This window comes from Catharus ustulatus, chromosome 10, assembly GCF_009819885.2.
Source record: "Catharus ustulatus isolate bCatUst1 chromosome 10, bCatUst1.pri.v2, whole genome shotgun sequence".
NCBI classification, from domain to species: Eukaryota; Metazoa; Chordata; class Aves; order Passeriformes; family Turdidae; genus Catharus; species Catharus ustulatus.
In genome coordinates, this window is record NC_046230.1 from 14,845,084 (window position 1) to 15,133,441 (window position 288,358).

Consider the following 288,358-nt stretch of genomic DNA (forward strand, 5'->3'; position numbering starts at 1 on the left):
TTGCTATTCAAGCCCCCACATGTTTCTCTAAATACTGCACCTTGACTTGCAAAGTGCCTTCATCAGCCAGCCCTTCTTTCCTCTCATGTCCTTACTCTTATCCCTTGGGACGTTACTCCTTGTTCTTCCCTCCCTAGACTGTTATCCACGTAGTTCCTTGGAGGATGCTGTTTTTCCCTTTGGCCTTTTCCAGTCTAAATTTGTTCAAGTGTCCTACATCCCTCTGTCCTTGGGCTCTTTCTCTCCTCCCTTTACATCTTATTTGACTGATCTAATCCAAGCAGTAAATTGCCGTTGTTGTTGCCTTGTGCCCTCTCCTCAATCTGAGAACAGGAGGAGAGAGGAAGATCTGGAAGATCTCTGTGCAGATCCAGGTATTTTCTTCAATCAGAGCTTTTCAGTGTCCCCTCACCTTCAGTCCATTCCTGCTTTTCCATGACAACTGACATTGCTGTAAGGCCCTCAATGTGCATGTCATTTACCTTGAATATGGCACTGGATTCTCAGGTCACAGCTATTTTAATGCATACTTCTCCCACACCACACAAACCTTCACTGGCACCTTTTTCTTTTACTGACGCAGATTTTTGTTCTTGGTGAGAGTGATTCCAGGCTTCCTCTGCCTATGCTGAGTGTGGATTTCAAAGTGATCTCTTCCCCAGCCCAGAAGAAATAACTCTTGGAGTTGGAGTTTTACAAACAAACAAATAAATATTGTAAACATGCCCAAGAGATTGCTGTTTTCTTTTTCTCACCATTCAGTATCTGTGCAGTTGGTCCTCTGACAAAGAGAGGAATATCCTCTTAGCGCTGTTTGCTGAAGCTGGTTCTTGGTTCTGATATTGAAGTTTTAAAGGATAACCACTTTGACTAAGAAACAGAAATGCACTTTCCCCTCATCAGTCAGCTAAGAAATGCTGGGCAGAAAAGGCTAATTTTATGTGTAGTAGAAAATGAGTTTGTGGGGGAGGGCAATAGTGATTCCATTCTGACCCTCCTGGAGCCAAAGATCAGCTTTGGACAGGGATGGGCAGAGGCAGAACAGTGCTCCTGGGCAGCATCTTAGCTGGCTGAGCTGTTATGGCCAGCTCTGGTCTGCATGGCAGGTGTGTAAAAAACACTGCTGAAAGGGCTTCCTTTCACAGCAGGATCTTCAGAGGCAAGGGTGGAAGATGGGTAGAGAAGGAGCCTTTCTGATCTCACCTAGGTGTTGAGTGCTTCCAGGGCTTGGTTCTTGAAAGTGCCTCTCAAACCTAGCTTGGACATTTCTCCTTGATGGGGAAATCAACCTCTCATACTTGACATGTGTTAAGCTCTGTAGAACAAAGGAAGGCTATTCCCAGGAGTATATGACTCTTCCAACTCAGGGCTGCACTTGCTGCAGTCTGTTTGAACATCTAACAGGCTGCAGGTTACAAATGCTGCCCATGATCTCAGTCTTGCTTCATCCTTTGCTGAAAGGTTACAACAGAGCAGAGATGGGGAACTGCTGTACAATGACTGAGACCGAAGTAACTTACTGGCTGCACTCAGTGCAATTCCAGATTCTTTCTTGAGTCTCCACTATTTTATAAATTTGTATTTAGCTGCCACTTTGAAAATGCTGCTGCAATGTTTAGAAAGAAGGAGAGTTGTACTCACTTGCTGAATTCCTTCTAAGCAGCTGTGCTTTGCAAGGCTTGGGTTAGAAACAAGAGGTTCGGTTGTGCAGATGGGTGAGGTGAACTCCCCAGTGAAGAGCTGCACTCCTAAAGACTTTTCTTGCTATTTCAGGTGAGAGCGAGTTCAGTTAGAATTGCCCTCTGCTTTTGTCATTTTCCTTTCTTCACTCCGCTTTGCCTTGTTTTCTATTGTGCATCTCACTTTATTTGAATTTCATTTCTCACTATTTGTCATGACACAGGCCAAGAGGAGTTTAAGCTCTGAACTGGTCCAGCCAAAAGGCTGTCAGTGGTGCTGGTATCAAGCAGCGCTTATCTGTCTCTTGTATTTGAATAAACTGAGTTTCAGCCTGAAATATCACAGTCATCCAAGTCCCTGAGGCATGGAAAAGCTGCACTATGAGTACACTGATGATAATAGTCCTGGCTCTGCGGGTTTTATTGCATTTGTTATTTCCTAACATTCTGGAAAACATAGCATTAAAATGAACAGGGTGAACACAAAGAAATGGAGGAAGATGTTGGAGCTGGGTAGGAGACGACTCTTTGTGCTCAAGGCTCCCTTACATCAGGGTGACTGGAGCAGTCCAACATGTGCTTAGGATTTTGGGGGTTGTCAGTTGGCCCTGAACCCACCTTAGGGGGTATCTCAGGACTGTGGTGTCTGAGGGCGGAGTTCCTTGTTCTAGAAATGGCTCTTATGGGATTGGAAAAAGGTAAAGAAATGGCTTTCTGGGCCTTGGCAGAGGTCAGCTTGCTGTGATTTCTTGAAATAGCAGATAAAGAATGTGAATGCTACACAGCCCTGATGGCTGTAGAATAGCGATGAGCTAATAGATTTTTTTTTTTTTTTTAATTGTAGGAAACAGACATAGGCAAATAGGATTTTAAGGTGAATAGCCTATTGTCTGCAAGCATTCAAGCACCTGGCTCTTAGGAGGGCTGAGCTGTCAGCTGGAAGCTCTTTCCTGCCTCTGCCCTGTAAAGATTTTTTTACCTTGCGTAAATTCCAAATCCATGTAATTACCTTTTCTAATCAAGTAAAAAAGGGACTAGAGCTTAAGGAGCTCCATTCAGCAGCTAATTTTCATGTTTTTTCTACTTACATGAAATTCTTAAGTTTTTATAATGGTAGAACAACCTGATGTCAAACTCCTTCCTCTGTGTCCCATCTGGTTGAGAATCTGACAAACTTATTTGCTATAGGGAGTAACCAGAAGCCTGCAGTGGGGTTCAGAGGGTCTGAGAGTTAGCCCTGAAAACTACAAAGCATTTTGCTGCAAGGACAGAACAGCATCCACATTCCTTAGGTGTTGGTGATCTCAGGGTGCTCAGTATCTCACAGAAAATAAAATTGGGAGTTGAGTTGTCTGTGTCAGATCTAACCACCGTTAAAATCAACATCAATACTCTTGTTAATGTAAATGGGTATATACAAATGTTTATGAAGAATAGCAGCAGAAGAAAGTTGGTGCTCAGAAGGAGCTTCCTCTGTGTCAATAACAGGATGGTTCCCCCATCCATGATTATCTTCCATAGTAATTTTTGACTTAGTAGCAAGTAATTGCAAAACCTCTCACTTGTTTTGGTACCTTTGTGACGTTAGTGATTTTTCCTTTATTGATATAATACTGACTGATAATCTTAACAGCATTTAATCAATAATTTTATGTAATAAAATTCTGAGCTAGCTCAAAGGTTGTGGTTTACTTTGGTCTTTATTTCACACATCAACTCCTAATGCACTTCCTCTGCTTGTAGCAACTGTTTGAGTGATGTAAGGAGGTGACATCAGCTGATGATGTAGTAATCATTTGTGTTTTGTTCATAGTCACATAGTTCATAGTTACGTACGTCATTCTCAGTGAGATTACAACTTGTGAAATTTTTAGTATTTTACCCTACCTATGTTATTAAAAACTTCTGGTCTCTGTTTACTCCTCTTTGCCTCCGCTGTGTTCTTTGCTTTCTCTGTAGTGTTAGAGGTCCTTCCTGCTGCTGCTGTGTCATGCCCTACTTTCCTGGAACCTGCTGCTCTGGCTTGTGCTTATCTGAGCACAGCTCATGGCACGTGGGCATCTTCATGGTGTGGCACAGAGCTGTTTTCTTTTTCTGTCCTTAAGGAATCTGCTCTGCTGGTTAATGACGGCAGTTAGCTAACAATGCCCATTGATGGTTTTGGGTAGATGCTTCAGAGGTCAAAAAAGGACTTGCAGAAGCACTTAGCTGAGTCTTGCTCGCCATTGCAGCTGGCTTTGTGGTTAGACCCACACTGAACCTCCAAGTCAGCAGTTCCTTCTCCCCCTTGGCTAGAACTCAGTGTAGCTCTTTTTTGTTTGAGCTGTTCACTGTCTTTAGGAAACATTGTATCTAAACTTTGTGTCGGACAAATGCTATTCTGTTGCCTGCAGTGACGGCAACTCTGTCTCCGGCTGGGAACTCCGACTTGGGTGCTGAAGTTGGCTTCAGGGCAGTTTGGGAACAGGCTGAGACACTGGCATCTCAATTTGCACTCCTTGAAATGAAAGCGAAGCTGGCTTGTGGCTACTTTTGTGCATAGCTTGGTATAGAAACCAGTAGGTCCCCTGGCGCTTGAGATTGTGCCTTTTTGCCTGACTAACGTGGTCATCACCAGAAAGTGGCACTGGGCAGATGATATCCCACCGCTGGCAATCTGCTCTCTCCTGGCACTTCCAGCCTCATGCAAAAGTGCCCCCTGTAGGCACGGCAGCATGTGTGGCTATCTACACAACCTTGCAGGCTGGCTGGTGTCTCTGCCCTTGTGAATGGAGGCTCCCTCTCAGGGAAGGAGGCTCTGTGCCAGGGTAGCAGATGGGCAGGAGCAGCAGCAGCTGGGAGACCATGTATGATCATCATGTGCACAATCTGCAGCAATGCCAAAATGGCCCTTGGCTTTATCCTGGCTGTGGTCAGGGCTGTTTCTAAGCCAGCAGCTTATGGAAAGGTCCAGGGGCAGGCAGTGGGCTCTGCCCAGCATCCACCATCAAAGTTGGAAGTAGCAGTCTTCTCAAGGGCTGAGAGCCCAGGAAACATTTCTGTCTGGGGCACCCTCCAAGAGCAGTCAAGCTGAGCCCTTGCTGTTCCCTCTCACTGCACAGCCTCCACCAGCAGGACCTTACACACTGTCCTGCCACCCCCGGAAGAGGGGGCAGCTCTCTGCTGTTCAAAGTGAGTCAGCCTGGTGGGGAGGGCAGGTCTTCAGCAGCACAGGCTGAGCAAGAGCCCTGCTGATCAAACAACAGTGCAGGTGACCATAAAGAAGCCCTGTGTTTGCAACCCCACAAAAGCTACTCAGGACCAACATCAAGAGGGAATAACTGCCTTTTACAAATAACCATCTCCTTGCCCTGTCAGGGGCCACAGATATGCTGAGGCATTTTGGGAGAGCAGGGTCTGCACAGGGTGGTTTGTTCTTGGATTAAGCCACTTTCTTAATTGAACCATGATTCCAACTTACTCCCAAAGCTTGAACACACGAAGGAAGCAAGCCTGGCAACCCTGTGGACTTGATACAGCAAAGTGTTTCAAAGGTTTTTCTTTGTCTTGGCTAAAGGGTGTGAGAAAGGATTCCAGGCTCAGCACATCTGCACCTCCTGAGTGCTGCAATGCTTTCTCTTGCTGTGGTTTGGGGAAGAACTTGATGCACTACTGAGATGCCATTATTGTGTGTGGTGTTATTTGATGCTTGATACCTGCAAAGCTGAGCAGGCTCAGGCTTTCCTGAGGGACTAAAGGAGAAACAGTGATCTAACTTGAGCTGGTCCAGCTTGCTTGATACTTTAATGCAGGATGTACTTTAGTGTAGAATAGAGCACAGGCAATATTATATTTCTTCCTACTGATAAGTAATTTGAAAGATGACCTGTAAATGGCAAGGGCAGTAAAATATTCACTGGATTTATTCCCTTGAATTTGGTTTTTTGCATTGAGGAGAGAGTCCTTGAAGGAGCTAAGGAAGGGACTTCTCTCTTCAAGTTGGGCTTTTAAAAACATGAATCTTAAGGCCAGGTGATGATTTCATGATTTGTAAGAGAAATTGTATGTGACCCAGAAAGCTCTAATAAACTGTGATTGAAAATTGAACATGTGGACAAGTGGGTTTGAGTGTTTTGTTTGATCTATGTTTCTACCCTCTGTTACCTCAAAGGAAGAAATGCTTTATATCTCAAAAACAAAACAAAACAAAATGTTAATTTTGCCTTGCTCTCCAAGGGCAAGACCTCTGAACAGCTAATTCATGTTCTCCTCCTTTGACAGGACCTCCACAAAAACCCCAAACCTCAACCTACCTTTGCCAGCAGGGAGTATATTATGGCTGATTCTGTCAGGTCACTGGAAAAATAGATTTCCTGTATTTGGGAAACTTGGTCTTCATGTATTCTCATGGTAGTGGGGCTCAGCTTGAAGCCTTCAGCTAGGAACTGTTTCCCAGCTTTTTCTGTGAAGCTGAGTTATTGATGGCTGTTAGCTTTCCAGGGAGTGCGCAGCTTTGAAATGAGGCTTTTAGTTCATTGGTCCAGTGCCTGCTATTACAAATGGTGCCTCAGATTCTGTTCTTGGTAAACAGCCTGGCTGTACCTTAAATGTTAGAGTGTTTCTTTGCTTCTCTTATTTCTGTTGAAAGTTCTTGAACTTGGATGCCAGGAACTTTAATGTCCTTTGAGATTTTGCCTGATTTTAATCTGTGGGAGTTGATAACTTGAGACCAAGAGTTATAAAAAACTGGCTGAGGAGCCATGGAGCACTCTCATGTATAATCTGATTGTGTTTTGGAACATTAGTGAGGACTAATAGACCTTGAATGAGTCATTGTTTCATTGCTTTTCAGAAAAAGCACACAGATTGACCCTGGAAGTGTGGTTGAGTCAGTTTGGCATTGATGGTGGGTAGAGATATAGCAAGAGGGAAATAGGATCCCACATCAGTCAAAGAAATAATTGATGATTTGACTAGAAGGTCAGAGTAAATGTCTGTTGCTTCTTCAGTTTCTAAGTCTGCTTCATCAGTTCTCTATAGCACAGTTTGACTCACAGCTTGCCTACAGTACCTGACTATTCAGTCCTGAAATTAAAAAAAACCCCTAATGTCATTCTTCACAATAGTGTAGAACCTAATAAATGGATAGGAGCCAGTGAAAACATGAATTTTGTGTGCTGGATCTTCATCCTGGGCTGTTTCTAGTTGAATTTTTTTGCACTAATAGGCCATCTCTAACTTAAGTTCCCTGGCACTTTTTAGGGTGGCAGCTGAGATTGGAGCAGGTGTTGCTCTGAGCTACCTGGGCTGTGTGCTAAGGTGGAATGATGTGTGCAGTTCACCTCCATAACCAAATTCAGGGTTTGGCTTTGGGACGTGAATGCCCACAGGCAGTGGCTGCAGGATGGTTTGCAGTAGCTCAGAATGAAGAGCATGGAAGGGACCATGTCATTACTGAGTGTTTTGCCAGCCCTAGGTAAGAAGGGACGAGATGAACACTGGGATGTATAAAGGAACAGTAAAAGAGAGGAGTTACTGTTCCTGTATTTGGAAACTTACGTCGTGCTGGAGCCATCTATCCTCTATTTGTGCAGCTCCAAGCACTGTAGGTGCTGTGAGCTGCTTTTTCAGTAGCACAAATCATAAAAATAAACACAGAACTGGTTTTTACCATCCCCATTGCACCGAAGTTAAAAATCTGAAAAAAAAAAACCTTAAGCGGTAATTGCAGTGTGAAGAAACTTTTTAACAGGGATGAACTCTTTGTTCTCCAAAAAAGTGACTTGATCCTGGTATGAATGTTTTATCAACTTCTTATTAGCAGGGGACTGCTTATTTTATTAATGAGTTAGAGGATGAGTGAAATCCAGGACTGAGATCCAGTGGCTGGAGGCAAAGGCAGAAAAGCCTAAACTAGCCACGAGGTGGATGTTTTATGAATCAGCATAATTAATCTTGAAACAACATATCCAGAGAAGGCCTGAACCTGAGACTGGGCATCTCCTGAGAGATCCTCTCCGAGTCTGCAGGTGGGCTCGTTGTGGCGCGCAGGATCCGGGGAGGCTGGGGGCGAGCGGAGCGATCTCCCCGAGCCGCCCGGCGCGGGACTCGTGCTCTGGGGTTTGCGGGGCGCACCTGCGGGACCGGCCGCGCTCCTGCAGCGCGGGGCCGTGCGGAGCGAGGCTGCGGGGTCCCGGCCCGGCCCGGCCCGGCGGGCGCTGTCCGTGCTGAGCTGAGCGCTGAGCACCGAGCGCTGCCGCTGGCGGGACGGGGCGGCGCGGCCGGAGCCGAGCCCGGTGCCCGGTGCCGAGCGGATCCCGCACCGGGCCCGGCGGTGCCGCGGTGCGGGGGCGGGGCGCGGGCGGGGCGCGCATGCGGGCGGTGCCAGGCAGCGCGGCGGGCCGCGGAGCCACTCGCCCCCGCAGCACCGCTCGGCCAGGGACAGCTCCCGCCGGCCCCAGGTAACGCCGCTCCCCCCGCGCCGCGCCCCGCTCCGCGCCCCGAGCCGCGGGGCTGCGGGGGGCCCGGCGGCTCACGCCGTCCCCCCCCCCGCCGCTTGCTTGCTTGCAGCTCCGGGGCTGTGACAGCGCCGTCCCCACCGCGGAGCGAGGCAGCGGCCGCCGGCTCTGCCCGCCGGGCTCTCGGCTGAGGAGGGTGCGCGTCTTCCCGCAACTTGCCGGCACTCGCAAGGCTCCGCGATGGAAGGGAAAGGTGGGTCGGGCGCGGGGGGGCGGCGGCGCAAGGACCGCAGTGGCCGGGCTGGTGCGGGGCCGGGCGGCCGAGGCTGCCGCTGTGCTGGGGACATTGCAGCACCGGCGGGGAGCGGGCGGGAGGCGCGTCCCTGCCGAGCCCGCGGGCTGCTCGGCCCGCTGCCGGGGGACTCAGGGGAAGGGTGGCTGCTTTTTTAATTTATTTTCCTTTAGGGTGAGACAGATGTTAGTTGGTGATTTGTTTTCTTAATGCTAAGGATTTGCATAATAAATATGAGGTCTGTCCCGTGTTTTTTAGCCAGTCAGCAATGGGGAGTTTTTTAACAGATGAAAAGCATTTTATGATTAGAATGCGTTTAAAAAGAAAAAAAAATCTCATTTTTCTTTTTTTTTTTCTGAAACAAGATCAGGGCTACAGAGCTCTGCCCTCGTTATATTGCATATTTAATACATCAGAACATCCTGATAGATTGGAAGAAACGCAATGAGTATTGTGCTATTGAACTGTCCACATTAGAAAGAGGAGATAATTAAATCTTGCCTGGCTAGCTTGTGTGTTTGCGTACAGAGATATCTCATCCACGTATATCCCTTCAGGTTGAGCATATACATTTTATTTCCATACATAGCCGTGCGGTCCTGCACACTTATTTATCCATCCACCTTTACAATTGCATTGGCAATTACACATTCAACTGGTACATGAACTCAAAACCTGTACGTGTTAATTGCCAGTGAAATACTGATGGTAAGTCAGTCCATGCAGAGGAAAGGCGAGTTGCCATTCCCACCCAACGTAGCAGCCACTCTCCCGTATAACACAAATCGGCGAGCAGTTTAACTGATAGAGATCGAGGCAGTGGGGCAGTATGGACTATATTAATTCAAGTGAAATTATGGTAGACTTGTATAACACAATACTATATACCTTCCAGGGAGACGAACAAGCTATATTTAAACCCCAGGTTTATTTTTGTAACTATCTTGTCAATCAGGGCTATAGTTCTCCTGTGTGGGAATATCTGATTATATGCTGATTAAGGAAGGAAGCTATTTCGATCATAAGGAGGCAGTATGTCCTATAAAGTACAGTTTCTTGTGGGCAGTGATCAATAGACATACCAGGGCTTGAGGACAGGTAAGTACCTCTTAAGGAGGCGTATCTGCAAAGACTTTACTTAAATTAAAAAGCTCACAGCAATCATGTTAGCCTTAAAGATACTTTTTTACTATCCGTGCTGTTTTTGCAGTTAACCTGAGATGGGCCACCTTTGCCTTTTGAATGTCCTGTTGGTACTTGCCTTGATGTGAAACAAAGGGACTGTGACTTCAGTATAACACACTGTGTGCCTTATCACACCTACACGGGCAGGCAAAGGCTCTCTGTGGAACTTCAGATGGAGCTCGTGCAGCTGGAGGAGTTGTGCAGGGAGCAGGAAGGAAACATCTGCAATAGAACAAGGGTCCAGATAGCTGGTGGCCAAAGCACCTCCAGAAGGAGGTTTGCCCAACTCCTGTCCTGTGCAAAGAGTGACTGGTATGCTGCAGTTGTGCTTGAATTGGCAGAGTGTGTCTGAGGCAGATTTTGGGGCTGCTGGTACTTGTGTTTATTAGTTGCAAGATGAGCTCCACAGCATGTTTCCAAGTGCTTGACTTCGGTGGAAGGGATAGTGGGAATGAGGCAATCCCAAGGGTCCCTACTTGTTTTTATGCAAAAAAATTCTGAGCAGTTTGCTGTTGCTAGATATTTTCCTTCATGGGGTAGAGGAAGAGAACAGCTACTCTTTGGGTTTCCTCTAGCTATGTAAAAAGAAGGGCTGTTGAGAGCAAATCCAGTAGAAATCAAGGTACCAAAATGGGACAGGTCCAAAACAGGGATGACCTTAAAGGAAATACACAAGAGACTTTGGCATCTCAATGAAGAAATGAGAAGGCAAAGGAAGCCTTTTCACAGCAGGGATCCAGCTGTGTTGGCACTGAAGTATTTTTTGTGACTTGGATAGTGTTGGAGTGGCATGAGAAGGCCTGTGGTGCACAGGTCTCGTGGAGCAGTTTTGTGTAGGTGTACAATGAGGCACAGTGCAGGACATATCCTCAGAGTAAGGTATGAGCCAGGCTAAATTCTTCACATCTTCAGCTTTGGAGACTAATCCTGGATGGATTTGCAACTGCATTGCCTGACTAGGCACTGGTTTGCGTTTTGTTTTCATTACTAACCAGGCCTCTGCATTGCGAGTCCTCTGTTAGATTGTTGCTTGCAGATGATGTTTCTCCAAAGTCATCTTTCTTTTTAAATGCTTCCTCCTGCAGCCTTTCTCCCACCCCTCCACTCTTCTTCAGTGCAAATCTCAGAACATCTCCAACTCAGTGTTGTGCAGATACTGGGGAAGAGTGTGTGCTATATTAAGCAACATAAAGTCTGTTTAAGAAAACCTGCCGTCTGGTCCCTGAATTCAGCTATCCCTGATGAATACTGTGGACATTTCTGCATAGGATTTTCCATCACTAGAGCTTGGTTGTCTGAATATGGCTGGAGCTGGTGCTTTGCAAAGCCTGCAGTCTGCTGTAAAAATGGGCTACAGAACAATCTCTGGCTCTGCTCAAAGCAGCCATAGCTGATTTCACTGGTTAGAACTATTCACAAGAATGAGGGGAGAAAGACACATCCTAGTTTTTGTGCAGTGGGATGTGGGACTAAGGACTTTTCTGTTAGGACTGTAGCAGTAAGAGTACAAGCCAGGAGGGTTCTGTTGAGGGTTGAGGAGGTGGTGCAGCCTGTGCCATCTTCCAGCAGACAAAGCTGGCTAGAGCCAAACATCTCTAGCTCCTCACCATGCCGAAAAGATAAATAACACTCTATGGAGCTGCAATGTTACCAACACATCTTGGCGATCTAAAAGTAGCACTTGGCCTCATCTAACTTGCAGCTTCTCTGACTGACTTTGTACTGCACATTCGCTGTCTCCAAACCTTTTGCAGAAGTAAGGAGCTTAAAAGTTGTAGCTGTTCCCAAAGCTCATTAGGCAGTGGGGGGATGGAGGGCACTGTGGGTGAGAACTCTGTGTTGCATCTGCTACCTGATCCCTGTGCTCTGAATCTCTCCACTACAGCAGTTCCTGTGGGCTGCAGCAGTAAGCGATACCACACCAGGCATCCCGGGAGCTGGGCTTTGCCAAAGCTAACAATAGTTAATGTGGAGGTTAAAGAATACTTGGTCACTTGCCAGATTCTTCAGTCTCAGTTAGAAAGATGCTTAGCAGAGGAAGGAACATCATGCAGTGATGTTCAGACTTGGAGGCTGGAAAATAAATCAGCCAAACTAGAGTCAAGCTGCACGATGTGGAATGGATCCCATGGCTTCTGGATAGGGTAGAGAGGGACTGCAGGCTAGCCTTGCTGCAGGGAGAGCTCCCTTCCTCTGAAGGTGTGATATCCTTTTCTGTACTCCTGAAAATAGAGAAATTACTTTTCCCTTCACTGCTAGAAAACAGAGATTACTGCCTATATCTTGCCTGAGGTGGGCACTGGGGTCTTGATGTGTAAATGCTGTAGTGGGGGCAGGGGCAGGCTGCTTGCCTGAACCTTCTTCAGGGGCCCAGCCAGTTTTTGCTATCCCTGGAGCTCAGTGCTGGGCACTGGTGGTTTCACTGCCTGGGTGCAGGGCAGGCTGCTTTCAGCATAGGATGCATGCTGTTAGCTAGGAAATACAGCAGGACTTGTTCTTGTCAGCTGGTCCATGGGGACAGCAAAGCTAGGGCATGTTAGCAGAGATGTGGAGATGCGCTTGTCAGTCCCCTGAGCCATGGTGCTGCCCCGTTGGAGAGACATTCTCCATGCAGCAGGTCTTCCCACAGGACACTCATCCTCATGCTCAGAAGGCTGTGTGGGAGAAGCTGGGGAATCTGGCCTTACAGCTCTCTTCTGCTCAGGGTCCCAAAGCAGTAGGGCTTTGAGGAGGTGTCTGCAGAGGACATCTCTGCAGTGTGACTGTCCTAGGCAGATGCTGCCACAGTAGTGCCACCTGAGTCCTGTTTTCTTCCCAGTTGCAAAGCTGGGAGCAAAATTTTTGCTTTGTAGAAAAGCCACAATACTGCTTTTCATAGACATGGGATGTTCAGGCCTTTAAGTGGAAGGTCTTAAGCAGTAAGGTCCCATTTACTCAGGGCACAGAGTTCCCCTTCCTGGTACTGACAAACAGGTCTGAGGTCTTTGCATTGTGCTGTCTTGTGGATGTGAGAATGGGAAGAGTGGTTTGATCCATCTTGTCCCACCAGAGGTGCTCTGAAGCCTCCTTGGCCAGCCCAGCATTGTGGGGCTGCTTCCTCTGTGCAGCTGCCTGCATGCTACGCCTTAAAGGACAGGATCTTCACCTTGAAGAACTTGTGATCAAAACCCAACAAGAGCTGGTGAATGCTAGGATTGAAGACAGACTTTGTGGACAAGGTGAGAGAGGGTGGCAAGTGAGAACACGCAGTTCTGGAGGTTACTGTGCACTGTTCTCACCTTTGTGGCTTTCTTCAGCAATCAAAGGAAAGATCTTGAAGATCCAAGACATAGTTCATGTCCTGATGCTGTCTGAGATGCTGACGTCAAACTGTACCCCATCATAGACCTCCCTGACACAGCCTGTGTTTGTTAGAGGGGAGTCTGCAGCACATACTGTCACACATGTGCTGGAGTGGTGCAGATGCTTTGGGAAAGTCTGGTCACACAAGCCATCTTAGATGCTCGCTTGTAATGCAACAAAATAGTGGCACAGTTGCTTTTGTTACAAAAGTGTTTTCTTTTTCGGGGAATACTCTATCAAGGTAGTCCCAGGCTTGTTTGAGCAGTACATTTTCTGCAGAGGAGGCAGCTCCATGTTCTCAGCCTTTCACAGTGATGTGGTGTAGGAGATCCAGGGCATGTCACTGAGGCCAGCAGTTCTCAAACTGGCTGCTTGAAGTTTGACACAGGGGAGCATATTTGGGGAGGTAAATAAATGGCCTGATCTTTTTTTTGCTATCTCCTCCATGCCCCAGGCTGTGCATTTCAATGTAGGTACCAGCTTTCTGTATAGTAGGGGAGCACTTTGATTGCCTGACCTTAACACCTTATCCCTGAGGCTGGAGTGGGGTGCTGTGAGAGATCACTTTGGTGCTGTGCTTCACTCAGTCTCCACTAAAAGAGGAGTGTCAGGCACTAAGTTAGCACTGCAGTCTTGCTTTTCTTTAATGCATTTCAGAAAGGGAAAGAAATGTCTGTTCCCATTACTTTAGAAATCACATTAAACTCAGAGCAATATGACTGTCCTGGGAGGGCTCAAAGATAAGAGCTTGGGTTGCTGTGTGGCTCTTGCAAAATGAGCCAACCTTGGCTATTTGCTGCCACCTAGAAGAGCAGGTAGCAGTCCAATGCTTTTATTAACCAATATTTGGTAGCTGCTGAGATACTGTGGGTGGGCATCTGCAACTTCTGTATGAGAAGGGTGATCCAAGCCTTTGTGATGCTGAGAGAAGTTGATGTGATACCCCAGGAAGCATCTGTGTCCTAACAAGACTCAAATGTGCTCAAGCAGGTTATTAAGAGGGAAGAGTAAATGGCCATGCTCACAGTCCTCCATACCATCAAACCCATCATGTTACTAAACAAAGGTTGGGAAGACGATCCTAATAATAGTCTTAAATCTTACAAATGTTGATGCAGGGCTTGGTCATCAGGCTCTTATGAAAATAGCCAAATCCTTCAACCCATTTTCACAAGTTACATGGGAGCTGTGGATGTTGCATTTCGACTGAATGAAATAGGAGAGTTACTGCACATGATTTTTTTAAAATGCATTCAGTTGTTCTGACATACCATTTATACACAGAGTGAGTGGTTGGAGGCATAATCTGTGGATACTTTGTGTAATGACCTGCATACAGCTGTTTTATCCCTAGGTCACATGGGGTCCAGAAATTTAAAAAAAAATTTTTTTTTGCAAGCTTTTTTTTAAGGCTTAGCTTACCACAAGATTTTTCTTATTTGCTTTTATCTTTCCCTCTCTATCTACTCAGCTATTCAAATCTTGTCTGAATTGCACTCATTTCTAATGTGCCATAAAACTTGATATGCAAGAGCTAGTTATTTAGGGAGAATTGCAGAAACTATTTTAGTCTGTGTGTTTTGACCTATAAATGAGGTAACATTATTAATTTTTACATGCAAATCATGGTGTTTATTAGCATGGTAAAAGGCAATTTGACAATGAAAAACATTCCTGATGGGTATAGTAATTAATGCTTTCACTCAAAGTATAAAGACCTTAATAATGCTGTTATGCTTAAAATGATTGAAGAAAAAGTTGACTATTTTCCTGTCAGTGATACAAGGATGTTTCCTTTTAATATAACTCCTATATCCCTACTTTTTCGAAGTGCTCTTTAGAGTCAATAAGACTACAAATCATCAGGCTAATTCATTGAGTTTCTGCTCCCAAGTCTCAGGTTTGGGTGAACCTTATGATTTGATCCTTATGTGGGGATGCACATTGAAAGCCGTGGCTTTTTTCTTCAGATTGAATTAAACCATTTTTGGTGTCGTCATGTTTCAGTAGAGATCTTGTGGCTGGAGATGATGGCTGCTCCGTAAAGCAGTCCTGCGCCGTGGCCGAGGGAGGCTGTGTGTGCAGCAGGATGTGCACTTGGACAAGTAAGGCGTTTCTGCCTGCTATTTTTAATAGCATGTGCAAAGCAAGAAATCAGGGAAGCATGGAACAGCATTTCTAATTTGGAAAACTGGGGTTTTTTTGTTGTTTTTTTCTTCTTTTTTTTTTTTTTTTCCTTGAGCTGTGCTTCTTCCTTCTGTGTTTCAGAACTGGAGGCTGGCTTAAGGCTGGCTTTATCTGCCATCAGCCTTCAATAGGTAAAGTTAATTTGCTGAATGTAGCTACTTGGAATTTCTTTATAAATTCTCCGGAAGTGCTGAATGTCTTATTGGTATAATGAGGGAAAGTTGCCTTCCTTCTCAGACACTGAGAATATATTATTAATGCAAAAACACTTTGCTAGCATTTAATGCTATTTCCAAAAGAGGCTGACAAACAGGAAGGCTTCTTCAGGACGAAGAGGCCCATCTGGTCACTGGGAGTTGCATGCAATGCTCACTTCAATACAAAGTGCTATCATTGTTTATTTTTCTCTCCAAGTCCAGGCAGACAAGTTTATTGCTAGGGTGAGTGTGCTTAAGCGTAGTGATAGTCACTGTGCAAGCAAATGTGGAACTGGAGACCCTGAGGGCCCTTCCAGTTGTTGATGATCTCTGACACAACCCTACTGAGGAGTTTGAGCTCTCTGGTTCCAGATTCTGGACCTCACCTCTTCCTCCCTCCCATTGGCACACTGGTCTCTATTTCCTTCTCACTTCTGTGTTTATCATTACTTGGGGCATTGAAGAGCAGGATCCAGATGTGGTGGTGGTTGTTTGGCTGTGATTTGTGTGGCTGTGATTTGTTTGGGTTGGAGTGGAATTACAGATGTCTGTGCAGTTTGGAAGATCAAACCTGTATGAAATTGAGCAGAGTGAAAGTTCTTCTTTGAAGGACAGTCCTCAGAGCTTCATCTTTTATTGATGTGCAGTTCTGAATGTATATTTTGGGGGAGTACTTCAGTGAGTATGAAACTTGTTAATATTTTGCAGCAGTGGCTTTAGAAAGATAAGAGACAAACACCAAAATATTCTATGTATTCAGAATTATTGTTTCATCATAGATATTATTTTGAGATTCAGTTTAGTTTTCTGAAATTATTGGAGAAGGCATACTGTATGAATTAATGCTCTGCTTGAGAATCTTTGCCCACACTGTGCTAGCTATGATGCAGAAATGTGCATTTCTCTGCCCTTTTAGAGTAGCCCTGAATTTAGTCTTATACATGCTAGTGGCTCTACCATACTGTAAGTGACAGAGGAACAGAAGTAATGCCAACAAAATGAGGAAAAATGTAGAATCCAGCACCTTCTAGTAAATGGAGGGGAAAAAAAGTTAATTATACATGAAGGGAGACTTGGATTTCCTAATTTGATACTAACAAGCCATTGCAGCATAACTGGGTTGACAGTAGAATAAGCCTCCTCAGCAAGACCTGCTTTTTATAATATTTCCAGCTTATCTGATCTCTTTGAAGGCTGAATCTGAGCTTTTGAGATATTTTCTGGTCTTGAATTCATATTCCCTTTTAGTATTGACCAGTGCTCCTGGTATTCTGAGACTGCCTGTTAACCGGTGCCATACATTATCAAATAATTGCATTGACAAAGTCATCTGTTAATTTTTAAACTTTTTATTCCTATCAGTGTGCCCCAGTGGAGAAATATCATATTGCAAATTATAACCATTTTGTTGCAATATGAGAAGTGCTGGGGGAATCAGCAGAGAAGTTTAAAAATTACTGTCTTGAGTCTCCTCTTCCAGCTAGGATTTTAAATTAAGTATGTGGAGCTGCTCTTGATTTGCGCTGGTGTAGGTAAATGCCCCATTTGGTCAGTAGGCAAAGATCAAGTCTCTAATGCCTTACTGAACTGAAAACAAAAAAAAATAATATTGATTATATGGTGTAAGACATATTTAACTACCTTTAGACCTTGGTTATTAACTATTGAAGAAGTAGTAAAGGATTAAAGAAGTCATATTGTAATGGTTCAAGGGGATGGTAAAATAACAAAGTTTTGTGGCTTATATACCTTTCACTTTCTTCCTGCCACTTTGAAGGCAATTTACTTTATTGGTACAAATTATATGGCCTTGAGGGATTTGTGTTAGCAGCTGCTATCAAAATTTCTGTATGGTAACTTCAGATTATCCAACCCATCTTAAAAATGACTATGGATTATACTTACAACAAGTGGCTCTGTGCTGAGACTTGTCTCTGCCATTGCTACTAAACATTGTGCCAGATATCTAGATTTACCTGTCAGTTTTACTTGCAGGATTCATCTCTCAGTTACATGCATTCCAGGCTCTCAGACCTAAATGGTGCTTTTGGTGCATTCCCCTCTCAAAAAATACCAATGTCCTGGAATAGCAAGGCTTTGTGGGACTTTTTTGTTTACTTCTACAAAAAAGGGAAATAAAGGCACTATAGATGAATTTCCCACCTCCTTTGATTAGAAGGTTCCCAGAAATAGTGAGGACAAGCCTGACATACTAAAGCACATAGCTGTGGGCAGTGTACAGAGACAAAGAACAGTGTGTTTAAAATCTCAATTATTTATAGTAAGAAAATACTGGTTTTGGTTAAATTGTCCCCTCTGTGGCACCGCCCTAAGGATGATGACAGCAGATCTGAGTGCAGAATTTAGCCTCATGCTCTGCTATCTGTGAAATTGAGAACAGGGCATTGAGGCTGATGCTGAGCTTTGCATGCAAGGGATCTTCTAGTGCAAGGAGTGCTCTGTGCTGTGCTAGTCAGCCAAACAGTGGGAATTTTTGGATGGATGGCCCATTACAGACATGCTGCTGTATGTATGAAAACACAGGCAGCTCCTTTCTTATTTAAAGGCTTTCAGGAACAGTGAGTCCAGAAGAGTCTCGCTGAATCTCAGCACTCTTATGGCTTGCACCACCACCACTGAAATGCATTTATGCTCATGTGAGGCATGAGTTTTATGCTTAGTAATCTCAAGGGTAGGGCTAGTGCACAGCTGCCTTGCTGCTTTTGTGTTCCTGAAGTCAGCTTTGTTACCCAGAATCTGCCTGGTGATTTGGCAATCCAAACCAAACAGAGCATGTCCTGACTGTGGCTCCAGCTGATCTTGAAAGTAGCTGTGGTGGGCAATTGGCTTGGAGAAGATTAGGACCATGTAGGTGGATATGTCCCACTTCAGTCCCTGCTGGTACCTTCCCATCAGTTCTGGGCTTTGCCTTGGAGCCTGCCCATGGCACTCAGCAGACGTGCTTGGGTCCCATCCTGTCTCCTCACAGGAGTGAGGACTTTGAGCTTTCCCTGCCTATGGACAGTCCCTCTCCTCAGTGTCTGGGATGTCAGCCTTGGGGGGAGTCTGTGTTCTAGCAGAGCTTAAGGCGGGACAGTTTGGGCTGTTGTCTGTCTGTTAGGAACACTGAAGTTAAGCATCTGCCTCTTCTCCCTTCTCTTTGCAATAGAGCTGCCCAAAAATCAGATCTGTTTTGCAGAAAATCCAATTTTCTGAAATTTCAGTGCTGAACTGGATTGAACTGAGTATTTCCCTTCCCACCCAGGCCAGTTGATGGCTTCCTGGATCTGCGCTTTCTGATGGATCCTGCCTTGAATCCACAAGAGTTTGTCAACACCTGTGGTAGTATAAACAGCACAGCTGAGAGTAAACTCATGTTTATAAGCTAAACAGTTTTGCTGTGTGCTGTTTTTGGAAGTAGATATCACAGTAGCCAACTCTTACAGATTTCTGAGGGATTGGGGATTTTGTGGGATGCTTTTAAGGCCTTTCCAGGTGAAGGTACATATGGACCATAAAGCTTTATCACTGTTTTTAGCTTTTGTACTATTTCCCTAATCAACTTTACACATCTTCTATCTGTTGAAGTATGGAACTTAAGTTGTTGGGAAAAATGGTTCTTTCTAGGTTTCCATTTCAACTTCCCTTGTGAAAGAGACACAGTGCTGTTTGCCAGAAAGGAGAGATACATCACAGAAAAGCCTGTTTATTCTTCTATTCAAAAATGCTGAATTTCAGTTCTAAGTAACATCTTAATTTGAAGTTGTTTTGAAATAATTTCCTTTGGGGAAAATATTATTATTTTCTGTTATGTTGTGGTTATTAAGACTATTAATAAACAGCAATGAGTTCTTAAAATCTTTAAAACTTGCTTCTTCCCTAGGATATCTCAGGACAATTCAACAGAACTGATCACTAAATTGCAAGTGTTACAACTGACTATATCACACATTTCTGTGCAGAAGATACCAGCTGCAAATATTCTGCCCATTCCTTGCCAATGGTTATTGGCTCAAATGTCATGCAAGGCCATGTGAAACTGTTTAGTTCCAGGAAGATGTGACCTCTTCTGGATAGATTATCTTGTAGCTTTACCAGAAAAGCACCTTTCAGACCACGTTGTGCTGTCTTTACGAACTATGTGGCTTTCACCCATGTCCCAGCACAGCCCCAGCTGGCACTGGTGGCTATGAACTCCATATATTCATAGTGGTGCTGCTTGGTCCCAGAAATAGTGACCAAGGTGGCTATCAGCCAATGACTGCTGAATGCCCCTAGTGTAATGAATTGAAGAGCTCATGTACCTCCTTGAGGGGAAAATACAATCAGCTCGTCTCTAATTATGACCCCATATAATGATGGAGCAATCCAGAAATATCACAGCATGGGCAGTGAACTCAGTGAACTTCCTTGATATAAGACAAACCTGGATGGGTCTGATATTGGATCCTTCTTTTTTGCTGAAAGACATATTGGACTGTCAGTTCTGTTCCTGGAGGGGCTAATTACAGCTACATGAGGCAATAAATCAGCTCCTGCTCCTCTGGAAAAGAAACCCCTTGGCTCTCAGCTCAACCCATGCTGGCAAAAAAGTGTGAGGATGGAGAGCCAGAGCTTCACACAGCTGTGCCAAGTTCAATACACCAGTTTTTCAATCACCTAGATATAGCCCCTTGTGTCTGTACTCTGTAAAGAAAGAATTCTGCAGAACTCTCTGGTTAGTGGAGTTACTGTGGGTGGGGACTCTGGCTCTGGACTTAAGTGTGAGGCTGTCTGGACAGTAGTGTGCTCATGTTGATGGGTTGAGGTCTTAATTACCTTATGTAGGACTAGTATTAGGAACTCAATGTGGTTTTAGTGCCACATCAGTGCTGATCTGAGACCTTGTCTGGGTAGCATTTCCAATCTGGGAGTGGCTGGATCCAGCTCTTGATGTTGTGTTTTTGGCCAGAGAGCTCGGGGAGCTTTGGGAAAATCATCTTTATGGTGATGAGGAAGAGGACGGTACAGAGCAGCAGGACTCCTGGGTTAAATCCTACCTCTGAATTTTAAGTGCTGAAATTGCTTTCAAATCTTCTGTGCTGCTCAGTGGAATGGAGATTGGTGGATAACGCAACCCTGAAACCAGGGCACGGATGTTTTGTTTTCTCCTGATAATCCAAAAGGTGTTGAGCTATACTAATAAAGCACATGTGCACCCCCAGCCTGGTGGGGTGATGCTAGCTTCCCTCTATGCCTTTCTCTGGAGTTCATAGCTCCCAACTCTTCTCTGGAACATCTCGGATCAGTTTGTACTGGAGAGATGTATCCCATGCCAGCTGCTACCATGACTAGCAGAGGTGAAGTTTACTGGTTGTTTTTTGGATGATGAATCCCAATAGCTTTTCACCATTTCAGCAATGGAGCACCAGTGTTTAGTAACTGTGGGTAAGATCACAGTTTGGGCCTGGAGACATTGCCTCAGTGCTGCAGCAGCCCAAATGGTGGCTGAAGATTGTAGAAGGATTTATGTGCATCTGACCTTTTGACAGGATTGACAAGGACACAAGGAAATATCTGTTCTGTCATTTGTTTCCTTTCAGGTGATCACTGTTGTAACATCTTGTGTTCTGTGGGTTTTTCTCTTAGCTATTGTCAAGACCTGTATGTTTAGGCTGTCCCCTGATGTGGGTCTCATGGGAGTGGTAACGCCCCTGCTGTGCCTCTTGTCCCTGGTAAAGGTGGTGATGCAGAGGCGCTAGGAAACCATGGGGTCTGAGAAGTGTTCCAGTAAGTGTGCTGTGTTCTCTGGGCTCTTCTGGGCTCTCACAGAAGGACACCCTTAGAGAAACACAGATGAAGGGACAGAAGTAGCAGTCTACGTAGTTCTCCCATTTCTGTTACAATTGCTAATCACCTGGTATTTCATAATACCATTTTCTCCTCCTGTGCTGCCAGCTCCAATACCTGCTGTACAGTCTTGCAGTCATTGGGATGGCAGAAGATAGCAATCCCATAATTGCTTTATAGCTGGTTTGCTGCGAGCCTGGTGGATGAAAATTCTCTTGAATGGTAAATGAAGTTCCGAGTGCGTGTGATCAAACGCCTGCGTGCGTCACTGCCCTCTTCACGGTTTGTCCTGCATGGGGGATGTTTCCATTAACCAGCACTGAAGGACTTGTTCATTTGTTTGCACTGCTTTTCAGGATACACGAGACTTCTGTGTGAAAGATATTGCTAATATTTTCCTACTAGAAAGAGCAGATTGATAGGCCCTTCCTGGTGGGACTGAAATCCTTCAGGATAAAAGAGAGTTCTCTTATATAAAACACTACTTTAAAATATCAGACAGTTTTTATAGAACTATGAAAATGTTATGGATTGTGTATATAATCACTCCTTATTTAAAAATCTACATGTTTTATGAAATTATTATAGTGCCAGTATTTTAAGTTTAAAATAGTATAGTTGGTTTGTCTTCATAATCTGTAAAGGTTCCATGCACAGTAAATCTAATTTTTCATGAAGAAAAAGATCTTCAAAGACAAATATTTACAGTAATATAAAAGGTAAAATTATGTGAAAGAACATTCTTCTTTAGATAATTTTTTTCCTTCCTTATGGCTCTTTACTGGAGGTAAATAGTCAGGGCTCTGTGTGGACATGTGTGCTTCTGACAGGTGGCAATTTTTAATCACCTTTCTATGAAGCAAGGGGAAGGAGAGTTGTGCTGCTTTAATTTTGAGGTGTCTCAGGTACTAGTTGGCTGTTTCTGTGGGTGGTGGATATACTTGGGACTGTTCAGAGAGGTCAGTGAGTCCATCTCACCAAACCCTGCCAGGGGCACACCACTAATAGATACAGAGAAGTGTACATTTGCCAGTGAGAGGCCCATCTGTATGAGTGGGTGCTTTTCCTGTATTTGTCTTGTCATGTTCCCTTTGACTTCTGCAGTCACACCTGTCCTGGCACTCCCACCTGTGCCATAGAACTGGCACAGCAATAGAACAACTAGAACAGCAGTAGAAGTGGCACATCTCAAGTCAGCATCTCAGGCTCTTTAGCATTTTATCTTTCAGCATCTTTAGCTGCTGGTGCCTCAGGAAAGGTACTGCAATACTCCATACCTGATGCTGTCTGTTTGAATAATGTTGCTATATCACCAATACAGTGTAGAACCCAAAGAACTCAAAATCTTTTTCTGAAAATAGTCCATTTTGTTCTGTTGCAAAGCCCAGTTAGGAACAAGCAATGACAGCTCTTTATGGTTGTAGTGCAACTCCCCTTGTATACCCACCAACTGTTCTGGGAGTTAATTAGAAATATTGGCAAGGGCAAAGCCCTTCAGCTCTGGTAGAGACTTGAGTAACTTTTGAAATACCTATTTTCTAAAAAGTTCAAATGTTTCAGTACTAGTAAGTTGTCCAAATGAAGAAAAGATGGAATGGGGAATTTGTGGGACTTGAGATCACTTCATCAATATTGAATTGCTTTATTTTGATTCTTCTGTTCAAACCTGGATCAGTATCTCAAGGATGTTCAGGTGACATGTATTCATGTGATGTTTCGTGTCCTGTCCAATGAGCCCAGAAGCTTTATTCTCATCGGTTTCAATATTTTTCCTTATGCCCCATGGCTTCTGGAGCTGAGCCTGGCAGCTGGACTCCATTCTTTCCTCCCCTCAAATCAGTCTGCCGGCTGAAATGCCAGCCTTTGTAACACACAACACTAAATTGTTGCCTCTTTGTATTTGTGGGTATCAGTGCTACAAAAAGGAAGCCCAGAGCTTTATCAATATTGCAAAGGAAAATGAGTCAGAGTAGAGCTGAGCTTACTCAAGGTCGCCCTTGAAAATGCTAGGAAAGCTCTCATTCTAGCACAGTTAGGAGTAAAACACCTTTTCCATGATACTCTGAGCCAGAACATCAGAAAATTCATATCTCTAATGAACAACAGGGAGACTCCTTATTGCAATGTGAAAGATGTAGTTCTCCAGGGACTTTCCCTTAATAAGAGAATGGGAGTGTGAATCACAAGTTTGAAACAGTGTGTTAGTAGGGAAAGGCAGTTGAACTTATTAAAAATATTCTTCAACTATTTTTGGGTTAGTTGAAGATGGCAGAACATTTTTATTTGGCTCTGTATGATAGTTCACTGCAGTCACCCTGATGAGACTTGTCCCATTGTTGAAAAATGCAGACTTGTTCTTGTGTAATAGAAGGGATGGGGGTAGAAATCCAAAAGACAGTCCTCAATAGTGGTAATAAAAAAGTCAGGGGCTTGTTGAGAAAGCATCTGTGGCCCTGGTTCACATGCAGATGACCTCTCTGGGTGAGGATATTATTGCCCTCCTTTGGCATAAAGAAATGGAGCAGCAGTAAGTCAGTGCAGTAATTATGTTTGCTTTTAGCATGTATGATTCTCAGGTTTAGGAGTTTTAAGGAAATGTGATGTTTTTTGCTATTGACTCATATGTAAATATCTCAGTGGATATATGGAGATTAAAGGATGCATTTCTTAGTCTTAAAAGAAGATTTTTGTGGAGTTAAGAGAAAGCTGGATCTCTAGGATGTTCACTTTCTTCCTCCACCTGCCAGTATCCTGAGCATTCCCAGAGTACTGTGGTCCTTATAAACTGGAGTTCAGTACCTGCAAAGGTTTTGACTTCCTCCAAGCGTCAGGCTCCCTGAAGGGGTAACACCAGCTCAGAAGAGGGCTGCTCTGAGGACAGAGCAATGCCTTTGCTCAGGGTGGCAGGCATGGAGCTTGTGCTTTCAGAGGCACAGCCCGTCCTTAAAGCACAGCCTTTGAATTGCAGCATCAAAACCAAAGTTACCTGCTAGAAAACCAGGGAGTACAGGGAAATGGTTACATAATGCAGATTTAAAGGTGTGTTTTTGCCAGAGATTGAGAGTGAGTGCACATTCATTAAGATGTACCTTTCAGTAAGTAGGACCTTGGATCCCAAGAAATTAGTAGAAATGGAAGTATGCAGAAATATCTATGTGTAGGTGATACTTCTACCTGTTATGGAAAAGGAGTTATTAAATCCTAGTGTTTATTTCTGTAGCCTACACACAAGGATACACTTTGTGAAAAGAAAATACAGCTTTGCTGGTTCCCTAGGTTTTATGAACTGTAATTTATTAGAAAGCCTACACTTAATTTAGAAAATAACAGATATATCTGGGCAGATTTAGTTTTTGCTTCTACTCTAAATTGAAACTGTTCACTCTCAGTGATTCAGTATCTCATGGTTGATTGCTCTGTATGGAAGATGGATATTTCTCAAAGATCTATGCACAATGTTCACAACATCAGCTGCTGTCTAATCTCTGCTCAGGTAGTATTGAAAAGAAACAAACAAACAAATACTAAGACACTTCTCAAAACTCGAAGGAAAAGGCTGAAGATAAGAACTATTTTATAGTGTGTGCTTTCTTCACAAAGCAATGTATTCTTTTTGATTTCTTGTATTTGTGTAGATCTGATCTACTGATGGCTAGTTATCTTCAGGGGTTTACCTGACTGACAGGCTGCTTCTTATATAAGCCCGAAAAACCTGGTTTTTTAAAATTTCACCTAGAAACCAATTCAGAATCTCAGGACAGACATGAAAATGTTATTGTAGTACATTGCTGCATGAACTGTAGGTTGGCAGGACCATGGAACATTAGTTTAAACCCTGGATACTTTCTTTTTGATGGTGAATTAAAAGTAAGGAGTTGTGCTCCAGTCTGGGTGTGGGCAGTGGTCCTTGCTCTGTGGGGACAGCTGAAAAGCAAGTTTATTCTGGGCTGCACACTGAGCTACCTGAGTCAGTGCAGAGCTCCTGGGAGCTCCTACTGCTGCAAAACCAATCATCTGCTGCAGTCTCACTTTTTTTTTGGGCTTTTCCTAACCCAGGGTCTGATGGCACAGTGGTCTGCACTGAGCTGCCCTGGAGAAGTGTTACACTGTGGTAGCTCCCCATTGCTTGTGGGAGTACAGTAATTTCACGAATACAAGCCGCACCAATTTGACCAAAATTTTGGTGGAAACCCGGAAGTGCGGCTAATATTCCGGGGCGGCTAATCTATTAACAAAATTCTAAAAGCTGCCAACACGGAAGCGAGAGCCCGCGGCAGCCCCAAGCCAAGCTGGAGCCCGGCCGGCCCCGGCAGAGGTGGGAAAGCCTGGCAGAGGCGGGGCCAGCAGTGTCGGGGGCGGGCGGCAGAGCCTGAGCCAGCAGGGCGGGGGAGCCCGGGAGAACTAGGGCTAGCAGTGCAGGGGAGCATGGCAGAAGCAGGAAGGCCGGCGGGTGGGGCTGCCTGGCAGCGGGGGAAGCCCAGCATAATCGGGGCCAGCAGCGTGGGGGAGCCCGGCGGTGCGGGGGCCTGCAGTGCCGGCCAGGGCGAGGAAACGCGGCGGCGGTGCAGACGGGAGGGGGCGGCCGGCGAGCGTGGTGGCGGCGGCGGCAGCCCTGCCGGCGGGGCGAGCGAAAGCGGCGCTCGCGAAAGCGCCGCCGCTCGCGAAAGCGCCGCCGCGAGCCGCGAAAGCGCCGCTCGCGAAAGCGCCGCCGCTCGCCGCTCGCCGCGAAAGCGCCGCCGCTCGCCGCTCGCCGCGAAAGCGCCGCCGCTCGCCGCTCGCCGCTCGCCGCGAAAGCGCCGCCGCTCGCCGCGAACCGCGAGCCGCGAAAGCGCCACCGCGAGCCGCGAACCGCGAGCCGCGAAAGCGCCGCCGCGAGCCGCGAGCCGTGAAAGCGCCGCCGCGAGCCGCGAACCGCGAACCGCGAGCCGCGAACCGCGAAAGCGCCGCCGCGAGCCGCGAACCGCGAGCCGCGAAAGCGCCGCGGGGCGGGCGCGGCGCGGGCGCGGCGCTCGCGAGGCGCGGCGCGGGGCGAGCGAAAGCGGCAGCGGGGCGAGCGAAAGCGGCAGCGGGGCGGACGGCGAGCCCGGCGGCGGCGGCAGCCCTGCCAGCCGGGCGAGCGAACGCGGCAGCGGGGCGGTGCTGACGGGAGAGGGGAGCCAGCGAGCCCGGCGGCGGCGGCAGCACCACCCGGCCAGCCCCGCCGAGCCGTGGCGCTGAGCTGGGCCACCCGGCCCCGTCGGCAACCATGAGCGGGCCGAGCCTGCCTGGCCCCGCCCCGAGCCAGTAAAGCCCGCTATGCCGCGATCCTGTTACTAATTGGCCAATTTGTGAAAGCTGCGCACGGATTCTCGCGACGAACGAAAGTGCGGCTAATATTCGGGGTGCGGCTTATCTATTGACAAAGACAGCAACATTGTCGAGGCACCGGGGGTGCGGCTTATAATCCGTGCGGCTTGTATTCGTGAAACTACTGTACCTGGCTGGGACCCCTGCAGCAAAGGCTGGGTGTGCAGGTGGGGGTGGGATGCTGCCCTGGTTTGGGTTTTTTCCTCACTCTTGGCTGTGCTGGGAGGGTTTGCCTCCTCCCAGATCTGCAGTCCTGGTGGGACAAACCCTGGCTGCTGCACAGAGCTGTGAGAGAACAGCTATCAGAAGTGTCAGCTCTGTGACATGTGCTGTGGGACAGCAGAGTTTTGCTTCCACTGCTGCCTCGCCCCGTGCCAGCACAACTTCTGGAAATCTGTTTAACCATGTAGACACTGACTTAATGTCTGGCCATATGTGAATGACAGAAAAGCGTGCCAGAGCTCCAAGGCACTGGGCACCAGTCTCACAGATTAGTTTGCATTTGCACTTCATTCTTGTTCTTGTTTTTGAACAGGAAGCACTATGTATAGCCATTTATAGATTTGCCAGGCCTTTTCTGAAGCTCAACCAACAAGACATTAATGGATGTTTCTGTCATCAAGAAATTCCTTCCTCTTTATTGCTTTATTTTGAACTATACTTATTAGCATATTACATGGAAGGATTATATTGAAAAGTATCTGATAGATCTACAGTTTCCTTCCTTTCAGTCTGTGCATGGTTATTTGAGAAAGCAGGTGTGACAACCCAAACCTTCATGCATTTGTAGGCCATCCTGCTTTGCCAGGCAGTAACAGGGATGCCCAGTGAGATATGGACACAGACATTTGGTATCCTTATCTGCCCAGTGCAGGAGAGTTTCTTCCCAATTCTATCTTTATCAAAGTGTGGGGACATCCAGAGCCCTTGGATGGATGTTTGAGAGGGACCTGCAAATCACTGGCCAAAGCCAAGCTGAGTTGAGGGCTGTACTCAGTAGGAGAAGGGACATTTTCTTTTGCTGAGACTCTGCAGCCCCTCAGAGCAGCAGTGCTTTGTGTGTGTGTGGCTTTCCTTCCTATCTCTGCCTAAGAGAGGAAAAGGATCCACAGCAGATGCACCTGAGTGTCCCAAGGCAGCGAGCTGCTGTTAGAATGCACTTGGTTTGAATGTGGAGGGGTCAAGTTTGCTTGCGAGGAGCACAAATTACTGTAATTTTATTGCAAGGATTTAGGGTGAGAAGGTCAAGCAGATGAGACTTAATGGCACCCAAGTCATTGCAGTTAATGGCAAACTGGACAAATTAAAAACCCTCATGCATTTGATGCTGTGTAGCTTGAGCAGCTCACGAGCCAGTCTCAGGTACCTTTGGCCAGCAGAGTTTTACTGGAGAGAGAACAACATCAGATCTCTGCCCTGAGTTTGAATTGCCCATAAGATTTGTACATCTTGGATCCTCCTTGGGTGCCTCAGAGGAGCTAAATGAATAATGTACAGCCTCGAGGAGAGTGGCACTAATTGTTTAGGAATAACCCTTGCTAAGGCAAATATATTTTAAGTAGTCTCAAATGTCTGCCTCAGCAAGCAGTTTGTCTAAGACGCCCTGATGGGCACATGCTGAGCTCCAGCAATTCTTTGTGTGGTTATGATGAGACTGCTTAGGTCTGCTACAATATGCAGTATGGTGTGGTCAGAGAAATTACAAAATCATTGTTTGTCCTCCAGAATATGGATCTGTGAAAGCCTATTTTCCAGCCAGGCATTTTGGAGAAGTTTTAATGTGGATCTAAACACTGTCTTGGCATTGTATGTGTGTTTGTGTTTTTGCACCCCACAGAGTCTCATTTGTCGAACAAATTAGTGTCCCACAGGTGACTCTTTAGAAAGTGAAGTCATCCTTGAGTGGTCAATACCAGCCAAATCTGTCCTGAAATAGTAAAAAAAAAGCCTTCCTTCTTGGATGCTTCTGAGTTTCTTCTCATGCCTTTTGTGCTCTTCTGGAAAGTCCTAGATGCTAGGATACAGCATTATTGATGGTGACAGCTTGTTTCTTGTCAAAGAGAAAATAATTTTTTAATTGATTTGTTAATTGCAGGTAAGGGCCAAACACGGTGGAAGAGTAATTGGCTTATGTTGATCTGATTCCATATGGGATAAGTGTCTCTATTCTGGCATTCATTAGCTCTGGTATCCATGCTGTGCAATGGAGCAGTGGCTTGGGGGTGCTGAAACAAGCTGGGAGTGTGTGTGGCAGTGCCCACTGCTGATGGAGCACGTGGTTCCTGCCCTGGCAGAAGGTCACGAGCTTCAGTCTAGGGTGGCTGCTGCTCAGACAGGCTTTGGCAGCCCAGAGTTCACAGGTTTCCAAGGTGTTGGTGGAGTTTGATTATCAGGCATAGATGTTGCTAAGCCTGGGCTGCTCTGATGTCAGGACAGGCAGTAGCTGTAGAAAGAAATATCAGGGGGATGGGGAAAGGTGATCAACTGATTCCCTAGTCTGAACTCCCAAAATAACCCTGAAATCTATTTTATTCCGCTCTGAAAGAATAATTTCCTTGCCTGGGAATTAACATAGCTGTGATGCTATTCTAGCACCATAAATGGGATTGAGAATGTGATGTTCCCTGCCCTGGAGAGTCACTGCCTCAGAAATTTGCTGGGGCTCTGCAGTTGTCACTTCCACATTGTATCAGCATCCTCAGCCTCATCAGCGTTTCAGTTTGAAGCAGCACGGGCTTTTGATCGTAAACCATTTTACTTTTGGGACAGCATGAAGGAAAGTGTGTTAAGCTTTGCTCAGAGAAGGGGAGGGAGAGGTCTGTGGCTTTCTGTGTGTATTTTTGCAGCACATTGAGCCAGAACCTTCTAATTTAATGGGACAGATTTGCAAATTCACACCTGCAGAGCTTGCCTTCACAGGGTTTTCATGTGCAAGCTTTTTATTCGTGCCCAGAGAGCAGGCTGCACCTGCTTCATCTTGCCTGTGAGACCATCAGCTCAGATCTATTGGCAGTTTACTCTCCCTGGTAATAAATAAATGCCTCATCTTTCAGCATGGACCCCCTTTGGAGGGCAGTAAGGCTCTCCTAGGTGAGCAAGGGCCAGAAACACAGCCCTGCCCGTCTGTGCTGCAGATACTGCCACAGCACAAATGCAGTGGTACATGTATGACACTGCTGCTGTCTAAGCCTGCAGATCTCCAGGCTGTCAAGAAAGTTGTTTTGTTGGTTTTTTTTGTGCTGGTGCCTGCATGTAAAACATCAAGGAGCTGTTCTACACAGCTGCCCAGAAGTCTGGCCTTGTTTCTGCTGCTTCCTAACAGTGGTTCGTGCGTTGCATTTTTTCTCTCTGAGATGAGTAGCTCAGGCTCCCATAACCATGGAAACCTGGTTTGTCTTCCCTAATAGCTTCAGCTGAACTCAACATCTGTCTGCCTGGGAGAAGGAAGGCTGCAATCTGCAGGTTAGTTGTGCACACCTCTGGGGATGCTAAAACCTCGAGCACCTCCAGCAGCTTCCTGGTGCACCAGGATGAAGCAACAATGCTGAGATAATGCTTGAGGGGCTTAAAAAGACAAGATAGGTAGGAGGGGAAAACAGGGAGTGGAAGAAGGCTCTTCTGAGGCTGGAAGGTGCTGTGCAGCTGCCTAAGAAGATACTGCATTATGATTGTCTTGCTCTGTGTGTGTTGGCTTGACATGCTGGGCGTGTGGAGCATTCTGTTGTGACTTTTAAGCTTTAAAAAAGCCATTTTCCATTTTAAGTTAGAAACCCTTCAAACAGCTTGCTTGTAGCAGAGAAGGAAATCTGGGTATAAGCTCATGAGCATAAAATAAGCTTTGAGATGGGGTAAGTGCCTCTCTGTGCTAGCAGCAGGGCTCCATACAGCTTTTCACTTAGTTATTGGAAGAATGGTTGTTGATAAATGTCTAATAGCTCTAACTTGGTGCTGGCAGTGTTGCTGGGCTAGTTAACATGGGAAAAAGTGGGGAGGAGTGTTTTAAAAAAAGCTTAAAAATTAATTCAAGAGGGTTCATTCTGCTGCATTTCTGTATAGATACGCATATATTTCCTATGGGCTCCAGTTTCACCTCTCCTCTTTGAAGCACAGTTGCAGTCCTGAACTTCAGGCTTCCAGAAGAAGCCCTGAAGGTTGCCAGCCTCTCAGAAAAGTCATTGTGGGAGCTGCCAAAGCTGTGATCCTTTCCTGATGTGCAGATCCTGTGTCTGTTAAATTAGAGCAGGCCTGGTGTGAGCTGTTGGGAGAGTGTGGAGAAGTTCTGCCCACACCAGGGATGTGCTTGGTGCAGGGACCTGTGCCAGGATGCTCTGTAAGCTGGAGCCAGAAGCAGAAATAGAAATAACATTGTCCACTGGCAAGTTGCAACCTCAGTATGTCCATCCTGTACAAGAGAGGTTGTAATATTTCACTGTGGATGCCTTAAGGCTTAGTTAGTGTTTATGAAATGTTCTGATCTTTGGGATGGTGCCTGCTGTGGAGGGCACTCATAATGGTCCCAGTTGTTTTTGTTGACACAGCAGGCACATAAAAACACTGGCATCTTCCTAGTCTGTTGAACAAAGAGATGTTGGAATTACTCTCGAGTAAAAACCAGACACTTCCAAACCAAACATTTAGTATTAATCTGACAGTTATCACCTGCAACTGTTGAGAATGAAAAAGAAAATAGCAGGTAATACCTAGTAAAATTCTGGGTTGAGATTAGTGCTTGAATAATAAAACCTGTTTGGGAAATTTTTCATACATAATATAGCTTAATATACTTAATAGATATTCTTAATATAGCTGTTGCTGTTCTACATCTAAGCACAGAGCCATTACACTTTCTTTGTGGACATGACAAGCATAAATCTGTGTTCTCCATAGCAGCCTGGAGGAGGATTTTCATGCCAGTTGCTGCAGTGTTGGAAGACTGGGCCAGATCAGGGAGCCAGTTCTCCAAAGTCTCCCTCTCAGTGGGGACCCTGGCCAGCACAGCCGTGCAAGATGCAGCAATATGCTTCACAGAAACATTTCTTAGATTTCTGGCTCCTTGAGTGTTTGGTGAGCAGGGAATCAAATGCTGGTCTCTTGTCTGCTAAATCCAAGTTAAGTTCATGAGAATTATCTGCCTTTGTTCAATCACATATACAGCAACTGCTGCAGGTTATGTTGCTGGCAGTTTAAATTGAGTATTTTTTTTCCTTGCTGCTTTTTCTTGGTAAATAGATGCTTTCCCACTCCTTATTTGCACAGAGTGAAATGGTCTGGGTACCTGGATAGCCCCATCTGTCCAGAGTTCTAGTCTCTATCTCTAACCTGGACCTGAGAAACCTTTTCCTCAAGTAAATTTGATCAAGATTGCTTCTTCTAATTAAACTTCAATTAAAATATATTTATGACCAAAAAACTTATTTAAGAGCCAGCTGGGAGCACTTTTCCCCCCCTAGGGGCTCCTGGGAGCCAGCAGTTCCAGATGTTGTATGTGTCAAATGTCAGAAGTGCACCAGAAGTACACTGAGCTGTTTCAGTGCTGTTGGATGATACCCTGAACTGGTCCAGGTCTGCAGTTTTGTCCTCTTGTATTAGGATTTTCTCTGGCAGTACCAAGTAGCAGCTCTATTAGGCCAGTGGCTATGGACTTCAACATACACACTCTGCATTTTTATGTTTGTGTCTATAAACAGGTAGAAAAAATATCCATGCTTCTTAACTCTAACAGCAGCTGTTTATCACAGTCTGTGCCACTGATAGGAAGTAGTGATGGCAAATGTTACCTGAACTATGATAGCAAATTAGCTTATTTAGAATAGTGTTGCAAAACTTGGGTTTTGGCTTTTTTCTAAGTTGCTGCTAGCATTTATAAAGTTACCCAAGTAAATTCAAAGCTAATCTCTCTATCAGCATTTCAGAACTGAGAGTGCAGCTCCAACACCATTCAGATGATCTAGCATAGGCATTCTGGAAGCAGAAACAAAGTTAGACCTTCTGAGTTGTGCTAGAAAATAAGTATTCAGTCTATGCTTGAGATATGGACAATGACTGAGTTGGGTCTCAACAATGGAGATGGGAAAATGAATGGAAGTGTGTTCGTGATGAACAAGTGGCATCAGGAACTGGGCTGGTTATTCTTGTGAACTCATTGATTTGAAGTGGCCAGGAGTGACTTTGGTTTGCTGGGGGTAGTGATAGCTGCTGATTCTGGCTGCTGAATTACATTTTCCTGGTGACCTGTTTCTTGCCAACCCAAGTCTATTTTGGGATCAAATGGTGAATGAATGACTACTGTTTGGACTGTTTGTGGAGCTGAGCACCCAAAATGAATGTTGATGCAGAAGTGACAAATCATCCCGTGGCTGCTGAGAAGAATATCTGATGATGACTGCAGCTGTGGTGCAGCTCCACTTGCTGTTAACATTTCTGCACCCATAAGGTCTACAAAGAAGTTACAGCCAAGGGTCAAGTTCAGCAGGTTGTCAGCTGGGCAGGGAAGGAGAACAAGCTGCTGGAAGGGTTTCAGGACATGGTGGTAACAGTCTTGCCTGTCCACTTTTGCTCTGACACTTTGATCAATTTTGTCCCTTTACCATGCTTTTGATGTGCAGTCAGGGTTTTTTTATTTACCAGTTAAACTGCAAATACTTGACAAGTGCTGTCCCTTTTGTGTCTGTCTGATGGTGCTTTCAGTCCAGGTTCCAGTCATTCCTTCCAGGCATTCCTGCTGAAAAAGATCAAGTAGCAGTTACAATGCATAAAGGAACTGAACGTGGCCATCTAGGGAAATGTTTTCCCCTACAGGGAATATATCTTTAGGGAGTTCAAAAATGGTTTATATGTTTCTGCAACGTGTAATAACAAGATCTCTAAAGCTGAGAGAAATCTGGAGGTGGTGGTTTGATTTTATTGATGCATGAAATAGGGGAGCATAGAAAACAATGGGAAAAACTTTGACCTTTAGCTTCCAGAACTGCTGCAAGCTCAGGACTCTTCATCCCTGTAGCCTGAGGTCAGGCAGAGGTGGCTGTGGCTCATTTGAAGCAGAAGTGGTTTGTAAAGCTCTGCCCATGGCTCAGCTCCTTGCAGATGTGCTGCCTCTCTTTGCTGTCCTCAGAGCTGCAGCACACGAGTACACTGTGGCAGCCTCACAGCCTGGACTCACTGGTCAACTATTTCTGAATAACTGCCTCTGAAATCTCACTGAGAACTTACGGTGTAGTTACAGATGCTAAAGCAGTGTCACACCTGAACCCCAGGCAGGCAGATGGAGCCACAGGAGAGGGGGTAACTTGATGCTGTCCACATTAGAGGTGAGGACTGCAGAGAGCTAAGCAGACTTTAGCTTTGCTTGATGAGAAGGTGATGCTGATCTCAGGCTAATGAGATCAAAACACAGCTTTGCTTCAATAGATCCAACTCAGACAGGCAGTGCCATGCTTTGTAGTGCAGGTTAAACCCAAATGCAGCAGTTTCTCCTGGGCTCTCAGGCTAAGAAGTGACTGTGGCTTGGCTTCTAGTGTGTCATGATATGGGTGGTAGAGCAGCATGTGTGCAGGAACTTGCTGCATCAACATGCTGTTTTAAAGGAGCATTTTTGGTTTACCAGGTGACCTTTGGCTGGATTCAGGATCTACGTTTTCAAATGATGATGTAGTCTTGCTTCCAAAAGACACATGGACAGACAGCTCAGCTGGTACAACACACAGGGAGAAGAGGCAAAGAGCTTCTCCACTCTTGCTTTAGGCTTTCTGTTCCCCCAGTTTGGAGCTCAGCTGGGCCTGAAGCTCTGCCTTTCCCAGGAGTGAGATGCCACCACTGATGGGCTGCTTGCCACTGCAGGGGCGTGTGGCTCCTGGCTCTGGCAGCATGGCAAGGTTGCATGTGCTGAGCAGATGCAAAAAAACTGCTTGTCTGAGCAGAGGGAGTCAGGGAGGGAACCAAATGGATCTGAGCTGTAATGCCAAAATTTGGCTCTTCTCAGGTTTGAATTTTGCATGGGTTCCAAATGTAGAGATCCTTTTTTTTAAGGAACAAGTCCGATGTACCCTGTTTTAAAAAGTGTTATGGATGTCCCCGTGGGATTACTTCTGGCTTTGCTGCCCTGGCTGTGAAAATGTACATTGAAAAGGTGGCAAGGTATGGGCAGGAATTTTTTTGGTGGTGGGGAACTGTAGTGCCTCCTTGAAGAAATGAAGCTGGTAAAGTTTTGAAAGGTAATAGATCTGATAAATGATTGCACACTCTTTTAAATTCAATTAAAAGCCGTGTGAAGAGTCTCAAAGTCTCAATTTAAGGCATCCTCAATCACCAATCACTTCTGGAAAGTAAGCAATGTTTAGTTTCTTTATAAGTGCAGACAGAGCTAGAGCTATGTAAGTGAATCTGGAAAAGTCTGATAAAAATCTCTATTACTCCCTCCCCAAATTCAAAAGAGACAGAAAAATATCTCTAATTTAAAAATTAAAAGGTTCCTTGGCTGGCTGGCTGCTCGTGTGCTCTTTAAAATAATAGATTATTTCCATATTCTTTTCTGACAGATCTCTCATTGCATGCTCTGAGTACCTCCCTTGCTTTTTTCTCCAAGATCCTTAATATAGGAGAACCAAAACCTCATTTTCTTGAGAAGGCTTTTGCAGCAGCTGAAGTTAGTAAAAGTGAAGATGATGTAAACCTAAGCCCACAGAGCTTCCACAGCTGGATGAAAGCTTTGAGTCTGTGAATTTTGAAGTCTGTTTTGACCGTGTGTTTTCAGCTTCTAGTAGTTAAACTGCACAAGGCAAAACAGCCACTGCAATCCTGGATGTGCATGGTTGGTGTGGAGGGTTCTGCTCAGAGAAGCATCCCTTGCAGGAAGCGGATCTCTCGTGTTTTATCCAGCCCTGTGGGATGTGATAAGGTGTTGCTGGCCTGCATGGAGCTTGGGGTCAGTTGCAGGTGGGCTGGGCTCCACACTGGAGCTCTGCTCATCAGACCCTCTTTTAATTGGAGTAATTTCTTCAAGTCAGGCTGGGACTAGGAGTTGGTCTTTACTCCAATATAGAGAGGGGAAAGAATTGTCTCCAGCTGATCCAGCATAGCTTTCCTTGTCCATGAAGAGCTGAGGGTTGTGCTGCTTCAGATGACTAAAGGCTCACATGGACTGACTGCAGAAGCCAGAGCTCATGTGAGCATCTAGTGATGATGCTCCAGTTTTGTTTCTGGTTATTTATGTCTGCTTGTGCTTCGGAAACTTCTTTGTGGGTCTCAGCTACTATGGATCCTTATCAAGGAGACCGATTTAAGTCTAAAAATTCAAGGGCTCTAGAGACTGAAATCAACCTCTAAGGGGAAATGCAGTTTTCCTCAGCTTAAAATAACTTTAAAATGTCCTTTACTCTCCAAGGTCTCTTTCAAGGCTCTGCCGGGGTTCGATTTTGACTTGTGCGGAGTCAGGCTCCTGTGAGAAAGGAGGGCCAGGAAATTCAGAAAAGGCAGCTGGGGAGGAGAAGGGAAGGGGGAAATGCTGATAAGGGTGGTGAACAGTTTCACCTTCAGGAGTGATGAACTGTGGGAGAGCTGGCTGCACTGAGGGTCTGGCACAGCTTCAGCACATGCACGTGGGGATGGATCAGCTGAGAGCAATGACTGCATTTATTCAATGAATTTACATGAGGTGCCTGCGCTGCCAGAAAGGGACGGGCTCCCACCCCCTCCAAAACATCAGTGGCTCCATGCAGGAGTGAGGAGTGGAGCAGCAGGCTCAGCAGAGGGACAGGGATGGGAGTTTTTCAGCAGAGCCTTTGCTATGCAGGCTGCTGCACAATTGCACCTGTGTGCACAGAGGAGTTCAACTCTGCCCTGGGCTGTGGCTCTTACGACCTGGATTAATAAATGGTTACACATAGCCAGCCTGCAGCTGGTTGTTATATAGGCTGCCTTTGCCTTTAGCCAAGCTCTCCCCCCTTCTCCCCCAGGCCCTTATTCCTAGAAATCCACCAGCAGCTTTTTGTACTTCTGGTTTGAGGTATTAGGTTCTGTTCTGTGTTGTGTTGTTTTCCTTAAAGTTGTGTCTCCCTTAAAAACAGCACCTGAATGCTGTGTGGAGGCCAGGAAACATTGATTTGTACTTAAATGTAAGGGACAGAAGAGGAGGAATAGGATTGTACCAAAAGGTTGGAGCTCCAAATGCTTTCATAGCATTTGGTGAGGGAACTGAAGCTTGAGATGGGGATTCTAACACCCCTCATCCTTCCTTAGGGCTCCCTCAGAGTGCAGGACATGCAGGACAAGCCCTGAGGAAACAAACCTCTGGCACCCAGGAGTCAAAGAGCTTGTTAAGAAAACACGATGAAGAGCTTAAACTACCAGAGAGGTGCTGGGTTCCCACCCTGGATGTGTTCAAGATCAGGCTGGATGGGGTTCTGAGTAACCTGGTCTGGAGGAAGGTGTTGCTTGGATCATCATCCATGAGCTAGATCATCTTTAAGGCCCCTTACAACCCAAGACCTTCTGTAATTCTACTTATTCCTTAGCCCTGCTGGGTTATTAACTAGGTGACTGTTGAATAGGCTGTCCAGGCCTTTGACTGAGGTGCTTTGTACTAAAGGCTCTTCTCAGTAAAAGCTATTGAAGCAGCAGCACCTGGGGGTCCTGCAGCTGATGCTCTGCTCCCTCAGCTTCTAGAGCCAAAGTGTGTTTGAAAGAATGGCACATCCCCCAATCCTGCCAAAAACAACCCACAGTAAGCAATGAATATTTAATTTCCAAATGAGATTAAATGAGGATTGGATTCTTCACTTTATGCCTGTTGTAGCTGTTATCTTTCTGCATGGCCCAGGGTGCTGTAGGATGTGACCTGGGCTGGAGGTCCATGGAGTTCAGGCTCCATCTGAATGTACATGCTCTATCCCAGTCACATTTTGTGGGAGATGCTGAGGGATGAGATGCTGTGATAAATACCAGCTTGGTGTGGGAATGTTGGCCAGCTCATGGTACAGCAGAGAGGTTTCAGTCTTAAAACTTTATTTCCTGATAGATGGCAGAATGACAGCCTGTCCCTGGCGCACATCACAGCCCCTACCTTGGAGCAATGCTCCTGCTGCAGGGGCCTCATGGGACACACAGGGCTGCTTGTGTAAAGCCTGTGCTGTAAAATTCCCTGGCTGCTCTGAATTAATTCTTTTTTAGCTAGAAAGTTGCCTCTGAGTAGGAGGGGGGAAAATTTGTGCCATCATGTTTTTAATGTGTGATTGAAAATCCATGACAGCTTTTACTGTCCTGCGTGAAGCCTTACTGACAAGTATCCATACTGGTAAACCATTACTGGTAAAGCTAATGTCAACATCAGCTTTAACTGGTAAACCATCATAAGCACATCTTTGTTTGGGCCCGAGTTTGTCTGAATTTTGTATTACCTCTTGTTAGACCAGATTTGCTAAAGGACAGAGCTCTTTGATCGAATTTCTGTTCCTTACGTAGGTACTTGCAAACTGTGATCAGATTGTCCTATTAACCTTCTCCCTTCATTAAGGAGAACAGATGGTGCTTCTGGAGCCTTTCTCTAAGCTGAGCTTTTGGTCCTTTAATCATCCTCTTGGAGGTTCATTGCACTGGATTCAGTTTTTCAATATTCTTCTTGAATTGCAAGCATTAAAACTTACTATAATTTTGACAGTGCTAATCCCACATGCTGATGTATTTTTTATTTTGAGCATCCCACATCCAAAGTTCTCTGAGCTTCCCTTGAGCACAGGACAATTCCAGCACAGTGTGCTCAGCTTCTCTAACTGCATGTTGACCATGAAGTTCCTGCCAAAATCAATGGCTTCAGAGGATGCTGCCCCATTGTTTGTGTTGCTCTGTGTGTGTGGCAGCACTGAAGTCTGTGCTGTGGCTTTTGGTGGAGGTTATTTAGCCATGTGGATCTGTTCCCTTCTCAGTGATTTAGCAGTCCTACACTGTTTGCCATCCTCAGGCTTGATAAGTAATGATTTTTGATTCTCTTCCACTCATTTAAACCACAAGGAGAACCTCTGCCAAGCCCTCAATAGGAACATGCATGTATATCTGTGACTATTCAGTCACCACTGCATGAAATGATGTTCATCCATTAATACATATCACAGTATTTCTTCATCTCAATCAAATCATTGTGTAGCATGAAGCTAAATTCTGTATGGAAAGTCCACAGTGTCATTTTATTGACTAAAATAATGTTAAAGTGTATTATTTTGTACTTTAAAAAAATCTATAATACTAGGTACTGTGGATGCTGGAGAATTTCCAATTTATACAGATTAATTTTATCACACTCATTTATTGGAGATCATTCTTAGGATTTTCTATTTAATTCTTAAAATACTTGGCACATCAGCAGGTTTTTTCCAGCTACTGTGACTTCCATGTACCCAACATATTTAAAATTGATATCAATAATAGAGTGTTTCAGGATGTTCTTTTAAAACTGTGGTGCAAGTCATCCAAACCTGCTGAATTTAGGTTCTGTTTAATTAGCTGCACTTTCAGAATCTGCTTAGTTGGTAGTAGAACAAGGAGTGTGGAACTGATGATGTAACACATGCAGACACCATTTAACTACTGCCACTCTGCAATGAAAAGCGTTAAAAATATCTTGTCATTTTTCTGACCCCTACCATGTGGAACTGATTGAAACAGCAGTGGAATAATCTTCAATTGCCTTAAACCTGCCTATATGGTTCTTAATTTTCCGAGCTAAATTTGCCTCTGAGCCTCCCTTTATTAAACTTATGGTTGCTAGTTTTTGGTCCCTTGTCCTCACCTTTCCCTTTCTCCAGGGTGATGTGTGTTTAATCCTGTGCTTCCAAGAGGCTGCTTGTTGGACACAGCATTTTTAAATTACTGTGTTGTCATCTGGGTGGTGGTGATAATGTTAGGAGGGCATTTTGGTGGCAGCCACGTGGGACATCCAGGATTTTTTTGTGCTGAAATCCCTTGCAGTATCTCAGGTTTTATTCTCTACTCATTCTTGATGATTGTTAAAGAACAAGAGTAAAATCTCAGCTTTATCTTTGAGCTATCACTGACTCAAGGAAATACTGAGTGTTATTCCATTTCTCCTCTATTTGCCATTCACAAAGACATTAAAAGCAATTATTCTCCCACATTCCTTGTTTGCCAGTATGCAGCTCTGTTGAGGAGTGGAGTTTCAAAAAAGAGTGATTCTGACTTCTCTGATGTGTTGTAGCCTAGACAGATAAAACAATTTAACCATAGGAGAGACAGAGAGGAAACAAATCTGAGGTTTATTTACTTCAAGATTTTTGCTTGGGTATCCATGCTTTGCTGTTGGTTTTCAGTGAGAAACCCCAAAGACAACCTTCCATGTACCAAATTGTACATCTGACTCTAACAGTTGGTGGAGCATCATTGCACGAAGCGGATGTTCTCTGTGCCCCACAGGGTTCCCTGGTGGAGCACTTGTTAGCTGAGAAAGATATGTTTGAAAAAGAGAGGTGTTACCTTTCCAGTGAATTGATCATTTGTGGCTGTATGCAGTGAAGCACTATTAGGCCTTGGGGATATTTGCCAGCAAGCTTCAGAAGCCCTGAAATTTTCCTCCTGTGCTGGATCTGGTAGGAAAGCAGGCTGCTCTGTTGCTGTCTTGGAACCCTGAAGAACACTCCATGCAAGGTTTGAAAGCTGTCAGTGCAGAGGGCTTGTGGGGATGAAAATTCCTCCCAAGTACATGCATTATGAAAGCACCATGCATAGTTAATAGCTCAAGACAGATTTCACAAGGACAGAATAGTGCTTTATTCCCGAAATATGTAGCATGAGTTCACCTGCATGCACAAGTCTGTGCAGAGTGAGAAAATCAGATAATCCACAGCATCTACTGAGTGCAGAGCCTTGGGGCAGGGGAGCAAATGCAAAGCAACTCGGGCATGCTCAGCTTGCTTTCACTGAAAGCTGAAATCATTCAAACCATTTTGTGTTGGGCTTGAGCTTAGGGTTTCCTCAACTTGGTGTAAACAGGGTTCCTTGTTTGTCTTGTGCCTCGTTTGTCTTATCCTTTGAAAAGTGAGGGAATTCTTTGATGATTTGTGTGGCACTCAATTAATGGGATTTTTATAACTAGAATCAGCTGATTTGTAGAAACAAAGAAAATATTTTTAAAAGGCTTCCTTTGTGCAAGCCACGTCTAAGCGTTATGAATGACCTTGATATCGAAACAACAGACACATCACACAGCTTCTAAGTTAGCCTTTCTGAAATCTCATCCATACTCTACCTTTGAAGCAGTTCTTATAAGGATTATCTCCTCTACCCTCAGCCTCTATCTTCCATAATTGAAAGTTTATACAGCAGCCATGTGATTTCAATACAGGCTGCTGGCAAATGTGACTTCTTTTAATTCTCTCCCTGTGCCACGATGTGATGGGAATGATGACGGGAGTTGTTACACTTGATCACTGCAAATACTGTTAATGTTGTTACCATACAAAACAGGTGTGCAAAACTGTATGGATTCTTTTCCCTTTAATTTTGACCCTCCCATCTCAATTGAGCAGAATTGAGATGTGATGAACTCAGTACTTAGACCTACCTGCTTGATGCTGCAGAAGATTGTCTGAATGTCCCACAATGGGCAGGTCTGTTCTGTATTACTGGATATTCTGTATTATAGGTATGTCTGCCTTCTGCACTGTGCTGTAATGTAGCTGTTAATCAGTAAAAACACACAGAATGAAATATGGGCCTTGTCAATGCTACTACTGAGGTGCACTAGCAAGTCAGAACCCTTGAGAGCAACTGCAGGTGTTGCCAAGCACACAATGTACCTGCAAAAGGGAAGATGTCCTTTGGAAAACACAGTCTCGGGTTGTGGGTGGTTAGGAACTGATGCTTTAAATTGTAGTTTTGTGCAGATGGCAATCACAAACAGCATTTTTCATCCTTTTACTTTGTAGTGCTGTTTTTTCCTGTGCTGTGAGTCTGCTTCATCTGAATGTGCCCTAATCTTCCAAATCAGTAGTTGGAGAGGGCAACCTAAATTGTCCAACTGGCCACGGGCTGGAGATACTGAGGCTCTATTAATTAGAGCAGTGTGGCAGGATCTTGTCATTCCCTGAATAGTGGCATGCACAGTAGTATGCTGTTGGAAAATTTTCTTCTACCAAAGACACATCTACATTCTTTAAACTTAATGTAGCAAACCCAAGACGTTAAAGATGCCTCAGAGGTCTCATTTGTTATTGCAGATGGTTCCTCTGGTGTGTGATGATTTATGAGAGATGGCTCCTGTCTGTTTTGGAGAAAGTACTCTGTGCCCATAAGCAAGTCTCTCTGACGCCCTATTGGCAGTGGGGTGTGAATTCATTGCAGAGGAGATGTTATTTGAGTCACCTCAGAAGTGACTTATGGTAAATGATCCAGGTTGCCTTGAAGAGCTGTATTTTTGCTATGCTTAATGTTCAAGGCTTGAGATGAGAGCTTTGGGATATTTCCTGCTGGAGCAGGGTGGAGGCTGAGTGTTGTGTACAATTCATGTTAGAGGGGTGGTCAGACACAGTTGACACTGGGATTCTGCCTGTCCTCAGCAGGAAGCTGGAGCGTTTGTTCCTGGGGTTCAGTCTCCAAGCTGCTCTGTGCTTGATGTCACAAAGCCACCCAGCACTGAGGTTCTCTTGTTGTTGGAGCAACTGTTGGCTCCGAGGATGTGTGTCCTGTCAGCAGAGCAGGTGACTGGGTGTCTCTGAGCATCACCAGGCTCTTGCTGCAGACCTGTGCTGTTCCCAGAACCTTCACTCCTGTGACATTTCTGGTGTCCTTCTAAATTCTGGATAGTACAGGTGAATTTGGAGATGAGATTGTTCTGGGAAATGGCTCAGGAAGGAAATTCCCCTGAGCTACCCTGCAGGGGGTGTGGGGTCCCCTGTGGGAGGTGGTGGTGGCGGCAGATCCATCCCAGGGCACATGCACTTGTCAAAGGAGAGCTGAATGGGATTAGTGAACACTGAGTTCCCTGAGTGTTATCAGATCACTGAATCATTGGTTCAGGAAACTCTAAAAAGTGCAAAACCATCAGTGAATATAAGAATATGGGGGAGTGGCTAATATGTGATGTGTACCTAGATACCTCTCCCTCTCTGCTAATACCCTGTAGAAGCAGGATACTGGTCTCTACAGCCCATCCTTGTGCTGAAGATAGAAAAATCTAAAACTGGAGTTGTTTGTGACAGTTCACATTTCATGTTAAATTTCATGTTCCTCATGTGCTAAACATTAAATCAAATACTACCATGATACCAACTATATATTTTTATTTTAAGCATACTAATATCTCAGCTGGTTCTTTGCCATTCTTTCTTGTTCAGAAAGACAGTTCTTGATGTAGAAGATAAAACGTATTTGTTTTCACTGTTAACAAACATCCAGTTACAGTCACTGACAGGACAATGAATTGGTGCAGCAATATGCCAAGTCTGCTGGGGCCACTTCAGGAATGTGGTGCTGCAGTCCCCTGCAGACCAAGCACGAGGTTCTCATGGGTCTGTTTTTCTGCTGTCCACCTCAGAGAAAATTAATTGCAGAACGCGGGAACTTTTTCATATGCTGTGAGCAGAGATGAATGGAAAAGGATTTTGAAAATACCTGAGTCCTCGTTTCAGAAAAAGTGGAAAAATGACCTATTGTAATTAATCCCTGGTGGGATTCTGCCAGTGTGGAGTAAATCACAAGACAGATTTGTTGTCCTCGTAGTGTTATCTTTCCGTAGCAGCACAAACATGCTTATTTGGTGATAGAAAAGGTTTTACATCTTAGTTATTAAAGAAGTGAGAACCATTCTGGCTGCACTATGAAAGAGATGTGCTAATGTGATTTAAGTGCGAAATGGTCCAACACACTGTGCTCCTTGAAAAGCTTTTAATGTTTGGAAATAGTTTCTAGTTTTAGGATTTGGAAAGAGGTGATTTTTTTTTTTCTGCTTAGCTGCTTCTGTCTTTATTTTCCACTTTACATTTGAACTAGAACGTCAAAGAAACTAAACTGTTTTGCTTTAGTTGACAGAGACACAAATTTCACTTCTGTTTTGTAATAGATTTTTTTTGTTGTTGTTTGGAGTAATTATATTAATTTATTTTTGTCTCCAGGCTAAGAATATTTTCCTGTCCTCATCGCTGTAGTTCAACATAGGTCTTGGAGTCTGTCTCTAGTGTTTTTCAGCTTTTTCTCTGTGGGCAGGCTTTAGCATCAATAGGGCTCTTTTCCACCCAGCTACTTTGATCTACAACACAGGTAATGATATCCAGGGATCACTGCTCTTCTAAACTGGAGCATCTTTCTTCACAGGAAAGAATCTAAAGAATTACTTGCAGCAAGGAAATTAATTCAGTGTGGAGTTTCATATCTGATTTCAGCTATGCAAACTGTTATCTTGGCTAAAGGGAATATACTTTGTCCTTAAAAACAATTACTTCAATTATTTTTTGCTGTGCTGCACTCTGCTGATGGCATGTGTGACCAGTGGGACTTACTTAAAATATGTATGTTCATTCTTAATATCAGCTCAGAAGCAAAGCCATCTCAGCTGGAAGAAAAATTAATGTATTGTAAAAATTAGATTATTTTTTCCATCTGACCTTGCCTCTATTTAGTTATCTCAGCTATTGATGTTGAATTTACAGATTAATAATTGTAGCTGCTTGAGCAAAGTCAGGGCAGAGAACAATTACAATTGTAAACAAATCCCTCTTCAACTCTGCCTTTCCCTTATTCAGAGCACAGTGCTGTAACTGTGCATACAATTACTCACTTTCCTAATAGCTCTGGGAAAAGTAATTTTTCAGAGCCATTTGTAGTCAAAGGAGGGTTTTCTGCTGCTGAGGCTCTGGGTTTACCCTGCATCATCCTGATGCCACAGCTCAGTTTATTCCACCACAGCTTGTGGCAGCAGCAGCTCAGAGGCCAGGTTTTGTTAAGCCTGTGCTGAGTTTTACTCAGTCCTTGCTTAACCTGCTACATGTCCCTAGCTCAGTGCTTTGAGGCTTGCTTGTCTCGCTCTGACACAGCCCCAGGCAGATTTTGGTGCTGTGTGAGGCACATCCTGCTGTGGCTGGGATGGTCCAGTTGTGTGAGCCAGTCACTGTTGCAGGTGCTGAGCTTGGCTTTGGCTACTTCATAGGCAACGTTTAGAGCCTGGAGTCAGAGATGCTGCAGTGCCTGCAGCCGTGTAAAGGTCAGGGCCATCAGCCCCACAGCAGCTGATGGCATGTGACTGCAGGTGTGGCTTCCTGAAGGTGCTGTGGCAGGCACACCTTGCAGTGTGTCTTCAGAGTACAGGCTGTTCTTGGAAACCAGACCTGGAACTGGCTCTGCCTTCAGGAGTTTGTAGTGGAACAGCCTGTTATAGCATAACTACCTGAATTTTGGACTTGGAAAGCCTCTTAATCATCTCATAAATCTAATCAGCGCTGTAATTTTTGGAAAACTCAGTATTCAGCTTGGAGTTGAAGCCAAGTGTTCTTGGAGAAGATCTAAATCTGTTGGAGAAGGTGGATCCTTGAGCTGGAAGCGTGATAGAGAACAGACAGAACAGACACCTGTCCTCACTGCTGCTGACTGAATTGAAGAGTTGGTATCCATGCTAAGCAGGTTTTATTTTGTATCTGTGGGTTTGAGGGTGATTTTAACCCAGAGCACTGCTCACCAGATCAAAAACATGATTAGAAAATTAGATTTTTAATTATTGTCTCATTAGATACATGGACCTACTGTAAAGAGCCTTACTGTCCTGCCCCTGAAGTTGTTTCCAAAGCTTAAACCTTTAAATACAGGGATTTTCTCTCTACTTTAAGGCATTTTTTAGAATTAAAAACCAACTGATTTGCCTGTAATTTGTAGCCCAGCTCTCTGTTTGGTGCTGGTGGAGTTTGAGAGCTGACTTAGTGCTCTGTCCAAGCAGGAATGAACCCCTCTCTGGGAAAGGGGAGTTCTCCTGAGTCTTTCATGCCTGCCTCACTTCATCTCTGCCTGGATTTCCATGACTGTGAAATAACTGAGAAATTGCGGAGCTGTGAAGGTGCAAATAACTGCAGTGCTCTTGGAACCTTTCCTCTGAAGTGATAGTGAAAAGCAGTTTCACGGCCATTGCTCCTTTTGTGCTTTGTGCACACCAGCCACAATTACCACGACACCACAGGTAGCTGCAGTGCTTCTATAATTAACTGATGACACAGGGAGCTCTGGTGAAGTAAACTTTCCTTGGGAATGCACCAGCTACTTACCCAGTCATTAACTGGACGGGGCCTTTTGAGTCACAACTAGCACTACATGTTCTCTATGTGAAAGGAGCTAAGTTTTCTAATCTAGTGCTATAGCCAACTAGCTGCCTCACTAAGAGAGCAGGAGGGCATTAAAGTGCTGAATTTAAAGCAACCTTCAAAATAATTTTTTTCTAATAAATCATTCCAGGAGCTGGATTTTGCCATATGCCCCTATTCCTGTTCCCATTAGCAGCCTGGTTGATCTCACATGTGTTTTTGCACCATGTCATATCCTGTCACAAAGTTCTCCCTTCTCTCTAGCCAGTCCCACCACTGACTTCAATGTTGCTTCATTCAAGTGTGAATGACTCAACATGGGGGAATTCTTGGAGATGGGGACAAAGCCTGAGCAGAAGGATCTTCCCTCTCTTCTCCCTACTACCAGCCAAGCCATCTGAGGAGATAAATCCTTTTTTTTCCCCTCTCTATTTGCTTTGAGTTTGCCTGCAGTGTTTCATATGCCGAGCACTGCCTGCATCTCACCTTGCTCTGTTGGCTGTGTGGGGTTTTGGGGCAGTAGAAATAACCAAGCTTGGATGCTGGAGGGAGGCTGGTGATTCAGGAGGCTGCAAAGGTAATGTCAGCATCCCCAGCACTGTGCTCCTTGGGGCCTGGGAGGCTTCCCCACTGCCCTGCCCTGCTGACCAAAATGGGCTCTAGGCAGGGCAGCAGGAGCTGTGCCAGCCCCTTGACTGGGTCTGAGGGCAGAAGGAGATGTGAGATTTGGATGGGAAACCCCAGAAGTGCTCACAGGGTAGTTAATGTGGCAACTTGCACCCAAAATAACCTTAATATTCATTTTGGTCTGGTCTGCTTCAAAGGTTGTATCAGGATATCTCCTGACATGAAATGTGGGGATTGAATTCCACCTCTGTCAGGAGCTGCTCAGTTCTGAGGTACCTGTTTCTGTGGCTTCCACAAGCCCCAGCAAAGGCAGGAGTGTGGGATGCAGGAGAGGTCCTTGTGTTGACAAGCTGGTGAAACACTTGAGTAAACACTTGTTCCTTTGTATGGTCCAGGGGAATCTCTAATTTAAATGCTGGTGGTTGCAGAAAAGATGCTAATGAACCAAACCTAGAGCCTCATTTACCCACATGAAATCATTATCAGTGGATAACTCATTCTCCTGGAAAACACAATAATAGTAATGCAGTATACAGAACACAATGCTGCCCTCTAATAAGTCTGACAGGCAGATTGCAGTGTATATTTAGACTATATTAGCCAGACAGAGGTTTCAAATGCTTTTATGTGCAGACCCTTGTTGCTCAACTTCTGCTCTTTGCTGGTTGAGCTAAACTAATTAAAGAAAAATGTACTGTAGCTGAGAAGACTGGAAAAGCTAAAAGCAGGCTTTCTAAATGAAATAAACCTCCTAAATGAACAGCTTTCAATACTTTTTGCAGAAATGAAAGTTTATTTGTTTTTCTTTGGGGATGGACATGACTATTATGCTATGTTTTGTTCAATATCTTGGGTTCATCAATATGGACCTTTATTGCAGACTATAAGCACTCAAAAAGACTTGCATTACCTGGCTCATACAACATGAAGTGACAGTTCTGTTGAGACAAAAGGGGTACTAAGTCATTTAGTGCATGATATATGGCCTGTAGCCTCTGAGCAGCAGCACTTCTGGTGTGTGTTTAAAGGTTTAAAGCTCATTGTGGCTGAAGTGTGCAGTAACCTGTGGAGGACTCTGCTGCTTCTCCTTTGGTGTGCCTGCAAAATGTTGGCCCTTGATGGCTGCAGTGGGAATATCTCCCATCCCAGGTGCTGGAATGTGCTGCTCAGGATCTGCTTTGCTCCAGGCCAGGAAATGTGTCAGGGCTTTTGTGAGGAGGGTGTTACCAATAAAATAGTTGCCAGGAGTTGTAGAGGTGTATTTAAAGGGTTCTGGTTGGTTTTCAAGGCCTTACAGCTATGGGAGGTTAGTTCCACAGGACATCCTCTCCTCACTTGTACAACTCCATAGGAACCAGATATAGGTGGGTTTGGGGTCTGTGCATTGAATTGCTCAGCAAAAGCACCTCTGGATCAGTCTTGGTGAAAGATGGTCATGGTGCACTCACTTACCTAGAGGAGTCCTTTCAACGTCCTGTGCTATCTCATGGGTTGGAATGGAATCCAAAAATTCCAATTTAATCTATTTATATGAAGATTACTGGTTTCTTTTTGGGATATTTTCTTCTGAAGAGCAGATTGGCTTTCTCAAGCAGTGGACCTGTGCTGCTGTCTCTCCAGTCTGCAAAGGGTGCATGTAGCTGAGGCTGGGCTGATGTGTGTTTACCTGGGTTAAACCATGACAGAGGGACTTGGGCAGGTTCAATCTCCCTCTTAGTCTGTCTGAATTTGGCTTGAGTGGCCGGTTCTTATCTTCTTGATGGTGAAAATTGGCCCAGAGTAGGAAAACTTTATTTGTGCATGTAACATAGAGACAATATCTGCCTTGAAGTTGCAATGTAGAAGCTGTGGTGTTCAGCCTGTTCCCTCTGCAGCCGGGGTTTGGAGGATGGATTTGGCGTTCGAAGAAATACTGGCACACTGTGCTGTTGAATGCTGGCCCACTTCAGCTGCTGATGGAAAGATAAAATACATTTTGCTCTTGGCTGGCTTCCTTGCTTGCTGATGCTAATAACATCACGAGCTAAGCATTTCAGGGGTCATCTTGAGAGAAGCAGAGCCCTGAATCCCCCTGCTCGTACCTTCCTGATGTTGTTGCCATTTCAGGGAAGCGTTGTTGGGTCAGAGATCAGTGTTTGCACGTCAGCACAGTGGGTGCCAGGTGACTCCAAGGGCTGCTGCACAATGGGAGTCATGATCCAAAGCAGGATGGTGGTGGCTCTCCTGACTGGCAGGTTTCTCCATGCCCAGCTCTTAATTTTTGCACTTGCACAAAGGTCAGACTGAAAACCTGCAGGACTGCAGCTTTCACAACCACATTCATAGGATACAAGGCTGAGGAATACCTGGTCATGTATGTACATCTTTATTGTCCTCTAGGAAGTTTTGTAGTCTCTTCATAATTTTGTAGCACCCCAGGGAGCTTTTCTGTCTCTGCCAATTAATTTGCTGTGGTTATTTCAATTTTGTTCACAACCTGCTCGACAAAAACCCCTTAAAGCTAGACTCTTCACTTCAAGAGAGGAAAAACACGAAGCTGCTCTGGATCACAAGTAACAGTAGGAGACATAATGCTTAGCCAGAAAAATTACATACATGTTCATAAGCTGATGCATTGAAAATGCAAGTGCTTCCTCAGCTGCCTGCCACTATGAATGTTTAAGATGATAGAAATAAACTTTAATTTGTTCATTAATGTGAAAACCAAACAACTGCAAACCCAACTTTTATTATCCCTCGCTCAGGGGTTTTGCGACAACTTAATGCCAGTTATTTCTTGATCTGTCATTGTCCCAGATAGCCATCACTTTTCTTTCTTCTAGACCCATAGTGGGAATTCCTGCTTTTAACATCTGATTATGGAGACTTTGGTTTTGCCTGGACACCCAAGAAAGATGGAAGAGAAGGGGAAACACACGGTGTCACCTGTCACTACTTCTAAAAACATTTAATTGTGAAATGAACTTGCAAAGTACTGTTTAAATGCTCCACTAGATATGCTCATTGTCTCCCTTTTCTCCACAAAAGGATTTCCAGGATTTTCCAGGATTGCTTAGGATTTCCATGTGTGTGCTGCCTCAGTGCAGGACTTGGCAGGTAGTGGAGAGCTGCTGTGCAGTGCTCTGGCTTAACTCAGGGAGGCTGTGCCATCTCCCCTGCTCATGCTGTCAGGCAAGCTTTGACTCATGGATGTTAATTAACCCCAAATCGTTTTTCAGCCTCTACTGTGGATTTTTTCTTTCTCAGCACTTAGGCTTCTGCATGAAATTGGCTTATTTATCCCACATTCCCCCAGAGTGGAGAATTTTAATTCAGTGAGCACCAAATGTCTCTTTCTTCCTCTCCACAAGGCTTTTTATTGGCCTGCTGCTGCAGATCAGTAATTAGCTACAGAAGGGATGTTTGCAATTGTATTGTCCACCTGGGGAGGTTGCAGTAGGTGCAGGGTGGCAGCAGCTTAGCCAGTCCATATGCAGACACCCTATTGCCAGCTCTGCTTGTGCTCCATCTCCTGGCAGCTTTCTCTAAGGGTGCTGCTTAATTGCTCTGCTGGAGGTATTTTCATTAATAATGAAATTTAACTTTTTAATGTGCTATTAACTAGATTTGCCTCCCTTAGGCTGATATTAGCTGTGGTGGCTTATGGGGCTTTTCATGTGCACATAAATGGAATTGTGTGCACAATTTGACCCTATCACTCAGGGAGATGGGTCCCAGGGCTGTCAGTGAAATTTGCCAACTGACCTGAGGTGTAACTCACATGGATCCTGTGAATATGAGTTTTTCAGGAAGACTTCATGTTACTGAACTCAAAAGTGCTGGAGGCTGCTTTGTGGAAGGGAGGATGTCCTGTGCCTCAATTTTCTCTAGTTATTTTAGTCTAGCTGATAAAATAACTCTGATTACCTGAAGCCTTGATGCTTCAAGCAATTTAAAATGGTACTGCCTTTGTGAAGGATTTACTGCCATACAAACATCAGCAGGCTCATCTACCCTCAAGAAAAGATGGCTTGATAAATTTTCCCCTTGCAGACATGAGGAATGGTGAGGATGCCCAGAGAATCCAGGGGGACTTCATGTCCCTTCTTGGGAGAGTGGCAATAGGGGCTGTCCGTGTCCCATCTCACCTGCTTGGCACAGTCCCACAAGAGATTTGGTATTTTCTTGAAGAGCTAAAAGCCAAGTCAGATATACCAAACAGCAGAGGAATTTTGACTGGTTTCAGGTTCCTTATATTTATTAAAATCTGTTTTTCTTCTCCTGGTTATAAATTAAGGCAGTGCTTTCAAAACTCTTTAATTGGGACTGTAACAAGGCTCATCATATCTGGCAATGATGAATAAAGGGTTTGACTGGAGCATATGTTAATGCACAGAGAACAATGACGCTTGAAATAAATGTCCCCAAAGTGCCATATTTGGCAGTGGCTGCAGGAAATCTGTAGTAAACGATGCAGTGCTGCTGTTGTGCTTATGAGGGAAAACAGCAGTTTCTGGCTGGTCCAAGGATTTTATTCTGCTGAGCTCCTGTGGTGGGCAGTGACCTGCAGTGAGTGTCTTGCAAGGAGGTTTTCAAAAGTAGCCAGTGGTCTGAGCTATGTAAGAGTTTGTTGTCATTCTCTCTGTAAAAGGCTGTAAGAATGCAAGGCACCTCCAGCACCAGATGCAGGGACTTTGTGGTTCTGGGTGCTCAGTGAGTTTGAAATATGGGCTGGAAATTGATTCTTTATTTAAGGTTTCCGGGCTGCATGTGGTCAAGGTGCTGAGTGTCTATTCCTGCAATACAGATCTCTCTGTCTCTGTTGCAGGATGCCACCTACCAAAACATGGCCCTGAACGTTTATTTGCTTTTGTGCTATGTAGCCTAAATTGCTTAGATGTAAGAGCAAAGTGCCATTTGCACTAAGACACAGCTTTTGCAGTGGCCTGGTGTTTGTATCACAAACAGAGCCATTTAAGCATAATATATGTCACTTTCTTTTGCAAAACTGACCTTTTCCCTCTTTTGTTCTTATGTTTACTGCCTTAGCATGTAACAAAATCAGAAAAAGCACCTCTTATTTATCACTTACAAGGATTTTAGTGCTGGCAGTATGATGGCCTTGGAAAGCACGTATTAAAAAGCTTGGGGGGTTGTAAGCTTTTTGATTAGTAAGAGATTTATTTCTCATCTCTGGGCACAAAATTTGTTACACATCAATTCATTAAGCAGATTAAATAAAGCCAACCAAGTTGGCTGTGAGCACAGTGGTGTTTTCACATGAAACAAGAGGGGATGCAGAGACAATTAATTTATCATACATTAGGCAGCAAAGTTCAGCTCAAGGCTTATGCCACCCACCACTGCTTTCGTTTTAGGTGACAAAACACCAAATCTGAAAGCACAGGTAAAGTCTGTGTTTCCAGAAAAGAGGTTGATGCAGAGGACAGGGCAGCACAAGGTGGAGAATGAGGCTGATGGAAGGGCTCTGCTCAAGAGGCTGTGGCCACCTTGCAGATGTGCAAGGTGAGGGGAAGGAGAGCTGAGCAAGGTGAGGGGAAGGAGAGGGAAGCACTTGAGCATGGCTGGGGTCTGTGTTTGTGGTCGGTTTTGCTGTCCCAGGATGGTGTGTTTGCACTGCTGGGCTGGCCACGGGCACTGCTGCAGCTCCAGCACACCCACGGCAGTGGCATAAGGGGCAGTGTGTGTCTGGATGCTCCCGGGGAAACAAACATTGCAAACTGCCTGCTCTGCCTTAAACCAAGCCTGCTCAGAGCCTGGCATCATAGGAAGGCTTTAACCAGACCGTGCAGGGCCAGCTGTGTTTTTCGAGCAAGCACATCCGAGCCCTGTAGCAGGAGCAAAAAGTGTGGCAATGTTTTTTCTCTCTGAGCGAGTAGAGCTGCTGTAGATGCCACACAGATCAATGTTAGCTTGTAGCAAGACCCTTACCACAGCTAGGAGTGGACTTGGGAAATCTGGGTGGGAGAATTATCCATATGCCTGCACCAGGATGATCTGTTGCTTGAAGGAGTCAGGAGAATTTTTGCCTGGAATGGCTACAGATACAAACTTACAGACTTATGGAAACAATTTGTATAATTGCCCGAAAGAACTGTGGTTGAGAGTAATGGGAATATAGGATACTGTGAATAATAAAAAGGAAAAAAAAAAAAAAAAAACTTTAAATAAGAAACAGAAAAAATCCACCAGAACCCCTCTCCAAGCAAAATAAAGGACCCTGGCTGCTAGAGGGTTTCCAAACCTCAGCTGGCTGTCTTTGCACTGTGTTTCTTGTTGTTCCATGTTCTGCTGATTATTAAATCAGCACAGTGCTGTAGAAGGTTTGGCCGACTGGTCAGATTTTCCTGGACCTGCTAAGTCAGGCCAAAAGTCATGAGAGTTGTGACAAACCCTGGCAGATGTGAACTAACCTCCCCAAAGGAGTTGGGGGATGTGGTGGCACTGATCTGCCCCTGGGGAGCCTGCCCAGGGCAGAATTTGGGATTCTCTGGCAGAGCTGTGCAAACACCAAGGAGACAGAGGTGCTCTTACTGAAGATGGTCTAGAAAAGGAGAGTTGTTTTCATCTTTTCTGAAAATAGATCTTACCTAAATAAACTCCTAGTTCTTTAAAGAGCACCTGACAACCAGCCAGGCTTTTACAGCACACTGGGACTCAATGCTGAGTGAAGGCTTAGTTCACTTTCAGTGGTTGCTTTCTCATTAGAATTGTGCTAGGGAAATGCACTGTCAGTTCAGCAGGGAGAGAAATTAGAATAATCCTTTGGGGATTTTCTTGTTCTTACTCCAAGATATTGTTCATTAATGAAACAGAGGAAAATAGGGGATTTCAGATTTTTTTTCTTTACAAAAAAACTGTGATAAAATGAGCTTGTAACAACTTTTAACTTTGAATGAAGAGCTGATATGAATTAACCAAAACATTTGTTAATTTGATTTTTGATCACTGTTGGAAAAGTAACAAGCATGGATCTACATCAAGACCAGAAACCTGAGCTGGAAAATCACCTTAAGACAAACCAAATTTGCTCCCCAAGTTACAGCTTCCAACCCACCGTGGCTACTTACACAGCAGAAACATGAATTTGTCTTTGTTTGCCCACCCACTCCTCTGTAGGTATGACATCTGCTCCCAGTCACTGGAAGCCAAAATCTCAGCTTTTCCTCGTGCTGTTTCTGTCATGTAGCTCTAAGCAGGCTTCACTGGAGATTAACATGTTTAAAAGCTTTTCCTGTAAATTATCTTCAGCTGTATTAATTGACAAGTTCTTTAGTTCTTGCTGGCCTGAGCTGCCTAAGAGGGAAATAAATGTCACTGCCTTCTGTAGGACAGCAGGACTTCATGAGCTTGCAGTTGAACTGAGACATCCCTTGGGATTGCCTTACAGGCAGAAAAAGTTCTGCAGACTGCATATTAAACTTCCTATTTTTAACTTTATGTCAGGTTTAGAGAGCATAGCAAGACAACCCAATTTTCCCCTGAGGATTCAAGCAGAAATATCACTGTCATTTCAGTTCACTACTTGGGGATAATTAATTACTGCTGAGGACAACTAATCGTTTTAAGGAATTTTTTTTTCTTGGGAAGGGCAGGAATAAACACAGGGTAAAAGTCTCTGGCTGACCCCATGTTAGGCCAAGCCAAGGCACATGATATACAAAATATAATAATTATTTGCAGCCCTGAGCCTTGGGGATTCAGAGTGGGTTTGGTGGTGTTTGGGTTCCTTGGTCCTGTCCTTGATTGGTGAAGCCATGGCTCAGTTGACATGGACAGTTTGTTCAGTAGTGTTTCCTGATTTCAGGTGACTGTGGAGAAAGCTCTGCCTGTGGCAAGGGCCAGAAGGGCTCAAAACTATGCAAATGGGTTGTTCATTCCATGCTGCTTGGGCAGTTGAGGGTGAAAGGGCCTTGAGCTTCCTGGCTTTCCTCTCCATCAGGCCAGCACCCCCAGCCCATCCAGGAGGTGAGACAGCAGCTGAAAATCCTTTGCTGTGGGTGTGATGGCTCAGGACCGAAAGATCTCAGAGTGCTTGAACCTCTCTGATAGCAGCTGCTGCTCTCCTACCTATCATCCCATTTTATACTGATTGCTGGATGCTCTCTGTGTTGCAGAGCCAGCCTGCTAATGACACGGTAAAAAAGGAGCTTGATATGAGCTGCCTTTTGCCAAATTCAGCTGCGCTCCCTCTGTGGTCTTGGCAGACCTCGTTGCTGTGGTCAACATACCCAGAACTTTATGAAAAAAACAAGGGTGATTCTTCTTCCAGGACTCTCAGGCATGTCACAGGTGTACTGGATGAAGACACCAGTGTTCAGAGACCCTGTCCTCTTCCCCACACCATCCCTAAATGTATCTTGACAAAAGCATCTTTCTTCTGGTGCTGCTGGTACCAATTTGCAGCCTTGTGGTGGCAGACTCATTATAATCTGATGGTAGTTTTGAGCCCTTACAGTCCTCTTAAATGTCATATGTGAACTTCTAGATCATGTTGGCAGAGTAGGGGCATACTGAACCAGAGGGCTCATGTGTTCCTAGCATCAGGGTTTTTTCTGTGAGCTCAGAACCTCCTGCTCAGGTCCTGATGCTGTTGTGCAGGGTTTTTGAATAAACTTGCCATTGTTTCTTTAGTGACTGCTAGGGAAGTTTGAAAAAATTGTCTGAAGGTGGAGAAGCAAAGTCCATTCCTAATGCAGCCAAAGAGACTTTTATGTTGCAAGAAGTAAAAGAAGAAACAGATGAAAGGTTTTCCTGAACTCTGATAACTCTAGCTCTCCAGCAGGATGTTAGAAGGCATCTATTTTCCTGTTTAATTTTTGCATTTTGTGAGCCCATGGAACCCACAAAAGTGTTTAAGGTTTCTCAAGCTGTTTCACAAAACCCTGTAACAACCAGAGTCGCAGTCGCAGGTGTTGGGGCACTGTTCATGAGACAATCCCTTCCTGCCAGCACTGCTGGTGAGCCTGAGGAAGGGGGGAAGATAAACATGTTCAATGTGCCTAAAGAGGCCAGTTAGGGTCAGATACTGCCCTTAAGTCATCATGGTGCACATCCTAGGAAATCTCACCAGTTTAATGGAGGATTTACTCAAGGGTGATGCAAACCCAGACTTTTTTCCTTATTGCATATCCATCTTTTCTGACCTACTTGTTCTACAGCATCACAAGCTATGGTGTGCACACAGGACAGTGGGGAAAAGCAAAGGATCAGTGAAGTCAATTGTAAAGTAATACTGTAATTACATCATGTTTAGATCACTGGCCCAGCTGAGGATGGGTCTGATCCAGCATTGCATTTCAGTACATGGCTGAACCATACATGTTGTGAACTCATCCCAGGGCTCCTACTGGGGAGACACATCATGCTTCTCAGGTGGGAGAAACCAGGTACTGCTGGTACTTACCCAACAGGCTTCTCGTGCCCATGGTTGCTTCTTTTTTTCTTCTTAGGCCATGGTGTAAGTGTTAATGTAAAGCCACAAATCTCCCAGTGTGTGTGATATCATGACTTGCATAGATATGTACAGGGCAATTATATGGATTGATTTCCAATAAACAGACACTTCAGAGCTAAGTGGAACATGTTCTGGTAATGTGTCAGATCAAGAATGCTTTATAAATAACTCATAGCTGTAATACGTGGTGTGAGAGTATCTTATGAATAAGTTAGACTCCCTGGGGTCAAGCATGCTTTCTTTAGGTCATTGTGTGACAGAAAAGTCAGTTTTCTGCCTATACTGTAACTTGCCTCAGGAAGTGGGACAGGCTGGATGCTGGGAAGGAATATGAGCTAGTGGTAGAAAAACCAAATAATGTTGTCTGGATGCTTTTCCAGTAAAACCTCTCTCTAGACTGAATAGGCGATACTTCAGTTTCTCAGCACAAATCCCAAATACACTCCTTTCTTGGTTTACACTGTCCTGTTAACTTGCTTTTGTCCCAGTCTGGCTTCTCTGAAGGAGAGCAATGATGGATAACCCAGTGGTTTTAAATGTTCTCTGCAAGTGCAGCCTGTTGGTGCAGTAAGCTCATCTGCAATGGATATTTGGGATTTCGAGATCCAGGCATTTGGAATCGTTTCCTGAGGAAGTGCAGAGAATAATCCTAGCATGAAAGTGTTTCTCCAAGTGGAAGATCCCTTATTTTGCAGGCACTTAAGTAGAAAATGTGACCTCCTGTGTGCCCAGACGCCTGTCACGTACCATCCAGCTGGAGTCCTCTCCTGCCTGGGGAGTTCTTGCTAGACTGAAGTGGTGCTTTAGCACTTGACCTGAGTTGGAGGTGAAGTGCTCCATGGCCAGGGACAATGTCATGGCTGGGTCTTTGCTTCATTCATGCAGCAAAAGACTGTTGCAGGTGCTTTTGCTGCAGACGACTTCCTCAGCCGTGGCTGCTTTGCTGCTATCTGCCTGAATTTTGTCCAGAATCTGCAAATACTGCCAACAGATGCAGTAACTGTTTTTTTCCCCCCTGCACAGGATTGAGGACAGCAGAACTTTTACATAAGTGAAGCTTATTCCTGCATGTATGCATGCAAGTCTCCAGTGCTGGCTCGTACTTGCAGCTGGTTCTAGCCCTCCGTTAAAAAAATTCCTGAGTTTGTTCTTTTTCCTGTCAAACCTGTGCTGAGCTGACTGAGCAATTTAGCAAGAGTAAATCTCTAAGAAACACTAATAGAGAGCAGCTGTTATTATCTTGAGAGAAACATCAGCGTGAAATTTTGAAATAAAAATACCTCAAGGTGTTTGTATTTCAAAACCAAGAGAAAATGTTTAGACAGTGGCTGGGCTGTAGGGGGGAAAAAGGAAACACATTTATAAAGAGGGGTCTGATTAAAATCTCCCTTCATCTTCACAACCTGCCATTATACCAGCCAAGGAGGGGCAAAGACCTTCCTGACCAGCTACCCTCTCTTCCTTTGCTTGCTGAAAACCTCATTGTACACCATGTTCATGAACTTCAAGTGCCCTCTTAAAATCCATATTCCTGCTGGGAACCTGCTTCGAAGCCATCTTGTGCTGATCAAGCCTTGCTAATTTCTAGGTTATGTGTATTTTTGGCCATATTTATCTGCACTGGGCTCCAATGCTGTCCTATAAATACCTTGGGGAGGATCATATTCCCTCTTGCATTCTTCTTTGCTGGGTTTAAGTGGGCCAAACTGCTTTAGTCTCTGTTGTGCAGAGCTCTGCTTGCAGCTGACCCTGCTCCTGTCCTGCTCCAGATGGGCTCTGTCTCACCCGAACCTGCAACGTAAGAAAGCCACTTCTTTAAATATAGAAGTCTTTCAGGTTGATAGGCTTAAAGATCAACATCTTGTCTGGCATAAGGCTGGAGTCTGCAAGTTCAGCATTTGGACTTAAATAGTTTTTCATTTTTCACACATTTTAAAAAAATTGCAGTATACACAGTAAACAGATGATGCTCAGCAGGGCACTGCATAAGCGGCTTTCTGTTGTGCATTGCTCTCAGTGATGGATGAAATTAGGCTTTCAAGAGTTACTGGCAACCCTTTCCAGATCTGTGGCAGGGGATGTTTTTTGGCCATTTCATTTTCAGCTCTTGCGCCATCACTGCTTAAAGTGCTTGTTTACTCTGCCAACCTTCACAGAGGCTGAGCAGTGTAGAAACACTTGGAGCCTTAAAGTAGCATCTCTACTATTCTAAATACCTTAAAGGGTTTATGAAGTTCAGATCCAGCTATGAGCCTGGCAAATGCCAACTAATGGAAGCTGTCACAGTAGCTGGGATTTATGGTTGGTTTTGTCCATTATCTCTCTGACCGTGTCCAAGGACCAATGCCTCACCAGACCTCTCACAAAGCAGCCACAGATCAATGCTTCTGTAGGAAAAGTGTCTACCCAACCTCCAGTATTTGGCTTATTCCCTAAAGCAGGAGTGTTATTCTTCATAAAATGTGTCAGTCAGTACCTTTGGATGTTTTTTTCTTATAAATAGATGATCCTTTGTGGATTCGTGCCAGCCTCTTCCAATATAAGGCACTACTACATTGAGTTTCAAAGGTTTCTATAGCTGAATCGTGCAAGGAGAAAATAGGGTGAATTTTGGAAATGCTGTTATGCAGTTGTAAGTCAGATTTCTTTAAAATTATGAATTTTTATTGAAAGACATGGTTACACATAGTATTGTGCAATACAATCAATGAAGGCTGAGATTTTTATAATACAAGTTTTTCTTTGGTTGTTTAATAGACAACCAGAGTGATATTAATTTATTAAGGCTCATGTTAATATTCTTAGTTCCACTTTGTTACTGATCCTTAAATTAAGCTTAAATAATTGGTAGAATAAAAGATTACCAGAAAGAGGGGAGTTAAATGATTTCTGATACTTGTGTGGAATGAGTGAATGTGAATGAAGCAGCAGAGCAGCAGTTTTGAGGTGACTGCATTCCCAAGCTGGTGTAAGCATTACATTACTGTTAATTAACATTTTTGCAGTGCTTTGAAAATGTAAATTGCTCCAGGAATGTTAAGTATCATTATTATGGCAGTCTTGAAAAGTAATAGCTTAATCTGTGAAATTGAGTCCATTCTTTAGAATTACAAGTGGGACCATGATGTGGCTGCTAGAGTAGCAAACTCCAGGACATTTGGTTCAGTTCTTGAGGCTTTTTAGTGGGGTCTGTCTGAGGTCAGCTTGTGGCTGTTTACTGCTCAGTGAGAGTGACCTGGAGGAAGGGTGAGGAAGATGAGGATAGATCATGGAGAACCATGAAGTTGCTCAGTGAATTAGCACAAGGAGTGGTGAGAAGAGTGTTACTGCAAAAGCAGGGACTTGGACACAGGGCTGAGAGCGTGGCCTATTTATGGGAGCAGAGAGTGTGCAAAGGCACAGGGCCCTCACTCACTAGTCAGGTGAGACAGAGCCCTTGGGACTTGACCTGAGGACTGTGTTCCCATCCCTTGTGCCTGTGGTAGGGGAGTGATGGGGCAGCATCCGAGTCCAGCCCAGGCAGCTCTGTGCTGGGAACTGAGCACAGCAAATGCTGTCTGTGGGAGGGCAGGCACAGAAATATGGAGAAGTAGGAAGGTGAATATGTTTTCTCTGAAATTAGCACTGGTGAGATCTCCTATAAAATACCTGAGGCAGTTTCTGATACCTGTAATTAGAAAAAAGATATTGGGGGAAAAACATATCAGAGATAAGTCAGAGAATAGCATGTGAATGATCATAAGACATGACTTATAATGAGAAGCTGTAGGAATTTGATTAATTGAAGACTGATTTGATCTGTCTGGTATCTAGATGGAGAGCAATTTTAATGCACTGCAAGATCTAGTAGGTGAAATGAAAGGTGGGCACGTTCTGACCAGAAATAAAATGAGGTTTAACTGTGAAGCTAATTAGCCATGGGAACTGTATCTGATGCTGAGGATTACGGTGACCTCTTCATCTCTACAAATGTTAAAATGAAGATTGAATGCTTTTCTACTCCAACTTTCATCAGAATTGATTCAGGACTATGTCTTGGTCTGTGTAAGGTACAAGACCCAAACAGATAACAAGAGTGGCCTTATTCATTCACTGTGCTGCTTTGGGCAGGTTTAATGGGGGCTGTTGTAATTTTAAGTGCTATCAATGAAGTCAAAGCTCTAGAGGTTGTTCAAAGGCAAAATTATGACTGGAATTGCCAGGGTCAAGGTTTCCCTGATGCTGACTTTTAAGAATGTTGAATCCTCCAAAGTCTCTTCATGTCCACTGGAGTTTGCTCAGCAGCTGTGAAAATGCAGCAGTCAGCTGGAAAAATGAGTGTCTCCAGAACTGGAGGTCAAGAAGAACCATGTCTTCAAACCCACATCTACAAATTTTGCTTTTCCCTTGTTGTGAGGACAAGTTTAGGTTCCTGTGAGACAAGAGTTAATGTTGACATTGCCTCCCAAGGACACCTTGGTGACCTCAGAGCTTTTGGAGCAGGTCTCACAGAAGGGTGGCTGCACTTGTGCCCGTGCCCCCGGCGCTGCTGGTGTCTGATGCTCCCAGAGCTGACCTCTGCTGCTGTCTGGCCAGGAAACACGAGGGCTGTCTTGCAAAAAGGAAAAAAAAACAGGATTTGGTGCATGATGTCTGCAAAAGCTTCTGTGTAAAAACCTGAGGAGAGGATGTGTATGTTGCATGTGAGCACTGCTCCAAGCTGGGCAGAGCAGGACTCTGAACATGCAGTGCTGCAGGAGGGGACTCAAGCATCACTTCTTCCTGTTTTCCTGGAATTGTTTGTTTGATTTGGTTTTGATTTTTTTTTTGTTTGTGCTTGGGGGTTTTTGTTTGGTTTTTTGTTTATTTGTTTGTTTCATTGGGTTTTTTTGTTTGCTTGTTGCAGCGTTTTGTTGTTGTGTGTAGCTTTGTTGTTCTGCAGTGTTTTGTTTAAACTGTAAGCTCTGTTTTTGACAGCAATTCCACTGAAACAATTTAGTCTGATGAGCCAGTGCTTTGCAACCGTGGCATTTTTACCTAAGTGAGTCTTGGTAACACCAGAATGGTCCCTGGTGAAGGGGGGACCCTTCGAAGTCTGCAACCTCTCACAGGGAGGGAGATGGTTTGAGGCAGCTGTGCAGGGCAGGGATGGGAAGCTGTTCCTTGCATTAGTGTTCATGTTCCCTGGTGCACAGTGAGAGGATAAAGGGGATTTGTGTTCCTGAGGTTTCCTGGTTTTCCTGAACTCACCTCTGTCATCAGGGTATCTGCTGAGTGAGGGACAGGGCTGTAGGTGCTCTCTGCTGTGCTGCAGCACACAAAGAGCTGTTGTCTCCAGAAGGGACAGTATCAAAATGAGAACCCGTGTGCACAAAGTGCTTTTATTTGCATACAAACTGCCTAACCCAGTATTAATGGATACATCTTGCATATACTGGAACCTAAGCATGACCAGTCACTCCAAATGCACAGGCATCAAAATTTGACCTATTCAAAGTCACACGTTAAAGCGGGATGCAAAAGCCAAGAATAGATTCAGGGTCCTGAACTTCCTCAACCTCTAGAATGGGAGCCAAATTTCATCTCTCACTTGTAATTATGGTCAAAGCTTGGGCTGGAAATGAGAAGCACTGATTTCTGTTTCTGCTTTGCAGTAGATTTACAGTATGACCTTGGAGGAAATGTGCCCTCCTGTGTCTCAGTTTACCTCCTACTGATGGCAACAACTGTACACAGTAAGCTCTAATGGGCTCTGTTACTGCACTTACTGAACTCAATGGTTCTCCTTGCAGTGGGAGGAGACCAGGTGCACTGTTTGAAGTGTCTGAATGAAAGGACATTGCAGAAGGGAGACAGATACTATTTGTTTTAACATATGGGCCCAGGTACAAGCCACATATGCTCAAGAGCAGATGGCCCACGTGGACGGTGAGGGATGACAATTCAGCTGGAGAACAGCAGCTGTTTTAATCCCCCTTGAGCTGCTGCTGTGTGTTTGTGGTCTCACCTGGCCCAGGTGCTGCTGGAGCACCTGGGGAAGGTGGGAGTAGGGGAGTGGAGTTTGTAAGAAATCCAAGACCCAAATTTGTCAAAAATTCACTGAGACAAGTGAGTGCTACACCTTGATGCTATGTGTGGCTGAGCAAATATAGTATGTGGAGAGCTCCTGGCTGAGCAGGCTTCTGTCCTGTGCCTTGTTTTCCTCGTGTATTTCTCCAAGCTAGTTGTCTTTTGAGTATGCAGGAACTACTTGCAAAGATAAAGCTGAACTCTGACTCACCGCGGTTCATAATGCTGAGCTAGAGGAGTTATCAGTCCTAGCACCATGGAAATGAGTGCAGCACCTCTGGCTGCTCTGCGTTGCCTCCTGTGCATTGCAGTGGTCTGGCTGAAAGGGTAAGTTAATGTTGCAAGGTTTATCTGATGTGTTTCGTGGTGACTGGTGTCACCAAGTGGAGTATTTCTGGCAAGTGGAATAATGTTTCTCTGTTCTGTTAGTAGATTAGTTCTAAGCACTGCTATCAGTTTACACCTTTTCTGCTGATTCTTTGTTTCCTAGGCCAAGGGGTAATAAATCACCATCTGATCTGCTGACCAACCAAAAGTCCATTCAAATAAGCTATCCCACAAAGCCTCTTGCTGTGCATTTTACTTTTCAGTTTTTCTAAGCCTGATTAAGAAGTCTGTATTTTGGAGTATTGAGGTTGATCAGGTCTCAGTGCATCAATGCCTCCTCATTTCTAGCGCTGGGGTCTCTAGAGCCTTCACTTATTGATGAATTGTTGATTTCCATGCTCAGCAGGGGACTGTTGTGCCTGACAGCGACGTGCAGCTACATCCAAACCTGGGTTGCTACTCTGGTTTGTCAGACTCTGAAGTAGATTCATTTTCCAGGTGCATAATTGCATGCTAAAAGCATCCTACATCCTAAAAAGCTTCTAAGTTGGAGAGGGCAGAGGGAAGTTTAAGCCTCTGAAGTTCCTGTGTCAGGTAGTGGTTAATGTGTTCCATTCCTCCCATCCAGGAGGAAGGACAGGATTGTTCCTTTGCCATTGTGAGGCTTTGCACATTCGCATACATCCTCACCATCACTTTTTTTTAAATTCTAAAATGATTTTCTCATAAAATTGCCCTTGATCTCCAGCCTTGAGACACTGATACATATTTATAACCCTTCCTCTGTACTTTCTTCTCTCTTGGCTTAACCAAATCCCAGTCCTTGTCTGAGTTGGGGATACAAAGCACAAGATGCAGCCTAAGTGGGGTTGAGGACTGCAAGGACTCTCTTGCTCTGCTTTTACTCTGTTCTGTTTTGAGCTCCAGATGCATATAGGGGCACTGTTTTGCTGCCTGCTGATATAGACATTCAGTGGGATGTCACCTGTTTTATTCAAATCCCTCCAACTCCAGGACACCTGGCTGATTGTCACTGCACAGTTATCTGAGGTCCTCTGTGGGCAAACAATAAATGGCAAAGTCCCCCAACAGAGGGAGGGGGAGGGCTGCCTCCACATTCTTTCCAGAGATACAGTCCTAAGAAATTGAAGAGCAGAGGCCAACTCTCAGCCAGTGTTGACTGTCACTGCTCCATCACCTAATTCAGTTTGCCCTCACAAAGGGCTTGTGCTCACTGTTTGGTGATGAATGAGAAATTTGGGTTTGTCAGACAGCTCCCAGTCTCTGGATCACACTGGGGAAATTGGAATCATGCACCCCCAAGCAGTGAGCAAAGCCTGCACAGTGTCTGAGGCTCAGGCTGTGGCAGTGAGGGTGCTGACAGTCTCACAGCTTCCTCTGAAAGGATCCCTGCTCTCCCTGAGAAGCAGAGCACAAAGCAGGACAGCTGCCCAAGGCCAGGCTTGGGTTAGAATTCAGCAATTCCTGCGCCATAATCCCAGGGACTATTAAAACTGTGCGTTGGGTTGGTGGGAGCTGTTAGGAAGAGCTGTAAAAGCATGTTTTACACTCTGCTCTTAGATGCAAAATCCATACTCTGTGAGTAGTGAGCATTTGTATTCAGATGATTTCCCAAGCTCTGGTGTTGAATGCTGTGGAAGAAAGTGATTGCTGTTGTTTTTTCAGGCAAAGACAAAGTGCAGGGTGGTCTAGTGAGCTGCTTTCTGAAAGCTGCTCTAGAGATGTGTTTATTGGGTTCTTTTGCCTGTTCTCTGCTTGTACTGAGACAGAGCATTCTGCTTTCTTTCACCTGCTGTTGGTGCAAGACAAAACCTGTTTCTCTGCACAGGTCTCAGTGAAAGGACTGGTTATGGTTTGGTAGCTGAATTTCTACCTGCTGGTCTTTGCAGCTTAAATTCTTCTGGTGTCTGCTAGGTATGAAGCATAATCACACAGAGAAACATTGCCTGCCTTCAGGAGTGTCTGGGCTTTGGAATTTTTTGGTGGTGTTTTTTGCTGCTGTTCATTTTGGGTTTTTAAATGCAAAACAGGGGTTTGTTGTGGCTTGGACAGGGGCATGCCTTTTCTATCTGACCTGTTCATGTCAGGTCCTTGGCTTCCTGCCTTGTGGGGATGAACAAAAGCTGTCCCTCCTGAGCTGTGCTGCAGAGATAGCAGCCAGCAGTTGCTGCACAGGTGTCCTCTCCTCTGCATCTTTGCATTGCACTGTGATGGTGCTCCAGTGGGGCTTCTCTTCCTAGCAAGGCTTCTCAAGAGGTGCTGAAAGGGCAGGGCAGCCTCTGAAGACATGGAGGGCTTTGCATTGTGGGCTTCCTCCATTGGCACAATACATCTTTTGATGGTGCAGTGATAATTCAGGCCAGGTGCTGAATGGGACGCTCCAGCTGGTGCCACGGATCATCTGTTGAGTGCTGGCTGAGCACACTTAGGGCCATCCCACTGAGTTCACCAGCTGTGCCACTTAAGTGACGGCTGCACGCTTCCTCAGCAGCCACTGCCTTCTGGAAGCCGTGGAGGGGATCATCTCCACTGGGAAGACAATTTCTGAGCTTCTCCTGTGGAGCAGGTGTGAATTGTGTAGAAGTGGGGTCATCTTTAGTTAAGTGCCCTCAGCATCAATCAGCTACCAATATTTCATCTCCCATCCCTGGTGCCTTTGAAGGCATCCGACATCCATCAAATAAAGCAGTCTCCAGATGGCCCCAACATATGGTCCGTGTCTCGGAATAGCTGAAATCTAAATGCTTGCCTCCTTGGGAAGCTGCAGCCCCTTGCTGAGTCTCAGCATCCAAGGGAGATGCCTGCTGCTTTAATCAATGTGTGTTCCATTTTTTTTCTGCTTTGTCATAGTCATAATAATAAGCAAGTCTCGCTTCAGCATCCCTGGCTGCAAGAACCTTTCTGTGCTTGAAATACTAAATGCATGTCAGTCCCTTTCTTTCCTCTTGTCTTCTCCCTCATCACTAGGACCCTACTGATCTTCTGAATCCTCACAGCACTAATTACCCTCCTCTTCCCTCCTGCTACTGCTGCTCTTCCTGCCTTCCTTCTTCTAATCTCTTGTTTGTGTAATTCACCAAGGGTGAAGGCAGAGTAAATATCAATAAAGCAATTCAAGCCACTCATGATGTCTCTAAGGGCTGCCCAAGGGGAATGGCAATTAGTGACAGCTGTTATTGGTCTGTCCCACTTCACACCTAAGTTCATCTTAGTCTATCATCTCTTCATTCCTTTGTCCTCACTCTGTTTTGCATTGCGAAATGTCAAACCAATTCCTGAGCCTCCTGGGATAGGCCTCCAAATTTGTACTCATTTATATATTCTGTCTGATTTGATGCTGTAGTCCTACTGTGTACTACTAGCATAAGTACTGGGAGCTGGGCAGCACCCCAGGAAATGTAGTCTTGAGCCTATAATGACCATTTTCCTTGTCCCTGTTGAAATATGTTTTAAGGGAGTCTCCAGAGGAAGACACACTTCTGTAACTCCTGCTCCCTATCAAAGCAACAGGTCTTTTAAAAATACTTCTAAATAATAAATTATTGAAGTTGGATAGAAAAAAGTCCCTGCACAAGAACTTCAGATGGAAATCTTCCACTAATTCAGTAAATATATCAGGAAAAAAGAGGGTGTTCCTTTAAAAGTGATATGTGTGACTAAATATGTGATGATATTGCTGCATTTAGGGTATGTAAGTAGTTATGATTTGTATGTATTTGCTTTGTGTGCAGAAGTATTTGGTCAAGACTTACCTAAATCAAAATTGCAGTTAAAATTCCCATTGAAAAAAGGGCCCATCTCTGCCAATACAAGCCCTGAAGGATTGTTTGTGCTGCAGTAGATCTGTCATCCTGCAAGGTTCATAAACACCATGAAGTTTACCTTGTGAGTGATGTAACTCTGTGTTCCAGATGTCAGAGGCTGAACAAATTTCCTGGGACTTGTGCCCTGGTCCCTACTGGCCCTGACCTGCTGAGCTCTGCACAGGTTTTTGTTACTGCAGAGCTGAATTCCCACAGCCTCCAGATGCTGACATTGCCACTCAAATGGTGCAGTCTACTGGTGTGAGATCTGGCCTTGTGTACTCATCTGTGTAATCTGTGGCTCAATTAATTTAGCCTGTGGCATCCATTCAGAAGGTTTTTATCTGGCTTGGTGGTAGTTCTCTGCCCTGTGTTTGAAATCAAGGCAGATGCTTCCCAGACTGTACCTGAAACTTTTAAGGTATTGAAAGTGGAGAGCAGAATGAGATTCTATAATGTGGGAAGGAGTTACTGATACATTGGTTTCTCTTTAATTTTCCATGAAAATTCATGCTTTTTGGAGCCCCAGAGTCAAGGAAAACTGTCTCATTCCAGTCCAGGCTAGTCATGGCTGCAGAGAGATATGGGTTGAAAGTCCTGTGTCCCTCCACTGTGACACCAGACTGTCAGAGGTGATGTGCAGCTTCTGTCTGGAATATCTTTTGGGGTGAGATCTGCTTTATTATGCCTGTTTGTTGATGTTTGTCCTCTCTGCTGTACCTGCCAGCAGGGACTCCTGTTAGCACCCACTGCTTTGGTTAATTAAATGGGATATATCCAGTTTATGTTACCTAAGTCACCAAAGATCCACCACATAGCAGCAGCTTCCCAGCAGGCCCCTAAGCTGTCCCCACCTCACCTTCTGCCTTCCCCAGAGGTTCCAACACATGCATGAGTGCTGTAGAGCAAGCAGTTCCTTTGTGTGCAGATGGCAGTGCATTCATGTCTCTTGTAAATTATTTACAGGTCTTACGTGCAGGAGGTATTGTGTCAGTGTTGGGATTAATTAATTAATTTAGTCTTGAAGTTAGAAAAGAGTTCATGATGAGAAAAAGGGCAGGGCAGCCTTGGCTGTGTGGACAGACTGGATTGGTGGGGCAGTAGCTGAAACAGGCCAGGAAAGTGTCTGGAGTGTTTCTGCATCCCCAATTCCATGTTTTTCCTCAGCTGTTCCCCAAAGTTCCATCCCTTCCATTTCCCCCCCTTCCCTTGCAGCTCAGTCACCTCTCTCTACCCCACATCTCCCTGCTGAAATAGATCCTTTGCCATGCACTGGTGTCCTCAGTGAGCAATGGGAATTGCAGGAAGCACCACCTGGAGCCTTCCCTGCATCTCCTCCCAGCAGTTCCAGCTCTTTGTCACCAAAGGCAGCTGCCTTTTATAATTGCTGCTGATAATGGTTTTAAGACACGTCTTCTACAAGATGTGAGGGGGTACTTAGCAGAAGGAGAGAGAACTCTTTCGAACCATATGGTTGTATCAGCACTTGTTTGATGCCAAGGTTGGCTCTTGGTTAAATTGGGATCCCACTTTGCATGCCTACGTCTGTTGAAGGAAAAAAAGTTTGAGTTGGGGCCATGAAATGATTAACTTTTTCATGTTTATTTCCATGCTTTCTTTCTAAATGTAAAGCATACAGCTTTAAAAAACCCCAACTATAGGTGTAATATTTTGGACTGTGGTTCTGTACTAAGATGAGTCAATTCTGTCTCCACTGAGAAGCAGGAAGAAAATCTCTGTGACTGTCATGCACTATCACCTTTCCTAATTACTGTGAACACACATTTCTGAAGATGCCCTCCCCATTGTCTCACACACCAAATGATTTATACTGTGCTTTGAAGACCACCACTGGTGTAAGGGAGTACACCAGATCTCTGGAAGGCACTCAGGAGGGTTTCAAGGGTGGCAAGCTCCTTATTTCTGTGGTTATTCTCTGTGCATTGATTGGTATGTTGATGGGTATGAATAAAAGCTTGTGGTTTTTCATTGAGAACTTCTTTGGTCTGTTCAGGAAGATGATGCATTGTGAAAGAGCAACCTTTGTTCTTTTAAATTCCCCTTTGAATAAGAAAGCACAAGAAAATTGGTACTTGTACAAACAGATACTGGGGGGGAAAAAAAACCCCAAACAAAACTGTTCTGAAAACCTCCTGAAGTAAGACTGGGACCTAGGGAAAAGGATTCGTGGGAGGTGCGAAGGGAATTTTGACACAGTTTATTCATGTAGATGTGGGGTCTAGGACTGTGAATACAGGAGGTGTTTTCTATGGATGCTCTGGGTCAGTTTTACGCCCACCATGTGGTGTGCCAGACTGGTTTAGTGGCTTGGATGGTCAGAGGTTAAATTGTAACTCACATTTCAAGTGATGCAGAACCTTGTGCCTGTGTTTGAGACTGTGTTAAACGGTATGGATGTAGCCAGTGTCTTTTGTCCCCAAATTTTTGATTTAAGTCATTTTGTATCCCTCTTTCTCTTTAAAATGCTCATTTACAAAACTTCATATCACAGTTTTTACCAGTTCAAAAGTTATAATTAAATCAGCCAGAAAAAGAAGAGACTGAACACTCAGCATATCTGAGATGGAATCAATTTAAGACAAAAAGGTTTTAATGCATTAGAAGAGCTTTGGGTACCATCAGTCTCAGCCTGTGCCTTCCCCTCTGCCTGCCATGAATGCACTTGGAGTTGCTGTTGAAAGCACATTCACAGTGTGGTGCTATTGTGGAACTTGGAGTCAGTGCACACTAAACTCGACAGATAGAATTGTGAATTGGATTTTTCTTCTCCTTCTGATGTTTTATATCTTCATTAAAAAATAGAATCATACCTAATATCCCCAAATGGCAAATGTGTGAATCAGAAGCTTATAGATAGGACATTTTGAGGATACTGCATTTCTTATGCAGTATTTAATCTGAAATACCATAAGAAAAATCCTGTATTATCTCCTCTCAGAATTTGCAAGCAGGGCTTTGAGCAGAAATAGAGTTTTAGTATAGGCAAGTATCAGTTCTCCAGGTAATCTGATCAATCCTTTCCTGTTACATCACGTGCTCTGCAAATGCTTTTTTCTCACACAGTTTTGCTTAGTGGGAAATGTGAACATTTTTACTCAACCAGCCAAGCTACTGTACTTCTTCCAGTCTGGGGTGGGGGGACCCAGGCCCAATGGCATATTTTTGTAGAGAATATCATAATGAAACAAGGGCTGTGAGGTCCTTAGCTCTCCACTGTTCAGCCTGACATGAAAGCCTGAGTCCTTCTTTTAGCAGGAGCACAAGCCTTTGCTGACAAAACAGCTTCAGTTGCATGTTGACTGACTGAAGGCAAAACAGACCTGTCCAGAAAGACTTGATGGTGAAGTTCAGTGGCCAAGCACTGACGTTTAGTGCCATTTCAGTCTCCACAAGAAATGTAGGATGTTAGTGTGGGCACCAATGCAAACAGGGCTAGTACAGCCTGCAGATCAACATGAGTGAAAACTGAGACTAGGACTGGATATTTAGTTGGTGGTAAGAACTTGGAGAGTACTAGTACAGTGATGCAAATGTGTGCAAGGACTAAAATAGTTGTAAAGGCTCTCTTCCTGATGTGTGTTTTGGAGTTTTCTGGCAGGGTAACTTCCATTATGATGAGATCTTGGAAGTTTTACAGGAGAGGACTCCCAAAGAGCTCACAGTGCCAATGTCTGTCCTTCATGCCTTGTCATGCCTGCTGCTCCTCATGGGCAGGGCTGTGCTCCACTGCAGCCTGAGCTCTGTGTGCCACTGTTTGCAGGACAAGATAAAGGGTGAATGGGACAGGTACAATGTTGTGTAAGAGTGCTGTGTGATGTATTGCTGCCAGTTTCCATCTTTACTAAGGCTTGTTCTAAGCCCTTTTTGTCTAAATTCTTGCTGTCTGAGTCACCAGACAGGCTCCATGAGAACACATGCCATCTAACCACTGTTAGCACACTTTTGCTTTTATTATCCTTTGGTCCAGATTTTGTATATTTCTCACTAATTCAGATCTGAATATGAATGCCTTTGTCTTCCCACAGCACTTCTGTGCAACTTCTGTCATGCAAACTTGAGTTTAACTCTTCCCTTTCTGTTGATTTGATCATCTTTCTCTGCTTATTATTGACTATCCACTTTGACCCTGCAAGAATTAAAAAGACTCAGAAAAAACAGGCTTGTAAAGGTGGCTGTTTCTTGAGTGAGAAATCATGGATAGATTTTGTCTTTATAATATTTTTGTTTGTTTATTAGGACGTTGTCGATATCTCTCTTGCCTCATGTCTCTGTGCCCCCAGAAAGCCAGTCCAAGCTTGTTCTGTAAAATTGCCAGTCAGTTGCACAACAGCACGTGCTCTGTTTTCTATAGATAGGGAGTGTTTTGCCAAGAAAGGGCATCTGCTGGGCAAGGAGGACTTTTTAATGTACAATCACCTTCTGGCCTCTGTCCCTGCCTTCAGGGCTTGACGCAATGTCCTGGAGAGATCAGGAGCAGCAAGGCTGGAAGAGGGCTCAGGACCTCCTAGCTGGGTTTCTTGTTCCCTGAGCAAAACGTTAGTCAGGCTCATTTCCATGCCTGTGGAAATTGTATGTTGTGCAGACATGTCAGTATGGGTAAGGTCGTTACCTGAACTGCATTCAGTCATTACATAAAAGACTGTCAATGAGGAGCTGGAACTACTCAGGAGTTTTAATTACTCCCTGAAGTGACGTTATTGTCCTGGCCTTGCACACTCCTGTGGGTGTATTTCTGAAGGAGGTGGCTTTTGTTGCTCCAAGCTGATGACTCCTCTCAAGAAGTTGTTCTCTCCATCAAGGTGACATTCTGGAATGACAGTGTGACACGTCACTGAGGAGGAGAAGTGCTCAACAAGGAGCTGCAACTTCAATGTGATGTTTCCCCATATTGCCAGTCTTTTGCAAAAGGGAATGTTTGTGATTCTCCAGGGTTTTCCATGGCATCACTCCTAATAACCATCCTTTTAATCATGAGATGTTGTATCCTCTTAACAGCTGTACCTTCAAACAGACTGAGAGAGGGCCTGTTTCAGCTCCCTGTCTTGTCCCAGAATGTCTCAGACTGCAGGTCAAGGAGAACTTGGTTGTATGATTTGGAATAACGGATTAATTTATATTAAATGTCCAGACATATTGGACAGATGGTGAATCTCAAACTGAGATACCCATGCTTTGACCACCCTATCAAGGATGCTCAATGCTTCCAAAGTATGTTGTCTCTTTGAGGTGTCCTGACCTCAGCTACAAGAGAAGGAAAACACCTTTATATATTGGTTATTTTCTTTAAAAAGGTCTATAAACAGATCTTGCCCAGACTGTGCTCTTGTGCTGAGTGTCTGCTGCTTCACATTTGTAATTCCTGCAGAGGCTGTAATGGAGAAGTGAGCTGCTGGGCTGGATTTTTTTTCATAGCACTGCAAGAGGGTGATGCTTCTGGAATGTTTAACTTTGGTGTCTGTTTTGGGGAGCCTGTGAGCAAAGGTGTCTGCTGTTGGTGGGGCAGGGCTGATAATCAAATTCTCTAGAGACATAGAAGCTTTTCCCCAGAACTGGAAGTCTGCAAGAACCTTTCCTCTACCTCCCATTGCTTCCTGAGAATGTGATAAAGGGCTGATCCTCAGGTCTGGCACAGCACCTGTGTAGAGGAGGTGGGATAGTCCAATTAGGAGCACAGTTTGTGGCAAATGTATTCAGTGACTTTCACCTATCTTTCACCTATTATAGGGGCTGAAAGCAGCTGCACTGAGCAGATACAACTTAATCAGTGCTAAGTGTCAGCTGCACTACAGTGTTAACCTACTGGGTAAGACATACCTGTAATGAATAGGATAGATAGAGAAGGTTAGTTTGTATTTTTTAGATATGAGAGACTTTGTCGTTCAGGGGCTGGAGGATTTCTTTGCGCTTAGGTCTAAGTGAATGGAAATTTTCAACTCTGCAAGTGCAGCTGGATGAATAATTTGTAGTGAATAATATCTCTCAAGTCTTTCACTGCATTTGGGATTGACAGAAAACACATCACAATTTTAATTATTGGGAATGATTTGCTGAAATATTCAGGAGCTATTTTTGGTTCCTGCAGACTGTGCATGGAAAAAGTTAGCTATTTTAAAGCCAGACTCTTGTCCCTCCTAACCCCCTCCCCTGTGCTACTGTCTGGTCTCCTTTCCCCATGAAATCTTCCCAGAGCAGGGCAACAGGACTCCCTGCATCCTGGCTTGAGGCTTAACACACAGGAACCTTAAAATAAAATAGTATTTTTTTTTAAAAAAAAGTTACTGGAAGTTTTCCTACTCTTACACTCAGCAGAGGGCATGAGGGGGACCAGGATGAGGTTGGTTTGTTGGCTTCTTGAGGTGCTTGTGGTGCTGAGGGCTTTCCATGTGACTGGGATGGGAATCTGCAAAGTGGAGAATGGAGGCTTTTGGAGAGGTAAGGAAAGCATTACAGAAATATTATGTCTCTTCCTCTCTTGTAGTTTTAGCAGCTTTGAAACAATGAAAATTTCAGGACTGGCCATCAACAATTCTGAGTGTTATCTGAACATCGCACTAGCAGGGATGTTGGGGTAATCCAGACTCCTAATGTGGGGAGCTACTGGTGTAACCAGTTTCCTGAAACTGCTGGAAGCAGTTATTTGCTCTCCTGACCCTCTTGCCCTCCTCTCACCTCCCCACAGGGTGGTACCCCACTGTTGAACCATAGACCATCCCCATAGGACACGGCGTGCTGCCCACTACTGCAGGGGAGGGTTGGCTGGGAGGGATGCAGACACCATGAAGAAAATATGGGAGAAACAAGCTTCTGTCAGGGAGAAGGGTAGGAATAATTGAAATGTAAGTTTTCTTTCTCATATGTGAAGAAAGCAAGGCAGCATTTTGAAAATGGAATGGATAGGGATGAATAAAAACGTAATTTTCTTGAATAACTGAAATAGCAACCAGAAAGTGAGGAGGCAGAGATGCAGGTACGCATCACACCGCTTTGCCTGGGCTTCTGTCAGCTACTCTCTGAAATGCTTTGCTACCCTCTGGTGGCGTCCTGAGGATCTGTGCAGTCTACTTTCCATTCCTTTTACCGTCCCCTGACAAATTTTTGAGCTGCATTGAGGAACCCAGATGTGCTGATGGAGGTTTATATTTTCTCTGATTCCAAAGCAGCAGTAATTATAATGAAACAGCAGCTTTGTGGTTCTGTTTTTTATACAGGATTTCTGGTGTAGGTTGGGTTTTTTTTCCCTGTTGTCTGTATGCATTCCCTTTTGGTATACAAATCCCAAAGCTTGGTTGGGATGTTCAAATGAAAGAGTAATAGCTTTGTAGCTCGGCTGTCTGTGTAGTGGGGCTGTTCAGTGTTTGGGAGTGACACAGGTTTCGTGGCCCTCAGAATGCAAACCCTGCAGAGGACATGAGCACCAGTGAAATCCATAACAACCAAACTCCCATCATCTCCAGGAGCTCAGAACAGGTTCTGCTCAGCCTGGTGCAAGGGCAATGTTCAAATTTCCATCATCCTTCACTGTGTCTTCATTAGTCAGCAGCTTCTTGTTTTTTCCTTTTTCCATTTTCCCTGTTCTCTAATTGATTTTCCATTGTGGCTTCATAGCAGAGAAGTTGTAGGTAGGGATTTAAAGGGCAGTGGTTTGACAGATTTTACCAGAAACTCCTCCCAGGTGTTAATTCCTGGGTTATGGGGTCAGAGAGGCTCTTGTGATCTTTCAGTCTGACATCCTGTGGAGTGCAAGTCACAGGACTGCCCTCAATTGACTCCTGCTTGAAGTGCAGCACTGAATTAAAAAAAAAAAATCCTCTCTTGCTTCAAAACTTTTCCACGATGGAAGATTCACCTTGTTAAATTGTTCCAGTGCTGTATCACCTTCAACATGAAATACTTCTGAATTTCACATTTTTTAGTTTCAGCTTCCAGCTTTGAGTGTTTTGTTGCTTTGTATGTTTGGGAAACCATGTGTTACCAGAACTCTGTCCTGTGTAGGACACATGGTCTTGATAGAGCTGCCACCCAGATGGAGTTCTGAGAGGTACCTTGGTTGTAAGAAGTGAAAAGTTGTTAATGTTATTGATTGGGTAGGTATGGGGTGGGATGTGAAATCACAAACTTCTCACTGAAAAAACACATGAAAAAAACAGTGCAAGGGCATGATGGGGAGTGTGTGTGTTTTCCCCCAATGTTTATCTGCACTGGATATTTCTAGTGTTTACATACTTAAAGTAAACACTTAAGGATGATTTATGCAGGTTTTCAAATGAGATCTTAGCACAAAAGTCTTGCAAAGGTTGAGTTTTACAAGAAATCTCTTGAATTACAAAAACATTTGTTGTTTGGAGTGCATTTTTTTTTGTAAATCAGCTGTGCTGAAGTCCTTTGGGATGTAGGCTGCTACATTCAGCACAACAATTGCTGTTAGCTTCTCACGCTGTTCCAATTTATGATACATTTTATAAGCAGCTCCATCTATCTCACAGCTTGGCAGAGGTTTGGAGTGGAGAGCAGCCAGTGCCTTTTGTGCAGGATTAGTCTACAAAAGCCCTGAGAGAGAGCATGACCACAAGCCTGGCGGGCAGTAAGCCCGGCTATAAGGCCATCTTAAAGAAAAACAGCTTTTTGTGGTTCAGGCAGAGCAAAGGGATGCAGTAGATTTGGGTTACTTCAACCACAGAATGTGCTGTGACAGCAGATGACCAAACTTTTTCTGTGGCTTGACCTCCATCAAGCAAAACTTGCTGGTTTTAAAGCCACTAGAAACCCCACAGGAGGTGGTGGGAAGCGTGGAGGTGTGGGACAGGCTTTTAGGTTTCAGAGTCTTGCCTCTTCTTGGCAGGGTGCTGAGCATGGCACCAAGTCCTCAGTGCAAAGCCCCTTGTAATAGAGCTCCTTCCATGGCCTTGTGGGCTGCTTGTGTGAGGCTCTGGGAGCTGCTTACTCCAGTCCTGCTGTGATATCCCTGCCTGTGAAGTGGGGACAGAAATGCCAACCTCAGCGTCTCTGCCAAGGCGGACTGTGCGATTTGTCAACGTACACAGCTGCTGTGTATGTTCAGCATTCCCAATCTATCTTCTGGCATTAATGCTTTCTAAACCAAAGAAGTGTTTTGAGCTAATGCCAATACTCATGGGTATGTCTTACAAGATCTTTTGCAGCCAGATGCAAACTTGTTTGGGCTGTGTTTTGGGCTGGCTGGACTCTGTCTGCTTCAAGACTGCAGGCTGTATAATTACACAGCTGGGGTGTCTGCGCTGCTAAACCAGAATCCCAGCAGACCTTAATAGCCCAGTGTGGTGCTTTGCTGATATGGTTACAAGGTTTTGGGACTGGAGACAGTTTACATCCCTCCCTCTTAGGGAAACTTCTCACTTGACAATGAAAGAGTGGACTTTCTCAAAAGAAAGCATGTGTCCCAGCCTTTGAAAGCCCTGTACCCTTTTCCCAGGAAGACTAAGGGGATGGCACAGAGAATGAAACTGAGAAGGCTTCAACTGAAGTGTTTTACACTTTAAAATCATGTTTATTTTCAATGTCCATCTTGATCTTGTCAGACCACAGCTAATTCTGGAGGAAGACAAAATGCACACTGAGAGCCTCAGTCAGGCAGTAAGGAAGGTGACAAGGTGTGTGTGAGCACCTCTGCAGAGGGGACCCCAGACTGCTGCACTGCCCCTTATACAGCCTGTGAGTGACTGGAGAGGATGTTCCTGCAGGAAATCATGTGTATTTCAGGAAATCAGTATTTCTGGCAGTTCAGCAAGAAAGCACTTTGCAAGCTGAGGATGAGGGCATATCTGTGATCACTGGGACTTCCTGAAAGCTGTTTCTTCCCCAGCTGCCTGTATAAGAGGGCATCAATAATGGAGGTGTGAAAAAGCAGAGAGAGAAGCAATGAATCACCTAGCACTCCAAAAGGTTAGGGAAAGAGGCAAAGGGAGAAGAGCCCTCCAAGTACTTAAAAAAGTCTTTCCTTTTAGATAAAAAACTGGCAATGGTTAGGAAATAACAATCCCATCTACAGAATTCACCAGTGGGTTTTGGCTTCTTAGTACCGAGGGGAAAAAATGCACTTTGGAAGCGACATTCCTCCCTGTTTTCCAGGGCACTGCACCCTCTGGCTGCAAGTGCATCAGACAACTTTCCCAAAAAGCACTTTGGGGATGTAGCCTACATCTCTGGAAGGAATTGAATGGGGAGTGTGTCTCTGCTAATGAAAGCTGCAGCCAGAAATAAGAGTTCTGGAGGTTGAAAACTAGGTTAAAAGCAGCCAGCAGTGGAAAGCAGCTGAAGATAGAGTGGGTTAAAGAGCTCTTGAGCATTCGATGGTGGATGGTTTAGCTTCATTCCCAGCTCCTGGGTAATGCAGTCCTGGCAGATTGACAGGGCTTCTGGGGTGAGTTGTCACAAGATGCTTCAGCCTGCTGTTTTTTTCCCATGGATTTTTATTTTTAGTTGAATTCTCCCACTTAACACATACTACAGTGACCCCTACTGCTGCCAGCAGTCAAGGACCCATCTCAGTATAACCATTAAACTATGGGAAATTATTGCCTGTAGTCCTAAAAACAGATAGTATCATTTATAACCCTTAAGTATGCGGAAAGTCTGCTGCTAAAATCTACACCACCAATGGGGAAAGCTTCTGTAAACCCTTGTGATGCTTAGACTGTGGATACACTGTTTGTGTAAAGAATAAGAATCAGCCAAAACCTTCAGAATGAACCTATTCTCCCTTTTCCAAGAGAGACTGGGGAGCCATGCTGACCAATAGGACCTCCCACACTGCAAAACTGCTGCACTGCACCACATGCAGAAACAGCATCCTTGTGCTCCTGCTTGGTCCCAGCCATCAGGACTCTCTCCTGTTTTTCAAGAGCAATTGTGGGGTAGGAAAATCCTGACAGTGATGAGAATATGAAAGGGTGTTCAAGGCTACTGGCCTTAGGAAAATGGATGTCTGCTGCTCTGTCTTCTGTAACATCTTGTGTTAAGAGAAGAGCCTCATACTGGTCTACACACAGCATTTTGTGTCTGTTAACTACCCTGACCCTGCATTGAAACATCACCTGCTTATTTGACCTCTCTTTTCAGCAGGATTTTTCTGGTGTGTAAAATCTTAACAGGGACATTAGGATCTTAACAGGACTCGCAAAGAGATAGTGAGGAGATATTAAACTTGTAACATGGAATAAAAGGAAGTTTGAAAAGTTGGGATATTAGATGTAAATAGCAGGGTCTCAGTGAAGTGCAGTGTAAACACAGCTGCTGTGTGGCAGGATGGCCAAGTGCCCATTTCCATCAATCCCAGTTGGTGTAAATACCCCCAAGAAAAACAAAAATTATGTGGTACCAGAGTCACGGCCCAACAGTTTCTACAAGGTGAGTACCTAACTGGTAAAGAAGCTGTGGAAGAGCAGAACAATACTTTAAAATGAGATTATCCAAGCACTGCTGCCTGCATCCCTGACAGACCAGTGTAGGCTTTTCCCTATGAGTTCCTCCCAGGAATTGCTCAGTTTTAGCTGCTCAGACTATCCCATAGGCTGGAGCAGATGTCAGAGGTTACACCTGATTGTTAATTTACTTTGTGCTACTGCAGGCCCATTACCAGACACTTGCCCCAATGGTGTACAAGTAAAGCTGTTGTCTGTTCTGTCTCATCAAAAGCACTGTGTGTTTTACCTGGAGACTGGGGCTGCCAGGGGTTCTGTGCTCATTGAGAACTGTCCCCACTTCTGGTCTGGAGAAATGGGCAGAGACAGCTCAGGGCCCCTGCCTGAGCCCAGGGGAGCTCTGCCAAGAGGCTGGGTGAGTGTGGAGGTGGCCAAGCACCAGGAAGGGATCCCTGGGTCTCCCTGTGAGTGATGCTTATTCCTCTGCACAGACAGCCTGACCCATGGCCCTGCTGTGTCCAGTGCACAACCTTGGGCTCTGGCAGCAAAGCTCTCCTCCCCAGCTGCCAGGTTTAGTGATGCCTTGGGTCTGGGGAAAGGCAGCTGAGTTACTGCAGCTGTGTGGAGACTCAGGAGTCCCACTTATGCTCTCTTTCAGAAGTTACCTTTGACTATCTGTCCTCTGAGAGCATCACCCTGAGACGGATCCTTCTGCTTCCGCCTGCTTGCCTTCGTGTAGTTGGCCGCTGACATTAAGCACCTTGGACATTTGTGGCCTTGCCTGACAGCTCTCACTGTACCCAGGGTGGTGACTGAGGGAGCAGGGTGAGGAGCAAGGCTTTTCTCTGCCCTGCTTCACTCTCACTGCAGTTCTGGGAGTGTAGCATATAAAAATGGGGAGCATTCTTGGTATCAGATCCTTCTCCTTCCTGCAACGCTGCACACTATGCCATGCAGCTCTGCAGAGCTGAGCCAGAGTGCTGCTGGATTCCTTATGGCTTCATTATGGCTTGACACTGAGCACTGGGGAATGAAAAATAGATGATGTGGCTGTGACACTTGCTGTAACTCAGCAGGGAAGAAGGAACACACCCTCTTGGGAACCTGCCTTCCCATTCCTCACAGCTTCCAGTGTTGTGTGCTGCCTCACAGAGTGTCTGGCACTGACCTCAGGAGCTCTGAGGCTCTGCTGTCATGAAAAGCAAATAGCTAAAATTGTATTTTACAACAAGCTGCTCCTGTGAGAATTTAGCAGGGACAAGTTGAGGCTGTGACCGAGGGAAGCAGCAGCAGGTCCCACAGAGTGGGTTCATTTTTCCTCAGAAAGCAACCATTGCCTCCCTTTCCTTGTGCAGAAGCCCCAGTCCTGACCCAAGGACCTTCTGCAGATAGGCAGTGATTGCTCTATAGCAGGAAAATGTTGAGCTGTCATTCCCTGGTTCTGAGTCATCCTGCTAAATTTGTGCACAGCAGCTGGCTGAGAAGGGGAGTGGGAGATGGAAAATCCCCTTTGGGATCAGGATAACAGTCAAGGAACCAAAGTGGTGGTAAAAAAATAAGTCAAACCTCTGAGTGAAGGGATTTGAACGTGGGGCTGGCCTTCAAGATACCTAGATAGAGCAGAGGGAATCCTCACTGCTGGCATCTAACATCTAAGGAGGGTTTATGTAAACCTGAATGCTGCATAGTTGAGGTTGCCTATGTATTGGGAGTTTAAGCAAATGCCAGCTGAAAGGAAATAATTTTGTCAGTGGTCTGAGGATGTGGATGCATGACACATGAGAACTGGCTCAGAACAGCTGTGCTTTAATTGGACATTTTTCCCCATTGTAACTAGTTTCACTGCAGAGTTGCAGGATGCAGCTTTTTGGGAATGGAAAGTGATGGCTGTGGTTCCACTCACCTGTGAGCTCCCTGTGCCTGGCAGGATCATTTGTGCTGGCACAGAAATGGTGTGTGGGGCTAAGGCAGCACTGAGGACTTGGGACAACTCAAGCCTGCAGTTTTGTTTTTTGATTCTGCAGAGACTTTCTCATTTGAGGGAAATTCCTAAAATTTATTGCTGCCACTGGGTACCACTTGTTTAGATAATGTCTGTGACTGTCCCAGTGTAAACAGGCAGAGGGCTAATGCAGGTCTGGCTGGAGGTCAAACATGTCCTGTAGCAGAGCCAGTGCAGTGGCTCTGCCAATAGCCTGGCACACAGCACATTGTGGTGACTTTTCTCAAGTAGCTGGAAAAGGCATCTTGGCCACATGCCATTCACAAGCTAAGGTGAGAATTAGAAAAGGTGTGTTTCAGTGACTCATAAATAGCTTAACACATGCTGACAGAGCAGCAGCTCAGCTTTATCATTTCAGTTTTGCATCCCTAAACTGCCTGTTAGAAAAAAAAAATTAAAAAATCAGTGCTTGAAATGTATGGGCTAAATTCAGACCTCCTGGAGCAGTATCAATCCTGGTAGGTCAGAATCCTGCCCCAGCTTACTAACATGATGGGAAAATTCTCTGCACCCACCCTCTCTCTCTGCTCTAACCTTTCCTCAGTCCCTTCTGTGGCTGCAGCTCCAGCTTTAGCTTGTGCTGAGCTGCATTCTGTGCTGTGCCAGGTCCATCACGTGTGCTGTGTGTGCTGTGGTCCAGGTTTTGAACTTTGCCTGTGGGAAGCAGACAATCATTGCAGTGCTTGACCTTCAAGGTCTCTGGTAATGCCTGATAAAGAAATACCTGGGTGATTTTCCTCCTGCATTTTACTCCTCTTTTGAAATTGTACCCATTGGTCATCCATCTTTTGTGATTTCCTCTTTCTTGCTGTGCTCCACAACAATATTCACATAATAGTGCTTCATCTTTGACTTGAACACTTCTTATTCTTCCCTAATTTGCCAGATTATGCATGTTTTGGAATGGGATTTGCTAGAATCTTTATTCCATTTTACGTGAAATATCTTCAGCTGCTGAGGAAAGTAGGATTTTTACTTTCTCATAGGGGAGCAGAGTTCTCCACGGGCTGCTAATCACTCTGAGCTGCCTGTGGGCTGGCATGCTGTGCTTTCAGCAAGAGCAGGGCAAGGCCATTACTGAGTGTGTAACACATCAGCAATGATTGCTGTCCCTGGGAGCCAGCCGTGTTACCTGTCACTGGTGTGGTTACTGCAAACTGGTGTTGCTAACTTTTAGAAGATTTGGGGACTTTCTTAAATCCCTGGGCCATTATGTAAGAAGGATAACTTGGCATATTTAAATTTCCTGGTTCTGATGGCTGCAGAGAAAACCTAACAACAGAAACCTTTAAAGATGCTGGACTGTGAGTCAAATGCAAAAAGGAACCCAAAATGTGTTACTCAGATTTGGATTTTCTTTTACAACAAAGAGTGAAGAAAGTGGTTCTGCCTTGTAGTCAGCAGAGCCTAAGCCTTGTCATATCAACTGCCTTCACCATTTTTCCTGAAACTAGGAACAGCAAAAAATCTGCTCTATCCCATGAAGGTGGTGTGTGGTATGTGTACATCCATGTGCAGGGGGCTGCAGAGCAGTGGGACATTGTGGCCTAATGGGGAACGACTCAGGGTCCTCTCTGCTCACACTGTCAGCCAAACGCTCCTGGCATTCCTCAGTTGTCTGACTTTGTTTGAGTATCTTACAGAAACGGTTTTTTTGATGAAGTCAGAGCCTTTCCTTGCAATTTTCTTTTCATAATATTGCCAAAATACTTCAGCAAAGCCAAGATACTTTAGAGAAATGTACACGTAATTTTAAGGAAAATAGCATGTTAAATTTTTATTTCATTTTTTACTACTGCCCCAAAGTAATAGTGTGCTCTGAGAAAGAGAGATTTTTTTTTTTCTTAACTCTCTTGCATTTTGGTGAGGACTACACTTCATGAGTATCAGAAAAGGAAATTTTCCAGAAAAAAAAATCTTAAGTTTACCTGGAAAAAAAAGGTACCCACGAGGAAGTCCTGTCCTAACAACCCAGGATTTCAAAGGTGGCTCTTATAAAAGTCTTGTAAATCCCATCTTCAAATCTCTTGAAACATTAATTTCCCTTTACCTACATAGCCCCTTTATAACTGTGCTGTAATATTATTATTTAATACCTAGCTTTTGCCATTTTCATCCTTTCAGAAGCAGCAGGGACAAGTCTGTGTGCAGGTCTGATAAAAACCCTGTAGGCACTGGGAATTGCATGTTTCAGAACAGTGGTCTTTCCAGATGTGTCTCTGTGCACTCCTCAGTCATGGGCGCCACTTAATGAGTGAGGGTCTGAACTGTGGTGTGGTGATAGTGGCTTTTTTGTCATTGGAGCAGCTGTGAATTAGAGCAGAAAGCGTTTCTTGTACCATCATTCCCAAGGCAGGCAGTTAGACAAGTACCTGTCTTGATGAGGCTGTGCCACATGTGTTGTATTAGCATGCCAGAATAAATACACTTCAGGTCTAGACAACAGTAAAAGGCTCTGTAAGTGTCACTGGAAGCAGGCAGATGGGGAGGCTCGTGCTTCCACAGATGCTGTGCCCAACCTCAGATGCCCTCTGGAACATTGGGAGTGAGTTTGCTGGAGGGGAAGGGGAGATTGCTTCTTGCATGGTTGGTCTATTGTACTTTTACCCTCAGAAAATCCCCTTTATTAAGCCTGACAACTTTTCCCTGTGAGGTGGATGGATTGGTTGCACTCCTAGATGAGGAAAGTGGCCTGCCAGTTGTTGGTGTTTCACGCAGGGAACTGGGGGGAAAGCCAAGAGCACATCCTGAATTTAGAAGCTGCACCTATTCCAGCTCTGGCTTTACCTTCGTGGCTGCCTGCTGAAGGCAGAGGAGCCAAGGGGCTGTTGGTGGGCAGAGCCCAGGAGCTGTGCTGGCCAGCAGGCTGGTTTGCTGCCCACCTCCAAACCCTGGCTCAACTGTGATCTGCTGCCCTCAAAACTTGGGTCAAGCCATCATTACCTACCATGGATTAATAACCTCAATTACTGCAGCCCTGTGGGTCAGATCTTGCATTACAGCCCTTTAATTTGCCTTCTCTTCTCGCAACCTCTGAGCCTGGAGGGATTGGCAGGTGGGGGAGATCTGCCTTCCAGTGGGTTTTCCCTTGGAAGGGCTGCAGACGTGAAACAGCGACCACAGCTGGCAGAGGACTTGAACCCACCACAGGTGCACCTAGAGGGTGCACAGGGTAATGTTCCCTGAGCAATTGGATAAAGGTGAGGCAGAAGTCTGGATTTCAAAGATGCTTCCTCACTGGGTGTTTCCCTTAAAGAAAAAAGGGCAGGTCTCATCAGTGGGGAAATTGTCAGTGAAGAGGGACTGAGCTGTGCAGTCCTGGACATGCTCCAAAATGATCTGGAAGAGTGAGGGGATGAAGAATAGACAAAATCTTTGGAGTAAATGAAACTGAGGTGGACACAAAAGAGCTGCAGAAGGAGCATCTGCTGAACTAAAACCAGTATTAACTGGGGAGGAGTGCAGGGTAACACACCCATTGATGAAACCCAAATATATGGGGGGATATGTATGCATAGATGTATATGTATGTATGTGTATATATATATGTATATATACATATTATGGTCACTCAGGGTATGGGGTGCTACTAAGGTCCATTTCCTCACTGGAGAAAGACCACAGAGAAAGTGTGAATCTCTCTGGAAGTGCTAGCTCAGCAGATGCAAGCAGAAATTATTTGAAAAGGTACGGAAAGCAAATAGGAACTATCGTCCTGCTGTGCTAGAAATCCCTGGAGCACTCGCACCTTGAGTACTGTGTGCAGCTCCAGTTATCCTGTCTCAGAAAAGATGTGATAGAACTAGAAAGGCACAGGAGACAGTGACAAGGTCAGTGGAGCGTGAAGAGTAGCTGCTGCCCAGGGAATGATGGAACAGATTAGGCAATTTCAGGTGCCTTCAGAAATCAAACAATTGAGGAAGGAAATACAACAGGGGTGTATAAACCCATGACTGTTATGGAGAACATAAAATTACTATTTCACAATATAATCTTAAAATTTTCACCTTATAAGTTAAGGTGAGAATTAAATGGAGCTGTTGAGAAGGAGTTTTAAACTAATGAAAGCTTTTTCCTGTCACATGATTAATCTGTAGAACTCCTTGCCAAAAGATAGTGAGAAGGCCAGTGATATTGCTGGTTTCCAGAAATTACTGTAAAAAATAGTTGGGGAGAAATCCATCAAGGGTTCTTAAACACATTGTGAGACATCCTGTAGATGAGGGCATCTGCTGGGCAGTGGAAGTGGGTGGAAGGAACAGTCTGCCTGCCTCTTTTACCAGAGTATCTGCTCTGAACTGCTCATACTACTGCCAAAATATTTGGAGGTGCCCTAGAAGTTCAGAAGTTTCAGTTTTCTACTGAAAAAATATTCAGAACAACCACTTCTCCCTAATTCAGACTGGAGACATTTGATACACAAAGCCTTCTTTACATGTAATATTAGATTTCTTCATAATGTCAGAAAATTCAGCTCCTGAGTGCTCATTACTATAAGCTTTTTATGTGTCTGAGGATAAACGTATTAAATAATCAAGGCTATGGGACATCTTTTCTTTTGCTCCAGAACCTGCTTTGGTGAGCTCAGAGGGGCTGAGATTTTACCAAGTCATTCTCTCCAGCAGGACCCGGAGTCTGTGGTTTCTGTTCACTCTTGTTCAGAAAAACAACTAAGAAATTAATCTTTCTTGTCTGATATACAAAATCAAACTCTGTCTTTCTTTTCGGTCTTACATTCTATTTGCTCTCAGAAGGTGTGTGGTATACTTTATCCATAGTAGAGTTTCCAGCAGAATCTTTGCCTTATAATGAGTGCAATTTTATACTGATCAGGAAGAGGCTAATCCTCTCATTAAATCATCAGATTGAGGACTGACAGATGATTCCCTACTTGTCCACAAATTTGTTGTGTGACCTTCAGCAAACTTCTCAACTTTGTGCTGCAGTTCCCACTGTCTCTGGTGTGATTGTGCTTTAGTGGAGCTGTATGTGGCTGGTATGTCCCTGATACAGATTCCACCATCCCTCCCTGCCAGCAGTGCTCTGCTTCATAAAGAAGGGGAAAAGGGTAAGCAGAGATTCCCAGAGAGCACAATGGTGACAGTGGTTTGCACTGAAAAGGGCTTGGGCCATTTTGGTAGATTTTACACTTGCAAGGAGAGGTGTTGTGGAGTGCTTTTCAACCACCACGGAAGAATATACAATCACTGATCACATATGGAGCCGTGGACTGAGATTTGAGAGATGAGCACCAAGAGATGAGCAAGGAGTTTTGTGAATTTACAAAGAGAGGGACAAGGTCCAAGCTCTGCATCAGCACCAGCTGGGACAGAGCTCTTAAGGTTAATGGGCCCTTTCTCATCATATCCGCCTGTGTTTGGCCAGAAAATACAAGGGTAGAGACTTGCAAAAAAACCCAAACCAACCAACCAGAAATAACACACCTGCACAAGCTGTTTCTCTGTGTACCCATGACAATATTCAAAGAACTCCCAGTCAGTATGGGTGAAAACAGAAGAGCACAGAACCAGCACCTTGAAAGATTATTACTGCTTTTGTATGAATGCAAAGAAATTACCTTTCCAGGCTAGTTTCTTCTTGGAGCTTTTGCAGATTTTCTTTCTTTTTTGGCTTTTGTAACTGGTGAACTCATACACATTGTGCTATTTTAATACCTAGCAAAGAGCCTTGTCGGCTAAATCACCTTATTTTTCTCTGATCAGAGCACAGTACATTCCTCTTTTTAGTAGAAGGTATTAATTTAAATTCCATAATCCTAAACATATTCTCGTTTCTGTTCAGTGTTTCAGAAGGCCAATGGCATTTTAATTTAATAAGGGAGAAACACATATGACACTGTGTTCCCTGCAAATGTCTTCTGACCTCAGTGAGGCTTCCACAGCTTTCTCTGTGTTCCAGCAAATACAATCCCTGCTTTTATTCAAGCCCACTATCATTTCTAATACCTGTGTTCTACCAGTGTTTACCAGTGGCTAAAAATTTAAATATCTGTAGCATTTTCATGGTAATTTTTGAGATGTTATTTGCATTAATATTTAGTAGTGTGAGCTCATCAAGGGAGCCATAGTGAGATTTATGCACCACTGTGTCCCATTGAAGTATTGTTTGGGTACATGCTGTCCCTCTGCACTGAAATACATTTTATTTTGGTTTACCTTGTTTTCAGATTAAAATGAGTTAACACATCTAGCAATGTCTCGATTTATGTCAGCTCCATTTATCTTTTCCAATTCTTTAAGCTTTGTTTACTGGGCTAAGATTTACCTAATTTGGTACATGAGTATTTTGTGGCATGTATACACTTGAGTCATAGGTATCACAGTTCTTTCTTTACCACTTTTATGCTTCCATTTCGCTGTCTAAACTTACTTAAACCTACTCAGTTTGAAAGAGTACATGCTTGTTGCAGTCCTTACAGCCCTTCTTTGGAAATGTCAGGTAATAATCATTCTTTTCACACGTTTGAGTCTGCCCCCCTTCCTCTAACGTGAGTCAGGAACTGACCCCTTAGAGTGTGCCCCACAAAGGCTGGATTATCAGACTTTCTGCAAGGTGATGGAAACTCCCCAAAGGACTGGGGATTATTTTATTAGTGGCTTTATGGGTAATTTTGAGTAGATTTTCCAGGAACAACTGTGTTAGTTTAATGAACAGAGGTCTCAAAATTCAGCTACCTGTTGCGTTTTCACCTTTTATTCTTACATCTATATTGTGTCCAAGATACTTGTCCTTGTGTGTTCATGGGATAAATCTGCACATTCCCATGCCAGCTTCATATGTGTAACACCTAAGTGCAACTCTTTCCTCATAGCTAGCACTGCACTTCAGTCCTGGCATCTCTAAATGAGAGCCCCTCATTTACAGCTCGATATTGGCTAAGCAAGGAGGGCACCCTGACTTTGGATCTCACTGTACTGTCCTTGATCAGCCAGATCCAGAATTGTTCTCATCTCAAACATGCTGCTGAAGCGTTTGCAGAAAGAGGACTTACATTTTTGTGCTATTACTGAAGTACTGGAGAACCACCAGTTCTGTTTTATGGCTTCACTGTGCAAACTAATTCTGGCCTTGCTCCAGCAGGACTACAGGCTTGCTCTCTGATGGTCAGGCATAGCAGAGGACTGAAGGACAACTCTGGGTGAAGGGGAGAGGCAACAGCTGTGGTCTCAGTTTGGAATCTGCCCTGACACAGCACTGTAGTCTTTCATGACGGCTGTGGAGCAGGGATTGCTGAGGAGTGTGATGGAGCAATGATCCTGGGTAACTGGGGACATGGAGAAAGGGCAGTTTCATTCAGCTTTTTGCTATGACTTGGTGCATCTGCAAGGTTCTGTCTAAAACAGCTTATAAATTAAGATGGAGTGTTGATTTTTTTCAGCCTAAGTCACAGTGGACAACAAAAACTGAGATTAGCATGAATCCTAGAGATTAGTCAGGTATACCTTCCATCCTTCTAACAGTCCTGAACTGTATGCTACTTGCCTTGCTTCTAACTAAGTGCCGTTTTTCAGCATATGGAGTTGACTCTAAAAATAAGAAAGTAAGAGCTACAATTTCATAGAACATTTAGCATTTTAACTGTTTTTTTTTTACCCTTTTCTATTCAAGAGTAAAAGTAGAACTGTGGGGTATTTATTGAGGGCATGAAAGACTCTAGATGCTCTCAAAAATATTACTTTTAGCACACATGCTTGACATATTCTCACACCTAAACAGCATTTCTTTTATTATGCCTGGTTTGCCTTAGTACTCTGATTTAGATGTTAACATCTAAGTCTGTAGCCCCACTCTTGCATCCCACTGAAGTGCTGGCCAGAAGCCTGTTAGATCCTAGAGTGCAGTTTCTGAAAAAATGTCCATCTCGTGAGCTGGTCAGAGACACCTGGTCACTTCTTCCAGGTATTAGGAGAAACAAAGTCAGAGAAGGCTTTCAAAGGTGGTGTGTGATGAGTAGGTAACCCTGATTGTGCACAAGGTAATAATTCAGTGAGAAATTCACCCTTCTGCTGGGTTCCTGTTTGTCCCAGGGGGAGCTACTTTTGAGTGCACTATTAGAGTTTACTCAGGTGAAAGAGTTCTTTAAAACGGCTTTTGTACATGATAGTACTATTTTGTCGAAGGAGTTTTTCTTATGTGCTTTCCAGCCTTATATTGTGGGTTTTGTATAATTTTGTGAACTGGAGACAGTTCTAAGGAGAGCATCTTTCCCTAACCATCCTTGCATGTGAGATATGTGCCCTACCTTTCTCTGTGCAGCACCAATACTGAGTCTTGAGTCTGCAGTGCTGGAACAGTGATAGTTTAAAAATGGGTGGAAAAGAAGGTACCTGGAGTTTCAGTGGAGTGCCCTTTGCAGGAAGCTGGTACTTTGGGGTAGGTGGCAAGACGGAGACTCTCTCGTTTACAGCGTGTTCAAAAAGGAGCACCCCTGTCTGGGCACCCGCGCCCACGGGTGCTTTAAGACCAGAGGTGTCTCTTCTTCCCGGCCCCGTTGCCGGTCCCGGTTCCAGCGCCCGGGAGCCGCGCTCGGTGCCCCCCGGTACGTGGTGCCTCCTGTCGCTGGGGAACCCGCGGGCACCGACCCTGCCCGGCGGCGGGGCTGTCTCCTCCATCCCTCCCTGCCCGCCAGGACTCGCAGAACTTGATCGCGGCGGGCCCGGGGGAAGGCGGCGGAGCGCCGCCGGCCGGGCGGAGCGGGGGGGTCCCGGCGGCGCTGGCGCTGCCCGCCCCGGCGGGGGCTGTGCCGGCAGGGGGCAGGGCTGGAGCCGGCCGCGCGTGTTTCTAGGGCTTGACGTCCTTCCAGCCAGCCCGCCCCGCTTCCCGGCACGGCCGGCCCTCCGCCGGCGGACAAGTCCCGAGAAGTGGCGGCGGGGTCCCCCTCCCTCCCCCGGGCGCGGCGGGGCCGCGGCGATGGGCCAGGAAGTTTGGCGACGAGGGGGCCCGGCGCCCCGCCGCTGAGAGCCGGCCGCTCCGGGGCCGGTCCCTTTTCCGAGGAGCGGGAGGGCGACACAAAGTGAAATCCATGAGGATTCTCGGGCTTCTCCTGGAGAAAGGCTCGCATATGCTGCAGTGTCTCTGTGGAAGGCGCCTGAGATCCAGCCACAGCCCAGGTGGGGAGCGCGCGTCCTTGTCCCCGCCGCCCTCTCCTCCCCGCCCGTCGCCGCTCGGCCCGGGCTGGCCCCGTTTCCTCGCCGGCCTCCGCCTCGCCGGCGCCGCGCACAGGTGCCGGGGGTGGGCCGGGGTGGGCCGGGCGCTGTCCGTGGTGCTGACCCCGCCGCGCGCAGGTGGCCGGGTTGGGATGGGCCGGGCTCTGTCCGTGGTGCTGACCTCGCCGCGCACAGGTGGCCGGGGTGGGCCGGGCGCTGTCCGCGGTTCTGACCCCGCCGCGCATCCCCGGGACTGAGTCCCCTGAACTCTGCGTCCCCAGCCTCTGGATTCCCAGCCCTACCCTCTGCTTAAGCCCGCCTGGAGCTCCCACCCACACAGAATCCCCACGTGTGTCCTTTGTCCTCATAGAGAGTCCTACCTCACTGTTGTTCCCCATCCCACCTGCAGCCCACTCAGGTCCTTTTTCTTCATATGGGACTCCTGTATTCTCATCCCACCTGGACCCCCCAACTGTGCCTTCTGTTACCACCTGGCCAATATGGGTATAACCTTCCTCAGAGTGCCAATGGCCCCACACAACTCTAGTGTTGGCCCTTCTGCAATAGCTCTCTGTACTTTGTGATTCTGGTAGTAGTAATGTTGTAGTGGTTTTCTGGTGGAGTGTGTTGAATGTGTTTTTGAATGGGGATGTACTTAGAAGCAGAGAGAAATCCCTGCCTGCTCCTGATGGGGGGCGTGAGGATACTCCCAACTCCTCTCTCAGCTCCTAGACTGTTGGAGAGCATTTCACTAGGATGGGAAGAAAGTGGGGTGAATTTCTGAATGATATTCGTGATCCTAGACATTTCCCCTGACCACTTTTTTTTGAAGAGGGGAGTAAGTGCATGAGTGCCTTGGTTTGTTGTAGTACTACCCCTGAGTTTTAGAACGGTCTTGTTGAAGCTTTTAAAGTGGTGTTTCTACAATTCCTTCTGTGCTACATGTCTTTCTTCCATGAATCTGACTTTCCTGGTCTAAAACACTGGGTAAATTCCTGTGGAATGAAATCCTGTTATTATTATTATCCTGTTATTGTTATTATCAGGATCTGTAGAAGCTGCTAATTGGATGCTTATGAAGATGTGTCTTTTAGAGTATTCTTTCCTACTGCTTGTGTTGGGCTTTTTTGTGAGATCTTGGTCCTAGAAGAGAAAAATGTCCATGCCCACCAGTGCAAATGCTCAGTGTTCTCTTAAAGAGAAAGACTGTTCTTAGGGGAACACTTGCTGAAGTAGCCTGGATTCCCTTATGGCCTTACTAAGAAAAAACTCTTACTGGTTACTGCCACCCATTTATGCCTCAGTAGCCTCTTTCCTCCCATGACACTCTTGTGTACAAGTTGCTGTCTGTGACAAGCTCATGGCAACAGGGGAACCTTTGGGAGACAATGCTGGACTCCCTTCAAAGCATATTCTGCCCTGCTTTGAAGACCAATATGATAAATAAATAGAGTAAATTATGGCTGCACGTGGAAGCAGTACACACACTTGTCTCTTTTCAATGAAAAGCTGTAATGGAGTTTTCACTGTAGTGCTATGTGTGAATGTTTTGTGTCTTTTGGAAACCTGAAGCAGTAAAGAGAACAATAAAGTACTGGTAAAAGCGGGTTGGTGCTCAGGCCATGAGGGATGCTAGGCTGTAACTTCAGTGAACTAGAAGTCAGTGATAGTGTCCTAACAGTTTCCTGGCTGAGCTGGTTTGGCTTTACAGGTGGATCCTTGGAGTGTGCTTGATGCATACGTGGTGCCTGAGTCTTTTCTTGCCTCCCCCATTCTGATGAATGATACTGAATATTGCACAGTCTTTGTATTTCCTGATGTTGTGCTGAGCTTATTTTCCAGGTACTAGCCCCATGCACCATGAGCCTGACTACTCCAGATAGGGTCTGTTGCTTTGAATCTGGATGTAAAATACATTTTCTCTCCTTGGCTGTGTTTTTTTTAATTTTCCATTAAGGTTGGGGTTTATGTTCTTGAAAAATGCTCAATAAAAACTAAAGCTTCCACCTATAAAAGGGTAACTGTGGGGTGGGCCTGCTGGTGGATAAATCTCCTTGCTACTTCTTAAAAAGGTGAGCATGCCCCAGGAGACAGGTGTACACTCTGGCAACAATTCTAAAGCTGTAGTGTTGTGCCCAGTGTGGCAGTGTGAGGCCAAGCCAGTAAGAGATGTAAACCAGCAAAAGGATTATAAAAGTGGAAGGACTGTGGAAACGTGGACTACAACAAGCAGTGGCACAGAGTGTTGTGAGCTACTTACGTGTCCTTGATCCTCTGATCTGAAGTTATTCTGAGAGATTGACCAAGCCTTTTGCCTTCCTCATATCTATGGTTTCTTTAATGCAAACAACTCATAAGGATGTAAGCACACGTTTAAAGTCAGATTCATATTTGTGTGTTGTGCTGACTCAGAGCCTTAGACCACTCCTGATTCTGACAGAAGCTAATGCCTGAAACTTCAAAGAGAGACAGTGAAATGTTGGAGGTAATTGTATAGTACTGTTCAGCTCTGTTGTGATGTTAGCAAAAATATTAGCAAGATATTTTTATTGTTATGCAAAGACCTCTCACCTCCTTACTGCAGCTAACTCTAGCCTGTTGTTTTCTTATGCTCCACTTCTGAGGTGTGCAGACCTTGTCTTGTGGGCAGGCTGTGGTTGTTTGAACAGCACCTTGCAAAATGGGGCTTATTGGGTCTCCAAGTCACCACAAAAGTGCATATAATTCATAGCAATGCAGAGTAAGAGATTTATCTTCTTTCTTTGTGAATTTCTTTACAAGTATTTTAGCACAGCAGCATCCTGTATCATCTTTCTGGTGCTTCACTTGTTATCTTTATTTCAGAATTTGCAAGCTTAACTGTATTGCATACACAGAGATATTTCCTGTTGTGATGGTGCAACCACAGTTAATTTTGTTAAGTGTTTTTTCCTTTAATTTATCTTCTCTGCTAACACACTTTCCCCCTTTGCTTAGGAGATGTGGTTTGCCAGTCCAGATTTTTTTTTTTGCTTTAGGCTTCCTAGCCAAAATTATGAAACAGATAGTGACTACACTGTTAAGTTTGAGGTAAACATTAAATAATGACTGCATTGTTGTTGTAGCTGTTAATAGAGTTGTGAAAAACTGGTTTGGGTGACCTGCACCTAATTTGCAGCCACTTTGATGTAAAAGGCCCTGTATTCATAGACTGCATAATATCAGCATGGAGGTTTCTGCTAGTGAGTGTGTTTCAGTCTTCTTCTATATGGATTTCATACTTGGTCCTATGAGTCGTTCTGTCTCATGCCTGTCCTCCCCTTTGCTCCTGTACAGACTCTCCTGTGGGATGCATCATTGCTAAAACCACAGATACTTCTCACAGCATTCAGCAACAATGCATTTTCATCTTTATTTTCAGTTGTAGAGGTTTGGTTGTTTCCAGAGACTGATCTATTCTCAAACATTCATAAGAGTACTTCTCAGTTTAAATCTTTGTTTTGTGAATTGATGCCTTCAGTACAAATTAAACTCATATTGAAAATAAATCCTGAACTTGGCTTCCATGGGAGTCTCACACTGGTGAAATTTGGAGATGCTCCTGGAAATATACTGATTGATGCTGGCTTTATGGCAAATTAAAGTGATGTCTGGCACAGTAGGTCTTCATATTTCTTCAGGCATCACAACACTAAATTTGATATTTGGAGCAACAGGAGCAAGCATTCTGCCTAAGTAGGCAGGGTCAGGCTTTGCCTCTGCCATTAGCCAGTCTGTTGCTGCCCATATGCATCTTTGCATTTTCCCTGAGACTTTTTGGGGCACTGTCATAATATGTCTGCACGTGCAAGACATCTGCAGTTGCAAATGGAGTCACACACATAGGAGGTACAATCGCATATTCAAGAATAACATTTGGCTTGTAAGTGGAACAGGCACTCCTTTGTTTGCTTGTGCAGTCACCTATGCATCCATCTACATTTTATTTCCATACTCAAACTCTTGAAAATTTTCCCACTGCTGTTTATTCAAGTAACTAGGAAGTTACAGTGTACCGCAAATACTGTACAGTTCAGTTTCAAATTACTGGAAGCAACAACTCTGTGTATGTAAGTGACAGATAGTGAAACCTGCAGCTCCTTGCTGAGTTCAGGGAGCACAGAGAGGCTTTGATCTGTGGCAGCTCAGAGTGTGGATGTGCATTGTTGGAGGGAGATGGGAACAGTGGCTTAGTGGTGCTGAGCTGGAGCTGGGAGTGGGTCAAGGCTGAGCCATCTGTACATTTTCCTTCCCACACCAGGTGTCCTGCCTGCCATTCTCTGCCACTGCTATGTTATATTTTGTTCAGGTTCCCTCTTCCTGTTTTGCATTCTTAGAAAAGTAACATTTGCTGACCAGTGGAAGTTAAGTACCTGTGCTGTTCTGGGATAATGCCTATTGTTGACACTCATATGCTAGTGGGAAGAATACCTTTGTCTGATTTAGTTTAATTCAGCTGGGAAATGAATTAAACAAAACTATGAACAATCATTTTTATTATAACAGGAGCACTCCTCTGGGGTATTATTCAAGAATAGCTATAGCATTTTAAATCCACACTTTCCTTTATTCTGAAGTAACCCTCTCAAGCAGACATTGGCCAGGCATCTGTCCTGGAAGCCCACAGTGTTTGTGTGTCTTTGTGAAAAATCCTCCTGACTGAGCTAGAAATTACGAAATTTTCAGCATTTTTATTTAGTGAAGTTACTTAGTTTCTATTATACAAAAATTCCAGAGATATAAATGATAATGAACTTACTTATATGCATATAACTTTTTAAAGCGCTTGCAGCCAGTTCTGTGTAGTTATGCAAAGGAAAGTCTTTGATATTATGCAGGATTTTATTTTTCAGTTTGCAATAAAGTATTTCATAAATCTTCAAAAGAAATGCAGGTCCAGGAACTCCCTGGGTGTAAAGTGGCTTAGCAATGCAGAGCTGTCAGCCAGATGTCTGAGGTTACAGAGCTGGGCATTTGGAATTGTTGGATCTTCACTCAGTCTTCTGAATATTGACAGTTGTCTGGGTCCCACCAGAGCGTCACTGATACTGAATCATATTTGGAAAATGTTCTGTTTTCTGTGAATGAGCAAATACAAGCAAAATAAGAGTAATTTGAATTTTCTTAAGTCGCTGTAATCAGGATGATAAGCAGTACCCTGAAGGAGAGGTTGGCTGGTTTATGGCACTTCTCACCTGAAGGCAGGCATGGTTTTGTAAAGGAATAAAGCTTAACTTCCTTCACTTCCCAGTCTCAGCCAAGAAAAGAATAAGAATTTGTCTGAGGTGAAACACCATGTAGTATTGTAAAGCATTACAAATGGACAGATTTATAGGAAATGTTAATTAACAATATAATGAAATAACTTTCTGCTTTTCCATTTGTTTTCCTGAATGTGTGTATAAAATTCTGTGTTCCTGTTTTTCCACTTGAAGAGTAAACAAGAAAATCTGGGATCAAAGGCAGACATTTAAAGTTGATGACTTTCAGAGCAGATGCTTTCAGCTTAGGAGCTGCGTGACTGTCATTAGGTCATGTCCATCGAAGACCAAGGAGCATTTCTGGACACAGGTCTCAGCTCACTGAACCATCTGAGTGCATGTTTAACTCTCTGCATGCACCTAGTCCCAGCCAGAACGATTGTTTTAGATGAGTGGTATATATCATCCCTAAAATTCTTTTTGTTTTCCCTGTTCACAGAGCATTGACAGTCACTTGTTTTATGCTTCCAGCAGATCCCTCTGGATGTATTTCACAGCCATCGGTTCCCAGATGGAAAGCCCATTGGAAAAATGAAAAGCTTTAATGAAAGCTGTTCATTAAAGACATCAAAATCTTCCTGCTTTGTTTGTGAGAGTGATCTACTTTTGGCTCACTGAACTTCATCTCAAAACCAAGGCACTTGTCTTCCCACAGTCCTTTCTGCTGCTTTCCAGAAGTAACCTGTTTAATTTTTTACCAAACTGATGCTAGTTTTAAATTTTTTAGTCCAGGTTGTGCATATATCATCAAAAGTTCAGCATGGTCTGAAAACTAGATGAGATTTCTTGTAGAATATAGATTTTTTTTTCAGTTTTAAAGACCTCTAAGTTTATTGAGTACAACTGTTAACCCAGCACTGCCCAATCCACCACATCTGCAGGTCTTAAATACCTCAAGGGATGGTTACTTCACTGCTTCCCTGGGCAACCTTTTCTAATGCTTAGCAACTTTTTCAGTCAAGAAATCTTTCCTAATATACAATCTGAAGCTCCCCTGATGCAATTTGAGGCCATTTCCTCTTGTCCTGTCCCTTGTTACTTAGAGACTGACCCTTGCCTTGCTAGACCCTTCTGTCAGGGAGTTGAAGAGAGCAATAAGGTCCCCTCTGATTCTCCCTTTCTCCAGGTTACACACTCCCAGCTCCCTCAGCCACTCCTCATAGGAGTTGTTTGCTAGACTCCTCCCCAGCTCTGCTCTGGAGCTGGATGGAGCCCCTCCGTGTCTTTCTTGAAGTAAGGGGCCCAAAACTGGACACACAAGTTGAGCTGTGGCCTCATAAGGGTCCAGTACAGGGGATGATCACATCCACAGATGCAATGGTAGCGTGCAAAGCTTTCAATTGTGTGAATAAATGTTTGGTTAATAGGCTTTTAAATAATTCTTCTTCCCCTTGGAGGAAAAGAGATGTGTAATGTTTATAATAAAAATAGTGTTTCTTCCCATAGCCTGAAATGGCATGGAAGGAGGTAATCATGTTTTGTATGGCAAAGCATTTTTTTAAATGGCATGTTTATGCCTTTCTAGCATGGTGGCTGCAATTGGCTGCTGGGCCAATTTGCATGTGCTAAATTGCAGTCCTGGGGATCTGTGAAAACAACCCAGCAAAGCCAATCTCAGCTGGGAGCATGGAAGCCGCTGCTAAATTTGTGATGAGCCACCCCCAGGCCCAGCGTGAGTCATTATCATTGTTTTGTTTTCCAGAAGTCGGTACCAAATGCTTCCAGGATCCAAAGCATGGATTATCTCTGGAATTGTATTTGTTCCCTCAAAGCTTTGTTTGTTCCAGATAAGAGGAAAGAATAAGAAAAAAAAAGCTGTTTAAAAAAAAAGAAATAATTGTTTCCTTATTAGTGTTCTTTTCCTGCTTTTAATGTGCACTCACAGCCATTTGTTCCCTTGAAAACTTACTTGTGTATGGCCCAGCAGCCACTGCTCAGTCCTAATCAGTTTGCTTTGTGCTGCCAAGGGAATGGGGGAGCAACAGTAAGTACAGTAGGATGAGATGACTGAAGTCACTGTTTGGCTCTGGCAGAGCTGAGGTGGAGAGTTTCTGCTGTCTCTTCTTCTATTTGCCTTGCTGGTTTCTCAGCAAGTGTTTTATGTGTGTGGGACCAGCTGGGGCATCCATTTGCTGTAGGTCAGGACTGTGATATGAGAAGTGCACTGACCTGATTCTCAGGGTCCTACACCTGATGCCCACTTACTGGAATTGCTGGTCTTTGGGGAGATAGGACAAAGTGTTGAGAGAACAAAAGCTCCTGCCCCGTGTTGGGATTGTGACAAACAGTCACTTTGTTCCCAGCTTTTAGCCCTTGTTTCAGGTTATCTTCTCAAAGAGACTTCTTCAATGTGCCATGGACCATGCAAGTGTTCCTGCAGGGACTGTGGGTGGGATGCAGAGGAAATGCTGGGTCCTGCAGAGGAAAGGTCCAGGAGTAGGAAAATGCATGTGTGTGGGCATACAGAAGCATACAGAAGTGATTAAAATTCAAAACTTCAACATACAGTGGGTGGAAAAGACGTGGACAGAGCGGGAAGCCTACATGAGCATGGGAATGGAATAAGGAGCTGAGAGCACTGAAAAAGAGCAATGGAGAAAGGGAACTTCTAGTGAAACTGGCTTAAAAATGTAGTTAAACATGCTGTGTTTGCTTTGAGGACAGGAGTGCCCAATCTGGCGTTCCCTCCTCTGTCTCTGATTTTCAGGGTGGGGAAATTTGCTGGGAGGATCCAAAGTATGTCTGGACAGAGGACAGGCAAAGCAGTCTTCCTTATGGGGCTGAGGGTGGATCTGGAAATACTTGCACAGAGCATTCAAACTGGAAAAGCACAAGGATCAGAAGTGTCCATGACACTCCACAGTGCTCAAGCCTCTCTGTGGTGTTGGTGTATCTACAGATAACCACTGGAATGGTATTGCAACATCCTCCATGCTGCAAGTTCCTGCTCAAGTTCTGGATTTCCTCTTTTGTTGCAATGTAACATGAAAACCAAACCAAAGGAAATAATGATTCTACTGCTGGTGGGACTAGACAGCCAAGGTGCTACCACTACTTTTCTGAATTCCTGTAACTTAGTGTTGCCATTGTTGATCCTCTTCTGTGGCTTTTTGGTGGTGGAGAGAGTGGCACGTGAGCCTATGTCAAATCACAGCAGTGAAATTCAAGTGCAGACCCTGACAGACTGGGACACCTTCCTATGTCCCCTTGCTCTCAGTTCTGTGTGCCCAGGCCCTTTATTTCCCTGCTGCTTCAGTTTAGAAATAACTTAGGGGTATCCTGGGTGGTGCATTTGTGAGGCTGGAGGACTCTTAGGTGTTGTTTTGAAAGGCTGATTTCCCCAGGTATTTATGCTCAGTGCAAGCAAGGTATAATCTTTGTAAATATTCAGTTTGTTGATCAGACAAATAAGTATATAAATATTCACATATGGCTTAATGTCTTGTGGCTGTGCTTGGGTGTTCCTCTCTAATAAGTGCAATTTACCTTTAATGGATAAGACAAAGAAACCTGGTTTGTTTTTTCCTCCGTTTCTGCATTTGCTGGAGTTTCTGTGATGAATCCTTTACTGTGCTCACCCTTAACCTGAAGAGGCAGTTGTGGGAATATAAATCATGCTTCCAGATGCTTGCAGGCTGCTCAGCAATGAAATGCACTTTTCCTGCCCCACCTCCCCTGCTAAATGGCTGACACACATCTTAAAACATCTTGCTGGAGATCTGTTTCTGCCCTGCAGCTCGTTCTCAGCACCTTGCCTGAGAAGGTGATGGGACTGTGTTTTAGGGCTGGTTTGGGGCTTTGTTTCTGAGTTTAGAAAAGGTTAGAATTAGAATAATCAAATTTCTTCAGGTGGTATGTGAAACATGAATAAGGAGGGCAATTGAATGGGAGCAAATCCTTTCCTGAGGAAACACTTTAGTGAATGAATTTCACACTTGTTTTGTGTTTCTGGCAGGTGGTGGGTCTTGCTGAGGGTGCTCCCATGAGAGCTTCTCTCCTACTCATCCACAGCTCGAGCCCTTTGGGTTGATACTTCTCTGTCTAACACGCTGTTTGTTAAGGGATTCTCCCACCTCCCAAAGAAGGTCAGAAAAAACACTTCCTAAATGATAGTCTGCTAAATATAAAAATATCCAAACCAGAGACTTTTCTTTGTTAGTAGTGACAAAAAAAAACCACAACTCCATACTGGCAAAAAGATCCAGACAGGCCCACTGCTTTGTGAAATACCCATGGGTGCCTCTTGGGGACTGTGCTATGGGCTGTCCTGGCATAAGGCTGTGTCTACTCAGTGAGAAGAGTTCATTGCTTATATGCATGGCCACTGAAAAAAAGGGTTTCAATAAGAAAGTTGAATTTTGACAAGGGACTGGCAGGTGCAGAGAGAGAAATGCAGAGCCCTGAAGTGTGCTGGGAAGACACTTATGGGTCTAATTCTCACCCAGAGCAGGGACAAAGGACTGGTAAATCCTGCTCACTCAGCCCAAAGGCATCACTTTTCTTCCTCTTCTGTCCCCCTGCTCACTCATGTGAGCTCTAGACTCATTGCAAGTCTCAGACTCACAAGATTTTCCCTGCTGCTTCTCTGCTCCTGGTCTAAGGAAGACAGCACAGTGTTGGGGAGGAGAGAAAGGCATTGAATCTCTATTATTTATGGGACTGTTGTTGATTTGGCTGGTAAAATGCTGCTGGGATTAAACGTTGGAGGAATGATGTGCTTGTTACTCAGCGAGCACATGTTGCCCCACTAAGTGCCAAAGGACAGTCGTCTGTTTTAGCACTTCTCGTTAAGCTCATTAAGCTTTGAGACTAAGTGCCAATAAGTCTTACTCCCTACTTCATCTCTGCTTTGTGCACAATGGTGTTGTGTTATAGAGACAGCTCTTCACTGGGTTTAGTGTAGCCTGAAAAGAATTATTAGGAAAACAATGAAGGACACTTCTGAAAAAGTCACCAATAGAAAGATATAGGGAAGTAGCATCAATTAACAGAAAAATATAGGAGCAATTAATCTGGGCCGGAATAAAATGCCCATCTAGCCCAACAGCCTTCCTCCATCCACATCAAACAGTTGGGAAAAAGTAAGAAAATATGATCTGTCCCCCAAATGCTCTCTCAGCTGCTTGCTATTTTCAGCTTAAAAAATTATCTGAGTCAGACGTGGTTCACAGTACGTAAGAATTCTCAGTGGATTTCTCTTCTGTGTACTTGACCAGTCTCCCCTTGAGTTCACATACATTTTTAGCATCACAGTGTCCTGTGGAAAGGATTTCCCCAGACCTGTTACATGAAGAAGCCTCTGTTTTCCTTTGTTTTGAACTCGATTCCTGCTAGCTTCGGCTGATGCTTTCCAGAGACCAGAACTGACCGAGATAGTGAATAACAGACCCCATCTACTTGGGGTTGCAGAGACCACAGGCATACTTTTGCTAAGCTGTTTGAAGAGCCTTGGATCTTCTTGTTGCCTCTCTCTAAATCATTCCCAGTTCTAGTAAATGCTTGTTGCAATGACAGGAGCACAACAGCACACACTTGCCACAAGTAAGGCATTGCTTTTCTTTGTGGCCAGGGGCTCAAAACCAATGGGGTCAATTCAGCTGGAGAGACAGCAGTTGTCATGTGGGGTACAGAAAGGAAAGCAGGCTGATGAGCAGGCAGTTGAGCAGGCTGTTATGGCCAAATGGTGAGCTCTGTAGCTGTCAGTCCCTACAAGCTTGTGATTAAAGTGGCATCTCAGGCTGTGGGTGGACACAGCCTCAGTGAGGCATTTAGCAGGAGGTGAGGATGGCCGTGCCAGAAACTCTGTGTGTGACGGAGCATGGGGGATCACCTTGAGACACAATTTCGGCTTTTGGATGCTTTGAGCTCTGTTCTGCCTGGTGAGCTATGCTGGCAGCTGGCTGCCCATGGACCAGAGCAAGAGTGGAGGAGCTGGTTTGACTCTGATGTGGGATGCTGCCTCTCACATCCAGAGGACAGAAACCAGGATACCTGGGGTATAACTGAGCTCCTTTCATAGAATATCTCAAGTTGGAAGGGACCCACAAGGACCATGGAAATCCAACTCCTGTTTTGGTATGCATCAGCATGGTGAGATGAGCTGCAGCTCAAACCCCATTGATTGCATTGACAAGATCTCCACCAATGTAGGGGAAGCCAGGGAGAGTTGCTCAGTCTGACATTTAGGCTGTGGGTACCTGCACATAACTCCACCTTGGGTGCTACCACACCTTCCTCTGCCTTATTGCCTGTCTGTAGTGTGGAGACAATGCTGCCTTCTTTGCAAAGTACCTGTGAGACTAACCCAGGACCTGTGTGGACAACTGAAGGATTGTAAGTCTCAAAGCTGTTTAGTATTACTCTGTCTGTACACTGGAACTGGGGAAAGGGGCTAGGATTTTAGGTACATAAGAGAAGATGCACTGTGAGAATTTTAGAGTACAGTTGAAATTCCTCATTTGCACTTTAAGAGGCATTTGAGACTCCCAGCCATCCAGTAAGCTCCCATTAAAAGCACATGCTTTACAAATCCTCACATAAAAGTATTTAATGTTCGGTAGGAGTGCAGTTTGCTAGGGAGAATATGCTGGCTGCCTATTAAGAGAAGCAGATGAAGGCAATTGCTTTCTAAGGGTTAAGTATGACCTGGTAAGCCAAGGCCTGCAGCATTAGCAAGTGCCAGCCAGCAGCTGGAATAGCTCAGTGACAGGATAACAAGTGCCCTGTCCTTCCACTCCTCCAAAGCATGCCTCGCTCAGTAAAGGTTTCCAGCGCTGAATCAGCAGCAGCACAGGGGGCTCTCTAAAGGGCTCAGAGTTAATGGCTTCTGCACACTAAAGGTTAATGGTGGTATCTCAGGAGGTAGATTTCAGAGGAAAAAGGTTTTTTGACACTGTTGTTGGGGTTTGCTTATCCTCTCTACATTACCTGCAACAGTGTGCTAACGCATAGGCAAAGTGGGCTGTGACCTCAATCAGCTAGTTAATTTTAAGCCCGTGCTTAAGTGATTTGCTAAAACTGTGCTTATTCAGAGAAAGAAACCTGATTGTATTTTCATTGCTCAAGCTAGGTGAATGGTAACATCTAAGTGATTTTAATGATAAAGGGGCATATTATGATTTGAAAAATTATTTACATTCCCATGAAGAACATTAGTATCAGTCAGTATATCTGATGATTGATAGCCATGTTCATACTTTGCTAATAACCCCCTCAAAGCTACTTGAAATACTGTATTGTGCATTTACATTTTTATCTCTGTAATTTTGAGATGAGCAGAGCTCATTAAACCAAAGTATTTTTATGTCTTGTGTCAATAGAAAATGCTCTTTTAAACGCTCAGAAGGAATTGGTTACAGAAATATGGGAAATAGAGGGAAGAAACTGTTTTCCTTTCATGTTCAGTACATTCTTCATCCTTTTGCTTTTTGATGACTAAACTGTTCTGTATTTGCAATTGAAAACTGTTGATTGGAAACTCTTGTGAGACTAACATAAATGGGGCTTGATTTTGAAAAACACATTCGTGATCGTTTGCCTAATTTGTGTGTGCAATTAGCATGATTGCCACTGGAAATGGCCATCTGAGAACAGACTGTTGAAGACTTCTGTCTTTTTCTGAACTGTTTTCTCTCTCTTCTCCTTAAGGTGCCAGCTTCTATGATGTCTAAATATTACCCATGGAAGTTTAATTTGGTAATATGTTTATTGATATCCTTTCATCTCTTACCTCTCCACTTTGAGGTATTTGTTAAAAGACTGAGAATGATTATTTCCTTCTGCTTCCTTCTCAAGTCCACTTGACACAGCGTTAAAGAGGTTCTTTCATCTAAGTTGTTGATCTTGCAATTTAGAGAGTCAGATCTCACTAGCAACTATAGACTCTTACATGACCATAGTGATATTAAAGTAGTTTCCAGGTGTGCACAAAGGATTACAGCTCTCACCTGTCAGGTCTTTTACTCCCTCCTGAGGAAACCCATACTCGCAGGGGACATTTACTGGTGATGAGGTGGAATTGTTTATTTTGCTTTGTTTTAAACATGTGATGAATTAAAATGGTAAGATGGATGGGTCTCTAGAGTATTCCATTCAGGGAAGCTGAGAAACCTGGTTCAGGTTAGTGATTTGAAGGGCATGACAGCTCAAGACATCTTTGAGCTGACTTGGAGTCCTTTTTGTAGGAGCATGGGGTCAAAGTTGCTCAGTGGCTTCACTGCTGGGTAAGAGAAGAGAATGAGCTTGTGAACCCGGCCTCTGGGGGCAGTACTCTTACTGCCTCCCGATGCTGGTGCTGGGGATTAAGCCAGTGGGAAAGCAGCCCATTGTTATTATTGGTATTTTAAAAATGAATTGTTTTTAATCAAACCAGGCTTATCTGAGTCGTCATGGGGCTACACAAGTGCTGCTGTTGTCAGGAGGGAATCAGCAAGAAAGGTGTAGCCTGAGGCAGGGAGAGGAATGGGTGGAATTGCCTCTGTTGGCAGCTAATCACATGTAGGTGCGTTTGAAGCAATGGGGCACTGCTCCGCTGCTGGTGACATTCACATCGAGTTCATTGCTCCTGAAATGTTCTCCATCCTGAGGTAGGACTAAGTCAGATCTAAAGATTAGGTGTACCTTCCAGTCTGGGGTGTAACTCAGACCTACAGCTGCAGAGGTGGGAGAGCCATGGCAGTGTACAGAAGACAAATATCCCCTGGGTCAATAATGATGGGATGGAGAGCACATACTGCCTGATTGCTTATTGGCTGTGGCCTTTCATGAAGAGTAAACTCAATTTTCCCAGTATTGACAGCTGTCTGGTGGAGGGGTCATGCTATGTGGCAGGCACTGAACTGCCAAGAACAAGCACCCAGACACAGTATGTCAGGAATGATAGCAGCAGTGTATTTTGTTCTTTTCTTCTGTGCTCTGTCTCCTTATTGAGAAGAAACCATTTCTAGGGATTAGACATTAGTTATGTCAATCCTGGCCTATCTGCTAGCTAGGAAATGCTGGAAAGTTAATGAATTTAAGCAGGGAAGGTGGTTTTTCTTTGTGCTTGCTTGCTCCTGGCCTGGGTAGGGACTGATTTAATTAAAGGAATGTAGTATCCTTTCCAAAAAGTCCCCCAAGCCAATCAAAACCTTTGAATTTTTTTCCGCCCAGTCTTTCTGATCCTTCCCAAAGCATATTTATCGTGCTGTGAGGGAGAACTTTGGAAAGGAAAAAGTAGAACATGTTTTGCCAGGGAGCATCAGTTTCTGCTGGCCCTAGCACTGCTCTTCCCCTGTTCTGTCCAACCAAAGGCCATCTCCATTAGCACAGCTTGCTCAAGCATCCTCCCTCCTCATTCTGAGAGCTGCCCCAGCCCCTTCCAAACATATAATTATAGGCATGAAAAAAATAAATTTGTTCTTATTCAGCACCTGATAAAACGGTGACTCAGGCATTTTCATTTTCCATTGGAAATGCAAGTTCTCGCGCATTCGGAGTGCTCACCAGCACTCAGCCTGAATCTTAAAGGGAACCCTGTCTGCCCCCTGGAAGGGCAAAATGGTTACAAATGCAAAATGCCTGGTGGAGGCTCTCACAAGTAACTTCATTTGGCCACATGGTGTGAAGCAAAGCAAGGTCACTTGGCTGTCTCTGCATTTACCCTGCAGTGTAGTTATCCCAGCAAAACCCCAACCTACACCCAGCAGTGGGCTGTGGAGACCTGGCCAGGCTGGCAGCCTGGAGCTTTCTGGCCACTGGGGCTGCATGATCAGCCTGGCATTTGAGACAAATGGTGGAGCAAAGGCACCTGATCAGGTTTAGGATGGCCTTTGTGAAAAGGGTGACGACACTCTGTTCCTAAAATAAACATGTTTCTGTGCTGTGTCAGGAGATCGCTCATACAAAGCCTGGAAGGAAGCAAGATACTTGCTGAAAGGCATAAATCTTTCTAACCACCTTCAGTGGTTATTTTTAAGCTCAGGGCATGCAGTGCTATGAATCCCATGCCATTAGGGCTGGAAAAATGTTAGCCAGGAAGATGGGTGCTCTGGAGCATGAGAGCCCTCTTCCTCCTGCCCACATGACCTCTGCCTTGCAAAGAAAACCCCTGGGCTGTGACAGGACTGAGAGGATAATGGGCAGCAGCTATGCCCCACCTCTGTCAGGTTGTGTGAGGGAGGGTTTCAAAGTCCTCCTGGTAAGCTGGGTAGATGCAGCATGTTGTTTGGTTTTAGTTTAAAGTGAATTAATTAAATGGTGTTTTATTGTATTCTTCCAGAGCAGCCAGAGTTGTAGGATAAATATTTATGCAAAACAGCTGCTGAGTTAAGAAAAGAGACATCAGAAGTACAGACATATGTTTTTGCCTTTGCTTCTACCCAAAGGTCCCTGAGGACTTGATTCAATGATTTCTATGGGTCCCTTCAATTCAAAATACTCTACAATTCTATGACTTTGTTGGAATTAATTATTTCTTACACCCCTTCTGGATATGAGGCTTTTTTTATTTTCATATAATTCAGAAAACAAGTGCACTGATGAGGTAAAAAAGAAGTCCACAAGTGCTTCTCCTTTATTTTGTGGCAAATCTATGCCCAAACCCACCATGGCCTGGCAGCTCTTCACAGGAGTGTACTGAACCAAACCCAAATTAGTGTCTAGTCCCTCTTTCTCCAAGCATTTACACTTGCATCAATTGCTAATGTACTCAGGAAACAGGACCCCTCATGGGAAGGGCTGTAACATCTCTGAACATGAGCCAAAATCCTTTAATCATAAAGAGATAATCCGCTAAATAATTTGAGCCCAGCAGTCTGCAGGGCATGGGGGATGCTATCTGGCTTTGCTCCCAAAGATTCAAAAAGTTCTTTAGAAACTGCTGCCCTAGCGTGTCATGCAGTGGGGAGAGCTGGGAGAAGACAACATTTTGATTTGGGTTTGGTTTTCCCCATGACAACATAACTTCCTAAATAAAAATAAAAGACCAGCATCTTGCATCTTGGTCTGTTGGAGAAAAAGTGACATTTCTTCTGAAAAAAAAAGGATCTTTCCATGGGGTACTTTTTACATCCATTTCTCCTCTGTCAAAATATGGGTGCATTTTTACTGATGGAAAAAATCTTTCCCTAGTTGTTTGAGGATGTAGGAGCAGTAGTGCTTTACAAATTGCACTCTATCAGGAAATGAATGGCAAGTGAGTGTGTATGTATTTGTTCATGTGTTCCCACTCCCTGTAGTGCCTGGGGTGAGCTCTCTGGCTGTGTCATAAACCTGGTAACTTTAGCAGAAAGGCCTCCCCAGCTTGGGCAGGGCTGGGATATGTTTGGAAAGACAGGAGCGCAGGATATCTGTTGCGTGGTCCAGTCCTTTGAGCAGCACACAGAAAGGAGAGGTTTGTCAGTGCCCCAGGAACAGGATGCCAGACCTGCACTTCTTGGCAGCTGTCTGGAGTCCTTTGGACCACTGACAATGGGAGAAGAGATAGAGACCTGGGATGGTGCTGTGGTGGGCTAGGAATCCCTTGACCCTGAGTGGTCCCATTAGGAGAACAGGGCATGTTTGTTGCCTGGGAGCCTTGGTCCTTCCTGGTTACAAGAGAGACTCTGCTGTTGCCCAGTCAGTCGTGGTGGTTGCACCTCTCTCTGTTTAAGTTTTGTTGCATTATGCTGCTCTGGATGATCATAGGTCAGCAATGACAGCCTCCTTGGAGTCTCAGACACTCAGACCTGACTAATTCCTCACACTGCAGAGCTTGGAGCTCCAGCTTAGGGCTCTGTCCCTCCTCTTTGTCCTCCTCAGGTGAATCACCTTTGTGAGTAACATCTCACAATGATGCTGCCTCTTGGAGTATGCATTAGCAATCACTGGACTGGTACCTCTCCCCGCCTTTGTAGTAGTAGTAGTCTTCTTTTTTCTTTCCTTTAGGATTTTTGTAGTGAATTGGGGGATTTGCAGAGCAGAGGTTTGCATATTTTCTTTAATCCACCTAGGTCCAGCAGCAGTAACAGTGTTGGTATGTTTGTCACATAAGCACATACCCAGAGCAGCCAGGGTATAAATGATTCTGCAGTTCAAGCATTTTGATTTTTTTTCCTGCTATTTTTGTCATTCAAAATAAATAGATCATACTTAGATGTGCCTGCCAAAAGTTGAAATATACCTTCAGTTAAGTTCAGTAACATTCCATCTCAACCCATACTCCAGGAGACTTTCCAGGTAAACTTATATCCCTTAAGAAGCACCAGGATTATTCCTGTCTTGGACTATAGTTAGTATTCTTCCAGTTAATGTGATCATCCCTAGAATAGAAAAATTTTGAGCGCCCAGCTATTTTCAGCCAAGCCCCTGACGTGCCCAGCTTCTACCACTTGAAGGGAATGTCAGATATTTTCACATGACAGAAAAGCGTGGCCAAATTTTGTTCTAAAAAATATTCTTTACTTTGGGGTTACTGTTTCTTTACTGGATTTCAATTTCTATTTATTCTTGAAACTTGCAAGAGATACATATCCAAATCTGCTAGACAGTTTTACAAACTACAGACTAGTTTAGATGCATGTGTGTACCTTTTCCTTTAATAACTCTCAGCAAGCTTGAAAGTTAGTGATACACACTGACAGATACACCTGGAGGCATACACGGCTTTAAAATATCAGCCCGTGTTTTCCATCTTTTATTTGCTTTTTGGTTTTTGTTTGTACTGTAATATTCATGGAGTGAAACAAAATGAGGAACTGAAAAGAGCATTTTAATGTAATTTTGTGGTACCTGTTAAAGTGCTTTGTGTGTTTATCAGAATGAATCACTTGTGCAAAATTCTGTGCTTTTTTTGCTTATTCCTGACACTGTGAAATATCTACATATCAATGTAGGGAATGAAAGTACATAAAACCTGGGGAGCAGAGATGCAGGTAGGGAGTATTTGTGGTGAATTCCTGTGATGATCAGGAAAAAGAGGCCCATGAAGCCAGTTTTGAAGAATGTCCCGTGACAGCCAGACTGAACTCGAATGTGTCCTGGTATATTTCCATAACGAAACAGAAAATCCTGCAGCGAGGCAGTCGATCAAACACTGCCGACAGCTCGCTCAGCCCATGCAGGAGCAGCCTCCTCCCCTCCTGCCTGCAAACGGGGTCTGAGCAGGGTGGGAGTAGCCATGGCATTAAAACATTCCTTGCAGTATGTCACAGTGCTACCTGAGCTCACCAGCCCGACCTGCAGCCACGCACAACACAAACAAAATCTGTGTCCAGAAGATGTGTGCCAGGCAGAACATGTGTTCCGTTTCTCTCTGCTCTCCAGAATAGTCACTGCGCTTTTCTCCTCTGTAGTTTGCAGTTCTGCATCACCTGCAAGTCACTGGTGTTGTCTGAAGGCTGGAAACTTAAAAAGAAACACACCATTCACCTTCTGACTGCTGTCTGTGCTGTGTCTGCCAGCACCATGCAGATCCCTTGTGGGCATTAAGGCCAATGCCACCCACATCATTACCCAGCTGGGAGGCAGCTGCTGGCAGGGACAGCCACTTTCTGCGGAAGTAGGGAAAGACTGAGGCTTCTCAGTGTGCACAGATGCTTTCCATGAACATATGCTTAATTAAGAGGCAAACTCACCACCTGCTCTGCAGCGTGGGTATCCAGGCTCCTTTCAGGCAGGTATTTGCTTTGCTGTGTGCTTATGCTTTTACAGAGGTCTGGAAGTGCTTTTGGTAGTGTTTGTGCAGCTGTGCCTGAAACCCCAGGCGTCAGGTGCTGTTAGCATGCAGAGCTGCCTGCTTCATTAAGGTAATTGTGCCCAAGGCCTTTCCTTCCTTATACTGGTTTAATGAGGAGCCACAGCATCCCCTTGATGCTTCCTGTGGCTGCAGGGAGCTGCACGTGGGTGGGAACTGGAGTGGGTTTGCCCTCTGCCCCTACAGCCTCTGGTGCTGCTGCCATCACCTACCAAGCCCAGCACTGGGCAGGAAATGCGAGCTCCTAAGGGCAGATTTTGCTGCTTAAGTTAGTATCTGTTTTAAAGATGCAAAGAAATTCGCTGCTCCTGTTTGAATACTTGCCTCTAGCTAGAATGCTGCACAGGTTTGGAACCCCTCATCAGCTCTCCCCTAAGCCTCGGACTCTCAGTCTGCGGCCAAATCCCCGGCAGAGCTGGCAGCGCTGCAGCAGCCCAGGCAGGATAAATGGGCCATGCACTCTGCTGCGTTGGTGGCAGGGACAGATTAACCCTCTTTTGCAGAACCAGTGCAATGATGGCAGCTGGTGGGTGGCTGAGTGTCCCCTCTCCCTGCAGTGCCCTGAAAATGGGCACGTGGCTCAGGGACCTCCAAATATCTGTGCTGAAACAGAAGTCACTTAATATATCTGCCAAGCTTGGCCTGCTTTCTTTCTTTGGACTGTTCTCTCGGTACCCATCTCAGAAATGCCTTTTCCACAGGTAAATGCATTTTCTGTGCCCAGTTTGTGATGCATATGACATCTTCAGGGAAGACAAACATTTCTCCTGCAGCATTTTCAGGTATCTGGGTCCCAAGAGGAGATAATGCGCAGGGATTTCAATCTGCAGCCACAGAATCTCTACCAAGAAGCACATGCAGAAATGCAAAATGCACATCTGTGCTCCAGTCATGGAGCCATGTTCTTGTGCCCAGCAGGTCTCTAACCTTTTCATTCATTAAAGATGAATCAGGTTGAGGACAATTAATTATTCACTAGAAACCATTTGGAATTTTCACTGGCTGCACGAAGGTGCCTGTGGGACTGCAGGAAAACAACCATGGCAGTAAGACAGGTGCTTGCTCCATGCTGGAACTCTGGGTCAGAGCCCCTCAGGAGCCTGTCAGACTGGCAGCTCCTGCCAGGCCAAGTACCCCACTCCCCAAGGGGTGACAGCCCTGGGGGGAGCTGGAGGACTGTGCCAGCCTGCCATGAGCTCGCAGAGGACACGAGCACAGAGCATGAACCTCCAGGGACCCCCAGAGCCTGCCTGGGTTGCTGCAGTGTTGCAAAAAGGGAAGCTGTCCTGGACCTATGTTTTTCCAGCTGTGCAGACACACAGATGAACCAGGGGTTTATTGCTCTGCAGGACACGTTTTTCCCTGCTGTGAGACAGAAACCATCAGCTCAGGTATTGTAAGTGAGAGGAGGAGCGGGAAGCCCACAGCCAGCTTGTATTCAAGATGTGATAAAGATACCACTGTGGTTCCTACCTGAATGAGTCCTAGGAAGGCTGGTTTGAGTTGTGCCTACAGTCCTGTCACCTGCTGAGGTGACATTGGCCCATGGGGCCATGCCCAGCTGCAGGCTGGGTGCTGGAGCTGTCACCAGTCCCTGGTAAGAGTGCAGGAGCTCACGGCACTGGGCTGCCAGCACCAGACACAGTAGCAGCAGGAGAAGTGTGAGTGGGGCTTGGCTTGCTGCTGGCAGCCCCTCTGTAAGCCCATAGTGATTACCCAGAATTCAAAATGAGTAGGAGCAGCATTTGCACCTCTTGCTTTTGGTGGGGCATCATGTGCCTGAGCCAGGGTCCAGCTCCAGCAAAAAGTGGCTGCGTCTCATCCTGTTCACATTGCTGTAACAGGTATTGGCTGGGAGTGCTTTGTACCGAGAAAATGGGAAGAATCTTCTAAAATGCAACTATCCCATAGAAACCTTTTTCTTCTCCTAGCACAAAGTAACAAGGTAGAGCACTATTAGTGCTCTTTTTGAGTCTTTTTTCCCCAAATGGAGTTAATCTTATACCTGTGCTTTGCCCAGGGCTGTGCTGCAGACACAAAGGAGGCTGTTCTGGCTGTTACGAAACCTTGTTCAAAACAAAATCTATTGGAACAATTGCTAAGAGGAGAGCTTGGTGTTGGCCCACCGAGACTTTGCAGCATCCTGTGTGTACTTATTATTTGCTATGATCAATGACACTGCAAAGGCTGTTTCCCAGGGTAGGAAATGCCTGATTGTATAAACAGGCTATACTGGGAAGGAAAATAGTACCCAGGAGAGAAAGCAGTGATGCATTAAAAGTAATGGGCTCTATCAGTATGATTTTGTTGGGTAAGGTAACCTCAAAGATTTATTTAAATAGGGCAGAGATATGAGTGACTGCTACATTCTCACTTTGTAATGCATTTGCCAGTCAGAGAGCAGATAGCAGTAAAGGCATTGCTTTTTACAACACAAGTTCATTTAAACTGAGGCTCTGCAGTACTTGTTCTGTGGTGAGCTAAAGCAATACCCAACACCTTTCTCTGAGTAGGAGAAGTGGGTATTCAGACAGGAATAGCTGCATTTGTGCATTTTTTTCTGTTCATTTTCTGCAAGTTTTTAAGATCATCTGAAGAACAAATGCTGAATAGATTTCCTGAGGGGGGGAAGAAAAGAACAACTTAAAAGATTTGCACCTGTGATCTATTCTCAGTTCTTGCTGTGGGGTCTGGATGTGGGACCAAGGGAGCCATGGAAATTTCCTCTTCCGTGGCGAGCCAGTACAGCAAAACCCATTTTATTCCATTAAAATGCTTGACATTAATGCTGCGGTGGAAAGCTGTATGCAACCTCTTTCCTACGTTAATTTCCTGTTTTATAGGAGAAATTACAAATGTTGGGCTTGCATGACTGGCAGAGCAGAACTGCTCAAGGCAACACAAACAAATAGCTATGAATAACAGATCTAGCAGTAGACAAATGAACACAACTTGCAGACAAATGAACAAGCAGTACAGCTAAGGCCAAGCTAGTTAGCTAATGTTTTTCTTTGTAATCTGTGCACCTACATTACCCTGCAGGTGGTAATAAGCAGAGCTGGTGTGTAAGTACATCTGTGTGATCAGTGTCCCTTACAGCCTGGCAGTATATCCAGAGAGGCTCCCCAGATTTTGCTGGATGTATATTCAGGCAGCTTAAGTGCAGAACCTAAGCTTCCCCTCTCTCATCTTCGTACAGGATGGCTGTGCTAAAACAGATGGGAAAGGGGCAAAACCTGCCCCCCTTGTAAATTTTGTGTGTGAAAAAACTGCAGGTCCAGGTTTAGGCAGCTGCCTCCTGCTTCTGGGTGAGTTCTGGACTGCAGTGACCAGGACCAGGCAGGAGGGGAATGAAGAGTGTAAGGGATGGAAAGAAGCACTGAACCCATTTGTTCTCTCTCATTGCCTGTAGACCAAGGCCAAGGAGTTTAATGATGTCCACTCCAAGGTTCTGGTCAGGTTCTGACTTGGCTGCCTCTGACTTCTCGAAAGTCCCACCTCCTTTGCAGTGCTGTCCCCTGGCCAGTGTGGCAGGCACACTGCAGGGTGCTGCTCTGTGCTGTTATACTGGTGATTGTTCTGCCCTGTTGCTGGTTGTGTTTTCAGCAGGGAGTGAAGGTGATCTTAAGGTGCACTCAGATTTTTGAGATCTGTAAGGCAGAGCGAGATCTGTGGAAGCAAGCGTGCATTTCCAGTGTCAGCTATAGACCTTTACATTTATCAGCAAGCAATTCTAGCACTTGGATTTGCTAGGTACAGAGAACAAAGGGGAAAGGCAGTTTAATTTAGCACTGGGAGAACGATATATCTGGGGGTTTGTGCAGTGCCAAAAAGTTTGGAGGGAAGAGATTTGTCTCAGTCCAAAAACTCCAACAGAAAAAAGTACACTCTGTTTTTAACTTGTTAAAAGGACTTAAAGCTTTGTGAATAAAAGAACAGGCAGGCATTTGACTTGCAGAGAAATAAATTTTCTTTCTTTTCAGTTCTTCCAATTTTTTTTTAAACTAACACTGTAAAATGTCACAAATTTAACTAACTGGTCAAACCACATACAGTTTGGTTTTTTTTTTTAATGTGGACTCGGTGAAACAGATAATTCCATTGACCTGTCACCTGCAGCACTGGGTACCTGAGCTCCTGTTGCAGAGCTGCCACGAGTGCCAAGGCTTGGGGCATGAAGGGGAAAGCCCTGCTAAAGAACAAGGCAGAGCGTGTCGCGGCGAGCGTGTCGCGGCGAGCGTGTCGCGGCGAGCGTGTCGCGGCGAGCGTGTCGCGGCGAGCGTGTCGCGGCGAGCGTGTCGCGGCGAGCGTGTCGCGGCGAGCGTGTCGCGGCGAGCGTGTCGCGGCGAGCGTGTCGCGGCGAGCGTGTCGCGGCGAGCGTGTCGCGGCGAGCGTGTCGCGGCGAGCGTGTCGCGGCGAGCGTGTCGCGGCGAGCGTGTCGCGGCGAGCGTGTCGCTGAGCACCAGGTGGCAGTGCTGCCGCGGGGACGCGGGGCGCCGGCACTGTCCTGCTCTGCCAAACCCCGCCGCTCCCTCCTCTCTGCGCGCTGAGCATCCCTCTGCTTTCACCCCTTTCTAGGCCACGCTGTTTTTCCGAGCGCGAGCCGAAATGTTGTATTTCCAATTTCCGCGGAGCAGCCAGCCTCACCCTTGAGCCCGAGCTTGTCCCTGTTTTGTCGCACGGACGCGCCGGTGGCTGCGGGTCTGCGGGCAGCGGGTGGGAGCTGCTCCGGCCCCCTGCCTCTAATCGCTGGTGTTCAGAGAGCATCTCGGGCTGCCAGCAGCTCCATTTCCCCCCAGCTGAGCCTCCAGCAAGTCCCGGACCCTGGTACAGTGTCCTGGGGCAGCTTTGGTGCGTGCGGGAGCCGCAGCTCCCGGCCCTGGCGGCAGCGGGGGATGCCCGGCTCAGTGCAAGGGGAGCGCTCCCGCTGCGCCTCGGGAGAGGCTGCTGTGTGCACTAGTCCTGATTTATTAATACAGGCCTTTCAGGTCCTTGAAAAAAAAAAAAAATCGTCTGTGTTTAGAGTTTACTTTTTGCTTTTTTATTTATTTTCTTTTGCCTGTCTTTTCCTTCCCCGCCTCCCTTTTTCACCCTTTCTCTTTCTTCCCCCTTATTCTTTCTCCCTTATTTCTTCCCCTTCCCCCCATATTTCTTTTTCTTCCTTTTTTTCCTTATTTTTCCTTCCTTTCCCTCTTTTTTCACGTTCTTCCCCTATTCTCCCTTTTTTCCTTCCTTTTTTCCTTCCTTTTTTCCTTCCTTTTTTTCCTTCCTTTTTTTCCTTCCTTTTTTTTCCTTCCTTTTTTTCCTTCCTTTTTCCCTTCCTTTTTTCCCTTCCTTTTTTCCTTCCTTTTTTTCCTTCCTTTTTTCCTTCCTTTTTTTCCTTCCTTTTTTTCCTTCCTTTTTTTCCTTCCTTTTTTCCTTCCTTTTTTTCCTTCCTTTTTTTCCTTCCTTTTTTTCCTTCCTTTTTTTCCTTCCTTTTTTCCTTCCTTTTTTTCCTTCCTTTTTTTCCTTCCTTTTTTTCCTTCCTTTTTTCCCTTCCTTTTTTCCCTTCCTTTTTTTCCTTCCCTTTTTTCCTTCCCTTTTCTTTGCTTCTCTGTCTCTTTTCTCTCTTTCTTCCTTTTTTCTTCCCTTTTCCTCTTCTTTGTTTCTCCCTTTTCTTCTTCCTTTTCATTCCTTCCGTTTATACATTTTCCTTTCCGCCTTTACCTTCCTTTAATTATCTTTCTGTTTCTTTGTTTTTTCCCGCTGCCTTTCCGCCGGTCCGGGGCCGGTCCCGCGGTGGGCGCAGCTCCGGCACCGCTAGGGGGCGCTGCCGCTCCGCAGCCGCGGGGCCGTGAGGGGAGCGCCGCCATGGGGCTCGTGTTTGTAGCCGTGAGGGGAGCGCCGCCATGGGGCTCGTGTTTGTAGCCGTGAGGGGAGCGCCGCCATGGGGCTCGTGTTTGTAGCCGTGAGGGGAGCGCCGCCATGGGGCTCGTGTTTGTAGCCGTGAGGGGAGCGCCGCCGTGGGGCTCGTGTTTGTAGCCGTGAGGGGAGCGCCGCCGTGGGGCTCGTGTTTGTAACCGTGAGGGGAGCGCCGCCATGGGGCTCGTGTTTGTAGCCGTGAGGGGAGCGCCGCCATGGGGCTCGTGTTTGTAGCCGTGAGGGGAGCGCCGCCATGGGGCTCGTGTTTGCTGCTGGGGATCGGGGCCTTCGCGGCCAGCCCCCGCAGGCCCTGAACTTGACGGAAATAAAGCGAGGCAGAGCGTTGCTTTAGGAAGTCGTAGTTTAAGATAAGAGTCGGTAGCGGTGTGCTTCTCATGTAAACTCAGGGGTGCACACCCAGTCTGGACTGATTTGAGTAGGCAGTGAATTTTATCCTAATTTTCTTAAATCCTAACACCTCTGGGTTTGGTTGAGAACCTCCAGCATCAAGCAAAGAGTGCACGTTCCTCTGTAGGGTATCACTAACTGTGGCTCAGTGTAGATGGTCAACCCCAGGGGGACAGCATTGTCACTTGATGAAAAGAAACTCAAACGTTTTTTTTTTTTTTTCCCTCTCATTTCATTGGTGATTCTTGTGTTGTTGCTCAGTTTCAGCAGCAGTTCTGGTGTGATCTGGTCACCTTGCTCTCCCTTTCCAGCTCCCATACTTGGCTGCTGTCCCCTGGTTTGTGTCAGGCTGGGATCCTTGTGCCCTGGGGTTGTTCACCTTCAGTGTAACAGGGATTAACTGAGTCCCTTTCCATCTCAGTTGAAAAAACCTTATCCAAACTATTTCACGTACAAAACAAAAAAATAAATAGGCTTGCTCTAATCCACAGGCCCTTGGAAACAAAACTGGGAAGGCTTTGGCCTTGGTGCAGCAGTGACTAGGATGCCCTCAAACAAAAACCAGTGTTGGATTTAAAGGCCAAATGAAGCATTTTCCCAATTTTAGAGATGCCCCCCTTCCCCAAAAATAAATTAATAGCCTGAGGAACTTTACTTCCTTCCAAGTCTTTATCTAATTGCATTTCCAATTTTTTCCATGAGAGATATATTCCAAGATAGTTTGTAATTCTCCCCACCCCCTAAAGACAGGGGAAAGTTTACAACCTTCTGAGATTTCCAGAAGACTAACCACTCAAGGGTTAAAGAATGCAGGAAAGAAACAAGATTAATTTAAAGTAAAATAAAATAGTTCTGTGACCCCATTATTGATTTCCATTTAAAAAAAAATTCATTGTAGGAAAAAAACACAACTTGGTGCAATACTGTATTTTACTATTTTTCACTCTCCTCACATATTTTAAAGAAACCTGGACATTTTCTGAAACTGTGTGTGCTGAGAGCTGTAATCCTATAACCCTGTGAGGCGCAGTCACTCTAGTTCTGCTGCCGTCATTGGATTCCTCACTTATTTATGCAGGATGGAAAAGGATCTGAGTGGGAAACACCTTTGTGAAGCCCTGGTGTTTCCCCAGAGCAGGATGGAGGCTGCAGGACTAAGCCCTGTTTTATACACTTTAAGGTCAGGGCTTCCCTGATGCCTGTGAGTCTCTTACCAGTGAAAATGGTTTTGTTAGTGCAGCCCTGGGGACGTGTGGGCTTGGGTGGGATAATTGGGTCCCCACTGCTTGCCTGATGACACCTCCATCTCCCCTGCCTCTGGGCTGCTGAGCTCGTGGTTCTGGGGGCTGAAGGACTGTGGGTCTGAAAAATAAAGCCCTGGTGAAGCAAGGTGACAACCTTGTCATTTATTGCAGTGCAAATCCAGGAATCCTGTAAACACACTGGAAGAGCTGGTGAGGGGGCGGGAGGGGCTGGGCGGCCAAGGCTGCTCTGCAGCATCTGTGCCAAGCCCTTTCCCTCACAGAGGGGAGCGAGGTCTGGTGGGGTCTCTGCTCCAGGTGCGGAGAAGTTGAGCTGCAAGCAGAGGGGACACTGTCAGAGGTGTCAGCTGAGGAGCGTCGGTCCCTCCCGAAGGAGGAGCCCTTCCTGACAGCTCCATCTGTGCGAGCACGGGGAAAGCCGGGGCCCCTCCATCAGCACCTCTTGCCTGCCTTGCATGAAAAATCCCACCCTACAATCCATCTGCCCCCCGAAGAAGTGTCTTTGCAAGCATTGAAAAGCAGTGTCATCGCCTTGATGTCAGGGATGGAGGAACCGGCAGCGCGGGGAGGAGGGTGCACCCCTGTGGTCGCTCTGTGGTCACTCTGTGGTCTGGCGGCAGTAAAAGGGACTTTCTGGTCAGTGGTCAGGCTGGTGCTTTCTCTTGGCATTGAGGGTGATCTGCAGTGTTTGTGTCTCAAATTCTTCAGTGCTGTGCTTGTGAATCAAGCAGAAAGACTGCTTTAAAAGCAGGCAGTCTAGTTTTAGAGCTGGCATAATCATAATTCCTATGCCACTAGGAGTGGGGGGGGGAGGAGCAGATAAAAATCAGAAAATTAGAATTTATTACAATAAAAGCCAAAGTGCTGGAAGCCAAAACTGTCATTGTAATGTGAACTCTTTTTTGATAGTGTCCTATTACATCGCATAAGAGGTTGAACACGCGTATGAATATCTTGGTTGGTAATTATCTGATTTGTGATATGTAGCTAATGTGAATTTGTTGTTCTGTACATTATGCAGCAGCAATTCATTTCTGAACAACATTAACTGGCACTATAGCAGTTCAGTGCAGAAATTACAGGCATAAACATATGTTTCACTTAGGGTGAGTAGTAGCTAAGTCAAGACACCAGCAATCTTGGTCAGGGGAGATGTGGGGTGAAGAGCTGAGGGTGCATCTTTTCCTAACTCACCCTGGCAACAGAATCCGCCTCTCCCAGATGATGCTGGGCATCCTCAAATTATGCAGCAAGCACAAAGGACCTGTGCAGACACATGTGGGTACCAGCTGGCCAGGAGATCCCACACGTGGGAGCTGACATCTTCTGTTCTGGAATGAGTTTGTGGAGAGTGGTGTCTCTGCAGGCTGCACTAATCAATAGCAAAGATCTGCAGGAGTGGTTTTCAAATTAGATAAGCTTTGGAGCTGATGTCTGAATGATGGTAACAATATAAACACTTAACTGAGTGCACTGCTGTCACTGCATCCCTAACAACTCTTAGATAAGACCATTTCTATTTTATGGGATCCTATTTGCTTTCACTTTATTTAATGACACCACTAAATAAAAACACTCAATAATTGTTGTTGCTTACTTCAATTCATCAATTAAATGTGCAAGGCTACTAGTATAGATATATTTTAAGATAGATTAATTAACAAAGGTTAAATAAAACACCTTACTGAATGCACATCAAATGTCTCCCCATTCTGAGAGTATTAAGAAGATTTTTTGAAAGACCAGAATATTGGTGCTACAGATGAGAGAAAGAGTCTCTTGGCTCACATTATTCCAGGCTTTGTCACATAATTTTTTCACAAATGTGCACAAAAAGCCTCTTTGGAACAGAAGGAACAGAATGAGAACAGCAATGTGCCCACTGGTCCTGTTGGAAGTGTCTTACTCCTCTGATCGCTAGAAACCATGTCTAATTTCTAGTCAAAATTTATTCTTGGCCAGTTTCTACCTGTTTCCTCTTGTGCTAGCATTGTCCTTCAGCTTATCTGTCCTTTGACTGCTGTTATTTATGCCCTGTTTACATTTCTTTCTGCCTGGGCAATGAAGATCTATGAAACATGTCCATTCTGCTTTAGTTTGTAGTCAGTTTCACTTCTTAATTGCTCTAGTGCCAGGGTTTCAGACAACACAAGGGAGCATCCTTTGTTTTAAGAAGAAAAGCTTTCACTGAAGCTGCACAATGTTGTGGGCATATTTCCTGTTTGACTGAGAGTTTATGAATTCTCTATATTTTTTCAATTTTTAGTTCCCCCGTAAAATTGGAAAGCTGGGTCAAATTTAAGCTGACAGAGTCCGTGTCAAATGATTAAATAGATAAAAAAAAGAAAGAAGGCTTTTCAGACCCTGCATTGTCCCAGGAGTCAAGGGAAAAAAGTGAGAGAATTGCAATGAGTGCTGGAGCTATCCATGTGCAAATAAGAAGGCTGGGAGTGGCATGTAGCCTTTTCTAGAAAAAATGCCTGGTGTCTACCTCCTTAATGCCAACTGGTTTTTTTCAAGAGGAACTTCACAGGAGTGAGTCTGGCATGTCTAACTGGGGTGAGAACTGGTGCCTGCTGTACAGGGATCTCTTGTACACCCCACACAGAGCATTGGGAGTGTAAGGAGCTTATGGGGAGATCCCTGGAGCATCAGTGAGATCTGGAAGTTTGTTTCATTAATGTAGATTTTGATAATCCCAGCCCACGTTTTTTTAGCTCAAGGCAGCTAAGACTTGCTGATGAATAAGCAAGGACCTCAAAGCTGTTGAAGGTAATGAAGTGTCTATGAATTATGCTCTTTTACAAGGACATGTTTGAGTTGCATATGCTCCTTTTACTGCTACTGTCTTCAAGCTTCTTTACCTGCATCTTCAATGAGGAGACAGACACTGCCCTGGTAGATCTACACACTTAATTTCCTAAGTGCCCGACTTTGTCAGTGCAGACCTAAAAGTAGCTCTGAGTCACTTCCCTGGCAAATCAGTTTTTTCATCTGAGGGCACCTTCTTGCACCCCACATTTTACAGCATTTGAGGTGGGCTGAAGTGGGAATTAGAGGCACTAGAAGTATCTAGTTTAGTATCTGAATTCTAGAAGTATCTACTCTAATGGACTGAAGAAATAAAAGATTTGCCTCTTAACACTGAGAAGGGAACATGTATTATTGGCATTCTTTAGCAAACAAAAGGCTTCCCAAAGCCAAGCAAATGACTGACAAAGCTTGCATTGAGCTTCTGAAAACAAGTTAGGGGAGAGAGAGACCATCCTTGCAAACAGATCACAACTATCCTGTCCAAGCCACTGACAGGCAGCACAAGCCAACCCTCCTCCAGGCTGGACCTGCCCAGCATGTTTTGCTTCACTTCCTTTGTATGGAGAGGTTGCCTAGGAATACAAAGCCTCTGGAACTGAAACAGGGCCTCTGGGAGACAGAAACATCACTGGGGCCTAACTGCAGAAGAAGAGCTACATCAGGAGCTAGGCAGTTCCATGAAAATAATTTTGTGCCTCCTTTTCCCTGGTGCAGAAAATCTGAGCCTGTGAGAGTGTTAGGATTTCAGCCCCTTTGCTGTTCTGGCCCTCTTTCAAGACTGAAGGATGCTTTGTGGGCAGAAAATCCCAACACAGCTAATGTGCAGCTAAAGGATAGCTGGTCATCTCTCTATGGAGTGCTGAGGATCTCTGTTGCCATATTGCCACCTGTACCCAGCACAAAGCTATGTTCTCCTTAATTACTGACAAAAATGTCTCTTCAGATGCCTCCCAATAATTACTCAAGTACCCACTTAAGTGGCTTTTAATTCAGGCTCCTCACCCCTACACTTGTGCATTTTCCAATTGCCAAGCACAGCTAGTCACATGTATAATCTTCTGCCACAAGAAAATACTAATACTCTGCCCCTTGCTCACATAAGGTAGTATGAATGTGGTTTGTACTACCTTGCATGAGCTTCAGTGAACCCATAGCATCTCAGGATATGGTATTTCCAACAGGCTAGAGCAGGAGCATTCAATCATAATGAAAGATGAAAGCTCTAATTGTGAGTTTCCTGTATCTGATGACACTTAGCAGTTCTACAGCACCTCTTGTTGGACTACTGCTGGCTGCCTTGCCAGCTCCTCTCATTATCAGAGGCTGCCCCTTGACCCTGCTCTGGGGTAGGAGTGCCCATGGACTCCTTTAAAAGGTCTGGGGGCAGATGACAAGGATAAGCTGTAGACATCAGGCTGGGTGCCACAGGAGGCAGCTGATGCTGCCTATAGGGTGGTGGGAGGGCAGCATTTCTAACTTTCCAGCTACCTTTGTGGGAGTAGAAAGGGAAGCTCAGGGTATCCCATCCTCTCCATCCTCTAGGACCCAGCTGCATTGAGCAGGGAATGTTTTAGATCATGATTTTATGGGTAAGCAGGGTCTATTTGCTGTTGCTCCATGATTCGTAGAAGGCATTGCCCTCCCTGCTTAATTCCACTGTTTTACTGGGGAAATCTCCAGACACCAGGTCCAATCAGTGACCTGTTTGTAGCAGTCTCTAGCAGCCCTTTAGTGGAATGTTTTTTTTCTGTTTGTGATGGAGACCAAAGGGACACTAACTCCGTCCCTGAAGTAAGAAAAGAATGTGCATGTGAAGGGGGAGGGCAGGCAAGCATGGCCAAGAGGAGGAAAGAAGTCACACTGTACAGGAATTCCTTGTCCAAGATAGAAGCTGTAGAGGGGTCGAGAATAAAGGATGCAAGGAAAAGGGGTTGCCCATGTCCAAAAGCTGTTCTTGCAAAGTCCTAGAAGAGCCATAGAAAGTGGTTAGAACAGCTATTGCATCTTCTGCTTTAGGCACTTCGGGACTTCAGCAGTCTGAGAGCAGAAAAGGCAGGAACTGTAATACAGAGAGACACATGTGAGTGGTACAGGCTGGGAGGCTGTGGATGCATCCAGAAGGAGTAGCCAAATAGTCAGTAAAGGTGCTTTATTCTCTTGAAAAATGCCACTTTATCAAAACCAAGGAGAAAGGAAATAGTAATTTCAGAAGATTGTGTTGCATGGGGATTTCAGTGCCAAGTTTCCTGCCACTGCTCTGCCCTATTGCAAAAGCAGACTTGGTCTGGACAGTGATGAGACCACCACTTCTACCACATCAGTGGGCTTTCTTCCCGTCTGACAAAGTGAGCTCCAAAAGGTCTCATTTTCATTTCATGGGGGAAAGAAATATAACTTTGAATGCAAGATCTTCTGCAGAGTGGATTTCTGTTCATCTTAGCTCTTATACCGACTGATGCCCGGTGAGTGTCAGAAGCCAGGCAGAAGGGACCAGGTGTGATTATGAGTCTGTCTCCACCATAACTCAAGTCAGGACTGCACCGAACAAGCCCAGTTAGTCCTGTGTGGCAGGCATAGGGCAAGAAACTTGTAGCTAAAGTGAGATTTGGACTCGATGTTAGAAGTAGGCTTTCACAGCTGAGGGTGGTAGAGAGCCACATTTCTAAGAGAGCTGTGGGATTTACAGTGCTGCAGGTACCTGATCAGAGATCGGACCATCGGACCAGCCTTGTCAGGGATGATGAAGGTACTGCTGGCTCAGTACACAGGTGACTACTTCAGGGTCCCTTGTACCCTGTGCACTGTGATATCAGCTCATCTATTTTTGAAAGAGATTGGCCCTTAGGGTGAAATGATAGCAAATCCATCACAACTCTTGCCATGTTGTTCTCTTGATGAATTACCTTTGATATTAACAATAAACATGAGCCTTGCCTTGACTTACAGGCTCCAGATCTCACCCTGACTTTGCTGGATTGAGACAGTCCCTCCTTTCAAAAATGTTCTTACTGAGAGGTGAGAGATTTATGAGTCAGGACTAAGTTTTCTCTGTCATTTTTCTTGGATACTGAGGCTCTCAACCATTTGTCTTTTGTGGCCAGATTCTCAGCAACACCAAACTATCAGTGGCCATGGTATTAACATGCTAAGTACAAATGAGTACCAAGAGCATTTTCAAGAGCGGCCCCATGTAAGTCCCTGTAGATGTGCTATTACTGCAACCAAGAGGCCAAACTGCTCACGTCTTTCACCATATCTATATTCTTCATAGCCCTCAGACCATCTGTGTTCTGCCACTTCTGAAGTGTGGTAGCCAGACTTTGCGACTCATGATACTGGTGTTTGCTGCACTAGGTACAAATGTGTTCGTACAAACTTGGTACAAGTGAGCATTGCTCATTTTTCTCTCTATTGCTCCATCCATGCACTCATGGGCTTGGGCTCTCCTAGCTGCAGTTCTGTGCAGAAAGATCCTCTTAGCTCTATCTCTTTGATGGTTCCCACTTCCCAGAGTCACTGCTTTCTGAAAAAAGCTTTCACTGCTTTCTGGAAAAAAGTCACTGCTTTCTGGAAAAAAAATTGCCCAGTCTTGAAGTAATACAGACTGCGCAATTTATCCCCAGAGATTTGATCTGGCTATGTTAAAAGGAAACTTGTCTCTATCAACTCAGTTTCTGTGTCAGTTCAGTTTATTTTCACCAGACTTACTGTGATCTTTAATTACTACTGCATTAGTCTTTGTATCCTTGGCAAACTCAGATTTCCTTCCAGACCACTGATATCTTTATTGGTGTCTGGATTGCAGCAGCTCTGAGAGTCCAGGGAAAAAGGACATGGGATTTCATTTTGCTGGAGAGATAGAGGACTTGATTTATTGCTGGAGAGGGAAATAAATTACAATGCAAATAGCAAGAGGTGCCTGGAAGCGCTTGGAAGCCAGGGGTTTGTGGGGGAAGCAATGCATTCACCTGGATCCTTTTTACCCAGCACTTTAGGTCAGCAGGGGATGAGGGAGTCAAACCTTGTCCTGGCTTCATGACAGCTGTAATCTCACATTTACATTTAGTGTTGAATATGCCCTTGCAGTACGCAGGAGAAATAAGCAGGTTTTGTTAAGTAAGATGCAATCTGAATGCATGTAAATTCAGAGGCATCCTTAGGGCAGGATTAATGTCCCAGTACTCCTGGACTGCAGAGCTGGATGGGAGTGTGAGTACCAGGTCTTATCAGAGTTGCTGCTTTTCTTCCAAGCTGTCCAAACTGGAAGAATCCTTTGCTGAGTGGCAGAGCAATGGGCTGCCCCAGTGAAGCATTGCTCTGCTGACCCAGCAGGATTTGAGTTATGACCTAGCTCAGGCTGCAAATCCTGTGCTTGTGTATTTGGAGGCTGGATGAAGGGACGAGAGAAGTTTGGGGTTGGGGAACTTTCCATGGCCTCTTTAGGTCTGTTGGAATCCATTATGTGCAGATAGACAGATTTACAGGTCTGGAGGAAGTTTGGTATTTGTCTTGACAGATTCTGGCCCTTCCTCCCACTCTTGACCTATGCCAGTGCCACAAAGGTGCATGAAGGAGGTGGATGTCTTCAATCTCCAAGCCTTGACCTGCTGTGGAGCAGATGGTCCCACAGCCCTGCTGGAGGAGAATGATAGGGGTTTCACTCTCCCTCCCTCCTTTTTATCATTCTCAATCACATAATCGGGTTGGTTTGCCTCAGCCAAGATCTAATCAGGGAGGATCTCTTTGACTTTCAGCAAAGTCAGCTTGATGGAAATTTTAAATTGAAAGGCTTTTCCTGACACACTTGAAAATGGTTATGGTTGGAACTGATGTCTGGCTGCATGGTTACAACATAAGGAGTTTTACTTCCTCCCAGGGAGAGGGAAAAGTGTGGGCAGCCTCACAGACCTCATGAGCCCAGGGGTTTGGGGATCCTGGGCCTGAAGCTGTACTGTGAGGTTACACTCCCTTCTCTACCCAGACCACATCACCTTCATGCAGGTTACATTTAAATCCACTTACAACTGTGTTCAGTGCCCATTGGCCCTCAGTATCTCTGGAATTATTGAAACTGTAGGCCAAAATGGGCTACAGATTGTCATGAAATAGGATTTAAAAAGAAGAGTGTGGATGGCTGACCTTTCCTAGGGAGAAGAGTAAGAATTGTCTTGTTCCTGTAAGTGCCACTATCCTGAGGTGTGGGAACTGAGTCTCTGCTGTAGACAGAGGAGGGCTTGGTGTGTGTGTTCAGCCTCAGGCTCACAAGTGGGGTTGTTCGGTGGTGCCTATTCCACCCATTTCACTTCAAGCCTCTGCTCTGGATCAAAAGCAAAAGGGATGTGGTCTTTTTGCAAACACAAGCACACTGTGAATGCAGATGTAAGACCTGGAGTGAAATCTCAAGTCCACACTTTATTTCCTCTTCTGGGTTCTCATGGTTCTTTTCGCTTAAGGCTATTTAACAGGTAGCCATGGGTGAAAAACCCCGAAGGAAGTGGATGCAGGGAGTTGCTGGGTTTTGGGAGAATCCCAGTGAGGAAGAGGAGGTAGAGGGAGGAAGGAAGGAAGGCAGCTGTCTGTCCTGCCTTTAAAATTCTGCAGCTCTAGAACAGGCAAGAAGATAATTGAGTTTTCTTTCCAGATGTGTAGGTGGGTGTTTCTAAGCTTGGAGCAGCTGGTTGTGTGCAAATGGCTCAGCAAGGGTGGGCTCTTGTCTCTTGGCCTTTTACAAGGTGACCTGCAAGCAGAGTGTCCTTCCTTTTTCACTCCTTGATGGGAGATCCTTCAGCAAGGCCTCCTGCCTGCACTGCCCTTATGACTGAAGTGTTGTGTGGGAGCTGTCGCTGGGCAGGTGTTTGCAGGCTCTTTGTCTTGGACTCCTGCCACTCAGGAAGCCACAACCGAAGTGTATCGCTGCAAGGACAGCAGCTTTTCATGTCCTGATCCCGTTGGGAAAGGCAATGACAGAATGGTTGATGGACAGGACTATTGGACTGAGGTGATAAAAAGAGATTTGTGATGAGCGCACCTTGAACAAGCCCCAGGTCTGGCTCTGGCGTGTGGGACAGGCACTGACCTGTCTGCAGGGAGATCTCTCTTTATATGTAAGAGCAGTTTGAGATGCTCCCTGCTACTGCTCCTTTTCAGGCTGCATTTCAGGGAAATGATCCCAGCAGGTGCTTCCAGAACCCTGGAGACAAAAGTCTATTCATCCATACAGAAGGCTTCTTGAAGAAAAATGCTTCACAACGCTTTCATTTCTAGACAGCCACAGTTCCCTTCCATGAGGCAAAGCTTTCTTGTGTTGCCCTGCCTCCACCTCATATAGGTGACAAGTCAACAAGGAGAAATAAAAGCTCCTGCTAAGTAGAAAATCTTCTCTTTAAAAGGAAAAATATATGTGAATGTATAATATCCTAGTAGAATTATTTATTTTTCTAGGCTGCAGTTGATTTTGTTGTGTTAGTGCTGCTTTTGGCCTGCTTTTTGCAATAGTGGTTTCATTCTGTAGTCTGCCAACTGCATACCTGCCCCTCGTTTTAATACCTAGACAGGCCCAACTTTTTCCCAGGCTGGAGCTGATTGGAAAGACACCAGCTAAACTAATAAATACTTCTTGTGATGAGTTGCAAATTTTGTTTAATTGAATCTTTGAAGGTAAAAAGGGGAGCGAAGTGCCCATTAAATGAATTATTTCAATATAGCAATCAGGTGATGCAGGCTTTTCTGTGTTTATTAAAAGGCCAAGTCAGCTCTAAGCTCAGCTGTGCGAGAACAGCCCAGAAAGCCGGCCAGTTCTTGTACTCTGCTGCTGTTTTAGGGCCAGATCTCTCTCCCTGAATAGCATATTTTAAAGTGGCCATGTGAATTCTTATTAGGCATCCAAACATAGATACAAACTCATGCATTGTAAACAGAATTACCCTGCACAGAAACCGAGCAAAATGCAGTAAGGTCTTGTCTTTTCTTTATCAGGTTACCCAGGCATGTTTTTTTCAGTAAGTCCGCCCACGCAGAGAGACTGGGGAATGCCAAAGCTGCATGAATTTTAATTATGCTAGACATGCAACAAGGGGCTACCTTGTAAAGAATAAAGTTAATAAAACATGGATATGGGCTTAATTCTGCTTAATAAGCAGCTCTGACAATGCACATTTTAGATGTAATTTACACAGCGTGGAAATTTGGTACAATTCTTAAGAGGTGTCTGCATGCAGACTTTCAAACTCAACAGTGCCTTCCTATTGGAAGAGATCTGTTGCTATGCTGCTGTAAAATGGTGAATTAGGCCATTCATAATTATTGGCCAGAGATGGGCGTCTTTCTTTTTCCCATTCAACTACAGCAACATGCACACACATTTTAAAGCAGCATTAAATGTAAATCTCTTCCTTAATTTTCATGTATGCATTTTCAGTAGCTCTGCAGATAAAACAGCAAAAAACCTGCATATGTTTGTATCTGTAGTTAGCTCTGTGTGTACAGAATTAGTAAAGCAGAGATATGCCTAATAACTGAATATACAGAACACAGCCCATGGCTTTTGAAGGCTCTATGAAAAATAAACAGGATATTCTGTTAGCAACCCTGCGGGAATTATTGCACTTCACTAAGGAAAGATGCCAATAACCTCCGTTTTGACCTAGATAAATCATTCTGTTTAGGAAGGTAAGGGAATGCAACTCTAGATCTCTTCTCTGCTCAAGTCACCAAAGCCCTGAAATTCAGCCAGGCCTTCATTTTAAACTTCAGCACTAAGGACAGAAGGGTTTATTTATCAAGACAATAAAACCTCAAAAATGGCAGTGTCTTGAAATATTGATATTGGTCATGCAGAGGCTCCTGTATGTTTGGGGTGGGAGATATTTAGTGAGTACAGTGAGTCTGATCCTCCAACAGCCACGTGGAGTCTGAACCTCTGCCTTTTCTTCTGTGCCAGATGAGGTCTTTCTCCTGCAGAAGGAACACTGGCATATCTCTCCAATGTCATCGAAACAGTCTATCTTGGTAATTTTATGAATTGGTGCTACTCTTGCATTCCATTTTTCATTGAGTGCACTGTGCAGATTTGCAGACTGAGACTGAAGTGAGGAGGAAACTTGGAGAGAAGAGGCATGCAAGAAAAATTGCCATAATAACTATATAATATAAATATAATTTTAAGTATAAATATGTTTTAAAATTATCTTCCTTAAAGAAAAATGCCATATTGGCCCAGTTTCCTCAAACAGTTCAGTTTCCATTGGTAACAATGAGGAAGGCAGCCTGTGACTTTCACAGGGGCTAGTTGGTTTGTAACAGTGTAGGCTGCACAACCCTCAAAGAGGAATAGCTGATGCAGATGGAAATGGAAGATGTTTTGAGCTCTGTTTACCCAAATGGAAGTTGAAGGAGAGAACTTCCACTGTTAGAGATGAGAGCATATGGAGGCTTTTCTATTTCGCTTGGCAGCCCACCAAAGGTAACATTTCACTGGTGTGAATGACAGTGCAGGAGCATGATGAGGTTGGCCTTCCATTCTCCAGCTCAAGACCACTCTGGGCTTGCTTGGTATTTATAAAAGCTTGGGCTCTTCAGAAAGTTTGGTGAAGTTGGGGCATGATCTCACCTGCACAGAGCAGATGTGCATGTCAGTAATGTCACCAGGAGCTCATGGCACTGTGCCTGTGTTCACAACCAAGCCCTGTAGACTTCTTGGCCATCTATAGATAAAGGAAGACCTGCATGTTGGCAAATGCAACACTACATTCAGTTTCACAAGCTTTGATTTAATTTAATTCAGTCACTGCAGAAGCAGGATAGACCTGGGAGAAACCTTGCTTCTTAAGAGTTGCAGCAAGTCTCTTTTCGGATCACAAATCATCAGGAAAAGAAAGACTGTGACCGACTTTATCACTGATTAGGATCATTTTTAAGTGCAGAGCTGCTGCTCCGAGTTTACAGCTACACAACAAAACAAATTAGTTGCACGTCAAAATAACTGGAACTTATCTAATGTGGGGTGGACAAACCGGCATTTTTTTAATCAGAGACTTGAAGACTACAGGCAAAAAAAAGTATCTTTATATATAGATAGAAAACCTCTTACTTGAGAAGATATGAAGATATGCTCGCATCCTTTGAAGATGAAGCTTTGGATAATTCACTGGCAGTTCAGACAGTGATTCTCTGATTACAAACAGCTTTCTTTAGGCCATGCCTGTACCTTGTACTGCAATAATTCTTTGATGTCAAGTGAAATAATCCGATAGAGAAAATTAAAATATGAAGCATTTTAGCTACAGGAAAGGGAAGAAAAATCTTTATTGACTGGGATGATGAAATCTGCTCAAAAAAAAGTTGGCAGTAGTTAAAAAGAGATCAACAGCCTGGAGAACCTGATTCCACCTTGTTTTGGTATGCAGAGACTAAGAGTAAAAATCAGGAAGTATCTTTATGGACATAATTGGTGGTTGTTTCAGTTGTCTTTTCTCCCCAGTACATTAAAATAATTTAGATCTGAAATCTAGAGGTGAAGAATTTAGAAAATTTTTAGAATTTAGAAGTGAAGTAGGTAAAAAGATTATTTTGCTAAAGCTGGTAATTCCTAGGGCGTGTCACCAACTGGTTTAAAATGCTCTGGTCAGCTGGAAACATGCATCACCCGTACACCTTCAGGACTGGTTTAATCCCGTCCTCGCCGAAGTGTAGCAGTTTCCTCTCTTCCCAGCCGAGATCCCCTCTCCCTCCACCCCGACGCCTGTGCGCTCCCCCAGGTATCTTGCTCGTCACCTAACTAGCCTGGCAGCCACCATCGCTACCTGTTACTTGAACCTGAAATCTGGAGAGCGCCATCCTCGTGCAGCAGCACTTACTTCTCTGGATAACCAGAGATGTATCTCAACCTTCAATTTCGTTCGGTGCGGTTTTGTGGCCGGAGACAGACGCGAGCCAGCCCAGCTCCTGCCGATAGCGGTGTGTCGTGGGAGCGCGGTGGCCGGGGGCAGCCAGCAGTGCCCACTGCCCCTGGAGCCGCCCGCACGTTCCCCGGCCGAGGAACCGGCCCCCGGCAGAGCAGCCCTCGGGCTGCCGGGGTTCTCCCTTCTCTCTGTTTCCACGAAGAAGCAGGGAAAGCCACGGACACGCACGGCTACCGAGCAGTGGGCAGGGAGGCGGCCGGGGTGGGTGCACGAGTGCCAGGCGGCTCCGCCGGGAGGGCTGCGGTCCCGGGGAAGCCCGGCTGCCGGCGGGGGCGGCGGGTCTGCCCGGGCGGAGGGGCAGAGCCGCCGCGGAGCTGCAATTGCTTCGCTTTGCCTGCGCGATATTTCTCATCCAAACCTCGATCACGTAGGATTGCGTAGAAGAGGGCGAGCGGGAGCAGCTGCAATTCTCCCCGAGCCCGAAGCCTGGAGCCCGGCTCCTGCCCGGCCGCCGCGGGGCTGCGGGGCTCCCCGCCGCCTTGGCAACAGCCTGCGCAGCGTGGGCGTCCGGGGGGGCTTCCCCGGCCCCTCCCTCCCCTCTCCTCCCCCCTCCCGGGTCGGGCAGGAGGATGCAGGCGGGAAGCAGGCGCGGCTCGGCTCCTCCTCGCCCCGCCGCCGTCGGGCGGCACCGCGGAGCATCCTGAGCCCCGCACGGAGCAGCAGCAGCAGCAGTGGCAGCCGCACCCCCCCGCCCTTCTCCTCCTCCACCCTCCCCGCCTTGCATCGCTCCTCCCGCCGCCGTCCCTGCCGCGGCAGCCGGGCCCGGGGCCGCCCCGGTGCCGAGCGCTCGGCGGCCGCCCGGTCGGCCGGACGATGTGGGTTGCTGCCGTCGGGGAGAGCCGGTGCCGGGGCAGAGGCGGCGAGCAGGGCAGAAGAAGCTGCGCCAGCCATGGCGCTGTGAGCCCGGGGCGCCGAGCTGCGGCGATGTGAGCCCGCACTTGCGGCCGGCCGCTTCTTTTTTTTTTTTTTTTTTTTTTTTTTTTTTTCCAATTTAATTTTTCCCCTCTTCTTTTTAATTTGTTTGCTGGCCTGCTGCTTTTCCCCGTGGCTGCTTTTTCCTTCCCCTCCCGCCCTCTCTGAGAGCAGAGTGGGTAGGGGGGGAGAGGAGAAAGAGGAGGAGTGCGAACAGAAATGCAGCGCGGCTCTCCCTGAGCCCGGCCGCGGAGCCGCGTCCATGTGCGCGCCCTGCCGCGCAGCGCCTCGGAGCCACCGCGCCGGGGCCGGGGCTGCCCGCGGACCGAGGGGTCTCTGACTCATCCCACAGCCCCTCGCCGGAGGGAGGAAGCGCCGCCGCCTGCGCCCGCCGAGCGGAGCGGCACCGCACCGCAAGGACCCGCGGATCCTCCGCGTCCCCCTATTCTTTGGACACAGCGGACCTTCGCCAGCGGGGCGGTCGCTCTCGGATCTACGCGGCGCTGCCAGCCCGGCCGGGGGTCTCGCCGACGGCCGCCCGCGCCGGGATTTGCGCTCCCCGGGGACAGACCCATGGGCGGCGGGGTCCGGCGTCCAGCCATGGTTGTTAGCCCGGGCGCCCTGCTCCGCCTGGCCGGCTGAGCCCTCCCCGGCGCCGGGACTCGGGGCTGCAGCGCGTTCAGCGGGTCGTTCCCGTGCCCGGTCCCCGCGGGGCGCGGCGGCGGCTCGGCCCCAGCGCGCCCGGGCGGCGCACCCCGGAGCGGAGCGGCGCGGGGGGCCCATGAGCGGCGATGGCAGCGGCTATCGCCAGCTCGCTGATCCGGCAGAAGCGGCAAGCGAGGGAGTCCAACAGCGACCGGGTATCCGCCTCCAAGCGCCGCTCCAGCCCCAGCAAGGACGGGCGCTCCCTATGCGAGAGGCATGTGCTGGGGGTCTTCAGCAAAGTGCGCTTCTGCAGCGGCAGGAAAAGGCCGGTGAGGAGGAGACCGGGTGAGTACGGCGGGCCGGGGCCGTGGGAACCCGCTTCGCGGAGAGGGGCAGCCCCGGACCCGCCGGCTTCCACCTGCGGACGAGCTCTGCGCTCAACTTTGGCCTGGGTCCTGGCGGATCTTCTCCCCTGGTCTGATGGGATGGGTGGGCAGTGACCTGCTGCCAGCATCCCTTCACCGCTGTCTGAAGCGTGAGCACAGAGGGTCCTCTGGCAAGAGTGGCCCAGCGGTTTCATCTGTCCAAGCTTCACCAGAATTGTATTTTTCCACTTCCTTGTAGATAAGTTTTTAAAATTATCTCTCATTTTCCGCATGGAGACAAGGAAATCGATGAACTGAGGATCAATTAAAATTGTGGCCATTTGATAACTAAATCCATCAAGTGCTACTTCAAGAGCAGAGTTGTACAGGGAATTTCATTAGCTTAGAAAGCTTTCTCAACGGCAGCTGCACGACAGTTACACCTGATGTTGAGTTTGTGAGGACCTAGAAATGCTCTTTAGGGTTGTCCTTTTTTGTCTTCTTTCTTTTCTTTATTCTTTTATGCTTGTGTGTCCTCAGTCTTGGTTCCTTGCGAAGAACTTCTCCCTGGTGTACACCCTAGAGCTCACATTCCCACGACGAAGTCCCACCACCCACAGTTTCAGATCTGAGCGTTGCTTTGTGCTCTGAGCTGTCCTTGGTAGGCGTGAGAGCTCAGCACCTGGCAAGAACAGGCCCTCCGTAAATTCTGAGTGGAATTATGATTTATGTCTTGCTTTATTTTTTTCGCTGCTATAAGTCATAAAGGTAAGAAAACAGAGATTGGTGTGAGAAGCTGGTGTGAAGATGTAGTTTTCTCAGGTGGTCTTCAGTATAATGGTTAAAAAGGGGGGACAGTCATTCACTAAGCCATTCAGGACGTACCATCAACCTGTGTAACCCTCCCGTGTTTTCCATATACATGAATGCTGTGTTTGTTGATCAGTCTCCTCATGAAGCCCCTTCTCCATAGCTGAGGTCTGTTGGTTATGACTCTCCACCAAGGTGTCAGAGGTAGCTAAGGCTGCTCTTCTCATCTGTAGACTGATGTACATGACCTGCACTCGTCTGAGCAAGGGAAGGAAATGGGACAAAGCCTCTCACCATAGAAGGCCACTTCTGTCAACACTGTTGTCAACAAAGAGTAAAGAATAAATACTCTGGATTGCTGTCAGCACTCCAGATCACAGGCTGTGGTGTAGGGACCATATTTATTTATGAGAATGTTTGAAGAATCAATGCGTAGGTTAGGCTATGCAAACTGGTTTCTTTAATGGTCTGCTTTAAAGCAGGTGTCACAAGAGGCTCTGAAACACTTAAAATATAGCATGACTGGAAATATTCAAAGGAGAAAAGTTGCCTATCTTTTTTTTCTACTCAAGTTATGATGAGTGGTGGTTTGCTGGACTGTCCTCTATATTAGTTAATCTGTGAGCCAAGACCAGAACACTACTCTTGCCCAAAAAATGTTGGCATTTTGTCTTGGGAATCACTTTTTGCAGGATCAAGAATGGGAACTGGGAGTCTTATTGATGTAATTTTTTCCATTCCTCTTTCCTATCCATTTTCACCTACTATTAAATGCTGTCTCCTAAGGATTAAAAGAGCTAGAAGTGTAGATCTGTTACCTAGATTTCAAGATGCTCTGTCTCATTAAAGTTTCAGTGACTTCCAGCAGGATGTGGTTGGGAAGGCTTTTTGTTGGTCCTATCCCTGTGCTCTCAGCTACACATCCAATTCTGCTTCCTTGGACTCAGTCAATGTCTGTGAAGAATCGATGAATTTTAAGAATTCCCTCAACTTGCATGGACTTTAATGCTGAGGAAATTTTCGATAACTTACAGTCAAGTGTGATTTTAGGCAATCTTTTTATTGACTTAGAAGGAGGATCAGTGCTACTCAGTGTTGTAAAAATAGAGCTACTCAATCTTCAGAGCTGTCAGTCAATCCCTTGTAACCAGTACTGTATTCATTTTATAAAATCAAAGAACTAGAGGAATTAAGTTGCTATGAAAAAAATCTAAATGTCCTTTCCTAGGCTATGGACTATGCCTGCTTTGGTTCCCTGCATCCATCTTTTAACTAGGGATTTATTTCACTGATAGATTGTATTCCTGGTCTTGGGCTGCTGCTCAGGAGGCAGCCTGCTACAGGGATTCTGCTGCTCGGATTGTTTATTCAAGGGAGTGTATTGTGCCCAGACAACTTGCTCATTTCAGAATCCAGTTTCTGCACAGAAAATGACATGCAAATGAATTGAAAGTGGTTTAAAGAAATGTGCATACATTGTGCAGTGACCCACAACCCCAGTGATTATATGTACTTCATGATATGCTGGTTCAGTAGTTTGCAAGTCAGTGAAGGGAATGAGAGAAACATCCCTGTTGAAAAGAGGTACAGTTGTATTTGGAGATGGTACAGTGCTAGGGGATCTCCCCTTACCTCTTTAAACATTACCTTGTCTTATGACTATGGGGAGTAACTGTCAAAATACTTGCAATTTACAGAGTATTTTCATCTATAGTACTCAACAAGCTCTATTGAATGGAGAGGATCCTTCCCATTTTACAGAAGGTGGGACCAGCTCCAGCTATGGAGCAGTTCCTGACACAGAGACCTAATTCCCAATGCTGGGACCAGCACAGCACACTTTGGGCTCTGCTGCCTCTGAGCTCAGGATGCAGCACTGGTGGAGCTGTAGCTTGTACATTACACAAATACAGCTCTGATGGAGGTTCATGTTCCCTTTGCTCTTTGCTTCTGTAAAGTACCTGTGTGAGCTTACATCTATTAAATAAGCTGTTTAATACATGTTTTAATATGTGACTCAAACAATGCTATAACTAAAATATTCAGTAAAGACGTGGGTGAGCACTTTGTGCTCCACTTTGCAGCCTGTGTGAAGTGAGAGTGACACACTCCTGCTCTCATATGAAAAGGGAGAATTTGCACCCCAGAGCAGCTGAGTCTCGCATACTGGGCATGAGTATTCAAAGGTTTTGGCAAGCTATGGGGAACCAGATCCATGCAGGGATATCTTGTATAATCAAAGCTATGTGCTGCTGGGGAAAACAGACTGCAGAAACATCTCATTTGTTGGTTGCAATAGGGATTGTGTTGTAAAATGAGGACTAATTTTGTCTGTCTTTTCAATGGGCAAAGGCAGCTGTCTCACATGCACACTGTGTTCTTTTAGAGCTCTTGGATGTGTTTTGCTCCAAGATGACTTACTAGTTTAAGATAGGCCAAGTAAGGACACTGAGTGCTGTGGACTAAACTGAACATTTGGACACATGGGCTTAATCCCATTATTGTGAATTAATACAGGTAATTTGCTGGAATTGTACGTCTATAATTTATATATTTTGCTCTCAACCATAGTGACTTGATAGAGGATTCAAAAGAAATTACTGTATGGAATGGTTTGTTGGTGCAGGTTCAAGAGGTGGATTCCTCAGGGACTGATGGAGCCAAGAGTTGCATGCAGAAGACAAGACAAGCAGCTCTCTCCATATGACTTCCCCGCCAACAAAGACTTGAACCAAGTACTTTTCATCCCCTTTGTGTTTGAATTAAAGCGTTCAAGCATGTCCCTTCTTCAGCTGTTTTATAGCTGTCTGAAAAGCCTGGGCTGGTGGGTCCAGCTTGTTTGTGAAAGCTGTCACTGTTGCTTCACCAGTCGTGTTCTCAGGCAGAGCACACCCCAGAGAGCTGGGGCAGAGGTGGCCTTCCATCATGCCATGGCCACTGAGCAGGAAAGCTGAGCAGTTTGGCAGCCTTGCACAAAGGGAAACAGGCTAGAGCATCAGGCACAATATCTGTAGAGATTGCTAGAAATTTTATCCAAGTGAAGCCACTGCAAGGGTCTCATTATTTGGGGAAATCATGTTTGAATTGAGGCAGCTTTGGGTCAGGCAATGCCAGGTACTGTGTAGCTTTGTCTCAGTCCCCTCAGATGTTGTTTTTAAAGATGAGTTACCAGCTCAGAATGCAGAGCTCATTCGCAAACAGGTTTTTCACCCCAGGAAAAAAAAAAAAGTGATTTTTTAATTTTTTTTTTTCCCTGTCTGGTACATATTTTGTGCTCTTCCAGGGAAAGGATGCTTTTCCATAAGGATATATAAAGACTTCTTCCAAAGTGAAGGAAATGGCTTGCACATAGGAAAAAAGCAGTAATTTAAACCATGTTTTCCCTTTGCAGTATTTCTCATTTTGAATAATAAATAGAGATTTGGAACTTGAAATATATGAATATAGATATTTTTGTAGCACTATAAGTAAAATGCAAGAGCAACTTTAGTTGAAGGACATAGAAGGACTTTGTTCATTCAGAGATTCATTTAAAACATTTGAGAAGTCTGTCATCTGCAAGCTGTTAAATTCCCCGACTTAAATCCTGAAGTCCTTTCTGATTTCATGCAGGGTGAAAATGATTGAAGCTTAGGGTAAAAACCACCTTCTTAGCTCATAGGCCTTGCCTGATTTTGTGGAGTGGTGCATCTCAGAACAGCTGTTAATACCTGTCCAACCTGTGGAATTTGTGCACTTTGTTGCTACTGTTGGAATGCTGGCTGCATTGCCCAGGGCACAGCTGCTCCCTGCAGGAGAATTCCATCTGGATCCCAGCTCTTCTGTCTAACTGTGTCCACGTGTGTCTGGGTGTGTGCCCAAGACAAGGGGGTCCATTGCATTCTTCTGCCTGCTCCTCTGCAGAATTTGGTGCTGTGTCCTGCATCTAAGAAGTGGCTGATGGGAATAGAAATGGCTGGAAATGTGGCATCACCTGGACAGCAAGAGCTTGTGGAAGTGCTAGCTGGGACAAGGGCATGGATGCCAAGTCTCCAGCCAGACCTGAGCCTGGATAACACCAAGGGGAAGGACGCAGCCCTGAGGGCATGTGTCCTCCTTGGTTGGGGCTGTAAGCTCCTTCTGCACCACTCATGCTAATGGGAATGTCCACATAATCAGGGAGGAGAAAGAGGCTCCCTCCTGCTTATGACAGCTCAGCAGAGGGGTTTCATTTTATCCAGATGATCCCTGGGGGTGTTATTGCAGTCACTCGTGACTTGCAGATGTGGTGGATGTCACAGCACATGGCTGGGGCTCAGGTAGCAACCTCTAGCTCTCAGTCTCTAAAATCTGGGAAAGAGCTGCAGGTTTCTGGCTTTCTCCAGAGCATGGAAAACTCAGCTGCCAGCCTGCTTCCCAGCACAGCTTATGGGCAAGCATGTCAGTCAGTAAGCACTTCGTGCTAGTTCTGGACTAAGTATGGTTGATGCCAAGAAAATCCATGGAAGTCATCCAAGCTCTGAGAGGGATGGATATCTTCTGTCCCCATGGCCTCAGGGGTAGCTGTGTTTGTGAGAGCAGTGGAAATCATTAGCCAGCAGAGGCTCACCATTAGATCAATACAAATGATTGATTCCCTCATCACCAGCCAAACGGGAGAGTCAGGACAAAAAGTGGCTCGTGAGTGATTATTTTCCTTCTCCGTAACAGATCTATATAAATCAATTTATTGTTGACTGATAAAACTGCTGGGGAGGGGGAAGTGAAGGTACAATTTCATTTAGAGGATTATGATATGTTTTTTTTCCTTTCATTCTTCTAAATAAAATGTTCCTTTGAAATATAAACCCAAAAACTCGAGTTCCAAAAAAAAAACAAAAAAAAAACAACAAACCAAAATGGAGACAAGGTTTTCTTTCTTCCTTCCTTCCTTGCTTTGCTGAATTCAACACAAATTTAGAAAATTATAGTAGACCAGATACTAAATATTTTAACAGATAAGTTACCTATTAACCAAAACAATCACCAGCTTGACTTGGGCAGTGAGGAGAGCAGAGCTGCCATGGCTGTTTGAGAGACAAACATAATCATGAGTCTCACTGTGGTGGATGGCAAGTGCAGATGCAGTTGGGCTTATCTGCTTTCCTTTCTCCCCCTCCCAAAACAGGAATACCATGAACCACAGTGGCCAGGTAGGCATTTGTTTCATCCCTCTGACATTTGCCTCATTTGATCTATCCTGAACAGTCATGGGCACATGACTTCTGAGATTTTTCTATTCCTGCACAGTTGAAACCAAGCTGTGATTTGTTATTATTAAATCAAAGGTAGAATTTTATCAAGGAAAACGTGTCAGAGATTGACATCCCTTTCATATTTGCAAGCTTCATGGCTTGGCAGAAGATGACCAAGAACATAGACAAGAACAGGTCAGAGAAAGCAGCTTCAAAGAACTAACTTTAAAATGAAGAACTAATCATTGAACACAGATACATTTCCATACGCTCCGTGTGCTGTCATAGTGTCACTGCCACGACTGCATTATTGTTGTGTCTTGATCTTGGAAATGTCTTGAGAAGTGACCTGTTCTGAAGTCATCTACTCCGTGCCTGGGCTGCACTTGCTGCAGTCTGTCAGGGAGCAGTACCTTTGTACTCCTGTTTAATACGGGGTTTATCTCTATTCCCCAGCTAACACAAGGTTCTTCATGCTAATGCATTATCCCTTCTGAGCATGGAGTAAGCTACTACACCTATTGTTTTATCTTTGCTGTCTTCTGACATGTAGCAGAATCCTGAAATAACTCGGCCTTTCCAGAGGCTGGTTTTACTTTGCATCTCTATTAAAAGCTGTAGGAGAACCATGATGCACTCATGGGTGCCTCTCATCCAGCTTGCAGGAGCAGGAGTTTTGTGCTTTGAGAGAGTCAATGCAGAGACTGAGTTTGTGCAGCACGGTCACAGGGCTGTACAGCTACAGCTTCAGCTTCTTAACAGTGCCTCTGAAAATAGCAGCTACAACACATTTCTATTTAAATGGTGAAGCAGAAGGCATCTTTCTTGAGAGCTGTGGAACACGACTGTGGGATTCACTGTTCAGGCAGACCACTCACTTTGGCTTTTCCAGCCCCCACGCTGCAGCTCAGACAAATAACTGTGCTTGTTCCAAGCACTGGAATGAGGCTTTCTGACACCCTGATGGAGCTGACATGGCTGCTGAGAAAATGCACCTGGATGCAAGCTGGCACTTGTCAAACCTCTTTTTTGTCCTATGTATTCATTCCAGAATGCTCTGTCTAAAGGTAACAGAGGGACAAAATAAGGTGGTGACCTGAGTCCTGAGCCTTTCCAGTCTTCTGGGAGGTGCTGCTGTCTGGTGTTGGTGTGATGAGGCTCCATGCAGCAGCTCTGGGTATTTCTGCTCTGCCCTTTCCGTGTGGAGTGGGCTGCACCAGGAGATGAAGGTTAATGCTGGAACTAGCAGCATCATGGAAGGGGTCTGTGCAGATGTGTTGCTGCATCTGCTCTGTGGCTTTGGGTTTGTCATGAGGAGGTGACTGTTCTGCTCTGCTGGGGTACCCACTGAGGAGATCCTGCTTGAGGTTCTGTAGCTGTAGGCAGGGCTCTGACTTTGGAAGATTGTTGAGTTTTGTGCTCAATAGCAAGGAGGGAGATAGCAGGAGCTTCTTGGCAGCATGTGGACCTGTTGTACCTGAAGGTTTGTGTGGGAGGTGGAATTTTGTGCAATCCAGTCTGACTTGCATCAGTGCCCCCTCCTCCTTCAGTGTTACTGAGCACAAAAACAAACTCGATTTCCAAGGTGCTTGGCTGGCACTGCCATGTTCCTGAAGAGAAACCCTCAGCTGTGGACCTCTGGCACTTCACTGGCCAGAAGGTGGGCAGCTGTTGTGCAAGGAGAGAAGCAGTTATGCTGTCACCTGCTTGTGTTCCCTGTCTTTCTTCCTGGGACCTTTTCAGCACAATAGTTCTTTTTTTGGACTGTGCTACGTCATTGAGAGATGTCAGAAAATGGCTGGTTGCCTCTCATGGTGGGGCTGTACATGGTGCTGGATGAAGATCCAGGGCTAGATACAACCACTACAGTGGCGGAGGGCACAGAGCTTCTCTCACATCCCACAGCAGCACCTACGGACTGCTCTGGGCACTCCCGTCTCACCTTCCCTCCAGCAGCCTGCTCTGTTAAGGGTGTGTGTAACATCCAGTGGACTGCTACATGCTGTGAACTGGCAAAGTAACCACAGAGAGGCAATGTAATTCTGTTACTTGTGCTTCTTCTCCAGCTGAAACCAGATTGCAGTTATGATAAAATCCCCCTGAAATGTTATTTTCTTGAGATACTTAAGCATTTTGGATTTAAATGAAAGAAGAAAAGAGAGGTCTTGGGGTTAATAGAACATGCTCACTTAATTGTTATTTATCTAGAATAGCATAGTTGGCTGTCTCCTCCCCTTGCTGGCTGCACTGATAGTTTCTTTGCTTAGCAGTTACCACCCATGTTGCCTGAGCTGCCAAATAAATACATTTCATTCATTCCCCAAAGCAAAACTGTTTGCAAAAGGTCAAGTGGATGGGTCTGGTGCAAATGAAGCCAGGCTGCAAAAAGCCAGTCCACATTTTCCAGAACACTGAGAAACAGTAGAAAATAGCAAAAAGACGGCTGCTTTTGGCTTCCAGTGCCCAGCTTAGGGTTGGATTCCTGAAGGGTTCCCGGGGGACTTGGAGGCACTGGGCTGCAGGAGATGCAGGGATCAGATGCTGGCAGGTGAGGGGCTTGGACCATCCACCCGCTCTGTGGCTGGTGGTTTTCCTGGCACAGCTCCTGTAACTGGAGCTGGGGTGAGTCACTGGCTGCCTCTGGTATCGATCTGCAGCTGTCCCTGCAGTCATTCTGTGGTGATCAGCATCACACTCTCGCGGGGGCTGTCTGTCTAAAAGGGCTGGCAGAGCGTGTGGTGGAACCAGTAATTCTCTGCTGGCTTTTGCAGCGAGGTGTGGTGCTCATCAGTATGGGCTCTGCCTGCTGGCAGGCACACGGCATGAGTACTGAAACATTTCTAAACGTTTCTTTTGGCTTTCATTTAATTGCATTCTGTGCCACTCCTACCTTCTTTGCTTCCATTAACATTTCTTCTTCTATTTTTCTTCCTGTTTCTTCTTCTACTCTACTTTCCATTAAAAAATTCTGGGATTTTAGAACTACAGCCCCATAGCAGCTCTTGAATGATTAGCAAGCACCAAGTGAAATTTTAGAGCTTTCTGAGCCCTCCTGGGCAGCCGTGGGGGCAGGAGCTTTGTTCAGAAACCTGTTGGAGAGGCAGATTTTCTGTTTTCACTCCACCTGCACTGTGTCATCCTTGGCACGCACATCCCTGGAGAGGGAGCTCACTGATTTCAGCTCTCTTCTGAGATGGCAGTTGGGTGGCAGGTGAACCTGCCTGTCTCACTGCTGTCCTGATGCCAGAAGTGAGGGACTTGTGCTGAGAGATGAGCAGCAATAAAACATCATTGTTATTTAAAACAGAGCTTTAGATGGAACGAAGTGGATGATGGCTTTCTCACACGTGGGGCGTGCATTTTCACTAGTTTGAAGAAAACCTTTGGCTCTAATAGAAAATTAAAATCATTATGCAGCTTACAAAATGTATGTTTTCAAAAGGAAAGAACTTTGAGTCATATGGTGGAATTTTGGCCATTTTTAGCATGATCTTGCTCTTTGAAGTAAAATGTTTAAGACCAGAATGGCACAAGCAGCACATTTTCATTATGCGTTTGAGTGTTGTATAAGATTTATTGAAATTTAGTAACAGCATAGTTTTGAGTCAAAAATGCTTCCAAACTGCTACAAAAATGCTTAAGCTGCACTAGTGAAATGAGCAAAAAAAATTCTTGTAATACAACCCGACTGATCCAAGCTTTAATTTTTTCCACATCACAGGCTCATTACCTGTTAAATAAAGGAATTTCACATGCTCATCCCATTGGAAAATGCCGTGAGATTGCCTGAGGAATACTGTAGCAAAAGAGTATGTTATCACTTAGGACTATTTACTGCTTGCAGAATGACACTGGGACCCAAAGTTTTCCTGGAGTTGCTATCCAGTGATTATCCAGGGCACTTCTGTGAGCTGGTGTTGGTAGGACCAGGTACCTTCCCTGAGACTGATAACATCTGAAGTGATTAATTTCTCCTCAGTGCTTGTTGGTAGTATGCTCTGTCCATTTTTTCTTTTAATGAATTTCCTTTTCTAGGCATTCAGAGCAGGGTACAAGATTGATGTGGTTGTTGCCATAGTATGTTTTGTTTGTGTGAGGGACTTCTTGGTGTTTCTGCAGTATTTCAGTTCTGCTGGATTGATAGGGGAAGTGAAGAGATTTAGCATCTGAGAATAGCATAAATCCCAGCACTGTGGCAGGCCTGAACAGCAGGGATGGTGTCTGCTCTGTTCACGTGAGTGCTATTAGTGATGAGGTGCCTTGTGTGAGGCACTTCAGGGTGAGGGGAGATGGGGGCTCTATCCTTCAAAAACTCAGAGTACGGAATGTGCTAATACCACCAAGTCATGGTCACCCAGCAGCAGGGCTGGAAGGGACCTCACTGTTGATTAGTCCAACCTCAGTCCTACACTGATTCCAGATGTGCATTCCTTGGAAGGATGTTCTTAAACTTGTGTTTTGCATCCATCCATGGGGCAAATTCTGGGTAGAATGTTCTAATATCCAAACCACATCTTTGTAGGAAACCAGGAAAAATCTGATTAACAATGAAGGAGTTTTGTGTTGTGTGTTGGAGTCAAGAAACCAAAACAAAATCTTTCTAACTGTACACAGGGCAGAGCACTGCCACAACATTCCCCAGGATTTCTGAGCCATCATACAAGTCCTTAGGATGGGTCTGACATGTAGCTCTGTAGGAAACCTCTCTGGGAAGCTGCAGGCCAAGAGGTGCTGCAAGCATGGCAGGAGGGCACAGCTGCTTTTCAGTTTCTCCTCCTGTCAGCTCGAGGCAGCAAAGCAAGCAGCTTCTCCAGACATCCTCTGAGCTCGCCTTTCCACCTCTCTTGGGACAACAGACATGGGAATACACCCCTTCTTCTCTGCTGGGAGCTTTGGGCTCAGCCATCCTGAAAGCTCTGCAAGTGTGGGTGTTCCCATTTGTTAAATCCTCACGCAGCTCTTGAGCCCCCATTGCTGGCACAGGGAAAGTCAGGATTTTACTCCCCATGTTTTCCCTTTGTGGGTGTCAGCTCAGCAGCTGGCACAGCCCCGGGGGCCAGGGAGAACCACACTTGGTTGGTTCATAAGACATGTCTGCACCCAGATGAAATGTGCTCAGTGACTGTGGGCTCACACATAATATTTATGCTATCCTTTGTTTCACTCTTGGTGAATATGCTGTAATTTTGGCTAATTACACAATATGTCAGGAATAATTGCAGGGTGTTCCTCAAAATAAATAATACATTTTGTATGCTCTGCTATCCATACTTATGAGCAAGCTTTAACTTTCAGTAGCCAAGGCACTGACTGTGCTAGAAAATGACAGCTTAGGAGCTGTAGCTACAACTTCTTTTGCATTAAATTTCTCATATTTTTAATTCCTTTACCTGAAAAAGCTTATCCTGCATAAATTCTGGAACAGCCCTACATCTCTTCTGTATGCCTTTTGTTCCTGCCTGGCTTTGGTTTTATCATCAGAGCTCAAGTCAATACAGGTGTAGAAAATTGCTCTTGAAAGGGAAATGTTTTGAAATTTTGTCTGCTGCTAAAACACACTGGATCAACAAAGCAACATAAACCACATCCTGGGGGAGGCAAAGACAAACGTGGCAGTGAACTGTATGAAGAATTGGGTTTTTTTTTAGTTCTGCGGTCAAATAAAAGAAGTTTCTGGGGAGAAGAGGATTCAGACTCAATGGAGTTTTTCATTGTATTTAAAATGAAACTTTGGATTTAATCTCTGGCTCTTTTAACATTTTTTCATTAAATTTCCAAAGAAAATGTCGTGTCAAAAGAAAAAACGAAAACTTGCACGCTTTTCAGATCTCTCTTTTTTTTTCTGTTAGTGAGATAGAGTTTGTACATAGCTTTATCTGCTCTTATTCGGAAGTTTTCAGCAAAATATTCAGCTAGACAGTTTTACTTAGAGGTGGTCAGCAATTCTGTGCCAAAATGCCTGGTGGCAGGTGGGCCATCAGTGCTCATCCCACTGTTTAACCTGCAGTGGTCTTTGGGTTGCTCTTTGGCCCTGCAGTGCTGTGATGGCTGTTTTGTCCTTGGTGTTTGTGCAGGGTGGGTAGCTCATGTGTCATGTGCATTAGTTTGGTGTTTGCCTTCTGGGAAAACTCATCCACAACTTCGTACCTCATTATTTTTGAGCTGTTGACCTTAGGTGGCTGTCACATGGGATCCAGATCTTGGAGAGTGGGTGAGCTGCAGGGTGACTTCTCTACCTTCTAACATCCATAGGCTGTGCTATGGCCATCCACAGAAATGTAGCAGTGATTCCATGTGGCACCCCTAATTTTCAATGCTTTATATGACTAATTTCTCTGCCCCTTACCTCAGACTTGTATTAACATCCCTGTAAAGCTGATTCCCTGGATTTGGGAGGGCCTGGGATGTGCAATCACATCATTTCCACCTAGTCTACGAGTGAGAAATAAGACTTCCCTGGAGGGACTCAGAGCAAAGCAGGCAGTGTGGAGGGGTGCAGGCAGGCAGCTGTGCTCCATGCTGGAGAGCTAATTACTATTGCTCCTGGCAGGCGCCAGCACAGGAAAGGAAATCACTTCTTTGGATGCTCTTTTTGCCTACAAGGTGCCATTCTGCTCTAGTGACTCAGTGATGGTGACAGGAGGCGATTGCTTTGATGGGTGCTGTCATCGGCTTGAGCCCATCTCCCTCTGCGTTAGGGAAATGTCATTTTTGGAGGCATGTCCTTCAAACAGAGAGGCCATCCCTGCCAGCACAGCCTGTTATTACATGTAATGCATCCTGGAATCACCAGTAGTTTCTCTGTAGTTATTAGCCCTGGGTGGAGATTCACGCTTGAGATGAGTAAATACACAAGTGTACCATGCAGCCCTGTCGTCCCAGAGCCATTTCCTTCTCCAAATGAATGCTTTGTAATTGGAGGGTGACACTATCCCTGCAATCATGTTAAACTGAAGCTGGGTATGGCCTTCGTTCTGCATGATTGGAAAGGAGCTGTTTGCTGCCCCCAAAACCATAGCTCTGTGAGCAAATGTTGATGTCAGTAAGTCTGTTTCCATCTCTCCATCCTACTCACAGGCTGGGTGATGTGCCAGTGTATTAAGCCAAATGGCTGCATCTGAACTAAAGGGGCTCATGGCAGCTTTGCAAGGTGAGCTTGGATACCTGGCTTTGCTACAGAGTTCCCTAATGCTTGGGCAGCTCTTGTTACCCACCGTGACTGGATCTACATGCAGGCAGCCTGGGGAGACATCCAGATAAACACAAATGGTCTTGTGTCACTCACTTCCCTTGGCTCTGCAGTTCTTCTGCCCTCTCCCTGCCTGTTACTCAGAATGCTACAGGCAGCACTGCCCAGGCCATCCTGGCCACCTGCTTGTAGGCTTCCTCAAGGAATACGTGTCCTTCAGCTCCAAACAATTTTGCTGAGTTTAGTGACAGAAACTGGAAAATACTGTGACACTGGGAAATAAATGTCTTGCCTCTGCAGTCGCACTTCTGTGCACCGAGTGACTCCTGTGGGAGCTGAAAACATTCAGCACTTTGCAGCAGGATTTCCCACCTCCACACCTGCATGACACAGTTGGAGTGTCCTCCAGGATCCCGGCGTGTGGCTCACGATGCTCCGACCTGCTCCGTGCGTGACTCACTGCAGGTGCAGCCACAGCCAGCCATGTGCAGCGCCTGCTGAACACTTACAGCCACAGTGGCTGCATGGCAGGGTTGCTTGGCCAGGGGAAACACTCTGGGGCTTCAAGGGCAGCAGCTCCTTTCACAGCAGCAAGTGGTGTTATTCCTGAGCTTCCCAGTTTGGGTGGATTCAGTGAAGCATTGTAGTGAGTTGAGCTGTTAAATTTACGTCGATGGTGATGCATTTAATTTCAGACAGTCAAATTAGTTCATCTTAACTCCAAACACCCTGGAGATTTTGGCAGCTCCTGACTGAGAAAATGACCCCAAAATTTATCTCCCTCAGCTTTCCATCCCCGAGTTCTGTGCTGATGCCTGTCACCATAGTAATCTGCATGGAGCTTGCTGATCTTCGTGCCAATTTATTACAAGGCTTCATTAATACTGTACTTCTGAAGGAAGGATTTTGGTGCCCTTCTCTGTCTACAAAATTTGTGTATGTAAAATTTGGCTTATCGAGTATTCTGGAACCCATCCTTTTTAAGGGAGGGGAACTGCGGTTTCTGCAGTGGCACTTAAAATGCGGAGTTAATCTAAGTAAATTAGGAGCAGTTTATGCTCTGACTTGCATGCTGGGCTTGGTGTGCTAAGGATTTGAGTGCTGGTTAGGTGAGTCATAAATCAACCTCCCATTATGACAGCTGCAGCCTGAATGGGGGAAAATAAGAATAATGGAATGTGTAAATTCCAGGCTAAAATGTTTAATTGCAATAAACAAATGTTTGAAGAACATTTAGGTGAAATATGCTCCCGAGATGTATTACAGTTCCTGTGTTTGCAGTCACATCCTCAGCAAAACTGTTGCATGGGCAAGGGAGTCAGCAGCGTGCCGAGGTGGTTCAGAGGAGGCTGGAGATGCTTCTCCCTCACCAGCCCAATGTCCTTTGGAGGTGCCAGAGGGACTGTGCTGGGAGCCTGCTGCTGGCATCTCTCACAGCCTTGCTGTGCTAAGACCAGACAGAGGCACTGAGCTGCAGTGAGAGAGAGCAAACAAATGGGCAAGTCTCCTATGGAAATTCTGCAGTAGGTGCCTTCCTTGTACCTTATTGCAGGTTGCTGTATAGAAAATCCCTGCTTCCCATCTGAGCTTGCAGAGTCCTGTTTTTTGACAGCTCATTGTGCAGACAGCAGTAACTCCAGAAGCTTCAGAGTTTATGCTATAACCCACACTGAGTACCACTGGCACCCAGCATAGTAACTTCTGAAGAAGATTTAGAAGCAGTTCTGCACCAGTAACCTCAAGTGGAGGCTTGCCTGCCAACCAAGAGCATTGCTGTGCATTGCAAGAATCCTTGGAGCCAGTGGCTCAAATCACTCAAAGGTCACTAAGCCCTTCATCTTTCTTAAAAGTTCATTAAAAAGTGGCCCCTCTGAGTTCTGTGCCATTGATATGGAGAATTCAGTTTAACAGACTTTGGTGAGTATGGTTGTGTTGAGTCCTTTTATAATTCCCAGCCCAAGGCAAACTGGGGACTTGCTTGCTGCATCCTTAGGTCATTGTGTTGCTGTAATAAGGGGCATTCTGAGAGTTGCAAGAAATGAGACCATATCAGACTGCCTTCCATAGTGGAGTTGCAGCTGGAAGTCAGTGTTGTATGCTGTTCTTTGCTGCTCCAGAGTTCGGGATTTGGAGCAAATGGAGCTACCCTACAGTGATGATAAGAGAGAAGGGTTCCTCCCTCAGGGGTTTAGTGCTGCTGTTTTGCTGATGGAAATAAGCAGGAGTTGGTGTCCTCAGTGGGGCTTTGCTAAATGCTGCATTGATGCATAACCTCCTAACTCCTCTCTGCATTAAGGGGAGTTATTATACTTCTGTGTTCTCCATTTTGCATTTAAGGGGTGAGTTCCTTATTCACCTCAAATAGGAGAGCTAAATGAAAAGGTCATTAAAGAGTGATATTTCTGTCAGTGCTCTTGCTCTTTTCCCCATAGCACATAGGAAGTATCCTCAGCAATGCCTGCAGCTCTAGGGTGAGGGACATGACTCTGCAGAGTAGCTGATTTAGCCGTGATCCTCTGGCCTTCAGTGCGCGTGCCCCTGGAGATCAAACAAAGTGCATGTGAGCACCCTGCAACTATCATGTCCTTGGCAAGCCCCAGGAGGATGAAGATCACTGTGTAGCTGCATAATAAGGCAGGAAGCACAGCAGCTCATGGTGAACTGAGATGACTTTAAGGCTCAGCAGCAGGACAGCAGAAGTGAATAATGGCAGCATCACATTACCATTTAAGTAGAGACAAGAAGATTAGCAGTCAGATCATGATTTAGTTAGCCTCAGCTGTGCCAGAGGGCTCAGAAAGTTAAAAGCAGGACAGGCAGAAGTGAGTTTGGCCTGTGGTAAAGGGTAACCAAGCAAGATGCCCTTCAGGGGATGTTCAGTGAGATGTCAGTGAGCAACTGCCCTAAGAAGGGTCATTAGGTGGCAACTGTGTCTTCACCGAAAGTGCCCAGTCTAACAGGTGCTGCACACTAGGAGAGTTACAGCTTAGCTCCTGCTCTGTGTTATTGTTCTGATCTGCACTCTCATGTCCCCATTGTGGTGCTTCCTGAGCATGATCTTCCCTTACATCTTCTGGAATTGGCACATTTGAAGAAAGTGAGCTTATTGCATCTGCATAAAGAGAGTCCAGTGAGTTTTCTCCAGTACTCCCCAGCCCTCAACAGCAGCTAAAACAGGGTCTTTAAAGTAAGCATCCTGAAGTATTGCTTATAAAGTAGGGATAAAAATATCCCTTTGCATATTGCATGGGAAACCTGGTAGCATGAGGTCTGCACTGGGAGTAGAAGCTGCATGGAAATCTCTTCAGTCAGTAGTTTGGGATTAAGGCAGCAAGAACATCTTTCTTAAATCCATTCTGAAGTGCTTGATTTTGTGTTTAGAAAGACACTAAGTTGGTGTTGAAGTCTTGTCTATGTTAGCTCAGTTCCATTTCTGCAGGGAAATCTGCTTCTACAGCAGGATAGAAGCACACACAGAGGAGCCTGAGTAGGAGGAATAGGTTTATCTCAAGTGTGTTATGCAGCATTGCACCTTTAAAAACAAGAGGATCTGAGTCCCATTTGCTTTAGAAGGCTGAGGTTAGAGAGTAGGTTTAAGTTTGATTTGTGATAAATTCTAAGAATTATAGAAAGAAAATGCTTATAGCAGGATTTTTGCTTATCTGTGCTTCATTTTTCCCTTTATTTTATGATTTGCTTCTTTCTCTTACTGAATATAGCCTGGAGCAGTATCACTGAGGGAAGTATAGACAAAAGTATTGCTGTTGTGTGGTTTTATTGTATTTTTTCCCCCTGGTACTCCAATAAGCACTGTCAATAATGTCTGCTGGGAAGGGTGGTTCTCTTTTTATTGCAAACCTGGAAAGTTCTCAGTCTATTTAATTGTCTTTCTGTTCTGACTTCACCAGGGTGTCTCAGCATCCTTAAGTGACAAGGAGACTTACAGAGGTTTAGAGGATTTTTTCTATAAACTGAGGTTTTCAGCACAAATGCTGCAGCATAAGGGTTAACAGTGCTGGAAGACTGATAAAATTGCTCTGTAGATGGCAAGAAGTGATGTTAAAATACATAATTTGACAAAAGTAGGTCTCTTAAAAGTCATGTGCAGCATTTTACCTCTGGGCTAGCAGTAAAATTCCTGTCCTGTGATTATACAATTTTCTCTTCAGGTTCCATACTGAGAGGGGAAGATGGGTAAATCATTGCTCCTTGTTAAAAGTTGCCTTCACCTAAAATTTTGTCTGTAGACCTCCAGCCATGCTGCTTACTGTATGAATGGTAAATCCCAGTACCTCACTTTATGCCCAGACATAAGACAAGAGGTTCCCTGGTGGGAAGCAGCTACTCCAGCAGCTGTTATCACCTGTGCACCTGCTTGTGTTTGAGCTGCTTCCTTTGCAGGTACTGGAGAGATACTGGTGGGTTTGGGACCCTGTGGACCTGGCCTGGCCAGCCTGTGGGGGCTTGGGATGCCAAGAGGGATCGGTTCAGGTGGGGAGATGGCTGTACTGTGTGAGACAAATCATCCATTGCTCAGACAGCTCCCCATCCCTCCTTGTGTCAGAGGAGAGAACTCGGTGCTGGCTGTGCACCTCCCTGCACTGCTTCTGGGTTTAGTTCAGGTAGCTAAAGGTACCCAAAGGTGCAGCTTCTCACCAGCATTTCTCTGCTGTAGAAAAGGACAAGAAGAATCCAGGGAAGGAGAGACCTGTATGTCTCCAAAATGCTCTCTGATCCTTCAGCATCTGGAGGAGGCTTTTTTTTTCTACAGGGCATCCTAAGTGAGTGTGGGCAGGGATGTTCCTGCAGAAGAGGATCTGTGCACCGAGGAGAGACAGGAGCTCTGCTGCTTTCAGACTATTAGGGCCAGGGGGAATGGGGGTTTGGGTATGGCTGAGAACTCTCTGCTTCACTCCCTTTGAGTTTTACTTCTGAGTTTGGGTGTGGGCCTCTGCATTCAACAAAATCAGGTCACATAGCACAAGATTTCCCCTCCAAATTGTCCCTAGGTAGGCAATGACTCAGAAAAGGCTGGCATTATGAAGAGGGCAGTTGTTAAAGCTGACCAGGTGTCAGTCAGGTCAGTAACAGAAAGGAACCCTGGGGTTTACCCTGTATTTCCTATGGTGATACAGCCCCCTGGTGCAAGTGTTTGCATCTATAGAAATGATGCAAGGAAACCTCAGGGGATCTTGAGTGCTATTCTGTTAAACTCTGAAAATGTCGTAAGTTATTAATAATAAGCTGATCTGTTAAGTGTTTTTCTTGGTAGGCTATTTAGTAAAACTGGGAGAGATTCCTGTTCCAAAATTATTTGCATGGTTGAAATATAGTTTGCGTCCCTAAGAAGGAGAAAAAATGCTAGTCTAATTCTGTCCTGTAGCTAAGTTATCTTCTGAAGAAAAGAGATATGGTCAGGGTTGTTTTCTCTCCCTGCTCCTCTTCAGAGAGCTTTAAGACAAGACCTCCCCACTTCTCCAGCACACAGAAAGCCTCAGACTGCAGGAGCGTCTTCTAAATCTCTCCTTCTGGGAGCTCTTCCATTTCATTCAAAGTACTTAAACATTAAAATTTAACCAGCGAGTAAAATTGAGGCTAAGATTCATTCAGGGACTCAAATGTAGGTGTCTCATAACAAAGAGTGCCTATTAGTGCCTTTACTATTGTGGTATTAGATAAATGGGTGAAGGGGACAGACTTGAGAAGGGTGGTGCAGGCATTTGTGGCTGAGAATGCAGCTTTTCATTTCCTCTAGCTTCGATGTGCTTTTCTAACAAAAAGCAAGTTAAATCAAGCTTCTGCATTCAACAAAATAGGTAATTCATTTAGATAAGAGTGAGCTAAATGTTTCTAGGTGTCATTTTCACATATGTTGGCTTGACCAGCATTAGCTCTTAGTAGATGACCAGTCCAATTGTACTTATTTACTGTCCCAGCACTGAGTCTTGTTGGGAGAAAGCCTGACTGCAGCCTACAGCACTCACTGCACTGAAATCACTTCTTTTTAAAGGTAGCATAGAAATCATCTGATCTGATTTATTCAGTGGCTTTTGTGGCTGTGAGAAGTACCTGACTCTCCTCTGGCTAGTGTAGGGATTGCTGAAACTGAAATCCTTTGCACCTGCAGCCTGTCTGCATCTAAGATCCCTGCTGCTGCTGCTGGCAGTGCAGGAGAGCAGGGTGAGGGTTCCCCAAAGGGGAGTCGTGCAGTGATGCAGCGAGAGCAGGGCTCTGCATGGGAACGTTAACACACAACGTGACCACGGTTATGTAACAACCATGGCTTATTAAACAGCCTCACTAGAGGCATGAAAGGCAGGAGCCTGATGATATTTTGGTATGCTACGCTGGATTCTTTCCTGTCCATTGAGCCAGCAATAATTGGGTCTTATTTATTTACTTTTGGTGGGTGGTCACATAAAACCACAACCTCCTGTCACACAAGGGAGGATCTCCTCCACCCAGCGAGCGTCTGCTCACATGCAGTCAGCTCGCTTGCGTTCCAGCAGCAATGCCTGTGACAAATTTTAAGACTTGCATGATTACAATTGGATTTGTTTTTCACCACTTAGTTTGTGGTGATTGGTAGGAGGATGAGGAGACAGGTGGTAAAGCTGCACACCTCTGTCATGTGAAGTTCAAATTGGTTTTGTTTTTTTTTTCAAGTTTTCCTTTTACCCTTCAGGAGGAAGGTATAAAATGTTGTAGAGGCAGTAGGGAAGATCCAGCCAGGGCATGGCTGGCTCATGCTGCACAGCAGCTGGGAAAGGTCCCTGTTGGAGACAGAGATTCTAATCTGCCAGAGTGTGTGGCACATGTTTTAGGAGGGAGGGAACATGCAGGATTTTAAAACAGGTGGTCTGTTTTATTTTTACCATTATGGTGGCCCATAAATGCTTCAGAGGTCAGTTTTAGAAATGTCTCTGTTCCTTTCCAAATTTTTCTCCCCAAGTCCCATAGAGTTGGACTCACATGCAGCCCTAATTTGGCACTCAGTTGCTCTGGGTTTACACCACTGTCATACCAGTGATTTAAGTAGCTTTTCATTGGCATAAAACTGACACTGCATGATAGTGACTCAACCATACAAAAAGCAAGGTGGTTGGCTTCACAAGCAGAATAAGAAACAATGGGCACATTCTTTGCAACACTGCTAGCAAATGCTCTTCTGAACAAGTGGCATATTCTAAACACATCAACTGTCTAAATACTTCCATTTGGTAGGTAACTTTCAGAGAATTGATGTTCCATAATCTGCTTCTACTGCACCAAGTATGCATTTCATTTTACTTGCTCATCTGATCTCAATTGTATTTGCCTGTATGTCTGTGTATTATATATGAATATTTTACAGCCATGCTTGAAAGGAATCACTGAAAGCAGTCTTACCTGCCAGACACTTCTGCATTACTCAGGGCTTAACGGGGGACAAGCAAATTGGGTCTTGTGCTACTCGGTATATCTGGTAATAATTATTATTTTTATTTTGCAGAACCCCAGCTGAAAGGAATTGTGACAAGGTTATTCAGCCAGCAGGAATACTTCCTGCAGATGCACCCAGATGGTACAATTGATGGGACCAAGGACGAAAACAGTGACTACAGTAAGAAAAATTAGCCTGTTTTGCAACCCAATTACAATCAAATGCATCACCTAGTGGGTCTCACTTGTGCAGCTTCATTTTTGAAAAGATCAAATTAGGAGGAAAACAGCTGTTTTCTGCACATTTTTTTCTCTCTCTCCGTCCCCTTTAAATCCTGCCAGTATAATTTCATATGTTTCCTCTCTGATCTTCTTCCCTCCTGCCCCGATTCTGTAACTGCCATCTGGGTGGGGTGGAGAATAAAACCCATGATTTGAATTGCTGCCAGAAGAGAAAGGAGATTATATTTATACACATGCCACGTGGGTAAAGGATACGGGGAATTCTCTCTCCAAGGAGAAGAGGAGAAAATCGTTTTCACTATTTTAGCCTCAAAAAATTCAGCAAGCATCAGGAATTTCTAGGCTGGAGAAGAGCAGCTGTTCACTGAAGTCTCGTGCTTTGAGGCTGGTGTAAAGGCTGAGGGTATCAAATGACCTTGTCAGAGAAGGTCATCTTCCAAAACCGTGTTCCAAGGGGTTGGATTTGTACAACAAAGGGCAGCAGTTTAAAAACCATGGCCATGTGCAGGAGCCATACTGGTTTAAATGCACGCAAAGCAGTAGTCAGTCTTCCTTTTGAAAAGGAAGTTGTTTTGTCAATGCCAAAGCTTTTCAAAAGGTTAAAAAAGGTATAGAATATTTTCTGCAGCATCTCTGCATTTCATAGGCATCAGAGTGCCTATGAGGGCCTATGCCCTGAGTGGGCAGTTAAGCTCAGATCCTTACTGCACAAATTACATCAACAGAGTAGGACTCAAGTCTTGCTTTTTCTCATCTGTGCTGGTTTGGAGCTCCCTGTACCACTGCTAGAGGGGTATTTAACCTGGCCAGCTTGGACTTTGGCTTCCCAATCATTATTGTAGGTGAACAAAAGTGGTTGATGGAAACAAACTTCATGTGTTTTGTGAAAGAAAGAGCCTGCGTGATTTGCAGCCAAGTTTTGGTCTAATTCAAGCATGGTCCTAGCTGGATTGAGGGTGGCATTCCTCCAGGAAGGCAGGGCCTGGGCTGCAGGTTGAGGGGTGTCTGTAGGTGTGCAGCCCATGTAGCAGGGCATTGACATTGTCCTGTGAAGGTGCACTTGGACAGGGAGCCAGGTGGCTGCAGCCCCACATCCCTGGTGTTTACCCCATCCCCAGGGAGCTGAAGGGTGCTGTAGCAGGAGCATGGTGTGTTCTGGGGCTGCTCTGCTGCAGGCAGCTCAGGGCTGGGGGTCTGTACAGGAGAGAGAAGTTGTGGGAAGAGGGTGATGAAATTGCAGGTGGTTGGCAGAGCCCTTGTGGAATGACCCAAGAGGCTGCATCCACAGAAATGTGGCCTGTATCAAATGCAAATGTCAGGATTTAGTCCTTTTTCATACACTGATATTGAACAAATTAAATACTGCCAATTGTAGTAAGACAATTTCTGATTTATGTGTGGAGCAGGAGAGTCTGTGGACTTATACACACACACACTTCTACACTCAGAGACTCTGGTCTCCTTCAAGAAGAGTCTGGCCTTGAGATACTCTCAGACAGACACCAACACGTGGGGTGAATTCTGTGGGCTGTGTTAGGTGCTTTTTCTTAAAGGAAGAAAACCTGGGGTGTTCTTAAGCTGCAGAAAATCCCGTTGGAGGCCTATTTGTCAAAAACATGGGAAGATATGCTGGAGATGACAGGAATTCATTGCCCTCATCTATCACGGAGGACTGAACAACAAAGTAATGGGCTTAAATGGGAGAAGGAATGAATTTAGGTAAACAGCAGAGTAATGTAAGAGCAGTTCTGCAATATTTCAGACTGACAGGGGAGCTGAGGGAAGCTGCTGCACCCTCAGTGGTTGCAGGGGAACCTCCTGAGTTCTCATGGCTGAGGTTGGGCCCCAGTTGCCCAAAGAGCTGCGATTTATATATCCTCCCAGAAATGTCAGAGATGAATTTGGCCAGGGGCTGAGTACTTGAGAGCTGCTTCCACCCAGTCTTCTTAACTTGGAGTAGATGGGCTGAAGTACACTTCTAGAGTGTAAGTTTGTCTGGTGAGATGGCAGCCCTGCCTCAGCAGCTTGGTGGGACAGGAGACATCTCACTGAAGTGTCCCAAGCCACTGGATCAAAGTCCGGGACTATGCTGGAAAGTTTAGGCAAGTTTTTGAGAGAAGATCGAGACCAAAGAATTCCCCATCTTCTGATCTCAGGGGATCTCAAAAGAGGGAAAGAATCCAACCTGATAATATTTGGTTCCTGAAAATGAAATTAGGACTGTGCTTTATTCAATTTTATATAGCTTTTTACCACATGGCCTTGTCCATAAATCTTCAGTTTGAATGAACATTTTAGAATATATAAAGCTTCCAGTTACAGCTTCAAAACGAAATCACATTTTGCACTTTGGGAGTGCTTTTTTTTCTTTTCTCTTCCTCCAAAAAAAATCACAAATTTTGACCAGAAGAAAGTCAAAAGTTGCTTCTCTAAGTGAACAGCTTACAGATTTGCTTCACTGCAGTTTTCTGTTTTGAATGCTTCTCCAGAAGATTCCTGACCAGCCAGTCAGAAGTGTGTGCAAAGTAAATCTCATCAAAGACTAGATAAATAATATTTTCCCATCCTTGAAGAGGGATTGGTTAACTTGCATCCACAGCAGGGAAGGGCACTGTAGAGGGCCACAAGAGGATCCTTCCCACCCTAGATGACCATCTATTCTCCATGCAGGAGTCATCTTGGCACAGTTAAACAGCTGGTGAACACCATGTTCCATACATTGCTTTGTGTTCTGTATCCCCACACTGATTATTCAAATTAGCATTGTGAAAGGATGCATAATTTTCATGGAATATGTTAGATTGGTTTACTTTGGCAAAATGAACCTTTAAAATGAGACACGCCGTGTCCCTCAGATACATCTGATGGAATTAAAAGTTCTAATAAAAACCTAGTTATTTATACAAGAGGAACTGCTAATATTTAAGCAATTTTAAAATTAATTATCTGTTGCCCATTTTATGTGAGTTCTTGAAGCTGATGGCATTTATTTTCCACCTCCTCTCACTTAAAGAAAAAAAACCCCAGAAGCCAAATTCTAATGGCATTTGAATGGGCGTCCAGCCAGCTTCCCAGGAGCCAGCACTGGGACATCTGCTCCTTCTGCCATGCAGTTAGAGACGTGCCATCTCAACGTAAGCAGAGGGGCACATTCTCTGCCTGCTGCCACTGGGGTATGTGAAGGGTTTCCTTCCCACTGGATTGCATCTTCGTGGTGTAGGAGGCCCCTGTTCGTGTTCCTGCTGTGATGTATGAACCATAACTTGGGGCAGTGTCTTTGCCTTCCAGCTCCAGTGATCTCAAATGGCCTTTCAGGGCTCACTGCTGCTGTCAGTGCTTGCATTGTTACTGCTCTTCCCTGGGCTGAGCAGGGTAATTCCCCTTCATAAGAACTAGGGGACTTCCTTGTCTGCCCACATAATCCTCCTGAACATTTGGAAAGCTTTGGCAAATGGACAGTACAGAAAGGATAGGTGAAGTGGACTGACCAGGTGGAAACAGCCTAGCATATCTAGGATATTGTCTGGGGCTTTCTAGCCTGAAGATGAAGGAGGCTTGCATTCCAGCATCTCACTTGGGTTATCTTCAGCTGTACAGAGCCTTGTTGAGTTCTTTCAAACATTTCTAGGAATGAGCTATTCCATAACCTCTCATAACCTCTCGGGTTCCTGTGCTGCACCATTCTCCTTGTAGAGAATTTTCTTCATATCCAGTCCTCATTTCTATTTGAGGCTTTTGTCTAGTACCTCTTGTCTTTTTATTGTGCTTCTCTGAGAAGAATCTGTCTGTGGCTTTTCCTTCTTTGAGTTAAGCAAATGCAAATAAGTTCCCTCAGTTTTTTATTTTGTCATGTGTTGCACCAGAGCCTCTTGATCATCTCAGCCGCCTTCCTCACTCCCTCAGGGTCTTGATCCTCACCACCTCATGCACTGAGGCTGCTCTGGCCTGTTGCATCCTCCATTGGTTCTTTGTTATCTATGTGCAGCACAAATGTCTTGCTCAAGAACAAATCACCTGTTGTAAATGACTTTAGCTCCTCTGAGTTGCTGCCGTTTGAAGCTGAGCACGTGGACCACACCTTGTATACGGCAGGTCTTGCCTCACTCTTCTGTTTCTGTAGATAACTTAGACCCATAGGGAAACATGCATTCAGAATTTAGCTGGAAAATTACCCTAACATAACAGTGACAGTACACTCATGTGTTAAGGACTGGAGTGTGCTAGAAGTAGTAGAGTCAGGTGCAAATACTGCTGGTTGAAGATAGTAAGATGTAATGAAAGAAAAGAGGCACAAATATTCAACATCTTCGAGTTTTTTCTCTTTTGCCCATGAAGTAAAACAGCATGTCCCTTCCGTGAAGCTGCAGATGGCATAGAATATGTGCCACTTGCAGTAGAGAAACTGTTTTAAAAACATTTTAAAAATTTTCTCTTTTTCACATCAGCATACCCAGTGTCCAGTTCTATTCTATCATAGCTAGTCTTCTTTCCTGTTTTCAAATCTGCTGTTTCAAATTAATCAGATTATTTTTCCTCAAAAAAATGAGACATCTTTCTTTTGAGGTTGATTGAGAGGTTTCCCTCCCTTTTTACATTCTTACTACAAGGTTTATAAGCTTTTAAATCTCTTCTAAATATGAAATATGTATTTGGAAGCATGATAGTAAAAGTCATCAACTTCTACAAAGGTATTTCTAGATTTGGGTGCAGACATAGCTCTGGGAATTTACAAAATCTTGATTTACCCAAAGTGCTGGGTTTTTTAAACAGAGGACAATACTTGCTTCCTAAAGCCTCTTTTGGCTGTCAGCTACCTCTGTCAGCTTTGTGCCCTTATGCCTGCCCACTTGCTGCCCTGCTTTAGAGGAGGAGATGCTCTGCCATGATCGTGGGTGCAGCAGGGTCCCAGGGAGTTTGGGAACTGGCAGTGGTCCTCCTACTGTAGCACAACACAGTAGGATTGTTCATTTGCTCCCTCTGCATGTAGAGGTGGAAAGAGAATTGGAAACACGTGGGTGCTTCCAAGTGGAACTTCTCAACCACTGATTCTGGGTGTTATCACCTTGCTGCCTAATGAATGCTTTGAATGGTCTGTCACAAGTTTTCTATGCAAGACAAATTGGCTGTTGGAAATGAATGATGATGCCCATTTTGTTTCATTATTAGCAGTAATATGCTCCATTTTTCAGTTGGAGGAAGAAACAGGGAAGGGGAATTGCTTATAGACTTGTTAATTGCAGAAGGTTTTAGACCTTCATGGTAGGGAGAAAGGGATAGGCAGCACTTCTAATGCTGAGTAGTTACTCTGGGATGTTGCTCTGACAACAGCACTGTCCTCGACTCCAGTTATTCACAGACCAATACCCAGCCTGGACTGCATTTTCCATATACATCTTTTGACATTCTCCCCCAAAAACACACTTACAGGCACTGGATTGGTAAGACTTCAGCATATCTTTGATGTTTTACTGAATATAGTGCTTAAAAGCACAAGGAGGAGCTGAAATGAGAGTAGGGGTCTGGGGTCTTCTTGTAGACTTGAGGTGTCTCCATTTTGGGCAACTCATTGAGGGGAATCATTTCCTTGGGAATTAAGTGAAGAAAAAATTATATTCATGTGCACTGGAATTTGTGGATCCTTTTTTAGAGGCAACCCTGAAACCAGCTGAGCCAAGACACTGGTAGATGTCCTGAGCAAAGTGGCATTGCATATTCTTGTTTCAGGGCTGTTGTGCGGGAAGAGACTTTGAGTGAAGTATTTCCACTGTATTTGTGCTTAGATTTGTGCCTGTGTGACCCTGTGCCCATCTTTCCATTTCTTCAGCTTCCTGGGATGAGTTCAAGTTAGCTCTTTGTAAGCTGAAACACAAGGGATCCTGCAACATCTAAATACTCTTGTCCTGTAAGCTCAATAGAAACAAAGCCATGCTAATGCTTCAGTGCTCAGTCTATCAGTGCTGATAATAGTCTCTTCTTTGAACCCATGCTGTTAGAAATGTAGCAAAAGCCTGACAGTACATTAATGTATATACTCATGGGGAGAGTCTTTCAATGAGATACAGGGTTTGCTGGGTGGGAATCAAGCAATAAAGTAATTAACTGAGAGGAAGTGATTGCAATGCTTTAATCAATAAGATTGCCGTAAAACTGAATAATGGAAGATCTTGTCCTCTTCTGTCCTTTCCAGTGCTGATCCTGAATGGGGAGCAGTGCTGATGTCCCAGAGTGGAGCACTGTCTCTTCTTGAGTTTCTTCATTCCCTTGACAGCCCAGGATCACATGGGCTAACACACAGCCAAGTTAATTTGCATTCTTCTGGCCATGGTCGCTGTCTGTGTACTCTTTTAACATATGGCAAATGCAGGAAAGTGTGACTAGGCTTAAATGTGTTTCAGGGTGAGCTAAACTGAGTTGTGTTGTTGTGTTTGCCACAGGCAAAGTCTGAATATGTGCAGTTGCCCTGGCTCAGCTGGCCCTCAGAAAGCTGTCATGATACTCTTGCTTGGGAGCACAGATGAGCCCTTGGCATTGCAAAGGCAGTGATCAGACAGACTGATGGGTGTGTTAAGGCATTTGGGAGGCAGCCAAACCCAGTACTTTCAAAAATTTCCTTTCACCATCAGCTCCATAGCTGCAGTCCTTCCCTGTAGCTGGAAGCAGGATGCTTGGTCCTATGCAATCTCTAATGTGGAGAGGCAGGAGTGGGGTGGGCTGGCCCTGGGGCAAAAGCAGTAGTGTCCATGTAGGGTGATGAATCCATAACATTTGCTCTTCTTTTCCTTCCACAGCCCTTTTCAATCTAATTCCTGTGGGTCTTCGCGTGGTGGCAATCCAAGGGGTGAAGGCAGGTCTGTACGTTGCCATGAATGCTGAGGGATATCTCTACAGCTCAGTAAGTACTTTGCACTGTTGGGCTCCTGGAGTGCCTTGGTTTTGTAGGTGGGAGGAAGCAGACTGCACTGGGACTTCCAGTTTTTCTGAAAACAGTCACGTATCAGCAAACCTTTAAAAGCAGGAGCCGGGGGAGCTGCTGCAAGGCCGTACAATGTTCACTTTAAAGTGTCTCCACGGAGATCTGTGGCAATATTTCCTGACCTGTGAAGATACACTTTCTGTTCCTTTAGGTTTGTACTTAATGTAAGTCACGTTGTTGAGGCGTTTCTATAGAGTTGGCTGGTCATATTCTGATTTCTCATTTGTGAAATGGCATGGACTCAATGGGATTGCTTCTGAATTGCATCCCGATACCTGATCATAGGTGGTGCCCCAATGGGTCATACTCTGCTTTTGTCTGCAGTGTAAATCCACAGCAATACCCTGACTCTCTTAAAAGGGTTCTGGACTATTCTGTTGGCAGAAATTCCCTGTATTTGTGTGGTCTTTTTAAAGCACATAAAAGATAAGTGCAGCAATTTTTGCCAACTAATTCCCTTATAACTTTCTTAGATGGCATGAAAGGGCATGAGGTTATTCATAAGATTCTCATTTAAAGTAAGTAATTGATTTTCACAGTGAATAATTGATTCGGTGATTTATTAAATATGGCAGCCCTTTGCCAGAATTTTTATGCTTCAAATAACTTTGTTCTAGTTCTACATAGTAAAAAGTGATAGTTAATAATACACTTCTCATTTCTGTAGTTTTGATAGCTTTACAGCGCATAGCCAGATTCTAATCTCATCTGCCTTTGTGTAAATTTACAGTGCAGGGATTCTGCTCTTGCCTGGGCACTTACTTTGCTTCAAAAGTGTGTGTGAGCATGGAGATGGGACCACTGAAAGAACAGCAGTTTGGGTTGCTCTGTTAAATTTTTCCTAACTTTTCACTTCTGTCTTTGTTCCTGGTCAGTTTTATACCACTCACATGATTGGGCTTTCTCCTTTTCTCTTGGGATATAACAAGGCTCTGTCTCCCCAGCAGCTCAGGGCAGAAAGCAAGTGGATGTGTTAGTATGCCTGGTGAGATAGGTCTCAAAACTGGCTGCTTGTCAAGAAGAGACAGAGAGATCAGTCTGGATCTCTGTGGATGCCAGACGCTTCCTGTTCTTTCATAGCCCAGTAAACATAATTGACTGCTTCTAAATAAATTAAATTGGTTTACTAACAATGAAAACTTCCTCTTTTTGTAAAGCTATCAGAGTCCTATCAGAGTCCTAAAGGTAATACCGAGCATGGTGTGGTACTGCATTGTTTCGTGTGCATCCCTCTGGGTGCATTGTCAGGGGGTCAGGACTGGTGCTTTGCCCTGTTTGTGCAATGCAGAACACGATTCTGGCCCAGTGCTGGGGCTCCTTGTACCATCAGTGTCCTGTAAATGAGGATTGCAGGAAATCAGAGTGTGTCACAGAGCCACAGCAAGCCAACGGGGTCCTGTTGGAGCAATGAGTGGTCATCATCTTCTGAACAAATAGTGCAGGGGAAGGAAAGGTGTGGGTCTTGGGAAAAAGAAAAAATAGAGAATTGGAAAAATGATGTTTGACAGCTAAGACACTAGAGAAGATACAGAGAAAAATTCTCTCTAGTAGTAGTGAGACACGATATAAAGGGTGGGAGGGACACACCAAGAGGTGGTAGACAGCAGGAAGACTATGCTGTCCAGGAAACACATCTGTTAGTCATTTCAAGTATCCTGAAAGGCACCAGATCACACATGTTTTCAAGTGAGGGTGGTTTAATGGGCCTGCTTATTTCCAGTGAGTGTACCTGTCTTGAGTAGGAAGGTTAATCAGGGAAGGCTGATGGGGAAGGATGCACTGTGATGACCGGTGCTTAATGAACTGAACCTCATTACATGCCACAGCTTGATGGCATTGAGCTCTGTCTGAGCTAATAAGAGTGAAACTGTTCATTTCATCAATGTGATGCAAGGTTTCTGTTTGCACTAAATGGGTGATGGACTTTTTTGGATACTTGCCTTGTGATGACTGGTGGCTCTGTCTTTGTCTTACAGCAGTAAGTCAATGAATTCACTGTGCTTGGGAGCAAACCCCAAGGCAAGGAAATAGAAAATTTGTGGATAAATTGTGTTAGGGAGTGTGGGTCAAGTTCAGTATAAAGGACAAGGGATGAGATCAGGATGACATGAAAGAACTGGATATGTCTAAGAAGAGCTCAGCCTGTTCAGGCAGTCTCTTTTGGATGCTGCAGCTTTCCTTGTGGGGCAAGGGTCCTCAGGTCATGCTGCCTGGACCTCATTGCTGACCACACCAGGGACACATTTTCCCTACTCTTGGCTTAGCAGACCCTAAACTACAGCTTTATTTTCTCTGTGTATGTACCTGGCTTTTTTCTCTAGCCTTTTTGGGGGATTTGTGAAAAAAATGGGTCAACATTCCCTACAGATATTGTTCACTCACACGAGCCAATTGACAAATGAATTGTTTGGCTGCTTTCCATGCTGCGTGGAAGCCCTGTAAGGACTTCTCAGAACACCCTCAAGTCCAGGACTGGTTTCAGATAAAATTATCCAGAGAAATGGTTTTTTTTGTTTGCTCATTTGTTTGTTTTTGGTTTGAGTTAGAGTTTTTTCCCTCCTCTTTAACCCAGATGGATGCTGTAACTGAACATGTCATCACTGTGGGTTTGTTTTGGTTTTGTTTTGTGAGGTTTTTGGTGATGTTTAATCTGCGTGTGACAGCTGAGGTCTTGGCTGACATCCTCACCCTGGATCAAACCAGAGGTTGTTATCAGCCTGTTCTTAGGGATGGCTTGTGCCAGCTCCTTCTGAGTTTAGGCCAATGGGCTCTTGAATGAATGGGCTTAGAATAACCAGCCCCAGCAGGGGCTGAGTAGAGTCCTCTGAAGCCAAACGTGGTGAGACAGCATTTTGTAGAAACTTGTGAGACCTTCCTATGGCTCAGCCACATCGCTACCTTCTGCAATGAGTTTCCTCATCCCCACCTCATCTGTTCAGGCAGGGATAGTGTCAGCCTGGGCTGCTGGGCTGAAGCCAACCATATATTCCTAGCCAGCTTTAGCGGCCTAAATTTATTAGATGCTAAACCTTCTTTGTTTGGGAAGCAGCTGTTGGGACCTGTGCATTGTTTACTTACACTAGATACCTGATTTTCTTTCCCCCAGACTAGGTTATTGCTATCTCTGAGGTCAACATGGGAATTAGGTGATAAGTAGACAAGAAAATATTTTGGTTGGAGGCATCCTGCTTTGCAGAAAGTAGGATGCAAGCCACTGTCTGCATAGCAAGCTTGCATTAGTCATTGGTGTGTTCCCTTTTGATTTCCTATAATGTACAGCAGCTGTAAATTCCCTGATGGTGCACAAAGGTTTCAATCAGCACCTGTTCTGGGGAGGGACATGACTCTCCTGAAGATTCACTGTTAGCATTTGATGCCAAAGTAAAAATGCACAGAATGATTGAAGGGCAGTGGATATAGCTTATAGTGCCTCAGTGCTTGGGAAGAAGCTGAGACCACAGGCTGGCTGTTGCACAGCATTCAGAAACATGGAATAAAGAGGTCTGTCCTGCTCCAGTGAGTTTACAGCCTAATCGTAACTGGAGAAGACTCAGAACATGCTCTCCTGTCTGTCTGGAGTTAATAGTTCCACCACCAAATTAATTTCCACTCCTGTGTACCTTTTTTTTTGTGAAGTTTCTTTCCTTGGTTCCCAGCTTTCCCTCTATTATTCCTGCAGCAACTCACAGGGGCATGGGAAGGGGAGTGCCTGTGAAGTATTAAACCTGGTTCCCCCAGAGCAGATCTTTGTCATGGGGCTGTAGAGTCTCCACAGATCCACCCAATCACTCCAAGTACACTGCAAGTGCATCTCTCCATATGATGATATGTATAATTCAGTGGCATTGCAGCTGGGATTGGATTTGCCCCAAGTGCAAAACACGTCTTTTCTAAAATGTATTGCTCTCAGATATCCTTGTTGTTTAACTCAGAGTTCTAATTATTTTTGAAATGGCAAATTGTGATACATAATTTATTGGGAAGACGTAGAAAACCCTAACAGAGATAGAGAATGCAGAGGGAAATAAAATGGGTCGCTTACAAGAACTCACTATGGTTTTTCAGTATAAACCTGTGAATTTGAAATGCTGAAATTAGAGCCTGAATCACTTCAAAGATTCCTGCTAATAAGGGAATGATTATGCATAATTAAAAAAAAATCTAAGCAGCATTGAGAAAACCCCAGTCATGCTAAAAGCTCAGTGTGTCTTTGCATTTTCTTTTCCTCTCGTTTTTTTCTGCTTTATCATTTTGCATAATAAACATGTCTTGAATAATAATGAACAGGCATCTGGGGAAGTATGTATATTAAATGTATTTTTAATCTGCTTGCAATGCTATAACTATTTTGCTACAACTCCTCTTGGGTTGCTGCACTGCTGTTTACATCAGTCCAAGGTCAGGGGCTGCATTCTTTCCCGTGATAGGCTTGGGTGTTAAACCTACTCCTGCCAATGCCATTTCTTTAATTCCTGCTTGATCTCCAGTGTACTAGTTGATTTGGTCAGAAGCACAGATAGGCCAGGCAGGTATCCTGGACATTTTGCAAACCTTCCAAGAAGGCACACTTGTTGGGGGGATTCCCTAGTTTAGGGAAGCCAGGTCAGTGGAGGGAGAGAGGAATGTCCCCAAAGGCAAAGCACAGCAGGAGAGCAATGTAATGAGCCTTTAGTTTCTCTCCAGAGTATCTACTCTTCTTCACTGGGTGTTTGAAGGGGCTCGTTGAATGAAGGCATTAATTGGGAGATAAAAAGCTCCTCCTGTCCCCTAACTCTTTCATAAATATGGGAAAAAAATGGATACTCAGGGAAGGAGCAGTCCTGAGAAGAGTCAGGCCCTGGAACAGATTCCAGCCTTGCATTGAAATGTTCCTAAAATACAGCTCCTGGCAGGCACCCTGGCCATGCCATCCTTGTAGCATGGAAACTTATAAATACAACTGTCAGTAATAAAATGGTCCCTTTTCCCCTGGTGAGATGCTGCCATCAGTGTTGTTCTGCTTGTCAGGTGAGGAGAGTGCCATGGTGCATTTCTGTGGCTCTTTGGGGGTGGGTTTCTCATCTGGCACCCTGTTGAGGTCCCTGTATTCCCTGAACTTCCCAGCACAGCACTGTGGTACAGCTCCCACAGGGAGAGATGGGGCTGTGCACCTTGTATTCACATCTGGAATGAGGAATTCACATCTGGAATGAGTTAGATCAGGCTTTGCTGTTCAAGCAAGAGACCTTCAGAGGAAAAAATCAGTAACAGCAGGGCATAATCCTGCTTTCCTAGCTGCTGTTACCTTGTCTTATATGATAGCAATGACATTATAAAAGATAAGTAAGCTTCAATAAAAATATTCTTCTCTTAGCCTTAGTTACACAGAGTATTTAGGAACATGCAATGGTTTACCTAACACCAGCTGGAGGAGCAGAGATGGGCCATTCCCCTTGTGAGCAGTGGTCTGTCAGTGTTGGGATGAATTATGATCTTTTGTTGAAATTTCATTTTGGAAGAAGATGGGGGGAAAATGCTCCAGAGGTGCTGACTCATCTCATTTTGATACTTCCCCAAAGAAACATTACAGATTCCCATTTTGAAAGAACTTTAGAGTGGTTTATATTGCCTTATCATTTCCTAATAAAATCAGAGCAAAATGTTTAGATTTTGGCGGAGCATTTTGATCCCACATGATTCCCTTGAAATGTGGAGGGAGGGTAAAACACCATCAGGGAGGGGATGCTGTAAATTGAAGTGAAGGCAAGAGTAAAACCAGAGATGAGTCAGTGGGGGCTGCCATCTCCTGCACAGTGTTTGTTTTGCTGATTTCCTCGAGGCCAGACAGCCTTGCCCTGGATAGGCAGGTAGGCAGAGCCTGTGGAGCAGGTGCTAAGCAGCAGTAGCATTGCATAGAGCTTGCCTGTGTGCTGTGTGTGATTAATTAATCACTGCAGGGAAAATGATGAGGTTAAAGCAGAACAGTCCATGGCAATACAATGTCTGAGCTGGATTTTGGAAGGGAACACATGTCTAGACTGAGGACAGGACAGTGTACAACGAAGCCCCTGTTTAGCAGAAATGATATGCAGGTGGAACATTTATCCCAGCAGGCAAAACCCAAAAGATGACTTTGAAAATGTCTTCCTGGAGAGGTATTTACAGCAGAAGTCCCTTCCATTGCCATTCCTTTGCATCTTGCTAGCTGGGGGATGCAAGACTGGCTGGTAACTGAGATCCTCTCTCCACTACCTGGCTAATATTTGGCTTTTCCTAAAATTTTCTGGCCTGCTTTGCTTGTTTTTAACACCATTTATCCAGTGTCTATTTTGACAATAAATTATTATTAAATAATTAGTCTGTTATCTGTTTTCCAGAAGTGAAATCTAGACAAAACTCCAGGATATCCCAGGTTACAGTGGGACTATCATTAACATTTTATTTTGTAGTGGAGGCAGGACGAATATTGTCCTTCCTGGGTCCAGGGCACTGATATGAAAAGAAGCAAGGAAAGTTTTGAGAGAGGATATGTTTGACTGAGGTCAGGTGTGTGTTAATGAAATGATTTGGATCTCTTTTCTAATAATACCAAACTCAAATACAGAATGGATAAAACTAGGAAATAGTGTGCCTTTGTCAAACAGTGACTAACAGCTCTGGAGGTGAAAGCAGGGGAGAGGCTAAAAAATCCAAGGAAGAAATTTTACTGACTGTGTGAATGTAATTATAACTGGGAGACAAGTGATGGAAAACTTTAAAAATTGGGAACATTGAATTGTAATGCTGTTTGCCAAGGGAGAGAGACTAAGTCCCTGGGCTAATTCAAGACAGATTGGCTGAAACTGGGGAATGTGTAGGGTACTGTAGCAGAAAGGCCTGAATGGGAACCTGAACTATCCCTGCTTTGTTGTCAGAGGGTAATGTCTTGACTAAGCATCTGCAAAACAAAAATAATTTTATTGAGGTCTCTGGATCACAGGAATTCACTTCAGGTACTACAGGCTTTTGTTACTATGGATCCCAAGACATAGGGCTGGCTTCTGGCACAGGAACCTCCTGAAATTGTTGAAGTAGACGTGCACAGCAGGAGTTATGAACCTGGCCTGAAATGTGTGTGTACAATTCAGTGAAGTGCTAGAACTGCATCTTGGTGCTTTTGTGAATCTGTGTTCCCTGGTCACCCCTGTCACAGGGCCACAGGCTGTGGGGAATACCTGCCTCTTCCAAACGCTTCTTCTGGCATCTTTCTGAATGAGACACTCCATGCTGCAAGGAAAACTCCAAATCTTCCCATCTTCTCTTGCAGTGCCTCCATCCTTGGAAGGGAGCGTGGGGTGGAAGGGGTCTGTGTGTGCTGCTGTCCCTGCTGTGATGTGCTGTGAAGTGCTGTGTGTTGACAGTGTGCTGGGCTCTGCAGAGGCACAGGATGGCCAGAGGGGCTGTGCCGGCAGCCTGTGAGCTGTGTGCGAGCAGGGAGGGGCTCAGGGGCACCTTGCCAGCAGCACTGCCCAAAGGCAACCTGGCAGCAGAGCAGGCAGGCAGGACACGGCTCTGGATCTGCTCCAGGGCCTCCTGAGCCTTGCCTGGTCCTTGCAGCTGGCCTCATGGCATCTGAGGTGTGCCAGAGCAGCGCTGCAAAGGCTTGTGCTGTGCATGCTGGCCCTGTCACAGGGCTTGGAGGGCTCTGGGAAAGCAGCCTGCAGCAGAGACAGAGCCTGTCCTGCTCACCCACCCTGCCACTGCCACAGGGATTGACTTTTTTAAAAAAAATATGCCCAACTCTCCTGGGAGACTAAAAATGTCAGCCTCGAGGGGAAATGGCTGAGAGTGTCAGATCTGCTGGTTGTTTATTTCTAGGGCATTTAATTACATTAGTCAACTTGTAAATTTTGAATGAATTAATATCTGCTGTAACACCTGGTGTTTTTTCCATGGTTTTTTTGCCTCTGGAATGGTTTGAGGGTGGGGCCCACAGGGTTTTGAGATGATGCCATCCAACACCACAGGGACAGGCACATTCAGAGGTCCTTGGTTCTTCAGGGCAGAAAGATGACATAAGACAGTCATTATTACAAGAGAGGCTTTGCTTCACCCTGGACCTTCTGCAGAGCAGGTTGGTTTAGCAATCATCCCAAAGCCTCTGCAGCCAGTTAGTTTAACCAGCGTCCTGCAGAGCAGATTGTTTCATACATTAACCTTAATGTGAGCTCAAACACACACAAAGCTCATTCATCCCACCAGCTGGTCCTTGTCCTACCCTGGAAGCTGTGACAGTGCAGGGTAGCGAGCAGGACTTGCACATTCTTACTGCATGTGCTTGCACATTCCTGTGTGTGCTGTCAGTAATTCTCATCAGCCTGTGGGCTCAGGACCCCTTCAGAGAAGTGTGCAGTGACCCAATGACCATGGCTGATGGCCACCAGCCCCAAGTGGTGCAGGGCAGGAGTAGAGGGTGTAATCATGAATGCAGGGTTATGAGAAATTTGGGATTTTGAGAATTCCAGTACTAAAGTCAAGGCCTCTTTTGCATCATGAATAGAAGTAGAAAATCTCTCTTGGCTGGAGACTGAGCCCAGACAGGATGATTCAGAGCAGAGTTTGGACTTGCAGCTTGGTCCTTCTTTAGCAAACTTAAAGAAACACTCTCTGCTGCACCAGCAGTTGTTTTTAGACTGCTTGCAGGACTGGAGAACCAAGTAATCATAGTTGGACTGGTACCCATTAGGCCCTTTATGGTGTATCATCACCTTTCTGCCTGCAATTAGGTTACATGTTTAATCTTTCGTGACTAATTTCATTTGCTTGCGGCAGTTTTGCTGTTCTTTAGTTACACTTCCCAAGCTTCTGCTGCTCACCTCAGTTCTGTCATCCTTTCTCCTGTTCCCTAACCACTTCTTACTCTCACATCAGTGTATTTTGGACAAACCCAAACCAGCGGATTTATCTTAGCAGATGCAAACTGCGTATTCACATGCCTGTGGCCTTCTCAACAGTTTTTGCTTGATTAACAAAGGGACCTTCTTCACTGCTGATGAACTAGGGATTGCATACTTTGTTGTGTGGAGGTGGCTACTCCTGACGAGCCCTGAAATGTTTAAATGACATTAAATTAATGGTACCTCTGTGAAATCAATGAATCCCTCACACACACAGGAGTCACAGGTTAATACAGTATTTCAATGTCTCAGCCATTGAGAAGGCAGTACAGAGACTGTGAGTTTGCCCTGCCACCTCCCACATGCTGATGGTATCTCAGGTGCACTGGACTGTGCCTTGGAAGCAGTGGTAACCTTTCCTGCAGCTCTTCCCTATAAGTTAGGGGACTGCAGAAAGCTGAAAGCATTTTAGTATTCACAATATGCTCCCTAATCCTCCAAGTACATACCTATGCACCAGCCCCATGCTAAAAGCTTTCTGAAATGTGAACAACCTCTTGACATAAATTAGACATGGCACAATGATGGTAAATCTTTCTGTCTCCTCACCACTTTCCTCCTGAGAAGACCAAAGGATTTCCTTCTCTTTATGAGACATTCCTTGGTCAGCTGCTGAAGACTGCACATCAAATACATTATTGATAACAGCCCTTGGAAGTTGTATGCACACCCTACTGATTCCCAGCTGCTGGAACACTGCAGAGGAATGACTGCAGCTGGACAAAGACTATCTGCTTCTTTCTAAAGCCCCTGAGATAGAAATCAGTATGAATCTCCTGCTCAGCCTTTTCTCTCCCACCCCTAAATCATTGTAAGCATGAAATAGAGGAAAATAGAACCTCAGGGATTTTGAACAAGGCTGTTGAGTGAGGAGGCACCAAGAAAGATAATATCCAACTTCCTATGCATGTGCAGAATGAGATGAGGGGAGACATTCAGCCCAATTCTGACATTCCCTCAAGCACAGTGGCTGTGCTGGGCTGTTGCTTCCCACTGCAGGAATCTGAAGCAAGCAGGGGTTGAGAAGGGCAGTTCTTGGTATTCCTGCTCAGTGTTCAAAGCCCATGCACTCATGCAGGACATACCTTTGAAGTGACTTTCCTGCTTCTAGTGGCTTTAGTCTCCACATTGTCCCATATTGCTCTAAGGTGATTCACATGCACTGCAAAGAGATTCCCTCTTTCCTCCTGAGGCAGGATAACTGCTGGTGGTGGAGCTGGGGCAGCTGATGGGTTTTGAGCATTGGACTGTACTTGGTGCCAAGGAGAACCATCACCCTCTGCAGCTGGTGCCTGCAGTCTGTTCCCTGCAGCCCACTCCTCTGTGCTGTGCCTATTCCCTGGCAGTTAGGTGCTGCACAGAGCCCCTTCCTTCCCAGCAGGGCAGAGAACACTGCTGGAAGAAGGACCTTTGCCAGGGATCCAGCCAGCTCAGGAGAAGGGTGCTGTGCACGTGTGCAACAGTTGGGTTCCATAATGTTGATTGTTGCCCTGTTAGTTCTTAGGAGAAAAAGTCTCACAGCTGTTACACTGGCTTGTCCAAAGCAACTTCTGTCTTCTTGCACCTCTTACTACTGCTCTGGGCATTTTCGCCGGACAAAGCACTTCTCCTCCTTGATTCTCCTGGCATGCTGCAGGAGACCAGCACTGGCTATGCTGTTCTTAGAGATATCCTGCATCTTTTTTACCTCCTGCTTGTCTATCTTCATAGAGACTCACCACAGCCTCGTCTACAGGAGAGGTCTGTGGATGTCCTGTGAGTTGCTGATAATTTTCCACTCAAACTGGGAAAATTCATCATGTGATATGATATGCCCAAGGTCTTTCATGGAGATTGGATTAGGCCTTCTCCCTGATCCTAATATTTTGCCTTAATCACAAGCTTTCTTTTGTATCACAGTGATTATTTAGGGAACTGGTGCATCAGCAGCAACACAATTCGTTTGTGTAGTATCTTGTGTCTGAGCAAATCAGTTTGCTTTCTTTGCTGTGCACTGTGTAGGCTGGGATTGCTTTTCCCTCTGTCTTCCCATTGCATTTCTTTTCTGGCTCCTCAGCATTTATGTCCCTAGCAATCATCATTGAGGATAATGGGAGCAGGCAAAAGAACCACAGGAGAGTCGTCCTTTGCCAGCCATCTTCCCTTGCACATCTTAATACCATATGTCAAGTGCAGTTGCTCAGGGCTCCACAGATATCTCTTTTTCAGCCACCCGAGGAGCTGGGGCTGTTTACAGTGTCGGCTTCACAAGATGGCAGGTGGAGAATTAGAAACTGCTCCTGAGAAGCTCAGGGTTGCAGCAGTGCTCTGAAAAGAAACGCTTGGTCAGTGCTGATGCCCCCAGGAGATGAACAGCAGCGTCTTGAGAGAAAACTGCAATAACAAAAACAGGCATGGGCTCTCAGATAGCTTAAAGCCCTGCTTTCAGAGGTGTTGAGCACCCAGTACATCCCCTTGCTTTCACTTAGATGAATGTAAGAGTTGCCCTTGTGGGTGCATTTAACTCAGTGTCCACCTCCAGGAAGTGCCACTCACAGTGACAACTGGAAGAAACCAGTAACAGAGACAGTAGCTGAGTGAGCTCTCTGACCACTGAGAAAACATCTTGGACTGTGCAGAAATACTTGTTTTGTCAGAGCTGGGTTAATTTCCAAAAACCATCCAGGTGGATTGCTGGGCAGTCTGTCTGGAATTCACAGAGCTTCAGTAGTGCTTTGCAGTGCTGGTATAGTGCCTGCATTCAGTCATTCCATCTCCAGGGCATCTCGTGCCATCCAGGCATGACCAGAGACTTCATGAGAACTGTGGGACAGCTCTGCACTGGTAGTTTTGCTTGAAGGTGGACTGGGTGGGACTCAACAGAAAATACTATTCCATAGTAGCCCTACTCCATAGGGGTTTTTTTCAGTGGTGGAAGTATGACTGTAAAGCATCACATACCAAGGCAATCAGTGGTGGAAGGAGCAGTACAGTTTCTGTGGTATTGAGGGATGAATTTTAACGTCTGCTGTCACTACCACTGGGTTATACCTAGAGCAAACCAACTGGTATTCATGGTATTCATTTAGCAAACTGAGATGAGTGTTTATTCCAGCATCATGAGACTGCTGCTCAGTCTTTGGGTAATGTCCAGTGAATGGGTCCATGCTCATGTCACTGCATATGTGGAAGACCAATTCCCTTTTGAGGCATTGGAGTATGAATTTTCAATGAATGTTTTTAATAGTGGTTATGATTTTGGTGGGGAAAAAAAAGGTAATTCATTAGAAATAGTGCCTGTTTTGGAAACTGGAAATCAGTGTGTCTTTCTGGGATGTAATAGTAAGACTGACTTCTCTACCAGAAAGTTCAAAATGTTTTCCAGAAAAAAGAGAGAATTAGCCACCTTTTACACATGAAAGGAGAGGTGTAGAAAAGAAAAAGGTTCCTATTGACCACACTTAACCTTTGGTTTGTAAGTCCTTAGTGGAAAGCACCCAGGCTCCCATAGGAGCATAGCACAGGCTACTTTCAAGTAGTTTGTAAAATACTTCTGCATCCCCATAGAAGCATTTCCCTCTGGATTCCAAGTGTGCATGTCTCAAACTTCCACTGTGCAATCTCTATTTTTGTGAGGAGCTCTGAGAGACAATTTATTAAAGGTTTAGCAAAGTATTTTATAGTTCCTTGTATCTCCAGGAGTTTCGTGCAAAGAAGGTCTTTGTGAAACTTTATTATTCAAATGTGGAGGGATGGAAGGAAATCAATTTCCTTCTTCAAAACTGCATTTTTTCAGCTACTTTATTTGCTTATCACTCTCTGCCTTTCCAGGATTATTCTAATCAGATTTCACATATTAAAAAATAATAACATAAAAATAATTCTCCTCTTTCAAGTCTTTGTGAGGCTTAAGTAAATTAAGACATTGATCAGATTCTGCTCAGTGTTGAAGCTGTGAATACAATGGAGGGTACCTGTTGGGGCTGGGGATTGTGTCTGATGCGTGGTTTTTTATCTTCAGAGTGAAGCCAGAAGAAAGGATTGAAATCAGACCCATTCCTGGGGGACATTTGGTTAAACCTGTGTTTCAGGCAGCAGCTGGGATGTGGGCCTGCAAGGCACATGGCCACAGTCCAGCCCAGAGGGGACAAATGGCAGAGGAGGGATGCCTGTGTGGCTGCAGGAGGCTGCTCCAGCAGCCAGGCCTGCCAGGCTGTGCTTCACCACCATTCTTGCACTGAGCTGCTGCAAAGGGGAGCCAAGTGTGCAAATTGCTCGAGTGGTTTTGCAAGTCTGTCCTCAGCCTAATGCACCAAAATGCCAGCCTGTAGCAAGGCCAGCACAGCTTCTCTGTATGCAGCTTATTTCTGATTTGGCAGCTGTTTGGGAACCTTATTTGCTGCTCATGTCAAGACTGATAGCACTCCTATGGGTGCTGTGACCTTGAGCATCCTTTCATTCTTCCTCAATAAGCTCATTATGAGCTCCTAAATCGTCATCAGGGATTTGCCATGAGCTAGAATGAAAGTGTCTTTCTGTAAATACTGCCACAATGAAGTGCATTCACCTCTCAGCATGAGATCTGGGCTTGGGGGCTTGGTGAACAAAGGCAACTCTGATACTGATTCTGGCCCCTTGTATGATAATCTGTGTTTTTATTGAGTTTGACAAGGAATAACTCCATACTCCATAGATCCATAGGGATCTTCTTGATAGTGGCTAAAAGGTGTGGATGGGTGTTCATATTCACCCCAGAAGATAGTACATAGGCTCCTGAGAGCAGTAGGGTTTTTTTTAAGTCCCAGGCACACAAAACTTGGTACTACTATTTAGTAATAAAACAGACCTGCAGTCAACATTTTAAAAAAATGTTGTGTCTCTCTTTGCAGATGGGAGTTTTCTACTTAGGGTGCTATTAGGACAATTTTTAGGGCTCAGCTCTCTGCTCTAACAGAAATGCCTTGCCTTGACTCAATGATTCAGTTCAGTTGTCTAAACCTGGACATTCCTCTCCCTCTGCAGTGTGCCAGCACCCCCTGCATGGCTTCCATAAATCTCCCTTAGGTCCTACCTGCCGGCCCTGTGCATGTCTTGCATGCCCCAGGACATCTTAGATGGCACTGGAAACCTGTGTTGAGGTAACCAGATCGAGCCCTTAATCTCTGTGCCTCAGCTGCTCATCTCTATGGTGGAGATAAGATTGCTTTGCTGCTCCCACGGAGACAGTGTGCAGATAAGCGTGCTGCTGATTGACAGGCACTCGGCTGCTGTGCTAAGGGCACTGTGTAAGAGCTTGAGTAGATAAGAGAGTGACTACATGACAGCATGAGGTTTTTTTCATTGTTCTTTACCTCAGAAGATTTTCTCCTTCACATGTCCTTTTCCTATTGGGTTGTTAGTGCTGTGGAAGAGATGAGCTCACACGAGCCTCTCACACCTGAAGTCTTCCAGGGTCGACATTGCTGCAGACCTAGCTAGGTTTCTCTCTGAGATCAGTCATCCTTTGCCCCGTTTTGCCCTATTTGCCCCATGTTGCTCAGCCAAGAAGTGTTCCAATACCTCAGCAGTGTTTGGAGTCAGCTTCTCCTTGGGATATATATTATTCATTAAAAAAAGGCAAAAATAAGCTCTTGGTTTTCAGGTTTGTCAAGTTGCAATGATGCAGGGAAGTAGGGAAATCACTGTCTGACTTCAGAATGGAATAAATTGGCCTGACACCACCTGAAAGAATAAACCCAGAAGCTAGATACCATATATTTCAGCTAAATCACTGCTCTGGCACCTAGTTACTTCATTACCAGCGGTGCTGTAAATACTTGCAGCTCCCTGTGGTTTCAGTGGGATTTCAAAGTAATCACCAGCCCTGCAGTTCTTCCCCCTTTTATTTACAGACTTCAAAAGCTCAGTTTTGTGCTCATCATTTAGGACTCCCTTGTCATGTGTTTGGAGACTGTCTGAAAGAAATTTTCTATAGCCAGGAGATCTTTTCCAAGTTTTCTCTAAGGATAGTGAATACTGGAAGTGTCTAGGACAGTAGAGACCAAGACAGTCAAGCTGTAAGACCCCATTTAAACCTGTGGCAGAGTATGAACTCATCTCTATCCTAGGGTCTTCCCTGGAAAAGAACAAACCATTATCCTCCACAGCAGAGGACTGCCATGCTCAGCAAGGGTGGTGGATGCATTGAGGGCAGCAAGGGGAAGCTGTGCAGAGCTGTGTGCTCTGCATCAAAAGCTTCAACCACATATTTCTCAGAGGAGCCTGTACATCCTTCCAAAGACCCTGCAGGAGAGTCTGCAGCATGCACTTCTTAGGTCATTATGTCCTTTTATTTATCTTCACTTCCACAGTGTCCCCTTTCTTTGTGCCTGTAGTCATCAATCATATCTTCAAATACTTGGGTATAAGCTGCTCACAGTAGTGTCACTTCAAACTACAAAATACTTTATGGTTAACAGTTTCACAGTTTCTGTGAGCATTGATGTAATTATCAGTGATGGACTTTCCCTTCTGCAACTTTTGAATCTTGAGTAATTGAAACCTGCATGAAGTAAGCAAAAGCTGGCAGGCATTCTGAGTGTATTTTAAAGTTGGTGGCCTTGCACAGATTCTCCGTTCACTTCTATTCTTTGGGTTTTTGACTGAAAATGCACCTCAGAGAAGGCTGCAGTGGCCATTGCTGTATTTCCATGCATTGCTAGCACTGGGAGCCAGGAGCTGTTCATACCCATCTCCTTCAAGCTGGTTATCTCTGGGGCTGGTTCAGTGGCCTTACAGAATAACTAAATCATAAGGGACACCAGCATATCCTCAATTCAACCGGAAATCTTGTATCTGCAGTTGCTCCTCTGGTCAAGTTCTTGGCTGAACTGAGGAAGTGTTTTTCTTCAGAAGATCCTGGGGGACTAGCTTTTGATCTAGACCTCAGGGCACCTCTTGTGCTCTGCAAAACTTGGCAGCATCCATGTGGTGAAAATATCCCTCCCTGCATCTTTCTAACTCATCTCTCTGTAGGAGCCATCTGTCTGTCTAATCTTCCCAGGGCTAACGGATGGCTGTGCTTAGGAGTTTGACCATCCAAATAGAGTCCTCGAGTGATGGAGCCAATGATGCAATGATTGCTGGTGCGTGGTGAGCTCTGTGCAGTCTGACTACAGCTGCTCCCTTGCTTTCTTTCCACCACTCAAATCTGCAGTGTAATTTCTAAAACTGCCATCGCAGATGACCCCAATCTAGTGGTTCTAATGCAAATATTGACCACATTTCCTTTGAAAAATGTTTGGAGGAAGGAAGGAGGAATAGCTCAGAGCAACTACATTGTCATCTGTACAGAGCTAAATCCACACTGAGTAGGACAAAGATGGATCTCCATACTCAGAATGTCTAATTGCATAGAAAGTACAACGTGCATGCTTGGTAGGTAAATTGTAACCCTCTGAGGTCGTCATAACAAAAATGTTGAGGGCATAAACCAGATTTATGTATTTGAAAAAGTGGGTTTACATATGACTCTTGCCCATTCAAATAAATCAGCTAATGTATGAATAGCCTTGACTCCTCAAATAGACATATTGAGAGGAAAAAAAAAAAGATTTAGAAGCAATTATTTCAGTAAATTGGGGGATTAATCACAAATGCAGTAAAAATTTCCAGCTCCTGCTTCCCCTTCTACAACCTTTTATGGTTTGAAAGCATCTGAAATGATGCTATTTCCTGATTAGATACCTTTTAAAAAATTTCCTACCAGTCATTGTCCTTTTTTTTTTTTTTACTTGTTTCTTTTCTGGTTTTTTGGGTAATAAAAGCCACTGAATAGTTCTTTAGTGTGTGACTGCAGAATTAGCAGAAAGTAACTGTCCAGACTGCAAAAAGAGGACTTATTTAACCTGGTCTTTAGATTACAGTGAATAAATGAGAAGGAGAAATGTGTTTCTGGGTGTTTCCAGCCTTCAGCAATTCAATGACCATGCCCTTTTCAACCTCAGCTAAATGAAATACACACTCCTAATAAGGTTCTGCCATTCAATTATTTTCATGTTTTCAGGGTTTTTATTTTATCACCTTCATTGCCCAGACAAATGGCACCTTCATAGCTTTGTTAGGCTGCCCCTTTTCTGCTAAGGATATCCCATCACCTTTAATGTTGGAATACCTGCAGATGTATGTGTGAAAGCAGTTTCAGGATGGAAAGTGTGACTGAACCGTCCTGTTCTGTGGAAAGCAAGCTGTGAGGCCCCTGTCAAAATTGGTTGAGTCATTTTTACCTGGAGCAGTATTTTAATGAAGCAATTGGGCTGGGACTGGAGGGTTTTCATCCATCTTGTACAGAGAATGGTGTATTCTGAGTGACTGCTTGTCCTCTTGCAGCAGTTTGGAAGGGACCTGCAAAGTCTCATGTGATGTGACAGAGCAGAGCAAATAGGGAACTAATTAGGTGTAGGCACATAGTGGGGCAAAGCAGGTCCTAGAGGCAGTGAAAGTGTCATAAAGGTTGGTGTGCAGAGAAGAGAGAGAATGGGATGAGTTCGAGCATCCAGGTAAGTCCTTGGAAGCACAGCCCTACTGAGAAGCCTCAGAGGAGGGTGAACCTCGCTGTCTGAGTATCATTTTCTTGGAGAGTATTAGCAAGTTTAAACAGAGAAAAAAGTATTCTTCACATAGCAAGTAGTGGCTGTAAAGGATACCACAGATTGCTGGAGATTCAGGGCTGTCAGCAGTGTAAAACTTTCACCAGTATAGCCAGCACTGATCCCTACCAACAACAAAATACTCATCTAGATGGACCCCTGGGAGAAGGAAACCTTTGTGCAAGAGGGTCTAGGTGTAGTGGGGTAGAAAAGGTCTTTGGGAGACCTGAGAATTTACTTTGAATGATGGTTGAAACTCATTGCTCTCCTGCCTTAACTACTGAACTCTTTCCTATCTCATCACGTTTATGAAGTCTTTCTTTTCTCTCTGTATCACATGTGTTGGGGCGTTAGCCCAGTGGCCTAGGAAACAATGGGGCAAACTTTATGGGCAGAGCTGGATTTTTCAGCTGGCTCTGGGTCTGGAGACAGTGGGAACAAAATTAAACAGAGGAGATTCTGTCTGAACACCAGGAAATGTTATTTTACTGTGGGAGTGGCACAGGTTGCCCAGGAAGGTTGTGGAGTTTCCCTTGGAGGAATTTCCTCCCTCATTGATTGCTGGCATCCCTGGTATGTCTTAGTGGTCTCTGCAGATGTCTCTGGAGATGGCTTGGAAGACTCAGCTGAAGTGGCTTCCTAGCTCTGGAAGCTAGGGGACCACAGAGTAGAATAAAGCCAGCCAATGTCTTTAGATGTCTTTAAAGTGCAAATGCAAATATGTTGTAGAGATTAGACCTGGGGAAAGAATGCGGCAACAGAGCAACCTACTACAATAAGCTAGTGCATAAATATTCCAGCAGCAAGGTTCAGTGCCATCTGCAAAGACCACTAAAACTTACCAGGGAAGCCAGAAATCAAAAAGAGAGGTAGTAATCAGTCTTCAGTGTCTCAGGAGCATAGGGGCCTCTTTCCGCATTATGCTACGTGAATGTCTTTTGTATTGCAGTATCAGGCTTTAGGTGATAAAAAAAAAAGAGGGAGGCACAGCAGTTTTAATAAAGCATTCAGATATAGACTGGAGCTATTAACTTGCTGGAAGTCCTTGTTGTTTTGAAGTAACAATCTGGTTGCCATTAAAAAAACAACAATAAAAAGATCTCCTGCCCCCAAAAATTTTGCATACTTGCATTTGTGATAATAATTTCCTTTGTAAGAAGTAGGAGGAAAGTGTCAGGAAGGACAGAGAAGACTTGGGCATGAGAAAGTGTGTTGTGGAAGAGATTCGTTATGTCATGCAAACCCAGCCACCTCCATGTCCAGATTCCTCTCTGTCCAACTCAATACCACTCTAATAAATCTCCACCTCTTGGCTGATGTCTGCATCCAGGACATGTTATCAGTCACTGCTGACAAGGACTATTAGTCATTACTGCCAGTACAGAAATTCAGTCTGAACAGACTGGATGGGAGAGAAAACCAGTTTCTTTGTGCTGAGAAATGTTTGCTGCCAGGGATGTGTGGTCTGGGAGTTAGTACAGATGCATGCTGCCCAACACTGCCCATGCAGCATGCCCATTTCTTGGACAATACTTGCTGTTTTAAGGAGTAACACGCTCCTTTGTGCATTGCTTCCCTTGGTGTGCACCAGCCCTCCTCCCAGACACTCCAGAAGCTCTGAGATGATCCTGCAATCATCGGTAATAAAAGTGTTGCCACTTAATTTGCACTCTCATTTCAGAACGAGGTGATAACACTCCCGATGATCTGCCCTTAAAGGGAGCTCATTTGTTGCTCTTACTCAGTGAGGAGGGAGAGAAATTGTCTTGTTCCATTGGAAACTGCAGTGTTAATTGAAAGGTTTCCAGAAACCATCTGTGAGTTTTTATTACAACTTGAGGCTTGTTCCCACTTTTTCGTGTAATTGAGGGGAGCAGGGGTCACAGGCTGAGAGCTTGCAATTGTTCAAATTTTATGTATAGATCTGTGACCTCATACTCAGCAAAAGTTACTAAAGGCAGTAGTGCTGTCTCCCTGCCTTTCCTCTGACAGGTTCCCCCAGCCACCCAGGTTCTCTGTATGGGTGTTGCCTCCTGTTTTGTATCTGACATTTTTGCTACTGTAAGTTTTTTCAGCAGAATTCCTCCAGACGTGCTGTCATGGATTGTTCCAAGCCACAGTCCAACCGGACAGAAGGTGCCTGAGTTAGCTTCAACAGTGAAATTATACAGCAGAAGGCATTATTAAAAGTGGATCTTTTGTCCAATAAATCCTCCTTTATGACTCAGAGGTTGGAAGAAATTCAGAGAAGGGCAGCAGAAACAATTCTGGGGCTGAGGGTTGAGTTAAAGGGGATATCTTAAGAGAGGAAAAAGGAATTGGCATTTGTTAAGGGAGAAAATTGAGCATGTAATGTGCTGTACTGGTTAAGAGGGGGATGTTTTCAGGAAACCAGCAATAAACATAAAACACTGCAAATTACATAGGAAGTTCCAGCTTGATAATGGAAGTCACTGGTTCAGTGACTTTAGCTGGAAAATGGAGCTTTCCAGGTGTGTAGTGAATATAAATACAGGTATGTGATGGAAATCACTGCCCTTGCACTCCTAGGGATGTGTCGCTTTGACCTGGTCATAACCAAGGGTGGGAAGGCAGGGGTTAGTAGTACCCTCTCTTTTTATACCCCTGTAAAAGGGACATTTTTACTGTGACAGAAGAAAAAGCCCCCTCATTTGCAAATAACAAGTAATTTGGAAGCTGGAGAAAGCTTTTCTTTTCCACTGAGTGTGTGTTAATTAACTGTCTGTCTCACAAATTAACTATTAGTAGAAGGTGCTTAAGTGAAATGCCCTGAAGCTTCTTAAGCATCTTCTCTGGAAAATGAAGTTGGGATTTGCTATAAAGTCCAGTCACAGATCTGAGGAGAGCCTGCAGCAATCCTGCAAGAAGGATTCTGGCAGCATTTCCATCCTAGCTCCATTCTCTGATCTCTTGGCAGCTTTTCACTTCAGCAATGACAGTATTCTTTTAACCCAGCTTTTGTACCTGTTGGGTTTTCCTGGAAGCACCGTCTCTGGTTTGTGCTGCTTATATTCTAGTCTGCTGGATTTCAGATTAATTGTGGGTGTCTGGGAGAAGTGTATCTGATCTTAAAATCTACTAGTTAAAGGAGCTTCTAGACTTCTGGCTCTTAGGCGATGTTTATGTTTTCCCAGCTCATTAGAGGAACAGCATGTGCTGTATTCCTGATTTTTGACTCTTGGGCTCCATAGTGGGAGGGTGGGGAATGTGGTTGTTTTTCTTTTGCTCTGTATGTGGCTGAAGGTCGTGAGCATCTCCTTGTGCCTGCTCTGGGTGCAGGCTCTGGGTGCAGGCTCTGGGTGCAGGCTCTGTGGTCTCCCATTTGTTAGGGTTTTTGACTTTTCTGCTCAGTTGCTGTCTGTTACTTGCCTCCTGTGCCACTTCTTTTCTTAGGAAAGCATCATGGTGCTTGAGGCAACAGCGCTGCTCTGTGAACATCCCCTGCTCCCCTTTGGGGACAGGGCTCCTCTGTTTAGGGCACATGGGAGTCTGAAAAAAGCAGCAGGGATGTGCACAAGGATTTGTCCCAGCCTGTCAGCCAGCCATCAGCACAGATGCAGCAGCGTGTTTCAGGCTGATGCCTCAGCACCTCCTTTCTCCATCTCCCGGGGAAGGCAGAAGGGACAAGCCCAGCTCTATTTTCACCAGGGGAAAGTGAGAATTACTCACCACAGCTCTGGGGAGGCAGTCTGAATCTCTGTCGGCGTGATGGGAGTGGGCTGTGCAGAGCACCGGGGGAGAAGGGGACGCTGGGCTGCTTTGCTGCAGCATCAGTGGCCGTGCCTTGGAGCAGGAATCCTTGCCCTGAGCCCCAGAGCAGATTTCCAGCAGCAGCAGCAGCACACTGGGGTTTCTCTCATGGGATGGGTACCTCTCCCTCTGCTCCTGGCAGCACTCTTTCATTCCCATTTTTATCAACCAGAGGTACCAGTAACACTTCTGCATACAGAACTTTGCTAGGGCATAACAGCTTGCATGATTTAATTATTTTAATTGGAATTAACTGGGAAAATAATTCCTTCTTTCAGCAGGAATAAGCAGGATACAGCCTGTCAGAATTTTTTCAAATGAGCTCTGCTGAAGGCAGAGGTGCAGAGATATGTAGTCAGCCTGCTTTAATGAGATTTGGCTATAATTTTGTGATGAAATTATTCTAGGTTAAACTCAATCACAAAAAAAAATGTGTTTCATTGTATTAAGGCATATTTGAGACCCACAAATCTCAGTCACATTATTGGTGAGATAAAAACTATCAGAAATTATGTCATTTTGAAAGATTTTCATTTTCCAAATAGATGTTGGAGAACAAATACTGCTCGTAATGCTGGGTGCAGATCCACCGGGATGTGATAATTCATGGATTTCTTTCCCAAATAGTTATTAAACTAAGAAAAAGCAGTGCAGATTTGCAAAATACTGAGATTATTATAGAAGTCATAGTCATAGAAATGACCTTCAGCTGAGAGACCATGAGTTGTTTCAATTTAAATTAGATGGAAGGCTAAACATTCAACTGTGACTAAGATTTATTATTTCATAAAAGTGAAGAAAACTAGTTATAGAGGCAAACTAGGCTGTAAAACTCTGGACTTGAATACAAAAGTGCCCTGTGTGGTTTGTTTTTTTCCTTATGTGAGAGAGGTAAAAAGCTGTAGAATTAATACACCAGACCTAGGAAAACTCTGCTAGGGAAAGGCATTTAGTCTAAGAGGTTTTTTAAAAAAGCATCAACCCCCAATAATAATGATGATGATAATGATGATGATAATAATAAATACAGAAAAACCACAAAGATTAAAAATTGAATATTTTCAGGCAGGAAGTCCATGAAAATGCAAAATGTGATTCAGTGAGGAAAGGCTCTTTGGTCAGAAAGCATAGGGGGAAAATGAGGATTACCAACATGTAGAGGAGTGAGATGAACATCAAAAAAAAGAGTGAGAGAAAAAAGAACAAAGAAAGGAAAACAACTCGTGGAATGCTGTTTAATCACTAGTATGTAAACAGAAGGAATGGTTTTCTTCATCATTTAATCTGTTCCCAGAGATGATGGAGAAAATGAGTGTTTGGGAAGCAGAATGAAGCAATTGCATCTAAGTAGGAAATGGTGCCCCAGACTGCTGAAGGATCTGACATCCCAAATCGTGAGTCTGTTGACACACAGACATCTGCTCATTTTATGAAGGCTACATGGAAAAGTCCTTCATTATGAGGAATTTGGAAAATTTTGTTTAAAAACGAGCAAAAAAACCTTTATGGACATGTAGAGGCTCATCCTTTTGGCTTCAGTGTAACCCAGAAAGGGAAGAATTGTTTCAAATGATGGAGATAATGAGATAAAATATAACCTGAGTTTAATAAAGGTAGATTGTGCAGATTATTCTGTTACTGGTCTCCTAGACAGGGAGAATGCAGTAAATCTGATTTGTCTGGATTTCAGTGAGCATTTGCTGTCATGCCACACGTGTTACCAGTGCAGTTGGGAAGGGCAGGATTAGCAGGAGAGAGGACTGCAGAGGGAGGGAGGATCCCTGCAGTGGAGCTGACAACAGGTTGTGCTGCAGGGTGAGCCTGTCCTGGCTGCAAGCTGCTGGAGTTTAACTGAGGGAAGCATGTGGAAAGCCAGGTCTGGGAGATGCTGTCACTGCAGTGGGCAGCTGGAGCATTGTGAAGGAAACACCAGAGTAATTCTGTGACACTGCAGTTGGTGAAGCATCAGTGACACAAGAAGTTGTCATGTCATGTCAATATTAAAGAATTTGGCTGTGTAGTAAGAATTTGCAGTCTTAAGTTTGCTATAAAACTGTGAACCAGTAGGGAAATGCAACTCAGAAAATGACAAATAACCACAAAAGTTGTAATAGGCACAGATCAACTATACAGAGTTGAACACTACTGAAATGCTAAAAAATCACCACAGACCGTCTTATTTGTGTGAATTAGTTGTATTAAAGAAGGTTGAGCTGAGCAAGTTCAGAGAGAGTCTTTTCATATGATCTGCTTTCAACTGATTTGTTTCGTCCCCAGAAAAATGGAAGATGAAAATGCATAATAATTACTGTATAAATTACCACAAGGGGGTAAATACCAGCAGTCCTTATGCTGAAGGCCAAAGCTGGCACAAGAACAAATGGTCACTGCCTGGCAGTGAATCCAATCCAATAACTCATTTAAAAGTGGAACTTGATGAACTTGTGAAAGAGATGATGAGATATTGCCAGGAACAGGGCAGTAGTGAACCAGGAGGGTACTTTCCCTCTAGTAATTTGCCTCTGCGTTAGAACAGTCATTTTTTATTGCCAAAAGTCCAGTTATGGTGAGATTGGTTTTTTTAAATGGAAGCAATTTATTAATGACATTGAGAGAAGCAAATTATAAATGGCCAGAACCTCGTAAGTATTCCCTCGGAAAATTGCAGAAGTGTTTATAAATATGCCTCTGTAGGATGCTGTCTGTGAATTAGAACAGGCAAAAGCAAAGGAATTATAAACCATGGATCATGAGGCTACCAAAGGCCACTGCAATGGAAGCTTCTGTAAATGTCTGAAGTTGTTTTCTGTGCTTAAACACATGTATCATTAAGGGACTTTTTCCAGCCATGCCCTGGCTGTCTCCAGGACACACCTGTGTGCCCAGTGAGTGCCCTCTGTACCCATGGCACATCCTTTGCCAAGAGCAGTGCTTATTTTTTTTCCAAATTTAAATGTGTTTAGTCACCTGCTCATCTCTTTGCATTTTCTGTGGCTCCCTCCCTCTTTGCTGAGAAATGCAGATGTTTATGATGTTTTTGTCTCACTTGTGGCTTGGTAATTAATATTCTGCTGAGCTTGTGGGTACCGATTTCCTGCTCTACTTACTGTACTTAAGTCAGCTTGGTTTGTTTTTCTTCTTCTTGCTAATATCCACCTGGTGAGTTAATTGTGTAGGGAAACAGCGAGGGAAGACAGAAAATGCAGAAACGTGATGTTGAGCTCAGCTGGGAGTGTTCTGCAGTTCATTTCTGTGTTTGGAGTGTGTAAGGGGCTGGATGGCAAAGTTTGCTATGTCAGAGGAAGCTGTTTGTGGTCATGTTCCTTTGGTGAGGTCCTGAATTGTGAGCAGGAGTGATGGGCTCGGTCCTGGCTTGATTTTATGGGTGGGCAAATGATGTGTGGATTCTGGACTTCATCCCCAGAAGCTTATGTAAGGGTTCACTGTCATTCTTGAAGGTGAATAGATATTAATTTTAAAGATGTGTCCCTCTCATCTTTGATGTCTGTTGCTGTTCTGTGAATTGATGAGAATTCACACTGCATTCCTTCTTTTACCAGACATGGAAAAAGATTTTACAAGACTAGATTGAAACCAAAATCTTGAGAAGCATGTGAGAGTGTTCCTCTACTTACTGGGTAGCTCATTACCAGGATAAGGCAGATCCTTGTTTACTGAGAGCATCCAGACTTGCATGTCCAAGCAGATCCAAGTGATACGGCAGAATTTGGGACCTGGTACTCTGATTGCACACTTCCACTTTTTGTAAATAAATATCCAGTGGATCACAAGTTTGAACAAGTCCCCAGGGCCACCAGGCAGGAAGAAGGGTGTATTGGGATGGTGTTGTTCAGGTGTGTCCTGGGGGAAGTGCTCCAGTCCATGGAAAGCATCAGTGGTCAGAGTAAGGGAGACAGTGGTGTTCCCTTCCAGCACAGCCCTGCCTGCCCTCTGGTCTGCTTTCTTGTCCTTAGCACTCTCTACTAATTCTTCCTTCATCTTACTCTCTGAAATGGAATAATCTTACTATCTCCTCTTATTGATCCCTGACCGTTAAGTCCCAGCTTGCCTCCTGCCTTCTTCCTTCTCCCACATTTCCTTTTGTCTCTCTGGTTGGTGGTCCAACTTTCTCTCATTTGTATTCAAATTGGCCAACTCATCCATTTTGTCAGGATCCAGCAGAGAGATAGATGAAAAGAAATCTCTCTGCTGTCAATTCAAAGCAGTCCTGGCACAGCCTGTAACCATCCAGAGTTGAAATTGCCAGGAATTTGTTCACTGGAATGCATTCAGTTTGGACAGAATCAGTAGGAAATAACAGCTCTTGAACTATAGCACATCTCCCCTGTACTCATGTGTGAACTGCTCATTTTCACAGATCATCAGCTTAGCTAAAGCTTGGGTGAATATTCTTTACTCTGAAGAATCAGGATGAGGGATGTTTCTGTGGGAAAACTTCACCAGAATTAACATATTTTTCTTATATTTTTTCCTGTAAATGTCTGAGCTGTCACTGCTTGAAAGTTTCCAGATGAATTCATCTTGAAATAGTTGAAATTATCAGTTTAATGGTTAAAACTTGGCAAAGTTATAAGCGTGTGAAAACAGGGTTATCATGGGATTTGTCAGACAACCTTAATAATAGTTTCACCTACAACAGCAAAATTCTGTAATGCAATGTAATTCTGAGGCATCAGCACTGCACGGATGAACACCATTAGATAAATGGGACCTAAGAGAGTGCAAAACACCAGGAGTACCCTGGCACTTAACCCCCTGGATCTATTCTGTACTCAGAAGGGTCTGAGCATAATGACAAAAGTGGAAAGCATTTCCCAAGATGTGTGTGCAGCAAAAACCCGTGCTGTGAGCGGGTCGTGCCCAGCACTGTCACACCTCAGCCGCATCACCTGGCCCACTCCTCCACCTCCCAGCTCAGATTTGAGAGAAATTTGTGGCACTGCCAACTGATTGGATCACCATCCCATTTTCTAAAATGTCCTCCCTGACAGCATAGGCTGTGCCAGCAAATCTAACTGAGAACATCCAGGATAGCAACTCCAGGCCATTTATCAAGTCCATCTTAGGCTTGCAAGATAGAATTTCTCACTTCTCCCAGTGATGGTGCCAGGAGTAGAAGAAATCCATCCCCAGCAGGTGTCCTCCTGCAAACCTTTGTCCTCCTTCTCAAGTGTATTGAACCAATCAGTCCTGGAGCCCATATGTCAGTTTAGTCTATCCTTGCTCAATAGATGGAAGCGAAAGTGTGGGTCAAAATAAATTTATCCCTCCTAGTCATGTACCACCTTCCTTGTTCAGTTTCTTGACAGTTTATTGAGTTGCCTTTGCTCTGCCTTGCTACAGATAACATTGACTTAGTATGAGTTTTGGTTTTCCAATAGGATGTGTGTGAAAATGTGATAATAGAAGAAGGGCAATGGCTGTAGCAAAGAGAAGAGACTGTGACTTTTCAGCAGTTGGGAGCTGCCTGAGGCTGCAGGGAGAATGCTGCAGGCTCTTCTACAAGTCCTCCTTCAGCTTATGAGCTGGATGGAGTAAGGAAGAGCTATGGACTCCTCAATGACATGTCATGAGATACTGTGAAAATGCTTTCAGCTTTAGGGCAATTGCTAACTGCTAGAGATCAGGAGGAGACCTAATATAGGGTACTTCCCCATTTCCAATTGCTGTTAAGAGACCTTGGTCCTGGCCTGCTCCCATACTTTCCAAAACATTCTGCAAGGAGATTCCAGAGTCATCCTGGTCATGGTGGTAAGCCAAGCTAAGGCTGCACAGAAGTGTTGGAGGTGCTTTGCTGTGACAGTAGCTCATTTCTTGCTTCTTGCCACAGGGACCCAGCATTGCAGGGGGATAACATCAGTGGGAAAAGCAGAGCTGTTTCCATTCTCTTTTCTCATTAAATGGGCTGAGCTGTGCAGGGCAGTTTGGGGAGTTCAGCCTGGGCTCTCCTTCCGTTGGTCTCCACTTTGGGAACATCGCTGCCAAGACAACCAGACAGCTTCTGCATATGTCTGATAGTTTGGGCAGGCAGTTGTCATGGTTATGAGTGCTGCATGAGATCCAAAATAGATGTATAGAAGGATGGTGATGGAAGCTGGCACATAGCCTGTCTTCTCTGTACATTAGCTGACAGGATGTGGCATGGAGGAACCACCTGTGCCCTGGCTCCCTCCTGCTCCCTCAAAGTCAGCACTAGCCTAACCACGCATTTGGCCTTCACTGCTGCAGGTGGCAAAAGGAGCCAAGCTGTCTGAAAAAGGCAAAGTGAACTTTTTCTGGGGGAAAAAATAGACAAGTGAATATGTTAATTTCTGAGAAGAAACTGATTTCTTGAGTTTTAGATTGCAGGGTATGAAAAATCTCAGTGTCTGAGAGTGTCAAACTTTCCTTCACTTATTTCTTCTTTCCCTCTTGAAGGGAAATATCAACCCATAACACTGCCTTTCATCCTCTAAACTGATTGTCAAATGTTAATTTTTTTTTTAGCAATGTCTTTTTTTACTGCTTCTCATCATCACAAAACTCTTCCTTGGGTTTTACTGTACAAATGCATCAAAACTGAATGGCATGGGGAGTTCCACTGAAGAACAGTGAGCTGCTCCTCCATGGATGTCTGCTTCTGGTGTCCAGCTGAGCACAAAGTGGAAGCAGAGTTCTTCCTTGGCTTCTGCTGCAAAGGTCCATCAGGCCCCTGGAGAAACCAGCCCTGCCTGTGCAGCTGCACCACTTTGTGAATCTCAGTCACAAACCCTGAGAACTAAAAGGCAGAGTGGTTTGTCTGTGCAGCAGACAGGTAGGCAGATGAGCAGCAGAGGGATTGCCTGGGTCCATTTTCAGCTCTGGGTTTGCAATTGGCCTGAAGAGCAGGGGATGTCAGAAGACACTAAACAAAAGCATTGGGAGGAGGTGGTGGGGAGCTTTAGTCAAAGATTGCAGGATTTTGGACAGAACCTTGGTCAAACTTTGCAACCACAGAATCTCGAGCAACAGAATTTTGATTGAATTCAGGCTGCCAGCATCAAGTCCTGCATAATAGACTTTGTTTTACTGCCTTTCCTCTGCCCTCTTTCTGCTACAAAACCTGAAGCTACCTTGGACATCTGTTTGTAACACCATGGGATAAAGGGTTAAAGCAGAGGGGTTATTCTGAGTGCTTTTTAGCCCAGATCTCCCTTTTGAAAGCCTCTAATGGCCAGGTTTTTAAATTGGTTTAGGGACAGAGCCTGAAGTGTGATAAGATGTTAGTTAACACGATGGGATAATCAAGTCACTTTGATTTCTCCCCAGGCAAACCTCTCTGCAGTCTATTAAAATGAAATATGATGCCACTGCTGTTTCCCTCAGCTGTAGTCAAGGAGATATTTGTTTAATTCAGTACAAGATTGCCCCACAGGCTCCGATTTCTACTATCCATATTGATGTTTGTAATTTATTGCTCTTTTACAATACACACTAAAAGGATATTGTATTTTCCAGGCTGGCTTTTGAGAACTTTATCTCCAAATCAGTCTGTATAGGATACACTGAAATTGTTCTCTCTGCTGTTAATGTTCTGTGTCATACAATATTAACACAGGCTCCATTCGTTTACAGGCAGCCTTGGGTTTAGTGAGGGACACAAATAGAATACAACATATTCACAGAATATAATTCTGTTATCCTGGCTGTGATGAAAACAGAGACACCCTCTTGTCCCAGCTTACATAAATGTTCAGCATGTTTCTGATCAGCTGGCCTGAGAAGGTACAAGTGACCACACCATATGTGTTCCTGCCATGTTCCATCCAGCAGGGATGCATTGCGTCAGAAGGTGTGTAATTTATGAGAAGATGCTGCAAAAGTGCAAGAACCTGTTTTAAGTTGGCAGTTTAAGCAGACCTTGAGATAGAAACAATCTGAAGGGTGCAGGCACCGGTGCCATGTGAAGCTGTGCTCAGGGCGAGCCACAGGTCAGAGCAGTGCTGCAGGCAGCTACTCCAACACTTTTATCTAATTCACTTTCTAGTTGGCAAATCTGAGTTTCACAGAACTAGACTTTTTCAAAGGGAGAATGACAAATTGATGAGATGTTACAATATTTCAATTAGATGAAGTGAAACAAAGTTTTTCATTTTGACATTGATATGTCATAACATTATGATTTGATTGAAAATGTCCTTTCTGCTATGACAGATTCCACTTTCATTTCTCCCCTTCCTGATATTTTTTTTGACTGCTTAATTCTTCAATATCTCACCCTGCTTTGAACTGAGAACATTCCAGACATTTCCAGAAGAATCAACTTTTTCTAGTAAGGCTGTTGGTTCAGTCCCACTTGTGTCGTGATTGTTCAGCATGCACCACCTCTTTGGATCCAAAGAATTATTGCAACTTAATCTTGTGCAACATTTTATATTTCTAAGGCTGAAGAAAAAGGTGAAAGAAAGGTAAAAGCAATTTTTTTGGATGGAAAAAGGACTACTAAAACTAATTTAGATCATATTCCTTTGAGACGTGGCTTGAGGATTTATAGTTGGATCTCATTGTACCTCAGTTTGTTTGAGATACTTTAGTGAAGTATTTGAAGCATAAAGCTCCTTCATCTTTTCTATCACCTCTTACTCTTGCTGAACTCAAAGGCTTGGCTTATTTAGAAAAATACAGTAAAAGACTAATTGCAAAGAATGGGAGATTTTAATTACTTCATTTACATATAGAGAATTAGACTAAAATCAATATTAGACTGTCAGTAAAGAAAACTATCTCAGTGGTTTTTTTTCCTGGGTTTCATGTCAAGGAAATGTAAGTTTAAACAATGCAGTTTGGAATACTCTTTGGGATTACTTTCCTCTTCTTCCCTTAGCAAACTGATCCTTGGCTATTTTCAAGACTCTTTTTTTTCCCCATGAAAATTCAAGAATAAGGGGAACTTCTTGTATTTTCTTTGTACTTATAGCAGAAAGATAGGCAGTTTTATCTGTGGATGCAGTTGTCAGATGGTGTTGGGAGGGGATAGTGCTGTACACCGAGAGTCTGAAGTCAAGGCTAGATGGTAACACTGAAAAACAAAGACATGTTGACTGTTGTGGAGGAACAATGCCATCTTCCCTAGATATGGCCACTGCTGGTGCCTGGAGAGACAAACAGACACATCCTGGCCTCAATAAACTGGAGCAGTTCATCTTTCACTCTGTGAGCAGTACCGGTTTAAGTTACCAAGCAGAGCATCATTGAAGTGGCACACAATTGCAGAAGTTATTTATTATTTGAAATTACTTTTCTTTACTGTTGCAATAGACTTTTCTCTCTTCAACATGGGCTTGCTCTCTCTCCAAGGTGTAAACCAAGTGGCAGAGTGGAGTGCTGTCCCAGCAGCAGGACACTGGCCATGTCCTGGTGTGGTGGGCTGGCCATGCCTTGGCACACAGCAGGAGTTGGCAAGGTCTACACTACCCATCAGTCCCTCTTGCTGAGCCTGGAGGGCAGCCAGCTCCCCTCCCTGCCTTGGGAGGATAAACTGGAGTTTGGGGTCTGTATCTTTTAGTACATGTGTGTAATGCCATACATGTTAATGTCACTGCCCAAATAACAGGAGTTTCCTGTAATTTTCATAGAGGTCTCAGGTGATGTTTTACTGCTCTTAGAAGTCCCCAGAAGTACTGCCAGTGATTGATCCTTTGGGATGGGACGTGTGTTTGCTCCCTGCATTGCCATCTTACCAGCCCCTCTGGGTGCTCTATTCCTTCTCATCTACTGCTAGCCAAGAATCCCAGTTCTCCATTAAAACTACTTTCCTATTTAAAATACAAGATTAAAAAGAAGTCATAAGAGCCTAGAACTCCCACTTGGTGGAAATTACAGTTATATAAAACATTCAATGAATGGACAAAATGGTAGAGAAAAAAGCTTTAATGACCTCAAATGGGTTAAAAACTGTTACTTTGGATGATCAGTGATCAGTTCTCTTCCTGAGGCTTGATCCAGCCATTGGATTTAGAGTTTTCTTACTTCTCCCTTCAATGTGAGCTTCACTTGCACTTCTGAGTGATGGGAATTGCACATTTCACTGGGTCACCCTTCAACACCCCTCAAAACTGGAGCAGCTGGCTTGCACACATCCATCTGTGCTCAGTTCATACTCCTGGATTTGAAATGTAATGGAGTGGACAGGAGTGAAATCTGAGTTCCTGGAGATTGTAAAGGTTGTTTCAAGAGTTGCTATTCCATCACAGTGATAGTGAGCAAGTGCAAACTGAGAGAGGGGTTGTGGTTCTGCAGAGCTGCTGCTGTACAGAATTTGTATAGTTCTCATTTGTAGTGTGGACTCCCCATATAATGAACCCCATGTTTTCTGCAGCATTTTTGGCCCAGTTGTGTAGCATTTGTTTTTGCGGGTCTCTCTTGCAGCCACCCTAAAATTCTGGCAATTTGACATGCACTATGTTGTTTTAGATTAATCATGCATTGCAGGAACATTTTCCAACTGTGATACACTCTGGCTAGTTTTAAATTGTCCAAGTTAAAGGCATAAAGAAAACAAAAAACTTCTTAAACACAAAGATATTTATTTAGTTATATCAAGAAGAATAAATTTTCATCCTGCATTTTTCCCTCATACATATATAATAAAGGTCAGCAAAACAGAACAATATCTCTTTTCATGGCTGATTCATCACTGACATGAACATTGTTCCTCTTCCTGCTCAGGGAGGAGATAGCTCAGCCTTTGATCTTCAGAGTGGCTGGGGATGGAAAAGCCCTCAGAAGTCCATAATCTCTCTTATTTTTGTCCTATCTGCATTGTGAGAAGGGTCCTGCAGGTTTTTCTGTATCAGGCTGCCTGTTTGGCTTGATTGAAAGTCATGATTTCTGTCCCACTTCTCCCAGAGACCTTCTTGCCCAGTGGTGGATCTGCACCTCTCTGCACACGGGGTTGGTGTTCCTTGGCAGGGTGAAACTTGGCATGCATGAAGTCTTCAAGAATGATAGCCACAAATCCAAGGTTTGACTGGGCAGAAATGAGTAAGGGATCTAAAGAAGGAGTCTCAGAGTGGGGAATACAGGCATAAGGTGCTTTGTTCTCACCTCTAAGGAGGCATCAAAGTGTCCTGGTAAGAAATAGTGGGTTAGGGTACACACCATGTTCTTCATGTCTGCTTTTCGTGATTACAAATAACTGTGTCATTGACTTTTATTAGATACAGATTCAGACTATCCACTCAGAATCCCACAGAATGTTTCTGTAAAAGATCAAACTTAAAGGACATAATAGAAATGCCAAAGACCATAATAACAGTGTTAATTTTATGACTACAGAGGATAGAAATGAGACATCACGTTCAAACTTTGCATAAAGAAACAATATTTTTATATAAATGCAAACCAAAGCTCAGAACATTTTGACTGAATATTATTTAGTGGCTCTTGTTCTTTCCCAAACAGCATGTTCCAAACACAGACAGATCCTTTATCTAGCAAAATACATCCGCATCTTCTGTTCATAAAATATACAGAATACAAAATATCCTCAGTCATCATTCACATGCATTCTATATTACATTGATTTCCTTGTCTGTAGTTGATGAAAGTGGTTTCATTCAGGCTGTATTTGAGAGGAGAAGCAAGGACAGGCATATGCAAGCAAACAAAACTGAACTCATATAGTGAGCAATAATCCACACTAATGCCCGAATTTTGTAGAAGTACAACTCAACTATGTGCATGTGAACCAACACAATACCAATAGTTTTGTTAATTAAACCAGTGACAGTCTCCTGTTGTTCCAATATTTATTAATCCCTAATAAAAAATAACTGAATGCAGCCAGACACTGCAAACAATTTTATGAATTGTGAATTAATGAACTCTCATCCTACCCATATTGCTGCAGGGAAATGATTACTTCATCTATTCTATAATGCATGTTTTAAGTCCTGTTCTTCCTGAGTGTCAGTGGGCAGGTAACCATTCCTTATTTGCTGGTGACAGGTTTATGAATAGAACATGAAAGTGTAACTAAAGCTGGGGAAAGCCTCTTAATAGGTACTGCCAGCAGCTGTTTGCTAAGTGGGAAAAAAATAAGGAAAAGTAACCAAAAATATAATCTCAATTAACAGTCTGTGTTGAGGAGGAGCTGTGTGATGCATTAAGACAATCCTTTGGGATTGATGTCAGTTATTCCCATGGTCAGGACTTGTTTTCATCTCCCATTTTCCTCTCCCCCATCCTCCACGCAGTAGGTCAGCTTAGGTCTTTGCCAGAGCATCTCCTCAGTCTCCTCCCTGTTGTGGGGTCATCCTGCCTGCCACGGAGCTGATTTCCAGACTTCAAGTAGCAGACTGGTTAGGGGTGGCTGGAAAATCATTCTTGGTGTCACAGGAGCATGAGAGTTTGGGGACAGCTGATGAGGTTGGGGTGCCTAGTCTCTGCCAGAGAAACCCACATGGGGAGAGCATGGAGGCCCAGACCCACACACAGACATCCCTCTGGACCCCTGTACAATGCACAGATACTTTTATTTTCATGAAGCACTTTTCAATGGTAGAAGTCTCTTATGCTTTGGAATTTTTTTTAGGCAATGCTTGCACTTTGCTTATTATCATTCTTTAGATTCATCAAAGACCTGTGTGAGAATGAGGTGTGAATGTACAGTGGAGGTCCACAAGTCAGACACAAACCCTCCTTTCTCAGGCAGGCAGGGCTGGCTGTAGCAGTGGTGAGGATGGACAGGAGGGTGGGTGCACAGACCTCCCTCCTTGCCAGGTTTAATCCATGTGCCATCCAACCTGGAGAGCACATTGGGGACCTGCCCTTGGCCTGTCCTCACCTGCTGATGGAAAGGCTGAAATGGGGTGCAGGATCTTCCTTGCAAAGCCCCTGTGCAACTCATGGGAGGCCAGAGGGAGAGAGTTGAAGGCACTGTGAATAAACACAGTGCCCTGCTAGTATGTGTAGGTGTTTTCCAGGGAGGATTTGGGAAGATTTCCCATAGGAGACATGCAGCCACCTGTGCAGACTGTGATTCTGAAACCCTTCCTGTCAGCCTTCAGATGGGAGAGATCATAGCCAGTTCATTTGATGTTTGAATCAAATGAGGCTACATTTAATAAAGCAGATTCAGGGAGTGTCACAGGCCCCCTTTCTGCTGCTGCTGCCTCTGGGTTTGTTGTCAAGGTGTTTAACAACCTTGACAAATGTTCTTAATAAATGACAGGCTGCCTTGGCAGGGTTTCCATGCACATCAAACGTGCTGCTCGAGGTTAATCCCGCCGTCCCACTCCTGCTCAGGAGAACCTCTCAGACACAGCCCTCATGTTTTGCAGGATCAGGGGCTGCCTTGCAGTGGGGATATCCACATGGAGCCATACCATGGATGGACAAATGGCAGGGTCTGATGGAGTGGTAACATTTCTTCACTTATTTTTGTTTTTTGTCCTTGCAACTGCAATATGTCAGGGCAAATGTGCCAGTGTCATTTTCCATTCTTGGTCAATGTGACATTTTTTATGATGGCCCTTTATAGGCCACATTATCTTCCCTTCTATTACTTAAAATCTATTATCTTTTTATGCATCAGTTCAATCTCCTATCTGCAATGAACTGCTTTGTGGTAGGACGTGGCAGTTCAAAAATGCTACGGCTGTGGGTTTGGCTACCCCAGCAGGTGAATTGATTCAGTGACTTTTTATTTAATCCAACGTTTAAATTTTGGGGCTGCAGAGGAAATTTTCATCGAGGTGAGTTATGCCTTTAATGCTTTGTGGGGAGCACTTAGACACTCTGAAGCAGCTTGTGCTGCTCTGAGAGGGGAGGTTTTATTGGAAACCCCCTGGTCATTTCTGATGTGGCAACTCCTATGTATAGTAAAAGAATTGCTTGCAAAAAAATAATCTGTGTCTGGACTTGTCTGTATCCAATACAGATATTAACTGGAACTCCTTGATGGCAAATAAAAATGGGGAAATACAGTCTGAAGAAGTCCTTGATGGTTTTGACAGTTTGTGCCCTTTTAGACACGAAAAGGATCTTCTGATCTGTCAGGATCAATACCGAGCTGAGCTCTGCACAGCTGCCTGCACCATCTTTCATTAGCACAGCACCCAGAGGAGGTGATTTGAAATGATCATGTCACTAGATTTTTGAAATTGCTTTTCCCTTCCTCTCCTGCCCTTGATTCAGTAATCAATATCCTCTTGGTCTCAACAGAACCCAAATATTAGTTTCAAATAATGATAAAAACCATCAAAGGCTCCAAGAGCATGCTTTTCCTTCTGTTCTGCCCAGACAGTGAGTGCCTGCTATCAGGTGGAGGATGAGAAGCAGGATCCCTGCTCTCCTCTCTGACTGCAGGGCCCTCTGGTTGCAGCTCTGCCATCTTAGGTTTATTGGTATAATTCCTCTGCTGATTAAGTCTGCAAGACTTTAGTTGAACACAGACATTGTAATATGTGTTTGCCGGTGCAAATACATGTTTTAGTGCACTTAAAAAGGGGAATTTTTAGTGGCTGAGGTTGGTTTGATCGATTAATTGGATTTGCAGCCCTTGTGACTAATAGGTCACCTCACTGTGTGAGTGCCCATGTAGCACATGTGAGTACCTGTGTGTGTTTCCCTGACTTCCACAGAACCTGTCCATTTGTATGCCAGTGATAGTTCCTGTTTCAGTCTCAAAATGAGGATTTAGCAGCCGTGGCAGAAAAGCAGTGAGGATTTCTGATACTGAGAATTAAATTACTTTCCAGAATAAGCTGTGGTGAAATGGTCCCCAGCACCCTGTGAGGCAGTGGCATGCATAATTAAAAACAAACTACTCGTGTCAAGTAAATGAACAGACCATGTCTTGTCAGCTTTTGTCTTTTTATTTTTGTTACTGTATATCAGTCCTTGCTTTGGAGTTCACAAAACTCAGTCATTTGTGGTGTCTCTCTCATCATTAGTATGGCAAACACAGCAAGAATCAGCTTTCTTGTGTTAGTGAAAAACCAAAGCACAGCAACTACCAGACTGGGTCAACTCCCAGTATTCCCATTTCCTCTTGTAGCTTGTCCATTCAGAGTAGACAAAAAAATACTCTGCAGCAGATAGGATTGAGGTAATCTGCCAACCCTTCTTTTTGTGTGTTGTTGGATAATTTTGCTCTCTGTGGCTTCCTGTCCCAGTTTCCCCAGCTGTTTGCACTGGATGCATGGTAACTTACTCCCAGGCTATTTTCTGGAGTAACAATCTGATTCCCCTGAGATTGTTGGGGTAGTGACAGCTCTCAGGAGGCAGAGCAGAGGAAGGAGCAAGACAGGTGTGATTTCTTTCAGTCCTTGTGCAGTCCTCCAAAATTATCCTGGCAGGTCTTGTATCCTCTTACATCCCACTGACCTGTAACCCAGGGCAGGCAGTGCTCGATCCCATGCCCTAAAACCATCACCACTGGGCTTTGCTGTGACACTCGGGTTATTCAAGGACTTGACCTGAAGGAACACATACAGCTGATTGTGATGGTGTGACAGAGCCACAGGAGCAGCTTTCACAGCCCAGGAGAGGGGCCAGGGGCTCTGAGGCTCAGCAGCCTGACTTTGCTACAGCAATGTGGACACGAGTGCATCTGCAGGCCTGCATGGACTGGTGCTGCCTGTTGTGTGGGCTCCAAACTCACCCAGACTCCTCTTACACAGCTCTCAAGCATGGTCTCTCTCTGCTGTCTCCAGTCCTTCTGCTTGCCACCTGTGCCTTCAGCCCTGGAAAAAGGTGAAACTTGGGTTAAGGAAAGAAAAAATGCAAATAGAGGAATCTTAGGTGATGGGTGGGGAAGAATCCAAATTTCTTATCTGTGCAGCATGTCCCTTAAAATTGCTCAGAATCTCATAGAAATTTTTCTTATCCTGAAAATCAATATAAGCTAATTAAGTAGAGGTTAGAAAGGGTCCTTGCTGATAAGCCAAATAGGCTCTTGGCTCCTTCCATTTACCTGCCAGGCTCATTAACAAAATCTGAACTGGTTCCAAGGACCTGCTTGCTGCTTCCCCTCGGGGCTTGCCCTTCCTCCCAGCTCTCATAGCCCACCTCTGTCAAACAGAGCACTTTGAGCAAATCACTGAGCTAGGCAGCTTTCAAACCATCTCTCAAAGGAGAGCTGAATTGGGAAGATTTAACTGAAGATGGGCTAATAAAAAACAAGAGAAAGCAAGGACACAGAGGGGCTGTTCCAAGGGAAATAGTTATTAGGCAGCTGAAGAGCAGAGGAAAAAAAGCACTGTATAAAGAATTAACTGCATGAAAGTCCATCCAAATTTTATAGACTTACCCTGATTTTTCTGCACTCCAGTTACCACTATTAACTGCTAAACCTGTATTTCTGAACAGAAAGTAGTTATATATCTGAAAAGCATGTGAGTTTGAAAAACCCAGGCCTTAGGCTCTCTCAGACTGCATCTATGCAGTGACTGCCATCAGGATGCAGGGTGATGAGCTCTGCTTGCTTCTTCCAGAGCTGTGGTCTTGCATTAGTGTAAAGCACAGGAGATGCTACAGCATTTCATCTCAAACCTGCCTTCTGAGCCAGAGCAGCTGTCTGACTTCACAGGCCAGAGTAGAGGAATGGGAATGTGATGAGCTGTGGTATCAGTGAATCTTGTGAGAATTCTCCACAAGGAACTCCTACCCCTGGACACTGGGGGCTGGATTAATTTAACATAAGGTGGAAGACACATAATTTAAGAAGTCACTCTGCACCAAGTGTTGCAGTTAAATGCAGGACAGACTGAGGAGTGTTGAGCAGCTTGTGTTGAGTTTGATTTAAGCCAACATTTTCATTAATGGTGTATGTGATAGGAGACTGTACTCCTAGAAAAAATATGTGGTTTGTGCCAAATTGGGATTCACTTTGAAGAATATAGCCAATTAAAGTATCATCTTGATACATTGGAGAAGTACTCAAAATCAATAGAGCAGAATTCAGTAAAGACAAGTTTCTTGTGAGTTACGTTCTAAAAAGAAGACTTTAATGCACAGATAAAGTATGAAAAATATGGAAGGCAGCAACACTGCAGGAAGGAAACACGAACTTACAGAGGAGCACAAATTGAACAGGAGTCAAGATTGCTTGGGAATCTTTTTATAAAAAAAGCACTTTTCAGTCCAGCTCTGAATGGATGTCATTGGGAGGAAGGATTTTTATTCTGCTCCTCAGGTGAAGGACTGGAGCCAGTTCTGTGTACTGTATTTTAAAAATGACAGGAAAGCTTAGGAAAAAAAAAAAAGGCTAGGAGGTAAAAAGATAGGAGGAATACAATATTGTTTAGAAGCAAAAAATACAAAATACGAGAGAATGGAGTGCACTTACTTTGCGGTTTTTTTTGTAGATGAGAGAAGGTTAAGTATGGCACAGAGGCATCAAGACCATGTCAGCCAAGAAACTTTAAGGATGGGGTTTGGTGTATTTGCTGCTACCTCAGAGCAGATCAAGACATTTGAGATCTCTAGAAATACTCCTGGCCCTGAAGTCAGTGATTTGTACAACAGCAGTATTTCCACATTAAAATGATGCTTGACTGCTTGAGTGTCTTCTAAGCAAAGAAATTTGGAATTGTATTCCATCCTCATCTCGTGCATCTGCAGTCAGTGAATAAATTTCTATATATACATAGCAGGCTGTAGGCGCAGGCACGTCACTGACCTGGGATGGCAGGCTCTAGGCACTCTGTTTTAATTCTGTTCCATTCCTCTTCTTCCACTTTCTGAGACCTGTTTGATTACCAATGGCATTACAAGTCATTGAGCACTGTTAATAACCCCAGTTAATCACAGCAGCACATTTCCCCTTGAAAGAGTTCAAATGGTGAGAGCAAGCACAGCCAAGTTTAATGCCTCCACTGCAGAGATGATGTGCTCCCAGCTCTCACTGCAGGGCCATCAGGACCAGGCAAAAAAAAAAAGAGCTGCAAATGTTTAGTGCTTCTGTGAGCTGGCTGTCCTGGAGTCTCAGTTTCTCAGATGAGGCTGAAGGTTTCCTGTGGTTTGGACCAGGATAATAATTACAATGCAGTTTTGCACACAGAAATTTGTTTGCTGTAGATTTTTTGTTGCATTAGAACGCAAGCCTCATCCCACATCCTATTATTATCAATGAGCCCTGTGTATAGAACAGCATGGCTACTTGTAAGTCTTTAATAGCACTAATAGTTAGAGTACTTATAGATCTTTATACATCTTCTACTTTGCATCTACTTTACTACACAGATTTCCAATAGTATTTGGATGGAGAAAGATGCTTACAGAAGCTTTGTAGGATTTACAGACATGCTTAAATGACTTAGGTGCCTAATTCCCTTTTGATGCTCAGCTGGAGCTAAGGTGCCAGAGCTGTTTCATATCCTGAGCAAGTGAACAAACTGCATGTTGAAACTGCTAAATATCTACCTTGAGAGATGGGCATCCGAGCATGTAGTGTGCTCTGGTACAGTCTGCCTGTGACAGCAATTAAAGTACAAAAGACTGATGATTCTAGGTTTAAAAATGTAGGGCCAAGTTTCCACTCGTGACCATCCACTGTGATATGACACATCCAGATCTGAAGCCATTAGACCTCCAGGTTATTACTGAACTGATGACAAAATTAAAAGAGCCACTCAGAGTCGATTAATTTTAATTAAAAGGCCTCTGACCCTCAAACCTGAAAGCACATCTGCACAGAAAAGGGCATAAATTGGTTTGAGGCCAACCTTAGCAAGGTTTAAGCTGCTCTGCAAAATAGCTGTGAAGCAAAAGAAACAAAAATGTTATGTAAAAATGAAATTATTAATATTCATGCAGGTGCTAAGGAGTGACATTTTGATTCCCTAACACTAGTATTAGCATTTTGCTTTTTGTCAGCAAACCTGAATTGATTTTTGGCTCAGTTTTGCCCTTTGAGGTAAATCCATGGTAATAAAGTTGTACTTTCATAGCTTACTGAGTATGCATGCATGCTTTGAAAGGTGGCTTGTTTCAATGTAGAATGAGAGTCTGTAGAAAAAGTAATGTAGCAAGAAACCTTTAGTAATAACCATTCTGTTAGCCACTGGTTTGTATTTTCAGCTTTGCATAGCCTGGGGCCAGGAACATGCAGGATAAAGTTCATCCCTCCAAATCTGGATGAAACTCAGAGAGGTAGAGATGGAAGAGAAACTCAGAGAGATAGAGGTACCCTGGAAAGCAGCTGGAAGGACCAGGAGGATACTCAGGCAGTGCAGGGGTCCATCCCTCTGGAGAAACCAGCTGCAAGGGTTGAGCCTGATGGGGCTGTCACAGCACAAAGGTCCCTGGAGCAATCACTTCAGAGCCACACTGTGAGAGGCTTTTGTGCCCTGCTGTTGAGGTTATTTGTCTCAGTTTAAAAAGCCACACAGTGAAAATATGGTTACTGGCAGAAGATCCTGGGAGAACGAGATCTTGCAGTGCAGCTGGGCATTCACTGCCTGCTGAGTGCTCCTGGACCTTTGTGCTCTGATTAGAAGCTGAGTGTGACACCTTTTGTTTTCAGAAACTCCCAATTGAAATTAATCAAGCACCAGAGCACATTCAGGCTGGCAGGACATTCAGGAAGTCAGCTGGGAGCCAGACTGGTATCTCCAGCTCTCATCTTGTTTCACTCTTACTGCCATTGCTTGGTGACTCTCAGTTTGAAAGATATTGGCTTAAGCAGAAATGGGCTTGTCACCTGTCCAAACAGCCGATCTCAGATCCTCTGAATGTCTAAAAGGTTTGCACTAGGCAGAACTGAAGAATTCATCAATAATAAACAGCAGCATTTAAAATACAGAGGAAAGTTTCATCAAGGGATCTTAAAAGTCAGAGGAGATCAAGAAAGTTTTAGCATCTCTGAGTGGTGTATTTGTCTTGAAGACACAAAAAATTGCAGTTAATATTGTATCTGTATTGACAGGAACAGCAGGGAAATCCTGCTGCCAGGCACAGCCAGTTACTGCACCTGGTAGAAGTGAAAACCTTCTGAGAACAACCTCTGGTGTCTTCATCCAACACCACAGAGGCTGCAACTTTGCATAGGCACCATCAGACCAAGGTGAGCGTTCCAAATCCCATGAGGTCCCCAGTGGCCCTTCCAGGATGGAGACAATGCACACCAATGTTTTTTCCAGTCCTCATAACATCAATAAATATTCAGTCTCTGGGAATCATTGCCTTAAATACTCCCTTAGGTACAGGAGGGATGACTGACATCATGAATTCCCTGGTGAGTCTGGTCCCTGGTTTCTGTGCCTCCCTAGTGACGAGGAGCCGAGCACACTGCAGTGAAATCCTCACAGGCAGAACAAGCTGCAGCAGCACTTTAGTCCTCTCAATGAGTATATGGATTTGGAATTTGGACAAAATCAAACCTAGAAAGCACAAACCATGTAACCCACTGACACCAAATTGCTGTCTGTGCAGACAGCCTCTTTTAAAAACATGTCTTTCTCCCTGAGCTGTCAGGGCCCCTGTTTTGTCACAGAGCCACCCTGCTGGTGACAGGACACGAGGCTGTCTCTACCAAAACTCCTTCCTCTGTTGAGTCTTCCAGACCCTGCCTAGATTTTTTTTTTTTTTTTTTTTTTGCTAGATGTCTGTTTCAATAAAAAGAGAATAGATGGCAAAGAAGAATCTGAATGCATTTTCTGGACCCCAAACTGTGTTAGGGGTTTTCTTTCTCTTCCTTTCTCTCAACAGTGGCAATGTTGTCATTGCTGAGGCCAAGGTTTAGTCTCAGTATGGTTGTCTTGGGAAGACTGCTGTTTGGAAAAGGGGGGGGATTGATGAGCAAAAGTTACTGAAATTCTCTGGTGACCTGTTTTTAAATGGAAGACATAAACAGAAAGGATGAGATACCTCTGCTGCCTAGAGTGTTTCAAACACATTTTGTGTATCTGTTGTTGCACTTTAGGCTAAGGACACCATAAACCCAGTAGCTGAGGGAGTGATTATATGACAGCAGTTTCCTACTAAGAGAAAAAAATGCTTTTGCTACTCCCTGTGTACAGATGCTGTGGGGTACTGTATGCAATCCCACATGGCCAAACCAGAGGGGTTATCTGCTAGTGGAAGGGAGGCTGAGCTTAGTTTGTGTTTAATTTCTGATTGTCTTCTCCTTGTGAGCATCAGACTGCCCACAGTGTCTCCCAGCTCCAGGATTGCCACCAGTGCCTGCTGCAAAGGAGAGTGGCCAGGTCACAGCTCTGTGAGCTCTGCTCTCCTCTTTCCCTTTCCCCTCATAGCAGAGATAGCTCCCTGCACTGGGGCTGTCCTGTGCAAACCACCCTTCAGTCCTGCTTGACACACTCAGGGGATGAATTTCTGCCTACAGCTGCTCCCAAACCATCAGTCACTGCATGCTGCCTCTACTCCTTCCTTGGAAACAGCTTTTTCATGGAAATGAACCTGTTTGGCCAAGGTTGCTCACTGTTGTTGTTTCAAGAGTGAGTTGACAGCAACAGCAATAAATTGCCATGTGTTTGGGCAAGAGCCACATCTCTGCACCACTTCCCAACTGCTGCAAGGGTTGCATACAGGAGGTTTGGAAAAGTTGAGGGGTAGACCTAGAGGTTCTTGGCTGCAGAACTGAGGCAACAGGACAGGACACTCCTTTTCTGCACCAAAATTTCTCCCAGGCAGAAGGAGAGGGCTTGACCAGTGCTGAGGTTTCCTCCCAGGGTAGCAGAAATCCCACACAAGCAGCAGCTGCCCGTGTGTAGGCAGCACAATATATACAAATCAGCTTAGAATATTTAAAATACAGCATGTGTTCAACTCATCGAGCCTTTTTCTGCAGCACCTGTGCAGTACTGATGCACTGGGACACGGTGAGTGTCTGTGCCTGCTGTGTGTTCTCCTGCTTCCCGTGGGGGAGTGACAGGAATGGATAAGCCTGAGCACAGTGTGACAAGCACGCCCACGTCCCGCAGGGCAGCCGGGATGGCATCGCTGCAGGGCCACCCTGCCTGCCTGCAGGGGGATCAGGGCTGTGGAAGATCCCCAGGAGGATCCCTGCTGGCTCTCAAGGTGCCTTGAGAAAAACAGAGCCTGAATATCTTATTTCTGCAGAGGTTCTTTCCCAAATTTTTCTCCACTTAAGGGAAGGTGATAAGGTCTGGTTATGCATCAGGAACTACACATGTGAGAGCAAGGGAGGGGTGGAGACCTCTGTGCCATCCCATGGTGGGCACAAGATGCCTGTTAGCCCAGACTGGACCAGCTCACAGCTCCTGGTTCTAGTGTTGTCATGTGGGATTAGGCTGCCAGCCAAGGGGCCTTTATCTGCCATTGCTCTGTGCGGGATTCAGGACTGCAGAGGAGAGAGGGCAGTCACTGTGCTGAAATCAGTTGCATGGAACTTGAATTTCAGGTGTGCAGTACTTCAAGATGGCTTGCTGACTGCTGGGCTCAGGCTCTGTGTTGGGTTGAGACGCTGACTGAGGCCTTGGTGCTGTTACGTTCTTGCTCTATCATGCCAGCAATGTTTCCCATGGGACAACAATGTCTCTTACTATGCTTGAAAATCCCTAGTCCTGTCTCATGTTTCTCTGTGTTGGAAGTTGCTAAAGAGAAGTTGCTTCTTGCAATCAAAGTGGAAATGGAGGGAGAGAGTGTCTGAATGCTATAGGGCATAGTGCCTGTGACTTGTGCCTGAAGGACCCATCAGAGTAGCTGAATTTCTAGATTATCTCAGTTATCTAAAACTGTGTCTCAGAAGCTTAGTGTGGTGAAATAAAACATCGGAGAATAAAGAAGGAAGAATGGCAAGAGGAAGAAAAATACTTTATATTATTAATTAAAAGGAAGAAGTAGGTATAATGTGGCATTGCCCATATTGTGAGACTAAAAGAGACAAGTTGTTTGGGGATTTTAGAGTAAACTGGCATCTTGGAAAGCATGGGGGAGAGCACATGCCTTTCCAGCTCAGACTGCCCTAAGAAACACTCTGCGGGGTCATTCCTGAAAGGCCCATTGTCAGATATGATGAAGATGAAATCACTGTGCTTCCCTGCTGTTCCCAGCATATTTCTCCCAAAAGTGCAGTCAGTGCAGTTGTTCTGCATGGCCTGTGAATGCCAACACATCTCCCATAAGTGAACACCTTCAGCTTTCAAATGGCTTCTGGAGCTGAGGGATTGCCTGATACACTTCAGGAATCCCCAGATTCTCCCTGGTCATCAGATTTGCATCAACTGTTTGGTTTCAGCAGTTTCTGAGTATCTGGACACAAATTTTCCTAATCCCACGGTATTCTAGTCATTATCTGCACAGATTTGTCCTTTGTCCCAGCAGCGCAAAGGGATGGGGAGCAGCTTAATTCTGGAGGAATTTGCTTCATGAATGATCCTAATCATATTCAGTTCAAAATGAACAGCAAGAAATTGTACAATTAGATCTCTTAACAGGAAGAGGCCCTTGAAGCACTGTGGCCACCCCACCCATCACTTTTTCTGGTTTCTTCACGTGAAGTCAGTGCATGTCTCAGCACCCCATCTCAGGGCCTTTTGGGATCCACAGGTTAGAGGGGTTGTGCTGGTGAAGCTGTGAGCTGCATCTGGCTCTGTTTTGGCTTTTGATCACCAGGAGATGCATGTGTCAGAGTGCAGCTGCAGGAATGACGGTGTGCTTCATTGTGTTGCCTACGGGGACAGCAGCCCACTGCCTGGAGCACACGGTGTTCGGGGGTTTGCCACATTGATAAAGGGGAAAGCATATCAGGCTTTGACAAGCTACACCAGAGGCTGAACGTTGTCAGCTGGAGAGTACATGCTAGCACATACACTGCATGCATAAAAAGCTGTTTATCTGTGCGAAGGGAGAAGCTGCTGCTGACGATAGGGAATTCATTTCCATAGACCTTTCGGGGCTTTTTGATGTGCGTGTGTCGGCAGCACTGCTGAGGCGACTTTCACTTTCCCCAGCGTGCTGCTACTCCTGCTAGAGAGAGGAAAAAGATGGGGCACAGCAACATTGTGCCTCGCTGCCAGGATTTTGGGCTGGAAGGTGATGTGGAATGGAGCTTTTGGGGAGTGGGTCCTGCTCTGTCTGGCACACCAGTGTCTTCCTGTTCTGTCCTGAATGCAATAGAGGAAAGCTTTTACAGTGAAAGCTAGGATTCAGAAACCCAGATCCTGACTCTGACACAGCCTTTTCAAGGATCTTATGCAACCGACCTCATTTCTCTTAGTCCATTATCTCCTCACCACGGTGGGACTTCTTGTTGGATCCTTGTTGTGAGTGCGATAAATGGAAATATTCATTTGCTCTGCTGGTAGGCACCATTTGTTTGCCTACAGGGACAGACCTCCACCCTTGCTTGTAGCATTATGGATTTGATCCTACTTCTGTAAGCTGCCTGTGTAAATGTGAATATGGCATGACACATACAAGTATGATGGTCAGAATTGGTTTTGGCAGTTTCTTATCTCTGCTTTCTTTTGCCATTTCTTTCCAAACACCTTGAAATCTCAACAACAGCAAATTCTCCATGGGCTGAGACCTGCCAGGCACTGTAGCTGGGCAGCAAAGTGCAATCCTGGATCTGCTTTTCCAATCTGAGCCCCACAGGAATCCTCCATCCTGTGAGGCTTCACTGAAGCCTCTCCTGGCTCAGACCTTTGTCTCTCCTTGGGGATGGACATCAGCTCCCACTGTGAACTCTGAGCACAGAGTGCCTGCCACACCTGTGCAGTCCCACAGAAGGCTGGGTGCTTTGCCCAAGCACCCAGGACTCCCTTACTGGCCCCAGCAGGCACAAGCTCCCCACTGCCAAGAGCTAGGAGGAGCTTTCACCACGTTTTCCCTGTTCCTACACCTTTGCCTTGGTGCCAATCTGGCATGGCCAGCAGTGCAGCAGTTCTTTAGTCACTTTTAATAAGTGTGTTTGAAAGAGGCTGCTGGCTGGAGAGGTGTGGAGGCCCATCACACAGCGTGCCTGCGTGAGCGTATGTCTGGTGTTGAGATGAAAACCCATGGCTCTGGCTGTGAGGCTGCAGCACAGAGAAGATTTTCACTGCCCATTAAAGACAGTTGATGGATCAGTGTTGCCAACAGACATTGTCCTCTGCATCATGACCAGTTAGTACACAGGGCTGTGCTGTCCTTTTACAATAATCCCTTCTTTCATCGCCCTCTTCAAAGGTGGCTTTGCATACAAGACCAAGAGTGAAACCACAGCTCGTTACTTGATTGCATAATTACATTCTGCTACAGTGTAATTTGGTTATGGATGTAATTAAATGGATCAAGGTCAGCAGTATGGCTCAGGACATAAGTTGGGGTGAAAAAAGGCCGAGAACTTCTTTAGTGCAGAGTACCACCTTGTTGGCAATTTGAGCAGCTCAGGTCAGTGTTTTTGTGTCCCTGCTGCTTGTCCCTCTGGCCTCACAAGATGTATGTGATGATTTCAGAGGGTCTTTTCCGTGGTTGTGAGGTAACCAGCAGTGAGGTTGTGACTGGCTGAAGGGGTGCAGGTGCTTGGATCATTTGAAGGGCCCCCCTTGCCTTCATGGCAGAGCTTTTCACAGGAGTCCCTCAAGACCCCTGAACCTGATGCCTGTGTCTGTAGGGACTTTGGGCTAGATTTTGCCTGGAAAACAGAAAGTGACAACTGTTGAAGCAGGTGTACTTCAAAACAGCTTTGTAGTATTTTTCAGATGATATAATTTGTGGGGGAAAGAAGTCAGAAGGTTATAGATGGAGGTTTGTTGAGAACTGTTGTTTTGTAGTAAGGGACAGAAACAATTCAGGAGCCTTTTCCACACTGCACCCTCTCTGTCCTGCTGCACTGGAGAATGGATTTGTGCTGCACTACGGCATCTGCTTCCTGCATGTGGACATTACTTGTGCACAGACTTGTCTCCCCATTCACAAAATCAGGAACGAAGGAACCAAAGGCATTAACGTGTGCCAAGATTTTGTAATAATGAATGTTCCTGAAAAAGGTAACTGAAAGCAAGTCCTGCAGCAAAGTTTATGGGAGTTGAAACCCTTCAGAACAACCTAGTCTATCTACTGCCTTCCAGAGCCTGATATGAATAAATAATTTCATGGCCTATTAATGTGAATGCTGCTAATTTTGAGTGTCAGTTCCTACAATATTAAACCCTACAGCCAGTTCTGCCCTCAAGGAACATTCTTTCGCAAGGGCTTTGTATCCATGCAAATGTTATCTGCACGCTCTGAAGAGGCTGCAGCTAAAGAATGGCGTTTGAAAATGTGTAGCGCCAGGATTATCACGCCTCGGTTTTTTATCAATCGTACGCTAACGAAAAAAACAAAAGAACAAAACCCAAGACTTTTCAATATCAAGCTAAATTTAGAAAGCAGACTTTTTAAAGTATCCTTGTCAGTTGAAAGTTTATATTTTTTAATGACCAGCTTAAAAAGCAAAATCTCACAACTCTCATTATTTTTCTTTTGTGTCTCACTTGCCTCATATTTTTTACTGCCCTCTTCTAAGTAAAATGATCCCTATGGTACTCTTTACTTTCTGTGTGTTCCTCTAAGTGCAATTGCATGTATTTATGAATTAACAGTTTGCTAATGTGCTTTGCCTAGGTCAGTTGAGACACAGTAGTGTGGAACTAGTAAACAAAACCCAGTGATTTGATAAGCATTCTACCACTTGCCTGACTGAATTTTTGCTTCACAGCTTTTCACCTTCCAGATACTTTTGTGTTGTGCTGTATGGTGATGGTCGTTCATGGCTACACAGTTTGTGACAGGTTGGGCTGGGACACTTTGCCTGTTGCTGATCCCAGTGCCAGAGATTGTGGGGGCAGAATGTTCAGGTCCATTAGTATGGACAGAAAACCACAGTTTTGCCAGATCATTCTGCTTGCATGAGGTCCCCGCCTTTGGCTGAGTTAAATCAGACACTTTGACACAGGTTATCTTTGTGGGCTCCTCCTAGCACCATAAGTTATGTTTCCACAGGACTTGTCATCGTCTCCTTCATCTCTGTTGTTATGGAAGTGATCATATCAATTTTAATACAAATATTCATGAATCAGTGTTTATTCCTAGAACAGTGTTTAGTCCAGCTTTAGTGATTCTTAGAGGATCCAGTTGTGCTCATGTAGCTCACTAATGATTCAGGACTTAGTGTTGATGAAAACAGATGGAAAATAAGAAATATTGTGAATGGTAAGAAAGGACTTCTTGTGCCCTTGAGCAAATAGTTTCTCTTTTGTGGGGCTTTTTGGTTCAGTGGGGCCTTTTTCCTTCCCCTAGTTTTGTAATAGTACAGAAGAAAGCAGGAATAAAGTTTCTTTTCCAGTGATATATACAGGACAGCTCTGAGATTTCCATGTTTGCTGGAACATATAAATCAGATTTTTTTAAAATTTATCATCCGAAGAAAAATATTTTCAAACCTCTGAGGAATCCAGCTGTGATGTGCAGTAAATTCCAGGCTTTCTGCAAGCCAGGTACTGATTTCAAATAGGCAGGCTTAGCACTGTTGTGTTGTTACTACGGCCAGTGTAGCTGTTTGTGGATGTTGGTGGTAAGTGCTCTTGGAAGGCTTTGTGTTACTAGGTCCAGGGTGGCTGAGGCATCTGAGATCATAAAGGAACAATCTGAAATGTGAACTCCTCATGGCAGAAGAGGACCTTGTGTTCAGCTCCCACCCAGGTTACATCAGTCCCTGCTTTCCAGAGGGCATACAGGACCCTCAGCCCCTTTAAAGAGCACTGACATTTCACATCATCACATGCCTGCTTTGTAATACCCCACTGCAGCAAGCCAACTATCCCAGCTATCTCTGGCATTAGTGCTTTAGTTAGACCAGGATTGCACTTTTGGAAAAATCCCTCCAGTCACCTTGACATGAAACTCTTTGGTTTGCACTGCAGAGTGGTTCAGGCTGTGCAAACCAGCTTCACTTCTGGGTGAAACTAAACTGAAGGGTTCTCTTTGGGAGTGCCCCTAAAATACTGGGTAGTCAGACCATGGGACCAGGTGGCAGCTAGACAGACTGAACCCATCTTGAAATGTCTGCAGTGCTAGCATCCAGCCCTTGGCACCAACAGTTTCACTCTGTGCATTTGGTCCTGCAGTGTAAACATGGTCTATATAAAAAATAATCAAATGCCTTCAGATCTGATTATAAACCCTGGATCTCACTGAGCCTGAATACTGCAATAAGTAGCTACAAAGTGAAAGCAGTAATTTTTAATTCTGGATTGCTCTGTTGATTTTGGGTCATATAATTTAAAGACATTTACACAGTCCTCTGTATACTAGCCCACAATAAAATGGTCTCCTGCTTTACTGTGCATTGTGCCAAATAGAGTTAGTGTGTTATATTACTCTCTCTAGAGTGACTATATTATCTTAGTTTGGAGGTTGAAGTCATTAGTTGGCTTCTGAACAGGATCAGATGCCAAAGCTAATCTGTGTTCTCTAGCAAAGTGTGCAACAGAGTGAAAAATTTCACTATAGCTACTGCTGCAAAATCCCTTATGATAAACTTCCATATGTGTGATTCCTGGGAAGCAGAGCATCACTACAATGGGTCAGTTGGCTGCATACACTGGAACAGCCAGATCTGAGCTGTGGCATAGTTTGGGTCCATTCAAAATGTTTGTGCATTGTTCACAGGTTATTCCACATCAAAAGGAAACTAACAGAAAAAGAACAAGTCAGGTTGTCAGCACATACATACCACAGAAATCCATTCAAGGTATTAATAAGCCCAGTATTGTCTGTGAAGTTGTTTTGGGCTGTGAGATTTGTCAGCTTATTCAAGCTGTGTATAAATACTTGGTCAATATGTGGATGGGAATTCTATCACACAAGAGTTGGTTGATTTGTTTAATTCTCAGAAAACCACTGAATAAATGTCTAAAAGCCACAGAAGTGTGCCTGCACACCCTCCACAGTCTTCTTTTATAGCACCTCCCTACCTACCTTCCCTGGGGGCTGGGATGATGAGCAGAGGGGTGTGATGTGTCACCTGAGTGTCACCCTGGCAGATACTAAGGGAGCACCATGGATCTTCTTTGCAGTCTTTGTCAGAAGAAATGCTACTGGGGCTCAGGCTTTGAGGCACAGATCTCAGAGGGTTCCCTTTGGCTCTCCCAGTGGGCAGCAGAGCTGGCCTCCTCCCAAGAATATTCTGTGAACCTTTCCTTCTCACTGTGTAGGCACTGCAGCAGTGGGTACAGGGGGGTGGGAAAAGCCACATAAATTGTCACACTTCATAACATCTCATCTTGGTTGGAAGAACCTGCTGGTCCAACACCAGCTCACCCCAGCCTCAGTTTATGCTATAGACCACAGGACTTTGTTAATTGCCCAGTTGTAGCCAATCTGTCAGTAAGCTGTCAAAATATTAATAATCTAGCACCACTCATTTTCAAAATGGACATTTCAACAGCAAAGAAATTGAATTTCCAACCCTGGTTGTGACAACTCTGAAATTGGTTTAATGCAGGAGAGATCTTTCCAGCATTAAGGGAGATAGGGTGTGTTTCCAGCGAGTCTCACAGTTTGGATTTAAGAGTCAAAGCAGAGAGGCTATCTCAGCACATCAGCATCCCAGGGCTGTAATAGGCCTGGTGAGCTCCTTGGCAAGTCCTCTTATCTTCTGCCCATGTGACGATGAATTACACAGAAAAAATGAGCTACACAGAAAATTGAGTTGAGGCCATTTTCTTCCCTCAGACCTGCACTCTGCACAGGCTGTACTGTTGGGTGAGAACAGGACAGTTTTTTCTGGGTGTTAAAAACCATAAAACACTTGTAAGACCATTCTTTACAAGGGCTGGGGCTCATTCTCAGTTCTTTTCTTGCTGACATTGTTGTAATTGCATTATTTAATTTATGTCAGAAAAAGGGGTTGTTTGCCTAAGAAAATGAACTAGAACTTGATTGGAATTCGTTTCTCCACTCACTGACACCTCCTGTTTGCAGAACACCTAGCCAGCCATCTGGTCTTTCACTGCTCAGGACCTCAACACAAAAATGTAGAAATAATTAGGTCTACCCTGTCCTCCTGTCATTGTGGGGGCATTTTATTAAATGCCCGAGGCATTTATACTCTTGTTTGAGCCTTTGAGGATGATTTTCATATAAATAATAACATGATAAACCCAATATTGACTGCTTATTTTCCACTAAAAGGTTTCTTTTGACTATCAGAAGAAAATAATCTCATGTTTATAAGTGCATAACCATTACTTTAGTTTATACATTGTAATTATTATCAACAATAGTAAAAATAGCAGGATCTCAAACGTAACCAAAAGCAACAAATCAATTTATTCTGCCCTGTGCTCAGACTCAGATTGATGCCAAGAAACAGAGATCAGAGGTTCAGCACATCCCATCTGGCTGTGTTTCTTGGGTTCTTACATTATTATTTTTCTTTATAGTTATTTCAGGCTTTAGCAGCTGAGGCAGTGCGATGCTAATTTAGGAAATCTGTTTTTCTTGTATGCAGCTAACATATCTTCATCTAGTGCCATCTTGTCTCATGATCATTATGTCTGAAAGCAAAAATGTATTTATGGATGGTGTTTTGGAGTAAGCAGAGTTGATAACATTGTTAGCAATTTCAGACACTTTGTCAGGAAAACAGAATATAGAGAAAACAATAGATGAGTTGGGATTCCCAGGTTAGAAATTATCCTGGGATTTCACCAAATCCCCAGGCTGCCAGGAATGCAATACCAGAGGCAATGGTGTCAGGAAAAACCCCTTTTGTGGGAAGCAGCTGCTTTCTGAAAGAGCAGTGCTACACTAGATGGGCCAAGTGCCACAAGAGTGAGCTGTGCTGTGATCACTGCTCCAGTTCATAGCAATCCAAACTTTCAGAGGCTTTAAAATTCCAGCTTGAAATAAGATCCAAAATTAAAAACCAAATCAATCAAGTAAATTATATTTTTAAAAGAAGGGATGAAAATTTATTCCATCCAACCATGAGTTTGAATTTGGAGTCCATCGTTAAGAAAAAGTGAAGCAAAGGGCAAAATATGTGCCTTGCTCAGTGTGTCACATGGGTGAGCAGCTCATGATGTGCTGGCTTCTGCAGGTCACACTGCCCACAGGGCTGTGCAGTCCCTGGTACCCAGACCTTCCTGACACAGCCTGTTCTCTCATCCAGTCCCTCTGGGCTCTCCAGGGAGGTGTGGAGTGAGCAGCCTGGCTGGGAGAGTCATCCCCAGTTATGTTCTTGTCAGCAATCATTCAGCTGAAAGCTGTGTTCCTGTGAGGATTGCACGAGCAGCTCACCAAAGGCCAGTGCATGAATTTGGGCACTTTATGAAGTATTTGGTGACAATGTGCCTGCATGGTGGGCAGACCAAGAGCTGAAAGGAACACAATACTAGCTGTGATGGGATGGACAGGTCTGATTTAGGGTCCCCAAAACTCGTTTGGAAGGATTCTGTGACTTGTGTGGATCTGTGTGTGCTCACTGTGGTGGAGGTAACTGGTTTATCTGGGGTGAAACAGGGCCTAGTGTAGAACCTAGCATGGGTTTTGGTCAGTTCTCTGCTGACTGCTGGGCAGATGTCCTTGCTGCTGCAGGACACCTTGGGCATGCACCACACCATGCTGCAATCACACCTTTGTCTCCAGCATTCCTCACCGACGGTGACGTGAATAATTTTATCAGTCCTTGAACATAAAAAGGTGCTTTAGGACAACCTTTGTCTGCATATAAAGATCCACAGCCTCATTATAGAGGCTTGTCCAGCACTTGGGTTTTTTAGGAATACTGGGTCAGCTCAGAAGACTTAGCAGATCTGCATTCCACTTCTTGTGTGGGTGTTTTAAAGGGAAGCCAGCTGAACAATTATTTACCTTGAGTACAGAGAGTTCCCACAAAAGTGAGGGCAGGTAGCCCTCTAGTTAAATTTTCAGAGGCAATAAGTTAGGTGACTTGCTAATGCTGCTTCCCAGCTCCCAGAGCTGGAGAACAGACCTGCACGGATGATGATTTATTTGAAAATGTGTTCCCTCCAGCCCACAGATGGTCCAGGCGGAGTCAGAATGCTTTCAGATACCATATTGCCTCACTGTACACTCCCATGTAGCAGCTTGTTATTTTAAAATGTATCTGCTCTCTCCTACTTCTAAAAGGCCACCAAGAAAACTTGTCACCAATTTCTTACAGAGCTAGAAGGGGGAGGAAGAGTGGAGTGTGAAGAGTAGAATATCACCTGCCATCTGGACAAAGATGTGGTGAGATGCAAAGTTTGGATGCACATTTGTGGTTCTTGATCACATGCCAGGAGAGAGCTCAGCTACAATTATTTTAAAGCATTTCCAGACAGATACAACCCTAGGTCAGGGGAGAAGCTGCACTGAGGCAGGTGGGCACTGAACTGCGTTGGACTCTGTGCAAGGCATCCTGCCTGTGCAGTGCTGCTGAGGTCTGCACAGGGCTTATCCTGCAATGGAATCCCTGTGGGTAAAGACCTGTCCTGGCAGTAAGAGCATGCCAGGATCAAGTGCTGTCATATGAGGTTTGTGGTCACAAATTCCCAGATAGTCAATAACAGTCTCTGAGCTTTCAGGGGTTTAAATGGGAGTTGGGCATTTGCATTTCATGTAGAAGCCCAAATGTCTTCAAGAATCCGGTGTCTTGCACATCCATATTGATTCCAATGCTGAATTTCTCAGTGCTGTTAGCATCAGAGGAGTGTGGATGAAACCCTGCCCTAACTGAGGTCAGTGGGGAATGTAGAATGGGCTTTACTGGGTAAAGAGCACCATAAAACAGATGCTCTTCCATAATGCCATCCTTTTCCCTGGGATGGAACAGTGCTTATACAGACAAGTGAACACAGTCCAATCATTCCATGCTCTGCCTCCACAACAACAGTGAAATGCCACTGCTGATAGCTGTGCTGATATTTATGATTCCTACTTAATATGTTTTTAAATGAGTTGATGAGCTCTTAAGTATTAACACTAACATCAGTGAGCATCCTGAGCCAGATTCTCTGGGAGGGAAGCCTGGCCATGCCATAGACTGTGGTGCAGTTTAGCTTTTATCCCATCTGAAGATCTGGCTCAGTAATTGTGCAGAACGTAAAAGAGAAACCCATAAGTGCTGTAAACAAAGGAAAACTGTTACTCTGGGAGTGTGTTAGATATTTCAACACTCATAATTAACATCCCTTTCCTAAACTGTGGCACAAACTACTTGCAGAATGGGTTTTTTCTTTTATTGCTCCTAGTTTCAGTGACTAAATTTATTAAGTCATTAAGTTTGCTTGTGGATGTGTGTATTTGCTGTTCTCCTTTGGGTTATAATAAAAGGAGATCTTGGAGGAAAAAAAAAAATCTTTATTTATCTGGCAATTTTGGGAATGTTTGTAGAGAAATGGTGAGCAATACGAACAAAGCTGCCCAGTCTGGGGGAACACTGAGTGAGCAGCTGGGCTTGAATACAACAGCAGCCTGTGACAGTTGCCTGCTGGCTTTCCCTGAGCGTTGCACATGGAAACCTGTCACCATTTCTGCCATGATCTGGGGACACCAGGAGCTTCTGGGGAGCAGATTGCTGTTCCTTCTGATCAGAATCCAGAAGCACTATGCTGTTGCCTACTGGGGACCCCTTTTTTGCACCTCCGGGCTGAGGATTCTCAGTGGTAGGGATGCTCCCAGGCTGGTATGACAGGGGCTGGCACTGTTTTCTCGAGCAGCACCAGGGCTGTCCACTGGCCTGGCAGCACTGTCACTGCACCAAGGCTGCAGCACTGTTGGGTTGGCATTTTTTGTAGGAGCTGAGATGTCCAAGGGTGTCTGTGCATCACTGAATGCCCTGCAGCTTTGTGCCCACAAGTTTGACAGCAGTGCTCTGCACCAATGTCTGTGGAACTTCTCCAGCTTCATAGAAATGCAAAGGAGAGTCCAGTCAAACTTGCTGCATTCAAAGAGGGTGGGTTAGATCTACCTGACCAGGCCAGGTGAAAGCTGAGATGGATTAGAAAAAAAGAATCTGCCCTCTCACAAACTACCACCAGTTTGTGTTGTGGTGAGGGATAGATGGGCCCAGACATTCCCAGTATCTCCCAGAAGAACCAAACTAGCTCGAGTGATGCAGAGGTTGGCTTGTGCCTGAAAGTCACATCCATATTTCCATGTACAGATGGCAGGAGACACTACTGGGATCAAGGATAAATGAAACATCTTGGTTTTCTAACCCAGAAATAACTTCTGGAGCAGTCTGTGGTACGTTATACCCTCCCTGAGCAGGTCTGACACATTGAATCTCCCCCAATGGCAGATGCATCCATTTAGCTCCTTTTGGTTCCAAGTGTCATTGAATGTGATCTCTCTTTTTTTCTGTGTGATAGCTACTGTGTTGGTTTTTTGGGTTGTTTTTAGACTGTGAAATTTCCAGTAAAACTACAGCTAGGACAAACCAGACCTATTTTTTGGTTTTTTTCAAAGCAAATCTAATTACTCTTCTTAACACAATTGCCTTTGTTCAAGGGACTGGATTGAGATGCAAAAAACAAGTTGCAAGCAGATGCTAATAATTTTGCATGTAAATTACTAACATTTCTTTTGCAAATATTTCATACAGATTTTTAGTTAAACAATTTAAAAAGGAACTGCTTTTCCAAGCCACTTTCAGTAATGTCTGTAGACACTTAACAAAATACCTCAGGCTCTAACTCCAAATGGTAAACAAATAAATGTATTTATTTACTTTGTATGCAAAAATAATTCAGTCAAAGACATATTTCACATTGAGTTAAATTGAGAGAATATTTTTTTTCTACAGATTACAAGCATAATCTTTAATGAGAAGAATTTATAGGCTTTCTGAATGAGCTGAGTTCATGACAGTCCTGACAGGGGACTTCTGTGGACTTTGTGCAGAAAATAGAGTCATTGTTTATTTCTTTGTTTAAAGACTGAAAAATGACTGGTGATTAATAGATAGAAGCCATCTCTCCTCTCACTGTCTTGTACATGGTCATGCTATTCCAATCAAGGAGAGAGCTGGAAAAATAATTGAGTGGGACTCGTTATAACCTTGTTTCCAAAAGTCTCTGCAGCAAGTGGAGAAGAGAAGTGGTGCTCACGACCCCAGGGCTTTACCACAGCATTGCCTCTGGGGCAGGATGTCTTTATGTCCTGTCAGAAGCACGTGGGGGGCACAGCCTGAGGATCCCTTTGCTCTGTGTACCCACTCTTTATCTGAGATGAAGAGAAAATATTGGACTCCCAGTGAGCCCTTCTAGCACATTTCATCAACAGTGAATTTATCTTATAAACAAAACCAAACTAATAAAAAAAATCCTAAATTGTGCATGCCCCAGAGGTCTGGTCAGTAGATCAGTGATTTTTTAAAATACCTTTTGTTATCTCAGATATCTGTCTGTGCAACCATGCCTACTAAAAACTGCTTTATTATTGTGAAGCCTGTTATGCTCACCTGCACTTCTGTCTTTCTTCCCAGCTCATCTCAGCCTAAGACAACTGAAACAGCAGTTCCCACCTGATTCAGCATAATTGCACAATTAATTTTGACAGTGAAGCTTGTGGAGAGGTTCTGCCATTGATATCCCAATAGCCTTTTGTTATTGGTAGCCCCAGAGCTGACAGCAAAAGGCTTGTGATGAAATTAAATGATGCAGTGTAGCTGAAGGCTGGCCATGGGGCACCAAGAAGACACCAGTGAAGAAAAACATAAGGGTTTGCATGTTAATGAGGTTTAGAGGACGCTAAAAGTCCTCAGGCAGTGCTTGGGAGAGTGCCTGTGTCCTGCTCCTCTGCCCTGTCTCCTCTCTGGCCATCAGCTTCTCTCTTCATGCTCTTGCTGTCTGTCCACAGAGATTTCTGCTGCTCAGACCTGTGAGGGCCCTGGGACATGTCAGTTTGGTGGCAGGATGAGCAGTGTCCCATGGGTGTCTGTCTCCACATGGCACAGTTGTTGCTGATGAGATGATGTACATAAGAAGAAGGGCAATGTTATTATTATAATATAATTTTAATAATGTATGAATATTGAGCTAGAACATAGCTGTCAAATCTGAGGGTTTTCTGAGCTGCTGAATGGACAGAGATGGGGTGTTCTGTAGTAGTGGTGCCATGGTTCAAATCCTGAAGTGCTGTTTCAACTGAATTATGGGAGATGAGGAATCAACCAGCCAACTCACCAAAGGAATGGGATGTTTTTGTTTGCTTGTGGGAGAACATAAACATTTAAAGGAAATCAATAGATTTTTCTTTAATTTTTTAAAATCTTCATTACTTTGATGTCTGTTCATGCATTTGCTTTAAAATAATGTAAGAATTTTGTTGGTTTATTGGTACAAGTGGGTATACAATATAGCATCTGCTTTTATGAACTGCTACTGCTTGTCATAAAGTATTATACTGCAGTAATTTTAAAACAGATATTGAGCTGAAAACTTAATTTGCAATAACTTTTAATTAAAATCTCTCTTTTGTTTTCTTTGCAAAACTATATTTTCAAAATGCATTAGCTTTTCTATTTCTTCCTCATTGAAAATAGTCTTAGTTCCATGTTTAAGTCAAGTTGGGAGCTATCTTTCACAACCTGCCAACTCTTTAGTCCCCATAAAGGAAGTTTTTGTGATAAGTTTTTACTGGTGGAGCAATGAAGGCATGGGGAAGGGGATTGAGTTGTCCAGTTTGGTTTGAGAGCTGCTGCCTGGCTGGGCCTGGTGCCAGGGAGTGCCCCTGAGCCAGCAGCTGAGAGGCAGCTCCTGCAAAGCCAGCTCCCAGGTGAGCTGTGTGCCTTCCCAGGCAAGACAAAGCCTGGAGATAAAGGGCAGATTTAAGGAACACTTAAACACTGTTCTTTTGGGAAGCTACTTCAAACACCATTTTATAGAGCTCTAAGTCATCTAGATCTCTCTTAACCTGTTTCACTCGCTTTTAAAAATATTTATTTCTCCTGCAAGAAGGAATCCCTCAGAAAAGGCAAAATGGCCTCTTTTGCTGATGGTGTTTTTACCTGTGTGGTACTAATGATTGATGCAGAATTCATGTGTGCAGCACAGCTCTGTGCTTTCTGCTGTGCTTTATCTTCTGCAGCTTCAAGCCTGCCAGACTCTGCAGGTCTGTTGCACACTGGATTTATTGTCACACCAGCAGCACTTCACATAACCCCCAGATCACTTGGGAACACATTCCTGAGTGTTGCTGAATGTTCAGAATGCTCTCCCTTAAACAAGGTCTGCAGAAATACATGGCATTACTCCAGATGCTGTGCTCAGATGTTGGTCATGGGTTTTCCATTGGCAAGGTTGGAGAGGCTCCCAAAGACCTGGGAGTGGCGAAGGTTTGGGAGGGAGCACCACTTGCCTGTAGAAGCATCTGCCTTCAGTGACAGGCCTCAGAAACGCCTTGTCTGGGACCTGTATGAAGGGATTTTTTTTGCTGAAACAGTTTTGCTTCAGAAAATGAATTTTCATTGTGGCTTGAATTCTTTTTGCGAGAGGAGTTTTTAAAAAATTAGTGGAAGAATTTGTTTGGCCAGAATAAATTTTTTTGCTCAATATCAAAGTCTGGGAACAAAACCCAACCCACTAACAAGCACATATGACTCACTGAAGGTCTGGTAACCCACTCTCACAGCATCCCCTGACCAGCCAGATCTTTTAAAAGAGGTTTAATGTTTCTCTGTTGTGAAAATCTTGACTACTGGGACATAACAAGTACCAGTCCATAGCTGAGTGTAGTTTCATCCTGGAGACTTCATGCAAAGCCAGCACAAGTGGCAAAGGCACAGCCATCATCCCCACTCAGAGGATGTCCTGGACAGATCCATGTGTGCTCTGCTCCGGGGCAGGGGTGGAAATGCTTCTAGGTTCCTGTAGAAATACTTATGCCAAAAATTTTTAAAATTACTTCTTTCTCTTTATTGAAAGATTTCCAGGCTTTCTGCCAGCATTTCCTCACACTGCTTTTCAAATTAAATGGTTTACTTGCTTTTGTACTCTCATTTCTTTGAATCCTCTTAAATGGTTCAATAAACTGCCCTTTGCCTCTAAGAATTTGAAGAACCCTCAATATTTCAGGCAAGAAGCATTGTGCATTTGCCCATCGCAGGGAAGGTATGCACAAAGCCAGGGGAAGGCATCAGGAACAGCAAGGCTGTCTCTGCTTCTCAGCTCTCTTTTTCTTTCTTTTGCTTAGTATTTCAGTCTAAATTCTGGCAAATTTCTGACTTTTCCTGCATGTTTTTCATGCCTATTCACTGTAGGCTGTTTTGCAAACCACAGTTCTGCCAGGGAAGGAGAGTTGTCTAGATGGGTGTTACTGCTGGGAGCTGGCATTGCTGATGCCTCTTGTTTTCTGTTGTTAACTGCAATGTGTATAACTCAGTGATGCCTCATTTAAAAGATCAGTGATTAATTCATCCATTGCTTTTTCTTCTTCTCTCTTTCTCTTACTGCAGGATGTTTTCACACCAGAGTGCAAATTTAAAGAATCTGTCTTTGAAAACTACTACGTTATTTATTCTTCCACGCTGTACAGGCAGCAGGAATCCGGACGAGCGTGGTTCCTGGGACTCAATAAAGAAGGTCAAATTATGAAGGGAAACCGAGTGAAAAAAACCAAACCCTCATCACATTTTGTACCCAAACCCATTGAAGGTATGGAATCTGCCCACTTTCCCTCAGTGGGGTTTGGGTAGGGGGAGTTAACAGCCTCAGACTTGGGGTTTCCTGTGTGGGGGTGTTGGGCTTCTAGACCAGAAAGCAAGGAAAAGAAATGTTTGTAGCACTTCAGATAAGTGCTGGGCTGCACTGGTAGCATTTCTTCTGCTTTCCTTCTAGTCTCAAAGGGGTTTCTTAGCTTTGGGGTGCTAAAGGATGAATTTAAAAGCACCACAAGAAATTACTGATAAAAAAAAGGAGCCAGCACTTCCAAATGAATGTGATTCAGCAGTGATCATAATGTTGTATTCTCAGAGGATTTTGCTGGTGTATTGCAGTAGGTTTCCAGTCCCTTATAGAGTCAGTAGCAACAGAATTTATCTCACCTGATTTTAGACTTTGGAACTCTGCTCACAGTAACAGGAGAAAAATGGGTCCTACCAGCACAGCTGTGGATGTTCTTTATATATCTACCCTGAGGTAACTTAAATCTGGTTTTCCTCACTTGCAAAGACATCCTAGTAAGTTACTGGGGGTTAGAATTGCTGTCCAAAGTTAGATGGGATGCTGTCATGCCATGTGTCTTCATCACAGTGTGAGGCTTTGGTGAAAGTCATGGAGTTGAAGTTCTGCCCTCCTGCTGATGCCTGTGCACTCTCTGAAGTGTGCCTCAGGCTCCTGCCAGGACATTTTGCTTTTTGTGGGCTGATTTCTGATAAATGGAGAGATAGTGTGATAAGCCTAGCACTTAACTCTTATCTCTTGCTTGGGAAAAACACTGCTTTTTGATCCCCAAACTAGGTGTGCCTTTCTGACCCCATCTTAGTCCTGCCGTTTGTCCCCTGCAGGGACACAGTAGCCTGGAGCTGGCCTTGGCTGCACAGCTCTGTGCTCCCCCTCACTATGCCATGTCTATGGGAGAAGGTTTGAACTGATGCTCTCCTAACAGGTGCCATTCACAAGTGGTGGAGACCACAGCTCACTGCACACAGCAGTGACCTTTTTAAAAGCTTCCCAGCTCAGGGGCAGCCAGTTGTGAATGTGAGGAAAAGGCCATCTGAAGCAAAGGAGAGAAATTCAGTACAGCATTCCCAGAGTATCTGTGGCCTTTGCACAGGAAATGGAAATGTTGAAAGAGCAGAGAATGGCCTGGAGCTGTTTGTCCTGTGCTTGTTTTCAACAGCTTCTCTGCAGCCAGGAACCTTTTGTTGTTTATCTGAGGCATTAGTGGGATTGGTGCCCTAAGCCCTCATGTTTTGCTAGGGAACAGAGCCTTGCCTCAGGCATGGGGCTGGTCACCATCTCTCTTGCCTTGACCACGAGGAGAGTCTTTTACAAGCACCCACTTTCAGAGCTGGGTTTCCACCTCCTTCTGGTATTTCTTTGCTGCCTGGCTGGGCATTGACACTGATCAGTGGGATCCTTTGAATCCAGGCTTCTTTTTTAATCTAGCATGTGTGGTGTCTGCTGAACAGCTCAATAGTTTCCTTCTGCATGCATTAAACTAGGCCATTCCTGTGGCTCTCCTCGTGGAAAGCCTTGCCTTAACAGAGCTGCCTGACCCACAGCAGAGATCTCATTTCAGCAAATGCCACTCTGGCTTTCATTTTGAATAACCCAGCCCAGCCCGAGAGCTTCCCTTTCCCGCAGTTGCATCCTCCCACACTTGCTTCAATCACAGCTGTCACATAACCTCCCGAGCGAGTGAGCGCTTTGCAAGTTGGCAGCCAAATTAAGGGCTCCTCCACTTCTTCCCTCCTCCACATGCTTTGCAGTCAGGCTTTGTGAGCGCTGCTGCATCAAAGAGCTGGCAGTCTCCCAAGCCAAGGCACGTGTCAGCTTCCCAAAGCATTCAGCTGTCTGGGACTGTGACTCCAGACGGAGGACTCTGTTCCCAAGCCTGAGATTCGCTGTAGGTAGCAGAGGCTTGCGGGGAGGGTTGGAGTAAAAGGCGCTCATCTCCACCGACTTCTCTGCACCGCATCCGACAAAGCCCCCGTCAGCAGAGCTTGCAAGCAGAGATGTTACAGAAAAGGGGCAATTTCTACCCTGTTTCAACAGTTTCTTTCTCTTTGTTATGACTCCAAGGAAATGCTTAAAGCACTCTCCTGCTGTATTTGCATGTTCTGCAGAATGCTGCGGCTTGCCCCAGTGTGTGGGCTTTGCTGCTTATTCGGGACACAGCTTCCATCCACAGTCACACCCCCAGGTTTCCTGTTGCTGGGTACCACCACCAGCATTAGCCCTGCCATGTGATGGCTGACACAGGAATGTGTGCAAGGAGGAATCTGCTCACCCTGGAAATGAGAGGTGCCACATCCATTGCCAGGAATCACTTCAGCTACCGCTCAATGGCAGTCATCTCTGAGATGAAACATTCCAGTTGTTTCTGATGTACAGAAAAATTATACAGTAGTTCAGTGAAGAGAGCGTTCACAGGGAAGGGAGACAGAAAAAAGCCCAGATTGCTCCCCAAGCTAATTTGATTCCTATTGCTTCATTCTGCTCTCTGAATTCAGAAATCTCCTTGAAATAACAAATGGACAGCAAACTAATACATAAATAAGAAATATCCTCAGAGATAATTTCTGAGTAATCACAGGAGCACATATGCACATACACAGTGGTATCTGTGTATGGATGTGCTCTCTGTATGGATGTTATCTATGGCTTTTATCACCTACAGCCTTCTGCTGGGCTAAACACTCAAGAGTGTTTTGACTCACGTAGATTGTCAGGCTGCTGGAGGTATTTTGTACAAAGTTCAGTAGATACCAACTGGAAAAGTTTTGGGTTTTGGTTGGTAGGAGGTTTTTTTAGTTTAGTGTAGGTAGGATTTGTTTGTTTTTGGAAATAAGATTAGGCTTAATCAGTATGAAAGCACAAAAAACTTGGTAAGTAATAGCAGGGGAGACGTTAAGTTCCTCTCCCATCTGTGCACAGGCAAAGCCAAGGCAAACAGCCTGGTCGGCAGCAGCTGATGTTCTGTGTGCTGCCAGCTTTGCTTCAAAACACACGTACGCAACACATTTCTTTTGATGTTTTTATTTCTGATCACTCATTATTCCAGCTAAGTGAGCCCTAAAGGGAAGACATCAAGATTGAACTAGACTGCACAAGAAATGAGCTTGAGTATAATTGTCACTTGGACAGCAAGCAATCTTTTAGAGAAATTTCATCTCTTTAAGTGTCTGTAATGATTAGTGCTGGAACAACCCTACCATCCACAGTGCCTTTTGTTCTTCTAAATATCCAAATCCATCTCAATGTGAGACATTTCCAGTCATTTAAATAGGAATATTATCAGATGCTTATAGTGGATGTGCTCTGTTATTTGTATTTCCTTCTCCTTGAAGACATAATTTTCTAATGTAACTCTCCCAAAGAGTTACATTTCCTCTCTCTTCTGTCCAAAACTAGAAAACATTTAGGGTAGCAAATCTGGCCACAGAAGCAGAAAACTTCCTCCAAGTCAGCAGAGCAGCCCCTAAGTCTGAATTTATGGCACTCAGCCCTCGTGACATGAACATATCTCAGATACAAAGGTGACCTGTTAATGGCTAGTCTGGATCCATTTATTACAACTGATGAGTATCCAAGCAGTCAGATCTTTCCAATGTCATTCCTCAGGGAAGCAACATCCAAGTTTTGTTAAGGCAGAGTCCTCAGATGCTGTGAAGTACAAGACATTGTTAACCAGGAAAATGCAGCAGGCCTTGTGAAAATGCTTCAAAGGTATCACCTCAATACATAAAACATAGAGTCATAGGAAGTCTGGGGTTGGAAGGGACCTTAAACAGCATCTAGTCCCAGTGCCCTGCCATGGAGAGGGATGCCACCCTCCCCAGATCAGGCTGTTCAGGACCTCATCCAGCCTTGCCTTGGACACTTCCAGGAATGGGGCATCTACAACTTCTCTGGGCAACCTGTGCCAGTGCCTCACTGCCCCCACAGAGAATTTCTTCCTAATGGCTAACCTAAATCTCTCCTTTTTCAGTTTAAAAATGTTCTCCCTTGTCCTATTACTACCCGCCCATGTAAAATGTCACTCTCCCAACATCCTAAAAAGCATTCTTAAAAAATGAAACCTCAAAATCTCTACACTCTATGTTTTTGCTAATACAGCTTCTCTCTTGGGTCTGTCTTCCAGGTGGGCAAGCTTTAGTATATTTTCTATCCCACACTAACTCACTTGTTCATCTATCAGACTCTTGATCATCTTATTAGATGGCAAATGTGATGTATTTTAACCATGATTTTGCTTGGCTTTTTGCCATCCTGCACTGCCTTTCTTATCTGAACACAGTGTGATTCCACCTGGCAGCATCCTTCACATTTTACCACCAGATAGACAGGAGCTCACATGCCTCTGAAATGCATCTGCTGGGATTTAGAACACGGTAATTAGAGGCAGAAAACGAGGGTGCCTAATCACTCACTCCCTGGTGCCCCTGAGTGCTGCTGCTCAGGCAATTAACTCCCTGCACTGAAGCATTGGTAAATACAGGCAGTCAGGCAGATACTAACACCCAGAGTGTGGTATCTGTCAAGGCAAGGAGCATTCTCTGTGCCAGGCAGGCACATCAGGCAAATGGTGATCCTGCAGGGCTGCCCACCTGTTGAATGGCAGCTTAGAAAAATTTTGGTTCCTCCTGACTTGGAAGGGTCTGGGGCAAGGAAAGACACAGAGTGGAGGTGAATAGATGGGAAATATTTAATGTGTTTAGTAAGCTTTTTGCTGTATTCTAGAGAAAGAAAATGGAGTTTGTTGCACCCCCTGAACCTCCTTAACTTGCAGCGATGCCAAGTGAGAAATGCTAGGGTCAGGACACAAAATGATGCTTCCCAAACTCAGGCAGTCCCTGATGCCCAGGGTGATTTCAGTGTCATCATGTGGGTGGCGTGCCAGTGCCGTGTCTGGGAAGCAGAAATGACAGTGGGATCCTGTGCCAGCATGTAGGCAAGAGTTTGAGCTGTTTCTGGGTGACAGGCAGCCCCTTCCACGCCTTTGCCTTCAGGAAGTATGGTCCCTGCCACCCCCTTCCTCCTCACTTGTACCCTCAGTCTCCTTCCTAACTGGTGAGTTTGTTCTTTGTGCAAATTTTTCCCTTGTGCCTGTGAGCAGCAGGCACTGCTGGTTCACAGGGGAGCAGGGAACCGAAAGCCACAAGAACCAGACATGGGCACAGCTCCACTGCATTCACCCCCTTCCATTAATGCTTGCAACTCTTCTGCAGATCAAGCTAACAGCATTTTCCAATTAAAGCATGAATATGGATGTGTTGATTGGAATCTGGGGCATAGGAGCTGATTATCTGATTGAAACTCCAAAGCATTAGCTTGGTTTCCAGACATTAAGGGCTGTATTTGGCTTGGTGTGTGGGTGTGGGTGGGTGGGAGAAGCAAGGCAAAGCAGGGAGGGAACTCTTGTTCTAGCTGAATTGCTCATGCTTCCAAAGCTGCTTGTGCTGTGTGCTCCAGCAGACCTCCCAGGCGTCCGGGCATGACTGTCACACTGCTGCTGCTTTATCTCAGTGCAGGTGGCAGGGAACTGTGTGTACACACACACATACACACAGAGGGATCCCAAAGAGACCTGCCAGGGAGTGCTGCAAGTCCTGGACCCCAAAGATGTACTCTCAAAGCTGGGAAGATCTGGGCACTCCCAGGTCCATTTGCAAACACCCCTTCCCAGTTCATGACTAACATATCCCTGCGTGAGTCACGCTCAGACTTCCTCAGTACAAAGGGGAACAAGCTGCAGTCCAGGAGCCGCTGTTGCACAACATGTTGGGCTGTCCTTGAAGCCCTGTGTCTGTGCAAATGTAGATGTACACACCTGTGTGCCACAGTGGGGGTTTACAGACCCTGCTGAGCCATGGCCACAGCTCAGCACGTGTGCACAAACCTCTAGAGTAGGAGAATATCCAGGCATCTCTTGTGCATGATGCCATACAAGTACTGCATACACTGATCCTGTAGGTGTATCTAAATACTGAAAATATGCTTGTCCTATACTGCTACAGATTTTCTGGCATGGGCTGTTGGCACAGCCTGTCTGGTACAGAGGCTTTGACAACTCTGTCTGAAAAGCTCAGTGTGAGCAGTCTCCATCCATGCCCCACATCAGTATTTGCATCATGCACTAGACTGGAAGATAAACTAAGAATTCCTGCCCTATTTCCTTGCCAGGTACAGGGTTTCCTTCATTTGTAGATGCAAATGTTGTTTACTTCTGTAGCCTGGTTTGTATTCTTTACTCTGTGGGCCTTGTTAGCAGCTCAAGGTTTTTGCCCAAAGGCCATGAGGAGAGGCAGCATGCCATGGTGCTGCTGCAGCATTCACCCCTGCTCAGTCCTTGCGGTCAGCATGTGGCCCAGCCTGATGGGTTATTTGGGATAGGTGGGGGTGAGATGAACTTGGTACATGCAGCTGTCTGGGGGAAGAACTCATAGAGGTCCCTTCAGCTCCAGCTTGGGACCAGGGAGGTCAGGATAAAGGCAACAGTGCACTTGAGACAAAACTTTGTGTATGTCCCAGGGGCACTGGGACAACACTGGCACAAATACATAACTCTGCTGGGCAAACATCACATCCGAGAATAAGGTGAGTCACCGAAATGATGCACACCTCAGTGTACAAAAGGCTCTGCAACTCAGGGTAAGAAATCACAAGGGCACAGGTTTTCCTCAGTCATTAACCATTTCATACTTTCTTTAGGATTTTATTGGGTACTTTGCCACAACAGGTGAATTCACCATCACCAGGTTGTTGAGTGACACTCTCCAAGATGTGAGGGGGCAGCTCAGGAGTGAAAGGGGATGTGAGAACCCTTTTCCATCTGTTGCTGCCATGCTAAACATTTTCCTTGCAGCATGCAGACAACATCCATGGGCAGTCCTGGCAGGGTTCATCCTGGCCCACACCCATGGGACAACTCCTTCATTTTATCTTTTCTCATTTTCATGAAAAAGATGACTTCAGTAGCAATAACAGTTTGCAGAGCAGCACCTCCTTTCAGCCTTGCTGGAAGGCCCAGTGTGTGTGTGTTTAAACTCCTTTGAAAGTCTTGCATGAAAAATACTCTATGGGAAAAGTAATATTTTTTCACTGCTTATATATTCAATTCAATATCCCTCCTATTAATACACAGTTGACTGCACTTTATCTCTGTCCTGTATTGTTGCACAGTGCTGCAACTGTTTATCTAGTCCAGAGTAAAAGCACAGAGCAATAATGTCATTTTCAGCCTGCCTCTAATTGCTGGGATTTATTTGCAAATCAAGGGAGATTATAGACACAAGCACTTACATTGCCATTTCATACATGGGTTTGTTGTTTTTTTTTTCATTTATTCAGATAATTTTTGAAGTTTTGTCCTTGTTGATTACCCAGAACCAAACCCTGATAGGCTCTATCCTGTGTTGGAGCTCTGTGCCATTGTTTGGGATGTGACAACTTCACAAAATGAACCAGTACACAATCATTTCTTCATTTCCTAATCTTTGCAAAGATCTGGACATGACATTTGCAGTCTGGACCTGCCTTATGTTCTCAACTCCACTGTGCCTGCCCTTGAGACGTCTCATTCTTACAATCCCATTTGCACCCTGCCACATTTGCAGTGAGCTCATCAGAGATGCTCTCCTGGTGTGAGCAGCCCATGCCCCTGCTCTGGCACACCTCACACGGCACAAGGACAGCCGTGAGGACTTGGTCCATGTGGAGAGCTGGGTAAATGTTTTGTCCTGCCCAGGACATGGGGTGAGCCATGCCTTGGGCAGACATTGCCTTCTCGTGCTGTCTGGGCTCCAGCAAGTACATTTTTATAGGACAACACAGCATAGCCAGGGTCTGGAGAGAAGGTGCCCTCCAGCCACCCTGTTCTCAGGTGCTGCCAGACAACCACAGAAAGCTGGGACAGCTCCTGACTTGCTGTCACTGAACTCATCCCACGTGTCTGTTCACAGCCCTGACCTTGGCTGGCTGGCTTAATTTACAGAGGAATAAATAGGAAGTGCCGAGAGCAGACCTCGGCTCTTGGCTGATGGAGCCAAATGGGCTTGAGTCACCACTTCAGATCCACACTCAACACCCAGAACGCTTGCATGGCTCAGATGCAGGTGTAGTTTTGATTCAGGTCTCTCAAGGGCTTTTGTTGCAAGTCAAAGGCTGGGAAGCAGGTCATTCTTGGCTATGTTGTTAGATGATAATCAGCATCTCAAGGTAGTACGTGGCTGTGTGAGCTAAAATATTTATTTTATATATATGAATATAACATGAAAAAACTGTAAAGCACATAAAACCTAGAAAGCTTTATCTGTGAGCAGTCAATCTGCTGTTTCTCCCTGCCTTTGAAAGAATACAGAGACAGGAGCAAATGGCAGCAAGGGCAGGTAAACAGATCCTGCTTGGTAACATGATCTGCTGCTGGGTCAGCAGAGGTTTTGTAAGTGTGAGTACGTGTGTGTGTTTGTAATGGGGCTGGAATTCAGCATCTTATACAAAGAAATAATTTGTAATGGTCATGACTGTCTGTGACTTCAGGGCTGTTAACGGGTGTCTCTTCTGTTTGCAGTGTGCATGTACAGAGAGCCATCGCTGCATGAAATTGGAGAAAAACAAGGACGCTCAAGGAAAAGTTCAGGGACACCAACCATGAATGGAGGCAAAGTTGTTAACCAAGACTCGACATAGCTGACAAATACCCTCCCTTCTGCCAACTCCTCCCCTCCCACCCACCTACCCACCCCACCTGGCGAAACCACACTGAGACGATGACAGCTGAGCAAGGCAGGACCTACCGGTAGTGGCTTGGAGTGTGAACTCCAGAATCTTTCTTTGTGTAGGACGAGGAAATCGAAACCCAGATCCTGCCTGTTGCAACGTTTTAAAAACCAACAACAACAACAACAAAAAAGTGAAGAAAAAAATGTTTTAAATCTGGACTCCATTAACATTTTCAAAAGCAAACTGTTTGCTCTGTGATCAAAGGGGGAAAAAAATCTCATCTCTGCATAATAATAATAATAAATAATAAATATAATAATAATAATAATAATAAAGATGTTACCTTTAAAAATAAAACAAAGCTTTTGGAAAATTGAACTTAGCATATGATGTGCAACAGCACATGGGAATTGCATCCTGTGACTGTGCTTTATGTCTTATCCTTTCACCTCACGTTCACACCACTGTTTTTAACATCCTTGCTTCCCTGGGAATGGATGGGATTTTTCACAAAGCAGGAAAGGTAGGGGTGTATTAAGATTCTGTTTGCTCTGCTATCAGTAAAATATAGCCTACCCGAATTAGGAGACTGACAGTTATGGGCAATGAAGTAGCTACTCTTTATTTTCCATCTACATTCAAACCCTGCGTAGTTATTTGTTGCTAATGTCACTCCATGAGTATGTTTGACCCAAGTCTGGCATTTCATGCCTTTTTATCATAATTATTTATATTTATAGGCATAGTATACTGTATTAGTTGCAAAGGGAATTTCATAAATGGGTTTTCAGGTCTCACAGGATGAAGTGATCATATTTATTAGGGTAGAGTTAGGAGATAAAGGGCAGGAGGGATAGCTGCTTGCTTTAAAATATGAAACAGGTCAGGAAATGCTGCTGAAATCCTTGCTGTCAGATGGAATTGGTAAGGCATGTGCTGTATGAGAGGGTAACAGGATTTCAACAATGGAAAGAGGGATGTGGGGATGGGGTGTGCCTAGGAGGCAGCAGCAGCAGGGCAACATGAGAGGTTGTGCCTGTCCAGTCGTGCCAGGGTGAGGACATTTCTTTCTAGCAGCATTCCCTAAATACTTCAGCTCCACACATACCACATGTTCAAAGCAGAGGCTGCAAACCCCTCCAGTCGCCAGCCTTACCTCAGGGATGGTCTGAGTCTCCTGAGATGCTGCAGCAGCCTGGATATGGGTGTGGGCACAAGTCTTGCCAGTGCCAGGGCTGCAGATGCTGGAGCAGCACTTCAAAAATAACAAATTCCCAAATGGGGAAACGCCAGGAGGGTGGCAGTGGGGTGAGGGATGCCCAGTGCTGAGCCCACCTGCAGTAACCAGGGCTTTAGTGGGGACTGGCAGGGCTCTCCCTGTCGGACACGTTCTCTCCCTGGGGGTAGGGGTGAGCAGTGAACCCTCACTGCTGGTGGGACTGCAGCAGGGCAGTGTGGGCTGGTGCCCTGTCACAGATCACACACAAACTCCAGTCTCTGACTGCTTTAGGCAGGCATGAGCAGCATTGATGGAGCTGCTGTGACAAAACCAGCACTGCCCTGGCTGAGGGGCCTGGGAAGCCTTGCTGCTCTGCCACGGCCACAGGTCCTGCCAGGGCTGAAAACAGAAGGAAAAAGCAATCCCCCAAGGGCCTGGAGAGGGGGCAGAACAGTTCTTTACCCACAGGGAACCAGCTTCAAGCCTTGCAGTTCCAGGCTGGGTGGGCGTTTGCATCGCTCATAGCGGGCACCTGTGAATTCCAGATACTCCTGAATTGTGGAGGCTCCTGTGCCATCGCTGCCAAGGCCTCAGCTGGTTGGCAGCCACACAGGCAGAGCTGCTGCTGGGAGTGCCAGGGCTGTGCCAGGGCTGGCCATGATGCTCCTGCAAAGCCACTTCTGCCCCGGTGCCTCCCTCCCCACTCGCGGGCGGTGCTGGAGCGCGTCAGGGCTCACTGAGCGGGAAGCAGAGAGACAGCCAAATCCCAAGGTTATGGAAGACTCCCAGGATCAGCGTGAAGGAATGAATTTCAAGCATGTCCCTTTGTGTTTTGGAAAAGCTGAAACCTTGAAATAAAGAGCCTCTTGCCATGGCTGTGCTGCCCAGTGCTGCACCGACAGCAGGCAGTCCCCATTGCAGTATGTCATGTCAGAGTGCCTTACTGCTGCCCTCCAGCCCCACAGCAGGGTCACTAACACATGTGCAGCTTGGGAGCACACACCCAGTCTCATGTCATTCACTGCCTGTATTCTGTATTTCAGCTCCCTCACAAACTAGTGAGCACCCCAAATTAAAGGATCACTGGAGACATGTACACCCAAAGGAACGGAGTCTCAAGGCCAGTATGTTGAGCTGTCAGGTTCCTGAACTATCACCAAACACCAGGATTAAGCACTGAACCACAGCTTTGCCAGCTGCCCTAGTGGAGGAAAGCCCAGCAGCTAGCACAGAACACCCCCAGCACACCTTGATACCACAAGCCTCTTCTGGACCCAGCCATGGGCAGCTTGCCAAGGGATTGATGTCATCTAGAGCAGCTCCAGCATGAGAAACTAAAAATTTCTGTGGCCTAATGTGCAGGATACCCTTTGCCTAAGCCCCAAAAAGCTTTGGACAACAGCAGACCCAGTCCTACCATGTGCTAATTTTTCAACTGTGGGACTCAATTACCACTTTCCCCATAGGGCTTTTGCCAAATCATTACAAGAATCCCTGGAAATGCCATATTTAGGCCCAAATGTCAAAATAACCAGCTCCTTCATTGCATGGTGTTTGAGCTAATCCCTTCCATGTGACACTCCCTGAGTCTCCACAGTGAGAGCCAACTGCTCCTGCTCTCACCCAGTGTCTGCATGACATCAGAGCAGGTCTTCTGCCATGAGCTGAAATTAAGTGCTGGCTCTCCTTGCTCCCTTCTTAACCACAAGTCACATACGATGGCACAAATGATGATAAAAACCCTGAGGAAATACTGGTTTTTTCCTGACCTCCAGGAAGCTGCAGAAGGCAGCCTGTGGTGTAATGCAAGGACTCCTAACATCACAATAGCCCACAAACCAGTGAGGCTGCAGAGCCCAGCTGCACAATGTCCATCTGCACCAGCTGCTGACTGGGAGCTGCTTGGCTCCAGGTGCCCCAACACTCTTCAGATGCCTGGGAAAATCCAGGGATCCACAGCTTGTCGATACCATGTAGAGCTTCATGCATTTTTTTTTAACACAAGTGCCTTGCAAGCTCTGTCCCCAGGCCTTATCTCAAGGAGGTGATGTGGGTTTTGTTGATTATCCATCTGCTGCTTCCCAATTTTCAGGGAAAAAGGGAATCCACAGAGAGTTTTTTTTCCTTACTTTGAAGTTCCTACAGCCTCTTCATTGCTTCTTGCTCTTCTTTCTTGGTGTAGAAGTCTTGATGAGTGATATTTCTTTTTTTATTTTTCTTTTACATACATCAACCATTTAGGAAGCTTTGTCACTCAGTTGAACATTATAGTGACCATAAACCTTGTTTGGCTGCACGTGATACTAGCAGGACAAATTTCCTTGCTACAATGGCATGGCTTTGGGGAAACACCTAGCATGGAAAAGTGAATGATAAAAAAGAAGGATGTTTTCATCTAACCTGGCTCATAGCTACTGCTAACTCTGATAAGGCTGCAACAAACCATTGCTCTCTGAGTAACAGATGCTGCTGTAAAAGGCTTTGAGCATTAGAAGTCCAGCAGCAGAAAACATGTCACAGAAACATGAGCACACTTAAAGCATTCATTTGGTTTCACCCCATTTTTAATTGTGATGTTGTCATGGTTCTGGCTGTACGTGCTGTGCAAAACATCCCCTCTCACCTGTGCATCAAGGACAAACCTGATAAAATGGCTCCAGTTTGGACCATAAGGATTTTCCTAAGAAGAAAATGCAGAAAAAGCTACAGACAAGCATGCCATACTGCGCCAGCAAGTTCTGCCACAAGTGTCAGCACTGGCATGTGACAACGTGCTGTAAAGTGAAGCTGACACTCAACAAAGCAATTTATGAAAGTTGTCTGTCAACAACATTTTTGTGTTTGCGCTCAGAGAGGTTCTGGCTGATAAAGGCCCACACAATCCCTCAAGCTGTCACGGCCTTCACTTTCCACCTTTATATCTCAAAGTGCACTGAGCGTGCACCAGGAGAGCTCCTGCCCCAGAAAGGCACCATTGCCACACCCTGAGCAGTGCTGAAGAGATGTGCAAGCACCCAAGGCTGAGCAGAGCTAGCAGGAAACAAAGTGTGCTATCCTTCCTGGTTCCACGCCAGCAAGACTGCAGCCTGGATCCATGACAGGCACAAAAAGACATCTTCATGAGGATGACACCTCCTAAAACAAGGAAGGCATAGAATTCTCATTAGTTAAAGCACACAAACCCAGCCCTTTCTAATGGGCATGCACTAAAATACACTGCTTTTTACAGAGGGGAGACGTTGGCCCCAAAACATGTCCAGCACTAGAACTCTACTGACTGGGGTATAGTGTAGCCCTGGTCCTAGATGGCAAGGATCAGTTTGTGTGTCACTGCATCAAGGAAATTAAAAACAAGAAAAGGCACAAGTGAGTCTCTTTGGTGATTTCTCTCCCAAAACTAAAACAAAATGTTTAGTTGCTGCTGTGGGGTGACCCACTGCACACACCTAGGAGTAAAACCAAAAGAAACAGCGCTGCATTTCCTTAGTGAAGCAGAGATGTTTCCATGGCATTCATATTTTCCCTCTCCCACCACCAGTGCTTCAGCCTTCAAGGCGATGGGAGGCTGTTTCCATGGAGCAGAAGGCATTAAGGCTCACATCCTCCTCACCTGCATGGAGTTAAGCTTGACTGCTCTGCTTCAGCTGCTGAGCTACAGCCATGAGCATCCTTCAATTTCCCCATGTTCTTCCTTCACATCTTTATTAAGGGCAAAAACTCCTTCCAAAAATTCCATAGCCAGGCTGATAGATTTTTAGCACCATGTTTAAGAGCATGAACATCTCAAAACTGCTAATACATTTCTGGCCATGAAGTTAAAGCTTAATAACTCCCATTTCAGGACAGAGGATTTCTATTCATGATAGTTGCATAATGAACTGCTGCATGCACAGAAAATTGGACATCTTCCCAGCCCACCTCCCTCTTGGGCTTCAGGCACCTTCTCTATGGTAAAGGACGTCTAGGCCAGCACGGCTCCATCTCACCAGGAACTGCATTCACCAGGAATTGTGGTGATCACACAGGGAGCTCACACAGACTCCAAAGCATTCCCAGCTGAGACAACTGGAGTTTCAGTGCAGAAAATTTTGACCTTCCATGGTCAAATGTCCTTTCTGGAAAGGACAGGATCTCTCATCAAACAATTGCTTGAAAAGAAAGAAGGGGGTTTGTTTGATTCAAAATACCCTGGTGCAGGCACAGGGATAATCCATCTTTGGAAAATGTCATTAATATTTACTGAATAATCCAAATGGAAAAAAACAAGGCACTATCAATTATACATATTTTTTTAAAAGTCTGGATATGGGATCTGAGGAATAGCAGAGGATAACCCTCCCTAGAGTCTATTAAGAATAGGTTATATATTGTTCCATTTTCCATGCTCATTACAATCACTGCCCCAATAATAGCTGCGTGCTGTGCCTTTCTCTATTCTAGTACAATTTTCCCCGTGGGAACTAAATAACTTTGTTTAAATACTGAGCAGAGCTGGTAGAAGAAAGCAGGATGGTTCTGCTATGCTTGCCTTGTGTGCAAATCTGCATCTTAGGGAGCGGGTTAGGACCCTTCCTTCTCATAGCCTGACACAAGAATAAAGGGGCAGTACTGAGCAGGAGGAACATGTTGGTCAGACCAACTAAATGACACTGTGAAGGAAAAATGTCAGACTTTATAATTTTCAGAAATTAAGGCTTTGGTGAATTTTAATTCCCTGAGCTCTAAAAAAATTGCAGGGAGAAAAGCAACCAGTGGATCCATCTCAGTGCCAGTCCTTAATCAAGGGCTTTGGTGACATTTCAGGCTCTAAATCCAGCTCCTGGCTGGTCTCCTAGATAGAGTGATGCTTTCCTTTCTCAGAGCTCTGAGTTTTCCTGGGGGATCCTCCAGTCTTTGGGACACCCCGGCCCAAAGAGGGCAGAGCAGTTCCTGCTCAGACAGCAGTGGGAGCCCAAACTTGGTGTCCTGCTCAGGCTTTCAGCTGATGGCCCAAGCCAGAGAGGCTCCTCACAGAGCCCTCCCCAGGGCACCTCATCCCTCCTCCAAACATGCCAGGAACGACAGGAAACCAAAGCTCATTGTCCTGAGCAATTCTGCTTCCCTGGTGTATGCAGAGCCCAAAGCAAGAACCCCAAAATGTGAGATGCACAGATGTGAGCTGCCCTGCTGTGCTGTTCCCAGTCTGGGCTCTGGTGCCAGGAGCAGCCCTGAGCAGGGGTTAAGGGGATCACAAAGCTCATGAGGTGCTCTGATCATAAGATAACAGGACACTGCAAAGGTGAAGAGCTCCCAGTTCGACTGTGCCTCACAGGGGTCACTTACACACTGTGACTCTGACACTGCCACTTATTCATTTTATTTTCCAACTTACTGCACAAGCTGGCAAATCAAATAGTTTCACTCAATTCACCATTAAACAAAGAAGCAAACCAATGCACAGGGAACCAGCTTTACATGACATCAACTCAATTTGAAGATCAAAAAGAGGTGTGTTTAACTTTGCATTGTCTTCTATTTTTAATTTTCACTGGGTTTTGCTCTTCCTGCTATCAGACAGCGCAGAGAGCAGAACTAATAGGGAAAATACTGACTTCTGCTGTGGGAATAGAAAACATTATTTCACAAACAGATGGGATACTCTGGTGACTCCCAGCTCAGTTCCTCTGGGCTTCAGATGAGGAGTTTTCACATAGAATGTAATGAATTTTCACAAGGGCCCAGTTAGGGCAGTGTGAGACTTCACTAGCAATTCCATATGATTCTCCCAGTAAGGTCAATGGGCTGCCTGGTAGGATCTGAATTCAAACCCTGCATTCAGGGTGTGGAACCAGAACTTCCCAGGGAAAGCTCCCCGTGAGTATGTAGAGACCTAAATTTGCAAGGGAAAAGTGTTCAGTTCAAATTACCATCTTTGGATTCTACTTTCATATTTGTCCCTGTAAAACCAAACTCAACTTCTAAATTCTATGCTCACCTCTGTATTCTTGAATCTCCAAATTCAAACACTAGACTATTTCAGAATTTTATTCTATCTGTAGGATCGAATAGGCCTTGAATAAATTGGTAGCATTTAAAATAAGGAAAAAACTCAATATTGACAATATTTAATGGCCAAAGAACACAATAATCTAGCTCTAGACATGCTCAAATGTGGAGTCCACATCCATGTAGAAATTTAACTTCAACTGCTGCAGTTTGATCCCACTTAATATTAATTCAGTAAAACCAGTTTTCTGTTCAGAAATATGTTCTTCTGGACAAGCTACTGCAAACACATCAGCAGGTGGTGGCTTCAGAGGGAGACAGAATGGATGCAGTCCTGAGAGTCAAAACTGGGGGTACTTTAAACAGAAAGACATATTCATCAATAAAAGGAAATCTTTCCAAAATCAGCATGAGCTGGTTCCAGGTGAAGGTTTTATCTTTTCTTTGTAAAATAGTTGCCTGCTCCTACAGATTTGCAGAAATAAATTTCATATCATGTGTAGCTTGTACTAAAACAACTGACCAAAAAAAACCCCAAACAAAATCCCCCATCAATTCCATCCTGCTGCCTACCTGGACCCTGCTTTGTTTTGGAAACTTGAAGGAGTTGAGAATCAAACTCACCCCCAGGGCAACTCCAATGAAATCAGTGTGCAACCCTGGGAATTAATCTGGCCCAAGCCTCATTTTCTCTTTAACTGCAGGAATCAAGGTCATTTTCCCATCTGGATTTTGCAGAGGCTTCTGCACATACTGATGAGTTATATCTTTTATCAAAACTTGACCATCATTTTCAGGGCTAAAAAATGATTGCACAGTGTCAGAGAATCACAGGAAATAAGATGAAGACTCTTGGTGTTAAAATCCAGGCCTTTTATTTTCTATGTCCTCTCCTGTGTCCCCCAAAGTCATATCCAGTATTCTTCCAGAGTAAAGTGCAGGAATCTGTCCTCCTTTGTCTCCAAAATCTCACACTTAATGCCAGCTGACACCGCTCATGCTCTATCTTAACTTCAGGGAAGTCACTCTTTTCTGCATCTGTAGGTTTTATCTAATAGTGTGACCAGCATTGTTCTGCTGGTTGAAGGACTAAGAAAAACAAACTGTAAGTTTGTGGTTTTGGAGGGGAAGTGGGTCTGTCTGTCTACCTATGCCTATAGTCCTGTACCCCCTTCCCTCCCCAGTAATCCCTCTGTGCCAGCACATGGGTGTCTGGATGGATCTGACCCTGCAGGAACCTCTGATGACAGCAGAGCACTCAGCCTGCCTTAGATCTTGACTTGGTCAGCCCCTTAAAAACTGCTTTTGAGAATTTGAGGGCAAAGACCTCAAGTGAGCAAGCAATTAGAGCCATTATTCCAAGTTCTGAAATGGTAGGTGGATCAAAAGCTGCAGAAAGGGTTGGCTGCAGACACCCTCTCCCTCACAAGGTGCTCTGTGTCAGGCTCCACCTGGTACATCCAGCCTCATCATGGGAACAGAACATGCCTCAAACGTGGCAGTGACTGTGAGACACTATATTGGAGAGAAAGGGTCTGCAAAAGCAATTCCTGACTAGAAGCAGGCTGCACAAGGCTGTCTGGACATCCCTTTTTAACCCAGACTTGAGATGAGCACATCACCTCCTCACTCTATAGACTGGCTGCCAGACATCGGCTACAAAATAATAACACTGAGAAATTTGTGGTTTGTGGTATTTTAATGTCCTGAGCAGAGGATTATTTGCTGTTTAGTGTGCTCTAAAATGTTGTCCCTCTGTGCAATTGATAGCTTTACTGCTCCTGGACAGAATAACAAGCAGCTGTGCTGCGAAATAAAAGAGATCCTTTGGATCATCTCAGAGCACCATCCTGGCAGCCTTGGAGCCACAGTGACTTGCACAAAGGGTGAGTGGTCCTGGGGCAGGTTTGCCAGCTGGTGCAGGCACTTGCAGCTGCTTGGAGTTCATGTATAAAAGATTTCATCACAGATTATTAAAGGCAAAAAGGACAGTTGTAAATCAGAGAGTCTGACCTCTTGTGTAAAACAGACTGGTGATTTCAGAACAGAAGTCAGAGATTGGCCTGACCAGAGGTACCCAGCTGGGCAATGGAAATTCTGCTCTTAGTTCACTGGAATCTCACAAGCCAGTGTTGTAATTCCACAATGCAGCAGAGAGTTCATTCAGAGGCTGCAGACCAGGTAATCAGATTCTATGCAGGTTTACTTCTTGATTATTTATTCAATAAGGATCACATTAAAAGCCCACTGGAGGCAGTGAGAGACTCCTGTTGACTTTGCAGCAGCCTAAATCAGGCCTGAAGCATTCAGAGTTTTAATATGCACAATTGGAATTTGGTAGCTTCCAGAGGTCTGTATCAAATTATGAGCTCCCTTTGGTGTAATGTGCTCATCACACACCTTTACTTGCCCGAGGGTAACCTCTCATAACTTGTTCCAAACAGTTTTCCTGCCTGGACTGACACTGACTCAGAAGACCTCTGAACTGGGATCACCTACTGACCTCCTTCCATGCAAAAATGATTTCTTGGCCGAGATGAAGGAAGGCATAGCTGGTGAGGATGGCAGAGAGACAGAGCCAAAGCTCAGGAGTGAGGAGCAGTTCAGGCAGAGCTGTAGAAAGGATTCCAAATAGATCTGTGTGAAGCCTCAGCTGATGTTGCCCTATCCCTCTATTTTATTTCCCCTTCAAAACAGGACACCACAGGCACTCCTTCCTCCCTTTCTCCTGCACCACCATTCTCCTCCAGCAAAACCTGAATGCTGTCTTTTCTCAGAGCTTCTGGGGCTCCTACAGAGCACAATCTATCACAGAAACTTCTCATACAGGTGGATTCTGGGGTAAAATCTTTCTGGGTGCAAGGCCACATAAGCCAAATAAAAATGGGGTCCCTTGATAACCTTTGCTATGTGTCAAAGCACCAAAAAGAATGATTTGTCAATATCTGGATATATCAGATGTGGAGCCAGATGTGTTGTATTGTCTGTTGACCACTTTATAATCTTCAATCCCATCTGTAGAAGATTAAAAATCCATGTAATATTTTTTGGTGGAACAGTATTTTTCCAATGAGAAAAAACACAGCCTCTGATTTGTATTCCTCTGACTTGAAATCATTCATTTTAAATGACTGTTTGTTCTGCTAATTTAGAATCCGGGCAGGCATGGAAACAATTTATTTTGGTTTGCAAAAGGAGCTGAGCTTGGGTTTGTTGAGTGCATTTGTACTTTGTTGCTTTGGGATGCAGTACAGTTCCCTGCTGGAACAAGGGTTCTCCAGAGGCAGGAGCTCCACAGTGACCCTCAGAGAGGAACCTGTCCTTGATTGAACATCACATCTGTTGCATTCCCCTTGTCTCCTCCATAACAGTTTTTTTTTTTTCTAAAAGTCACTTAGTGAACTAAACCCTGCATGGCCACCCCCAGGTGATGCAGCCCAGACAATGGATAAGTGTTCACTCAGGAGCCCAGTGTGACATGGAGCCTCTGGCCAAACTCAAATGGGGACTGCTCCACTCAGAATCCAATGTGACTTGACTTCCCTGCTCCCATGAAATAGTCCCTGTACTTCTTATTAGAAACCTGGAGTCTCCTACTGCGGGAAGCATGGAAACCCATTCAAAAAACCTACTTGTTCAGACTCAGATAAAAAAGGATTTTGACATCTCTAACAATGGCACTATCCCAGTTAAATTATCAGCATTCACTTATAATTACTTTTGTTATACTTGTACCTGCTTTGCAGCAAATTTCCCAAGACAGAGTTCTGATGTCTGGTAATTTTATTTTCTCTAACGTCTAACCAAAACCAATATTTTTTTGAAAAATGCTTCTTGATATTTGAAGCAGAAAAGTAATTGGTATTGAACCAATTCAAAAGCTGGGTAATATTGTCTTTCATGATATGCTGGGCAATGTTGTGGACTACAGCAACATTATGAAGCAAAGATTTTTTGAAATAGCTTTAATTCTGGTTTGCCACTAAACCTCAGTAACAAAACATTAAAGACATGTATTTCAGTACCCCAGCACAGAGATTTTGTTCTGTAATTCAAAATGTTTCATCTTATTGCTCAGAGGATTCTTGCCAGTTGTCACATTTGCACTTGTGCTAAGTTGCTAAATTTTTAATATTTCCCCACTTGCCTGGTTTGACACTGCATACCTCTGTGAGGCAGTGGGAATTGGCCCTGGGAGCGTGGGCACTGCACTTTCAGGGTTGTTGACACTTACACTGGCACTCTGTGGTCAGACAGCACAGCAATGGGCCCCTTGCATAAACTGATAAACAACAAAATATGTTAGAAGCTGTATGAATTGAAACCATAGCCCTCTCACAGCTAAGTAATTTGCAACAGAGATGGCACCATCAGGAAGAGAAGCCAAACCCAGCTGATTTCTTGCAGACAGTTCATCCCTTTTGAAACCAAAGACCACACTCATGGAGTATCCCTGCACAGCCCCCCAAGGGTGTGACGGTGGGTTTGGTCCCCAGCAGAGGAGAGCTTGTCTCTATGTGTTAGTGAGTGAAACTGCTGAGGCAATTTGGCTGCTGCCAAGCCAGGGCTGGGCTGTCCCAGCTCATGCTCATGCTGTCTCTTGGTCTGAGCTAGGCCAAAGCACTGAAACAAAAGAAAATTATTTGCTAGCTTAGTCCCTGAGGCAGACTCACCCCAGGAACAGCCAAGAGCAGCACAAGGGACAGGGTGGCAGCATGTGAGGACAGCAGCTGGTGGCAGGGCTCTGCTGTGGGAGCAGACAGCCCTTCCACCAGCCACAGTGTCAAGCATGTCCTCAGTGCAGACAGAACAGGAGGGCCCCTCCTCACAGTCTCCTGAATGGAAGATTTCTTGCCACTGTCAGATTAATGAGAGCCTCACAGTCCTAGGGTGGCTTTTGCTCCAAACCAGAGACTTTCCCTTCTCCATTGAAGGGTATGAAATTATTGAAAATTAACAACAGCCCATGAGCAGAGGCACATTAAAGCTATGCAGCTGCTATAAACACACAGGGACAGAGCCATCTCTCCACAGATGGCTGCTCTGAGTATTTCTAGCACTGCTACTAACTAATCCTATTAGAGAGAGCCAGCACAGTCCGAGATTCCCCAGCCGTGTGTCCATAGGCAATGTGCAGACAGAAATGCATGGCAGACCCCAGGATCACCTGGCCATGTGTCCATAGGCAATGTGCAGACAGAAATGCATGGCAGACCCCAGCATCACCTGGCCATGTCTCCACAGGCAGTGTGCAGAGAGAAATGCATGGCAGACCCCAGCATCACCTGGCCACGTCTCCACAGGCAGTGTGCAGAGAGAAATGCATGGCAGCAGCTGCTGACAGCCTGCCTGAATTTCATAGCAGAGCTGTGCTAAGCTGCCCAGCTCTGTTCTGGGTTCAGCAGGGATCTTGTTCCAACCACATCTCTCCTGCCAGGTTGGTGCCAGAGCAAGAATAAGTTCTGTCCAGACAATAGTCCTGAGTATCCACGGCAGGGAGCACAGACTCAGCTGTCTTCACAAAGTTGGCTTCTAGAGCCCCTTGCAAAAATAAATAAATAAATAAAGATCTTAATTCAAAAGTGAGAGAGGCTTACCGCCAAAATGTCACATTTTGCAGTGTTTCAGAGAGCTCTAGTCTTTGTTCCAGGCTGAAACTCCAGCCCAGTTGGCATAAGTCCCGTGGGTTTCAGGGCAGCTCAGATTCCATTCTCTAATACACACTGCTGAAAGCACCGGCTAATGAAAGGTGAACAACTTCTAAGAAATGGGCTGGAGATAGACCTGGCCTTCCTTATCACTGTCTCCTGGTGTTTCAGTGTGAATAGCAGGCAGGTAGCTGGTGGTGAAAAGAATCCACAGTAACAGCAGAGTCCCAAGGACTCTCAGAGGCAAAAGCTCCAGCCCATCTCCTGGCTGAGCTGCACAACAGCACTGCAGTAAGGCTGCCCATGAGATGCTTTATAGGGGAGGAATGGAGCTACACCTCTTCTGCTGAGCTCTTTACCTTTGTAATAATCCAGGAGAGCGAGTTTGAAAAGAGCCAGTAATCCTCCCTGCAGGCAGTACAGCATGGCTCTCTCCCTGTGGTGAACAGCAGCCTGCTAAGGATGTCAAATGGCAGCTGTGCTGCTGCCTCAGGCCCCGAGGGGAAATAAACCATTGCTCACAAACGAGTTTTTCTGAATGTCCCCGATCTACAGGTGTTTGGATGTTGGAATGAAAATGCCACCTGGCTCTGGGAGTCTGCTGCCACCAGCAGCACCAGGTCTGCCTGCCCTCACCCTCTGTTCCTACCCATCCTTAGGGGAGTGATTTGGGCTGGTCTTGGCTCCAGACCAAGGTCAGCTGGGCTCTGTTCCCAGCCCTCCTCCCCCTGTTCCCGATGCTGTGCAGCTCAGATCCCTTCTGTGAGCCTCAGTCTCCCTTTCTCTAGCAAAAGAGTGAGGCACAGGTTTGTTTTTGAAAGCTCCAGACCAGCAGTACAGCAGGAAAGAGTGAGATATTGGGACTATCCAAGCTGCTCCTGTTTGTGCAATGGTCTGAGCTCAAGAGTTAATGAGAACTGGGCTCCAGCAACCTCCAGGTTTTGGAAGCAAATTTCCACATTGCCAAAGAGGCACAAATCTAAATCTCCTTCCTCCTGTACTCCTGCCCGTTCTCTATGGTGCCTCTGGAAATTAGAGTGTTGTCATTTGAAAACAAAAGTGCTTAGTTGGCAAGAAAGACTCCATAAAGAAGCAATGGAAGCTGCCACATCTGTACTGTCTGAACACCATCTGTCTCCCAAGTTTACTCTGAAACAAAGAAAATCCCATCCAGTCCTCCTGCAATATATCAGAAAATTGCTTAGCAGTGGCACTTGGAGAAGGAATGAACACATTTCAATTAGACAATGGCATCATAAAACACCAGCTCAGTAAATAAAAACCTGGAGGTTAACATTTGTAGAGATTAAGCAATCTGTTAAGTAAAGTTTGCTATGGCATGTTAGGGGGTTTGTTATACAGTTATACACATGTAGCATCCAAAACAGCCTCCTTGGCTTACTTTTTAGATTGATGTTTTTGCTTTAAGGATATGTGATTACCTGAGAGTTACCTGAGGTCCAGAGCCTGGTTTGGAACTGTAGATACCTGCAGAAATAGATGTACCACTGCTGGTAGAGAAAGAAAGGACAGCAGAGTGATGGAGATAAAAGGTGAAATCACAGAACTATTTGGGTTTGAAGAGACCTGTAGAGATCAAAAAGGCAAATTGTATCTTTGCTTTAGGGACTGATGACAAATGCTGAAAATGGGATGTAACTGCTGCAAACAGGCTAGTTACATTCAGGAAATCCTAATTCCAGGTTAGGTGGAACTGAAAGCTGGGATAACACTTACCTGGAGAATATGCATCACCTCTGATTTCCAAGACTTCACAACCGCTATGGTTAAGACATTTTTATTTACTGCTTTCTGCCCTGTAAATCTCAAAACAGCCTCACATATTTTGTCCTGCATGCAAGCTAAGAGGAGGATCCACTGTTTCTTGGCTGATTTTACAAACATCTTTGCATACAAAGCAGAGTAAACCTGGGCAGGCTTCAACTTCTTCCAAACTCAGATAAATGTTTTTGATTAAGATAAAGCAGAACAAATCCTTAAGAAAGCTGCTCCTGCAGAGTGCTCCTGAAGGTCCCTGCATGCACAGGGAGATCTCACTGTGCTTTTCAGGAGTGGTTTCTCTGCCAGATTCAAGGAGTGGCTCTCACAGCTGCCATCACTGTGACCCTCCACTCACTCTCTGAACAAGACTTGGGGCAGAATTTGTTTTCAAAGGACCTTGTGAATATTCAGTATAAAAAGTGACCAGAACATTGCAGCGTCTTGTGCCTCACAAACAGCCAAAACCACTGGTGCCATGTTATACAGGGATAAATGAGTCTCAGGTAAACACAGCCTGTGATGATGCACGCTCCACTGCACTCCCCTAAGTGCTGGACCTGGGTACAAACACCCCAAAGAGCTGCTGAGACCTGCTGGCTGCTGAAATGCCCCTGTTCTACAGCACTCTTGCTCCTGTGCTGCCAGCTCTCCTTCACTGTCACTTCTCCCCTCTCTTTCAACATCACTGCCCCCCACCAGAGCTGGGAGATTATCTCAATAATTCCAGCTGTTGTGCTGCACCACACTGAATATAATCAAAGCTAACAAAGCATGGCTCACCAGCTCCCTTGTCATCTGGCACTGAAGGCTGAGGATCCAAATGATCAGGGCTCAGGCTGATGTCACACTTGAGAGTTTGGCAGAGGAGAGGGAGGGAGAAAACAAACAAAAAAAAAGTTGTGGATTTTGCATGGTTGTTTTTATCGTTAGAAAACTTCAGAGAAGTATTGATAGGGTAGGATGATGTTGGGATTCTGGGGATTTATCAGTCTTGATATCTTTCTGAAATGCAGAGTTCTTAGACAAATATTTCTAGGTATACCTTGGATTGCGAATGCAGATTTACCTCAGCTGTGCTCATACAAGGTCCTGCATAATTTTGCAAATCCAATAACTTGTGATGATACAGGCAGGATGCAATCTTCCACCTTAACACTATGATTAACACAGTGGCATCTTCAATGCATCCACATGAAACAAAATACAAAGAATAAGAAAGAAAAGACTGCAACAGAGCCCACATTATACACCCTCCAGCTCATTTCCCTAAGCAGGGAACTCCAGACACACTAGCACCAGGGTGGATAAATAAGATGGATAAACAAGGGCCATGGCCTTTGGCAAAAAGAAGTCCATTTACTCACCCAGCTCCATCCAAACTTGCAGCAATCAGTGCACAGAGGTGCTCAAATAGCAAAGAGGAATGGGAATAATTTGCCAGTAACAGTTGGGACTGACACTGGAGCCTAACCCAGTCCCCAGATGGGGAGAACAAGCACTGGTCAGGCAGGACCAGCAGCTGAAGATGATCTCTTCCCCAGGCCTTGCTCATCTAACTAGGCACAGCCCCAAGAGCCCTGCCAGTGCCTTACAGGGATATGGTCCCGGTCCACTTCTACCTTTTTGGCTGCTAATTTTTGTTCAGCAAACAGCTGAGAACACAGCGCATGCCCACAGAACAGCCCTTCCCTCCCATGGCTGGCTCTCAGGTGCTGTTGGGCTCCACACCCCAGCTGAGAGCAGCTCTGAGTGGGACATGCTAAAAGGGTCATCTCCAAGGATTGATTCCAAACCATTTCCAAAACACAAAGGATTGAAACTCTTCACACGTGGCCCCTCTCTTACAGACTGGTTGTTTTTGAAAATGAGTAATAACATTCACATATCCTCTCCCAATGCCAGAAAGGGCAGAAACTTTGCAAGTTTTCATGTGATGCCACTTCAGCAGTCTGAGAAGCATTTCCTGACTTCTCAGCATGTGAACTGCAGCAAACTTCTCTCCATTATCACCTTTAGTATTATACCAGGGATGTGCATTCCAGAGGCATTCAGAGCTTCATGAAAAGCACAGAATAATTTCCGAAATCTCGGTTTATGCTGAATGAAAGAAAGGACTCCCTGTAACTTTGGCACACAATCAGAGGCCAGCTTCCATCTCCTATAGAGCAACACTGAACATCCACAGAGGAAGCTTTGGGAAGATATATTCAGTATATTTCATATAGTGAATATACATACACTCTCTGAGATACCATGCAAAAGTGATAACCACATGCAGAGCTCACTCAACACCCAGTGCCTAAAGTGTTAATAGAGCACAGAGGAAACCATGTAATCCCTGAAATGAGGACAGTTCTCCAAGAATGGATCGATCCAGGGCTGCCCTTCAGTTCCCATCTGCTGACAGACAGCAAATTGATCAGTGTGGTTTGAATTTCTCTCCTGACAATTCAGGCAGGAGAGGGCCAGGAGCTCTGCAAATGCATAATCTGCACCTGGCACTCGTTCTCTGTGTACTAAACAACGATAAAACCTTTGGAGCAAGCTGTTTCCCCTCCAGTTGGTTAACATTTGTATCCAGCTGAACTCCTGGGGTGATAACTACAGCAAACCTCCTCCTCTGAGGCAGATAAATAAAACATACAGTAAAGAAAAGTACAGGGTATTGGCACATCTCTCCCACAGGCTGTAAGCAGCTGAATGCTGCATCCCAGAGAGGAACGAGAGGGCTTTTTTCCCAGGGAGGCTCTGCTCATTCTCTGCCTTTCTCCCTAGTAACTGATGCATTTTTTTATTCCTCCTTCCCCCTGGCTGGTACACAGAGCCATGCCCCGGCACAGGACACAGCAGCATCTTTGCTAATTCTCAAAGTGCCACCTACAGTTCGTGCGAGTGCATGTGTGTGAGCAAAGCAGTCCCAGGCAGAGATGGAGACATCCTACCAAGGATATATATATACACACATATCTCTGAGTACTGAGACATGATCAAACCAGCCCGTAGCTCTTACATGAGAGGACAGAAATAATTCTGGAATGCTTCTGTTCTGGGAGCAGGTCTTCTGCCTGCGGGGGAAACCAGGCACCGAGCACACAAACTCTGCAGGGCACAGCAAACTGGCAGGGAATGAAACAGGGACTGCACCTCGTGCTCTGGGGCTGGTCCTCCACTCCTAGCTCGGAAGAATTGCCACAAAACCAGATCAGGGACCTGTTTCCCCTGATGTAATACACCAGTGGATGTGGCAGTACCAGCTCCCCAGAGGTGCCACAAAAATGATGGTAAATAGGGGCAAGTGGAGCAGTGCAGTGACTTCAATAATCACAGTGGTTCAGCAATCTTCAGCACCACTGCCATCCACCCCCCACCCCTGGCAAAAGGGCCCTGCACAGTGGAGAAGTTTTTTTTAGACTGAAAGGGAGGCAAACAGGGCAAAGGAAATGAACGCAGCAGCTGAGAGGCTTAGGATTTAATCAGAGCTGCCTTTCTACTGCTTGCTTGCTTTCTTCACTTATTTTCAAAGGAAAATGTCCATGTCTATAGAAAATACAGAAATCCCCAAAACCCAAACAACTATTCCCTGTGTGATTGAAATGGTGGGGGGGGAGGGTTTTGTCTGTCTATTATTAATTTTCTTGCAGAGGTAATTTTAAAGAAATAAGAGAGGACTTCACTGGTCCTGTGTAGTCTTACAGCATTCAGGCTAGCTGGGGAACCCACAAAAGCCACACCTAGATCCACAGGAAAAACAGTGGCCAAACATACTCTGAGCTGGAGGCTTTCCTTGAGATTTTGCCTCCCTCACCTGTTTTGTATGGGGGGTTTTGACAGTTCTGTGCAATAGCTTTGCCTTTTCCTTGGGGTTTCATCCAGCCCATAGCAGGCTGTGATGGACTGCCACCATCAAGGGATTGCACTGACCAGATTTCCACTGGTGCTATGTGCAGAGCTCATCCTGGCTGGAAAAGCTCCCTCCCAGGCTTGAGCAGATGTTTGCAGAAGACTTGGAGAGGCTGCAGAGCTCTGCTCTGGAGCTCCTCATCCTTTCTGCCCCCTGCTCCGACCAACCCCAGAGAACCCAGCAACAGCCTCTGTTTGGACATGGGCACACTTGAAAATGGTTGTTTACAGTGATTTCACTTGGACTGACAGGAAAACAGGAACACAGAATGGTTTTAAGTACCCCTGTGGCTAAAAGCCTGGAAGCAGCTGGCCTCTGGCCAGGCTGTGAGAATGAACAATGATATTTTGGGGCAGAGACGGAGGCAAGCCCAGACTCTTCCTGCTATAATTTGACTTTTTTGAATGCACTTAAATGGAGAGGTTGTTAACTAATCGGATGTCTTTCAGTTTGACTCTCAGCTTTGGCTCATGATAGAGCAGAGAGACAAAGAGCACATTCCCTACACCCCCTTCAGTCATCAGCTATTCCTCTCACCCATCAGTTTCTTTCTTTCTTTCATTTTTTTAATGTTTCTTTGTTGTAAGTTTATATCTTTTGTGATTAAAAGAACATGGAAAAAGCTTTTCTTCCTTTCTGTTCTTAATAAACACTTTTATTCTGCATGTTAACTGATTTCTTGGCTTCTGAAGAAGTAAATAAAACGCTAGGCAGTCAAAATCAAAGATGAAATATTGAGTTTATCTAGACTTCTTGTTTCCTTTACAGCTCTGCCATCAACCACTTGAGATTTTAATTTTTGTTCCAAAACAGCAAGGAAGAAAACAGTTTACAAATTTTTCAGAACTCCCACAGAAATGGGAAAAAACAGTCTTACTTAACCATCTGGACAACGACTGTGTCTGCTCCAGCTCATGGCTGTGAGACCCAAATGTTCTCATCAGTGGTGGCAGCAGCCACAGGTGATGGGACCACAGTGACTCCACGTGAGCTCCCACAGGACAGGAGCTGCGGTGCTCTGAGACTTGTCCTGCACCACCCTGTGCTGACACAGGGCACAAAGTCACTGAGGGCTGTCCCAGCACTGGGAATGGCATGGAAAGCTCCTTCAGCATGGGTCTGCCAGTGTTTAGGGTTGAAGGAGCACTTAAATCACTGCTTCTGAGACAGGCTCTCAGCTCTTTTTAACAATGCAGGAATAACTAAACAGGCCTGTGATTATCTGTAGGGTTTTTTTGATCAGCAGGTGGTCACTCATCTGGCAGATCTTAGGCACACTACTCTCCCAGTCTTTTTCTGCTAGAGAGAGATATTTCATGGGGGTGGAGAGAAAGAAATTGAAAATGCAAAAGGAAAACTTGACCAGACTACTCCCACTCTTTGAAAACCCAAAATACATGTGTGCATGCATGAGCTGGCTAGATGGGAGATAAATCCCAGCTGCACATGGAGTCACCCAGCAATATCCTTGTTTGTACTCTTACTTCTCCCCTCCACTGAATTCTGCTGCCTTGGAGCCTTGCAGTGGGCTGAGGAGAGCCCAGAGAGCAGAGGGAGTGCCTGGGGACGGTCCCACAGCCCCAGACTTGCCTGAAGGGACCTGCTGCCACCAGGAGCTAGGCAGGACTGGGAGGTGCCACAGCTGAAGACAAACACAGGTAGCTGAAGGTGCCCTCTATGTTTAATTACAGCGGGTGGGGAGCCTGCTTGTTGCCTGAGGGATAAAAGGCACAAAGACAGAAAACCAGTCCTGAGGCAAGCTTGGCTGCCCTTTTCATGAGGAAAACACAATTTTGGCAATCCTGCTGCAGTCCTGTACTGTTTTGTTGAAGCCAGTGCTATAATCAAGTATGTTTGACAGGCAGATAAGCCTGACAATAACTCTCAGGGTATGAGAGACCACAAAAGTCCTTCAAGCAGGGGACACACTGCAGAGATGTCAGAAATGGGACACTGGCATGGACAGCAATCTTAATTCAGAGTTTTTCCCTTAAGAGACAATAGTAAGCCAGCAGTGGCAAACCAGTCCAGAGGATACTATAGCACATGAATTCCAGCTGTCATGCAGGGACTCCTCATGCTTTACACTTTTTTGTAGATCTGAAGCACCCTGATAAAGGAGCAGGCTCAGGGGGGAGGACAGCTGAAGCCCAAGAATAAGGTGTGACACCACTGCAGCAGCTTGATCAAAAGGAAAGCAGGGGTGCAGTGAGTCCAGTGACCTGGACCCAAACCTTCTTGTGGCCATGGAACTGGTGGGTTTGCAAAGAGCCTCCTCCTCCAGGCTGCCAGTCCACATCCTTAACTCTTCATTGACAGGGCTGCAGTTTGCTAACTGCTCCCACAGAGCCTTGCACAGCAGAATCCTCTTAGAAAATGCCATCAAAACACTGCTGAAATGGAACTAGAACAACAGGGCAAACAGGGGGACAAGGTAATGGTTAAAGGGGCACACTGTGCATCAAGAGGCAGCAGGCTCTGTGCACTGCCTGCCTGGCACTGCTGGGCTACCAAAGCTGCCTTTCTTTGGGAGGCATTAGCCAGCCTCCCACATGGAAATGGCTCTCTGTGTGCACGTGTCCAGGTAGCTGGCAGGGCTGTGACCCTCTCCCCTGCCTCTTAAGACACCTACTGAACATGGCTTTTGTTTATTGTTTATCATCTGTGCAGATAAACAATACATGGGAATGCATGTGAGGAGGAGTGTGCAAGACGGGGAGAGAAGAAAGGAGGATATGAGAAACCAGACATCTAACAAAGAGGGAGGAAAAGTGATCAGGCAAAGCAGTGAGATGAGAGAGAGAGTTGTTATTAGAGGCAAGAAGTGAAAAGAGGCAAATTAAATACTGGTTCAAACCAGAGCAAAAATAGCACAGGAGGAAAAGGAAAAAGAAAAGACTGCAAAGGAATATAATTGATGTCTTTCAGTAGGTGCCATCACACTCACATAGCTGCTCTGCCATCTCTGCAGAGGAGCACACCCTGAAATGAACTGCAGGGCAGCAGGATGGCCCTGGAAACAACCCTGGCCGTAGCCTTTATGCTTTCATTTGGGCCAACTGAGAAAACAAACTTGGGGACTGCTGCTGGGTCACTGCAGTTAGTTATTCACATCCAGTATTGACCAGTCACTTCAAAAGAACTTGGCTCTGTGGCTGCTTTTTGAGAAATCTGCATCTCCCTTCACTCACAGATGGGATCTGGTCTATGGAGTTAAATCCAGATAAAAGCCAAAGTTATATCCAGACACAAAATTAATTGGTGCAGAATTCTTCATGTTGCAGTGTCAAGAAGGATGTCACTACTAAGATATGTCAGAAAGTTAAGACAGACTCAAAGTCCACACATTTATACTTGATTTCCATCCTGGTTACCAAATTAAAATCAGGGATGAGGTCAAGATCAAAACTTAATCTCAGGCCATGACCTTCCTCCTATGCCCCATGTCCAGCTGGATCCACACAGTGAGCTGCATTAATCTCTGGAGACAGCAAAGAAAACTTAAAAAAAAAGCAAAGCAGGAATTTATGTGTAAGAACCATATGACAGGGTACAAAGCAATGATAACACATCACTGAAAAAATCACAGCTGATTAGATGCATCTTGAGGTTGTCTCCCTAGCCCCTTCCCAAAGGCTTTGTCCCTATCCTGGATGCCCAGACTCAGGACCAAGTGTCACCAATACACATCCCAAGAATGCAGCTGGTACCACTGTTACCTGTGGCTGCCACTCAGACCTCTGAGGGAGTGTAGGGCAGGTAACAGTGAGTCACTCCATGCCTGTGTGCCTGCCCTGCTCAGTCCTCATTCCCCCCAGCATCTCCCTCAAGGGCAGGGATGTCTCTGAGGTTTTAAGGAAGCTGTCCTGCTGCCCTTCCTGCCTGACCTCTGCCAAGTGGCTCTGCAGTTCAGCTCCCTCCCTGTAAAAGGATCTCAGAACCACCCTGCTCCGAGACAGCATTGCAAGAATAAAAGCAGGAACAGTTGTATTAGGCACAAAAGCAATGGGAGGTTGGATGAATATGAAAGATTACTGCACATTTGATTTCTAGTGTTACAGCCCTGATCAGACCAAGTAACCTGACAATCTAAGCACCACTCATGGTGAGAGCCTCTGGAGAGCTGACAAGGCAGCCTCCTCTGAATAACCTCTAAACCTGAGTGGAAAGACCAGCTCTGACCACTCTTTGGTTCTGCTGTCACTTCTCTTACAGTGCTTCCCCACATTTCCAGGGGTGCACACACTCAGAGAGCTGGAGATCTGGGCAGAACAAAATACCAGGAGAAGACAAAGCCCTAGGACACATATTTATACGCAGTCATAAAAACACAATTCTTGCTTTGATTGTGTATTATCCCGACAATCTCCAAGTGTAAGTACATGCCACTCCAACTAATCTGAGGTGAATCCAAATGTTAGTGCACCATTTATTTGCTTTAATATGAATATAGGTCTTTGGAGAAAAGAGGAGCTGTGTGTATGTGCCTGTGTGATAGACAGGTGGGTTTGAAACATTGACTGAACATTTTTGTGCCATAATTTTATAGATAAGATTCATGCTATGAACTCTTTAAAGACTAATAGTTTTGCTCCAAGCTCCTTGTCCTCCCCTCCCTCCATCTCAGTGTTGCTGCTCTGCTTTGGGAGCTCTGCAATGCCAGATTTCTTGATTCAGCCAAGGAGTAGCTGAAATACCAAGGAAGCAGAGAGGAAGGTCGAGCTGACCTTGTGCTGCACACGCCGTCTGGGTAGGAGCCTACTGGGGACCATCCACGTCTGCCTGACACGGCCTCCCTGCGAGGAAAGCTGGAGTTAATATTCACACCCACTCTGTGCAGGGCTTGCAAGTACCCAAGGAGCAATTAACCTGCCACAAATGCTTGTTTAGTCATTTTTAATCCAAGGCATTGACAGGAAAAAATTATGGTTTTTTTTCCTACTTGGCTTAGAGTAAGAAGCGATGATGTCTACAGATTTACTGATGAAAAGCTTCCTAAAAGGAATTCTCAAACAATGAGCCCTCCAAACAGCCTCTCTTTACCCTCTGATTTTCATGTAGAGAGGAATTTAGATTCCCTAAGACTTATACCGGCTTTTGTGAGGAAAATGCCCTTTTAAAACATGCCAGTGCCTCCTTACTGGTGCAGCTGCCTTGCACTTAGAAAGAAACAGTTAAAAGAAATACATTAAATCTTATGCCAGAGCCAGACCTGCTGTCTCAATTCCTTTGAGTCAATCAGCACATTGATACTGCTGTAAATCAAAGGCAATTCTGCAGTACAACACCATTTTGTAAGGCAGGTACTGCCCTGCAAAGGTAAATGCATATGCACAATAACTATCTGAATTTATTCAAAGTTCATAACCTCACCGTGTTTTGCTTATAGTCTAAATATTCAACCAAATTATTTTAACTGACATATTTAAGTGAAGTGCCAAAGACATATGTACAGGGCATATACTGTAGATGTGTAGATACATCACACATACATATTTATTTCACTACACAAGAAGACTGAACCATTGCTATATCTCATGTAGGGCTGGTTTCTGTTTTCTGTAGATCATGATGACAGCCTCAGTTGGAAAACTACAGGAAATTAGCCTTGAATACTCTGCATAAATTCTCAGCTTTTGAGGAGCTGCAAGAAATCAACTTATATTCAAGTTAAAACGGTTCCTCAAGAAACATGCACATTCTGAAAAATGTGATTCTTCAAGCCAGTTTAACTAAAGCAGAGGAAATGAGTGTGCAAAAGAAAAGACTTGAGAGTACCCTGAGAATATTTATGTTGTTAATTACCAGATATGAACAAAATATTAGTGTCTTATTATCACTGTATGCCTCAATATCATAACAAAAATGAAACAAGGCTTGAAATTGTAGAATGTTTTTTTCTACAAACCAGTGATTTACTACAAATTTGTTACCGCAGTTCTTGTCCTTTATCTAGGAAAAGGGACTGTCAGCAGCAGAAGCATGGCTTTTCTGGAAAGCCAGAACATGGCTGAGACACAATTTCTGATTTAGGATTTCAAATGTTTTAAAAACTAGCTCTGATCCATCTCCCACTTTTCTGCAGTACAGGCATCTGAATGCATTACTTGAAGCTCTGTACACTCTGAGCACCAGCATCCACAGGAATTCTCACAAAAGCCAGCAGGGAGCACGAGATGGCTCACCCAAAATGAAAGTGGGATCAGCTGCTGCCTTCTGGATGCAAGAGCACAATCCTCATTCCACATGAGCTGGCAACTGTATCATCTAGCAGGTCCTTTCTGTGCTGATGAGCAGAAATAAGCACAGCTATAGAAACGCTGTGATCAGGAGATGGCTCTCAGAGCACCTCTCACTGGGTAAAGCAGTGAAGTTCAGCTGCAGAAGCCAAAGGCTTATGGCAGGAAGGATAGAGCACTTGCCATCTTTCCCTTCAGTCAGTGCCTCAGGTGCTGCACTGATTCCTTGTACCTATCACAGGAGGCACCTTGACAGCCAGGAACAGGGGCAGCTGGCAATAAATCTCTGTTACAGGGGCTGTCTGAGGCAATTGGCAAGTTTACTTGCATCTATGTGGTCTGTGCTCATAGCCAGTGAGTTTCACACTGCATGTTTATATAGACATACATCTAGTGCATAAACAGACCCAAAAGATGTATTTTTCAATATAACCCGTGGCCATCTCATGTGACCTAAATAATTCAAGGGCAGGAAAGCTACATAACATGGTATCTTTGCTGATAACAAAGCAATAATCCCCTTTCTGTGAGGAAATGACAGGTTTGAAATTGCCTTGTGCTCCCAGACTTTAAACTTGGCAGCATGTCGGTTCTTGTAAATGTTTCACTCCAGAAGAGTCTGGTGATCCATTATTAGCAGCTAATTCACTGTCAAGCATGTGGGCAACAACATTTGGACAGGAGCGATGAAGCATCAGCTGTTAGTCTGCTGCAGCTCCCCACGTGTTAGAGACTGGGAGATTTTCTGACATAGGAATAGATTTCATGTGTTGTGGGTCACTCTTCTGAGAACAGCAATTCAGGCAAAGCCTGGGCTTTGCAGAATCTCTTCTCCCTGTCTGGGGCAAAGTCCTGCAGTCCCCTGTCCCGTGGACAGAGGGAAAGGAAGCTGTTTGCAGTAAAAACACAGTAAAAATAAAAACGTGAGTGCTCAAACTTCATGTCAGCCTAAAAATCACAGTTGGTTAAAAGTATTTGTGTCTGCTTACCTCGAAATTTTTCCCTGGCAGTCAGCTTGAAGGGGGCATTTTGATTGATGATAATTTCCAATATAGTTCAATTCTTTCCTAATGCCATCTCTTTTTAAAAAACCAAGTAATTAACAGTAATGAACTATTAAAAATAGCTTTACAAATATCGCCATGTTCTTAAACAGGAAATTACTAAACTCATTGTACGCTTATCTGCTGCAAAAAAGGTTCAGTCAGCTCTTCTATTTATAACAGCATCTCCCTCAACTAATTAACAGCATTAGCATTCACAGGCTGCTCACCAGGAGGATCCAAAGACCCTCATCTCCTGGCCTGGGACTGGATATTTTCCATCATATTCCCATTAGCTCATGGGGACTTTCTACTACCTGCATCCTCAATAAATCAAGATTCTCTCATCTTATCTGTGCTTTTGTGACAGCCAAAGCATATTTTCTCAGGAAGACACAGCTCTGCATGTGGGCACAATGGCACACAGCACAAAATTCTGGCTCGACTCACCACTGTCACCAAGCCCTCAGCCCTGGTGGCTCTGTTATCTCCAAGTCCTTTTGCAGAGCCATCCTAGCAGGCAAGAGCTCTTCAGCAGGAATAATGTTGGATTTTTGCCTATGCCTGAGTGACAGAGAGAAAAGAAAAATCTTTCCAGAGCAGAGGGGGAAAGTCAAATTATTCTGAATATTTGCCAAGAGCAGGAGAAATGCTTTTAAAAAGCAGATACCAGATTGAAGCAAAGAAAGAAAATGAGGAGGAATGTGCCCTAAAATACTTCCCCTTGCTGGGATGTTTGTCTTCTAGGAAATAACAGACTGAGATTGCACTGGGAACCCAGCTCAAACTGCAAGGGGAAAAGTTGTGAAGTGAGAAAGGTTGGCTTGGGGAGAGATCAGACACTCTGTGGAGTTGGCAGTGATGCAGTAAAGGGTGGAGGGAGCAGTGGGGGTGGAAATCCCACCCTAGATTTGACACTCAGGGATCTGCAAAGCTCTGCATGGAATAGAAGTCAGGCAGCTCTTCAAAAATAGGCTGGGAAATCCAGCAAAGATACAAGCTGTGCTGGTGGCTGCTTATGAAGCCAGGACCTGAGGAAAGGGCTGTGAGCATTTGCATTGCCAGGAGGTGTGCAGAAAGCATTGCACTGTGCTCAGACTATTTACACAATGATTTTCCTGGCTTCAGGAGGTGCTCAGGCTGCCCCTTTGAGGAACTCATTTTGTATTTATAAGGCTTTATGAACTTGCAAAGTCTTTCAGAACTTCTGATCGCTCTGTAATTTCCTATGCTTTTCTTCAAGTGCTTTTCTTCTCCATAACAATGTGTTATTAGCTTTCAAAATCTTATTGCATGACTGTAAAATTCATGTGAGGTTTCAGAGCGTTGAGTTTCAGTGGTGCAAACTGAACTATCAGAACCAAAGGAAAACTTGTTCTGGGAAACAAGAGAGGGTAGGAAGGCTAGAATAATTCTTCATATGACAAAAAGAAAGTCGGATTTGTTTAATAAAGCAAGCACACAGCCATGATCTTTACTCACAGGGGTAAGGTTCAGGGAGAGGTAGGGTGAATGTGAAGATCAAAAAAGGGAAGAAAACAATTTTTTGCCTTCTCCAAATTGTCCTTCATACTGCAGACTAAGTGCTGTGAAACCCATCCATGCATGTCCTCAGGACATGTTGTTTCATGGCCAATACTAAACCTGCAGCCAAACAAATACACACAAGCATCCAGACTTTCTTTAATATGTTGGTAGGTTCCCAGTAAGATTTGTCACACATCTTGAAATGCAGCCCACAAATCCACTTCTCAGACATTCCATGTTTCAAAGATTTGTGGATGCCAAAGGCAGAACAAAGCATTTACATTTTTTCTGTGTGATACAGGCCACAAGATACCAGTTAGCACATTTTAGATCAGTAAAATAATTCTCATTAGTATCAGTTTATCAGAAGGAAAGTCACGTACTTGTAAGAAAAAGAAAAAAAAAAAAAGCTGTGGAGAATCTATTCTGTCTCATCTGTCTCAGTATTAATGACCTTCTTGCTGAGCAGTTCAGCTCTGACTTTAGATTCAGTTTTTCCAGGTTGGAAATTGTCAAAATGCCTGGGTGAGACTCTCCAACCTTTGTGATAGAAAGGAGCTGACATTAGCTGATTATAACAGCATTCTAGCTCGAGCATATCTGCATCTCTGAAAATACTATGAATTTTGACAGGTTTTCAATACATTTGTCCACCCACAGAGCTGATGTCATCTCACTTGCTGCAGGAAACTATAAAGGATAGATTTCCTTTGGCTCAAAAGAGATGTCTGAGTAGCAGCAAAGTCTGTTCTTCCACAGTCATTTCAATTAGCAGGGAATAGCCTGAGAATCCACGGGCTGTTACAGTCAATCAGTGGCCAGAAACAATTAGAGATCCTGGCTGGGTGTTTCCTCATCCTGCATCCCTCAGCCCAGCTCTCATGGTGGGAAGAGCCAGAACTGCCTCTTGCTGAGGTACACGATTTAAAGGCATCCCCTCTCCCCTGATGTTGGTTATCTCTGGCTGGGAGCAGGATGGCATTGCAGACCGGGTGGTACAGAGGGGGTGGGAGCACTGAGAGCAGTGAAACGAGGCAATCTCCAGCTGCTCCACCCTGCCCATAGTGCAGAGCCAGCCAGCTCAGTCCCACTGCTGCTCCCAGCACCTCTCATCACATCCTTTCCCCCGACCCCCCCATGGAGGGGCACCCTGACAGTTGTGGTGCCACATGTGTCCATCTGTCACTTGTTGCACTGGGTGTTGGGGCTCTGCATCTCAAACCAAACCCCTGCCTTCACCCCCAGCACACTCCTCACCTGCAGAAAGAATGGCAATGTTGGGGCATCTCACTTTTTGTGACATTACTCATGGAACAAGGGAGAGACCCCAGCACTGCCACGCACCTTGGGCATGCACCCCTGGCCCCAAGCTCCCAGGAGCCCTGCTGGAAGGCAGGGTTCCCAATTTCCCTGCAGATAGCTCTTCCAGCCTGTTTGGGAAGGGAGGGAGGAAAATGGGGAGATCTGGTATTTGCTCTTCCTGCTTGCAGCTTAGAAATGTAAGGGCTGTAAAACTAATCAGTTGGTGAAATTTTCCTCTGTAGGAGTCACAGCCAGTGAAATAAGCATTAGAAAAAGATGGATGTGGCAGGTCTGATTAATCCAGGTGCTTTTCCTGAATAACGATAATTGGGGTTTAGCGTGGCTATACGTATAAAATCAAATTTAATCAGCAAATGGACTGCCTCCAAACTTACTGCCAACCCACCCTCACATTTATCTAGGTCTACTGCTATAATTTCATTGAAATTGAAGTTTTCACCCTGAAAATTTATTCTTTCACCTTTGATGGCATTTTAATCCTTTCCTTTGCGAAATACAAATTCGGCCTTTCACTTGAAGAAGTGGAGCTGCATGTTCATGTGCCTGGTCCTGTCAAGAGGCATGAAAGATCAGTGAACTTTACCTCACCTATGGCCACAGGACTCTGTTAATTCACAGCTTAGAAGGAGGAAACAGCAGGGCAATGCACTGAGTGTCAGCTGGAGCTGCCAGCAGGAAAATTTACCTGAATATTCAAACTAGAGGAACAGACTACACCAGCTCCAGGAGCAGCCCTGTGAGCTGCTAATTGTGGTTGGCCTTTATCTCCATTGGCTTTCTTAGTTACAGCAAATGCAGTATGGCTCGTTAGTGCTGCAGCACACAGACACGAGTGTAATTACAGTAATTACTCCTCTCAGCTATCCCAATCACAAGCGTCTGAGCACCATCCCTTTGGATAGTCAGAGGACCTGAAGAGGACACTCGAAATGCATCCTGCTCTTGTGATGCCATGGAAGATCCTCAGAGATTCTCTGAGTGGTTGTGAGGCAACTTCAAGGCCTTCAGTATTACCTTGTTATTTATCTGATGTATGAGGCACGGTGGGTTAATAAACAACCTTCTGCCTCACACACCAGTGCAGGCAGACTGTGCTCCAAAGGAGGGATAACCCCAGCACAGCAGAGCTCAAAGCTCCCTGGCCAACAGCTGGTAGCTGTGGTTTGACTCCAGCTCCCAGATCTGCTCAAAAATCCCTGGCACCCTGATGTGCCTGGCTTGGCTCTGCTCACAGACAACAGATAGAGCTTCTTGACCTCCAGCCAAGCCAAGTGATTGCCTGGATTGCCTGGCTGGAATCATCAGTAATGATGTTCTGAGCTCCTTGAATTGTTGCTGGTCAAGGGAAATGCTTATACATGTACATACACGTGTACATATATACACATGTTTAGACATGTACAAACTGCTTCTCTCAGCTCCAATGAAAATCCTGCTGAAGCCCATGGCTAAGTGACAGGGAGGGACCTGGATGCATTAGGAAAAATGAATAAGAAGAATGGCTGGGACAGTTTGCCTCATCATTTCCACCAGAAAACAGGACCAGTGCCTGCACAGTCCCAGGAAGTGGGAGCAATGCTCCTGGCTTGTAAATCAGAGGCTAAATTAAAAGGTGATTAACGGAGTTTGGTCATTGTGAATTCCTACAATTGTGCTGCTACTAAGGGAGGAGCTGTGTGTATGTACAGACACTGAATTTCAGTGTAGCCCAGTTGTTTGAGCTCAGCCTTCCTTATCCTAAAACCAGTCTTGGAGTGGCATCCCAGGCTACATCCCTCCCCTGTGGGCTCTTCTGCCTCTGAGGGCTTGGCACAAATACTTAACAAGCCGTGAACTGGCTCCAAAAGGATGAAGCAAACTGGCAAAGCAGCCACTGCCCCAGGGGAACAACATACAGATGCTTGGGGTCATCAGTCCTGGGGATTCTTATTGACCAGGAGCCAAGCCAGATGCTTCTTTTTTTTCTCCTTCTCTTTCTTGTACCCTTTTCATGTAGGGTCTTGAATGGTTCTGGGGTGAGCACAGCCACAGGGAGGAAAAAAAGAAATACGTGCCCTGCCAGTTCCTGAACATTCCACTGATCAGCTTCTGATATTTTCTGATCTTCAGCCATTCCCCAGCAGAGGTGAGGAATATGGTGGGAAATACAAGACTGACAGGAAGAAAATCCCTGTCCTTAGCTCCAATTGTGCATCCCCTAGGACTGGTCAGTCAGGTGAGGGATCCCTGGGACCTGTGGACCAAAGTATAATGACCAGCATTCTAGAGTCACATCTCCTCCCACAGGTCACTGCAAAACCTTTACAGTCCTCTGCCTTTCACAATATTTTCCAGCTTTGTGTTAAGTCAAACTTTGTATTTGTTTGATTACAAGTTGCAGGGAAGGGATGATTCTCCGCTCTCTTGTTCATTTTCATTGTAGTAAGTTGTTGATATAATGTGTCCATGTTCATTGCCCAGTCAGCCAAGACCTTTTTCTGTATTTCACAAGTCACTCTGAACTAATTTCTCTTAGCATTTGTAAAGAAAAAAGGAAAAAGGACCAATATTTACTTCTAGAATAGCAACTGCTCAAATGACATTTTTATCATTTTAAGAGAATCAGTTTCAAATATCACCATAGGTGAAATTAAATAAGCTGATGTTGTCCCTTTGCTTCCAGCTTGGGAAGAGCCCAAGAGCTGCTGTTGTTACACTGCTCTTCCAGGTGGTCCTGAGCCTGCCCACCCCTCTGCCCAGCCTGCAGTGCCTGGCACAAGGATGATGGAGCACATCCTGCTCTGCCTCACTTTGAAAACCTGCCCATATCAAGCACGTGGATAAAGCTGCTGGAATCATGTTACATGTGACAGACAACAGATTTTACTTGCAAATGTTTGCACAGTGGAAAAGTTAGTGGGAACAGGCAGATTAAATCTGGTTTTGCCATGCAGTAGGGGAGCAGCCCTGCAGCAGGTACACTGCATGGTGACTGCACTGGCATGGTGACACACACTGATGGAGCACAGCTGCTCTGCTTTGGCACAAGAAAAACGCGGTCCAAGCTAGGATTTCTACCCTTAATCAGAAATAGCATCTCTTCTACCCAAACAAGATATAAAATTCAAACTACATAAGGAAAAAAAACCCCAAGGTGCTTCCCAAGCTCACCAGACATTAATTGTATCAAGTACAAGCTGAACACTTTTTCCTAGGGCTTACAACATTTATAGAGCCATTCCCTTGCTTTATTACAGATTGGTCCCTATAATAATGCTAAAGATCAAACCACAAAATCTGCATTTCCCTTTAAGCAAATTGCATTTCTGTTGAGGTCCTGGAAGAGAGGAGAGCTGCCAGCACTGGATGGCTGCATCATTTCCTGAAGCTTCTGCTGGGGGCTGCAAAGAATTTAGTGCTGGTTGTGTTCCGACTGCCTGGGGCAAAACCCTGGCAGTCTGTGCTCTCTAAAGGGCTTTAATGCAAGAGGAATGCTTCATCATCTGCCCTCAGGGAAAACGTCTCTATCAGGCGCTTCAGGGTTTGGGTCAGGTGAGAGCAGAGGTGGGGGCAGTGCCTGGGACTGCAGGCACAACACTCATCAGGGAAATTGTGGCAGCAAGGATGCTCCTCTTGGGAATGCTGTGACCAGTCCAATGGAAAATGTTCCTTTGGGCTGGTGACCTCCTCTGCTTTGTAAAGGGTGTCCTGAACTGGCCCCAGTGCGTGATGCTCAACTCAGCCCATTGCATCTGCAGTTCCCAGTAAACCTCTTAAGATTCCATCTGTGAGTTTAAATACAAAAGAAACAAAAGCATCTGATGATGGCTCAGGCAGATCCTGCCTAACAGCTGATAGAAAGCAGGATAAAATGTTATTGCTTTGGCTATTAGGACAAACTGGCCCTGTCTGTGAGGCAGCTCAGCCACAGTCGAGGATACAGAAGCATCACTTGATACTACTTTAACTCTTTTAACCTGAACTAAAACTGGAGAAATAATAGTCAAAGGAAGGAAGCACAGGCTTGAATGATCTGTGTCCAGATGATAAAATACATCACAGAAGGCAACAGCCATTTCCCTCTATCAAAATGTCTACTTAGATGGAAAAGAAAATCATAAAACTGCACAAAGTAGCATTGCTGAAAGAGTCCCCACAGACCTTTAAATGCAGCTGAAATTTGACTTGATACTTGGAGCTCAGACCACAGCTTCTCAGAACCACTTTGCAGAGTCTTTTGTTTATTAATGGCTAGAGATGCTGCATACCTCTTCAGGTACTTTTTTTCCTTTCCTTTCCTTTTCTGTTTCTTTTTCTATTATGTGTACATACATACATACATACATACATACATATATATATATATAAACAAAATCCCTGCCTTCCTGAAGGAATGATGGGATGTCTGTGATTACAGCAAGAATCATACACTCTGGCAAAGACATATTTGTGACCTGGAGGTCCAGAGGCACTCTCATCATACTCTGAAGGACCACATGAAGCTTCTCAATATCACAAAAAGCTGCCAGTGGAGAGGCAGATTCTTGTGATATGGTCCCTTCCCTGCTAGGAATCAGGCTGAGATAAAATCACCCTGAAAATTAATCTCTAAAGTTCACTTAAATTAAATAATTATCTGTGTTAAATTAGAACACTTGAAACAGTATAGCATTATAATTTTCCCTCAACTTGAGAATAAATATTCATCTTTCCAAGATCTACAGAACACTTCTCCAAAGGTACTACCCCCGTATTTTATCTTCAATTGCTGCAAAACACAGACATTTATTTCCTACTATAAAAATTACATATTTTATAAAGCAAAATCTACTGGATAAATACTTTTTTTTGTTTCTCAAACCAAAACAAATTTCTCCTGACCTCAAGGATCTTCCCCAGGACTCATTTCCTCATAAACCTGGACTTGTACAACCCTTATTAATTCAACAGCGTTAAAGGACATGTTATTTGATTATATGAGTTTGCTCTTCAGTGGCACAACACTTAGCCATTATACAAATAGACAGAGATAAGTTATAATTAGAGAGCTCAGGAATGTTCTGAAGATCACTTGTAATTGGCAACAGCAATAAAAATACCCTAATTCATTTAATTAGGCATGTGATAGATATTATGACTTGTAAAACCTATCTCAGCTTATTGATAAGGAATAATTACTAAAAGTGGCTTCTGTTTACTGAAGGAACAGGAGCAGATACATTATAAACAGTGTTAGATCAGCAAGTCTCTGATTAGTGTGGGCATTGTCACTTCTACTCTCTGCTGTTCTACTGTAGCATTTGAAGAAGTCTCAGCATGGAATTAAGAGTAACACTGGGCTTCTGCAAAGATTATGGGCTGTTCATGACAAATCAGGTGAGGTTCAGGTCCAAAAGCATTGCTGTCAGTCCTGTGCCACAATAACACCTACGTGCTGAAAACACAGATTGATGTATGAGAGCCCCCAGAAGACAGTTACTCCAAAATGCCCCGTATGATGACCTGAGAGTTCCCATTTCAGGTTACTGAAGGGTATTATCATTTGCACAAGGTCTGGAAATTGCTCTCACACTGTGCTTTTAATGACAAGGGAATATCATGATTTGGAAATCTAAGCAACTCATCAGGAGGCTGGGCTCTTAAATGACGTTTAAATTGAATGGTGGATAAGATGTTCTCCAGAGCATCCTCTATCAGCTTTATGTTTTGAGTTTTTCCAATCTCAGGATAAAAACTATAATTAATTTCTCCTTTTCAAACATTTAAATTATAATTAAAGACAACATACATAATAAGAAAGTTTTCTCTTGATATTACATGCAATGTTGGAGTTAATAATTATAATTTTAGCTCGTGGTTTTTATCATTCAGAATGTTAATCTTCCTGTTACTCTGAGAGATTTAGGAAAAAAAACTGGAAAAAAAATTGTAATTGGTTTTTCAAAAAAAAAAAAAAAAAAAAGCTTCTGTGCACAAGTTGAACGTACCATGCATCTAATTATGATGAAAATATTTAATTGGCAATGACTACAATATAAACTTTGTTCTTGTTCTCAAGAGGTTTTCTCCTTTTTTGAGAAGTACTTTTGGTAATTAAACAAAGGTGGAAGAATATCATACACGAAATTGCATTAGCTCATTAACTGCGTTGTTGCACAGATTCAGCTGGGTACAGCTTTGCTGGGTCACAGAATCACAGAATCTGCTGAGTTGGAGGGGACCACAAGGATCATCGAGATCAGCTCCTGGCCCTGCTCAGCACCACCCCCAACACTCACACCCTGTGTCTGAGAGCATTGTCCAAACCCTTCTTGAGCTCTGCCAGGCTTGGTGCTGTGCCCACTGCCCTGGGGAGCTGTTCCAGTGCCCAAACACCCTCTGGGGGCAGAACCTTTGCCTGATATCCAACCTAAACTCTCCTGACACAACTCCAGGCCATTCCCTCAGGTCCTGTCCCAGTCAGCACAGAGCAGAGATCAGTGCCTGCCCCTCCTCTGCACAAGCATTAATGCTCAGAGAAGGGAGCAGCCTGCCCAGCCAGGGGGACTCTGTGAGGCTCAGGTTAAACAAGTTTTCAAGCTTTGCAGTGGCTCTCTGGGAGCCACTCAGTCACAATGATTCAAGAGAAGCAAGCCAGGTTTTGTCCTCTTAGTGACCTGGGCATGGACTCCAGGTGTCTGGGCATTCTTAGTGCCTGCACTGTGTCCTGGTAGTTCAGGGAGGTGACAGACACAGCTGTGATGCTCTTGGGGCAGCAGGGGAGAGGAAACACCCAGGCTCCTGCTCTGCAGAGGGAACACCAATCCCCTCCTGGGCAGGTGTGCAAGTCATTTTCTCCCTGCTAAGCCCGTGCATCTTGAACTGGCTCTGCCTGCTGTGAGCTGTGAGCTGTGAGCTGTGAGCTGTGAGCATGCCCTGAGTCAGCCTTGGCACCAGGACACCACATCCCTCAGCTCTGGCCAGCTCCAGCTGGCAGTGAACTCCTGAGTGCTAGCAAAGAGCAGGCAGAGCTACTCACTGCTGCCACTGCACCAGGTCTTGCTCCTGTGCTTTTGTCAAGTCCAGGGGTGCTCACAGAGAAAATTATAAAAGCACAGGACAATCACAACCCATCCTTGGAGAAACAGCCTGTTTCTCCATTGTCACACATACATTGTCATTCACAACCCAGGAACAAGTCCCATATGTTGTTTCATTCTAGCATGCAATGTTATTCATCTTTTTTCTGTTTCAGTGTGAATACATCTCTGGCAGAAAAACGCTGTTACAGAGTCTGCAGTGCACATGTCCACACTGACCTGGGTTGTGGAAGGAAGTTACACTATGCAGAGTTTAAAATCCCAATTCAGAGATCGTTTTTAAGTCCTTCACAAAAAGTAAAGCTTCTCCAGAGAGAGGCAGATGTATTTACTACACCACATTGGCTACATCACAAGCAGCAAGGACTTAAATCTCCACACATACCCAGGTTTTGAAAAGTCTCCCAGGACATGAACCTGAACCAAAAGGATGGATATCCAGCTCTGGTGTATAGACATGAGAGATAATACTTAGGAAGAGAAAAATGACTTGAAAAGAGAGCAGTGAAATATTGTCTTGAGCACAAGAGAACAACAACTTGCAATTCAAACCCAATTACTTTTTCCAGCACTTAAACTGAAATTGCTTTGGCAGTGCACGACGGTGAGAAACTGATTGACACAATCTAGCATTTTGTGGACATAACCTGGCCCAATTTTTTTTTTGTTTTTAAGCAAATATCTATAAATCTACACAAATACAATTAGCTCTATTTCATCCTATCCAAAAAAATCTGGAAAGAAAAGGAGAATAGGAGTTCACAACTACCATAATTTATACTTTTGTTCTAGAAAAAGATCCTGCCTCAACTCTACTGGGATTTGTGAAAAAAATGCAGGTTTCCTTAGATTTTGGTGCTGAGCATGTGCTTAGAGAAAAACCTGTTTGAGGTTCTTGCCCAGTAACTGAGCCACAATCAGTTTGCTTGTTAACCTGCCATTGCCATACAAAAACTGAGGATGTGACACAGCAAACCCCAGTACATGCTGTAAGTTATGGAAAGAGATTTGCTGCAGGCCTTTTTGGCTTTTTGGCTGATGTTAGTCAAGCTGCTTCAGGTTTAGGTCCCAGAGCAACTGAATTATTTCTGCAACAGGCTGCAAAGATTAACCAAGGCAGCAGAGATTAACTGTGCCACAAAGCTAATTCACCCCCAGACTTTCTCCACTAATGGAGGAGTTCTCAGCTCAGATTTTGCAGCATGGCCATATGAGCAGCCTGGTCATAGCCATCAGCTCAGAAATAGCAGGATGCAAAGTGTGAGCCTATCTCTATTTTAAGCCTCACAGGAGCTCTTCCTACCTGACTTTCCTCTGATTAAGCCCCAGTTAGAGTGGCCTATTGTCCAGTGCCACCCTGCTCCCCATGAAGGGAATGAAAGGTGGACCAGAGCAGGGAAATACAGCATGGGTTTAGCAAGCAGATTGTGACTTCCATGTGTCAGCATGGAAATCCCACCTCCCAGCCCTAGGTCAATAAAGCCTATGTTTCCTCCAACTCTGAAAATCCAAGTTTGCCTAAAAGCAAAACTGCAGTTTTGCCTTCTAACCTGCTGAAATAAACAACGAGCTTTAGGGTCCTTCTCACTTCCTCCAGCTCCCAGGGTCACACATCCCACTCTTCACTTCGACTTTATTTAGCACATCGTCTGGCATCCATCCCTCCAAAAACAGAAGGGGACATGTTTCAGATCACCACTCACCCCCTTCACAGAGAGTTGGAACAGCTTGGGTTGGAAAGAACTTGGAACATCACCAGTTCCAAGCCCCCTGCCATGGGCAGGGACACCTTCCTCTATCCCAGCTTGCTCCAAGCCCCATCCAGCCTGGCCAGGAATGGAGCATCCACAGCTTCTCTGGGCAATCTCTGCCAGCACCTCACCACCCTCACAGCAACTCCCCCCACTTTTGGGCCCAGTCCCTCTTCATAGCACCCTGGAGTGCCTTGACTTTCCCTGAACTGAGCTTTCCACATCCACCTCCATGCACGACATTTATGAAGCATCCTGGTTTATCTGTCAGAAAAATAACGTTTGATGCAGTGCCTGTGAACTGAGTGATTTGTCAAGGTAACTGCAATGGGAGGACAGAGCAGTGCTGGGAGCTAATGTATTACTGTCCTGATAGATTCATGTTCTTAAATTGATGCCTGACATTGCTGGACCTCTCAGTGAAGAAACTGCCTGGGCCATTGAAAATGCCATGTTAAAAATATTAGTATTTATCACTTACAGAGTGTTTTATAGCCTTGGACCAATTTAAAAAAATTAACCAATGGATCTCCTCCAGTTTCTGTGGTGAGAATTCCGTGTAACTAACATTACTCTCATCTTACAGCAGGGGAAATACAAAGGCCTCATGAACAGGCTGAGTACCCACAGATCTGGCTGAAGGCTCTAAGAGTAACAAGAAAAGTGCATGTGAGACATAAACCCATAAACACCAAACTACAATGAAAAGATTGCTCAGAAACTATATTAAATAAAAAAAAATTCTCTCCCCAAGGAATGTGGAAATATGTCTTTTGTTTTTAGAGGTGTGATACTATACCTCTAAATTAGTAACAAGGATAGAATTCTGAATTGTCAATGTTTTACCTGGTGCCACAACCCAAATCCTACTTTTGATGTGCCGTAGACCTCTTTGCTTATTAGAATCATATGTCACAGCAATTCAGTGAAAATAGCAATGCAGTATCTGGACATTATTATAGTATTAGTATAATATTATTATTAATTAATATTATTAAGTTAATTTCTTTTGTAACTTTTGTGTCAGTCCTGCAACTTCACAGCAGACAATCCCTTCCTTCAGAGATCTCCTCACCAGTACCATGTACAAGTAGCAAGCCAATTTTGAGCCCAGATTATAAGCATCCTGGTAAAGCCCAACCTCCCCAGTGACTGTCTGTGCAGAGGAATGGAAAGGGACTCTCCCCTGTAGGCTGTCAGAGCACTGGCAGCACTGCAGGGCTGTTTGTGTTCTCTCCACTGCCCGATTCCAAAGCTGAGTTGTGCTCCTGGGAACTCCCACACACCAGCACAAGTGCTGTTTGTATTACTTAGGAAAATAATGAGGTAATTTCTCCTTCTCCTTGTCCTTCCAGCTGTCACTGCCTGCAGAGGCCATTCCCTCCAGCCCCTGTGGTGCTCCTGGCTGTTCACAGGTGCTACCAGAGCAGCTCTGAGAGCTGACATGATCACTGCCTGCCACCTCCCTCTGCTGTTTCCCATTTCCAAATTGCTGTATTCCTGATAACAGGGAGGAATTGAAAGCAGCCAAAAAGGACATTGTACTAGGGGTCTCCAAAATGAGAATTAAACACCTAAAATTCTGTCAGTGCTTCTTGTGAACACCTGGCCCCCCCAAATGAAGGTAATCCACACAGTATTTCTGACATTTGGAAAGCAAACTACTGAATGGCCCTTACCTTAATGCTAATACTGACTTCCCTTAATCCCCACTCTTGAAAAATGCATCAGGCATATGCAGAAGACAAGATGCAAACCAGCCAGCCCAGAATAGCTTTGATCTTATTTACTGAAGTTGTCTTTGTAAAATATGTTCCTTTTAAAACCCGGTTATTAGAAGTTCAGAATAATGAGACCATTAAAGTAACTTAGCACAGACTGGGATCAATTAAATAAATGTGTAGGAATAAGGACTTTAAGAACAAGTTGCTTCATCAGGGAATTCAGCACTCAGCTGTGTCTACCTCAGCTTCAGTCTTTGCCACATGTATATTCATAGTGCCTTGATTCAGAGTTACACATAGCTCAGTGTCTTGGTTATTGGATCAACTCAAATGTGCTTTTTTTTGAAAAAAAAAAAAAAAGGTAGAAAGACTGCTTCTTAAAAACAGAGTGTGTGTCAATGTCAATGAATCTTTAGTGGTCTCTCTTCTTTTTTTGCCAGGTGGAATTGCTGTACCTGATCTCTGTGTATATAAACCTATGATTAAGTTTATTTAGATCCAGTAAATCAGGTATTTAAAGATAGATATTCACAGGGCTGTATTCCTTTCTGTGGGATTTGGGGAATTTAACCTCCCTTTGTTGAAAATTTTAACCAAAGTACTGAACTGAATAGGGATGAACAAGCTTAACTGGAGTTTTTAGTTCCCCAGATGAGCTGCTTTCTTCCCAAACTAGGGCTAAATCTGAAGAAGGGGAGACATTGCTCAATATACCTTACACAAAGAGAATTCTTTTTCTGATGAAACATAAGCCTAGATTTGAAAGCACTTTGAAAGAAAAAAGATTAATGCACCATCTGGGGATTCAGAAGAGCCCAGTAAGGCTTGAGCTTAGCCAGCGATTTTCAGTGCAAGGACTCGAACACCCAGACTGCCCCCCAGGAATTTTTGCCCATTGCTAGTGACCCTTTTGTCTGTTCTTTGGCATAATCCTGCTGCCCCATGACTACCTTTCCATGCAGTGAGGCAGTGTTCCAGCCCAGGCTGCATGGGGCTTCGAGAAACCTGCTCTAGTGGAAGATGTCCCTGCCTTTCCTGGGTGTTTTTAAGAAGATACATTTGTTTTAAGCACAGTTAAGCTTAATTTTATAAAGCCACTCTTTCCAGAAGTCTCCAGTTGTCGATCTACAGCAGGTTTTGTTGAAAGACCTTCCAACCTTATTATCAGATGATTTTCAGTAATTCTGCCTAAGCATGAATGTCATCTGAGCAGGAACTTTGCATCACAAGAAATTGCATCTCAATAAAAACCTTTCAGCAAGCAGCAGTTCTCCAAGGCACAGAGTTATTAATGTATTAGAGCATGCTAGTTAAGCAAGGTAATTAATATATCTCTGAGCATTAGGTATGCATGGCCAACTCTGATAGCTGTCAGCAAAACATAATCTAGGTAATTTCTAGCATATAAATTGAATGCACTTTTGAAAAACAATTTCTAATTATGAAGACTAATTAATTTTGGGGAAAAGCTTGCTTTTGTTTAATTTGAACAATAAATTTAATTATGGTAACAAACACCCAGTGGACAAACCATTCTGAAGAACACTATCTCTGTCCACAAATAATCCATTTTCTTTTATTTAAAACCTGATCCTGGAATGTCACCAAGAAAAGAAAAAAAACAAAAAACTGCTTATTGGAAACAACAACATGATTTCCTGTGTCATATTTAAGGATACATCTGGCATTAATCTCACTTGCAATGGTGCCAACTCCATACACAGTGAGGTATCACAATCTGCCTGATGCTCAGAAGTGTGGGTGAGATATTCAATACCACAGGCAATTGATAAAAAACAAGTAGCTGGAATAGAAGGTATTTTTCTTATTATCAGCTTCCAGCAGCCTGGGTAGTGCATAGAAAGCAGTGTAACAAAACTAAGAGAAAAAACTGAGCTGTGCCAGGCTTCCTCTTTTTCTCCTCAGGACAGCAGTCACCCTTAAAAAGCAGCAAGGTGGGAACCAAACCCCGTCCTTCTTTGTCCCCTTGCACTCAGTAATGCCCTGTTCACCCTCTCACAGCTGGGACACTGCAGGTGTTTCTGTGGTCCCAGTGCCAGCCCCTTGTGCAGAACTTGCTGCTGAGCCCATTTCAAATAAAGCTGAATCTGTAATGGTACAGCTCTCCCAGTGCCTCCTGGTTTTGCCTATTTTCTCCTCTCCCCTGAGCAATGACTCTTTGGAGCAGACTATCCAGTCCTTCATCACCACAGAACAAATATTCTGCTGAGTGTATTGGCCTGTGCAGGCTAAGGGAGGAATGAGCACTGATGCAGAGGGCTGATGGAAAAATCCTGCTTTGTGGTTGGGAACAAGCTATGCACCCTTCAGCAAAGTGATGCCTTAAGTTTTTCTGTTCTGCTTGGATGTGCTTTTCTTCTGTTGTGTTTGGGTGGTGAAGACAAAACTGTCCTATTCCAGCTAAGGACTCAAGGACAATTTCTTCAAACTTCAGGCCCTAAGCATAAACAGCATGAAAAAGAGGAGGGTGGGCAAGCAAGCAATGAGGATGAAACCTCTCAATTTGAGACTGCTATTGGACAGTTGACTCCTGCATGCAAATGGACTAAAACCTATAAAGGTGTGAGATCTCATGACCCAGCTCTCTTTTGCTTCCATCCTGGAGCCATCCAGGCAGGGGCCACGACTGCAGCCCTGGGACTGCCAGGGTTGGCCTTTGAAGGCCTCTCAATAAATATCCATTTTATTCCCCTGAACTCTGTCCAGCCTGTTCCAGCTCCTCTAGGCATCCAAAGCAGGAGAAACCTGGATCTGTGCAGGCATGCACGGGGTGTCCAGGGACAGCAGCACTGCCCTCTGCAAGGGACAGACACCCTCTGCTCATGTGCCATGTGGGACCACTGCCACCACGGGACAGGGACCAGGCTGTCCTGTGCCTCCCCTTGGCACTCCTCAGGCCCAGGAAGGTGACAGCCATGTCCCCCTGTCACCCCCAGGCAGCTGGTGTGCTGCTCAGGCAGGAAGGTCCTGGCAGCCAGGGGGTTTTGCTCCCTCCTTTCTGCTGCCTGCAGAGCTGCTCACCACGGGGCAGAGCTGCACTGTGATAACCTCGAGGCAGTTTTCAAAATAAAATTATCTTTTGCCCAGCCAGAGAGTTGTTTTTATTGACTCTGAAGTGTCACACTCCGCCCTCGTTTGTTCACATGGGATTTGAAATTAGAAAGCAAGGTTCAAGCAGCCAGTTAAAATTGCTGAGATTTGGAAAGGGAGCAGCACAAGAAGCACGGATTCCCCTGAAGAAGGACAACAAGCCTTTGAAGTCCTTTTCCTTTGCTCAGCCATCTAACTTGTGTGCAATTCATGGCCCCTGGGGTTAAGATTTGCATCCCAAAACAAAGACTGGAAAAGTAGCTGGTTTGAGGCACTCACACTCAGAATCCAGAGACTTCAGAGGCTGCATGGAGAGCTGCATCACATTTCTCTGAAGCCTCTCTAACCTTGGTGCTAAGGAGTCTCTCCTGTCACAAACCCTTCATACAGCGCTGAGTCAGGTGAAGCATCAGCAGGGATGTGGCAAACTTGCTTGCTCTTATTTTTCTTCATGATCATTGCTTTCCCTCGCTGAGTACCTGGCTTATCAGGGCAAGTTCTTCACAAAGGAGTGCTGCAGCAATGAGACATACATTCAGATGACATAGGAAAGGCCACAAAACTATTGAAATAAAATAAAAGCAAAGAGAAAAGGGCACTTGATCTGCCTGAATTTCTGCCAAAGGCAGCTTGGAAGCACATAGGTCCTTCAAAAGACTTGAGATGAAATGCAGTCTCGACTTTGAAGTACTGTATATGTGAGCTAGGGATCATCCTGATGGAAAGATTAATACATCCTTCGTCCTCCCTCAAAAACTTCCTTCTCACATTTATGGTTTTACCTCCTGCTGCATTAACCTCATTACAGCTGGAAGTTTCTCAGCTGTATTCCTAGGAGTGAACTCAGGAACAATTGTCAGGTTGGTTGTTCTCAAGGGGTAAAGCAGGGTTTTGGGAAGTGCTTGTTAACTCATTCCAGCTCTCTACTGGTCTCAGGCAAATCACCACAGAGGGTGGTAAGAAAATCTCCCAGATGTGCCAGAGCCCAAGTAAAATCAGAAATTTAACAGCTGATCAAGCCAAGCAAAACTTGTTTGGTAAAGTGGAGAATGGGGTCAGTATGTATCAAATCCAGCTGGGGAAGTGCTGCACTGTGGGGCTTCTGAAACCCTGACAAGGAAACCTGTGAGGGCAGGTTGGGCAATTTAAGAGCCAGCTGAGCAAAGACATTCATTGTCACAGAGTAGCCTTATTGTCAGACAAATCAGAGCATAGGTAACTGCAGCAGTAAGACAAATCTAACAGAAATCCATTTGTAAAGGACTGAGAGCAAATGGAAAGAGAAAAATTCCTCAAGCACTCGGCATAAAACATCATCATCCTGACACCACAAGTGAGTGCAACAGGAATGAGGAAAATTTCTGTCACTGCAGAATACAGAGCCCTGCAGCTACCAGCTTTCCTCATGGGAGCAGGGAATCCCTGCAGAGGCACAAATAGCAGCATCTGGCTCTGGGTTGAATTCCCAAGGTCACTTACAAGCAGAGCAAGAATTTAGCTGCTGCTGAGACAAGATGCAGTACAAAGCCCCAGATTGTGCCCATGCCAGGCTCTGCCAGGGAGGAGCAGGGCAAGGGGCAGGGAGTGCCACATTCAGGGATGCCCTCCTGCTCTCTCCCCTCTCTGGAGCACTGTGGCACTGCCAGTTCTCAGCTCCAGCAGCACTGAACAGACTGCAAGGACCCTGTCCATCCAGGCAAGTACCCAGGAATGCCCTGTGGGGCTGGAAGGAGATGAAGGATGAAGATTTTATCATTAAGAGTGTAATTGCATTTATCATTTCACATTATAATCAAGTAACTGGCTTTCAGGTCATTGCCCTACAGAGGATCTGCTGCACAGGGAGTGCCGAGACTTGACTGCTTTTGATGGAAAGTCCTTGCAATTACAAGATTCCTGGAAAATGTCTGGTGTCAAGACAGCATTTTCTGATTGGAAGCACAGTACAGGCAATTCCAGCCAGCACAAACAGTGAGATCCCCTCTCTGTAGAGCAGGGATCCAAGGCACAGGAGGTGATTTTCACTGGAGAGTTTACAGCAAAGCAAACTGCAGGAGAAGAATCCTGACTGCAGTGTTTGCTTCAGGTACACAAGGGCGATTCTCACTAACAACAAAGTCATTATTTAACATAATCTTTATCTTCTCCTTGATGAGAAAATTGGTACGTGGCCAAAGGTTTTGTTTTCCACCTATCCACCTGGCCCAAAAGCCATCTTAAATTTTCTCATTAGCTTTCTTGCCTGACTCTCCTACCACAGGATCTGTATGCTTCATAAAAATTAATGAATTAACTCTGCCAGCAGCTCTATGACAACAGAAAATATTACCTCCACTTTACATATTTTAAAGATGTAGACAACACTACAGCCTCACACTGGATGTCCAGTATAAAGGATGGGAGTCTCATGGATTTCTAGGGTGCCTGGTATTTTTGTGCTCTGAGAGCAGTTCCAAGAAAATTCTGTTAAAGACACAGAAATGAAATACTGGGAATACAGATGTGATTTATCTCCATCCTATCAGTCAGACACCCAACAGAAACTAAATTAGGCCTTTATTTGCTCTAACCTTCCTCTGTAGTTTCTGAAGAGAAGTAAAGCAACTTGTGTCCACATGGCTGTGCAATACCCACCCTGGGTCTCCTCTCTCCAAATATTTTCCTCATAAGTGTGGAATGAGTTTTCTTAAATGGAATAAGAGCATATTTCCCAGAGATTTTGTGGTTCAGTTTCCTCTAGCTCAGCACTACTTTGCTGCTCTTACAGGGCTTCCAAATGGATTGGCTGCAGTGCAGCAGTCACTGTTATTGCTGTGGTGCACTTGTGTATCTCCAGTTTTGATATTGCACAAGCCTACAATAAAATGTCAGTCTCTGCTCCAACTGATTGATAATTATGAAGGAGCTACTTATCTGTCTAATGAAAGAGTGATGAGGATAATAAGAAGATCTGGCCTATGATACTGTTCATTTATCACAAAGATGTTAATTAAATTTTGTAAAATCTTTGATGGTCTGGCTATTTGCAAAGGAGGGCCTTCGCTGTTTCTGGCCATGCATGTAAGGTGTGGTCTCTAGCAAGGAAGCAAAAGTACTTTTTTCCTGAATTAGCATTTTTTTAAGCCTCTGGATGTGCATATGCCAAGCCCTGGTTTGCAAAAGCACAGGAGGGCAGCAAGTGCCTGTGTGACTGGAATCATTACCCAGGTTGCAAATGCAAGAAACTCAGCATGCAAAAGAAATGCATCAAACAGTCCCCACTTCTTCCCTGGAAACACAGACCCAAGGAGCCACTTGCAAAACACAGCCTTAGATCCTGAGCTGCTGCAGCTGCCATCTGCAGACTGCTTTCAAAATGTAATAAAATGCAATTTGAACAGGAGGTAAAGAATGTGATATGTGCTTTATAGCTAAATAATTAACAAAATGAATTGAAACTACTGAAATATTCATAGCTTTAAATATTTATAAATTAATTTTTAAAGTCACTATGCAGTATTGAGCTATCCTTAAAAGTCTGCCAATCTAGGACCTCTCAGTTTCATTTCTGCTTGTTATTACAGTTATTAATGCTCAAAAAATGACAGGTGCTTGGCAAGAGAGATGAAATGCAGCTTCCAAAACAGAAACAGCAGCTAATGGTTCTGCACTAGTGTAGGGTCAGCTACTCTGCTGGCAGCCACTGGAGGAAACCCAGCTCCTGATCATGCTGAGTGGATGTGCCCAGAGCTAGACAAGCCACGATGAGTTGTGCCAATAAATCCCCCAAAGCAACAATTCCTGGCCTCATCAGTGTTAGCAACAACCTGTTGCTGACTGACTGATACAGCATCCCTCTGCCTGGGGTCCTTGCTGGACCACTCAGCAGCCTGGTGTGCCTCAGGGAAAGACAAGAAAGACTAATTCAACAGAGTGCATTGGCTGCAGCTGAATTTAATTCCTCCTTGCCCCCACAGCAGTCTGCACATTGTAGTGGGAATTTCACCTGTCCTTATTTGTCCCAACACAGATTAAAAATATTAACACTGGGGTTGGGGACATTCCACTCTGGCACCACATTACCACACAGGAGGAAATCCCTGTCTGCTCTCCCACACCAATACTGGAAAGCATTTCCCCTGGAACACAGCCAGTGTGCTGGACATGCACAGTCTCCTCATGCTCACAAATGCCACACACAGCAGAGCACCTCAGGTTCCTCCTGCACGTCCCCATTGCAAACATGGAAGTAACAATGGCACAAGGGCAATGGCCCTTGTCAATACTTCTGCCTTATGTTTCTCTTTCACTTCCCTTTGATACTTATTTCTGTAAATACTCTGTATTCATGTATTCAGCAGCAGGACACCATTACCCTTTGACAAGAGTCTGCTTCCATTGACATCTCCAAATTATTCTCATTTGATGTGACTCAGGTTACACTTAGGGAGACTTACATGGTAGTGAACAACAAGAACAACAAAAGTGGTCAGACTATTTTTTATATCATATAAGTAAATCATCACTATATTTTTAAAAAAGTATTTCAGTATTTATAAGTGTGTGAATATCTGGAACTTGCATCTTTCCAGAACAACAAGAATGAAAGGTCAGTTTATGACTCACAGAAGAAATAGCTTAATCTAATTTTCATAGAAGGTTCAATTGTTTAATCCAGAGCATTGCTTTAATATTTTGCTTTAATCTATGCTTCAAATAGAGCTGAATACCATAATAGAATGGACAATCATATATATATGAACAGTTCCCATATGGGACATAATCTGACATAACCAGTGAATAGGATAGTTTTATAAAGACACTTCTCAAACCAGAAGATCATTCCTCTGAGCAGTTCTGGTCCATCACAGCCCATGCCATGGGGAGATAAGGATTTAAGAGCTGCAGATCACTGTCTGTCTGGTGATGTAGATGATCTGAACTTCTCTGCTTTTCACTCACACTTTCTGGCAATTTCCTGTCTTGACTTAATCTTTTAAAAAGAACTCATTTAAATAATGATCCTTTTCCAACAGTCAATTGCTTTCTCAAAGTGAGCTGATGTAAATCGAGTAGGTGGCTTGTCATCAAATCATAGAAACATCAGAGAGATGCAGCAAACTTCATCAGGCTGCAATTAGTATTTTCAGAGCAATTTATATGGTTCATTTTGTAGTGCCACTACTGGTCCTACACAGTGAGGGTTTCTCTTCATGATTACAGATGTTACTCAAAACAGTTATAAAACTTCTTCCTTTAGAATCACTCTATTTATGGGATTATTTATTACATATATGGGCAACTGAATAAATCAGAAAGAATTTGAAAGGCAAAACATACCCTTTTCCACTTCAGAAAGTGTCTGTGTATATAATACCATCCTCTCGGACACTCTGTACAAAATTATTGTTTTATTTATTTATAAGAATAATGACAGCCTTACAGCTTGTTAGTGAGAAGTCTGTACCAAGGATTTGGTATTTGAAGCCTGACCTTTGAGTGGGAAACAACAGCTGAAGTGGTTATTTCTTGTCTTTGAATAAATTAAAGTACTCCTTAGAGCCAGGACTGAAGAGCCCCAGAAGGGCTTTGTGCAAGTCTCCTCTTAGAGTTTCCTCTGCAGCAAACACTGCCTGTAGTTATTGTCACTGCAATGTTTACTAGAGCCCCGTGGAACCAGCAGCAGGTGGGCACTTTGGGGCAGGCAGTCTGTGGAAGGAGCTGGGGTAGCAGAGAGCCTGGGAAGGCAGGGAAAGCACAGGAGCCCTGTCCCAGCTCCCCAGCACCCCGGGGCTCCCAGCAGCCATCCCTGCCTCTCACCCTCACAGGCATCTCTGCCAAGAGTGATTTCTTCCCAGATTATCACCAAGGAGGTTTTGATGCAAGGAGCTGTCAGAGGAGATTGTTTAGATGCTGGGAGGATAATCCCCATCTATCTGCTTTAAAAGGGAAGTAAATAAAAGTGCTGTCCTTAAATCACAGAGGCACGTGGGTTTATTTGGCTGAACATCACTAAGGCATTCACTCCTTGATCTGAAGGCAGAGTAAGGGCAGTAGTAACCTGGGGCAGGGGGAACAACAGCTACAATGAGCACTGATGACATTAAAAACTGCAGTGCCAGCATCCTGCAAAACAAGCCAACAATTTATATCCCCCAAGTTACTCTGCATTCATGCATTACTAAGGAGCATCTCATAAAATAGCCACCTAACAGCAAATATTATCAAGGGGAATGTGTGACCATGGGCTATTTCATTCTGCAGAATACTCAGGTGAGCTAGATTGGAGGTGAGACACCTAGCTGCATGATCAGAAGTTAAAGAAACAACAAGATCACATTGCTGTCACCGAAGAAAGAAAAAATCATACTGAAAAGAGATGCAGATGTTCAAGAGTTCAGGTAAATAACCATGGGAACAGAACACCTGGGAACTGCAGTGGGAGCTGCACAGGTTTATAAAGAAAGCCAATCTAGTTCAAACATGAGCTTAGTTTTGTATTAAAGTTATACATTTGAGGAAGGTATAAATAATTATAAGGTTTCTTCTGCCTTTGTTTTGCAGGTCAGACCATGCTGCAAAAGTGGTTGATCCTTTCTTTGAAATCAGTGATAGAAACAACCCCTTTTACCATCTAGTCTGACCTTGGATTTCTTTGAAAACAACAGTATTCTTGGTTGAGATAAAATGTTAGAGAAGTTCTAAGGTGCTAACATGTCAGAGGTGTCCCAGTGAGTGTGATCCCTGCCTCACCTGTGGCTCTGCCCATCTCTGGGTCAGAGAGGCTGAAAACCTAGAGATGACACCCTCTGAAACATCTCTTGATTTTCAGATGCCCTCTCTTTGCTATCAGTCTCTTACAGCATCTTGCTGTAGCCAAACCTGACTCTGACACTCTTGAGCCAGTCTTGGTGTGGAATTCCACAAATTAATTATTCTTATGTTACAAGAATAATCGTAGATTAGAATTTCAGCCTGAATTTCAGAACTTTTAAAGGAGCCAATTTCTTACAATTTTGCAGGACATTAAGACAAAGCTTTCAAATGTCCCAAGACATCCCTGACACAAAGTTTTACTCATGCTGTACAAAGTTTTGCATCCAATGTCCATTCTGGCCTGATGAAAAGCAGATAAAATATTTATTTGCTTATGTAAGATTGTCTCCTCTAGGCACTGGGCCCAAGTATAACAATCATTTTCTATTGAGAAGATGGCTTTGAACCAAGCCATCTTGATGAAGTATTTCTCATAGCCTCATTTACAGCTGTGCAACAGCCAAACAACCCAGCTACAAACAGAAACTCCAGCAGGAATTGCTTAAGTACCCTGGTACTTTGGAATTGAGGTTTGGCAGGAGAATAAAAACCAGAGAGAGATCCTTTGTGCTGCTGTCTTTTGAGCTCTTTGATGAAAACTGAGGCTCGCAGGGTAATTTCAAGCCATGTAACACACATGAATAGCTGTTGATAATGTGGACAAGTCAAATTAAACAAGCTAACTAATATTAGAAACAAAGATATGTCTACTCCAGCCATCTAGGCTGAATATCTAATGAATATCTAATGAATATCTCATGCCAGAGCTGGAGGAGGAATCAATATTATTTTTATTTATTTAATTTTAACTCTCACATTATAGAAAAGTTATTAGAATGAGATAGACAGGGATGTTTTCTAGGGCTTTTGACAACATTAGTCATAGAATTTATTGAGAAGAAGCCTCCCATTTTTTTGAGAATATTTCAGACTTTTAAGTGAAGCAAAAATCTCTAAAAACTACATTTTTTTTTCTTCCAGAATGGAAGTTTTCTTATTTTTCTGTTCTAGTGGGCAGACACTGAAGGAAGTTTGGATGTGTTGTGACTCTTTGGCTGCACTGTTTAACCTGTTCCTTGGGAACCTCATACTGCACAGCCTGCTGAGACACAAAAAGCACACCTGAAATGTGGAACTCAGGACTGCTTTCCATCTCAATATATCCTCCTGTCTGGCAAACATTTCCTGTGTCAGATGCAGGGCTCCATGGAAGGAAACCAGAGCCCACTGGCCAAACTACACAGACCTGGCCAGGCACCTGATTAGGATTTGACAGAAGGCCAGCACCTTATCCCTGCAGAATAAAAGCTCTTTGGCAGCTCTGATCTAACCTGAAAGCATTTGCAACTCCCAGCATCACACACCTCCTCCAGCACCAGGCATTTCCTGAGAGGAGCCTGGAGAGCAGGGAGAAGGAGTGATTTTAGTGAGAATAAAGATGAAAGGCTAAGAGCAAGAACAGGGAGAAGAAACCCTGGTGGGTGCTGGGATCCAAACCACAGTCCCCTGCTGTCCTTTATCAGACTCTTTTTCCTGTCTGGAACAACCAGAGCAGCATCAGCTGGTGCCTTTCCCCCTGCCCTGTGCTGGAGCAGCCCTGCCTGGCTCTGCCGCTCTCCTGGCTCCACCAGCATCCCCATGGCTGGCTCAGCAGCAGGTGGCAGTGGCAGTGGCACTGTGATGAGGAAGGATTTGCCCATCAGGTGCTGCTGGGTGAGCTGACACAAACCTCACCGAGTTTCTGTGAAGTGCAGAGAGGAAAGTTTTCAAATTGCCTGATGCCTCAAGGACACCAGTCCTCACTCAAAGGTCAAGAGCATGGCAAAGCAACCCTGATGCAACCAGCTTGAAAAAGATGCAGAAGGGATTAAGCCACAGTGCCTGGCACTGACAGGCAGGGGAGGGGCAGGGTTGGATAAGTGTTTGCTGAGATGTGGCAAATGCAAAATTGATTTTCTTCTTCATTTAACACGTTTTTCACTCTCTTCCCCCCTTCTCCACCCCTTTATGATTAAATTTAAAAACAACAGTGACTCCGAGATGCAAACACACTTAAAAGTTTAGAGGGGAGGCATGAGGAGAGGGGTTTGAGAGAGGAATCAGCTGCAAAGGGAGAAACTTCTGAATTAGGAAAGCTGCAGAGATGCAGACATGGTATGAAAAGGAATTCCCTGAGGAAGGAGGAAGGAAGCGATCTTGGTTTCTGCACACTCCTGATTCCTCTGAGAGAAGGATGGCATGAACCAGCTGACAAGTCAGTGGGGACCCTGCCCTTGGTTTATTTGAACTTGCACTGGCCTTTCTCATGTTCATCTCACTGCAGATACAGCAAACAGGAATTAATTAGACATCTTCTGGAAGAGGGGAAATACACCATCGATTTTAAATTTCTAAGACTTTTCAAACGTCTTTTCACCTGGCAAAAAGCTGGGAATGTTCTGTAGGTCTGTAACGTTCCCCTCATTTACTGCACAGCAGGAATGTTGGGGTGTGTGTGCATGTGTGAAATAGGTTGGGAATATTCTAAATTGCAGCTAGGAAAGTGTTTCTTCAAATATCACCGAGCACTTTCCAACTTTCCTGTCTAATTTAACATTCAGATCTATTTGGATCATGCAAAACAAAATGAGAATAAACAGGGTGGACCTAAAGTTTTAGCTTTTTAAAAAATTTTAATTATTTACACACACCATTACTGATCAAAACACCTGAAAAACAGGAGAAGTTGAAAAGCCAGATTCAGCAACAAGACTGCAAAACAAAAACACCTTTTTCTTTTGTATTCAACAACTGTACTACAGGGAACAGTAGTTTTTAAAGCTTTCCTTAAACTCATATTTCCCCTTGCTTGCCTCCTTTACAGCAGGTTTTGCAGTCTCAGCTCTGCCAAAGTTTTTGTTTGGAGTAGCTGAAGACATCCTCACTCTTGTGGCCCCTTAGCTTGTGCCATCAGTGCTTTTTTCCACACTTGGCATCCCTATAGATACTCTGTTTAATCCAGTGCAGGCTTTTCCCAGCCATCCAAATTAGTCCAGAGCAGACAAGGTTTGTGGAGCTTACTAATCATCCAAGTGCACAAGCACACTGTCAGTGCTAAGCTGAACATCTCACCTACAGGGAAGGCAAGAAAAAAATGTAGAGGCAAAAGGAAGTGACCCACACTGTCATCCTGAGGGAACAATTTGTTGCAGGTCAGTTCTGGCTGCCCAAGGTGCAGTGGTCCCTTAGACCTGAATTAATAAAGGTCTACATCACTATGTCCTCAGAAAATGATTACTTATTTTAAATTTTGCATACCAGGCTAGAGTCCTCAGCTAGGTTTGGTTCTGCAAATCTTCTAAGAAATGAACATCTCAACAAGGCTTTTCATGGCTTCCAGCAAAGCATAGGTGATATTAGAAAAGCCCCAGCTCCCACAAATTTAGCACAGCACTGCCTGGTTTTTAACACCAGTATAAAACACAAACTGCCAAACCCCTCATTTCTTTTCTTCAGCTGCAGTTCTGAAACAATGTTTTCAAAGGCCCCTGCACCATATAAATCATGCATGAAAAATTACAGCAAACAGAGAGTGACAGGTCATGGCTGTGCCCCAGGGAGCCCCAGGACACTGCACTGGTGGCTCAGTCCCTTCCCATGTCACAAGAGTTTGAAATCATCTGCAACCTGGAAATCAGAAAATTATGCCATCAGCTACTTGTTAAACATGGACTGATTCTACATTCTATTCACTGTATCTTTCATGAGAACCAAGGTAAGGTCAACTTCAAAGCCTTTCTTACCTTGTCAGATCTAAAATAGAATTATGCCAGAGAAAACTTGAATATGGCAAGATATAACTCATACAGTGTATTCCACTGAGTCTACATGGTGGGGATTATGAAGCCAATCATGTGCTCCATCCAAATCTAGATAAAGATGAAGAAGTTTCCTCTTGGAAGATGTATAGTCTGAACTGGAACTGTCCAGCTCACAGGACTGTAGAGGACTGAGCTGCGCTGGTTTTCAAAGCTCTGTTTTAGGAAATATTTCATGGCATAAAGCTTCCTTGGGAAAAGTGTTTTCCACACTGCATGAATTGTGTCAGTGCAGTCACAATGTTCAAACTCCACTCTGTCCTCCAGCTTGAATTTGTGTACAAGGATCAGCTCAGAGCTTATGCTTGGCTCTGCCTCAGGATCTGCCTTTGGGACTGCTCTGCCCATATGCTCCCTTCTCTTTTCCCTTGAGAGCAGGAGATACACAGGAGGCAGCAACCTGCTCCAGTGAGCCAGCAAAATCCAAATCCAGTAAGAAGGTGGGAGGTTTCTGGCAAAGAAGAGCGACATCAAAGCATTCTCCAGTATCCCCCTGCCAAAAAGGATTTTGCTACCCCTCCTCTTACTCTGTGGTGATTTTCTTCTGCAGCAAGGGGAGTTTTCCATGTGATTATTAACTGCCTCCAGGAGGCTTTTGGCACATTACATTGCCATCTTCTTCCTTGAATGCATCCCACTGAAATCTGTATTCCTGTCACCTGCCCCCACCTCTCTTGGTGGCAGCTACTCTGTTCAGCTCTTCTTCCACTCTGCATTCCTGTTAGACAAGCAATATCTGCATAATATCTTTGGGGGAAAAGAGCTTTTGAAATGCAGCTTTTGTTTTAATGACAGAACAGCATATGCTGTCACTCCTCCGAGCATTTTCTAAGTGGTGAAAATGCTCTCAACTTATTTAAGTACAGTATTTTTCCACCGAGGCTCTTTGTGTAATGATGCTCCCACCTCCTTTTCTTTCAGAAGTGGTGGTTACAAACAGGGAACATGGAAGCCAAAACGACACAGGCTGCACCTCAGACAAGAACCTTGGATGGTAACAGACCCAAAAATCTAGATTCAAAAAGAAACCAGGAGGCTCTGAGATTAGGAGTCTTTGGAACAGCTACAAAGACAAGAAGCACAGCTTGGACTTGCTGTCCTTTTGCATTTTGTGCACATGAAAAGCCTGCCTTTGTTAATGGGCGCTGTGTGTAACATTCACCGAGGCTGCACGACTGCCTTTTGTGCCATGTGGTGGCTGGACATGGCAGTGCCCTGAGCCTCAGGGCAGGCTCCCATTGCCAGCTCAGCAGATGCTTCCTGCCAGCCCAGAGCCCGGCCACAGCCCCACCCCAGCACTCTGCCCTTGCTGCCAGCACGCGGAATCGCTGCCACAAGTCAAGCACTGGAGGTGTCCCTGGGTGAGTGCCAGGCTGAGACATCCCCCCTGCTGCTAACCCATACAGAAAGACCTGTGCTTGGGTTTGTAGCCCTGGCACAAGGAGCACTGTCCCCGTGCCAGCACCTGCATGCCTGGCTCCTGCACACACCCGTGACCTGGAACAAAACTCCTGCAGCACAGAGAGCAAAGGGCAGAGGTTGGTCACAAATGGAAAAGCTCAGAAGCCACCTCCACACTGCCCAAGGAACTTCCCATGGCTCACTTGTGCACCTCTCCTGTCTGACAGCATCTTTGTGCCTCTTCTGGCTGTGAGAACAACTGTGATTCCAGATGGTACCTGCTCCCCTGTGAGCCCCACTCAGTGTGCTTTGACTTGTTTTGTTTAGATTTCCAGTGTCATCCCTGGCTGGACAAATGCAAGGTGACTTATTGGCAAATAGCTCTTTTTCAATTATTGAATTATTTACTTGCTCATTAGCTTTGATTACAAGTGACCGTGAGTTATTTAAATAAAATTTGACCTTTGAATTCAAAACACAAACAGAAACTACAGCAACAACAAACCCAGCAACAATGTTTGTCAGTCCTAGGCCTGGCCAAAGGAGCACAGGGCACAAGTGACCTTTTCTGCAGAGGGACAGGCCTTTCTTGGATCTCTCACTTCCCATGCCAACAGATGTTTGCTTATTTCCCCAGTAATTCCAGGAGTGAACAGGCAGAGCATGTGCTCTAGAGAATCCCATTATAATACACACAGGCATCAGAAAAGGTATTCCTGCATTTTCTTAAAATAAAGTCAAGAAATCTCCATAACCCAACAAGCACACCTATATTCCCAGGTTTGTTTTTAAATGAAGGTGGTTGGTACCTGTTCCAACAGACTGCAGATCTCCCAGCTCTGCTCTGGTGTGCAGCGGACACCCCCTCTCAGACATGCAGCTGGCTCTAGAGCTTTCATTTATTTCAGAAAATAGTTGAAGTATGAAAGTGTAGACAGAGACTGGAGGAGTTCCAAAGGCTCAAAATGTCACCCTTGTTATTAAAGCAAAAAAGAGAATGTAGGAAACTAACTGAGAAAAGGTCAAAAGTTTGTTTGTGAAAGAATCAAATTGTTCTTTCCTTCTCCAGCTGTTACCTGCAGCGTTGTTGACAGTTTCACTAATAAAATGTGAGGACCATGCTGGATGTATCCCAGAGCAAACCTTTGTATGGGGAAGATGGGATTTGCTCCCATCTGATGTCCCAGTAAGGAAACTTTCCCACCCCACAGTTTTTTTGGGTGTGCTGCCCACATTAAAAAATATGACTCAGGAGTGAGTAGATGAAGGTGTGGAGTGACTGGAGGTGGTGCTAGCATTGCCACCCCCAAGGCTCTCCTTTGCAGGCAAGTGTAGACTGATGAGGAAGAAACAGCCACATCCATCCCCACCAGAGTGACTGGAGAGGCAGTTCCTCAGCTTACAGAAAATACCCAGCTTGGATTTGACAGTCAGAAGTAGCAGTCTGTGCCATTAGGAAGGAAAAAAAAAAATCCATACTCTGGAAAGGATTTGGTGCAGATTGGTCCTGGCAGAGCTGCATGACCCAGTCAGGCAGTGCAGAGGGGCTGGCTAAAGTCAGGCAAAGCTGCTCCAAATAAGTGCCCAAATAGAGTCACCCAGAGTTTATTTTTTTCTATTTGCTCTGTCCATCCCCTTCTAGGGTTTGTCTCCCTCAAAGAGCTCCCAGACAGATGCCAGAGGATGGTAAAAGCTTTGCAAAGAAATCTGATCGGTTGTCTAGACAATCAAAAAAAAAAAGCTTGATTTTTTTTTTCTTTTTTATTGATGATACACCTTTCTCCAGGTGGGAGGTCTCCTGTCTGAGTTACAGGTGGGACTCAGAGGTGGTGCAGTCTATCTCAGGCTCCTTTCCTCTCCTACAGATCTCCCTCAGCTGACAGTGACACCACCTCCCTGTATGGGAGGCACAAGCACCAGCAGGTCCTGGAGATGTCACAGCCCTGCACTGGCTCACTTCAGGCTGCTACAGATCAGAATTACACCAAATAAGTAAATATAAGTAAATATATAGAAGTTAATGCTTCCTACTGGCAGCTGCAGTCTGGCTGTACCCAGGTGGTAATGCCTGCAGGCACAGCCCACCAAACCCACACTGAATTTCCCTTCTCCATCCAGCCCTGCTGGGAGGGACCTTCCTGCACCTGAATTCTTGAACAACTCTGAGCAATCCAAATATAAAAAAGACAATTTCTCCTGTTGTCCCAGTAATACTCCTGAGCAAATCCCAGGTCAGAAAACCCTCCCAGACAGACAGACATTCCCAAGGGAAACTGCCTAGTTGATTCCTACCTCACATAAGGGTGGTTTTTACATGTATCCTCAGTCCAGGCCATCACACAACACCTTGAAAGAGACTATAAATTCTTGATCTACTAAATTCATGCCTCTCTGCAGACCTATTCCAGGTCTGTGCTCACAAGGCATCTCCAAGTGGAAGGAGAAGGATTCTACAACACCTCCCAGTTTCCAAAAATCCTGTATGGAAGTTTGAACCACATCTACAACAGAACAGCCTTACATAAAATACTCTTGTTCCATTGAATCTGTCCCAAAGTAGACTTGGGGATTAAATCATGGATATCCTATGTAAACCCTTATCCATAAGAGTAAACACCCCAATGTTTTCCCTGAAGCAGAGGTCTTTTACCTGGTTTGCAAGAGCCAGGCAACACAGAGTTCAGCTGTTTGAGTTTTTTAATACCATTCTGGAGAAGAGGATGTGAGGCATCTAACACCACTGGCAGACCTTCTAGGAGACATGCACAGTGTGGTAACAGAGAAAGAGTGATGTAAAAACAGATGATGGATCATGTGCACTTCTGTAACAAAATTCTTAATGCAGGTGTGGTGGTCTTGGTCCAGTTCACTATACTACAATTTGCACCCAGAAATTTCCCTGGGGCTGTGAGTTTCAGTACTATAATCACCTAAGGTAAATCTAGGCTATATTTTCATCCTATCAGCTACCACCAAGCCATTATTTAACCTTATACTTTATTACAGTTTCTGCTTGAGTCTATTTGGACAATAAGTTGTCAACAAAACAAGGATTTTTAAATATTCTGTTCCTGGGTACTCCTCAGTCCCCCATGGCTCTGGTGTGTTGCTTTCATAGTTTTAAGACCACCCCATAGCTGTGAACCTTTTTATCTGGTTTTTAACTTCATTTGACATCAAAAAGACAGCAGTTTCAATTTTGAATTGCCCAGAGTGTGGATAGTTGAGTGCACTCCAGTCCTTCCCCTGCTGCCAAGGTCTCTCCAGACCCTGAACAGTTCCTCCCACTTCTATTTGAAGCTGTACCTGCCAAGAGGACTTTTGTCCTCCCCCATTTGTGCACATACACTGATCCCTACTTCAACACAACTGAACTGTTTGTACAGGAGGTACTTTTGTGGTTGCAGCTGTAAATCAGAGAAAACATCATGCTTCTTTTTCAGGTATTGACAAGCAATCCCTGTTCCCCTGATACAGAGATCTCCAGCTCTGGGGCTGTGTCTCTTGGGTGTCTTCTCCACATACCAAAGCTGTGAGCAGGATGCACAGTGGGGGAAAGCTGATGTGCTGCTGCATTCAGGAGTGAGCAGAGCTCTGGGAGCAGATCCTCACCTGTGCTGGGCCCTGGCCTTGGTGCTACTGAGCAGCACAACCCTGTGCTGTGCCCAGGCTGATCCTGGGACAGGCACCTCTCACTAATGCCATCCCTTTCCCTCCTCCTGCTCCTCCCTGCTTCAGAGCAAAAGCAGCAGAGCAAGCAGCCACACATCCCTGCCCAAAAGGCAAAAAGATAAACTCCTCTCAACCTGATTTCATCTCGCTCTCTCCGTGGGCAGGATCAGCGATTCCATGTGACATTGTCAAGGGTATCAGGGGAGCTCCTTTTGTGTTTCAAGTGTAAAAAACAAACGCCAGACCTGAACAGCAGCTTGTCCTTCTGCAGAGACAGGCTCAGGAGGCAGAGCCCGAGTGGGGCTCACAGCCAGTCCCGCACCAGCAGCAGATCAGGCTCCCCCAGCTCGCTGGGACTCCTGCAGGCTCTTCCCAGGTCACTTCTCCCAGTGACACTCATTGCTCTCCATCTCTGCCATCCACCCCACAAAGGGAAACTGAGGCATGGAAACACAAACTCCCTAGTACCCCTGCAAGTCTGAAGGAAGGGCTGTGTTCCACACCAGGATCCATTTCTCACCTATCTCCTAGCCCTGCCACAGTTCTGCAAAACATCACCGCAAAGCATCCCATCCATGGGGAGCCAGGGACTGGATTTTGCAGCTTTTCTGGGGACATGGCTGGAATAAAAGTTTTAAAAGGTGAATTAGCCACCTTCCTGAATCATACCAATCTCCTTTTCCTATGGCAGGCATGTAAGCCATTTTCCAGCCCTTTCTTTTTCTCCCTCTTGCAACTTCTGTAAAAACCAGGACACTCATTCAGACAGACAATAGGAGGAACAGCGAGTCCCCGCTAGGTTATATGACAATTTGTCAGGGTCCCGAGGCCCCCAGGAAATGGTGCAGGGATGATGGATGAAGGTGTGAAACAGAATTGTCACTCCACAGCCGAGGCATTAATCAAGTGTCAGGGTTGCTGAAGAGTGTGGCAGGCGAGCCGGGAGAAGGGGGCACCAGGCTGGCAGCAGGGCCCTGCTCCTGGCACCTCCTGCAGAAGGAAAGTACTCTGGGAGCGATTACAGCTCTGCACAAGAAGCAAATGGTCCTGACAACTCCCTGGGCAGCTATTCCTCGAGGAAGAACTCATTCTTGTGTTTCAGAGAAATTTGCTCGCAAGCCCTGCTCTGCTCCCCAGAGCCGTCAGCAGCTGTGCCAAGTGACTCCAGCTCTGCCAGTGGGAATGCTCATGAACGAGCCCAGCACCCACTCCATCCCCCTTCTAATTTATCAAATATTTATATTCCAGGTTGTTGTAAATTGCATTTTGATGGTATTTTTTTAAGATATTTAAAAATATATAATTTTCTTTTTTTTCTCAATTTAGGTAATTTAAAAAATAAAATTAAAAAAACATGTTTTAGCGTGAACTGTCTTCTTCCTCTTTAAAAATAAAAACAAATTGTTAGTTTGTTTGCAAAAAAAACCCCTTTCCTTTATTTTGCAGTGAAGTTATTCATCAAGAGCTAATTTCACAAAGAGTTCAATTCCTCTAAAAACTCAACTGTTAGTCAAGATCCCCACATCTCAAAAATATAAGCAGATATTCCACAAGACCTGTAGAAGGCAAGCTGAGGAGAACTTGTGGCTCTAAGCAGGTCTTACCCTGATCAATATTAAGTTGCTCTTTTCTGTTTCTACCCTCTTCATGTCTCCCTACTACTCATTTCCATCTTTCCCCCAAGCTCACACACCTTCCCTCAGCAGTGAATGTTGTGTTCCCAGCAGCCTTCAGACTTGGATCTACTACAGTAAGAGTTTGTGATAGGTATAATACTTGAAACTTTTTTAAGATATTCACATTCAAAACTCCCCTTTGAAGAACAGGAGGGACAAAACTGCAGTACATGAAATTCCATCTTTTTTTTGGAGAATTTAATCCAGGTTGTTAAGCTGGTTAATGTTCACTGCTGCAGGCACAAACCTGCTTTCTTGATGTTAACAGGACTTAAGTGTGGGATTTTAGTGAGACCTTAGGAACAGAGATCTCCTGCATATTTCTATATTATTAAGCAGACATCTTTGCCCATATACTGATAACAAGAAATTGCCAGATCAAAAGCTGTGAGTCATACTACTGAAGTTCTGTGTTTCATGGCACATCTGATAATCTCTGAGCGAGGAGAACAAGCTTGATATCCCCTCATCCAGAGATATTAGGTTTTCCTGCTGGGTCTCAAAACAGATTTGAAGCATCAGATTGCCACAGCTGACAGGTTTAACTCAAACATCTGCTGAGCACTGAGCCTGGAGGGATCATGTCAAAAGGGAAAGATTAGGAGCATCTCCTGCTCTTCGGCTAAGAGTGGTTCTTATTTGGTGCAGAAATTCTCTGGTCTCAGAGTAAATGTAGCCCTCAGAGTGTGTCTCTCCATGACTGTTTTGGAAGAGGTGTGCAGCCCAGTAAATGAGTTTCAGAAGCCTGACAGGAGTGAGGAAGGACAAACAGTGCACAGCCTTCCCCAAGTCTGTGTGTGCTGCTCAGGGAAGGCAAACCTGAATTCCTGAGCAACCTGGAAAGGATGAAAGGCCTTCAGTGGCAGTCCTTAGAGTGTCAGTGTCCATACAAGTGAGTATATGAAAAATCTTATGAGGAAGGCACAGAGGGTGGAAAATCTCTCCAAAGATTCAACAGCCACAAAAAGTATTCCAAGGCAAACGTGACAGCTCCTCATTGCAGTCCAGATAAACTAAGAAAACTGCTGCCACAGGGATGCTAAGCCTGTGGGGACTCCTGAGCTTCTGCTGCCATCCCCCTCCTTCAAGGGAGTCCTTCCAGAGCATTCCAGGTTTTCATTAATTATACAGGTCATGACAAACAGAGCAGAATCATGAAACTTGCAGACCACACTGGGAAACAACTTTCAATTCAGCACTGAACTAATTCCCTCAGATTTAAACTTCAGCTTTATGCCTACTTTTAGCACCTCACCATTCCCCACCAAACAAAACACCATGGTTTGCATTTTGCCTTCTGTTTTCATGACGTGGCAGTGAGGGGGCAGATCAGGGCACACATTTTGCATGTATAATACAACCACTGAGCAGGAAGAGTCTCAGCAGTCCTCTTTCAGCTCTGCAGCCCTGTCAAGGGGAGCCTGCAATGCTGCTGCAGCATAAAGGCATCACAGTGTCAGACTTATTCATTAACTAGATGAGAGATGGAAAACCCCTGTGCCAAATAAATGGATTGCATAATCTTGAGCCAATCTGGAATGTCTGGAAGGTAAAGGAAGGATAGTGGATATTATAAAGCTGCCAGCAATCTTTTCAGTAAGATATATATAGCTGAGAAAGCATGAGGTGCAAATAGCAGCATATGGTGGGGGAACTCCAAGATTTCCATAAGGGGGACACACAATTTGATAGGTATGTTCAGCTCTTTCTACCTCCACCTTCAGCAATTACTTGCATATAATTCAGCATAGAGGTCTGCTCCTTCTCTCTTCTTTGCTCCCAAACTAGCTATTAAATAAAACTCTTAAGCTCCAGGGTGAGAATCTGCTGCAACAGAAGTTTCCCTTGCTAAGGCATCTTTCCATACCACACAGACAAAGGAAGTGTCTGTCTGAAGGAATTATCACAGCAAGCAAAAGACTAATGGGACCATTCATTATCTTTAATTATATTCATCATCTTCTGGTGATTAGAACACAGTCATAAATTAAGATACATTTAAATTTGGTACATTTGAATGAACTGGATATCCTTTGAATATCTTATAGGAAGTGAATTTGTTACAAGTAATGATGCTGTCACCTTGACAGGGCAGAAAGGATGCTTCAGTGTGTCAGGGAAGTCAGAAGGCCTTGAGGAACAGCAATGGTGGCATTAGGAGAGGAAGGAATCAGACTTTGCTTTGGTTTCTCATAGCTGAAGATCCTGAGAGCTCAGCTCCCAGTGTTCAGCAATTTCTCAAGCACTGCAACAAAGAGCACAGCCCTTTGTACTT

At 44.8% G+C, this 288,358-nt stretch overlaps 1 protein-coding gene across 3 annotated transcripts; it reads left to right on the forward strand.

Moving 5' to 3' along the window:
- Positions 1-8,041: 8,041 nt before the first annotated feature.
- FGF12 (fibroblast growth factor 12) lies at positions 8,042-226,500 on the forward strand. 3 transcript variants are annotated; one of them, XM_033068850.2, is made up of 6 exons: positions 8,042-8,119; positions 8,229-8,369; positions 150,604-150,714; positions 157,565-157,668; positions 217,440-217,638; positions 226,220-226,500. In XM_033068850.2, the coding sequence occupies exons 2-6, from the start codon at positions 8,357-8,359 to the stop codon at positions 226,336-226,338; spliced, it is 546 nt and encodes a 181-aa protein (XP_032924741.1). In that variant the 5' UTR covers positions 8,042-8,119; positions 8,229-8,356; the 3' UTR covers positions 226,339-226,500. The 3 variants fall into 3 exon arrangements, with proteins under 3 accessions (XP_032924741.1, XP_032924742.1, XP_032924740.1); XM_033068851.2 differs by lacking the exons at positions 8,042-8,119; positions 8,229-8,369 and adding an exon at positions 88,409-88,607; XM_033068849.2 differs by lacking the exons at positions 8,042-8,119; positions 8,229-8,369 and adding an exon at positions 129,638-129,879.
- The last annotated feature ends 61,858 nt before the right edge of the window (positions 226,501-288,358 follow it).

What these genes read in the sequence shown, in the direction of transcription:
- FGF12 (XM_033068849.2), top strand. Translation starts at nt 129,681, where the DNA reads ATGGCAGCGGCTATCGCCAGCTCGCTGATCCGGCAGAAGCGGCAAGCG. An exon ending in GGACGAAAACAGTGACTACA is followed by an intron (nt 150,715 to 157,564) that starts GTAAGAAAAATT and finishes TTCCTTCCACAG; the next exon opens with CCCTTTTCAATCTAATTCCT. An exon ending in AGGGATATCTCTACAGCTCA is followed by an intron (nt 157,669 to 217,439) that starts GTAAGTACTTTG and finishes CTCTTACTGCAG; the next exon opens with GATGTTTTCACACCAGAGTG.